At 35.0% G+C, this 276,958-nt stretch overlaps 1 protein-coding gene across 3 annotated transcripts; it reads left to right on the top strand.

Moving 5' to 3' along the window:
- Nucleotides 1–69,531: 69,531 nt before the first annotated feature.
- LOC128858839 (uncharacterized PE-PGRS family protein PE_PGRS46-like) lies at nt 69,532–211,925 on the top strand. Of its 3 annotated transcripts, none has more exons than XM_054095362.1 (3): nt 69,532–70,999; nt 119,438–121,651; nt 210,671–211,925. In XM_054095362.1, exons 2-3 carry the CDS (start codon nt 121,090–121,092, stop codon nt 210,730–210,732), a joined length of 624 nt encoding a protein of 207 aa, XP_053951337.1. In that variant the 5' UTR covers nt 69,532–70,999; nt 119,438–121,089; the 3' UTR covers nt 210,733–211,925. The 3 variants fall into 3 exon arrangements, with proteins under 3 accessions (XP_053951337.1, XP_053951339.1, XP_053951338.1); XM_054095364.1 differs by lacking the exon at nt 69,532–70,999 and adding an exon at nt 81,993–82,183; XM_054095363.1 differs by lacking the exon at nt 69,532–70,999 and adding an exon at nt 85,704–86,228.
- Nucleotides 211,926–276,958: the final 65,033 nt, after the last annotated feature.

The following is a 276,958-nucleotide window of genomic DNA, read 5'->3' on the forward strand; positions in this document are numbered from 1 at the left end:
AATATTACATTTTATTCTAATAGAATTAACATTCATAATATTTACTGGTAAATCAGATGATACTAATGTATTAGGTTGAATAATTTGTTCACTAAATCCTAGTAATGAAGCTATGGAATTTTTTTGTGTAAAATCAATAATATAATTACTTTTAATTTCAACTTTTAATGTTGTCATATTTGGTTTAATAGTAATACCCTTTATTTTCTCTTTTATAAAATTGTTTATATCATTTATTTCATATGAACCAGTTGGAAATGTAATTTTTTTGTTAACACTGTTAATTGTATGTAAATTATCTTGTGAATCATTTCCTTCGAAAATATGTTCTCTTTGTGAACCAATGACAGAGTCAACATAATGTGAAATATTATTTTTTAATTTTTCAGATATGTTCGGTATAGAATTATAAGTAGAAAAATTAAGCAAACACATTTCAAAATCATGTTTAACTTCATTTGACTCTGTTGAAATATGTTTATTATCTAAAATTATTGGTTCATCAAAATTACATGAAATTATTGAAGTATTTCCATCTAATGATATAGTCGGCATTATTTAATTAAGTAAAAATTTTAAACATAGATGACCACAAATTATTTCATTTATTTCTTGATCAATATTATTATTAAAAATTACAGTATTTTCATTAGTTTTGAAATATTTTTCTATTAATATTGGTAATTTATTTATAGCAAAGGAATCATAGTAAAAAATATGATTATTATATTTTTTATATGCTACCCAGTGTGTACCATTACCATCATTATTATCTAAATTTATTATTCCACATTCTATATCTTTTATCTTTTCTGGTAATCTATCTTTCATGAATACACCCCTAAAATTTGCTATATTAAATTTTCTAGCATATTTTTTTAAATCATAATTACTTAATGGTTTAATTGGAATTAATTCAAAATCAAATTTTTTTTAAGTAACATACCATTACCAGATTTTTTAAGTAACATACCATTACCAGATTTTATATTTTTTTCTTCTAATGCTTTATTATGACGTATTTTTTCTTCTAATAATTTATCGTTAGTTTTTTTATCATTATATGCTCTATATAATGTTGTTCCTGCAGTAACTGCAGCTCCTATTGCTGGAATAAGTGGTAATAGTGCTGGTAAAAATCCGCCAATTTTTTCATTATTAAAACTTTGTAACTGAGACATAGATAATTTTAATATATATTAAAAATTTTAAAAGTAGTTTTATTATTATCTAAATGTTTTTTTATAGAATTAATTTGTTTTCTAGTTAATGGTAAATATGTTTCATTCATTACACTTTCTTTAGTTCTTTGTAATTGAATTGGTTCTAATTTTATAGTAATATCTGTTTTATTTTTCATAGCATCATAAACTTGTTTTTGTTGATCTTCATTTAGAGATATTGGATATTTAATATATCGTCCACATTTTGGAATAAAATTAATTTCATTTTCATTTGTATTATGTTCACTTTGTGAACCGTTAACAGAGTCAACATTTATCAATTCTTCAGTTAATGAATTGTGAGTTGTTAAACCCATACCCATTTTTCTTTTAAATTTCATAGCATTAGTAGTTAAATATGCATTTACTTTTTCTGATAAACTAGCATCTTTTGCTGAAACTCTTGACCATGCTTTATCTTCTAAAATTTTATCAGCTTCATGTCTTTTCTTTATATCATTACTTTTAGAATATGCAATATTATGTTCTTTAGCTGCTTCATCTAATTTATTAATTGGATTTACATCCTTTTCAAGTTTTAATTCAAGATTAGTACCAGGTCCTAAATAATTATATCCTGGAGAATGTAACTCAAATGGAAGATTATTTATAAGATTATTTATAATACCACTACCATAATATCGTACCATTTATTATAATAGAAAATGTGATGTATTTATATTTCTTCATATATATTTATTATATTTATTATATTTACCAAATTTTTAGAAATTTTCAGTATATACTAAGCGATTTTAGTGGAGAAAATTTAACGAATATGAATGAAGTAAAAGAATTATTATATAATATTATGTCATTAATTCAAAAAATGGAAAAAATTTATTATTTAAATGGAAGATAAAATAAAATGTGATAAAAATAATCAATTATCAAAAATAGATTTTATTATTTCAAATGGAATAGATAAAATAATGCAAAATGAATACATTTCAATGGTACTAATTATTATTCTATTAATAATGTTTTTTTATAATTTGATAAGACAATTAAATACAAGACTACAATTATTTTAAACATAGGTTTCGACCTAGTCAAAACATATTAGTAAATTTTTAATAATATTTTTTAGTTAAATAAATGATAGAAGAAAAAGGTATCGAATCTTATGACTTTTATGAACATTTGCCATCTAATTCTACACTATTAAATGAATATGGAAGACCAATAGAAATAAATATTAATAATCAAGACATTAAAACGTTACCATCAAAAAGTTTACTTAATATTAGAGGTCAAATTATTGCTAAAGATAAAGATGGTAAAATATTATATTAGATAAACTTAATCCTGATAAAATAAATTTTGTGAATAATGGTATAATAAATCTGTTTAGTAAAATTACATATTTTATTAATTCAGTTGAAATTGATAAAATTGAAAATCCTGGAATAACAACAACAATTAAAGGCTTAGCATCATTTTCTAATGATTTATCATTAAATAATGCTGGTTGGCAAATTGTAAATAAAGGTAGTGTTTGTAATAAGAAAGGTTATTTTTCTGTTAGCATTCCATTATGTATATTAATTGGGTTTTTTGATGATTACAAAAATTTCATTTTTAGAATTAATCAAAAATTAGAATTAATAAGATCAAATGATGATACAAATTGTTTAATTATTGATAATAGTTTAAGTGATCATACTTTTTCTATTGATATTAATCAAATTATATGGAGAATGCCTCATGTTAAATTTTCAGTTGAAGTTGATCATGAAATTAATAAAAAAATTTCAAATAATACAAACTTTCAAATGTATTTTAGAAATTGGAGATACTATTGTACTACTGCAATTCCAGCTGTAAAGACTTCTACCTGGAATATAACATCATCTAGTGCTAAACCTAGATATTTTCTTATTGCATTTCAAACATTAAGAAATCAGAATAATTATAAAGACAATAGTAAATTTGACCATTGTAATTTAGAAAATGTTGTAGTTAAATTAAATACATATAGATATCCAAACTATGATATGCAACTATCTATTAATCAAAATAAATTTGATACATTATATAATATGTTTCTAGATTTTAAAAATTCATATTATGGTTCTAGTATAAATAATTTACCAATAGTTAATTATGATACATTTTTAAAAGAATATCCAATAATATGCATTGATACATCTAAACAGAATGAGGTAATTAAAGAGGCTGCTATTGATATTAAAATTGAATTTAAATGGACAGAAGATTTTCCATCAAATACAGTCGTTCACTGTTTAATTATTAGTGATGATAGTTATTCATATAATCCACTAACAAATCAAGTGATGCATGTTTGACTTGTTTTTTTTTTTAATTTTTATAAAATTAAAATTAACTAAAAATTAATTGAAATAAATATGTAATTCATTATATTAATAATGAAAAAATTTATCTAAAATTCTAATTATGGATGGTCTCTTAAAAGTTACTAAATTAGATAATAAAATTAAATTAACTATTCAAAATTTTGATACTCATAAACCAATAAAAAGATTAAATGAAATATTTCCGAATATTATTAGAGCAATTATTTGTGGACCAAGTAATTGCGGAAAAACAAATGTATTATTAAATATATTATCAAAGATTTATTATTCTGATATAATAATTTGTTCAAAAACTTGCTATCAAGAAAAATATAAATTTTTGGAAGATATGATAATTCAATTTAATAAATTGTGTATTAAAAATGATTTGGAATTAAACCATATTCTGTAATAATATTTGATGATATCTCTACAGAACAACAAGATAATATTGCCAATTATTTTGCTTATGGTAGACACAATAACATTTCTTGTTTTTATTTATGTCAAACATATTCAAAAATTCCTAAACAATTGATAAGAGATAATGCAAACTGTATAATTATATTTAAACAAGACAAGACTAATCTGAAGCATATATTTAATGACCATTGTAATGATATTGATTATGATATTTTAAAAAATATGTGTATTCAATGTTGGAAAGAACAGTTTGGATTTTTAGTAATAGATAAAGAACAAGAAACAAATGATGGTAGATATAAAAAAATGTTTGAATTTTTCTTTACAATATAAAAAATGTTTGAATTATAAAAAATGTTTAAATTTTTGTTGAATAATATTTTTTATTAATTGTTTTTTATATTGTTTAAAACAATAATTTTTCGACTACTTCATGAATTTGATTTATCACTCAAGTCTATTTTTTCTAACAAATTCAAAGCTTCTTCATAGTTACTATTACTTATTGTGACTCATATTCAACAGTATTTCATTTTTTGGTCGGCACAGGTCCGCACCAGACTAGATGAAATATTATGCTTATCTTGCAGTTTGTGACTCATATTCAACAGTATTTCATTTTTTGGTCCGCACAGGTCCGCACCAGACTAGATCAAATATTATGCTTATCTTGCAGTTTGTGACTCATATTCAACAGTATTTCATTTTTTGGTCTGCACAGGTCCGCACCAGACCAACAGTTCACTCTGTGAATACTTATAAAGCTTATTCTATTTATAGATTGTGAGCAATGTTGATAAGATCAACTGTTTGCTTTGCATACTACTCAACTATAATTACATTATTCAGGGTATACGGTTTAGATGAGTTGGTTAAGCAGTTGGAATTGTAACAATAATTTTGTTGCAAGTTCAAATCTGACTCAAAGACTTTTTTTTGAAAGGTACTTTAAAAAATAAATGTATCCTTTTTTTTTTTTTTTTTTTTTTTTTTTTTTTGAGATAATATAAGCTAAAAAAATGAGTTAAATGTTAAAAACCCCTATATTATATATTAGTTACTCGTAGTTAGTATTTGTAAGGTACTCGTAGTTAATATTTTTAAGGTACTCGTAGTTAATATTTAGGGGTGGACTAAATCGACCCAACTCAAAATTTTTAACTTTTTTTTTGAGATAATATAAGCTAAAAAAATGAGTTAAATGTTAAAAATGTTAAAATTTTGAATTGAAATGATAATAAATGTTAAAATTTTAATATTTTTGAGTTAAAATGATAATAAATGTTAAAATTTTAATATTTTTGATATTGCGTTGTAGTCCGGAATATACATACCCAGCAAGGTCTCGTGTGTTTGGGGTCTGTTCGAGTCGAGCAGCTGAGCACCGAAATGCTGCGCTAACACCACCGACTGATTATTGGTTAAAAAATCGACACGATTAATGCACACTCTTGCGAAGTATATCGCTTGTTTGTAGCTGTACGATATAGTTGATAAGCGAGGTACGACGCCATTTGCAAAATTATGACATCTTCTGATGAGGACCTTAATTCGCCCTTAAAACGTTTTTTGGTTCTTTCTCCGATATTTTCTTCATTATTTTGTTAAAAATAAATAAAAAAATCGAATTAATTAATTAAATTGATACTAAACATTCTGCCAGGAACCATTTTTTTAGTCGAATATTGTGAAGGTCTCTTCTAATTTGAGATAAACGCTGACGTTTCGCACACTTGAGTGATGAAGTGGCAATAACTTCTTTTGGTTATGTGGAATTTCTCTTAGCTCAAAATTTAAGGTTGTAAACACAGTGCGCGCTGTGACGAAGACGAAGATGAAGACGAAACGCAAGCAATCAGCTTCAAACGCTGCTGACTGAATTTGAAGACGAATCGCTTGCTAGTTACCGTGGTTTTTGTTTGTTTGTTCTGTATATGCTTTGGCACGTTAATTAAGTTAAGACAGTCGATAAACAAGTAATTAAATGAGAAGTAATAATCAATAAAAGGCATAAAACTAAATATATTTTAAATTATTTTTTACCTTAACGTCACAATTAGGCTTTCAGCACATATAATTAGCATTTTATTAAAATTAGTCCAATTTTTAATAAGTGGCTCAATTTTAATTAGAATATAATCAAATGTGCTAATTGTCATTCTGGTAAAGGGTGTTTTTTTAGAGGTTAGGTTTTCAAGATGAAATAAAACGTATATAATTCAATGTTGTGGCCAAGAATTTAGCTTTATTATAAAGATAAGGGTTTGCCATTATGTTTTAAAAATTATTTCGGGCAAGTGGCCGCCGCAGCTGGCTCGAATAAATTCCAGCCAAGAGGCCCAATTTTCGACCACTTTTTGCAGCAATTGGGGCCGTATGCCAGCAATAACGCGCCGAATATTCTCTTCCAAGATGTCAATCGTCTCGGGCTTATGTGCGTAGACAAGCGACTTCACATAGCCCCACAAGAAATAGTCCAGCGGTGTTATATCGCACGATCTTGGAGGCCACGCTACAGGTCCACGGCGCGAGATAATGCGCTCACCAAAAGTTTCCTTCAATAAATCGATTGTTGCGTTGGCTATATGGCATGTAGCGCCGTCTTGTTGGAACCAAAGGTCGTCCACATCAACATCGTCCAACTCAGGCACGAAAAAGTCATTAATCATGGCTCTATAGCGCTCTCCATTGACTGTAACATTATGGCCGGCTTCATTTTTAAAGAAATATGGACCGGGAATCATTGCATAGAGCACACCAAACAGTGACTTTTTGAGGATGTAACGGCGTCTTAGTAATGGCTTGTGGATTATGTTCACTCCAAATGCGACAATTTTGCTTATTGACATACCCATTCAACCAAAAGTGAGCTCGGTGGCCATCTCGTTTTGGGCCCATTCACCGAACGTGCGACGCGCCTGATGGTCGTTCGGCTTCAATTCTTGCACGAGTTGGATTTTGTAAGCCCGCAAACCAAGATCCTTCCGCAAAATCTTCCATAAAGTGGATGGGCACATCTCCAATTGCTGCGCGCGATGGCGGATGGACTCATTCGGGTCTTCTTCGATACTCTGCTCCACAGCAGCAATAGCGTCTTCGGTGCGCACTGTACGACGTCTCTGAGGATGCGTATTATCCACTAGAACAAACGTGGTGCGAAACCGATCCATGGTTAATCGAATTAGTGACTCTGGTGGACGATTATGTCGACCGAATATTGGACGCAGCGCGCGATGCGTCGCGCGAACCGAACCATTATTTTCGTAATAAATTTGCACGATTTGCAAACGTTGTTCAGGTGTAAGTCTATTCATTATGAAATGGCAAACCAAACTGAGCATAAATCAAGTGACAGCTGTCAAAAAGACCATCTACGAAAAAAGTAGTGCCAACTTGAAAACCTAACCTCTAAAAAAAATACCACAAATTTCTTTTCATCGTGGCGCAGCTCATCATACAAATGATGAAATTCACCAAATGCTTCTCTTCCCAAATTTATAGGGTGTACTTTTTTATTTACTTTTATACGTTTTAATTTAAAATATAAGCTTTGCTCAATCAGCAGGTCATCATCTGATGAGGAATCCATTGCGACTAACATAACACAAGCGCAACCAATTCGTCTTGCACTGTGCAATCTATTCGCTTACTCGCAACGCAAGCAATTTCTATTCAGCTTCGTCTTCGTCTCAGCGTGCACTGTGTTTGCAGCCTAAGAAAATATTCAAAGCGTTAAATTTTAAATTATTTCAGCCTTAAACTATTCAACCACATCCTAACCATCAATTATGTGACAAAACCATTCAAAACGCAGAGGCATAAAAGATAAAATAAGATAAGTAAATAATCAAAAAGTATATGGAAGGTATACGGAAATACTTTTTATGCCGTATTCTTTCCAGTTTACATATGTACATATCTATATTTACTTCTATGTACTTAAATGTACCTCCCCTCTAAGTTATGTGTAGAATACAATTTTGAGCTTCTGCCTTTGCGCTAACAGTAAGTAGGAATTATGACATTGCCTGCAGCTATAAATTCAAATAGAAACCACAAAAAAGACAGCTGCAAATTTACAGTGGCAGTAGTGGCAATAGTGGCAGCAACAACAGCAATAAATGCAAGCATAGTTGGAGACGTAGGGCAAAGTAAATCATAAAATCCGTTGACAATTGGACATCTGATATTGCGATAATTTTAGTGGCATTTGGGAGGGCAGCGACCAATTCACTTAGGCCGCTTGCGGGAAGGAATGGATAGGATTGGATAGGAGAAAAGCAGCGAGGCGACCGCACTTGCTTGGAAAATATTTATTAGCGCAAAGGGTAATGAGTCCGCAGATGCTATTTTTTTCTGTTGTTTTTCAAAAGCGCTTGTCGAGGCTAACTAATAGTAAGTTTTAAATTCGAGTCCCACTGCGCATATTAACGTTAAATTAAGAGGAAACTAAATAATAGAGTAACAAAGTGCAGTTTTGATGCCAAAGCTCCCGGATGACCAGCGCATAATGATAAAGTTGAGAATGTTTTGGTAGCTGTGGTTGGGCAAGTCCTGAGAGTGATCACTAAAGCGGCGATGCTCAACTGCTACCTGCTCATTTTGAACCCTGCAGCTTCATCAATGATTATTGTTGGATATATGCAGCTTTCTATTGTGAGTGTCAATAAGTCAAAGCCCGGTAAGAGCGGCAACGAACTAAACAGGATGAACGTCTGAACTTTGGCAACGAATCTGTTGTACTCTTGGCTCATTAGTATCGAATAGAAATTGAAATATTCAGCTGAGGTGTCGTTTTTCTTTGCGCTTTACTAGTGAGAAGGAAGAAACATAAGAAAGAAGAGAATGCGTTAACTGAGAAAGATATGTTTTGCCCCTTGCCAACTTTTTTTTTTTTTTTCAAAAATCCTTTTGAATGTAGAGAAGTACCACTTGTTCAAATTTTGGTATTGAAATTCTTAACAAAAAAAAATTCTGCCCATTAATGAGTTAAAGCTAATATACAATCCGTGTGGATTTGGTAGTTTTACAGCAGTCCGTCGCACGCCATCTATGATGCGATTGCTACAGAAGTTGTTGGGGCTAGTAGCCTATTGAAGGTGGCATCCACCGTTCAGGTAATTAAGAAACGCTTTCTGGCTTGCTTATCGGCGCCCTAGCTCCCAAATATTATCACAGCCAGAAGCCCAAGTATGGAGCGATGACTGTGGACGCTATTCGAAAGAATATTGCTTTGCTTAACATTTGTGGTTGTTGTCGTTGTGGCAGCACAAACACTCAACAACATGTATACTGCTGGAGTGACAGTCCTTGGCCGGATATAAATCAAGATCCTTCCGGTAACGGTGAACAGACTGCCGTAGGAACGCATTGCTAAAGGGTAGGGTCGTGGCTTGCTATGCTCCCAAAGAAAAACATTTCTGTGAAGATGGATTTGAACTACATGACTTATTTTGTTGTCGTTGGTGTATAAGTGCTTGTACCGAGAAGGTATGACAAATTCCCTGATCCAGTTAGGTTTCGATGGCGAAAGAACGCCGAAGGAATAAAAAATTTATTCCGTGGCTCCTCATCAACGAAATTGGATATCAGAGACTTTTGCTCAAAAAAGGTTATTTGAACTATTGTGCAACGGAGTATTCATTCAGAGAGATTCATTTTCTACCACTTTTTTTTATTTAACAATATTCACGTTCGTTTGGAATATAAAAGTAGCTTATGAGTTTCACATCTTTTGGATGCCACTGATGTGAGTTTAGCCTTGAAGAGGACATTATTAAGCTCTGCAGAAGAGGATTACGAAAACGTATATTCCAGTTCTATATTCTTAAAAAATATTTACTGCTTCGCATTAACTGTGAAAATTATCAAACAGCAGAGTGTTTTACGAGGTTTATCTTTCTTCTCATTGAAATTGAGGCGTTTCAGGTTCAACCAGAATTAACTCAGTTCACGAATTCATGGAAGTGTTTATGTAGAAGGAAGTGTTTATGTGGCAAGTACTTTACTACCATACAGACCTTCGCTTGCAGTCGCACGTTCTGGTGATCTTAAACTAGACACAGCTCAGTTTCCGCATCTAATCTATGGCTTGCCTACATTGCTCAGGGACATGAATGTTCGAATTGGGATTGCGTGAAGTGATACAACTGTTTATGTCTCTACATGGGGATGATAAAAAAAGTTTTCCCGTGTGTTTTCGTTTTTTATTTTTCTAAATTACACCAAAGAAAGTGATCCCAACAAGTTTTATGAAAAAAATTAAAGATTTTCCAAAAAAAAAAAAGTTTTTAATATTTGTTAAAAAATTAAATAAACAGAATTTTTAAATTTGAAAGAAAATAATGTTAAAAAGAACCAACCGAAAATATACCATAATTTACCAATTTTATATATAAATATATTAACTGGAGCGTATACCCTGTTTGGGTGTTTGGCCCAGCTCCTCTTCCTATTTGTGGTGTGCGTCGCGATGTTGTTCCACAAATGAAGGGACCTACAGTTTCACGACGACTCCGAACGGCAAATGTTTTTCATGGCGGAAATACACTCTCCAGTCGGCCATTGCCTGCCGAGAAGCGACCGCTATTGGAAAAAACTTCTTCTATTATTTGATATCCATGCACGGAGACTCGAACCTTCGCTCTTCCGAATGGTAGTCACACACCAACCCATTCGGCTACGACGGCCGCCAATTTTACCAATTTTACTGTACCAAAATTTTCATCATTGACAGAAATCCAAAATTGCTAATTTTGTTTTTCTAAATTTCTTCAGTTAACTTCTTATTAAACTGAAGGGGACCTGGTGGTCTAGAAATTTCAAAAAATCAATTTTTGGTTTTTTTGATATTTAGAAAGTATGGTATCTTAAAAATATACTGTGAAATTTTCATGCGAAAATTCCCAATATTATAGCTTCTACAACCCATTAACTAGCTAGAGCGGACCGCGCGCTCCTGTACCTCAAACTTTAAACTCATTTATCACGAAACGACTTTTTTCGGCCTAGTGTTGCCAACAAACTAATCAACTGGGTCGTTCGAAATTTTAATATGTTGTTCACAACATCAATGGCTATCGCCCGTAATAAAATCATATTATTATTCCGATTATTGCGTATTTTTTTAATTAAAAAAAAAACACCTGTGTCAAATTCAAAACCGCGCCATTTTGTCAGATTTTTTGTTTTGTTTTATTCTTGTACGCGACATAGCTACAGTCATACTGATTAATAATTATTTTGGTTTTGGAAAACACCGTTCAGGTCCAATTTTTCGAGAGGTTCAACTTCAGCGCGATTTCAAAAATTAACATTAAAAAAAAAAAATTAATTTTTTTATGTAAAAGAAGTTAAATACAAAGCCTAAAAAATTTAAACATTTTTTTAATTTTTTTATTGTAAAAAAAAATCCCGAAAATACCATGAATTTTCGAGCTCTAGACCACCGGGACCCTTTAAGCTTATAAATAAAACAATTTTCAGCAAAATATACGACAATGGCCAAAATACTTAGATCTCTCGACGTGAAATCGCACACCTCTTTGTCTATTTACTCGTGCGATCAACGTTTAAAATGCTACAAAAACATACTCTATTCCTTATTAAAAAGAGACTATTTTTATAGGGATCGTGAGAGCTTCCCAAAATTAAAAAAAAATTAAAATATAAAAAATAGTTATTTGGTTTTGTTTCAAGCTTTTAGGGATGCTGAGAGCTCACCAAAGCTAAAACAAAAATTTAAATATTAAAAAAAAAATGGTTTTGTTTTATTTTTGGTATATTTTTTGAATGCTTTGAGATTTGTGAATTATTTGACATTTGTGAAAGCTTTGAATACTCAAATTACAATACATATCTCTTATGCGATCGACTTCAAAATCTATGCCACCATTTTTAGTCCGTTCAATTTCATTTAGATCCAAACAGTTATTCATGACTTTACTTCGTGGTGGCTGCCTACCAACTTAATATAAGTAAATCTTTTCAAATGTTTTTCGCAAGATTTCGTTCCTATTCCCGCACTTCCTATGACATCGGGGCATTCGTCACTTTATTTTGAGTGAGATCTCCGACTAGGTGTCTCAAAGGTTTTGCTCCTAAGTCAGATTAATTTAGTTCTGATTTCGGCGGTCCGTATATCCAGAAGCTTTTGTAAGTATGCGTCTGTAGTTCGATCTGAACTTGAATATGCGGTCTTCATTTAGAGACCTCTTATGGATTGTCATATTGAAAGACTTGAGAGAGTCCAAAAGGCGTTTGTTCGCTTCGCCCTACGATCTCTGAATTGTGTTCACCCATTTCCATACGTTGGGCAGACAGTTCTAGGCTAATCAACTGAAAGTCTTTAAACTTCAGGGGAACTATTATTCACTCCTTATTTGTTGTAAATATTATTAATTAATTGATTGCCACTTTCTCCTAGACATACATTTGCACATCCCTCAACATTGCCTTCCAAAAAATCAAAATTTTCTTTGCAAGCAGTTAAAAGTGCAAGGTGCGCAAAATTAATCATCCAATTTTATTTTTGAATTATCTGGTTTTCAAATAAACAGATAAAAGAAGTATTGAAGGCATGAAAATCTTTATTTAAATTTAAAACGAAAAATATAAAGAAAGGTTTTATTTTCTTGGCCATAGAAGAAATTTAGGCGGTAGCATCAAAAAAATATTTTTTTATTTCTTCTTATCCATTGCAAGACCCCATTACTGTCTTATAAGATTTAATTAAAACTTTATTTTGTTTATTTTATTGTGAAGTGTTTTGCACAATTTATCGCTTTAATTATTTTCATACCTACAACTTAAAGATCACTTAAACTCTTTATTGACATATTTTCCACTCTTTTGAAGCAGAGGAATTCTTAAATAGAAAATTGAAAGCTTTAATCCCACTTTCGCACCTTTTCGCGCCTCAGCCGACACGCAAATCAGTGCAAATGACATTTTCAAGGCTGCTTTGTATGTGCACGGAATATATAGTATGCATGCTTGAATGTTTGTATGTTTGCTCGTTTTTGTATACAGTTTATTTTCCAATATCGCTATCATGGCGCTGCTTAGCCTAAGCACCGCACCGCCTAGGTCTTTATATACAAAATAGATATTTTTCTTTTCATTTTCCGCTCTTATCAGCGATTATGCAAGATTGTGCGGTTTCTTTCATTTCATTCACTTTCGCACATTTTTCACTTGAATTGTGATTTTTTTCTGCTGACTCAGGTATAAACGTCAATGTGTTCGCACAAATCCACACACAAGCTAGCCATAATATCTGCGCCTCGGCTATTTTCCATTATCCATCATCAGCTACCTTGCCCCTCACTCTGTGTGTTATTTTATATTTACATATATCTTCCTTTCTCACTTCTCTATTCTCCTTTCCTCTAGTTTTTATTTTATTTATATTAAACTTATTTTTTTCATTTGCCGCCAGTTGCTGCTTACGCTGCCTGAAAGTATGCCTTAATATGCTTTTATTATTTGCCAAGTCAGTAATTCGATTTTTTATGTTTATGCGTGTAGGTGTGCGTTTGTACACATTAATTTTTTCATGCTTTTTATTAGCTGCAGATAAGTATTCTTTATCTTGCGATATTGATATGATATGAAATGTTTGGGTTTATTTATTTTTATCACTTGATTTCACTGCAGACTGAGCAAAGTTAAATAAATTGATCCAGCTCTTAATTTTAAGCACAAATGCAATTTTTGCAATACATTTATTTTATGCAAATGCAATTAAAATCAATTAGTTTATTTGTTTTCAAGAGTGAACAATTATTTATTTTATTATTAAAGACAATTGTTTTTAAAGATTTTTATATTTTTTAGTTTTTACGTGAAATTACAGATTTTCCTTTTTTTCCTTGGTTAGATGGATGGTCTGGATATATAACTTATACTTATACTTATACTTATACTTATACTTATACTTATACTTATACTTATACTTATACTTATACTTATACTTATACTTATACTTATACTTATACTTATACTTATACTTATACTTATACTTATACTTATACTTATACTTATACTTATACTTATACTTATACTTATACTTATACTTATACTTATACTTATACTTATACTTATACTTATACTTATACTTATACTTATACTTATACTTATACTTATACTTATACTTATACTTATACTTATACTTATACTTATACTTCGCCTAAAAGTTTAAAGCTACACTAAGGCTATGCATTTTTTATGCATAAAATATTAGCAAGTCTCTAACATTGTACTAATATTCAAAATCCCTCTGAATCCCGCAATGAATTAAAAAAGAAATCTATATACAAAAGTTATATCTTTTAATGCTTGCAATGAACTCAACAAAACACTAGCATCGCATAGCAAAAAGTGCACGAAAACCCGAAAAAAGCATTAGCAGATTAATCAATATAATAAATAGCTATTTAATCTGACGTTGCTTTGGCGTTGAAGTTGTGATGTAATCAAAGTGTGACATGTAATCAACCGATCATGCTTCGCCAATGTCACGCTACTTTGGCATTTTTTTTTATTTGAAAGCAATAATATGTGAAAAAGCACTACAAATAAGGTGCAGATTTACAAAGACGGAGGATAAAGAGAACATGAGTGGAGGGGGTAAACAAATAACAGAAAAGTAATAAAAAATATCGAAAAAGCAAAAAACTGCACCGCAAAAGAACAGAAAGCAAGAAATGGAAACTTAACATTTCAAATTCTCCGCTGCATATACACGCGCTGCCAAAATTTTGGCAGCTTGTGTGCATAAGCTCATATTTGTTGCTGCACCAAAGTGCAGTTGACCTGTAGGAAAAATTAAGTGAGTTAATTTTCAAGAAATTATACCACCCATGTTAGTAACAATGGAAATTGGTTTTAAATGAAGGCAATGTTCTTAATGTGGTCAAATACGTTTTTAATGCTGTCAGTCACCTCCATGTAAATTTTGTAACAACTGGTAGATAATGGATTTCAAAAGGGTAAATTCGGACTAGTTTATCGGTAACCAGTTGAAAACCAGTTGCTTTGAAAGGAGTTTCTGAGCATGCTAGTGCATAATTAATCATTCCAGTTGAAAACTAGTGCCTTAAAAGTATTTTCTGAGCATACTAGCGCAAAATTAATCATCGTCATAATCATATACGAAGATTAGTTGGTCACCTTCCTGTAAATTTTGTAACAACTAGTCCACAATTGCTTACAAAAATGTGCTTTCAGGCTAGTTTATCAGTAACCAGTTGAAACCCAGTTGTTTCAGAATGACTTTTTGTGCATATTAGCACTAAATTAATCATACAATTTTGAATGTCGGACTAGTTTATCGATAACTAGCTCAAAATCAGTTGATTTAAAGGAGTTTCTGAGCATGCTAGTGCCAATTAATCATTAAATTTTGAATTTCGGACTTGTTTATCGGTGACCAGTTGTAAACCAGCTGAATGTGTATTTGTTAAAGACGACCGAACGATGACTGAGTTACTGTGGTGTTAGCCGCTTCGCACTACTGATGAAGTTCATCAGGATTTTAATATACTGGTCTGCTATACCAGCTTGTTACTCCTGCTGGGAGACGTAAGCACAGATACTTAAATCTTAGGAGAACGTGCGAAGAAGACTCCTTCTCGACCTCCACAAACGACGCAAAGAGGACTCTAAGCGATGTCGAGTCTCATAGCATGAATACTTCGCGTCCAATGTCTTGTAATGGCGCCCACGAAATTCGAGAGCGGATAATTTAATCACGTCAGCAGATTTCTCGGGAGCATCCGATCCACTCGTGGCCAGAAAGATTTCGCGACTGTACAAGCTTGTGTACTTACCCAGCGTTCGCTGAGTTGACACGAAGCCCACGTCTCCAAAAGCAGATCGCAGGTAGTCAACGGGATCTTAATTCTCCCGTTTCGCGGGGAAACTACTCCACAGGTCCCCGGTCTAACCAGCTCATCCGCTTCGCAGTTGCTTGCAATATCGCTAAGGGCTGGTACCCAGGTGAGCCTTATTTCGAAGAATTTGCATGCTTTCGAAAGTGAAGTTAGTCATTCCTCAACCAGTTTCGAGTGCCCAGGGCCCTGATTACCGCTTAGTGGTGGGAGTAAATATTAACCTCCTTGACAGTTATTAGACAAGTGAGCAGCCAATCAGCTGCTTCTTTAATTGCCACTACCACTGCTTGGAATGCACCTGTGTTCCGGTAACCTGAACTTGAGTCTGACGGGAGCTCCTCGCAGAATATGCCTCCGTCAACCCTGCATCCAACTTGGAGTCATCCGAGAACAGATTCACCAAACCTCGCCTCCAAATACTGCACCCCGCCCACTCTTCCGCTCAGATTAAGTGGGACTGCGTATTAATCAGTGGCCAAGGGGACTACCCAAAGAGCCTGAAAAGAAACTTTGTTGAAAAATAAAAAAGGTTTACCCCAAACAATTAAGTAGTTTTTATTTTTGCACGGACTTCTCAAATGACCCCTCCTATTCTGGAGTTCAATGAACTTTTCAGGTCTCTAAATGAGTTTCTTATAGATCAGCCTTTACTTCCGCGAATCTTTTTTACTCTACTGGAATAACCCGTATTAATAACCGGCCAACTTTCGAAACATTGATGTGAAGTATTTCATTTCATTACGACAAAAAGAGTTTCTAATATAATATAACCTGAAATTTTAAAAATTGAAATTTTTTTTGTTCGAAAAGGCTGTTACAATTTTTTTGCTCCTACAGGGAGTATGCTTACGTGATTGCTGCCAGCAATCATTGGCAACAACGTCAGGTCAAAAGGCAATATGCCCCGACTCCGCGTAAATACAAACGAAAAACGCGACGTCCATCACAACACTATCGATAGCGGTGAAGGTAAAGGCAAAGTATTACGTTGTGCACAGAGGCCTACTTTTAGGGGCAAAGGCAGGCCAATAACCAATTGCTCGTTTGGGAAAACGAAACAAATAGTTTCGTTTCTCGCAATCATAGCTATTAGGTTTTATTTCATTTTTAATTTTTTTATTCATTTTTAATTTTTTTTTGCCATTGCAAAGCTTTTCCATCACAGAGCTTTTTTTTTAATTTTGTTTTCGTTATTGATGTTGCGTTGTTTCTTTTCATTTCGTTATTGCAACACTTTGCAGTTGGCAACAAGCTGCCAACAATTATTGTACAAATCTATTATTGTGGTACTAAATTTTCAAAACACTCGCTCAATGCCGTTTTTGTGCTTGTGTTTGTGTTGGTTCATGTTACTGTTATTATTATTATTATTACAATGCTTTGCTCGCCATACTGAGCAAAGTGATGCATGCTTGGTGCTCGTTTAGAATTTTTTTTGTTGCTTTCTTTTTTTCTTTTGTGTTTAATCTATTTTTGTTGCAATTGATTGCCGCCGCAATGTAAAAGTTTGTTGAATTTCTGCTGTTGTGTGTTTTGAATTTCAGTGGACTCCAAAAAGTAGGCTATTAAATGCAGTAAATATTGGAAAATACTCAAGCGGTAGTTGGCAAAGAGATAGCGTTCAAATTCGAGGTATGCAAAGAAGTCACTGGCAAGCTGACAAGTGGGGCTCGACTGGCATTTGGGAATCCCTACGTTGGTCTTTCATAGTAAAAGGCCTGGCTTTCAAATGCTTTTCGCCAATAACAGCTCGAGTCTTGACGGTAATGATGTACTAAATTAAAGAAAAAATCATACTTTTAATAGAGATGACTTAGATTGAGAGTTTGAGGATATTGAGGATGTTGAGGCAGTTCAGATGGAATTAAATCTTTGTTATGAAATAATTCTCAATATGAAATGCAAAGTATTTTTGAGCTATCATCTGACCATTCTCCATTATTGCTTACGTACCTAACACAAATCGACAAGCCATCTACAGGGTGCGCAATATACAGGGTGAACGATATGAAGTGTTACTTATTCAAAACACCATAACTTTTTTGCGTGAAATTAGTTTTTATTGATTTCAAAGACAAAATTGTTCAAAAATGATTACAATTTTAAAATATATTCACTTTAGGTCGATATGCCCACCTTTTGCCTTGACTATAGCCTGCACGAATGTGATCTTGAGGTATTTTGGCCAATTCTCGTAAATCGCGCATTCATACTGCCATATTTTTTAGTCCTCACCTTGCTCTCCAAAATGGACCAGATGGAATGGTCCATCGGATTTGCGTCTGGCGAATTCGAAAGCCATTGTGTGGACGAAATGAAGTGCGGAACATAATTTTTTAACCATACTTGGTCCATACGAGCTTTATGAGACGGTGCCGAGTCCTGTTGGAACGTCCATGGTCTACGACCGAAATGTTTGCGTGTCCACGGCTCTAAAGCAGCTTCTAAAACATTTTCCCGATAATAAATCGCATTCACTTTGACAACAGGCTCGATAAAAACGATTGGAGAGCGTCCATCAGCGGTCACTGCGGCCCAAACTATTACTTGCGATGGTAATTTGCTTCGAGTGGCCATACGTAGGCTCAAATTCTCTTATGAGCGTTCGGTCAAGTAAACACGATCGTTTTGAGTGTTTATGAATTGCTCAATTAGGAAATTTTTTTCATCAGAAATCACAATGTTAGGAAATTCGCCACCTTCAACAACTCCTTTGCTCTTTCGCACCGAACTTTTTTTTTGCTTTTTGGAACTTGTAAGCCTTGACTTTGAGCTCATTTTTCAATGTGCGTCGAATGCTGTCTTGCGATATTTTCAGTTCTATGGCCATTTTTTCTTCCACTTCGACGTGAATTTCGTTCAAGTCGAGCCTTCACTTTCCGAACCATTTCTGGCGTTGTTGCTGTTTTTTTTGGTCCTCCTCCATAGCGTTTTGCAATGCTACCAGTATCATTGTAAAGTTTTATAGTGCGATACACAAACATTTTATTCACTTTGAGGTGACTGAGCCAAAATATAATGCAATCACACTATTACGTTTGAATTCCATCACAGGAAAAAAAATTCAACAAAACTGAGACGCAAATGCTTTTAATGGCTTATAAACAATATATTGAACTGTCATTAGAACAATTTTGACGTTGATGTCATGAGCTGTGTTACAGATACAAGCAGTGTGAAGTTGGTAACACTTCATATCGTTCACCATGTATGTATAACAGCAAAACTGACTGAAATTCTTATAGAGAGAACATTGGAAAAAAACCTCAATTTAAATGTACCATTAAAAGACGCTGAAAGCATTGAAAGCCCTATAATATACCTGAATGATGTTGTACATGCAGCAGCCATAAAATCTATTACGCCTTGACACGACCGTCATAATCTAATGGCTGTCCAAAAATAAAGAGATTAATGATTAAGATTAAATAACAAAGGCATCTCTGAGAAGAAGATCGCGATCACCAGAAGACAAAAAGAATCTGAACAAAGCTGCAAAGGAACTAAAAAAGGTACCTAAGCTGAAAGAAAACACCAAAATTTCAAGATGACTTCAACAACTGAGTCCCACAATAGATGAAAACTATTCGCCATGGAAATCAACGAAAAAAATTCTCAATAAAACTGTTCATCAGCCGGCAATTCGGAAAGTTGGTGGCTCTTGGGCTAGGACGAATAGAGAAAGAGCAGATATACTAGCTGACTACTATGAACAAGTTTTTTCATCTAGCAATGCGACTATAATTAATCCAATAGGAATGGAGCCTGACAGATATTCTGATAAAACAACAACTTACCAAAAAATTACAACTAACAAAATAAAAAATGCATTAAAACTAAAATAAAGAAGAATAAAGCGCTAGGCTACGATCAGATAACCAACCTTTAAAAGGACTTCAATATCTCCGAATCCTCTACAACTCTCTACTACGGCTGCAATACTTCCCCAGACTATGGAAAATAGCGGAAGTCATAGCCATATTTAAACCAGACAGAGAAAAGTCATTCGACAAGGTCTGCCACAAAGGTCTTTCTGGAAATTAGAACGATTACTGCCAAAAATCTATTTTCAAATTCTAAAAAGTTATATTACTAAACGATACTTCTATGTCAAGGGCAATGATGGTAGCTCAACACTAAGGAAGATAACAGCCGGGATTCCCCGAGGTAGTGTGTTAGGTCCACTGTTTTATACATAACTTACAAGTGACTTTCCAGCACCAGAAAGGGAAATGCAATGCTAGCTATTTTTGCTGACGACACAGTCCTTCTTACTTCTACTAAAAGTATTTCCACTGCCACAAATGATATACAAAAGTTCCTAGACACTATTAGCGCATATTTCAAGGAGTTGAATATTAAAATAAACGAACTTAAGCCACAGCAAGTAATATATACAACAAGACGAAATTATACTAGCCACAAAATTAAGATAAATGGTTCTGACATCCCTCAAAATAATGCAACAAATAATGAAATATTAAATACGAGCAAAGGTCAAAGACAGATAAAAGTATTTTCAAAGCCATTGAAATGTGCTGAAAAGATACACTGCCGAATATATAGAACATGACCCAAAATTATTCACATATCGAAAGATTTATAATTTTTTAATTAGTAAAAAAGTTATTTTATGCCACCTTTTATAATTCATTAACTATTCTAGCAACTCTTTCCAATAACAACTCGCCAGAACGAAATGCCAGTTGGGGTTTTTCATCGATTTAAAACATATTATATTTAAAAATTACGATGTCACAGGAGCGGTTGAACGGGCAGCATACTACCCGCCACCTGGTGACACTCTAAGTTAATTGATTTGAGTTCTATGTTTTTTGTTAGATTGCCGCCTAACATTCCTAGCTAAATTTTATCGCCTTCGCTTGACATTTGTAAAAGTTACGCCATCTTGAGTAAATCTATCCCTGTACGTGTTTTTGATTTTTTAAAGGTTTAAAAATGGATTTGAATTTGCAACTATCAGTTTGTACTAAATTTTGCGTTAACAATGGATCCCATAATGCGAAAACATTAGAAATGATGGGAATCTGTTTTGGTAATGAAACGAAATGAATACCATCTAGTAGCCATTGAATTCACCAGCTTCTTGCGATTTTTTTTTCTGTTTGGCATTTTAATAGCAGAAAGGAGGTAATGGAAAAATCAAAGATGGCTCCGATGACTATACGGATGTCATTGTTTAGCTTAACGGCGTTACTGGCATCATTTTCAATAAAGCACTGGCCAATGATTCCCCTAGCCCAAAAACCATTCTAAAAAAGTGACTCGATGGGGGTGTATGGATTTGGTTGAATGTGGATTGTGGACCTGTGGATTTTCAGCATTGTAATTCGCTAGTTTTGCTTGTTAACATACCCGTTTTTGTGAAAATGTGCCTTATTACTCATAATGATGCACTTCTTGCAAAACGACTATTTTCATGAAACGTTTGGATCACTTCTAAAGGTGTTCAACTGAGTCTCGCTGCATGAATACGTTTGCTAAAGTCTGTAGTTCCAACGTTCAACGTAGTGGTTCTGCTCATTTTAACGTACTAAGGAAGCTCTTTGGAACGGCTATAATATCATTAAACTGGGGTGGATGTGAAGGACGACATGTATTAGGATCACCGGAGCATGTAGAAATGTCATTCTGCACTTACCCACCATCGATTTCTACGTTATTTTCATTGCTGCTCAAAGCGCAATCAGGTTAAAGGATTTTGGCTTCTAGTGGCGATCTCTCAAGGGAAAGGGTGGCATTTTTTAGCAGTTAGCACCGTATTTCTCTGAACTTCGGTCAGATCTCTCTATCCGCAAACTGGAGTTTGAGGGTCGCACAGGGCTAACTTTCCTTAAAACTGTCAAACACTGCTGGTGTCTTTCCCGCAGAAGTCTTTGTGATGCGGCAGGCATGCAAAATGATCAGGGAATGTGGGAGCGAGAAGATATTAAAATTTTTTCCAATAGTCAAGCCTCAATCAATGCTCTGACGAAGTCATAGTGCAGTTCCAAACTAGTCAACTCCTGTGTGGAGAAGATCAAATTTCTTAGTTGTACAGGTAAAATTTCTCTGATATAATCTGGGTTTTCGGACATAAGAACATAGAGGGAAATCAAATTGCTAATGAGCTTGCCAGGAAGTGGGCTGAATTGGTCTCAGAGACTTCATACCCAGCAAGCCACATCCCCCTGACTGTTGTTTAAGGGGAATTGCAGAACTTATTTCTCAGAAAAGGGCAGAAAAGATGGGTCTGCATTTCTTTGCATGCTATTTCGAAAACCCTTTGGCCCCAGTGCAATAGATGGAGGGCTCAGAAAGTTCTGGAGACTTCCCGATCTGCATACACGCGTAAAAGCTAGGCTTACCTTTAACACCCATTGCAGAAGCGCTGGGGGCCTTTCAAAGAGGGAGGCTGTGGAGCACGTCCGGCTATGACAACTAGACGTTTAAGGCCACTGGGTGCTCATTTCTTTGACAGCCTGAGACAGTGTGCCAAACTAAATCCCATCAACTTTTTCCATAACATCAACAGCGCTGGCTGGCTGTATATATCTGCCCGTTGGAGGTATCATAATGGTATCAGAGCTTTAATGCCAGTTTACCAGAATGGTACTTCAACCATTTCACCTACTTACCTACCTCTAGTACCAACTGTTTGCAAAAAATTAACGCATCATAATAATTACTGTCAAGAGTCTGTATCACCCTTGAATTAGTTTATATTACGTTGATCAGCTTCTTATTCCTACCCCTGTTACTATTTCCATCCCAATTCATATTCCTTTTCCCATTCCTATTCTTAAATGGACTATTTTTCAATTATTTTGAAGAAATAAAATTTCTTCTTCATCTTCCTTCTATCATATAAAAACACTTCCTAAAGTAATTTTCAAAAAATAATTTGACTTCTTTAGAATGTGAAATTTTATTTTAAATTTTAGCTTAATATCTATACCATCCCATAGCTCAAGGCGCATTTTCATACTAGCAGTAAAATATATTTGCACGAAACTTTTTTAGCTGCTATGCTTGACAGTAAGTCACAAATGTTTGCATATCAGCAGCTTTTGGGCGCAGCTTGTATTGCATTACATTTAATGAGTTTTTAATAGCCAAATTGTAAATGTCTACTAAAATATAATTAACTCACTATAAATGCCTTTAAACGTGGAATTTCAATTAGATTTAATGGATATGTGTACATATGGAAGCACCCTGAAAACTCTAGATGCCTAAAATGCTTTTAAACTTTTTCGACCTAAAGCAAAGTCTTTAGCAAACTTGGAGATCATATTTTTGCTAACAATAAAAGGACACTTATAGTAGATATTCCCATTTGAATCGCTTTCAAACCTTTACCATTTACTAGTCTTTCCATACGCCTCACATCTACAACGCTTTCCTCTAAGCATTCTTTCGCTCCTTTCATTCCTTTTGCTCTTACTACAATGGCACTATTCGCGCAACAAAGCCTGTTTAAAGCCATTGAATCAACAACACTGCATACTTGGCTACCATTTGTGGCACAAAGAACCGCAGCACTTTTGTTGAGCCGTTCATAAGAATCACTTGGCGATTTGGTGTTGCTGTTGCTTATTTTTTTTTTTTTTGTTTGTTCTTCTTTTGCAGCTCACCACTCCTAAGCGATTTATTTGTTTGTTTGTTATTTGGTTGGTTGGAGTGCAGCAGTGGGCAGGCGCAACAAGAAATGGTGTGAAGCGTGCAGAGACGACAAAGTGTTGGCTCACATTGGCGCGACCAAGTCGATGGCAGCTCATGCCGGCTTATGTAAGCGGCAAAAGTTTTTACTGCAACACAATTCGACATACGCGCGGCAAATTGTTGAATTTCTCTGAAAGTCTTTGAGCGTCTGCACTCAAATATACACACACACACACACGCACACTTATTTACAAATATATGTGTTTGCTGTCATTTATAGATTTAGAAAACGTTGGATGAAAGCTTTTAGGGCAATAGAAATAGCTTTAGCAATTACATAAGTTTAATCAAAGTGTACTTAAGATTTTTTGGCATACATGGCGTATGAGTGTTGCGAGTGCATTTTGGCTGCAAATGGGACAATTTTTGAGCGTTAATTGGACATTTTTTATGTGTGAGGGAAAGCTGTGTGTTCTATGATGCGAATATTTTTGGTATTAGAAATTAATTTTGGATGTGCGATCCGTTGATAGTAAACAGCGAATGTCTAATTTGAAGTAAAGGCTAAAAAATCAATGAGTGTTCAACCCTAAGAATATACTAATTTTATTAATATAAAAAAGTCTATTTGTATAATTATTGGGTTGACAACTAAGTAATTGCTGATTTTTTTTAGAAAATCAAAGGCAATTTTTTCATGGAACTAAATAACTTTATTCTGTATGTGTAATGTATTGCCCCTTTTGATCAATGACCTTTTGCCATCTTTCAGGCAGCATCATAATCCCCCGTTCATAAAACGTCTGCTTTTTATTTGTAAAAAACTGAGTCAGCTACGATTTGATGTGGATGTGTCAAAACATCCCAACCAAGCTCCAATAAATTTTGCCGAGTGGCCAAAGATGTGTGTGGCGTTGTATTGCCATGATGGAATACAATACTTTTTTGATTTGTCAATTCGGGCCGCTTTTCTTCAACTGCATTGTTTAATTTTTCCTGTTTCATGTTTCATGTTTCATATTCCATGTTTCATATTTCATATTACGTATTTCATATTTCATATTTCATATTTCATATATCATATTTCACATTTCATATTTCACATTTCATATTTCATATTTCATATCCCATATTTCATATTTCATATTTCATATTTCATATTTCATTTTTCATATTTCATATTTCATTTTTCATAATTCGTACCTCAGTTTTTCTATTTTATTTTTCAGATTCCATATTTCATGTTTCATTTTTTATATTTCATACCTCATTTTTTAGGTTTCATTTTTGATAATTTGTATTTTATATTACATATTACATATTTTATATTTTATATTTCCTTCTTCATATTTCATATCAATTTAATTTCAATTTATTGCAGTTAGCGAAAAGAGTTAGTTACTTTTTCTTCTGAGCAGGCTAATGTTTTTAAGAGTTGAAGACCTAAATTAGATCTATGCAGATTAAACTCAATGACCTAACTCTCTGCATTTTAACAGTCTTTAATGCGAATTATATAAGTGAGTCATACAAACATTGTCTCATTTCACCGCATATTCCAACTCATCAAATGTTTTCTTCTTCCTTTTAGTAACAATCGATTCCATTCCACATTCCCATGCATCTAACCAAGCGCATTAACTACTAGCAAAATATTATCATTTCCTATTAGCATTAACAGAGTCAATGTTGTATTGGTTCGCCCATTTAACGGCAGCATTTGCAGCTCCGCCACTTGACTTATTTTGCCACTGTATTATAAGTAAAATCCCGCGCTGCCAATTCATTTTAATAATCGAGTGCCTGAAATTGCTATGCGCCCGACTACTTGGGCGCCCCACTTGGCTCACACAACGATTTGCTTGACTTGCTTGATGCATTTACATACATATACATATATATTCTTGTATTCTGTATATGAAGCCTATATCGGTGTGTATGTATGTGTGTAAATATTTAATACAAACAGCACATTTGTTCATATTTCTGCTTGTATTCTATTCGCTTTTTGTGCCCCGTTGGTTATTAGTTATTGCTGCCGTATCAGCAAAGCGCATCTGCAGCCATTCAAATTGATCACTACATGTCGCCATTGCAGCTGTGTATATACTTACACACACATGGGCCTGCAGATACTAAGGTTGGTTGCTGCTGCCAAGTTCAGGTGGGCGGTTATTGCTTCGTTTCGCTTTCTCATTGCTTATCATTTATGGGCTTGAAAGATTGTTAAATTCAAATTCGTATTCAAATTCAATAAAGTTCTCTGAGTTACGTGCTTCAGTGAATACGAGTACATAATTACGAGTATTAGTGCACATATCTAGTTATATATGTACATACATATATATAACCACACAGAACCGTGCATTGCTTTGATTGTGTTGCATTCGTTGTGCTGTGAATATATGTACATTTTATACCCGTAGCCAAGTAAGTGTAAATAACCATCTCCTTAAGTACATGGCTTGCCTTCTTTGGTATTACCGCCTAGTCTGCGTGTGTGTGTATGCGTATTTGATAGTGCTCAGCTGCTGTAAATATACACCTTTACATGATTGAGTAACTAAAATCACGCACGTAAGGATTTTCATTTGACAAAGGACATCTCAGAGCGTTTTTCCATTAAATTATTTTCCGATTTTATAGCCAGTACGTCACATAAACAGAATGGGGTTGAGTATGCATTTATTTAATTGAATTACACGCTAATACATCTTAGGTACAGCAAGGCTGGTAAGGTAAAATTGATTAGTTTGAATTGATTATGAGACTACTCCTGCAAATCTATGTTCGGCAAAGAATGGGGACCCAAGCCACAGGTTCTGCTTTGGATGCACAACGTAGTGGTTCTGCCGATTTTAACGTATAGATGGCTGATTTGGTTGGAAGTTCTTCGAAAGCGCTATAATATCTCTAAGCTGAGGAGGGTGCAAAGTGCGGCATGTATTGGTATTACCGGAGCATGTAGAACTTTCCCCAGTGCTGCCCTGAATGTCGTTTTGCACTTACTCCCCATCGATCTTTATTTCCATCGTCGCTCAAAGTGGAATCAGGTTAAAGGAGGTTGGTCTCTATAGGCAATCTCTCAAGGGACATGGTAGCATTTTTGGAAAGTTAACACCGTATTTCTCTGAAACTCCGCAAACTGAAGTTTGAGGGTCACACAGGGCTATCTTTCCAAGTAGGCAGGATAGGAACGCAAGGAAAATTTGTACCAAAGCTGGTAACTCTGTCTACGCTGACGGGTCCAAGATAGAATGTGAATTAGCCTACTTATCTATTTCCTTAAAATTGTCGAATACTACTGGTGTTTTTCAGGCAGAAGTCTTTGCTATAGTGCAGGCACTAAGTGATGAGGAAACATGGGAGTAAAGGAGATGTGAACATCATTTCCGATATTCAAGACTCTGACGATGTCATGGTGCAGATCCAAACTAGTCAACTCCTGTATGGAGTAGATCAAATTTGTGTGCAGGTAAAATTTCTCTGATCTGATGTGGGGTCCAATCAAATTGTTGATGAGCTTGCGAGGAAAGGGATTGAATTGGTCTCAGAGACCTGTTCCCCAGTCTTCGGCATCACGCTGTCAGTTGTGCACTACTTATTTCTCAAAAAGTTCAGAAGAGGTGGAGTTACATTTCTTTGGATGCTATTTTGTACAATAGACGCAGGCCTCAGTGCAATAGATGCAGGACTGTTCTGAAAGTTCTGGAGACTCCATGCCATTCAATTTCCAAACTCGTAGCTGTGGTCATTGGACGATCGGAACACTCGTGGAAAAGCTAGTATATGTCCGGGTATGGCAGCTGGACAATTAATTTATTTTTCTAAAATTTGTTTTATTAATTTAAATGTTTTTTTCCGCAATTTTTTTATATTTTTTTTGGTATAATTTTTGTTTTAAAAGGTTAACAATTTATATTGTTTCCCAAATAAAGTCTCTGGTTTCTTAGTGTGAAAGTTTTTACAGAAAGTTTAAATATTATTGTTTTTCCCCAAACAAATTTTTTTAATTCCTGACTTAAACAGCTTTTTTTCTTTAAGTTTATACTTTTGCTTTTTACTCAGTCAAATTGTTGTTTTATATGCTTTTTTAAATTTCTCGTCAAGTTTAAATTTTTTATGTTTTCCCAAACAATTTTTTCTACTTTTTTTAATTTAAAAGTTTTTCTTTTTTTCCAAATTTTTTTCTCTACAATTTCGGTTCTGAAAACCTTAATAATTTTTTTTCCCAAACTAATTTTTTATTAAATTTTTTTCTTAATGCTTTTTTTCTCCAAATGTTCGTTTTTTAAATATTTTTTTTATATATAATATATTTTTCTTGAAATATTAAATTCATTATTTTTTCTCAAAAAAAAAATTTTGTTTTAAATTATTTTTCTTTAATTTTTTTTCTTTATGTTTAAAATTCTCAATTTTTTCTTAAAGAAATATTTTTTCTTGACGTTTTCTGCCAATCACTCTTTCGCCGCTCATACCTACAACCTTATCTGTTAAACTTTCATTGCACTTTCCACGGCTCCAAAACTTTCCGCCCTTTATTATTTCAAACAATTCAAATCGCTTTGCAAGTTTGAATTTATTTTTACGTCAGAAGCTTCTTCTCGAATCCTTGCATAATTTGGTATCAGCTGGAAAACATGAGGCAAATTATTTGACGGATTACTTTTGCGCGCATGGAACGTGATTCCAATAGTTGAAGCACCAGCAGTCGGTAACCAAAATTTTAAGTCATAGGAAACGGAAGGTTTGATTGAAAAGTAAGTAAATGTATTCAAAACACAAATAAATTTATTTGGACTTACATATTTGTTTAAATTTGGATGCCAGTTAGCTTTGCGTGGATTTGCCATATGAATAATTTAAAAGTTTAAAATTTCCAATCAGTTGCTAATGAATTTGAAATATTTACAGTGACTGCTGTATTTCTTTAAATTTTCTTACTACATCTTTCTATGCCGACTGTAATCACAATCTCTGTCTAAATTAGCTGTGGTTGACTTATTGCTTTCCAGCCACAGCCGCAACGCATTATCAACTACCTAAAAGTCGATTGCTTATGCTGTGCAAATGTTTGTAAGCTTGCTTGTGTTTGTATTTGCGGCTTAGCAACATGTCCGCAGTCATCATTACATTTCAGTTTCAAGGATGTCCAAGTCAATTGCAACAACAGCTGCTAAGGGCACAATTGCACAAGTAAGAAAACAACAAAAAAAAATTGAAAAACAGAGAAGGAAAAAGCAAAACCCACAACAACACCATTCGCAGTGACACCAGAGCTAAGGCTCAGCTGCAAAGCCTTACAAGTTCATATAGCATCAACATCAACGCCTGTTGTTAGGCTATGATTTTCAAGTACTGCAACGAATATTTGCCTGGCGGCTGTAGTCAATCGAATCACCAATAAGACGATTTGCAGCAGCAACGCAGCCAAAGCAATGTGAATTGCAATCGAAGGCCACCGGCATGACAAGGCGATGCAATGGATGAATAGATGGCTGGTTGAATGAGCGAGATTATGAGCCAAGTATGTAGATGGATGTGTGAGGCGTTGGTTCAAAGATTAAATGCAACTCGCAGAGATTAGATGCGGACATTTTTTTCTATGAGACGTACGAGTGGTGGGGGAAGGTAAAAGATTGAAATGAAAAAATGTTAAACTAAAATAGAGAAAAATGTGTGACAAAATTAAAGTAAAGCCGTAATGAAATATGAGAAAAGTAGAATAATTATTTTTAAATGAAAATCAGCGGGTGTTGGACCACAGGTGTGGAAGGCCGAACAGTGGGCACTGTAAAGCCTGAATTACAAAACCCCACAATGCCAAGCTCCACACTGACGAGGCAAGTTGGTGTCGCCTCAAAATAAGCATCATGCCCACTAGCATCCCTAAGCAGTAACTTTTTAAGAGTTCCTGCACAAACAGATGGAAAACTATCAAACCCTTCAGAAGGCAACGGGAAACCACTGAAGTATTATCCCAAATCATGCAAGTATAACCACAACAACGGCTCTCAGTCTCCGGCAAATCGAGGGTGCTAAGACTCCCTGGAGGTAAAACCAAAAAAACATCTTAACATCGTTACGTGGAACGTGGAACGTCCGCAGTCTCTACGAGGCTGGAAAATTAAAAAACACAATTCTAGAAATGAATAGATTAAATATAGATATTCTAGGAATAACCGAAACATGGTGGTCAGATAGTGGTGAATTCAAATCAGAGAACACAACAATTTTCTATTCAGGAAATCACAATACTAATCACAGAAATGGCGTCGGCATCATTGTTAAAGAACAGGTAATTAGCTAAATGTGTTATTGGATTTATCCCTAAATCAGATAGAACACTTTTATTAAAAATTAATGCGAAGACACTCATTATTAATATAATTCAAGTATATGCTTTAGGTGCAGATACAAATGAAGAAGAAATAGAAAATTTTTATGCCGAGATTGATGAATTAATGAAACTTACCAAATCACACGAAATTAACATTATTCAAGGTGACTTCAACGCGAAAATCGATGAAGGATATGTGGATGGTATAGTTGGAAATTTCGGCCTAGGCGAAAGAAACGAAAGGGGCGACCGACTTGTTCAATTTTGCCAAGACCATAATATGAAAATAACTAATACATGGTTTCATTTACCAGCGCGTAGACTATACACATGGAAATCACCTCGAGATAGCTACCAAAATATCGTTCGCAATCAAATTGATTTTTTTCTTATTAATAAACGTTTTGGATCGACTGTTAATAAAGTTTCAACTTATCCGGGAGCAGATGTCCCATCAGATCATAATTTGTTATTAGCAAAAATCTCCGCAAAATTATCTGTGATAAAAAAGGAACCAAAGCAACAAAAACTAGATTTAATAAAACTAAAAGAAGACGAAAATACTAATATAAAAGTATGTTAACAACCAAAATCAATGACGAGCTCCTCAGCATTAGGTTGATTTCTAACACTGAAGACGCGGAAAGATTGTGGGAGCGTCTTTAAACGTTACTTAATACTCTTTCGTTGAACCATCTAGGTGAAAAACGATATGAAATTAAAAACAAGTGGATAACAGATGGAATAATTACTGTAATGCAAGAACGACGTACTTACAAAAATAAAAATCAAAATAGATACAGAGAACTTAACTATGAGATTAGACGCAAAATACGTCATGCAAAGATTGATTGGATGAACAGCCAGTGTGAAGAAATTGAAAGACTACAAAAACTACATGCCGATTTTAATCTGCACAAGAAGCTTAAAGAAACAGCCGAAATTTATCGCAAAACTATGTCTAATTTTTTATTGGATGACAATAATGAAGTTGTGTTAGATCTTTGTGAGAAGAAAAAAGTCTGACAAGAATACATTCATTCCCTTTTCTCGGACACTAATAGATCCGCGTATCAGTCAGCACCTATTGAAAATTTATCAGGACCTGTTATAACAAAAGACGAAATAAAAATGCCATAAAAAGATCCAAGGATAATAAGGCAACAGGTTCAGATGAGCTTCCTTCTGAAATCCTGAAATTAATAAATGACGAAAATATAGAAATCCTCGAAATAATTTTCAACTATATTTACGACACGGGAAAATACCCACAAGACTGGCTTAGATCTACTTTTATTGCGCTACCAAAGAAGAAATGTGCAAAGAAATGTTGCGATGACAGACTTATAAGCTTGAAAAGCTTTTTTGAAAATTATTCATAAAAGAATTTACAAGAAGTGCGAATCAGCAATGGGAGAAACACAATTCGGATTTAAAGAAGGCATGGGCACACGTGAAGCGCTATTTTGTACTCAAGTATTAGTTGAAAATTGCAGAGACGTTCAAAACGATGTGTTTATGTGTTTCATAGATTATGAAAAAGCGTTTGACACTGTTCAGCACGATAAGCTTATTGAGATTCTACAAAACATGGATATCGATACAAAAGGAATTCAATGTATACACAATCTTTATTGGCATCAAACTGCAGAAGTTAACATAAACAACAAAACTACAGACGCTATACCTATACTAAGAGGGGTTAGTCAAGGATGTATTCTCTCACCATTACTATTTAACATCTACTCCGAAAGAATCTTTCAAGAAGTACTCTAAGGATTAGAAACTGGCATTAAAGTAAATGGGACAAACATTAACAACATCAGATACGCTGACGACACAACTCTCTTATCAGACAGTCTAAGTGGACTACAGGAGGTAGTCAATGTTGTTACGCATTGCAGTAAAAACTTCGGTTTGAAAATAAATATTAATAAAACTAAATATATGATTGTCAGCAGAAAAAACACCTATGTTGACACAAGCTTAACAATTAATGGCATGCTCATAGAAAGAGTAAAAAATTTTAAATACTTTGGTTGCTGGATTAACGAAAATTGGAAATCTTCAAAAGAAATAAAAGCTCGAATTGAAATTTCTAGGCCTGCATTCCATAAGTACAAAAAGGTTCTTAATAATCATGACTTCAATATTAAATTAAAAATTCGATTCGTTAAATGTTACGTGCTGTCTGTATTTCTGTATGCTATGGAGATATGGACCATTAAAACCACTGAAATGAATAAAATAGAAGCATTTGAAATGTGGATATATAGAAGAATTCTAAGAATACCCTGGACAGATAGAGTAACAAATGGTGAAGTATTGCGTAGAAATTGCGCATGATCGACAATTACTAACCTCCATAAAAAGAAGAAAAGAAAAAATTTGGGTCATATTATGAGAAACGACAAATATCATGTACTTCAACTAATCCTGCAAGGAAAAATAGAAGGAAAACGAGGCATAGGCAGAAACAACTATCCGCGCTGAAAAATATAAGACATTGGACTGGAATCGGCAATGTAGGAGCTTTATTGGAGACAGCGAGAAGCCGAGACCTTTATCATCAAATTATAACAAATTTATATTAAACGTGAAATATTTTTGTAATTCGATATTTAATTGTAATATATATTGTATAAATTGTATGATCGCCTATATTCGGAATCGAATTGGCAAATAAAGAAGAACAAGAAATTTGAGTGGAATTTTATTAAAATTATATAAGAAAAACGCGCTCTTCAATCTCTTTTTAAACCTATATATGTCTATTATGAAGACTCTTCAATAAAATAATTTTCAGCATCGAAAGATTCTCTTTGAACATTTTGATGTCTGAGACGATTGATGTGATTTAAGTGGAAGCACTGCTCCAGGCTGTCGAAGAAAGGTGCACCAGTGACCTTAATCGTCTAGCTGTCAAACCCATACATTTGCAGAGAAAGTGCTCAACAGTCTCATTCTCTGAAAGGTCCCCACAGCTTCAGCAATGGGGGTTAAATGGTAAAATTAGCTTTTCCGCGTGTGTGCCAATCGTCCAATGATCGGCAAACACAGCTACGAGTTTGGAAATTCGATGGCGTGGAGTCCCTAGAACTTTTTGAGTCCTGCGAATATTGTATTAGGGCCACAGGGTTTTCGAAATAGCATCTAAAGAAATTCAGCTCCATCTTTTCCGCGCTTCTTGAGAAATAAGTTGTCCAATTTCCCTTTAACAACTGACAGGGGGATGCCGATAGCCGGTTAGGAGGTACCAATTCAGTCGACCTCTTCCTGGCAAGCTCATCAGCTTTCATTTTCCTCTATGTTCTTATGTGCTAGAACCCAAATCAAAGAAATGTTGCCTGCACATACAAGAAATTTGATCTCCTCTTTACAAAACTTGACTAGTTTGGATCTGCACAAAGCGTCGTTAAAGCCTTGATCGCGACTTGACTATCGGAAAATATGTTGATACCTCCTTCGCTCTCACGTTCCCTAAGAATTCTGTAGGACTGCAGGATCGCAAAAGCTTCTGTCTCGAAAAGTGCTAGCAATATTCGGCAGTGATTTAGAGAAAATCCGCGATCCAAATCTCTATTCTATCTTGGAGGCATCAGTGAAGACAGAGGTACCAGCTTCGGTATAGATTTTCCTCTCGTTCTGATCCTGCCTACGTGAAAAGATTGGCCTGATACGAGCCTCTAGCTCTTTAGAGAGCAGACGCTCGCTGCCGGCCGCACCAGTTAGGTGAACAAACGCCGGCGCTGCTGAAAGGAAAAAGGATTTTGGGGGTGTTTATTTGAAGGTGGCACTCCACTCGTCCTGTCGAGGTTCCTGTCGAGGACTGCGTTATTCGCAGCTAGCCCAAATACCTGAGGGCCGATCACTATCCGCAACCTGTGACCCGTCTGGTAGCTTCAGCTCAGCCTCTTTGGAGCCCCTTCCTGAGCTCTGCAGACCGAAAATTTGGAAAAGTAGACAACTCTCGCAGAAACAAAGGTATTTAACTCATGCGTAAAATCCACACTTTTATATTACAGTGAAACGTGGCTGGTATCGACATGCATTACGTAGAAACTACAAAGCTTCACAAAGAAATGCCTTCGGATAATATGTAAAGTTTTTTGACCAAACACTGTCCGAAATACGGACTTGTGGCAGATCACCGAGCAAGAGCTCCCTTTGCCTTAGCTGTTCACTCCTAAGCTTATTCTTGATGGTGTGTTGCCCCTTAGCAAGGAAGGGCTCGGACCCTATTGGTGACGTGGCCGCAGCCTCTTTAGCCAATCCGTTCGTGCCCCACACTAAAACTAAGTGATTTTCTTACCTAACCTAACTAAATATTAAAAATGTAGGAATATGAAAATCTAAACTTTTTTTAACCCCAAAATATATGCTGTAAATTTTCGAAACGAATTTATTTCTAATTTTAGAAGAAACTTTTTGGGATTAATATATGATTATTTACCGCTTTACGTAATACTGTAAATCTTGAAAATTTGTAAATACGAATGCTATATGCTTATTAGACTCAAGTAATGAAACAATACGACTGAAGCGTAATCATATCTTAGACTTGCCATTTCTCTAATTTTGCTGAATTAAATTATTTATTCAACACTAAACAAAAAACAAAATACATAAGTTCCTATATGAAGATAAGCAACTCATTAGTACAAATGAAATTTAATACATTTAAGATCAAATTCTAGAACAAGTATCGTAATTTTATATGTAGTTTTGCATTTGTGCAAATACTACCGCTGCTATTAGATTATAAGACCTAATTTGCTGAATATCATTATATTAAGATAGCTTGCAAATAAAATATTTACACAAAAAAAAAAAAAATATTATAAATAATTTGTATTTTTTGTACTTCCGTTGTATATGCCTTTATTATTTCTATATCATATGCCTTACGCACAAACTCTGAATTATATTTTAGTCTACACAACACGGCGTACCCATTACTTGCCTTAAATAAATCTGGCTGCCACAAACATGCAAGCCAACGAAAATTACTCAATCATCCTTAACCTTGAATTTCGCATGTAAAACAATGGTAATAACTGCAGATGTTTGTTTACCCCTAGAAGTATGCAAACAGAAGCTCAATATAACAAATGACGTTGATGTTTAGTGCAAAGAGCCGAGGAACAAATTGCCTATTGAATTAGTGAATTATGTGTTAAGAAAATTATGTTTATTTATGAGACCCACACTCAATTGAACCGCCCAGGAACTGACCAGAACACAAATACGTGGAAAATTATTTGTGGTTTTCGGACAAAAGGGGGATTTAATCTTATTTTCTTAATTTCCAATCATGCGTTGCTTATGACGCAATTTCAAATTTTTAATACAAACGCCTGAAAGTATGTCTTTCGCAACGCAGGCCAAATACTTCTGGGTATTTTAAAATTAGCAATTTTAAAGTATCCAATAAAGAGTAGCAGCAAAGCCAGTAGCAGTTGTCGCACTTTGTTAAGGAACGGCACTTGAAGTTCTATTAGGTAGCCGTACACACACATACAGATCCACATAAAAACCTTTCACGCAAAAAACAATACTTATACGCCATGTCGTACCCGCTCGTTTGAGGTTGGTTGTAAGCAGAAATGTACGCATGTAATTGGTGTTGAACGTTGTTTGGCGGACGTTGAGTGCTGAAACTTATTTTTGAGTGCAAGATATTTTTGGGGCACAGAACTGAATGTGGGGTATGCAATGTGCCGCAGGCAAAAAAGTACGTATATGGGAGCCTTATGCAAAGGTTATGGAATAAGCCAGACGCATACATGGACGCAAACAATCAGGCAAGTGCTTATAAAGGGTGCTCGAATATGAGCTGCCGATATTGACAGGCTCTGGAAGCCGTCCAAGTTTGTCAAAATTGCTTTTTTATATTCAGCCACTGATGCTAAATCACTTTGTCCAGTTATATAATCCAACAGCGAGTGCAAATGATAAAATTTTATTATAAATTATTTGAGGTCATGGTTATTTTTCGAAAAGGGGACGTGAATTTACGGCCAAAAGCGTGACTAGACTTTTTCCAACGTGGTTTTCTGAAGTTACAAGCCAATGCCAATAAGCTCCAATCGACCTATACGCGCTCAAAGTCAATATAGCAGCCAAACCCGAAATTAATATAGATTCCTCCAAGTTGTCGATGGAAAAATTATCATCTCTCTATAAACGAGCGAAATTTTTTTCTCCTTGTTCACTCCTCTCGGGAGCATAGGGCCTCAACAAGACTCTTGCATTGAACACGGTTCTGTGCTGTTGCTTTTCCACCATCCCATGAGATGTCGGCATCTGCTAGTTCGCGCAGCATCGACCTTTTCCAAGTGTTTTTTGGTCGACCGTAACCTCTGCTCCCTTGCGGGTTCCATTCCAGTGCCATTCTCATGCTTTCTAGTGGTTTTCTGAAAGTGTGACCTATCCATCGCCACTTGCTGCATTTGATTTGCCTAAAGATGGGTTAATCCCCACAGTGCGTCATTACTGATGGTGTTTGGCCAGAATATTCTGCAGATGATGGCATTTGTTGATGAAGGATTGTAGCCTCTGTGTGATGGAGTTAGAGACCAGCCATGTTTCGCTTCCGTACAACAATACGGACTTCACGCATTAGTTTAGTGCGCCTGGAAATTTGCGAACTCCTCCATACCGTATGCATTCGCCCGAATACCGCCCTTGCTTTGTTAAGCCTGCAGTTGATATCCTCATCTGCTCCACCATCTGCCGTGAAGTTGCAGCCGAGGTAGCAGAAGCTTTGGACGAATTCCACCGGGCATACGTCAACCAATATCTGTCTTGCGTTATTGTGGTTAACTCTCATGGCCTTGGTCTTGGCGATGTTGACCTCCAGTCCGACAGTGCGGGCCAGCGCGACTAATTTGTCCGCTTTCGCTTGCATGTCAGAGAGTTTGTGATAGAGGAGGCAGATGTCATCGGCGAAGTCGAGGCCTTCAAGATGCCTGGTGATTAATTACGAACTCGCTGAATTTAGTAGCACTTGTCTCCTGTTTCTCTTGGAACATGCTGCTTACTGTATGAGTGTCAAAGCAAATGTACTGAAAAACGCCTGCTTAAATCGATATGCTAGACTGTTATCAGCCTACCGAAATCAGAAGAAAGACCAGCTGTAAGCTCGCTACTCTCACTCCAACTACTCACTGGCTCTGGCTCTGAGCTCTTGATGTAGTGGCCACACCTCTCACGGGTATGAATCGTCAAGATACGCAGCACATCCATCGCGAGGTAAATGATATTAACAGATGGCCCCCAAATAGATACCAATGTCCCCTCTCTACTTGTATGGTTTCTATGCCTTCCATTCAGAATGAAAAAATAATTTCGTAGCTTCAGCCATCGCAAAGCGAGCGATGGCCAGTTAGTCGTGATGAAGGAAATCTTCTATAATATTATTATTGTAAGATAGAAAAAATGTCAGCAGAATCAAACACTATGTTTGGCAATGCGGCATATGCCCCAAATCCTATTGAATCTACCCCTCTCGAACTAATCCTCGCCATCCCAAGATTTCTGCATTATCTCTCATATGACAAGAGCCAATGACGTTGACTACCTTCAAGGAATAGTGAGCATTAATAATTCTTGGATGTTCGCTTGATTTGCCCTACTGTCCCGGCAGGCAGAAGGGTTTTTATGTAAGCTTTGGGAGTGTGTAACTGATTTCCAAGTATTTCAATGCGCATCCCTACTATTCCGAGTGCATCTCTCAGAAACCAACCAGTTCAGCAAAAATACGGGATTAGCGTTTTCTAAATTTTTGATTAGTTTTGTTTAGAGACTATCGTCGCTTCATAAGTAAAATTCCTGAGTATAACAGTCGAACGAAAATTACTAAGGAAGACCCACTGAGAAGAGATGGCGAGAAATGCTATTCGAGTAATCATGGCGAGTAAATCAATTGTAGGGAAAAGTTGGGGATGTATACCAAAATTACTGCCATGGATCTACATGGTTTTAGCCAGACGTAATAAACAGATGGAAAAAGAAGAAGGGTCTTTAGATTAGAGGATGACGACCAACAGTGGCTAATTACGTTTGTATTAACCGCTTCAAGCAAGTGAAGAAACTCACCAGGTGTGTGATATTGAAAGCCGCAATATCAGCAGGTGTAGCAAAAAAGTAAGAGCCCGGATGTCTACACTTTTCCCCGACGAGAGTAAGGCAGCTAAGAAGAATATGCTGCGATGATTCTACCTCATCCTCCGGACAGCTTCTGCAGAAAGCACTTGAAACAATCCCTAGTCTCACCGCATGGACAGCTAACGGACAAGTAAGTGCGGCAAGGGTAAGGAATTCGAGAGCAGTGGCTTTGCTAGAATTTCCCTCGAGCGGCCCCCAGTCTACTTGTGGCTAGAAGTATCTCGCGATGTTGCACTTTTGCGCACTAGCCCAGCGTTAGCTGAGCTTACGCGAGGTCGATCTTTTCAGGAGTAGACCACAGCTTCTCAAGGCAACCCCAATCCTCTCGTTTTGCGATGAAACCCTCTCCAGGGTCCCCTATCCGCCCAGCAGTTTTCCTCTATTACTGGAAACCTAAATGAGGCTAATATCGAAGTATTCGAATGCAGTCGTTGGAGAAGTTCGACATTACCCGGCTAATTTCGAATGCACAAACAACGATCCCAAAGCCCTAATTGCTGCTTGGCTGTCGGAGTAGATACTTACGTTCTTTTGAGTACTTACTGAAGTAAGCAACCAATCAACTGCTTCTTGAATTGCGGCTACCTACGCCTGAAAAGTATTACAGTGATCCGGAGGCCCAAATTTCCTCGCAGAATACTCCTCTATCGACTCTTCCGTTCAAGTTCGAGGCATCAGTGTACATGGGAACTCCCCATTTATAGGCCAAGAACCGGTTTGTGGCCTAGGAAAGGATAATTTCTACTCCCTTATTCAGGAAAGATAAAGAAGAAGAAAGATAAAGAAAATCGTACCGGGACAATCGACCGGCTTTATTAAAGATTGCTTGAAATTAAGTGAGAACAATTTTAGAATCATCACAGGGAATATACTCCAGTGGCACTTGCAGGTTCTGTAAGGAAGAAGATGAAACCACCAAGAATGTGCTTGCATCATACCGAGCACTGATGCATAAGCCGGACAAATAGCTGGCTAAATATATTTTACAAGAGGGAGGAGTTTTTTGTTTGGCGAGTGAGGTAGGGTTTAAAATGCTCTCGTACTCGTCGTATACTTGATGGAGTCGCGTGGCCACTAAAACAATTTCTCCTCCGCTTCTGGCAATACTCTCATCCTGGGACTACTCTCTGCATTACTTCGGGAGGGCCCAGAACAACGCCCATAAAATAGACCAGTCCTAGTCACTCACGTCTGGGTCCACCAAGCTTGCACCCAGAAGCTTAGCGCAGCTCCCCATATTTCGCTGCCGTACAGGAGTATTGCGTTTGTGGTCGCCGTGATCAGCCTTCTTTTACTCTGTGTTGGTCTGCCGATGTTCTCCATTAGTCTGCTTAGCATTTCCGTGATCGTCTTTGCTGTAGTAGCCACATGCCGCATCTGGGCCCAGAACGTAAGCCTACAATCAAGTTGAATGCCCAGGTATTTCATCGTTTTTTGTGTCACTGTTAACGTGTCTCTCGATTGCGTGCTGACCTCGAGTGACGTGTGACCTCGTGTCATCAGGATGACTTCGGTCTTATGTTTAGCAAGTTCCAGAGGGGGAATTAAACTCAGTAAAATAAAACAAATACTAAAATTTATTGAGGAGGTTGTGCTCAGAGAAATACTCTCAGTCACAATAGATCTTTTAAATCTTTTAGTTGCTAATTCTCCTCTTAATAATCATAGTAATGGCTCCCACTTAACCCAATCAATAACTTTTCTTGCTTACCCTTCTATCCACTGAATCCTCTTCGTCTGAAGGCCATTTGAGACGCTTAAATATTTAAGCCACCCTTCATGCTAATTACCATAATGATAGCCATATTTTTTATTTTAATTAAATCGCAGTTTTGTTAATTAAACGAAAAATAAAATAAAAGAAATCAATTTAACTTCCGCTTCAACGCGAATGTTGCCAACTTTTCGACTTATTTTAGTCTCAGGTCGTTAATTACTTGTGAGCTCATTTTGTTTCTGTACCCCCCTTCAAGTACTCAATCTTATTTTTCCTTACCTTCCAAGGAAATCTGCTACCTACCTTTTACCGCTGCTACTTGGCAAAGCGAAATGTACTTCAGCAGCCAGAAGCGTAAACAACCGGTCAATCGGTCGCGAGGCCAAACGGCCAAAAAGCCGCCAGCAAGCCGGCCGGCTGTCAAGGGAAATGCAACAAATCACTTTGACTGTGATTTGGTTTTTTTCTCGTGCGCTTTCATCCTCTTTTGTGTGCATGCATATATATATATATAGCATGTGTGTGTGTGTACGTCTTCGTGTATGTCCTTTGCCGCTGGCTTGTTAAAAGCAAAAAACAAATGTGTCTGCGTTTGTATCTGTGTCTGTGTTGCAAATATTTGTTTGTTGGCCGCTTTTGCTTCGTTTAAATTGCTGCGAAATTCTTCTTAATTTCCTATTTTTATTTTCTCTACTCCTAACGGTACTTGTGTAAGTGTGTGCGTGTTGAGTTTCAAACTTTTTGTCGGCTCACATTACATACTTCCTTTGAATTTGTGCAAAGCTTCCAGCGTAAAAAGTGAGGCGTATTAATGACGTCAGCAATGACAAAGGCGAATCGGGCGGCTCAAAAAAAAAAACCTAGGAAATCGAAAAAGGACATGAAAAGGAGTGGCAAAAATAAAAAAAGCTTTTCAAAACGAATAACAGAAACCGCAACGAAGTGACGAATTGTGCCTACGCAAAGTGCCCACCCAACTCTGCGACGGATACACACCCACAGGCATATATTACAGTCGCCCACTTCAGCACTTGAAGTGAAGCGACCCTTTTTGCTTGAGGTTCAAAGTTGTCATTGTTTGCCTTTCGAAGGTTAATCCTGTTTTGATGACTTTTGACGATTTTTGCTGAATTTTGTATTTTTCTGAAATTTTTCGCAATTTTTCGCTTTATTGTTTAGCTGGTTGACCTTTAAGTTATTATGCTGGGCCGGCAATTTTCATTCATTAAAAGTTTTGGTTGCGAAAAAACTGAACCATTTTTGCGAGAGAAAAATGATCAGGATTATCAACGAAGTAGATTATGACAGAGTAGAAATGTGCATTAAGGAATGAAAAGGAAGAAAAGGCAAAACTTTTGGCGATTTTTGTTTAAGGTTAACCTGCTTATACATTTTCATAGAATATCAGGGCTGAGACCCGTATAACATTTCAAAGTAGAAAAGTGGTAAAGAGAAAAATTTTAAATCTTATTTTTATTAACTTTAACTTTTCGCTTTTGAGCGCATATTGAGTTTTGTAGAGTTTTAAAAAGTAAAAAAGTGGACATTTTAGCTGCACCATTTTTTATTTAACTGAACGAAAATTTTCTTAAAGCCTAATGCATTAATTTTTCATCGAAAATCGCTACTAAAACTTCCAACTTAAAAATCATATTTGAAAATAGCAGTTTTAATTGTTTTTTTTAATTTTGAATTTAATGTATTTAATTTAGAATACATTGACATACAAATTGAGGATCTTAGATTAATTTTTAATTTATGTTTTTATTTTTTATTTCAGCTTAACGTTTGCGGACAGCTTAAATTTTGAAAAATGTCGAAAGCTTTGAGATTTATACGGAGCTCACGATGTGGATATCGAAAGTTCGATTAGGTATCCTTCAGTGCAGCAAAATCGTTGTAATTTACAGGTTGGCGCAAAATTAATCATCCTATCGGTCATATTTGACCCTTGAAAACTAGACAGCTGCAATAGACAAACCGACAAGCAATAGAGCGCTTAAAGGTCTAAATATAGATTTTCCTGAGGAAAATCTCTTTTAGTGGTTGCGAGTTCCACATACCACTGTTGCGACGCCACCTTTGAGAGGAATTTTTGAAACTTCTCGACGAAAAAAACATCACGCAAAATCATTTGTTTTATTTAGTTAAAAAGTTATTCAAAAACAAAAGTGGATGATTAATTTTGCGCCACCTTGTACAATGTATGTGTGTGAATAGAAGCGAATAGAGAGGAATATGCCAACTAAAAATTGAGGATTTATAATTTTATTCTGAATTTTCGACGAATTATAGCTGCAGTTCATTAGGAAATTTCGGAAATGTTTTTGGTGGATGGTTTTTTATGAAAAACTTTTATTTCCAGAGTAAATAAAACTTAAAACTTTTCATGACAAATTCAGCTCACAAAATATACTTGAAACACTTGGAAGTTTTGGGATTTTTTAATTTTATTTATATATAAATAATTTTATAATTTTAATACTATGAAAATTCTCTGGCGGCCGCCGTAGCCGAATGGGTTGGTGCGTGGTGACTACCATTCGGAATTCAGAGGGAACGTATATTAGGTTCGAGTCTCGGTGAAACACCAAAATGAAGAAAAAGTTCGGAGCCGTTCGGAGTCGGATTGAAACTGTAGGCCCTTCATTTGTAGAACAACATCAAGACGCATACCACAAATAGCAGGAAAAGCTCGGCCAAACACCCAAAAAATGTGTACGCGCCAATATATATATATATCTGAAAATCCTCCCACCTCTGCTAAATTCTACCCTTGAACCGCAAAAGTATAACATATGGGTTTATGTCCGAAGACACAACAGGTACCTGTGTCCAAAGTTCTTTTGAAGGCTATACGCCGTTGATATTCCCCAAGTAGTCCCACTGTGTTCATGGGTGGGTCTAAAGTAAAAGAGACATCGGCAAAGTTGCAATAATTCTATTTGAAACCCACTACCATCTTGTCTTCTGTGCATTATTGTAGTGAGTATTTCACTCAAAAGTCCGTGGTTGCAGTCATAAACCATATGCCTTCAGTGCTGCTGCATCACCTTGCGTTCCCCAACAATATAACGGCGTCGCTTCATGATTTTAGCTGCGAGCGCTGGGCTGCCTCCCACGTACTGCTGGTTGCGCATCCAGCGCTTGTTCGAGAATAGCTCATTCACCTCTCAAGCTATCGGTTTCGTCGCCGTATTTGGGCAGTTTGGTTAGAACTGTCAGCAATCGCTCCACTGGTTTTTGTTCTGGTGTGGGCCGAGCTCATTGCATGTTATTGAACCGATTCCTTTCGTCTGTCACGGAGGCCAGGGAGAGCTTTCCAGCTATTGCACAGTCTCTCAAACGAAGTTCATGTAATTTAATTTTAATGAAGCTAAGTTGTTTCAAAATAATGAATATCTAAATCTTGGGACTAGTCCCGGAATACCTGGGTTAAATAAGGGGGTCCGGAAAATACCGGGACTGGAAAATATTGAAAAAATTGACATCTCTAATATATGCATCTGTATATACGACAAGCATATCATTTACTGTCTATAGTAGATGCTTATTATTTTAAACCTTAAAACAAACGTCTCTCACTCTAAAGGAGGATTCACAGAAGTATATATTTTGTAATAGCTAAAGACTAAGAAAGCAAAGCATCATAGCAGGTCTTTTGGCTTCAAGTAAGACTCCTTTCTGAACATAGAAGAAAGTAAACAGAATTACCCAGCCAAATGCTGGTAGACAGTGCGCTTCAGATAAGGAATCTGATAAAGTTAAACCGAGATATTTTGTGAATAAAAGAAATGGACACACGAAGGATATAAGATCCTGATTTAAGTGTTTCTATTTTGTCAGAAACTAATCTCAACTACATACACATGCACTCTAAGATCTTTACAATTGATCAAACAAAGCTGAGTTACATTTTCGTATTGTAAGAAAAAAAAAAAATTCTTTTAATTGGTTATCTTCCGCTTCTTATGGGGTTACATACGTCCAGAATTTTCAAAAAATCGTTTTTTACAGATTATTATTCTTTATAGTCTGTGGAAGTCGATTGTAAAAATTTCCCATGGATACAAAGTTATGGTAGAAAATGCAACTGCCCGATGAGAGTTTTATGCGCACAGGAAGCTGTCCTTCGTTTGAGGCACTTGAACGTTTAAACTCGTTTTCTCGAAACTACTATTTCCGGCGCGGTCTGGTTTTACATACAGGCTTAAATATTATCTGAGTCGGGTTTTTTTTAATATTCGAAAGTGCTTTCTCTGTAGTCTGTGACCCGAATTTTTTTTTTATTAACATTTTTTATAAACATAATACAAGTGATGTAAAACACGTATTTTCGTAAAATACATATTTTCCATCAGCTTTGGAAATTAAATTTGACTGACGAGGATGCCATTGTTGGCATACATCAGCTTGAGCCGTCCATTATACCGATGTTGATGGTCTACCTGTTATTCTAACTAAAAGTTGCCCAAGTTTGATTACGCCTTTAAAGCACATTTTCAGCATGTCAATTTCCGCCCGAGTTTTATTGAAGACTGGAAATTAACTTACTAATATTGAAAATTATAGGCCGATTTCCAAACTATCTACAGTTTTGAAATTTTTTAGTATATAGTGAAAGGCAAAATATACTTTGCTGTTAAACATGTGTTATGTCCCAATCAACATGGGTTTATTCCGGGTAGATCTAGATGAACGAATTTAGCTGTCCTTACGGAGGACTGTTTGGAAAGATTTCAAGGAGGTTTCCAAATGGATGCAATCTATACAGATTTTTCGAAGGCTTTTGATAGGGTATCTCACCCAATACTAATTGCTAAACTTGAGCGTTTCGGCTTTCACTCTCAATTTCTTAAGTAGTAAATTTCCAATTATTTTATTGCTTTGTCTGGTGTTTCCCAATATATCGACCTAGGCCCACTACTATTTGTCTTCTTCATTCATGATATTTCTTCCTGTTTATCATTGTGTAATTTTCTTCTATACGCGGATGATCTAAAAATCTGTTATGATATTAAATGTCCGGAAGATTCATTCATTTTCCAGTGGGAGCTGAATAGCTTATATAGTTGGTGTGCGCGTAATCGTTAGTTCCTCAACATTAATAAACGTCACTATCCTTCGTACGCAAAAGTTTTTAATGTTGTTTCAATAGCTTACTACATCTCGAACTCGCGGCTAAAGTCAATTATTGAATTAAAAGGCCTGGGTGTTTATTTTAACTCCAAGGTCAACTTCACTACACATATAAACTTTATTCTTTTTAAAACGTTCGCAATGTTAGCTTTTATTCGTCGAAATAGTTCTTCGTTTTGTGATCTCTATACTCTCAAAATGTTGTACTCGTCCTTAGTTCGGTCCCGGTCTATGTTAATAGATTAGAGTCTGTTCAGAAAGCTTTTATGTGTTTTGCTTTGCCCTCGATGAAATTCGTCGATCCTATTCCGTCTTATCCGTATCGTTACTTATTAATAAATTAATGTCCTTAGAGTCTAGGTGTGTTCTATTGTCGATGTGCTTTGTCTCCGATATTTGTGTGGGCTCAATAGATTGCCCGTATCTGCTCAATAAAATTAATTTTAATGTTCGCTATGCATTTTCCGCTGTAATGAACTGTTTTTTGTGGGTATTGATAAAACTGTTTATGGAATGTGTGCACCTGTCAGAAGGACAATAGCTCAATTTAATGCTTATTCTTCTCCATCAGTCTTTGATTTCTCTTACTCTAAGTTTATTTTTAAGAAGTTACTTTTACTTTACTTTTTTTACTTTTTACAGATCCATCAACATTTCATGGAGAAATGATGCAGATCATGGATCAACTGATTTTTTCATTGTACTTTAGGTCACGTGATTCTTATATGCTAATTTTTGGAGAAAAAATGAAAATACATTTTTTTGTAAAGTGTAAGTATTAATAAACAACGTGTACAATTTTTTTATATATATTTATTTCTATTGTTATCCCTTTTAAAAACAGTTTTTCTCATAGAGTATTTTTGCACGCTGCTGGACGGGTTAAAGGATTACATAACCCTGATTGATTGCCGCAGTATAACGAAAATCAGTTCTTTCCTGCTTACGGCGTTAAAATCTTGAAACTCTCAGTTGGTGGTATTTCAATGGCTGGGCGAAAGTAATTCATATGCGAAAACCAGCAGCTGTGGACTATTGGATCACTTCTAAAAGAAAGACCGGACATTTTAACACATTCTGTTAAAAGTAACTTTAAGTGTATAGACTTTTTACATGTACAGATTCGCCACCAGTAAATTCTGTTAACATTACAGTCATTCACGAATGGTGAAATAAGATTTGTATTAAGCAGTTTTTTGTGGAATAAAATTCTATTTTTTTGCTTAGCTTAGGGAATCAAATATTAGGTATTAAAACAAGTATTTTCTGTGCAATTTCTTTATATAAACTTACACTATAAAAGTTTGGCTATGCAAATGATCAATTATAAGGGAAAATAAGCATTTTTTTTAATTATTTTTTTTTTTTAAATATCAATAATATGAATTTTTAATTTAAAACTTGTTCTAAAAGTATTTAAAGTGAAAGTAAGTGTATGAATTTTGCTCTTAGCTATATGCCAATGTCATTTATACAGGCACTCATACATATTTGCGCATGTAAACTCACACAAGAGGACAAAAATAATCACATATGACAGGGAGACGTAATCATAATTACATCAACATGATTTATTTTAATCTTTTGTTTGCGCCTTTTGTTACGAAAATAACACATACATATGTACATGCATAGACTTGTAATATGAAACAAAATGGATAGGACAACTTTTAATTAAATTTTATTCCCCATGGCCATTTGAATATTATTTAAATTTTGCCTACTGAGGGAAAAGCGGGAAAGATACATAGAACATTTTTTTCTCTGTTTGTTGCTCAGTATCGTGGAAAAGGCAGAAATCTTCAGTTGTTCCTTGCAAAAAGGCAAAACTATTAATAAATATTTTGATCTCTCTATTTCAAAGAGTGCTTGCCACTACAGTTAGGTACCGCAAAGTGGCGGACACAAAGTTGTGCATCTAATAATATTTATCCAAAGGCGAAAGCAGGTGCCACTACAAGCTGGAGCAAAATGACGTCGTATGTCAATCATATTTGACCCTTTAAACTAGACAACTTCAGTATGCAAACAGACAGGCAGTCTGATTTTCATCACACAAAATATTTTTTTTTCTTAATCGTAGTATCAAAAATCAAATATTTTTCGTGCCGAATATACCGGAAAAAAATGATTAAATTAAAAGATAGATCGGAAAATCTAGAATTACTAGAATTTAAATTATACTATAGTCACGCGCGACTTACAGAAAGAACCGAACTTGACTTAGCGGTTTAAAAAAATTTAAACTCAATGAAGGCGTCGCTGTAAACTAGCACAAAATTGGCGCGAAATGAGACTAAAAAAAAGTAAAACAAATTGCTTGACTTTTTCCACTTTCACTCAGATTTAAGATGCGAATATAAAACAACAGAATTAATAAAAAGCAAAAATTAAATATCAAAAAAACAAAAAAAAATAAACAAATAAAAAATTTGATTTTTTAGGATTTAAAAAACAGTAAAACAAAATATTTTAATATATACGAAATTTCCCAACTTTCAGCAAGATTGCAAAGGAAGAATCTAAATAAAAATTTTCACCTGAGAAATTAGAAATTAAAATCCAGTTTAGCAAAATATTAAAATTAAAAGAAAAAACTAAAACAATTTTTTAAGCTTTCCGAATTTCTTCACAAAATTTCAATAATACTTAATTCATAAAAAAACCGTAAGTTAAAAGAACGTTAATTAAAAGAAAAATAAAGAAAAAAAAATGTTACAAAAACCTAATAACTAAATAATAAAAACATACATTAAAAACAAATTTAAATCAAGAAATAACTAATAAAAAATATATAATTAAAAAAATTGATTAAAAAAGTAATAATTAAATAATAAAAAAGTATAATACAAAAAAATTAACTGAAGAAATAATAAATAAACAATATAAAATGTATAATTAAAGAAGTTTTAATAAAAATATAAAAGTTATTTAATAAATAAAATAAAATGTATAATTAAATAATAACTAAAAATACTAAAAATAGAATTAAGAAAAATAAATTAGCTAAAAACATTATAATTAAAATAAAAATTAACAAAAAATAATAATTAAATAATACGAAAAATATATATTAATTAAAAAAGTTCAACGAAGAAAATACTCGGTAAATAATAAAAAAATATAATTAAAAACATTTAACTAAAAAAGTTATGTTTAAATAATACAAAAAATATAATTAACAAAACAAAAAAACGGCAAGGCCCTCGACCGACTCGGCGAGGTATGGCCCGGAGCGAATCTCCAACTAATCAAGAAGAGCGAAATTCCCAACAAACCTCGCGGCAGAGCAAGAATACCTGTAGATCCATCCGATCCGGAAACCATCCTGGAGCTACTGAAGATCGGAAACCCGAACCTACCCACCGAAAACTGGAGGGTAGTTAAGGTGGAAGAGCCTTCAGGAAACTCCAGACATGTCACGCTGCTCCTGGACCAGGAAAGCGTTAAAGCACTGGACGACCGCAAGGGGATTGTGGCATTCGGGTTCACTACCGCTACTATCTGGACCTATCAGCCGAAAAATCTCCTCGCACCCAGCGAAGAGAGTACGGCGGCCCCCGAGATGGAGGTCGATAAGCCTCTCTCACAAGCTTCGACGATTGAGTCCGACTCGGAATCAAACAGCGAACTCGTGGGAAACTTATTCAACATCCAACTCGAGGACGAGGATAAACATTTAGATAGCGGTGATGACGCGAACGCCACAGTCATTGAATGCTCATCTAACGGTGCTGCAGATTAATCTGCATCACTCTAAGGCTGCCTCAGCAGCCCTCATTCTTCGTCTCTCTGACCTCAGAGAAGACATCATTCTCATCCAAGAACCTTGGATATCAAACGACAAGATATGCGGCCTGAAAGATAGGCACTACACCTTGTTTCAAGGTGAGGCTAACGCCAGATCGCGCTCTTGTATTCTCATTCGAAAACATATTAATGCTTTTCTTCTTCCCTTTAGCAATGCTGACACCACTGCCATAGAGGTTGAAGCTGTCCACGGCCCGATCTGGATTGTGTCGGCTTATATGCCCTACGACGCAGCGGAGGCGCCTCCTCCTGAAGCAGTGAGAAGGCTCGTCAATACGGCGCATCTGAACCAGAAACGCATAATTATTGGAGCAGACGCTAATGCACATAATATTGTTTGGGGCAGTACAAACAGCAACACACGAGGTGAGCAACTCTTTGATTATATTCTAGCGAATAAGCTTGATATATGTAATAGAGGGGATGTCCCCACGTTTCTTAACTCGTCTAGAAGAGAGGTACTTGATATTACTCTTGCTAGCGAATCATGTACACAACTGGTGCAGGACTGGAGCGTTGATAAACAGCACTCTTTTTCCGACCACCAATATATAACATTCACTTTAAAAGCCGAAACGGCAAAACCCATGAAGTACCTTAACAAAAAACGTATGAATTGGATCAAATATAAAGAACATCTTGCCAATGGACTTCCTGATATCAGGCAGTTTGAAATGGCAAATAAAAACGATATCGAAAACGCTGTCAACATGATAATGAAGACGTGTCAAAACGCAGCACGACAATCTTGCCCCCTGACAAAAACAGGAGGTAAGCATAAACCTTTTTGGTGGACTCCAGAAATCTCAGAACTTCGCAATCGAACTCGGAAACTCTTTAACCAATCTAAAATAACAGACGAATGGGAAGAATATCGACAATGTCTCAAAGACTTAAGAAAGCTGGCGATCATATACTCAAGAATTAGAGAACACTTCAGAAGTAAGCAGACTACGCAAGATTCTTGCATTAAACCCAGTCTCTCCCAGTTTTATCATGACTCAAGATGGAACTTGGACTACTTCAACTGACCACACTCTTAGAATACTTCTAGAATCTCACTTTCCAGGCTGTGTTGCCACCTTACCTGCACTTCCCAGTACTCTTCAGAGTAATTATGGGAATAGATCAGATCTAATCAGCTCTAATAGCATCTCTACAGCAATACTAAGCTTTAAAAAATTTAAATCACCAGGTCCTGACAACATCATTCCAGCAGAACTTCAAGAAGGACTGGAAATTCTACTGCCTTGGTTAACAAGGATCTTTAATAAGTGTTTAAATCTCTCCTACGTTCCGACAATTTGGAAGAAATCGAAGGTAGTATTCATTCCGAAAACGGGGCAGCCTTCACACTGCAAACCAAACGACTTCAGGCCCATTAGCCTAACCTCTTTTTGCTTAAAGGCTTTTGAAAAAGTCTTAGATGAGCAAAACAAATCCCAACTTGATACTAAGTTGATCTCTGAGGCACAACATGCCTACACTAAAGGGAAATCGACTGAAACGGCACATCATTCACTGGTGCAAACAGTGGAAACTTCCCTTCACAATAAAGAGTACTCTCTTGTCGCATTTATGGACATAGAAGGTGCTTTTAATAATATTGAACCCAACGCTATTTTATCTGAAATTGCCAAATTGGGTATCAATTACTCCATCCGAAAGATGATCGAACAAATGCTTCAAAATAGAATAATCACTTCAGAGCTTGGGTTAAGCCGCATGAGAATGTACGCCGTCAAAGGCACTCCTCAAGGCGGAGTACTTTCACCCCTTCTCTGGAATCTCGCTGTAAACAGTTTGCTTCGAAATCTCGAAAAAGCAGGCTGCAAGGTTGTAGCCTATGCAGATGATATTGCTCTCTGCGTGTCAGGCAAACACCTGAATACCCTCACTGAGCTCATGCAACGCTCAATCAATATTCTGTCAAAATGGTGCACCGAATGCGGACTAAATGCGAATCCAGCAAAGACAGATCTTGTTCTCTTCAATAGGAAACAACAATCTCCTCCACTGCAAACAATAACTTTAAAAGGGGAATCATTACTTCTATCTGATTCAGCTAAATATCTAGGAGTTATTCTAGATAGGAAGTTGAGTTGGAAATTGAACATCGAAAACAGATGTAAAAAAGCTTTCATAGCTCTCTATACTTGTAAGAAAGCTATAGGCAAAACCTGGGGTTTTTCACCTCGGATCATTTATTGGATATATACCTCGATCATCAAACCGATACTCTTCTACGGTGTGGTTGTATGGTGGACAGCACTCGAAAAACGGTGTAGAGTAGCCACAATTGATCGAGTTCAAAGAACAGCCTGCCTCCTGATAACAGGATGCTTAAGTAGAACACCTACTAAGGCTCTAAACACGTTGCTTCACTTGTTCCCTATCGATTTGGCTGGCAAAGCGATTGCAGCGAGAGCAGCGACACGCATGAATGCTATATCGAAATGGAATAAGTATCTCGGCCATTCGGCCATACTGAAGAGGAACACTGTTATCTCTTCCGACATAGACTATCATGTAAGTCTTCCATCACCACCCTTGCTATTCTCCTGTTCACTCCCAACTAGGGAAGAATGGAAGACAAATCTTACCGAAACCGATGGCCCTCTGATTATATATACAGATGGTTCAAAACAAGACGGCAAAGTGGGATTTGGAATCTTTTCCAATTCCCCTCACATCAATCTATCATTTAGATTACCCGACTACTGTAGCGTATTCCAAGCGGAAGTATGCGCTATCTGGTATGCTGCGAAAACTCTCTTAGAAAATAGAATATCACTAGAGGATATCCGCTTTTTCACCGACAGTCAAGCGGCCGTTCGAGCACTCAGCTCCTCTTATACCCACTCAGATGTGGTTCGATCCTGTCTCTTATCTCTTAACGAGATAAGTGTTCAGAATTCTGTTCAGTTATCTGGATACCGGGTCACAGTGGATTCGAAGGTAACTGCAAAGCTGATGAGCTCGCAAGAGCTGGAGCTGCGCAATCAAATGTTAGTAACTTACCCACAATCCACATTCCGCTCTCAACATGTAAAATGCTCATCGATCGAGAATTTCACAGCATTGCTGATCGGAGGTGGCGAGTGGAAACAACTTGCGTTACGACCAGACAAATCTGGCCATCCTACAATCTGAAACAGACAAAAACCCTTATAAGTCTTTCGAAACACGAACTAAGGCATATAACATCTCTTATCACCGGCCATTGCCTTTTGGGCACTCACGCACGTCGGCTCGGGGTTCCTCAAAACGACCTGTGCAGATACTGCGAGGACGAAGATGAGGAAGTATCGAGCAGACATTTGCTGTGCAGTTGTCCCGGTCTAGCCAGAAGTCGACTCGCTCTTCTAGGCTCTCCAACAATTGACAACCTTTCAGTGCTCTCGGACCTGAAAATCGAATCTCTCATCAAATTTTCGAAACGAATTAATATCTTTGCCCAAAATCTACAATAAAAATCTCGGTTAGGTGGGGAAATCATTTAAAATAATGAGCTCTAGGGCAACACAACGGACCCAACTTGCGGTCTATGTGGCACTCCGATGCGGGGTCACCCTTAAACCAACCAACAAACCAACCAAACAAAAAAACAGTTAACAAAAAAAAAATAATATTTAAATATTAAATAAAATAAAATTTGAAAATAAAAAAATTAACGAAAAAAATGAGTAATTAAATAATAAAAAAAATGAATTAAAGGAATTGTAAATAAATAATACAAAAATGTAATAAAAAAATGTTTACTAAAAATATAATAATTAAATAATAACAACAAATATAATTATCAAAAAAAAATTAATTAAAAAATTAAAAAAATAATAATAAAATAATACAAAATTAAAAAAAAATATTAATAATTAAATAATAAAAAATTATAATTGAGAAAAAATTGTAAGTAAAAAGATAATAATTAAATAATAAAGAACATAATTAAAAAAATTTGTTAAAAAAATAATAACTAAACAATAAAAAAATATATTTAAAAAAATCTCTAAGAAAGTAATAATTAAATAATAAAAAAAACGTGATTAAAAATTTAATTAAAAGAATTTAGGAAAAAATAATAAAAAATTAGTTTAGGAAAAAAATTTAACTAAAAGCATAATAATTAAATAATAAAAATTGAATTTAAAAAAAATATTCACTAAAAAAATAATAATTAAATAATACAAAAAGTAAGTAGCGACAATTCAGTAAAAAATAGTAATTAAAATAAAAGAAATTCACAAACAAATTAATAACACAGGCCTGCGAAATTTAACTTTTTTCAGTTTCTAGAATGGCTGTACTTGTTTCTTGTAGTTTTTTATGCGCTGAAAACGAATCTGACCTTCAAAATGCTCCATAACGTCAGGATTTTTGGTAAATGAAGCCTAAAAGGTCAAAAAATGGCCATTTTAGCCATTTTTGATAATTTTTTTTGGGATAGAAATTTTTTTTTTTAAATTTTCGACGAAAAGGTCGCATAGCACAACTCTTTAGCTTTAAAACCCATTTTTAAATTATTGTACGATTTTTTAAAAAAAAGTTATGACATTTTGAAATTAACAGTTTCAGTTACGCCAATAGACGTTATACCCAACGTATACGTAACTGAAACTGTTAATTTCAAAATGTCATAACTTTTTTTTAAAAAATCGTACAATAATTTAAAAAAATGGGTTTTAAAGCTAAAGAGTTGTACTATGCGACCTTTTCGTCGAAAATTTAAAAAAAAAAATTTCTATCCCAAAAAAAATTATCAAAAATGGCTAAAATGGCCAAGAAAAAAGTACAGCCATTCTAGAAACTCACCCTCGCAGGACTGTGTAATTAAATAATAAAAAAAATAGAGTTAAAAAAAATTAACTAAAAAATTTTTAACTAAATAACAAAAAATAGAATTAAAAAAAACGTTATTAAAAATTTAATAATTAAATAATAAAAAATATAATTAAAAAAATAAGGGGAAAATAATAATTAAATAATAAAAAATTGAATGTAAAAGAATTTCACTAAGAAATTAATAAGCGGTGTTCCTTCCCGTCTCGCAGGCATTTGACAAAGGTTGGCATACGGGCTTACTTCACAAGCTAAAATTGCTTTTGCTTAGGAAATATTGCGAAATCCTTTCATTTAACCTGAATGCCAGATACCTTCGTGTCAGACTCGAAAACGCCTACTGTTCATTGCACAAAAAATCGCATGGGTTGCATATCAAATTAAACCATTCAAAATCAGTACAGAAAGTCAGTCCCCATAAACGCCGTAAACATACCTACGCCAACGAGATCAAATATCTAAGAATAATACTTGATGCTAAACTGCGCTGGAAGGCGAATGTGAAGAAAGATTGTGAAGAGCTGGAATACAACTAAAACTCTGCTTTACTTTATTCACAAACACTCTATTCTGTCAGCTCATAATAAACAACTGCCATATTAATAAATTCTAGAACTGGTCTGGCCTTATGGCATCCAGCGATGCGGATGCTCAAGCAAATCATGCACTACCTGGATAACCAACGATTCCAAAATAAAGTTTTGCGCTATATCGCCATACTACCTGAGAAACCTTGAACACAATGCAACTCGTCACTGACATGGCTCACAGACAACGTCCAAGTGCATTGGTTTTTACTTCATTTGCACAGTTTTAGACCAGATGGGCATTTTGCAGCAGCAGCACCTTATAAATATATTTACGCATTCATTTGAAGTTTATAAATATCCTGAGACGCCCCTCCTGCGTCCATTTCATCCAAAGAGAAAAATCATCAGCACACTTAACACTCTGTGAAATTAATGGCTCACAGGGAGTGGAAAGTACAAAAAATTATCTTAAAATTCATATCAAGTGATAAAAGTTAAATTCTATGTAGATGTGTGCGAAGAATGATCCACAGAACCACCCACCACTCAACCATTGCACTGTCACAGTGCAGCACTTCTTCAGCACTTAAGTACACTCCAATGAACTGCTTATTTGTGTAATGGCACTCGCTCTACTTCCTCTCCACCGCTCCATTGCTTTGGTTCCCGCTCATTACAAAATGCCGGAAAGTTTGTTTTAACTACGTTTTTTTCGTTGCAGTTGCTAGATGTTATTGTTGTTGCTATTGCTGATGTTGGCTATTGTGCTCATTGTTGTTATTATTATGCATTGCCTTTTTGTTAACGAATTTGTTGCTATTTACACTTTGTTTCGACGGAAGTTGCTAAGGATATCGCGGAAATTATGAAATCAAAAAGATTTTCCTGCCAGCTATGGAGAATTTTCTGTAGTTGTTGCGTATTTTGTGTATGCTACTTTGTCACTTTGTTGTTGCTGCTTTTGTAGTTGTTGAGTTTTGTGTGGCCAAAATGAATTCCTTGCCAAAACGAAGACGAAAATAATGGCAAAGCGAAACGCATAGCAAAAAGCGTATAATGACAAAGATGTCGGACAAATTTAAAATGCCAAAAGGCAGGGAGAGAGAGAGAGAGAGAGAGAGAGAGAGAGAGAGGATGCAGTTAGAGCTGGAGGCGACTGCAGAATGAAATTCTTCAAGGATATCACACATTTGTTGTGGTTACTCTGCGATAATGGCATTTTATGGCATGGACAGTTCGAACAATTATGACAAAACTACACACATACGATTTTTATGGTCGCTGAAGGACATTCATTTGCAGTTTTTAATAAGAGGGTAATGCCTAAGGCGGAATTATATAACGAAATAAAAGAAATTGTAAATATTTTAATCTACTTTAAGGGTAGTCACAACTTAAAAAGAAACTGATACTCTTAGTGGCACTTTTGGGTAAGTGCTTTCCACTAAGGCTAAAAAAGAGGTTAACTCAGTTGCTGCGCGGTTTCTTTTGTTTTCGTTTCTTTCAAGTTAATAACGACATAAAATTATTAAAGAGAGATCACTTAAAGTAATAGCTCAGCAGCTTCTTTACTACCTGGTATGTTTTGAATATTTGCACATAGCGACTTACTAGGCGAGTAGACAAGAAAAGACACTTCAGCTCACTTTTCGCCAGTTTGAATGGGCTTAGATATGAAGCTCGCCATCTAAAAAGATGTGCTTCTAGGTTGATAATGTCTTATCACTCACAAAATAACCCAACAAATGGCATCAAAATGGATCATGAGCCGGTTGCCGGAGCTGCTCATTCTAGGAAATTAATTGCACTGGTTTGGTTTGATCTTTTTTTGGGCATCGGATCCCACTATGTGTTAATCTTGTTTTATGAAGAATCTTTTGATATATTTACAATTTACCGTTACTTAGTCAACAAAAGTGGTTCAGCTTAATCTTACGATATCCCACACATCTTAATCTAAACCTTACGAACTTTTATATATCCACGCATTGACTTCCCGCCACTTATGTATTTTCTTTTCATCGTTCACAATTTTCATATTCATCCATCGATTTCGGCCATTAGTAGCTTGGTTTTTCCTCAAAAGAATAGACTTTAATATGGAGGAAAAAATTTGAAAACAATCCGAAATTTATAAAAATTTTCCCCAGTTAAAGTGTGGATTTTTCTTTAAAAAAAATGTATATTCTGAAGGAATTAATTAATTTCTAATCACTATTAAGATCGTTTAACTGGTTTGCAAGCTTAATGTGACTAAGTGAAACCACGTTTTAAAGGCCTTTCAGAACACTTGTGCTGATGTTTTCGTATTTAGGTTACGTTGTGAGTTGTGGCATTCAAATGGCAGATTTTCGCGCCAGTTCAGCTAACCCACCAAGTCATCAGGGTTATGGTTATAGTTATAAGTACGATCGGCTTCAACCACGGGTTCGAATAGAAGGCTCGTCTTGATTCACAGAAATATTACATTTGACTACAAAGGCTTAATGCCGTCAGCTCATTTGAACTCTTCTTAATAGGTCCGGTGTCCTTCTGTGGCTTCAGCAAGAACAGTGTCCAACTAACAAAAGAAGATAAAGAATTACGTAAGAATAACCTAAGAAATATAATGGAAATTTTGACAGGACTTGGGTCAACTCCTGACTAAACGGGTAAACTTTTCTTTTTAAATCTACATATTTTTTTGAATCGTAAATAAAACTGCAATGTTTGGACTTGAGGAATGCGCTGCACTGATGCACGGATGCGCAATGAAATGACTGATTGCTAATGAAACTTTTTTACTGCTAAAATAGCCGAGCGCCAGACCACCACATGCTTATGTAAAATTGGTCTCTGAGTTTAAAAATGACCTTAGTTTTTGTTTTTTTTGGGATGTAGTTTTCGAGATATTACTAAATACTAGTTTTGGGTTAAAAAAAACAGGTAGATCACAGAAACTTCTAATATCAGGAAAATGCGTTTTATGAATTTTCGGATTATTTGCAGACCTACATACATATGAGTTCCGGGGCTGTACTAAAGTTCCTCTCGGAATCAGGGTTAAAGAACATTGATGCTCGGTGCGCCAAAGTGAACGATTACGTCACCAATCTTTCTCGCTCTTTCACTGCGAGGAATCTACCACTTTCCTCCACAAAGTCCCTCTTATCACCTGGACAAAGGAGGTCAAACTGCAACTCAAGGTCAAAGTCGAGGACCCACCAATTTCGACAGTTATAGGTATATGTACATATATATATAATTGGCGCGTACACCTTTTTTGGGTCTTTGGACCAGCTTCTCCTATTTGTGGTGTGCGTCTTGATGTTGTTCCACAAATGGAGGGACCTACAGTTTAAAGCCGAGTCCGAATGGCAGATATTTTTTATGAGGATCTTTTTCATAGCAGAAATACACTCGGAGGTTTGCCATTGCATGCCGAGGGGCGACCGCTATTAGAAACAACTTTTTCTTAATTTTTTGATATTTCACCGAGATTCGAACCGACGTTCACTGTCGGAATTCCGAATGGTAGGCACGCATCAACCCATTCGGCCACGGCGGCCGCCCTTTATTTGCATACACAACTGAAATTGCCACTAAAGTCCAAAATCGCAACAAAGTTCTCAAATCGCTTGCCGGCAGTACCGCTGCTATAGACATTTAAGGCAATCGGCTGGTCGGTTCTAAACTATACTGCGCCTGTCTGATCGCCTGGAACTAATGATTTGCAGTGGACGAAGCTTGTCAAAATACTACTATTCGGACAGCGACGGGTTGCCTCCAGATGTCCCCTCTACAACACTTACACAACGAGGCACAGCTGCTACCAGTAAAGGAGCCCAACAAACTGCTCAGCAAACAGTTTCGCTAGGGTGCTACCGCAAGTTTCACCTATGTAGACAGCTGCTTGAGCCTGAGCTGCTTCCCAGGCACGTCAGGAGGCACCTCTCCAACTACGCCGACGAGATCCAGGACAAAACGAACGGACAACTATTGGATCGGACAGAGTTTAGACAGACAATAAATGACATTCATCGGGAGACCCTTACCACCTTCTTAAGCTCCCAACCCCCGAATGCCGTGACCGGAGTCCAACAACCATCCACAGCAGATCAAGAGCTCCAGCTACCCTGAAAGACCCGCGTAACCTTGGCACAAATGCGTTCTGGATATTGCAGCAGTTGAAACTACTACTTATCCAGAATTAACTTCGGCATACTAAACGTTTGTCGAGCACGTGAAGGCATAAATTAACCACCTTTTCACATGCCCGATCAAAGCCACTCATCTAACATCCTTCTCCCTCTGGACTCAACGTGTCGAAACAGCAAGTTTCCTGGGCCTAGCGGAACGATCCGAATTTATATCCGGCCAAGGACTGTCACATCAGCAGCATTTCCCGTAATTGTATGGGGAATGTTTATGCTCCTACAACAACAGCATTCTCTACATTTTTAAAGCGATTGCGGTGCTTTATGGTGAACAAAATAAAAAATTGTCCTAGACTTGTGCACTAAGAAGATACGCGTACAATTTTAGTTCCTCGAAAATTCACTTAAAGCAGAACTTGTCTCAATATTAAAATAAATAATTGCATATTTTTACTTGCCCTTAAAGAGCTATAAAAGCACAGCAAACAACATTTTTATGAGCAAAAAAAGTGTAGGAAAAAGAAAGAAAAAAGTATAAAGAAGAACACATTTCTTATGGCTCATAATTTCTTTACAAACTTTAACACGCACACCTAGCACGCACACTCATTCACACAAACCAATGCACAAGCACACATATTGCACACATACACATGTATAGTAAATTCCCTGCAGTGTAGCATATCATCGGGCGCTGTTGTGTGCTTTTTTATAGTCACACAATAGCCATTCGTTCCAGTTCAGAACTCGAATGCACACGAAACTATTGTACTCATACAACAATAACAATAACAATAAAATTCCTGTTACACAGAGAACTGTCGCACCGGCCGGAAAATCGACTTTTTCGAAGGTATTATAGCGCCGCTTTGAATACCTATAAGTATGCAACGAAAGATATAAATATGCACATACACACACACACACACATGTGATGTAGAATATTTCTTAAATACTTTAGTAAATAGTGTTTTTATAGAATGAGTGTATGTGTGTGTGTGCATTGATTGCTGTTTGTATATTTTATAGTATATAATTTATTCATTATGTCATCACAATAATAATTAATTCAGTAATTTAGCTGTAGGTAACGGCATAGCAACACACATTCATGCACACGTACATACTGCACGCGTCAACATTTTGACCAGTTTTGAATATTTTTTTTTTCATACAGAAAAATTCTCTGCATTTGCTATGTGGAGAAAATGCTCAACACTGTCAAGGAAAAAAAGTATCAATAATCAACGAGATTTTTTAGCAAATTCAAACTTACACTTTATTAAAATAAAATTCAATAAGGTGTCAAACTGCATACCAGAAATTTTTCTAGAAATTCTAACTAAAAATCATGGAATTGGGATGAAAAAAAGGCACACCTAAGGGACTGGAAACTTCGTAGGATTTTTCTAATTTTTGTATAAAGTTTGAAATTTAGATTTATATGGTTTTTGTTAAATAATGAGCTAAACTTTTATAAAAAAATAATGAAAATTCAAAAAACGTTAAAGAAAAATAGAGTACACTCTCTCTTAAGCGGATACCTAAGGGACTGAAAAATGTGTCCTCTTATGGGAGGCGTCCACTTATGAGATAGCTAGAAAACAGTTAAAATAATTTGTGACTGATCTTTAATATTTAATCAGATATTTAATAAGACCAGATCGGATCAGACTGATCTTTAATATTAAACTAGAACAGATATGCACATAAATATTTGGACGATAAGTTTCATTGAAGTATACCTACGTTTGAACGGAAACTCCAAGAGTGTACTCTTCACTACTACACAGATAGCTCGAAGACCCCAGAATGCATAGGCGCTGGAAGTTATTGCGCCAGAACCAAGCGCTCTGTGCCGATGAGCAGTTTTCCAAGCATCCTCCAAGTGAAGATGTATCCCATTTTTCTATGTGCATAGATAAACTTAGACAGAATTTTCCGGAATGAGCGAATTGCCATTCTGAGTTACAGTCAGGCGACACTCATGGCTTTATCGTCTTATAAGATTAATTCCTCACTGGTCCTTGAGTGTATCGAGAAACTGCAACTACTCGGAACACACAATGGCATACGGCTAATATGGATCGCAGACAAAGGTGTATAACTGGAAACAAAATAGCGGACGCATTGGTGAGAAAGGCTAAAGCCTCGACATTAATAGAACCCGAGCCTTTCCGTGCCATGGGACAACATACCAGCAAGGAGAAGCTCAGAAGTGAAGAGCTGGGGCTACGAAAGGCAAAGTCCTTACTGGGAGGATACAACCAAAATAGGTTTAAAAGACTCATAACACTTCATAAGGAAAAACTGAAAATACTTCGGCTAATCACATAGACCACAAGGGTGCATACCAGTGTTACCAGTGGGGAGTTTTAAGTGGCGGTTCCCACACCCAGTTAGCCCGGAATGTTTCACCTTCTCATTTTAGCTCACTCCCGAACGGGTGTTCGGGGATACTTGGGCTAATCCCGGGAGTTGTGAGCTGCTTGGACCATATGCAGAAGAATCGTCCTGGCCACTCCCAAGTGAATGGCAATCAGTTACTTTCCCCACTTGCGTGGACTTCTACATATAGAACCATCCTCAAGAATGGGCCATATTTTTACCGAGAAAACGAACTGATGGATATCGATGGATGTTGGCTCATTATGTCTGCCCGCAAACGCGTGAGAAAGGTTTAGACGATTACTGGTTTCAACAAGACGGTGCGCCATGCAACACTGCGAATGCAACAATTGAATTTCTGCAACGAAAATTCCCGGGACGTCTAGTGTTAAAAAGAGGCGAGTTCGACTGGTCCCCCAAATTAGCTGACTTAACCCCTCCAGACTTCTTTTTGTGGGGTTATCTGAAAACTAAGGTTTACGCCAACAAGCCGCAGACTATTGACCAGCTTAAGGCAAACATTCGTGCCGAAATCGATGCAATAAAACCCGAAACGCTTGACAAGTTGATGACAAACGCAGAAAAAAATCGCAGTTTGGGATTGCTAATAAAGGTGGCCACTTGATTGGTATTGTATTCAAAAAATAGTTTAAATAAATGGTAAATAACTAAACCAAATAAAAATACCTCACTTATACAAATCAGCTGTTTTTTTTCAAAGTTATTCAATGTTTTCATACCGGCATAAAAGATGGCGCACCCCGTATATTGGGGCCTTTTTTTGTTTTATTTACCAATTGCATAAGTAGTTCATTTTCTTTTACCAACTTCCTTCTGTATACGAATGATTTTAAAATATTTTCTATTATCTCAAACTCAGCGGATTTACATAATCTTCCAGCTGATGTTAACATTTTAGTTAATTGGTGTAGGGTGTCTCGATTGTCGCTTGATATTAAAAAATGTTGAAAAGATCCTGGGGTTGTTTTTAATGCACGTTTTACATTTCATAATCATATAGATTTTATTCTATCTCAAGCGTACTCCATTCTTGGCTTTGTGAGAATGAATAGCTCGAATTCAACAGACTCTCCTTATGCTCATAAGTTGGTATTTACTTCATTTGTTCGATCTACATTGGAATATGCCGGTTTTATTTGGGGCGCTTACCACCAATTTTCTTAAGACAGAATTGAACGAGTACAAAAAGTCTTTCTAAGTATGCTCCCTTTTTCATGAATTTCTCTGATTCCGTCCTACCATATAAATCCCGTCTGCTTCTAATAAATCTTAAACAATTAGAGAGTAAAAGATCGACTTCGTCGCTATCTTTTTAGTTTAATAATGTCAAGAGTGAAAGAGATTGTTCCTCTCTTTTAGAAATTACGAGTATTAACTTCTCGGCCCCTACCAGGCCTTTACGTAATAACTATCCATTCTATTTGAATAGGTTCAGAACTAATTATGCGTGCAATGCTCCTACTGTTCGCACTCTTTATGAACTCAATGAGATCTCGAATTCTTTTGAATTAGATTTTATCTTATTTATTTAAACTATTTTCTTCTGCTGAATTGAATTGTGTATTGTAATTTAACTACTTGATAATGATATTTAGTTTCGTAAAATGAAAAATGAAAAATTATAATGTAATTAATATTTTTTTGTGAAATATACCGTCGTAGTGAATAGTCAGTAAGAAAACTAGTTTATTGATTTTAGAATAAATAACTAACTAAATAAAAAGAGAAAATTTAAAAATGCCTAAGGTTTTTTGCTGTACTAAAAAAAGTGTCCGCTTATGAAAAGGGTCCGCTTAAGAGAGGCCTAACTGACAACTGTGAACACTGTAATCTAAATTAGTCAAAATATATGGTATGCACAAGCAAGCAATTTAGTAGCTTATAGTTTGACTTTACTATATTCTCATTGAGTAGTACACACATTCATGCACACACACACACACAGACACACACACATCCACTCCAACTAGGCAACACGTTCTTTAGAAGTGCAAATAAAATGATGTTGATTTTAGCCTTTTCGAGGCACTTGTCACGTTTCACTCTAACCACGTGTGTATTTGGATTAGCTGCAGTGCCAGTTCTTTAGGCGCAACTACGAATACTTCAATATAGTACATACGGCTTGCTATAGTTAGATATTTACATAGCTACTTATTTATGCATATGTGCCTTCCTATAATTAGTATGGAATTTTCGTCGGTTGAAATGTGAAATGTGTAAAATTGAATATATTTGTATGTGTGCGAGTAAGCCAGCCCGTAACGATGGGACCTTCGGTAAAACGGTTAGGTAAGTATATATAATATAATATTCGACAGGTATAGCTTCCGCAAAAAATGCACTTATGCATATTTAATTTTTTGTCGTAGCTAAAAAAGGACACATGAATAGATCGGTAGATATGAGTAGACAGGGAAATCATACTTGAAAATCCAAGCACTGAAGCTTCAACGTTCATTGCACGTAAAATCTATGATAAAAAGCATGTATGGAAAACTAGAAGAGAGGGAGTTTATTATAACATTAATTCCACCTCGAGCTACCCTGACTCTTTAGTGAGCCTGAGACTGTTGAGCCAAAACAGGATCTGGCTGATCCATTCTCAATATATCTGACACAAAAGTCTGCATCTTTAGTATTGGATTTGTAGGGTAAAAGCGAAATTATAGGTCTCAAATACTTCGTTCTATCATTCATACTTCATCTATTATACTTAAGTCCTATCATTTCAAGTATGGACAGGAAAATGGGCCGAAAGTGGGTAAACTATAAGTTCAATCTTTTTGCACACTTCACTGACTCCTCCTCAATAAGTCTGAGAAATCTTTTCAGCTGATACAGAACATAACTGATCTACTCTCAACGAATCTGACCCAAACAGCGTCCACTTAGTTTTAGCGCTTGTAGATCAAAAGCAGAGAAAAAGTTCTGTTTTGTCATCCGCCTTCTGATAGAAGACAATAAGTTAGATAGGCGATAACATCTATGGGTAATCTTATTTAAAACCTAAGACAGGAACTATGGATAGGAAAACGTCAGAGAGGCGCTATATTCAGCGCACTTGGTAGGCCTGGTTTACTGGGGCGGCAGTTCTTGGTTGGGAAGAACCAAGTCGTTTAGGTACGCAGTCCGGCTGAAACTGCAAATAGACAGACACTAAACGACATTCACCGGGAGACTCTCCCCACCTTCTTAAACAAACGGAGAGCGTCAGCTGCCTCGTGCGACCCGCGTATCTCTAGCCGAATTAGGAACTTCATATAGCAGTAGGTTAAACTTCTACTTATCCAGAAACGATCCCGACGTACTCAACATATGTCCAGTATATGAATGCACATCGCAGGATACTAATCACCCATTCACATGCCCTCTCAAACCCACTCACCGAAAACCCCTTTCCCTCTGACACAACTTGCCGAAAGAACACGTTTCCTGGGTTTATTGTTAGATGAGTTAGGCGATGATGGTCGGTTACTACACCGCGGTGGCAGGGTCTAGTGCACTGTTCCAACAACAATAATAAGAGAGGGTATATTATAAAGCTAATTCCTTTTCAAACTTTCCTAACTCTTTAATGGGTCTGAGCAAACTGTTGAGCTGATAGAGAGTGTAGCTGATCCATTGGGAATACATCTGAGCTTCTTAGTCTAGCCAGAAAATCGTCTTTATTATTATCCTTTCGTCAGCAGACACGTAAATTTAGTCGTAGTTGGTGTTTATCGTAGGGTGGTTAGTGGCTTTTCAAACTTCGCTAGCTCTTTAATGAGTCTGAGAAATCTGCTGAGCTAATCCACTCCACTACATCTGACCAAAAATGCGCCTGTGGAGTCTAATGTTGGCTGCACAAAAGCAGATAAAAAACTCTTTTTTTTGTCATCTTTCTTCAGATATGAAATCCGCAGATTTGGTTGTCGATAGATAGGTTAGTTGCTCTTCCAACTATTTTGACCCTCTAGCGCTGCACTTAACAAATCTGTTCAGCCGATCCATTATCAATAGATTTGAGCCAAAAACCCGTCTCCTTAGGTGGTATATTACGAAGCTATTTCTATTTTAAAAGTCCGAGATCATTTAATGGATCTGAGAAATCTGTTAAATGGACCCACTCGCAATACTCAAAAAACCGACTGCTTAGTATAGCATTTTCCGGTAAAATGAAGAGAGAAGGAATGCTCTGGAGTTTCTGCCTTCTTCGGTCAGAAGAACTGAGTTGCCGATGATGCCTATGGCAGCGATATGCTGATTCCAGCGATTGACTTCCAGCTTTTCAAGCCAGATAAGAAATTCCGCCACCGATAAGAAATTCAGCTTAGTTTTTTTCAAGAAGCAGTTCGTTTGTCTTGTAGGTATTGAAGATGTACTAACGATACGAGTATATCAAACCTAAACGAAGCCTCAAACCTCCGGATAAAGCTCTCTGCAAAAACTAAACAGATAATTGACCATGATTGTATTGGATGAACCGAAGTTCCATTGATTGCTAATTTGACAGGAAGTGCGTTATTCGGGCTATCAAAGTTTCGTGGACCCATGTTCAAGATGGTTGCTGGGGAATGGAATTTCAACTTTCATTTGTGGATAGTGTTTGGGAGAGTGCGCGCATTTTTCAATAGTTTTTGGGTCGAAATGACCATCAATGCAGACTCTAAACTGGTATTTGCGCAGTCAGTTTTCGATTATGCAGTGCTGGGTATTGGAAAAATGTCGGAATGAAAACCGCCACTCTGCGTAAAGGATTGGTAGCTTTTTCCCATTTGTCTACAGCTTCTGCTCCATGAATCTTTATCAGAATCTTTCTCATCAATACTTCAAAGTTCGCTTGTTCGGTTGTCCTCTTCGTCCAAAGTTTTGCGTCATAGAGTAGTTGCCTACTTAACTCCAATGTGATTTCAGGGCTGTTATACATAATTAATGGAATTAAAGGTCCCAAGTACACGTAATCCTCTACTACTTCAAACTATAACTGCGAAAAGTGAAATGGGTGTAGAGGGCGGAGTATGCTGACTATTAGTTTGACTTCAGCGAGATACTTCTTTATCCAGTTTGAAAAGATAGACGGAAGAGTGCGGTATTTTTTTTGTTTTGTTTTTTGGAGGTGAGGTAGGGATCAAAATGCCTTTGTACTTACAGCGGTCGTCATCTATTGTCTACTGTTGCTGTGGTGTGGCCTCCTCTGCTTCTGGGGAGACTCCCTTCCCGAAACTACTTTCTGCACTACCTCGGGAGAGCCCAGAACGACATCCATAAAATGAACTAGTTCTATTCACCCACGTCTGGGTCCATCATGCCTGTAGCCAGCTTCATGCTAGAGGCTCGTCTTCTTATGAGGTAGGGATCAAAATGCCTTTGTACTTACAGCGGTCGTCATCTATTGTCTACTGTTGCTGTGGTGTGGCCTCCTCTGCTTCTGGGGAGACTCCCTTCCCGAAACTACTTTCTGCACTACCTCGGGAGAGCCCAGAACGACATCCATAAAATTAACTAGTTCTATTCACCCACGTCTGGGTCCATCATGCCTGTAGCCAGCTTCATGCTAGAGGCTCGTCTTCTTATGAGGTAGGGATCAAAATGCCTTTGTACTTACAGCGGTCGTCATCTATTGTCTACTGTTGCTGTGGTGGGGCCTCCTCTGCTTCTGGGGAGACTCCCTTCCCGAAACTACTTTCTGCACTACCTCGGGAGAGCCCAGAACGACATCCATAAAATGAACTAGTTCTATTCACCCACGTCTGGGTCCATCATGCCTGTAGCCAGCTTCATGCTAGAGGCTCGTCTTCTTATGAGGTAGGGATCAAAATGCCTTTGTACTTACAGCGGTCGTCATCTATTGTCTACTGTTGCTGTGGTGTGGCCTCCTCTGCTTCTGGGGAGACTCCCTTCCCGAAACTACTTTCTGCACTACCTCGGGAGAGCCCAGAACGACATCCATAAAATGAACTAGTTCTATTCACCCACGTCTGGGTCCATCATGCCTGTAGCCAGCTTCATGCTAGAGGCTCGTCTTCTTATGAGGTAGGGATCAAAATGCCTTTGTACTTACAGCGGTCGTCATCTATTGTCTACTGTTGCTGTGGTGGGGCCTCCTCTGCTTCTGGGGAGACTCCCTTCCCGAAACTACTTTCTGCACTACCTCGGGAGAGCCCAGAACGACATCCATAAAATGAACTAGTTCTATTCACCCACGTCTGGGTCCATCATGCCTGTAGCCAGCTTCATGCTAGAGGCTCGTCTTCTTATGTCTCTGTCTGTGAGGCTTCGCTTTGCTGTACAGTGTCGAGGTCTGCCTTTTTGTTCCGTAAACAAAAATATCTTTTAACCGCATCCCACTTATCCTCGCGTACAAGCATCTTGCCGATCAAAGTGGTCGGAGCGATGTTGCCAATCCGCTCCCTCAGAGCATCTCTTTCCAAGGGCGCGGTTGTTAAAGCCGATGATATCGTGGAGTTGTGCGCATTTATAAAAGTTACTGCGTAAGAGGGTTGAACTCATGAAATTGGTACTTGCTCATACATAAATTTGTAAGCTTTTGCCTGAGGATGATGTGATATCTGAGCATATTTGGTGTAAATGCCCGGACTTGGTCAAACGGAAACTGAAAAGCTTCGGTTTTTAAAATATTTCTTTGTATTTATTAGGTGAGCTGAAAGCTGGATTAGAAAAGAATTTTTAGATCTGAGAGGTAAGAGCTCATCTATAAGAGACTTTTTTGCATTTATTGGGTAGACTGGAAGCTGGGTTGGTAATGAATTTTTAGATTTGAGAGGTAGGAGCTCGTCTAAAGAGACTTATTGTATTTATTAGGTAGGCTGAACGCTGGGTTGGTAAAGATCTTTTAGATCTGAGAGGTAGAAGCTCGTCCATAAGAGACTTTTTTGCATTTATTAGGTGAGCTGAACGCTGGGTTGGTAAAGAACTTTTAGATCTGAGAGGTAGAAGCTCGTCTATAAGAGACGTTTATGTATTTATTAGGTAGGCTGGAAGCTGGGTTGGTAATGCATTTTTAGATCTGAGAGGTAGGAGCTCGTCTATACCTGTAAGAGACCTTTTTGCATTTATTAGGTGAGCTGAAAGCTGGGTTGGTAAAGAACTTTTAGATCTGAGAGGTAGAAGCTCGTCTATAAGAGACGTTTCTGCATTTATTAGGTAGACTGGAAGCTGGGTTGGTAATGAATTTTTAGATCTGAGAGGTAGGAGCTCGTCTATAAGAGTCTTATTGTATTTATTAGGTGAGCTGAAAGCTGGCTTAAAAAAGAATTTTTAGATTTGAGAGGTTGGAGCTCGTCTATAAGAGACTTTTTGGCATTTATTAGGTAGACTGGAAGCTGGGTTGGTAATGCATTTTTAGATATGAGAGGTAGGAGCTCGTCTATAAGAGACTTATTGTATTTATTAGGTAGGCTGAACGCTGGGTTGGTAAAGAACTTTTAGATCTGAGAGGTAGAAGCTCGTCTATAAGAGACGTTTATGTATTTATTAGGTAGGCTGGAAGCTGGGTTAGAAAAGAATTTTTAGATCTGAGAGGTTGGAGCTCGTCTATAAGATACTTTTTTGCATTTATTAGGTAGACTAAAAGCTGGGTTGGTAATGCATTTTTAGATCTGAGAGGTAGGAGCTCATCTATAAGAGACGTTTTTGCATTTATTAGGTGAGCTGAAAGCTGGGTTGGTAAAGAATTTTTATATCTCATAGGTAGGAGCTCGTCTATAAGAGACTTGTTTGTATTTCTTAGGGGAGCTGAAAGCTGGGTTAGAAAAGATTTTTAGGCCCTCGCGTTCTTCAATGGAGAGCATTTCGTTCATTCTCATCCTCCCCTCTTCCGTGCACATATTGCATTATATATAAAAACCTCTAAAATAACCGTAAATACACTGCTAAGCTCTTTCACCATATGCAAATAAACTTGGAAGGATATTTAAATCAATGCTTCGTTTTTCAACATATGTTCACACACACACACACACACACACACACACACACACACATACACAAATATATACAAAAGTTACGCCCACTTTTTCATTTAGCCTTGCAAATAAACAGCTGATCATCGCAATTTTGAATGCCGAATGTTGCGAAATTCAAAAAAAAAAATTCAAAAAAACGAGGGCTTGCCAAAGCTGCGCTCAGTACAAAAATGAGAGGAAGGAGAAAGTTAAAGCAACATAGAGGAAGGTGACAAAAGAAGGCACATGAGGATACTGGTGATAGAAGTAGTAAAGTAGAGTTTTAGAGAATTTGCCCCACATAAAAGTACAAATGTGCCTATGTATGTGTTTTATACACGACATTACTTTTTTTTGGAGAATTCGAGAGAGCGGCGGTGGGCTGAGAGTATGTGGCGCATAGCGTTTTGCTCTTCGCTTTTTTGTTGATTATTTGTGAGCGAAAAAGCAATTGTTCCTCGTTTACTCTTGCCTCTAATTCGCGCTCTCATTTGCTATTTCTTTGGTCATAGCATATTTCACTTTTCGCTTTGACGCTTTTGTTTTTGTATTGTACGCTATTGAACAGCTGATTTGGCTACTGTCAAAAGAAATGACTGTCAGATTTTACATGACAAATTGCAGTGTGGGAAAAGCAGGAGTAACAAAAACAAAAAGGTGTATGAAAATGGCGTCTGCGCAGTAAAGGTTCAAAGTTGACTGACAAGAATACACACACACATATGCACATTGGTTGTAAATATGTAGTAGTGTATAAATAACCGTTAGATGTTATTATATGTACGCTTACGAAATGAACTTGTGTGCATCACATGTGTCTTCGCGTTTACCACCAAAAATAATTTGTGAGTGTACGCTCTCTTTAGCGCTCTCGCTCTCTCTCTCGCCTTGATTTGACAGCGCTGCCTCTGAATTTGTTGCTTTCATTGACACTGTGCGACCGTGGATATAAGAAGGCTGCTGGTGATTTCCTGCCTAAATCAGTACTAAGCGAACTGTGAGCTCACATGGAAGTCAGTCAGAGTCTTGACGAAACGTTGACGAAAGTTTTTGAGGAAAAAAAATATTTTTGCTGAGTCCCCAATGCAAAGTAAAACCAACAACAACCGGTTAGAGACCAACAGCTAAGCTGTCAGCCATCAGTGTAAAAACAACAACTAAAACCAGCGATATTCAATGAAAAATTGCACCAGATCAAGGATTGTACGCCTAAAAGTGTGCTGCATATAAGCAAATAAAGCAAAAACGAAGCCAGCATACGACGAATTAGAGTTGGTAAGAGGACTTTGAGTGCAAGTTGAGGCGAGAAAAAAGTGATTTGTTTTAAACAAAAATCCATAATCGCATGCGATCGAAGCATTGCCGTTGCGAAACTTGCTTAGCGAAAAAACTTCTTTTTTCACTGCGTTGAAAAGATTTTTATAGCAGCGGAAGTAAAACGTGTGTGGTGAAGTGGAGTAGCCAGCAGCGACGTGCAAGAAAAATCAATATCCGTCTAAAGTTTATTTCGGTTTCAGCGTAAGAAAACCAACAACAGCAACAACAACTACCGCGACTAGCGAGTTAAAATACGAAAGAAAAAAGAAACACTCAATCCAATGAAAAACGTAAGAAATTCGGCTTAAACGAAAAAACACACACACCAATTGACGCCACACTCACAAGACAGTACCCAAGGACTTTAGTCACGCCAAATAAACCGAAAAACAAAAATAATCCTATACCAAAAACTAAAAACCAAGTACTTTAATTAAATACACGCTAATTAACGCTAGTTTGCTTATAAACTTAAATACTCACTTAGCCAGCTAAGGAAAAAGCGAATAAAATTAATTAAAAAGACTGTGAATTACGTATATGTGTGCATGCGCATATGTATGTGTAAGGTTATGTTCTATCGATGCTTAGTTGCATGAAAAGACACAACAAAAAGTCTATTAAGAGCACATAATTTTCAAAACAAAAAAAAAACAGATAAGATACTATCAATATTTTTTCGCATTGAATGAAAAAAAAAACTTCAATAAAAATTTATTATAAATTATCAAATAAATTCAGCGTTAGTCGCCAATGTCCATTTTTTCGGTGTTTAGTGGATAAGTGGAAAAATCAAAAATTTAATTGATTACTTAATTAACGATAGAAAAGAATTTTGTCAAAATTTGTGCAACTCAAATTTTCAACATAAATTTTGAAATTTGGAAATTTGTGCATTATTTGCGAGATTATATAAAACCATAAACCGCATTGAAAACCGAAAATAATAAATAAGAAAACCACAAAAAACAAACCAAAAACAAATTACGAACGCATAGTTGACTGTATGCTTCTTCTTCTCCATCCATATTAGTTAAATGCTTAAGCTTAAGTGTCACATTAAGGCGGAAAAGCAATAACGGCGATTATTACAGCAAAGCGAAAAACGGAAATAAATAAAGGTAAATATTAGCATATAATTAAATTTTTTCCATGTGAAATTAATTTATGTTAGGAAATGAGCAACTTTTTTACACTGAATTTGAAACGGATGGGCTTAATAAAATGAGCTCGATTTTCAAAACGCACAGTAGTATTTGAGACCTAAAGAAAAGGATATAATAGAAGCGAGAAGGAAAGTAGTGGAAAGGAGTTGATTTCCTAGACCACTTTGAATTATCGAGAATTCTTAATTTGCTTTGGGAATTTTCCGAACGCTTGAACATTTTATGTGTCAGCAATTTGGTCCAAAAATGCGCTACCTTCATATAGAGAAAGTTTATGAGGAAAATATTTTCAATCTCCTTCTGAAAAGAGGTGTAGTTTGATATCCGTTACGATTCTGAATGATGTCGTTACTGCTTTCCAAAATAGCGGCTAAATCGCAGTAGAGGGCGCAACTAACCTTTTAGTATCTGTAGTTTGCCCAATAGCCGACACTACGACCTAAAAGATGTTTTGTGTTCGCCTACATGTTTTAGAAGTGCCTACTACATACTAGTCCTATCGACTAGCACTACTACCATTAAATGTTTTACATCAGGTTCGTAGATGTTCTTTGCCTCCCGTTGCGACGTGGTTGAAAGTCAAATTCTGTCAGTAAATTTTCCGCCTTGCTGACAAATTTCAGAATATCTGCAACAGGAGCATTCTTGAATTCAGAAGCGTCACTTGAACTCGTTGAAAGGTGTATGATACTATCTTGTCTTTGCTAAGGCAATTCCTGCTTAGTTTAATGAGAAATTCTGGAACTTTCTTGTCCAACAATCTTGAATAGTGTTTCTCTCAGTTGAGTTTATAACGCCTACCTTGGAAGTAAAATTCTACCTACGAAATAAAATTCTTATATTTCTTGGGGTTTCCCTTGGAAGATAGTGAACTTTGTAGTCAGGTGATGACTGCGATAGTTGAATTGAACTGTAGATGCCTTGGTGCCACCATTATTAAGAGTTTAAACGAAGTTTATCGGGCTCTCCACAATGTTCTCTGAAAATAGGTTTAGACACACATTTTTAGTTAAAAATTTGTACTTAACTTTTAATAAAGTATTTTTAGAACGCCAGTTTTTAGTACAAAGTTTTTAGTACACAACTTTTTATTCCAAACCGTTTAGTCCTCTACTTTTTCAACTAATTTTTAGGTATTCAGCTTCAACGCGTAAATTAAGAAAATAAAGAAACATCTCGAAAATACGTTTAGACACTTTTAACAAAATTTGTACTACAATTTTAGTACAGTATTTTTAATCCATGTTTTAGTATACAGTTTTCAGTATGCCACAAACCTTTTAGTCCAAGCTTTTTAGTACTAAACTTTTTGTACTAAGTACTTTTAAGTACTCAGCTTCAAAACGTAAATTAAGAAAATAAACAAACAAGACACACATATTTAGTACAAAATTTGTACTAAAATTTTAGTACATTTTTTTTAGTCCATGTTTTAGTACAAAGTTTGCAGTATGCCACTTTTTAGCACAAGATTTCTAATACACTACTTTTCAGTACTCAACTTTTCGTACTAAATTTAAACCACTCAGCTTCGAAGCCTAAATTAAAAAATAGGCTAAGAGACACATTTTTAGCACGAAATTCGTACTTAACTTCTAGTAGAGTGTTTTTAGTACGCCACTGTTTAGTACAAAGTTTTCAGTACGCCACTTTTTAGTACACCACTTTTTAGTACTCAACTTTTGTATTAAATTTTAAGCAGGTACTCAACTTGAAAGCGTATATGAATAAAAAAAATATTTCATGCACACTTTCAGAACAAAATTTGTAGTACAAAAATTTGAATACCTCTGTACATTGTCTAGCACAATGATTTCTTGTAATGTGAACTTCATATTTTTAGAATATTCTAAAAACATTTTCCTTGTTTTATGCTATGGTACAAGGCTTTAAAACTTAATTTTTAGTACATACGTACATTTGTGTCTTTATACACATTCTTTATTCCGATTTAGTACTAAATGAGAATCCGGGCATTAAATTATCTCATTTAGTAGGTGTCAAATTTTTAGTAAAATCTTTTTAGTATTAAGCATTCTCCGGTAAGATTGCGATTATTTTCACTCACAGCACTTTTAAGGCAGACAATGTGCTCGGAAGGGTTTTCATTGCCTTTCGAATTTATTAGAAACTTACATTTGGTGTTTCTCACATTAATCGAATTTTAGTACAGCATTTTTGTGAGACAGTGGGCAAAAGGTCATTGTAAAAGGCCATTTGAAATAAAGTTTTATAGACACTTTAACTAAATATTAGGAAATGATAAAAGAAATATGGTTAGCTTAGGGACTTAGTACGCCGTTCATAATTTTTTGCAGATTTGTGCATGAAATCTTTAATTTCTTCTCTTCCATGCACATTTTTATATGAGGATGCCGTAGCATTACATATTTAACGTGATAAAAATAATGATATTATTCAGCAATGGCTAATAAATTTCTTGTTTTATAATAACAGAGATTAGCAAAATATTACAATAAATAATAAAATAGTATAAATTTTTAGTACTAAAAATATTGTACAAACTAAACTATAAACAAACATTTTTATTCAAATAAAAATAGGCTAAAAATTTGGTACTAATTTTTGGTACTAAGTTTCAGTGCACAGTTTTAGTACAAAAAATCTGGTACGCAGTTTTTAAGCAAATATAATAAATAGTTCGGCCGCCGTAGCCGAATGGGTTGGTGCGTGATTACCATTCGGAATTCACAGAGAGGTCGTTGGTTCGAATCTCGGTGAAAGCAAAATTAATAAAATAATTTTTCTAATAGCGGTCGCCCCTCGGCAGGCAATGGCAAACCTCCGAGAGTATTTCTGCCATGAAAAAGCTCCTCATAAAAATATCTGCCGTTCGGAGTCGGCTTGAAACTGCATTTGTGGAACAACATCAAGAAGCACACCACAAATAGGAGGAGGAGCTCGGCCAAACACCTAACAGAAGTGTACGCGCCAATTATTTATTTTTTATTTTTTTTTTATAATTCGTTGAAGTAAAAAAAATAATAATAATTTAGAACTTTTTAAGTGCTTTAATGTGAATAGTTATTTGAAGAAGAAATAAGAAAATATTTTCAGCACATTTTATTAAAAATAAAATAGGTACTTGGTACTAATTTTTAGTACTAAATTTTAGTACACAGTTTTAGTACAACCAGTTTTAGTACACAGTTTTACAGTAAATATTATGAATAGTTAGTTTAAGCAAAAGCAGTACTTAAGTCTGAGGAAAAACTTTTGAAGAAGCGACATTTGTACCACCAAATTAAATATTCCTTGCCTTTGACATTTATTAAAATTTAACACTTTTTACTTATATTAAAACTGATGTGCCACCTTGAAAATATTTTAGATAAACATTTTTGAACTAAATTAAGAGAATAAAGTATGTATGTTTGCAAAAATGTCAATTTGCATTAAAAAAAAATTTTTTGAGTATCTGAATTTTTCTCTGAGCTTCTTTAACATTTTTGTTGGCTAACTCATTCAACTCCATCTGCACTACCAACTGCAAACGAGTTATCGAATTTTCCAAAGTTTCGCTGGCCTACTAACAACTTCTTCAATGTCTGCCCCTTTGCTGCTGTTTCCTTTGGCACTTCTGATTCTCCATTTCGCAAAGCGCTCTTTCGTGTGTTCACTCTCTCGCAAACTGTGGCGCAGCACTTCGAAAATCAAAAGCCTTAGCATACATGTGTATGTAGGGATGCATATGTAGATGTATGAACCGTTGCACTTACTGGAAAAATCGAAGATTGCAACCCACTTTTCAAGTCGACCGCTGAATGTACAATATTTCACATTTGCTTAGTTGCTTTTGGTGTTGTTGGTTGTCATCTGTGTCGCCGCTTAACCTAATGCGGCTTTTGCCATAACCTTCCTCATCTTCTGTTGCCACATTAAACTCGTATATACATACACACGTTCGCAGACACATAACGCCTTCGGTCAAGTACTAGTTCGTGTTCTACTGCTCATTGCTCCATCTCTTTCGCTCTCTCTTTGATACCAAATATTATCTTATTCGCTATTATACTTTAACGTTTATCCGTTCGTTCATTCTACGGGTCACAAGCTTTTTTTTTACCCTTATCTCATTTGACAGTTAACATACCATACACACCTACCTCAAATCCAATATACCTACACATACTCTCATATTCTCATACGCTCAGCTGTTCGTTAGTGTGCGTGCTCCATTCGCCCTCCAATCGATCAGCTGTTCCTACGACCGGCTGTAATGCCTCCCTGTTACAGCATTGCTTGTTTTTGTTGGTTTTAGCTAGAAAATCAATAGCCTGCATTCCCGCTCCTCCTCTTCTTAGTTTCGTTTCTTTTTGCAGCTTTACTCGTGGTGCTCTCGCATTCTTTCGCCAACAGCCGTTACAATCAGATGGTCATTTAGTGACAGTGTTTCTCAAACTGTTATGCAATTTGACATACGGAAACAGCTGATTTGCAGTCAGCAGGTGTGTGAGATAATAAGTGGTGTATAAAGAAGAAGAGCAAGAAAATATAAAGTTCAATTTGTGAAAATAAATTGAGTGTAATATTAGCGACTCTCTTCTAGAGCAAAATCAGTGAGTGCGAGAAAGCAAACTTGTGTGTGTGAGTTATGCAAACGCTTTGCTATGTAGGTTTGGTAGGAAGAAAGGAGTGTTCCAAGAGACTACCTATGCCGGCTTTTGGTTAATGGCAAGGAATTGTTTTATCGAATGCAACAAAGAGAATTCTAAGAATAGATTCTTATTTTGTTTTGGAGTAATAATAACTGAATTTCTTTTAGTAACATAGAGTTTAAGTAAAATGTTTCTGGTTTAGCCGACTAATCAAATGAAAATATTAAATTTCTTAATAAAGGTAAAAAGTTACCTTTAACAAGGCACTGAATTAGTTGGATTGGAATGATAGAGAGATAGAAACTTTGGAGCCCACAGGGGAGAATAAAAACACCAGAAACATTTTGATTGATGCCGTCGCACCAATGATATATAGAGCTTATTCCCATTAAACCAAACCACCGCTCTTCGGCTCATATACCCTCCGGGAGCGCATTTGCGTTACACCGAGGGTGGAGCCGTGATTGTGTCGTATCAACCTCGAAAGAAGCCTGTGTCCGGTCTCTCTACTTATTAAGTATGGAGGTTATACGTCACTAATAGTCTCCATTATTTTTGTTATGAGGCTGATGGAATTTCGAAACGGTGCGACAGGTCTGACGAGAGGAGGGGGGGAAGAGGGTACTTTTTCCCCGGGGCCCGGAGTTTTCAGAGGTGCCTGGACTCGAGAGTAATTCGAATTATATGAATTAGACATAATTTGAAGGGGCCCGCATCTCAAGTTTCCCCCGGGGCCCGAATACTCTCTCCACGGCCCTGGGGTGCGATAATATCATAGCTATTAGAGTCCTGAATGCGTATGATGTGGTCCTGAGTCATTAACTCAAGCGGCTGTACTTGTCGTCGGTACGTCTGAGTCGACCGCCACAGTTACGATTCTGCCGCATGTAAACCATGATCGGTACTGGTTTTGGAAAAAGTCACCTACTATCGAGGGTCATTAAAAATATTCTAGTACACCTATCTCGATATCCGGCGAATTCGGTTTCTCCCAAATATTTTCATACTAACACCTATTTTTCCTAAATTTACAAATGACTTTCAAGCCCTTCCCGCATATGAAGCAGCGAAATGACGAAAGCTGTCGAAATCTATCAGACCAGCATCAGGTGTTGTGAATAAATCTGCCGCCCGGCAAATGATAACTGTCCCTCGAGGTTTTTCAGACAGTTTCGTCACTCTGAGATTATGTCACACCACACCTGATCATAACAATGTAAGCTCATTGGGTCTCTCTAAGTTGGAAAACCGATGTTGTGCGTTTATTACACAGAATTACTACCAAATACTTTACTTTGGTAGACAGCTGAGTTTTAGCTTTAAATCCAGAAGGAATGAATACGACCAAAGCTCTTCTTCAAGTTGAGAGAGTAACCTATTCTCAGTACACTGAGTGTTTCGCCGATATGAACTTAGTTCAGACGGCCCATCGCGTTGTCCCGCTTCACAACATCTCCTCATTGCTCAAACTTCTCCAATTCTTTCTCATTTCTGTCAGCGCCACAAAGTCATTTAAGGGGAAATCCATTCGTTTGCTATGTATCTCCTGTAGACGGTGTCCTGTAATGATGTTTACTTACTCGACCAGTTGAAAAATGGGCAAGTGAAATGGGATAGTTATTTATATATTTGTCCATTGCTTTTTAGCTATATTTGCCTTCTTGCCTAACCAGTGGGTTCCAGGCCCAATCCACTATTTGCTAGTTCAATGAAAGCCGATCTAAATCGACGTTGAAAACAGCGCTTATTGATTGTAAATTAGTCCTTTGCCACGCCAATTTATCTGTGCCGAAAAGCCTGTATTAGGGCCCTCGCCTCATTTGAAATGTTGTATTTTTTGGGTGTTTCTTTTAAAGCGTGTAAAACGGAAACGACGATTTTTTATTTTTGTTTTGAGTATTTTATTTTCTAATCTATTTTAAAAAAATAAAAATTGTTTTTTGACTATACGAGGATCGTTCCAAAAGTTGTCAGCCTTCAAAAATTGGTCTTCCAAAAAAAAGTATGTCGCGACACGGACACTTTAAAGCTGAAAAATGCTGCAAAAATCAGAAAACGGTTGGGCGAAGTTTGCTTAAAGCTTAGCGAGAGTTCATCTAAGTAAATCCCTCTGCGAACCTTATTGCTTAGCTTTGATCCATCGCCTATGATGCTGGCCTAACCTGATTGGAAGCTAGCAAAATTTTCCCATTCGCTCCCCTCGGAGATTTTTGTGAAAAATTCGTTCTTTGAACGAAACGGACCTACTAGGAGATATAACAGCGAAAGCACCATTCTGGTGGTAGCGAAAATAGTTAGTTTTCCCTATACGAGATTCAGATTGGATGTTGATTCACGCTGATGTAGTTCAGTGCATTCAGCTTGATGTAGTTTGATGATTTTTAGTAAAAATTTAGTTCCTTACAAAATCTTCATTGACTTTAATGAATGGGGAGGAAATGAAGTAATTTTTTTACGAACTACATGAGCCCCTTTCACCTAGCACATTTCGATGTAGAGGGAAATTACGGAGCTAGCGGCATTGCTCGACTCTACACGAAGTAGCTTGGTGAAGACATTTCTGTTAGGTAGACACATCCTACTATTTGTTAGGTATAATTACGCTTCACTTCTGTATAAATCACCAAGAGCAAGGTAACTAAAAGACGATGTAGCAACCGTTTTTGATAATCCTATACTCAAGACAAAGATCTTCGTACTTGACAAACATTTTCGTAGAATACTTCTAGTGAGCCCAAAATGGTTCGAGAAGGGATTGGAATATTCCAAATTCCTAACCTAAGTAAGTTACCCAAAAAATTGACAACGTCTATCAAAAAAGGTCTCTATTAATATAATTAAATTACTACGACTTCAGTCAACTACTTAATTAAATGTAAACATGTTTTTTTGTTTGTGGATTTTCCATATATACTTTGACAAGTATAACTGCATTTAGTTACACAAATTGAGTCATTCACTTTGTCAATGGTAATACGAGCAGTGACAAAAGTATTAGGGTTGTTTGCACAAATATGTAAGTTGTGCCGCTTATCCTTTTAAAAACACAAAATATCTACCATTGCTGCAGTGGTTGTTCAAACAAAACGACCCTTTTAGCATAACGAACTATTGATAAGTTTAGTCAAAGACTGGAGGGAGTTTTGTGGTTGACCTTTTCACGTTTATGGCAAGGTTAGCCACATGTCAATTTGTGCCTATGTAAATATTGTAAATGCGCATTACATAAAATAAGCGATGAAATGAGTTAAGAGACTGAGTTGTCGTGCGAATCATGCTAGATTAAAATTTCTTGATGGTATCAGCAAGACCATCCGTGTATGTAGAGCTAATATCTGTTAAAACTTTCAAGCGTTGAGGAGGTACAGGTTTACTTATAAATACCTAACACTTGAGTATAGCAGATTGGTCGAAAATGAGGGTGCTATAATTAATTAATTTTCTTTATTGAATTACAAAGCCTTCTTAGATACTTCATTCTCTTCTTCACACTCCAATAGTGTTTTTTGGCGTTTCTTTAAAAGTGTGTAAAATGGAAACGAAAAAAGATTTTTAATGTTCGTTTAGAGTATTTTATTTTCTATTGTTAAAAAATAAAAATTTGTTTTTGACCATACGAGGTTCGTTCAAAAAGTTATCAGCCTTCAAAAAAATGGTCTTCCAAAGAAAAAAGTATGTCGCTGGCGACACGGATTTCGAGACTCACAGTTGTCTGAAATGAAAAAGACAAAAAGGTTCTTGTTCAGTAAGAATGTCGCTATCGTGTGAGTTACAATCTTTAAAAAAATAAAATTTGACCAAATGGCGGACGTTCAAAGATGAAAAACTCTTTTTTGACCAGTTTTTGAGGGTTCGCAAATTTTTGAACGAACCTCGTATGGCCAAAGACAAAATTTTTAAGTTTTTAGTAATGGATCAAAAAATATAATAAAATACTCAAAACAAAAATAATTTGTTTTTTTTCGTTTTTGTTTTACACGCTTTTGAATAATCACACTAAAACACCATTTCAAATGAGCCGAATACTTTAAGTCCTTCGTCGGATAAATTACTCCTTAGATAAGCCAGATCGTTAGATAAGGTAGATTATTTTGCAACCGCACCGCTTGTATGATGAATTCAGTTATGTGAAAATTGGCAACATTGCATTTTAAAAGTCAGTGAATTGTTTTGTAATTTTCAAAACTTTTCTGTTTCTTCCCATTAAATGGGCTCTTATGTAAGGTTTCCGTTTATAGGACAACATCAAGAAGCATACGAGACATACGAACCCTAAAGAATGCGTCTAATATACATATTAATAATTTATTTATATAAATGTAATGGATTGGTGCGAGACTAACATTCGGAAGTGCCGCGTTCGAATCTTCGGGCATAAAAAAATATTTTTTTAACAGCGGCAGGCTTTAGTACAACTTCGAGTAACTTTCTTAATCAAAAAAACAGCTCCTCATAAAAAAAAAAAAATGTGCCGTTCAGAGTCGAGTTAAAACTGCATTATATTTGTGGAAAAGGAATAAGAAGCACAGCCCAAATAGTTGGTGAAGCTTGACCAAACAGTAGAGGGTGTAAGCGCCAATATGTCTACATACAATTTCGCAGAATTTTCTTATCCCAATATTACTCGTATTAACATTTTCTAATTAAACTAAATAAAATTAATGAATTAACTTAAAACAGTTTAATTAAAACTGAAAAAAAATTCGCTCTGAGTCTAGCCTAGACCCTCCAAATATATTTGCTGGGCTGTCGGGATGCTGTTTTAATACTGTTCGAGAGGCTAGTAAAGCTGACAGTTACCCTCTGATTATATAGCAGTAATTAAAATCTACGGAGATTATATTTTCCGAGACAATACAGTGTTGCCAAATTTCGTGTAAGTTGTAATTAATAAGATGCAACGTTGCCAAATTCTGCTTGTAGAGGATGTTTTTGCAGGTTTTGTGTTATTGGTGCTATTGATTTCTGCACCAAGAAAAAAATTTAAAAATTTCTTTAATGAGTTTGTATATTCGACTTCAATATCTAAGCAGCGTTGCCAAATTTCATGTGCATAAAAATATCGATATAATGTAATGTAGGTCGAATTTGTGTAGCCTTAGGTTTTAAAATTATATTCCTTCAAATTTAATATTTTAATTTGAATAAAAATTTAAGCAGCGTTGCCAAATTTCATGTGCATAAAAATATCGATATAATGTAATGTAGGTCGAATTTGTGTAGCCTTAGTTTTTAAAATTATATTCCTTCAAATTTAATAATTTAATTTGAATAAAAATTTTTAATGAAGAACTTGCAACATTGTCATGTATGACTGGTAGACAGTTTTGCTGAAGCTGGGGTTTATTTTAAGCTGCGCTCATCATTATCATCATCTTGTCATTATATTCCGGGGTGGACTATTGCATCCTCTACAATATGCATCCATTCTTCTCGACAGTCTACTTCTACAATATATTGTGAGATTTTCACCTTTTGTATATCGTCTTCTACGTCTTGCAATCATCGTCTCCTTGGCCGACCTCTCCTTCTTGCTGCGTTAGTTCAATTTAAATTGTGTCTACATATATTAATACTCATAACAGTGATTTTAGATAGAGTTGCCTAATTTCATGAAAATTGGCAACACTATCATAAATATTATCAAAACCTCTGCAATGTTGCCAATTTTCAATGTTCCAACACTACACATCACAAAACAATCAGTCAAGTGCTTACATACTTATCTACTCCAATTTATGCAGGCGACTCACTGTCGCCAATTACCACTGCACTTCAATGAACTCCGGATGCTCGAAGTATTTGTAGTTGTAGTTGCCTAAATATTTTCTTCAAAAATCTACCAACAGCTGTCTGCTATGACAGTCAGCCGAATTGCCCGCCAGTCTGGCTGCACGCTTTCCAAATAAGCGATAGCCACACACACATTAGTACACACCCCACCATTTCAAATTTGTTGGAGCTACTTATGTGTTGCTTGCTTGTTGTTGTCGGGAAATTTGCCGGAAAACTTCCCAGCATTCTGTCGCACTGGAAATTGCGTAATTTTTCGCCAATTTTCCAATATCGGCGGCCACTATGCACCACTGCCGCCTAATCACAGCTGTAGTTGCTGAACTAAAGCCAAAGAAATCACACAAACACCAATGGAATATGTTACCGTTACACATACAGCCATGTGCACACACTTCCAGTCGGTGATACGAATCGATGCCGAGCGAAAACAAGGAGCCGAAGGGCAATCCGCGAGGTGGTCGGCAAGACCAGTTCGCTCAGCATGGCTGTAGTCCTTTCGTGCATCACTAAAGTCAGTTAGTCGTTGTGCAGTACTCGTGTGGTGAACGCGAAAAAAATCTCAGTTCTGAACTTTTATTGTAAAATTAAGTGATGCGTACACTTAGTAGTAAAAGCTATTGAACTTTGATGGTTGCTGCATACTCAAAAGGCTTAGCCAAGCTACAAGGGCTTTAAATACGGCGCGTTGAAAGGCGGATTAAGTCATAGCTCTCATGATTTTAAGGTGCGCTAGCATTCTGCAAAACATTCACATATTCGTATGTGCTTATGCTTGTGTGTGCGTGTGCATGGAAGCTGTGCTCGATTGCTGATATTTCTGCAGTGTTTTCATTCATATTCGATTCTCAAGTGTGTACTCTAGTGTTGAAGTTGAAGCGATTTGTATTTGCACAATAGTTGTTTAGTTTGCAATCTGCAATTTTTCGGCACATACTCAGCACCTCTTGAGGGTTTGAATATTTTGTGGCGAAGGCACTTGAAGTTAACGTGTTCAAAATGCTGTGAACTAGTGTATGGAGTGCGGCAAATCTCAAGTGTGGGAATTTGGAGTGTAGTTGGTCGAAAGCGTACGGAACAAGTTGCGATATAATTTTAACGGAAAAATGTACGATGAGTTTTTTTGGGAAAATATAAATCAAAAGAGGAGTTCGGTGTCAAGCAGAATGCATCTACACTTTTTGAAAATAACTAAACATGGGAAGATGGAAGCTTCTAAAATTTTTATATTTTTGTTTAACTTAAATTCCTATATTTGAACCAAGAAGCTTTTAAATCGTTCACAGAAATGAAATAAAACTAAATACATTTAGTCACTACAGCCTACTAGTTTCTGAAAATTTAAACTCATTTCTCAACAAACTGAACTTTTTTATAAATATTACGTCTTAAGATCCTTTGAGTTTTACTTACTGAAAACTGACAACATGGCATATTATTTTTTGATATATCTGCAAGCAGTTGCCTCTATTTCATATTCACAAAAAATGAGCAGATATTATACACGTGCCTATTGTGCATTATTAGACGCATGCCAAATTAAAATTTGTGTAAAAATATGCAAAGCGAAAATTGCCAACATTACAGTTTTGTGCAAGATATCTGCTTCATTCTTTTGATCAAACTATGTTTTGCTAACTAGAGATACACTGAAAACTTTCTGTTCATTAATATGCAACTTATATATTTAATCTTACTTTCCCTAAACTTACTACTTGAAAATAGTCAACATTGCCTACTCATAAATGGTTAACATTTTCTGTGCATTTTGCACATCACTAAATATTTTGTTCTAGTTGGCGGCTCTTTAGGGGCATATTTCTCATAATAAATAATAGATGATGAAAGGGAAAACACGGAACCCACATATTTGCTGATGCCTGAGCTTCGCTTGGTAGTCTGTATAGCATACAGTAATGTGCATGTTGCATTCCGTGGGATTACCCTTAACTAGGGACTTATAACATTGCTTTGTTTATGATATATAATCTATCGTAGACAATATGGGCCCTCGCCGCGTACTAACTTACTGAAAAGTAAAAATATAACCCCTCATTGTATGCTCCACCACCGGCAAGTGATTACGGAAGCTGTGCATTTGTAAAACGTGGAAGTTTCGAATGTAACAAGTAAAACTCACAATTTGAAAAATGGCAACGCCGCATTCCCATCAAAGAATATCTGCTATACTTATTTAATTTCTATTCTTGGTTCAAATAAATCTTTGAAATGTGCAGGAATAGGAAATTAATAGGCATTAATTATTTATAACTAGGAAATGAAGAAATGGGCGTAGTTTTCATTTATGAGGCTGTTTTCCAATGTGTCTCAATACTACTACCAAAGGGTCAGTTTCATAAGAAAGCTGTGAAAATTGGCATCAATGTAGCAAAATTAAATATTACACTTGCAAAAATTCCATCCATCCAAGAACGTGTTTTTTTTAACTCTCTGCTTATGATTCAATTTTATAAATAATTTTGTAGAATTACTTATGAGGACAAAACAGGAAGAAATTGAACATTGAGCTTTTCACTAATATTTTATCTGGTGTTTCTTATTTCTTTCTATTAATTTCTTTTGACAACTTCACAAGTGAGATTCGCGAATTGACACAAATTTCCGTGATTTTTCGCCCAGTTCTCGCTAAATTAATTCAATTTGTCTGTTTGCGGCATTTTTCTTAACGTATTTTTAAATTATATTACGCTACTGTCCATATACCCGTAGACAAATAAAAACTGTCAAAAGCTATCCAGGCCTTTGTTCTCACTAAAGCCATTTCGATCAAAATCCCCAAGCCCTTTTGCCTAGAGTATTTCAGATTAAATGCAGACTTTTCAACTCAGACACATTTAACATAAATTGACTCTAAGGAAATAAACTATTTCTTGCTTAACTCCTAATTCCACTCCACTCATTTTGGCGAAAGCTAACATCCTGAGTGCGGTAAAATTAAACGAGTAATTTGAAACATCAAGTTCGAAATAAATCTGTGATCAGAGAATTTTTCAGAAAACACGTGAAAAGTGGCAACTATGGCTATGAAATAAAAACTCCCATGAAATAAAAACTCAAATATTCCATATTTCGTTGTTAGTTAACGTTTAATGGCCAATGCTAAGGAAACTCCGAAAATAGGTAACGTAGCATATTTATTAGCATTTTAGCATATATGTGTATTGGGGCGGGTCGATTTAAAAATCACTCATTGCTCTGTGAAAATCGTATTCTATGGATCAAAATAAGAAACTTTGCCGAAGGAACCCTACCTCTTAAACGAATTCTGATGTGCCCCAATTTGGGTCGAACGAAAAATCCCACTTTGACCCATTTAGAGTGCTCCAATCGAGTCCAAATGTATGACCGACCCCCTACCAACTTTGGACGGCCGATCCACCCCCATACAATCATTTAAAAAAATCACCATTTTTGGCCTTTACATGAGAAAAGAAACTAAAAAGTTCGATCCAAATTGGGGGACATCAGAATTCGTTTTAGAGGTATGGTTCCTTCGGCAAAGTTTCTTATTTTGATCCCTAGAATATGATTTTCACAGAGCAATGGGCGATTTTTTTGCCTCCCCACAAAAGACACTAAAAGTTCGACCCAAATTGGGGGACATCAGAATTTGCTTTAGAGGTATGGTTCCTTCGGCAAAGTTTCTTATTTTGATCCATAGAATATGATTTTCAGAGAGCAATGGGCGATTTTTTTGCTTCCCCACAAATCGACCCGGCCTAATGTGTACAGCTTATTTCCTTTCGAGAGCACCTTTATAGAAGCTTGCATTTTCAAATCCATTTTACCTACGCCAAACTGGCACTGCAACCGTCCACGATTTTGCAAAGGATTCCACTGTCTCCAAATTTCCGAATCGAACATCGTGACGAATTGACAAATAAATACTAATGTTGTTGGTTGCTGTTTTGCTTTCTATTCCATGCGGTTTGTTGTTATGCTGCACAAAAGTTTTCAATGCTGTTGTTGTTGCTTGCTTGCCGTCATGCGACGATTCGCTGCTAAAGCAGCTGTTTTCCATGTTAGGCTTGCGGCTAAATGTACTAAGTATAGTTGTTGCTGCAATCACATACATATGTACGAGTATACATGTATTTGTTTTGTTTTTGGCGCTTAGCCAACAAATAATTGCAATAACAAAAAACGCTCGCTAACAACAAAGTAAGCATGTACAAGCAAGAAGTTGGCTAGCTGACTGACGCTGCTGGAAGCGTGTTTTGGAAAGTTTCCAACTAAAATTAAAGCAAATACAAAGTATCCACTCGCCGACGACCGACTAAGGCACGAATATTCCAATGCACAAGGATGTTACGTCCTGTCGTCTATGCGCCTTCGTCGTCGCGCACATTGTTGTTATTGGTGTAGTTGCGGCTGTTGTTGGTGCATCAATCGACCGACCGACGAATCAACCAACCAACCAAGCAGCTAAGCAATCAACCAACGAACCAACGAACCTGCGAGCCATTCAGCTTGGATTTAGTCTTCGTCGAGCTTTCCAAACGGTTGCAACCGAGAAAAAGGATTATTCCAAAATAAATGCGCACCCAAACGCCTATTCTGAAATATGTTGAGAAAATTGTGAAAATCCAGATAAATAAAGTAATTGAAATTAAAAGAGAATTTCAAAGTGAAACGAATTTGCCGGTTAGTGGATATTTTTAAGTGAACGCGTGTCTTTGGACTAGCGCACAGGCTGCAAGGCGTACAAGCAAACAAAGCGGATAGGAAAATCCAAGCTTTTGTGAAGAAAAGTAGGCAATGCTAATTTGTATAAAATTTTAATTAAGTGAAATATTTTTTAATGAGATATACCACATAAGTACAACTAAATTTTACAAAAATATGGACCTCGATATAAATAAAATGTAATGAATAAAAAACATTAAATAAAATATAATCAATAAAATAATAAAAAATAATAGAAATAAAAAAATAGCAATAAATTAAATCGAGTGACCGGAGTTGAGTTACAGCAAATTTTTAATGACAATTAAAAAAAAAAGTAATAAGTGGAACTATTGAAACAAATACAAATATCCTGCCTTGCGAAAAATTCTGTTTATTTATGTATCATATTAATAAGTAGGTTCATTTTCGAAGAAAATTTTAGACAATTCAATGCTTCTTTTGTTGATGGGGTGTGGCTGAGCTGAATCCAAGAGAGTTTGTCAGTTCTTGCTGCATTTTGTAAAGACTTAAAAAAACTGAAAAAATAAAAACGTTGTTCTTAATTCAGGCCAAGCAAAAAAAAAAAATAAAAATAAAAATAAAAATACGCCGACTTATATTGCAAAATAGCGGCACAAGTTGAAGCAAGTAAATAGTTAATAGTTTGACGTAGTTTTTTTTTAATAATTTTCTTCTAATGTTCTGTGGACATTTTTAAATAAATATAATATATGATTTTAAGTATCACATTTTGGGTAAATAATACGCCAATATTTTTTCCATATTTTTATTACAATTACAAGAAATAATTCGTTAAGTTGTAGTAAAATTTGGATACTTTCTAAACTTTTCTTTTATAGAGGAGTTAAATTTTTTCTTTTTCGTTTTGAAAAATTATAAAGTAATTTTAGATGGGAAAAATCAACTTAAGAAATCGTTTTGATAATGATTCAAATAAATTCATGTTAAATTTTTCTTAAAAGAAATCGTTTTTGCAACCTGTTCACAAAGATAACTTTTACTGCTTTTCTTTTTCTTTTAGAAAATCATTACAAAAATTAGTTGCAAATATTAATTTGGGTAAGATTTAAAAATGTTAAGGGCGAAAACTGCAAAAACAATATTAAAAAAAAACAATTTTAAAAAATATTCAATTAATTTTCGATGCATTTTTTCTCAAAAGATAATGTTTTTTATTTTGATCGAAAAATAACTTCCACTGCTCTTCCTTTTCTCTGTGAAAAATTACTAAATAATAAATTAAAAATATAAAAATTTACCTGGAATGCCTCGTGAAAATTTACCAAATTAATTTTTATTAAAAACAATATATTATTTCTTTCTCTAAATAAATATTTTTTTGTACTATGCGACAAAAATAATTTTGAATTCTCTTTTTTCTCTTTGAAGAAGTACTAAAAAACCTTAAGACATTCTAATCGTCAAATGCCTTGCGAGAATTTACCAAATAAATTTTATAAATTTTTTTTTTAAAGTAAAACATTTTTGTTATTCAGTTAGAAAAATAATTATCAACGTTCTTCTACTTGCTTTTTTTTTTTGTAGGTCTTAATTATTTTTAGATTAAAACACCTTTGGGAATCACTAAATTACATTTGTGTTCAAAGTCAAAGGAAGTTAATTTTTTTACTCTGCCACAAAAATAACTTTCACCGTTCATCTTCTTCTGCTTAAAAATGATTAAATAAATTAAATAAAAGAAAAACACCTTTTTTGATAAATTTTTCTCTCAAAAGAATCAAAAAATATCTGTAACTGCTCTGTTTTTCTCTTTGAAAAATTGAAAAAAAAATTAATGACGAAAATTCGCATAAGAAATTCTTTGAAATTTATCACATTTTTCTCTAAAGAAATACATATTTTTACTCTGTCGGAAAAATAACTTTGACTGCTCTTCCTTTTCTTTTTGAATAACTACAAAAAAAAAAAAAATTAAGACAATAAAAATTAAACTAAAAACGCCTCAGAAAAATATACCAGTGAATTTTTATTAAATTCTCCTCAAAAGAAAAAATTTTTGTTACTCTGTCAGAAAAATAACTATCACTGTTCCTTTTCGTTATTTAGAAAATTATTAAAAAAATTAGAGTTGAGAAAAATAAACATAAAAACGCCTTTTGGAATATATTTAGTTACATTTTTGTTAAATTTTTGTCAAATTAACTCATTGCTCTTTTTTTTCTCTTGAAGAATTACAATTAAGACGAAAAAATTAACCTGAAAACGCCTCATAAAAATATACCAAACGAATTTTTATTAAATTCTCTCAAAAAAAATATTTTTTTACTCTGCCAGAAAAATAACTATCACTGTTCCTCTTCTTCTTTTTGAAAAGTATTAAAAAAATTTAGTTGAGAAAAATTAACATAAAAACGCCTTTCGAAAGTTAAATTTTGTTAATTTTTCCCAAAAGAAATGAATTCTTTTAATCTGCCAGAAAAATATTTATCACGTTTTCCTTTTTGGTTTTAAAAAAGATTTTAAAATTTTTAGATGGCGAAAATGAACATAAGAAAACCTCATAAAAGAAATTCAGCGAAATTTTTCTTCAATTTGTATTAGGAGAAGAAAATTTTTTAAATCACAGAATTTATATTAGTATTAGTGACACAACTTCCATTGCTTTTGGTCTTCTTTTTGAAGAATTAGTAAACTTTTTATATGCAAAAATTGGCATTTGAATGGAGTTGGAAATTATAAAAAAAAGTTAATTATTAATTTTTTATTAAATAAATGTATAGCATATGAAGTATTTTTTTTTAAATGAGCACCTATTACCTACATTAATTAAAAATGTAGTTTTTTTAATTTTTTTTTTACTTATATTTCATTTTACTTTATTTTATACAATATATTAATATTTATTATTTTCCTTTAACTCCTATTGGAGCATAGAGCGTCAAATAATACAATCATTATTTTATTTTTATTTTATTATACTAAATTTTACTTAATTTAATTTAACTTTGCTCATTTAAAATATCTCAAAACTCGCTAAGACTAATTTCTAAAAAAATTTCAATTATTTAAATAGTTAAATTTTTTATATTTTCTTCGTTGCTTATATTAAATTTTAAATCATTTTATTTTATTTCGCTTTGTTTTCATTTCATTTTAGTGAATTTTCATTTAAAAAATCTCAAAACATGATAAAACTTATTTCTAAAAAAATCCAATTAATTTTAATTTATTTTCTATACACTTTAATATTTTACATTTTTTTCTTTGTTTATTTTGATTTTCAATCATTTTATTTCATTAATTATTATTATTATTTTTTCCCTTTAACTCCTATTGAAGCATAGAGCATGAAATAATAATTATTTTATTTGACTGAATTTAACTAAATATATTTCAACTATGCTCAAATAAAAAATTTCAAAATTTGCCAGCACTATTTAAAAAAAAAAAAAAAAATTCGCCAATCGATCCGTATTTCAGCACAGCCATACGCACCACAGCAGTACACAGTAATAACGGTGTTAACAAGCAGCAACTCCCTTTTACTTATAACAGCACATCGTCACTTCCACTTGAGCGCATATACAAAGGTTACTACTACTTGCCAGCGCCACTCTACCCGTTCTCTCACTCCCTCTCTTTGTCTACCAACACTTTTACCTACTTCAACTTCATTGGGGTTACCTTGCGGTTGCCACGTGCCCTTGCGCCGGAAGTGAAGTGCTTACGTTGCACTAAAAATGCAGTTTCATTGTTCTGGTTGTAATTGAAGTTTTCTCTTGCTGCTCCTGCTCTATCAGCAGTTGTTATTATTGTAGCAGAGCACATGTAACGCACAATTTCATTTACACTTTGGCTGTGTCGTTTTCGTTGCCTACATTTTGGCCGACAACCAGGCGGTGGAGTTTGTGAGTCAGCCTCAATTGACGTATATGGAAAGCTTAGTAAGAGTTGGTAAAAAGAGAGTGAGAACACGCAGACTAGCGTAGAGTGAAGTTGCAGTAATATGCGTACGTTGAAGGTGCTTATTACTCCATTTTTCACTGTCTTTTTTACTCCCTGTTTCATTCCTTTTTTCACTATTATTCTTCTTCTCTATGCGCTATCGAAGTTTCACTGCTTTCAAATCCTCCTTTCGCTGGCCTCCTTTGTTGCGCTCTCACTTGCCGTCGCATGCTTTTGCCATGACGTAGTACTCCGTCGGCCTTTCCTGCTTCATTCACTTTAACTATCTCTCGATTTGGTTTATTGATCCGTCCGCGTTTCACACGGCTTCATTTACACTTTTTTTCGTCCATTCTTCACTTGTCTCTTTTTCACTTTTTGTTTTAGCTTATTTATCCTTTAACATCTTCATTTCCATGACACGAACGTGTGTGTTTGTTTCGAATTTTGTGTGTCAGTTTTGAGTCAGAGTTCATTGCTGGCCAACCCGTGCAAACGTGGAGTTGCAACAGTCATCCAACCCTGAGTCGCCATGACGGCTCCTTAGTCGCGTTTTTCTACTCAACGGGTGCGGTCCTCCAACTAAGTGCATATTCGTGAGAGTGTTGTGTTCTATACATTCAATATCGCTTTATTGAATTTTCCATAATTTTTAAAGGCAGTGGAGAAGTTTTACTGGGCTTCGAACTTTCAGGAATTTACTCGCAATTTTATTGTAGGCGTATCTCCAAAGGTGCATAAAAACTAGTGGGGTTCTACTAGTTCAGTTAAAAAGGTTGATAAATATTAGCAAAACTTGCTTTCAAAATTAATATTTTTCTAGAAGTGTGCACAATTCTTCATTATTTTTAATTTTTCTTATTGCAATAAAGCAGTTGTTTTTCTACATACTTTACGTGTTTTACCAAACACATGCGCCTTGAATTGTGCTACAAATACTGGATGCCGAAAAATATTAAAATTTGTTGGATTATATCATATTTTTAATCTTTAATTTTGAATCTTTAACTGTTATCTTTAATGGTATGTAATACAATTTTAGTATACAAATCCAATAGAAAATGCATGATTAAAGTTCAGAATCGAATCATAATTAGTGGACCCTTACATATATTTGGTGTCCCATTCACGTCTTCTTTCTGAAAATGCAGTGAATATTTTTTAGAAATATAGCCAAATGCCTCAGTAGCCAGGGCATTAGTTTATAAGTGAAATAATTCTAATTCCTCTCAACAAATAAATAAAAAATTTCCGAAAATAAATTGATTCACAAGCCAGGAATTTTTCCAAATATTGCAACCATTTGACAGTAATGCCTCAATATCCTTTTGCCTATGTCTTAGCAAACAAAGCTATTTCTTTGGCTCAACTGTGCTGAGTTTTGTTAAGATTGATTTATTCGAAGTTCGAATGGCCAACAAACAAATTTATGGCATTTTTATGTTTGTATGTACATAGATTTATATCTTAATCCCAGCACAATCAAGCGGTCCAACTTTTGCATAGGCAGTCTTTGCCATGCAACATTAATTTTGAATGTGAGAAATTATTTGTTTGCAAATAATCAAAATATGGTACGTGCTGAATAAGAGCTAAAGCGTACTATGAATGTATACAAATATACAATAAAATATCTATGGTATAAAGTGCCTAAAGAAATATGAGCAAAGCATTGCTTTGAAGATTTTCTATGCCTTATTCTTAATATTTTAAAATTTATATTAAAAAAGTGATAATATTTATATAATAAATACAATTTTTAAGGAAAATAAGTAATATTTATTTAATAAATAATATTTTCTAATAAAAAAATATATGTATATTAGCTACAATAAAAAACCCTGAAGACGATCCGCTGGAAGTGTTCATTTGAAATTTTGTATGTGAAAGAAAATGCGTAACACTATCAACAAAAACAAAAATTATCAAAAATCAATTCAAATTTAGAGCAACTTCAAACTAGCAAAAATTTCCATAAAAATTTAATGGGATATAAAACTGCATACCCAGCGTTTTTCTAAGAACTCTGACTAAAAAGTTTGAAACTAATACTCGTAATTAAATAAATTTTTTTTTCGAATTTTTATAAATTTTATACAAAGTCTTAAACTTTGTGTGATATGAATTGTGTTATAGTATGAACTATAAGAAAAGTAAAAATTAAAAATAAAAGTAAGTACAAAATATTAAATAAATATTAAGAACTTGTCAATAAGAGGTGTACACTTTCTTTTGATGCTGACAGTAAAATTGGGCACACGGCTATTTATTAAAATAAAATTTATAATTGGCGCGTACACTTCTGTTAGGGGTCTGGTCGAGCTTCTCCTATTTGTGGTGTTGGTTGGTTGGTTAAAGTGGTGATTCTTCCAGAATCCAACTAGCGCTTCCGCGCCATTTTGTTGCCACATCCTCGTTACCAACTAGTTTAACGGTTATTTACAGCATAACTATATCCAGTCTGTGCGGTTAAGGAACCTTATAAGGTTGTTAACGTCTAAGTCTGATAGTTGTTCGAGATTCTCGAACAGCGGTTGGCCCAGGGTTAACATTCCGTCCTTCCATAGGGTAGGGCATTCACAGAGGAAATGGAAGATTGTCTCCTTTTTCTCCGGTTGTTTGCAACTGTGACAGTATGTATTGTGAGGGATACCCATTTTGGCTGCTTGTTCTCCGATAGACATAAAGGCAGTTATGACTGCCGTTAGTCTCCAGGCGTCCCGTCATTTCATTCTTATTAATGCCGACGATTGCTTGAGGTTGTAGGTGGGCCATAACGTTCTGCTAATTTTGCATTTCGTCTGAACTTTCCACCTACAGTCTGCGACTCGGAGGTATTTTGGGGAAATTGTGCTCTTGACTGCACCTAATGGTGTGAGTACCGATTCTGCAAGAGCGTTATTCATGGCAGATCCCCCTCTTGCCAGTTCATCTGCGTTTTCGTTACCTTCAATGTTCCGATGTCCCGGGACCCAGATTAAGGTAACTTTATGGTTTTCACTCAAGATGGTGAGGCTATTCTTACTTTGATCCACCACTTTGGAGGTTGTTGTGGCCGAACCCAGTGCCTGGATTGCAGCTTGGCTGTCCGAGAGAATAGCGATATTACCCTTAAAAGAGAAATCTGCGATTAGTAGCCTACAAACTTCCCCAATTGCCAGTACTTCCGCCCGGAAGACACTGCTGGTATTAGGGAGACGCACAGATTTCTCAATTTTAAGTCTGTGAGAATATATACCAGCTCCAACACCGCAGCCCATTTTACTTCCATCCGTATAGACTGTAGTGTCGAAGTTGTTTAGAGAGAATCCCTTATTCCATTCTTCCTTAGTTGGAAAGAGAGTGGCAAAATTCCTATTGAAAGTTACCGTCGGGACGATGTAGTCAGTTATCACCGAGATTAACTGAGTTTGTCGCAATAATAGACTAGCATGACCATAAGTTTTTTCTCTGCAGCGACCCGCTTCGTTTAACCTAAATGCACTCATGGTTGCCATCTTCTTAATATGTAGGTCTATTGGAATAACGTGTGTCAGTGCATTGAGAGTCTCTCTAGGATATGATCTGATTGCACAGACCGTTATTGCACATGCCGATCTTTGTATTCTGCCGAGTAGTTTGGTATTGTACTCTCTCCCTAGAGCCTTCCACCAAACTTCCGAACCATACGATAGAATAGGTCGTATAACCGTCTTATACAGCCATAGTGTATGCTTAGGTTGAAGACCCCATCTTCTTCCAAGCATACGTTTACAGGCAATTTCTGCCTGCCTTACCCGTTCTTCAACATTTAATTTCCAGCTTAGTTTGGAGTCCAGAATTACCCCTAAGTACTTTGCGCTGATAGTGAGAGAGTTTGTCCGTTAATATTTGGAAGGGTAAAAGGTGGTACCTTATATCTGGTGGTGAAAAGCATAAGCTCTGTTTTACGTGGGTTTAAACCTAGGCCACAGCCTGTGGCTCAAGAGTTAAGCTCGCCTAATGCCCTTTGGATGATCCCACTGATCGTATTAGGACACAGTCCTGACGCCATTAACACCACATCATCGGCGTACGCCACTGCTTTTACCCCACCTCTATTAAGTTTTGTTAAGAATTTGCTAATAACGCATAACCAGAGAAGTGGAGACAATACTCCCCCCTGTGGGGTGCCTCTGTGGACCTTCTTGGTTATACTGATATTACCCATATTAGCTTTGATGATCCTGGTTTCTAGCATAGAGATGACCCAATTACTGATGCAATTGTCCACCTCTAAGTCTATCAACGCCCGTTGGATCGCATCTGTACTAACATTGTTAAAGGCGCCTTCTGTATCCAAGAATGCCGCCATGGTATAATGTTTGTGGTGTATGTATTGACTTTTTTTTACAAATGGAGGGACCTACGGTTTTAAGCCGACTCCGAATGGCAAATGGTTTCAATAACGAGCTTTTTCATATAAAAAATACACTCGGAGGTTTGCCATCGCCTGCCGGGGGGCGACCGCTTTTAAAAAACTGTTTCATTCTGGTGTTTCATGCACGGGGATTCGATCCAACGCACTCCCGAATGGTAATCACGTATCAACTCATTCGGCTACGGTGATTTATTACGTTTCAGAAAAAGTTTTGCGCTGCTTTGTGTTTCAGAGCTAAACTTATCTGAAGCCTAAACAACTGGCTAGAACTTTCCTTAATAAAGCTCAAACACGACAAAAAGTCGATGCATTCATCAGTACCATTACGAGTAAGACGAAAATCTTAGCAGACGTTGAAAAAATTTGTGCCATTTATGAACGCAATGCAGGATGGAATTCAATAGCAAAGCGTTGGCTTAAACAATTCCGTTCTGGTAATATGGGTGTAGAGCATGACGCACGCTCTGGTAGCCAAATTGTCGAAAAACATTTTAAAATTATGGGATCATACCGGCATTTGAATAATTTTTTCATTACTCAAAAACAGAAGATTAGCAAGAAAAGATTAATAGAAATTGCAAAAACCTGACTATGTTGCACGTAATTTCATTGTCGAAGTAAAGCGAAAAACGCTCATTTCTTACTTAATCTAACGCAAAATTAGTCACCCTATCGGAAAATTTATAATTTAGCAGTAGAGAAATAGACAGGTGATGGAGCAAGTAAAGGTCAAAATAAAGATTTCCATCATTCAAAATCATTTTTTTTTTATTTAGTAAAAAAGTTATTCAAAATCAGGACGAAATCCTAAATAAAGTCAAAGAGAAAAAGAAAATTGTGGGATTAATTTTGTAGTTATGGCTACATTTCTTTACATCGCGAAAATGTGTAGCACCGCCAGGGTAAATAATTATAAAAAATTAACTGAGTATTTCATCAACTTCAAACTTGCACTTTGTTATAATAAAAGTTGATAAGTTATAAAACTGTATACCAAAAATTGTTCTAGAAATTCTAATTATAATTTTTTTGGATTTTTTTTTAAGTTTTTGCATAAAGTTTGAAACTAGGATTTACATATTTTTTTTTATGCAATAAACTATACTTTTATAAAAAAAATAAATACAATTTCAAAAAAAGAAAAAAAAATTGTCAAAACTGGTCAAAATATTGAGATGCTATCGTTTGTCGCGTATTTAGGTTTAATTGCAATTTTATCAAAAGTTCATTATAATATCGAACGGCTGCTGATATGAGAAAATGAGGTGCGCCTTATGAACTTTCTCATTTGCACCAAAAGTGATTTTCACTTAAACAGCTATTGTGTTCAAATAAAAAAAATATTGCCATTGCTCGTTTGTTTGAATATTGCAGGTGTCTAGTGCACAAGTGTGAAATAAGATTCGCAAAAACTAAAAAAAAAACCTTCCCATAGAGTGATTAATTTTGCGCGCCACCTTGTATTACCGTCTTTTTCCCAAAATAAGGAGTTGTCTTACTTTCTTTTTTGGTCCAAAATACGCGGCTTATTTTCGGGGAAGGGCAAAAATAAGAATATATTTACATAGTTGTATTTAATATTTATTTTACACAGAGTGCAGAAATTTAAATTTACTCAATTACAGTCAAGTCATCTTCTTCTGGAACATCGTCATAAATAAAACTCTGAATTATATCCTGGTTTTCTTCCAAATCCATTTCCTATTGAATCATTGGTCCGAATCTCCCATGTCTTGCGATATAGGTATCATTAAATGAATACTTCTTGTCTAAATAGTCTATTCGTAGTGCATTGGAAACATCACTATCAGTTCAATTTTTTACCCAATTCACAACATCTTGTAAACCTGGTTTTACCAAATTACCTCTATGATTTCTCACAATTCTGTTTTCAATATATTCGTTGATTTCCATTCGCAAATGATCCTTGAATGGCTTGCTTATTGCAATGTCAAGTGTTTGGAGGCACCCAGTCACTCCTGCCGGAATCATTATTTGATAAATCTTCCTCTCAGCAAGAAAATTTTTCATGTCTTTAGTGCGGTGAGTACTGGCTGAATCTCAAACTAATAAACCTCTACTCTGACCCCTCAACAGTGGTGATAACATAAAATCAACCCACTTTGTTATAACTGCTTGTGTGTGGATCTCCTTAGAGACAGTTCATATCGTTTAAGGAAGCTGTGCAACCAGTGTGACGTCGCTTTAAATTGTTCTGTGGATATATCGAATTCAATTCCTGTTTCAAGGGCAAATTTTTGAATATCAGCCCTGCGCACAACCAAGGTCATTGCTCTCCTGCCTGCAATCCATTCCCAGATGCAATCTTCCAACTCAGAAAATAACGGCTGCCGACCTGATCCAACTCTGCGTTTTTTCTCATTTCCTTGGTCCACCAGTTGACACAGGTAATCGAAGTCTGCACTCCATTTACGAACCATACGGAGATCCAGTCCTGGAGTTTTCCACGATGCCCTTTTTGTACTCCACGGAATAGCTCTTTTTTTTTTGTATGTTGAGAAATTCAGGGTGGTTGGTCCAGTGATTGGAAATTTATTTGTCTAAAAATGAAAGACATGATTATTTTCCAATGATTGCTTGGTGGAAGAGTAATTCTTGCCTTCGAACCTGGAATTCAGTTTGTCAATTCTGCCAAAGCAAATTTTCAATACATTTTCGCGTTTTACCGCACTTATCTCAGCGGTGGCAACTTCGATTGCATTTTTCAACTGCTGAATTGTGTCTGAATAATTGGCGAAACATTTTTTCCCAGCAGCTTTTACCAAAAGTATTATAACAAAGCCCCAGGCGGCTAATTGACAGCAGCAAGTTTTTTGCAGACTATTTGATTTTCGAAGACAGGGCGCAAAAAATTTAATGTAAAGTTGGCTATGCGGCACGTAGCGCCATCCTCTCACCACGTAGCACTGAACTTTGGGGACGCAAAAAATCCATTAACGTGACGCTGGAAGGCCTGTGATTGACTGTAATGTCTGCTTTTTGCTAAGTGTTTAAAAAGGGTACAGTGATGCCACCCAACCAAAATATGCACCACATAGTCATTGATTGCGAATGCATCAGCTGCTCCATGACGATGATCTCCAAATACGAAAATCGAGTTTGTTAGCATAGCGCCGGTTGAGAACGGAATTGTGAAAGGACAATAGGGTATCTTTAGTAACAAATACGGCGAAGAAAGAGCATAGGCACAAATTAAAACTACTTAAACTGATCTTAAATTACTTCAATCAACCAAAAGAGCACTTAGAGAATGGCAAGCAAAAAAATACATTAAAGAAATAAAAAGAATGATAATGATATTAATAATAACATTCTAAAACAATCAAGCATATAGCAATAAGTCATAGCGAAAACTGCTAAATAAAAGAGGTTAAATCTGAACACCAAAAGCTGCTTAAATTCAAAGCAAAACACGAAGAAACATATTGCCCAAAATATATAAGAATACGGACAAGGTTCTTAAGAAGCAAAACTGTCCCAAAAATGAACAAAACAAAGAACACGGAAAATCTTGTTCGCACAAATAATTTTTTTCTGTACTTCCTCTTTAGCGGAAGAAATGATGTTCGTTTGATAGTCCGCATTATTACAGCACATAACTCACGGAGTCAGCATATGATCATCATTGAAATCGTTTGAAGACTCGATGTGGCTGTCTTGCTTAGAGGAGACGGAAAACTGAGCTTTTTCTCTGTGAGCTCTACGAGCTTTCGGTTCCGATGTCATGAGAGTGAGTAGTGTTCGTTCCTTCAAACTGGAGGATATTTTCAGATTTGCGAAAGAATCTAGAAAATTTTCACTGCACTAGCTATTTATGTTTCTGTCTCTATTCAATCCTATCCTCTGTCCCTGTCACTTCTCTCCATTTATCGTTGACTATCTGCCCTTTTACTTTCCTGAACTTTGAATATAACTTAGCCTGAGAGTTACCAATCTTTCGCTGCTTCCTGGCTCGCCTTTTCCAAATATAATTTTTTCTTCTTCAATGATAGGATAAAGTTGGTTGTTTTCGTGTTGCAAGTTCAGATTACTATATGGAGGTTTGTAGCTTTTTGAATATTCCTATAATAAAATGTAAGTTTCAAATGCGTAGATTTTTGGGAATTTGTTTTTTTTTTTGCTGACAGTTGGATTCTTTCTTCTATGTAAAAATTATATGAAGAAAATGCACAAAACCGCAAAAACTAAAAATTGTCAAAAATTAATTTGATTTTTTAAACACGGAGATCATGTATTTTGTTATACCAAAATGCAAGGGACTATAAAACTGCATATCTGAAATTTTTCTAAAAACTCTGAGACTCGAAAAGGTATGCAAATTTCGTTGAGTTTGTTTTAATTTCGCAAAGTTTGAAACTGGAGTTTTGTGGCTTATTGAATTTTGATATAAAAAAATTTACATTTCAAGTGGTCTAAAGTTTGCATGGTTTCTTGGGATTTTTTTTATGCTGGTGGTGTTGGTTGCTTCCTTCTAGGTAAAAAATTTATGAAAAAAATGCACAAGAGCGCAAAAACTAAAAATTTTCAAAAATCAATGGGATTTTATAGCACTTGGAACTTGCATTTATTATACCAAAATACAAGGGACTATAAAACCGCAAATTTTCTGATTAAAAAGTGCGAAATTTTGATGAAATTTTGTTGAAATCCTTTTCGAAATTTACACAAATCTTGAAATTTGAACACAAAACTTACTTATATATGGGTTCTGTAGGGAATAAACTGTATTTTGGCAAAAAAAAATACTAAAATTAAAATTAAAAGCAAAAAAAAATTAAAAGCAATAAAACGTACTAATATCAAAGCTGCCACTACCATTCGGTGCGTCCAGGCTTGAAGTTCATAATGAGAATGAAATATGAAATTCTAAAAAGGTGTTTCCTATTAGCGGTCGTCACTCTGCAAGTAAAAGCAAACCCCTTAGTGTATTTCTGGCAAGAAAAATCTTCTCATGGAGATGTGAGCCTTGATTCCTTGCAAAATTATCTGGACATCACACGCACTACATGCATGCCTCTGAAAAAGACAGAATGTCTACAAACTGACAGGACATTTAACTGTGCTTCAAAGGGAGTAGCGAATGTTCATACTCGAAGGTACATAAAAGCCTTCAAGGTATGCATAAGTATGTGAATGGCTGTGTGTGCGTGAAGTGCTCTAAATGCCAGCACGAAAACCACCAATAGCGCCACCAATACGGCAAGACAAATTTAATAATAAAAACAAAGAAAAAACACACACACACACACTGGTGGCACAGGTCACAAAATAAGCAGCAACAACAACAAGAACAGCTGCAATACAACAAACATGACAAAGCGCAACTAAAGGGTAAAATTAACAAAAAAAAACATTGATAGAGTGACAATGTATCAATGTGTGTAATGCCTGTAATGTAACGCATTGCATGTCAACGTTTGCCAATAAAAAGTTTTTTATAGCATTTCCTGTCGCTGTCGCAGTCGCAGCGAGGGGCCGGCAGGAGGAAGAGCCCTCGCTCTGGCTTGCTGGCGTGTAGCCAAAGTGAAATTTGCGCCCCTAAAAGGGAATGCGTACATTCGTTTGCTGAAGCATTTCAAGTGGGGAAGCGTTGTGGCAACTAGCAGTCGATGGTGGGGGCAGGCCAATGGCGGCTGGGGTGGCATCCGAACGCAAATAAATAACTAAAATTGCAAAGTTGAAGTAAATATTTCAATGTTTTTTTTGATTTTTTTCCCTCTACTGCACTGTAGAGTGTGTCTGTGTGTGTGCGTGCGTCGGATTTTGTGTGTAATGAATCGCTTGCTTTTAGTTACTTAGCGCATGGCTTTCTGCCTCATTAAATTTGGTCTGTATAGGAGAAAAAAATTCGAAAGCAAAAAGCGAGTGCGATGAGTCATGCGGCATGCCACGTTCACAGACATAAGCTAAAGCAAAAATAAAACAAAAAGAAAAAAAGCAAATATGCACAAAAATATTGAGTGAAAGCGACGAATGTGCAGGAGTTGCAAGGCAATGAAAAAACTATAAAAGCAGCAAGCAATAAAAGCAAAAATGCGCCGACATACAGAGAATGTGAAGTTGGCAATGTGAAGGAGTCAAGCGGAGAATGGGTGGCAATTACGCGCTGCAGAGTAGCATAATGCAGTTTTTGTGCTTATTTTCCCCGATTCGGAGGAAAAGTTTTACAACTACTTTTCGTGACTTGAACTATCCACAGACGTTTTTTATAGCTTTCCTTGGCTATGCTTCTACATATATACATACATACATACGATTGGGGTACAATTTTCCCAAAATCACTTTCCCAAAAAAATTTTTTCCCAATTTTTTTTTTCCCAAAAAATAATTTTCCCAATGCCATTTTTCCCAAACTAAAAATTTCCCAATAAATTTTCCCATAAAATATTTTTCCCAAAATATCGTTCGTCTGTAAAATATCGCATATACATTTGCAATGAATGGGCGAGTACATTTTTTATTATTTGAAAAGAAATGATTTTTTGCATTCAATTAATTCCGCCATAATTAGAAATTTTGACTTTAGGCAGCAAATTTTGGCTCATGAAATTTTGACACGAAAAGAATGACGTGAAAAAACTTGTTTATATGAGTGAAGTTGGATACATTCGTTACCTTGTCTTTTTATCCGAATTGAAAAATGTATATTGAAAAACTTTTTCGAATCTTTTTCGATTACTTAAGTATAAGATTTTTGATTATTATATACACTCATATTGTCGGAATCGTCGAAAAATGTGAAATAGTAGAATAATAAAAATTAATTTCAGTAGTATTTGTTCGGGAAAGCTATCTATTGGAAAAAAGTTATTTTGGGAAAACATGCATTCGGGAAAAAACAATAAAGCGGGAAAAAATATTTTTGGGAAAAAAAATATTGGGAAAATTATTTTTTGGGAAAAAAAATTTGGGAAAAAATTTTTTTGGGAAAGTGATTTTGGGAAAAATGACCCCCCACCATACATACATACATATGTACACTAGCCAAATTATTTTGTGTGGGCTTTATCGTGCCAGGCCTGTTATGCTTTAATTTGAAAATGAAGGGCGTCACCCGAAAACGAAAATTTTCGTATAAAATGGATGAAAATTTTATTTGAAACTCATTTTAAAGAATTCTCGAAACATTACAAATTTTTTAGTGCGAAAATGTTTTCTTCATGTGTATTTGCAGTTAGTAAGAAAAATTAGGAATTTTGTCAATTAAAAAAATGAACTTCTATTTATTTTATAACATTTTGGGAAAGTTGGCAAGAAATAAAATTTAAATAATATTTTAGTAACATTTTTTTAACCTTTTTGCATCATTCGACGGAATAATCCGCGAACAAAAACTCTCTGATATCACCAAGAAAGCAACAATCCGCAATAAATAAATTTTTTGTTACACTTTGAGAAAAATAAATAATTTGGGTAATCCTGTAACATTTTTTTCATTCGAATCAGCAACATTATTTTTTATTAGAACAGTAAAAGTCTTGTCGACGCAAGGTATTTTGAGTACATCGCGCATTTCGAGCGGTGATGGAAAAGGGTTAATATTTTACACAGCGTAAAAAGTTTTGAAAATGTAGGGGATTAAAAAAATATTTCTGCACAATTATCCTTTTTAAAACTTGTAAAAAATGTCACACGAAATTTGTATCCCACAGCAGAAAAATCAAAATATTTTTCTTTCAGAGATACAAATTTGTTTAAAAAAATTGAAAAAAATTACAATTATCTATTTTAAAATAGGTGGCAAATTTTTGACATTTTAGGCTTCATTATCCTTGCACTTACTTTAAAAAAAAATTTCATTAAAATTAACTTTGATAGCCATATGGCCGCATTAGTTACCTTTATATAATAAATTTCCAGTTATTTTTCGAAATCTGGGCCTTTATTCAAGCTTTAAAGTTCTTCTTAAAAACTACTGGCGTTATTCAAACTATTAAATATTTCGATATTCGCAATTACTATAAAATGGTAGCAACACTTACAAAAAGATATAATAAATTAACACTATTATTATTATAAGGCTACTTCGCACTGCAACCAAAAGAGATCTATTGTGCAAATGGGCAAACAATTAAAAATAAAGTAATAATAATAATAAACCATTTTTGTTTTTAATTAAGTGGCAACACTCAAGACAAGATTTGCTTCAAAAACTTTTTGGTCGCTCTTTCGCAAATATTTTTTGTGGCAACCCCATTCAAGATTCTTATTTAGTCTACGTTTTCTTACATTCTCTTAAAACAAATCAGGTTCTGATAAACAAAAACTCAAAGAAAACATTAAAAGGAAGAAGCTAGGAACGCTGCCTGTTTCTTATATTCTCTGTTCATTTATTAAAAATTGAGTTTTTAATTAAGGTTCACATAATTTACCTTCAAATAAAGTAGTCTTGGTGAAATTGGCTCGCAATATATGTATATTACCATTATGTTGTAAATTCTTGAAATAAGGTAATTGAAGTCAAGTTTTATGTAAAATACTATTTGGCAACCATGTCCCATTAAAACTTTTGATCTGCCTTTTATATGCATATATACTTACATATTTCAAAAGAAGTATCATATGTATACCATTTTCTCAAATGAGTTATTTAAAAACATGCAAAAGAGTAGGCGGCAACCCTGCTCACAAGAAAGTTTTGACATATATTTCGGGAATAAAATATTTTAAAATTAAATATTTACTTCTCACATTAAAAGTTCACGTGGCATAATTTAGTTTTGGATAATTTTAACAAAATATAAAATAAAATATAAAAAATTGGTGGCAACCCTGCAAACAAGAACTTTTTGGCATATATTTCAGAAATATAATATTGTATTTTTATTTAACTTTCGATTTAAGTTAAATATTTATTTGTAATATTAATATTTCGTATGGTAACTCTTTCAACAATTGTGTTTTGGATAAATAAAAAAGAGTTTGTTTGCTCAAGTGAATAAAAAATTATGGTTTTATGTAAAATGATAAATTGTAAAAAACTAATGGTATAAAATTAGTTTTTTAAAAAATAAAATGAGGCGAAAATTCTCTTCAAAACAACTTTTTGTCATATTTTGGTTGAAATAAAATATTTTTTATTTAGCCTTTGATTCCATAAATTAAATATTTATTTTTCACACGAACTGTTCATATGGTAACTCTTTTAACAGTATGGTTTTGGATAGATTTTTAATTATATTTTTACTGAATATATGTATTTTACTGAATTATGTAATTTCCTCGAACAAGTTAGTTAAAAAAAAAATGAAATAATAAAATATTTTTGATGTAGTTTTTGATTTAACAAATTGAAAATTTATTTCTCATATAAATTTTCCGTATGATAACTTTCTAAACAATTTGGTTTTGGCTAAATTAAAAAAAGAAGTTTATCTGCTAAAATTTAATTTTCAAAAAACTAATTTTTGCAAAAACTAAATACTATTGTTATATCTTATATTCGATTGAAAAAAAGAAAAACTAAGCGGCAACCCTGTTCAAAACAACTTTTTGGCATATCTTTTGGAAAGAAAAAAAGCTTTATTTAGTCTTCGGTTCTTTAAATTAAATATTTATTTTTCACATGAATTGTTCGTTTCGATTAAAAAACAGTTCGATTCGATTAAAAACAGTTTCTTCTAAAGTTAAATTATGAAATTAAATTTTTAAAAGACGTTTTTTTGCAAAATTATGTATTGCAAAATTGTACTTTTCTTAATATTATATCTTCTTTATTTAAAAATGTTACTTTATTACAGAAAAAAAATTAAATGATGGCAACTCTGCTAAAACCAAGTTTTTGGCATATCTCTCTAAAAAAAAGGTTTTTATTTAGCTTTCCGTTCAATAAATTAGGTATTTATTTCTCATATTCATTTTTCGTATGGCAACTCTTTTAAAAAATTTAATTTAAAACATGTTTTTTTTTACAAAATTATGTATTGAAAAAAATTATGCTAATTACTAAACACGTTTTTTTTATACGTTATATTTTTTATATAAAAAAATAAAAAAGGGTGGTGGCAGCTCCGCTCAAACCAAGTTTTTGGCATATCTTTTAGAAATATTTGGCTTTCAGTTGGTTAAATAACATATTTATTTTTTATATTAATTGCTTCTAGCTTTATTTTTTGAACAATTTTAATATTTTTATATTCAATATATAAAAATTTTAACTATTTTTATTAAAAATGCTTTGTAACTCTTTTCAATGCACTATTTGTATAAAATCCATATAATAAACATATGTAAAGTAATATAATCTGTATTAAAAACCCTTTAGATAGCAAAGTTAAATACACATTAAAAATTATATGGCAACCCTACTCGAACTTTTTTCGTTCTAACTTCTTTAAAAACATTTCCTCTTTTATCATATTTAAAATTTTATTTTAATCATTCGGAGGGTAACGGCCTGCTACAGTTTAGCTGTTAAAAAAATTTTATTACAATCTAAGTTACGCTAGAACTCCGATTAGGGTTTGGCTACCCTAGTACACTAGTATTATATGTATTATTTCAACATACATTGACGCGTTGAACCATTTAGACCCAGGTATTTCGGACACTGACAGTTTTTTCCCGTACGAAATATTGACTGCTTCTTATTTAAAGGCAACTGAATCGCCTGACGCTTGAAAACTTATTGGAAAATATTGCAAAATTAGTTCTGTCTTTAGAGTAGAACGCCCTGAAAAATCGATATTACGCACAAGTCCAGAAACCAGAGACTTTTGTGGCGTTAAAGATGAACATCATGCAAACCAGTCACGAGATGGAGTCAAAGCCCATCTTTTAAAATATGATTAGTAGGATGAGTTATTGCCAAACCGGTTGTGGCAGTCACAAGAATCAAATCGAGTTTCATAAGTTATTAGATTACATAGTACTTTGCAATAAAACAGTAATGTAGTGAGCACAACTTTTGCAACAAATATTTTTTCGCCTTATTTATTATTTTTCTACCTTTACGGCATTATTGCTTTCAATTAATTTTGTTTTATAAACTTCATTTAATTGATTACCTTTTGCTGTTCCTAGTTTGAATTCGATTTATTCTCCTTCATTTCAACAATTCTTTTTCATTTTCCACACTTTTCCCTCTAACTCTTTTCGTTTTACTCAACTCTTGGCAGAAAATCTTGAAAGACTCTCTATGTATACAAATTTCTTTTCTTTTATCGTTGCCTTCTTCATATTTGTTTTCCACTTGCAAACTTGTCGTGGGCCATTTGCTGACCTGCTTGTATAGCCATCATCATCGTCGTCGTCGTCGTCGTCATCGTCCTCCTCATCGTCGCCAACGTTGATCTTTGTCTGCTCTGCCCAAAAGGCACTTAATCTCTCAGCGAGTCAGCCAGTCAGTGAAGTCGTGCAACCAGCAGACAACAAGTCAACTCGTCCATAACTCGACGTCTTTTAGCACTTTGGCGTCGCTCCTATTCTCACCCTTCGCTCCCATCGCCACCGGCGTTTCTCCAGACATACGTTGCTGACAGCTTGCCTGCATTCCAACCCGCACGGGATTTCGTACAGCTGACGTGCCGTATAAATCGGTTTTGCGTTGCTGCTGCTGCGGTCGCCGCCACTGGGATTTCCATTAAGCCAGCAGTTTGTGTGTGTGTGTGTGTGTATAGTGCCTCCATACAGTCAGCAACTGAAGTGGGTAGTAAATTTAGTATAAATAATTCCACATACAAAAATATATTAATGTATTAATGCATCAGGCTCACACAGCCATAAAAGTCAAAGACTAAATATTTTGTAGTACTTACAAGTACATCCATTTCTGTGTAAATATGTGTATACATACCAATACAAATACAATGCATGGCAGTGCTGAAATCTATTGGCTCATCCTCAGGTTGACTTATGCAATCCTCCGGCTTTGCCTTTGGTGCTTTTTATGCTGCTTTCGTCTCCCCAGTTGATGCCATACCAGCCTGCTGTGCGCTGTGTTCTGTCTTTGATTGATGAGTTTAGCTATTTTTATGTGCCCCATAGTATCCATAAGCAATACCTCATATCTATCGGCCGCAAATTTTTCACCAGGAAAATCAGCCGCAAATGGCAAATGGCAAAACAAATGCAATTGGCATCGGAAATATCGCTTCGACGTATTCGAAAAATATGACTAATTTATGGAGGTCCCTGTATGTACAGATATATGTTGTTGGCATAGAGGGAGTTGAGCGAGGCTAAAAATAGTTGAAGATAATACTTTTACTTTTGCAAAAGTACATATGTGGATATGTGGATGATGAGTAATGTGCCCATTTATTCAGTTCATTCAGCATCGGTAGGCGAGTGAGGTTGAGCGTGATTAACAGTCGGTTAATATCCAGCGCTATGCATGGTATGACCATGAAATTGGGCTAAGATCACAGAGTCTCGAGCATAATTTGTGCTGCATTAAGCTTCTTCTTGTTGATTGGTGCTATAACTGCTTAAGGTATTTTGGCAGAGTTTAACAAAGTGCACCACTAATTTCTTTTTTGTGCTAACCGGCGCTAGTTGGACACACTAAATGAAGCCAAGTCCTTCTCCACCTTATTTTCTTAACGCAGAGGAGGCCTTCCGCTTCCTCTGCTACGACCAGCTGGTACAGCTTGGAATACTTTTAGAGCCGAAGCGTTTGTATCCATTCGGACTACATGACCCAGCCAACGAAGCCACTGAATCGATATTCGGTATTCTTTCTCATCGTAAAGCTCACATAGCTCATTGCTGCAGTGCTGATGATACTCGCTGTCGTCAATGTGCAAAGGTCCAAAAATCTCTCGCGGAATCTTTCTCTCAAACACTCCAGAAGACACCAGAAAAGTGCATTAAGCATACAGTAGTTAAAAGGGGGATCTTACAGCACTGTCTTATTGCTACCTTTCCCACCTTAGGAGGCATTTTGAATGATCCCTAGCTCTCCCGAAAATCTGACTGTAGCTGGGTAATCTTTTAAGTTCTTGCCCAGTCTTACTCTACTGAATTGGCCCACACAAGAAGGCAGCTGTTTCGTTAGTTGTGGACGTCTTCGCTATCGCCATCAAAAGGTGAAAATGAAGTGGTTCGTTGAAATTGAGGTAGTAACTGCACTGAAGCTAGAAAAAATACTTAGTAATAAATATATGGAAATATGCCGGGCAGCCCTAATGATATTACCGTCCTATTCAAAGTCAGCCTTACGTGGGTTCCGAGGCACAGATATATTGGGGGAAATTATAAAGCCGATAAACTAGCCAGGAAAGGTACTGTTGGCTACCGAGATGGTATCCCGAAGGTTGTGGCTTGTATAACCGGCTTGTGGCTTTGCTATTCGGCAGGCATTTCTTGAGACTAGGAGTTTTCTCCTATGAATATTGCAGAAGTTGTAGAGATGAGGAAGAGGAAGAAATAGTTGAGCACTTCCTTTGCAATTGTCCAGCCTTAGCTGAAATCAGAGTAGATTGTCTAGGTAAATACTTTTTCAATTCTCTTACAGAGCTGTCTGGCGTGGGGATGGGACCAATCCTGCGCTTCATAAGAGCCAAAAGATTGATCCACGAAGGAAAGTAAATGAGGTTCCCGTGCAACACAGTGGTCTCACAACAGACCTGTAAGGGCTAAGTTTAACCTAAGTAAGGTCAACCTAACCTAATGAATATATTTTTTTGATAAAAAATCACGTTGGCAAAATAAGAACAAGTATATTTTTTTTAATAAAAGATGTAATTATATAGAATTTAGCGGATAACGGGAAAAACTGAGACCAGGTTGGGTCAGCAGAAAATCAGCTCGGATTCGCCTCGAATTTCAGAGACAACTTCTGCTAACCTAAGAGGGAAACTGTGAAAAAATAAAAATAAAAAATTCTCGCGTTCACTTCTCTTAGGTTTTTGACCGAGCTCCTCCTCCTATTTGTGGTGTGCGTCGTGATGTTGTTCCGGAAATGGAGGGATCTACAGTTTCCAGCCGACTCCGAATGGCAAATGGTTTTTATAAGCCGATCTTTCGTGGTATGGAAAAATATGAAGCTAATACTAATTTAATGCTCGAAACTAAGATATGTCAGTCTTAAAAAAATATATTAATATATTTAATTGAAGTTACACAAGCAATGCCCGTCGTGCGCTTCTCTGCCGTCCAGGAAAACTATATGTACGCGAAATAGTAGCGAAAAGCATAACAATTCAGTAGATAAATAAAATCAGAGAATATACCATTTTCCTCTTTACCTGCTTATTCCCGCTCATTTCGCTTAGTGGAGTTTGGCACACAGCGAACACAAAAAGCAATTTTGTTCGAAAAGAATTACTTTTGTTTCCAAAATTTTACTATTAAAGGGAAATAATTGAAAATTTAATTAGTGCAGGCTGGTGGCAAACATTTCCAGGTATTATAGCGAAACAACGGCACTCCAATAGGTTGCGTAATTTTTCATTTGTTGCAGTTTGAAGATTAATTTCAAAGTTCTTGAACTTATTTTACCTTATACACACTCCACTTTTGTGAATTCATGCAATTTATGTCGAAAAGAACCGTCCAGGAGAGATTAGTTTCCAAATGCTGAAGGCTTTGCGCAAATCGAAGCATTATGTCCATAGTTATTAGCATACACATATATTTTGGGACTTAATTTTACATGAAATAGAGATACAATAATAACCCATACATGCGAAAGTCCGTACAAAGTCAGAGAGATGTCACTACTGGCGCATATCGAAGAAATGTTTAGTTAGGGAAGAACGACAACAAGCTTCGACGAGATCGGTCTATTTCTTTGCGTTTGGCATTTGCTTGAATCGAGGAAGTCAAGTGATTTTCCTTTTTAGCAGTTGTGGTCGCAAGAGTAATGGAGATAGGGTTCCAACTCGTTTGACAATCTCCCTGTCCTTTTGACTTGGCTCACTCAGATCCCGCGGACTACTATTCGTTCCTCAATTTGAAGAAAGTTGTGGTCAGGTAAAAGGTTTGGTTCAAACGAAGAGGTGAGTGAAGAAACAAATGACTATTTTTCGGATGTGGACAAATTCTATTATTCGGAAGGGATCGACAAACTAGAACGGCGTTGGATGAAGTGTTTAAGCGTAAAGTAAGACTATCTCGAAAGTGTACCCCAAAAATTAAGGTTTTTTTTTGGTTTGTTGGGGCAGACTAGCAAGTAACATTAAGTCCATTGTGCTGCACTCCTTTTTAAGTTTCTTCTGGGCTCATGACCTTAGACAGCCCTCCAACCACTTCAAGGGCAGTACATGGAAAATGTAGGCATCTCAGACAGCGCACTCTGCCCAGCATGTGGAGAGGAGGGTGAAGCAGCGGACCACTTTCTGTGCGTCTGCCCGGCCTTCCTCCGGTCAGGCTCGAGGTCTTTGATACTGATGTGTGAAGAAGCGAGCACCTTGGCTCCTTGGCACCACGAGATCTACTCAGATTTCTTCGGAGGTCGGGAAGATTTAAAGACAGAAAAAAAGACAAATTAAGTAGTGTTTTTAGTTTAGCCCGTATTGCGTGTTTTTGCAATACAGGGTTTCAAATTCCAATTAAACACATTTGAAGAATAGATTTTCTCTCAGAAACCGCCGCCATTGAACAGTGGCAGCAGCAAAAACAAGATAATGGGAAACTTAAACTTCAAGGACCCTATTTTATTGTTATTTCTTCTTAAAAATAATTCAAGATTACAAAAAGCAAACTGCTTTTGTTCTCCAAAGCAAGCAGATTAAAGATTAAATATATATTTTAGCGTGCAAATCAAAGCAATTAATTTTCTCCGTGCGCTCTAATAATTCAATTCACCGCAACGCATTTATAATAAATCTGCCTCATTATTCTGTGAACGTCACACAAAAGTTGTAGCACAAAGAAGAAAAAGAAGAAGCAGAATAAGAAGGAGGAACCAAATGAATGCGAGTATGTGCAAAATGAAGAGGCAAATAGAACCCGCAAGCAATTTCCATCTGCGCCTCATTAACAAATTTCAATAGCGTACATTTTCTTTGGCACCAAAGCGCTACCTCCAAACCAAACAGAGGCCAAGCCAGAGGCTGCTTTCAACAGCACAGTGCACACTGAATGCGGCAAGTGCGTCGCTATTTCTGTGATGCCTACCTACTGATGCTCCATCATTGCCATGGCCAAAAACAATAATGAGCATAAAAAGAGGCAAAAAAAAAACAAAAACAACAAGCTGAATACATAGCAACCACCAACGTGAATTGTTCGCATGTCATTCCGCGGCAACGCCAACAGTGGCAGCAATGCCAGCATGAGCACATGCAATGGCAACGTTGACAAAAATGCCACAACAACTATCAGTCGCCCGTTGTGGGGGCAGGCAATGCGAACATCAAAAGTAGTGTTGGCGTCTGTGACAAACGTATAGGCGAATGTGGTAGCCGCCATAGTGTCGTCGTTGCAGACGACGTCATCGCCACCACCTCCAAAGCCATGATGATGATCATCATCAACGCCGTCGTTGTAGTTGGCACCGTCGACATTCGTCTTAAGTGCTGTTGCCACTCCCTTTTTTGTTGGCACTCGCGTGCCGGTCGTGCAGCGGAAATGCTTTCGAACACACACACATATATATATTGATATACATGAATATGCAAAAATGTATACATGTATTTGTAGTATCTGCATATATTTGAAGAAAGGCCTTGGCTGCTGATTTTGTTGTTGTGCGCACAGCATAATGCCGTGCCTTCTAAGCACTACAGGTGTATGTGCCTGTGTAAGCAGCATTTAAACTTTGAACTTTTACGAGCATTTGTAATTTTCGCAATTTCACAAATGCAGGCAAATTGTCTAATTAGTTTGATTAAAAAAGAATTAATTGCCAAAAGCGCATCAGTTGAATTAAATTGATTGCGGTGTGGTGGCGAGGGGATACTCTTTGCTAAATTTTTTATAGTTATGGCTTTTCTAAGCAATTATAGAAGTGTAGACGGGGGATCAAAGAAGTGGGAACAAGTTAAAAATAAAAACCCAATTCCCAGGGTATAAAATAATAACCTCAAAATATATATGTAATCTAATAACTATTCCAAGACTACTCCGATTTGCACAGGAGTTTCCGCATTCTGAAGCTAATCGTTCATGGCAGGGTCTTTTTGACATAAGTTGCATGAATTCACAAAAGTGGGGTATCTATAAGGCAAAATGTGTTCAAAAAACATAAAATTAATTTTCAAACTGTAATAAATTAAAAATGATGCAACCGATTGGAGTACCGTTATTTCGCTATAATACCTTGAAATGTTTGCCATCAGTCTGTACTAATTAAATTTTCAATTATTTCCCAGTACTAGTAAAATTTTGGTTACTTTTGTAACTTTTTTTCGAAAAAAAAGCTCTTTGTGTGTGCGAAACTCCACCAAGCGAAATAAGCGAGAATGAGCAGGCAAAACAAAGAAGAAAATTTTATGCCCTCTGATTTTTATATCTGCCGACTAGATGTTGCGTTTCGCACCACTCGTATATACTATATTAAAAATTTTAGTTTACGGCTCAAACAAAGGCGAACACTTTTTAAAAATAACTGCTGCAAGTCCATCAAAATGCATTTGCTTAGGGGACTTTATACCATCGATGCCTCTAATCCCAATCGATACCTTCTGCCCAGTTAAAATGAGCGATGAGAAGGTTCGGGGGCAGTCAGGATGAAAGGGCAGTCAGTCTTGCAGGAATATTAGAACTTGTTTTCTTAGATTTAATACAACTTCAGTAGGTTTTCGAGTTACACCATCATGACCAGAAAATTTTTCTTCTATTAGAACTTGTTTTCTTAGTTTTAATATATTATAACTTCAGAAGGTTTTCGGATTACGTCATCATGAACAGCAAATGTTTCTTCTATTAGATCTTATTTTCTTTGATTTAATATAACTTCAGAAAGTTTTCGGGTTACATCATCATGAGCAGAAAATTTTTCTTTTCATAGATCTTTTTCCAAATTTGGAAATAAATAATAATCGGAAGAGTCTAAATTTGAACTATAGGAAGAATGGTTAAGTATAAAATTTCGAAGTTGAGCAGCAATTGAGACTTCATTTAGATTACAGGGACAGCCAAGTGATTCAAACGGGTGCATTGCGCTGCAAAAGAAGCAATCTTCGTCTCCCCTTTCTTCTTAACGTAGTGACATTGTCATCTTTTTGAATATATTTTTCTGGTTTTTCATTTTTCCGTGGTAGGCTCCTTTACAAGTAAAATAATTAATATATTATTTCTTCAGTGGATTGTGATGAACTGAACTAAGTTTTGTCTCTACATAGATTCTTGTTTCGATTCAGCACTTCTACTTCGATCACTTCATGAATGGATGAAAGTTTACTCTCCACTTATAGTGCCATTCATAAATTAAGCACCTTTTTGCTATGCTGTTTCAAAACTTTTATGAAAGAAAGGAAAAAAAATTATAAAAAATCAACGGAATTTTTTAACAACTTTAGACTTGCTTTTCATTGAAGTAAAATATAATGAGTTATAAAACTGCATACCAAAATTATTTCTATAAATTATAATTAAAAACCGTGGTATTGTGAAGAAAATTATTGTCAATAGAATTTTTCTAGTTTTTCTATAAAGTTTGAAATTCGGATTTAAAGTTGAAGCAGTACAGGCCGGGTATTTGTTTGTTTTATATATATTTTCTTGTTGCAATGTAGTTGTTATATATACATTACGAAATTGATACAAAAAAAAAACGTGTTTGGAAATTGATTCATTGAGACCTGCCAAAAAATAAGCTATTTAAATCCTCTTCGGACTTCTGCCACATAAGCAAAGTTTCTGTTTAAAGTTTCTGAAACTCGAATATCCAGATTGCTGCGTTTATCTCTCATGGAAAGAAAAATAATCCTCTACACCCATATCCTCCACAATGGAGCTTCAGAGCTACACAAATGCAGTTGCTCTACTGCAGTATTAAAAACTTTAACGTTGTTACGTTTTATTTTTCTGACCTGCTAAAGCCACAAGGCTGAGTCAACAACTTCTTCATTACATCCATCAAAATTTTAGACTCAGTATACATTTGGGCCAACTTGCAAATTTCTAGACACACCAAGCCCAGATAATCAATGCATTTGCCAAGGTGACGCTGCAGCTCATTTCGAAAACGATCACGCAGAAACTTCAATGCTTCACCAACAAATGCTTGATGGTAATATGCAGAATATTCTGGCCCAATATAAGTAAGTAATGAAGAACTCCGGAGACAAACGAAAGAGGAGCCCATTGGATAAGCCACGCTCTTGGAAAACCGCCCCACAACTTCTCAAAAATTATCCTACACTGGAATCTTCATGGAAGCAGAAGCCGCAGCCGGCCAAAAAACACCTGAAAAAGATCCATCCTACGTGAATATAAGTCAACCCATTTTGACTGCTTGTTCGCCGATAGACTAGAATTCAGTTATCACCACCCTAAGCCTGCAGGCATCGCTTTGTGTCATATTTGTCAGTATTGAAGTTTGTTTGTGGTTGTAGGTGGACCATAACGTCCTGCTAATTTTGCATGTTTTCTGGGCTCTCGATCTTCATTGACCTGACTTATACTTGACTGAACGAACTCAATATATTAAACGGGTCTTCAGAAATTCACAGGTAACTGCTTTGCCTTGCCTTTGGAGTTGCTCAAGGTTCGATTCTTGAAGGCTTATAACCTCTGAGCTGAGTTAACTTAACTTTAGTCGTCTAATAGAAAATGTTGTTGTAACAGTGATAACCGCACTTGCAAATGTAAACATTTTTATGAGATGCTTTCAGGCGCAACTAAAACCGTAACTAGGTAATTTAGGCAACTTAGCACTTAAATCTTTGCTACGTATACTGATATTGCGACATAGATTTTAGTCACCCGAATTTCATTAGTAGTATGAAGCGGTTATCGCAACAGCAATTCCGTCATCGTTCGGTCGTCAGCATGAAATCTACACTGCAGCTGCCCTGTTCTTGCAAGGCTAGGATTAGGACCTGATTCACATATTTTAGCTATGCTGGAGAAGCTGATATTAGCCGCCTGCAGAATTTTCTTATTAGCATGCAGGTTTTTCCCATGACAAATTCCAAACGTGAAACACCTAATCAAGAACAATGAAGATGTATGGATCTATTGTAAAGGATTCATTTGAAGAAAACTTTCTGCATACCACGAAACGACTCCAATATAATTTATATAATAGACACTTTCACCCTTTTTGGGTGTTTGGCTCGGCCTGGCTCCTTCTAATTAGTGGCGTGCGTCTTCATTCAACATAATTTACCTAAGGCTTATCTGACCATTTACTCTGTGTGCTTTGATGCCCAGAACTTAGAACTCTCAGTCCACTTTTGTATGTATCTGTGCACATATTTATCCCAAAAACTATACACACTTAAATTATTTTCGCCCCAGAATACATATTTCGGCATGACTTCATTACTGCTTCTTGCAACATATAATCAGTTTGCTGAAAATGCTATAGCTATTTATAAATTTTACTTCGTTTTAATTGCAAAATTTTATGGATACATCTTTTTATCTCTTTCTCCTTCGCCATAAAGATAGACCATAAACGCGACGTTGGTATTATTTTTAGCCACGCGTCAGCTTCATGGAAACTGAGTGAAATACAATTTTTGAGGCAAATTTTGTTGAAAGAGCAACGCTACTCTAGGGTGGTCTGGCATAAGACCTATTAGTGATTGAATTTAAATAGTGTTTAAAGGCAGTTGAAGCTGAAAGGTATTAATCTGTGATCGTCTAGCTGGCAGGCGACACTTACATGAAAACACAAACTTTGCTTCCAAGAAATTTTGCGAGTGCAAGTGACAGCAATCAAATATGAAAGAAAAAAGATATAAACTTTCTAGAAGTTCTACGAAACTCTGGCGTTTTTAGACGAAGAGTCTCACAAACGAAGTGAGCCTTGGCAGAAGAACGAAAGGGATCTGAATACATATTAAGCTGGACTATCAGGCTGCGCTACAACCTCATATCCTTCGAATTAATTGGGAACAACTAATAAGGTAATATTACAGAGGGTTCCGGAACATGAATGACCCGAAAGCAACGAAAGAACTAATGGCCTCACAAAAAAAGGAACTCAACGTGGTTTGCATGCGGTAGATTTATTCTTAGAGCTCTACTGCAGAGCTACTTCGAAGATGAGAGAAATATTGTTTTCTATCGCAATTCAAAGTGAAGGAGGCTTCTAAAGAGGTAACTGACTCCTTCTCTAAGTCTCACTGAGCAACTGCCAGAAGTTAAGTGCAAGAGATTAAGAGCTCTTACTGCTTACTTGAGAAGATGTTGCATATTAAGATACATTCCAAAATAATATTAAGATAAGACAGTAGTTCTGAAAGAAGTGAATAGCTGTTTTTGTGAGTTGTCTGAGGTGGCGCTTGAGTATATCTTATTTGATTGCCCAGAGTGAGACCGACTTTCGTCTCATTTAATAAAGTTTGAGAGCTTAAATAGGCTAAAAGTGTCGTGAAGTTCCAAGAGGTTTGAAATATGATGCTCTCCAAAGTGTGTTTCCTTCGTCTTTCTCTGCTACCACCAGTTGGTACTGCATGGAATACTTTCAGAGCCGAAGCGTTTGCCTCCATTCGGACGGCACGACACAGCCAACGAAACCGCTAAATCGTTATCCGCTGCGCTATGTCTATGCCGTCGTCGTAAAGCTAATACAGCTCATTATTACATCGCCCGCGATGCTCATCATCGCCAATATGCAAAGGTCCAAAAATCTTTCGCAGAATCTTTCTCTCAAACACTCCAAGGGACCCCTCAAGGGACGCCTAATAAGGACTTGAAATTTATCACGCCAAAACTTTTTCAATTTAAATTTTAAGTACAGACATCTCTAAATAACCTTTAAGTACTGAAAATATTTAAGGGCAAATTAAAACAGTACTTTTAAAAGTGGTTTCTAAGTCATTAAATCTACCTTTTCAGCTTTCCTACATCTCTCAATATACTGTTAAGATTACACAGTAATTCACATAAAATTTGCTGACAAATTTTATTATCCGGAATTTCCATTTAAATGACATTTTTTTCTAATATTTTGTTTATAATACGAAACGATATAAGCCATTAGAAAAGACGTAGCGTAGACGCAATACGAAAAAAAAAAAGAAATTACATAAAAGTTTAAGCAACGAAAATTGCCATCAAAATACCAGCAAACTTTGCAGCGGGTTTTGTGCTTATTTTCGCTGGTTGTACGTCCTTATCGTTAACTGCTCTGGTATCGGCCATGACGGCAACTCAGTTAACATAAACAACACAATCCCCCGTAAAAAGCGTCTAAGCACACACGTCTCCATTGCTTTGTTGTGGGCATCTCCTTTGTGTACACTTTTTTGGCTTCCATACTTTTGGTTATTTGTTCTGTTGATGAGTAATCGCGTCCACTAAGTCGACAAATACCAAAAACGACACTGACTTTGTCGCTGCTGTTAACGCCAAATAATGGCAGTTGATGAGTTTTTTGTTACTGTAGTCACTGTTGGCATTAGGAGAAGGTTTTGGGTGTAGAGGGTTGCTGTTTCATTATTCAACTCCTTTATTTTGGATGAAAGTTATGCAAGATTTCTGGTCAGCAGTGAATCGCAAACGCATTTTGGCTCTTTTACTTGTTTTTCAAAAAGTGAAGGGTTTTCGTTTATAGTTTTCTGTTGGAAGATATCAGCAACTTTAGTGGATGCGGTAAACGGGAAAGCAAATAAAAAAACTAACAGCCGTGTCCTTTGTTCTACGTTTTAAGTTAACAACAAAATCAATAGAAAAATTTGCATCCCGATCAAAAGAGTTCAATGATCCATATCTTACTAAAGCGCTTTTTTCTACTATAGGAAGACCGTTATTGAAATATAGTTTGACCGCCTGGAACCCACACTACCAAATTCACATAGATCAGCTAGAAACCGTGCAAAAATAGCTTCCACTACACAACAGGAGTCTAAACCTTATTAATCCTCCCAATCTTACAAGTTAAACCGCTCAGAGGGTCGAGGATTTTCTCTGTCAGATATATTTAATAATATCCTTTGACTCCTTGGAATATTTGAGAGAAAGATTCTGAGAAATATGTTTGGTCCTTTGCATGTTGGCGACGGTGAGCATTGCAGGCGATAAAATAATGAACTGTATGAGCCTTACGAGGACATAAACATAGAGTAGCGAATAATGATCCAGCGTCTTCGTTGGCTGGGTCATGTCGTCCGAATGGATACAAAGCCTCCGGGTCTCATTTGCGTTGGCTTCACTTGGTGTGTCCAACTCAAAAATCGCGTAAGCGGTTATCGCGCCAATCAAGAAGAAGAATGATGCAGCACTTGATTATTATGTTAAAATTTTGATTCGCATTCCGGCACTTTTGATTTTTCGGGCCCGCTTTTTGCATTCGGAATAATAATAAATTATTGGTTTGCTGTACGTAATTGAATATAACTCGGGAATCCCATTATACAACTTTCTAAGATCTGAGTTGTATTGCAAAACTGAAAAAAAAAAATAATTTTTTCTTCAACATTGATGGTTGATTTAAATTTTGGCATACAGCTTTTTAAAGTGAAATATCTCTGGTTAGTTTCAATATTTTTCTCAATTCTTTTATTTCAATTTTTTTAGAATAAAATATTCTTTTAAAATTCTATTTTTTTTAATTTTTTAGGATAAAATATTCATTTAAAATTTTATTTTGTTTTATTTTTTAGGATAAAATATACTTTTTAAAATGTTTTTTTCTAAATCTTATCTCCCAACATTTTTAATATTTTTATAAACTATTTTTTTTAAATTTTTTTTTTTGGATAAAATGAACTTAAAAAAAATGTTTTTTCTAAATTTTTGTAATTTGTATTGTTTTATTTTTATAAGGTTTTTGTTTTATTTATTTTGATAAAATATACTTTTTCTTTGTTTTGATAAAATATAATTTTTTTTTTCTAAATTCTTATACTTTTGTTTGTTTTAGTTTTTGGGATGAAATATAGCTTTTAAAATAAGTAGTAAAAAATATTTTTGCTTTCTAAAAAAATGTTTAAAAAGTATATTTTAGCTCTTCTTTTCTAAAAAAAGTTTGTTGTTTTAATTTTTCTAAATATTTTTCTAAATTATTCTTTTTTTAATCGTTTTTGTTTTAAATAAACATTTTTTTTTAATAAAAATTTTTTAGAAACATTTTTTAAAAATATATTTTTATTAGAAATATTAGGTTTTTAATTTTTCTACTTTTGTTTGATTAAAAAATATTTTTTCCTTCTATATATTCTAGTATATTCTAGTTTTTCTTTTCTAAAAAAAGTGTTTTTAATGCTAAGTTTTCTAAAAAATTTAAAATTTATTTTTTTGTTCAAAATTTTTATATTATAAAAATTTGGTTTAGGAAAGTGTATTTTATTCTAAAAAACAAAATTTTAGAAAAACAAATTTTTTTTATATTTTTGGTTTAGTAATTAAAAAAAAAATAATTTTTTTAAATTGTGTTTAGAAATGTAGAAATTAAGAAAGAAAAAAAGAAAAATTTTGAAAAGGAAATGCTTAAAAGTTTATTTTATCCTAAAATATAAAACTAAGAATTTGTAAAGATATTAAAAATAACCGGAGGTATTTTACTTTAAAAAACTCTATACTAAAATTTTTAACATTGAATGCGTCTTGATGTTGTTCCACAAAAGCAGGGACTTACAGTTTTATGCCGCCGCCGAACGGCAAATGGTTTTCTATGAAGAATTTTTTCATGGCAGAAGTAGGCTCGAGGGTTTACCATTGCTTTATGCGAACTTATTGGATGAGCTAGAAAGCGGTACACAGTTTTTAAAGGTGTATAATAATAATTCAAAAACATGATTTTAAAAGTTATATTAAATTTGTATATTTAATAGACTTGGATGCTTCTTTTATTAAAAAATTTGTGTAAATTGTAATTTCTTTAATCGGTGCTTTAAAAAACGTGTAAAATAATAATAAATAATTTTCTTTCTATTTTTGCAGATTTTGCGGTTTTTGGTGGACTTTGAAAACCAGTAGTAAAATTTTACTTCAAAGCAAAAATTAACAAGTGCAATACAAAAAATATTTATGCTAAAAAAATTAGAAAAGAAAAACTCTCAGAAAAACTGCACACTAAAAAAATTAAAGAAATACCAGAAAAAATATAAATATTAATAAGAAATATATCAGCAAAAAAAGAAAAATCATTGAATTATTTACAAGTCCGAAGCAAATAAATGCAAAAGCAAAAAAAGGAATAATTTAAAAACAAAATATTAATTAAAAAAAAAACCACTAAAGCGCCATATACAACAACGCTAGCCGTAAAATATCATACAGAAAAAAATTAATTTAAAAAAATATTTAAACAAAATACAACTGCAAAGCTTAAAATATCGCATACACATCAGCCTAAAAGTTAATTTAGTATATGAAAAAATAAAATAAAGCAAAATTAATTTATTTGTACGCAGTTTTTCCCAACTGTGTACAACAACGAAGAAAAACAAAAAATTAAGAATCTTACATTTTAAAAACTCTTTCAATTTATAAAAAACACTCAAGAACTCACTTGCCCAGCTATAACAAGAACAAGAAAAAACGTGCAAGGCAGAATTTGCATCTCACACGCTTTTCCAATTTCCATTTATAAACGAAAAGCGAGGCGAGAGCACACACCAAGAACAACAACAACAGCACGAGCCAACAGCTGCATAGACAACGCGGAGTCGACTTCTTGAAGTTGCAGCGTTACTACGAAAATAAAACAAACACAAAAACGAAAACATATAAATAAAAATTTAGTGCAGAAAAATTTGCGCTCTCTCTTGGCGAAGCGGCGTGCTACAGCAGTCGTCCAATTTCGCAGACAACAGTTAGTCATCGACGGCGCTTGCCACTAGTGACTCGAAGTAGATGCCACACAAGTCAAGCAAAGTGTAGTGCGCCAAGCCGGCAAAGAAGCCAATTGTAGAACAGTAAAGCGAGAATATCGAGCGAATTTGTGAATTGTAAAATTTTTCTAATAACTTTTAGTGCATATTTGAACCCGCAAACAATCCAGATATAAACCAATCGAAAATAAAAACCAAAATCCAAGAAAGAAAAGACTGATTTTGATTTGGAACTTCCAAGAAGTTTTGAATGCAAAAAAAACAAGGGTGCATAGGTTGAGTATTGAAACTGCAGACTGTGTAGAATTGTGACGTTTTCAAAACTGCACAATTTGGCGCGAGAGTAAAGTGAAGGTTCCTGTTAAACGTTAGAAAGCATTAAATAACAAAAATTATTCGAAAAAACACCAAAAAGTGACTAAATATTTGAAATTCGTACTTGAACTTTGCCAAAACGCAAACTCGAGTGCTTAACATAAAAAGCTGTGACTGTGACAAAAACCGTTAAAACCAAAAAGTACAGGGATTCAAACCAAACCAGCCTAAACAAAAAAGAAAATATATATTAAAAAAAACACAAACTAATTTAAAAACCTTAAATTTTTGAGTGACAAAAAACAAACATTGAATAACTTGCATTTTGAAACTTCCGCTGCGTTACTGCTGAGCGCTCAACAAACATAAAAAATCAACAACTACCTGGAACAAAGAACAAATCAGGAAATCCAACTACAAACTCCGTTACGTCCTCAGTCGACAATGGCCAACGGCAACGGCAATAATGCTAGCGCTGCCGCAACCGCCGCCACTAATGGCGAAGGCAACAGCTTGGCAACCAACGGCACAGCCACAACTACGAACGGCGGCGGCACAACAGTTGCCGAGCATTTGAATGGCGTTGGCGTAGATAATACCAATGCAACTTCTGCTACTGCTGCTGCTGCTGCTGAGGCAGCAGGCATCGGCGCCACCGGCACTGGCAGCGGCATTGATGTCGATACTGAAGCTGGAGGCGCTGCAGCTGGTGATGCGACAGACGGTGGTGTAGGCGGTGGTTTGGGCGGTGCCGTTTCCACCTCATCCATGGGCGGCGATGATGCTGGCACCGATGCAGGCGCCAGCTCATTGCCACCGTCCGAAGAGGCGGGCGGTCGTCCGCCACTCGATACCGCTTGCTCTGATGGCGGTGGCGGTCCATCGAGTTTGGGTGGGGGCATGGTTGGGCCACCAAGTCCACTAACCGGTTGTTATTTACTGATCGTGCTGGGTGAGCCACATTCGGAGGAGCATAAGGACAATATATTGCAACATTTGTTGAAGGGTAAGTACGCAGAATAATTTAATGTGATTTCTGTTATATCAAATTTTAAATGATTTGTCTTGCTTGGAAGAGTTTTGTAGACATTTTTTGAAATATTTTACAGTGAAATCTTAATAGACCTATTTTCGTCATATGTTCCACAATCTATTAAAAATATACCAAAAGCGATTAAATTAAAGTTAAGCTGAACCTTTGAAAGATCTTTTGAAATGCAGTGACGTGACGTGAAATAAAAATTTAATATTATTACTTCCACTTTTGTAAAGAGTATCGTTTAATAACGTATATGGTGTCCCTGTAATAACTTTTGTCGCAGCTGCAGGAACGAGCAGGAGGTGGAGAATGTCAGCTAATAGCGAACATTAACTGCTAATATATACCCAGCTAAAAGAGGGCCAAGACACATGAATATTAACATCACGAAAGCAATTCAGCTGAGTGAATAGATGCTAAATAAATTTACCACAACATCTTCGAAATAGTTACCGCAGAAGGGAGTCGCATGTATGTTGAACTTCACCGCATATGTAGATGCACACTTGATAGTGGCCGTTTACGACCTTCACCATAACAGAGAGTCCCGGTTTTCCTAGCTTTCAGAACTACCTCGACCTTTAGTGATCCATCAATTGCCAGGAGGACCAATCTAGGCCCCCTTATTGAGCTGTACTAGCACTGTTTATATGGTAGAATTATAGTAACGTTGAGTGATGCGGTGGTATTGTAAAAAAAGGCGGCCTACCCCTCCATAAGTTCAAGCCCTGGAATATTCCCACCTTCGTTGGGCACTGTTCACACTTTTCCACCGCTTACTCACTTTATTTACAGGTCTCAGATATCTCGCTCTCATTACTAGTGAATTACCCGCTAATCACATTTCAGCCATCACTCTGTTTGCTTGAAAATAAATCCTCGCAGATACAGTGGGGGCCGCAAAAAACAAAAAATACACCGCAAGAAATGAAAATCAAATGTGCTATCGACTTCAAATTTCAATGGGGAAGAATGTTCTCTCTTTTCAAACATATGAACGAAGTAATGCTGTCAGTTCCCAAGTCGCAAGGCGAGTGTGCACTGCTCGGTCCCAACAGGAATGCGATGTCGAAGTTTTTAAATAGGCTGAGCGAAATTACCGCACCCTATCAGCGCTAACTCGAACTCGAAGTTTCTAAGAATTTTGAAATGAAATATAGAGAGGGGTTGAAAATGTGTAGTCCACCTCCTTTAGCCTAATAGCGTTACAGACTGCGACAATATTGCCTGAAAAGTGATTTGACTTAACGCTTAGCGGTTGAGTAGGGATGGTCCATGGAGTGTTCCACTGATTCTAATGCGTAACTGCTGGAAAAGGTATGGAAATCATTGAAAAGAAAAAAAAAACGATTTTGTTAGGTGTTTGGCCGAGCTCCTTTTCCTATTTGTGGCATGCATCCCTTAAATAGAGGGATCTACAGTTTTAAGCCGACTCCGAATGGCAAATGGTTTTCATGAAAATAACTTTTTCTATCATTTTGCTTTTTCATGAACAGATATTCGAACCTGTACACTCCCGAATGGTAGTCACGCACCCACTCATTCGGCTATGGTGGCGGAAGCAGTCCTCGCCTTCTTTTTTGTAACTGAAGCAAAAAACTGCTTTTTTTCTAAAGGACTTAAATTTATCAGCATTTGACCGACACAGATGTACGGGCCAGAAAACTCGGAGTTGTTACGTCGAATCTAGCCAGAAAAAAAGTACGATTTCAAACGAATTGAATAAAAATTATTATTGAAGCATAACTTTGTGTGAAATACATCTTTAAGATCCGTAGTTTCCGTAAACATTGAATTTTAGTTTCAGCAAACATTTTTTAATATTCAAAGAGAGATCAGACTTCAAACATAAAAAAACATTTAATACCAGTCGCTTTGAATATTTATTGTAACCGCTGAGTACTTGACGATTGTAAAAACCTTCAGACCAGTACCAAAGATCGGCGGCAAGATCGCTACAAAATCTGAAGATGATTCACTGAAGCCCTCTTCTTGCTGCTTTGCAGTTTCGATTTAGTGAAATATTCTGTAATAGATTTTGTTGTTGTCGCGGTCAAAATGCAAATGTATATACGCGTAGATGTGATATATCTTTCAAAATTTGACCACTTAATCATTTGTACATTGTAATTTGAGACCTCTTCACCCTTACTTGCCTCCCACCTTCATTTTCTACTCTCTGGTCGAAGGAAGTAATTGAAGAAGTTGATGGTTTTTGCGCCAAAATAAGTGTAAAAAATTATTACTAATCACGAAATGAACGAAAAATAAATGTAAAACCGCGTTTCCAAGCCGAAAATCAATAAACTTTCAGCAACGCTTCGCTGCAGTTCGAATGGTAATTCAAGGCAAAAAATTAAATAAAAAATACAAGAAATCAACGAACATGCAACAATGGATGATATTTACGACTAAGCTAATACAAAAACAACATGCGCAGAGTTTTCGTTTTGCTATTTTCTAATTATGATTTTATTGGTTTTACTTTTTTTGCTCTTGTTTTACTAAAAAAAAAAAGAGAAAAAAGAAAGGAAAAAGTAAGATTACAAACAGGAAATTAGAGCAGCAGCATAAATTCTTATTGCCGTTCATTGCAGGTGCGGTAGTAGTAAACCATTTTGAACAAATGTTGCAATAACATTTTTTTCAAACTTTATAATTTTTTTATTGCAAGCAGTTCCTTGGTTGTTAAACTGATTTACGATGTGCAAGTGTCGAGGCAGCAAAATGCTTGCGTGTCGTGCTAGAGAAAACGAGTTAATGTTTATACAATCGTACAATCGGAATTAGAATTGACCGGCTGAATGATTTGCTGAAACGTTGGCCTCACAATTTTGTGAATTTTTTTTAACACCAGCGAGATTAAGCCAATGATTGCTTGAGGTATTGTCGAAACTATGAGCTAAAATGAACGAAAAATTTGCTAAATGGTTCGTTAAGCAACTGAGCTTTAGCAGCAGACCAGAGGATTGACGAAATTATTGGCTGCACGACACAGCTGAATCGATGGCGGAATGCCTGACGGGTAGCTAGCTAGAAGAAATAGCTGGAGAGATTGCTGAATTATTAGTTAATCGATTTGGTTAAAAAATTGTATGCATTAAGTACTTAGATTTTTGGCAAAAGTACGCCCGAATTATTGCCTATACTAAAGACTGAATAAAAGGCTAAATTATTAGATGAATAAATTACTAAAGTATTGGTAAAAAAGCTTAAAAATTTAGTGACTGCATTATTATTCTCAGAGGCATGCTGATTTATTTGCCGATCGCTTGGTTAATAGAACAATGCAGTGAATTAAGCAAACTGCCAAACAAACTGCGAAAAACAAAGCCACACGGTTGCTGAATTGATAGCCGAATAAATTAAAGTAAATAACCTATTGGTAGTTCAATATATACTAGCTGAATAACTTAACTGGACCTTAAATAATATCACCGAATCGTTAGTTGAGTAATACTATGAATAATCTCTCGCATTGTTAGCTGGGTGATTGACTTATATTGTCAATATTAACTGAACTATTAAATCAAGAAATACCTAGGTCGATAATAAAATAGATTTCTGAATAACTTGCTGCATAATTCCCAAATGCCTCCTCACTTTTCCTTGTGCCAAAATTAACTACAAATTTTTAGCTGCATGTCGAACTAAAACTGAAAATATATTTTCTTCAATCATGACCAGAATCGCGTTAAATACTTAGCTGAATAGTTTGTTGAAAATAGCTGAATAGTTTACACAAAAATCGCTCGGAAGCGTTCATTGAATGAGCAACTAAAACACAAAATTAGTTCTAAATTTTTTTCTAAACAAATCAATAAATCACACATTTTTGTTAAATAAATTTTGGGCCGAAAATTTTGAATAGAGGTGTTGAAAATGACACTACTTTAATTATTAACAGCACATAATTGAATGATTGGCTGTGAAGTTGTTGTTAAGTGGTTTGATTCCACAAATAATTGCTAAATAAGACTTGCTAAATAAAAAGTACTACCAACAGAAAACAGAAAACTAGCAACACTATTTCCTGGATGGGTTCACTGAATTTGTTTCCTGAATGTTTTAATTGATAGCTGAATACATCTGCTTGAGTATATAAAGTACTAAATTATGAATTCCTGAACTAGTTTGTAAGTCGGCTGAATAGCTTAAAGGGCTGCTTGGAGATTACCGCACATCTCTTAACGAGATGGCTGAGTCATTTCACCTAAAGGTAACATGGGTTCCTGGTCATCGCGACATTGAGGGTAACCGTAGAGCCGATGAACTAGCGAAACTCGACACTAAATTGACTGATGAGTATATAGATAATGATATAGGGATACCCTTACAAACATGTAAGCTACTCATCCTTGAAGAAATTGTAAAGAGAGCAAACGAAAGATGGCGTAATGAAGCCGCCTGCAAAATCGCCCGTCAACTGTGGCCGACTTTAAATGCTAAAGACACAGAATCTCTGCTAAGCCAAAACAAATACAGTCTTAGCACATTGATCTCAGTCATAACGGGGCACTGCCTAATAGGTAGACACGCCCAAAGGATGGGTGTGCAAACACATGACTTTTGTAGAAGTTGTCTAGATGAGGTCGAGGAAGGGAGAATCTCTCACCTACTGTGCCACTGTCCTGCTCTATCCAGACGCAGGTTTACTTTTCTGGGTAAACAATTTTTGAATGAGTTGGAAGATCTCAGTTCTACAGAAATCAGAGATATTCTAAAATTTTTGAAAAGCACACACTGGTTTTACGAGAGACAGGGATAAGCTCCCCACGCGGCGTTACAATGGGCTATGAGCCTGAGTGTGACCCACAGGACAACCGCTTCAACTTAACCTAACCTAACCTAGTAAGCTGAATAGCTGAAAGAACTACTTGGCTGAATAGCTAAATTAGTATTTTTTAACCAGCTGAACAGCTCAAACAACTGCTTGGAGATTAGTGGAATTATAAACTGATAATTCGCGGGATTGTGCGCAGTTAGAGCAGCTGAATAATTTTGCTGAATAGCTTAATTGGTATTTGTTAGCCAGCTGAATAGATGAAAGGACTACATGTAAATTAACTAAATAAGAAACTGATAATTCTTTGAGTGGTGAGCAGTTATAGCAGCTGAATAATTTTGTTGAACAGTTGAATTAATATTTGATGCAATTATTAACTAAGTTGCTGCTTTCTAAGTGTGTTTTTTTGTGTGTTTTAGACACATGAATTACTAAGTTAACAGTTTATAAACTATTTTATTGATTTGCTGAATAGCTGAATTGTGTTTAAGATAAGTCGAAGAGATAAGTGGAATCAAATTGGGTACTTCATTTAGTGGTTACCTATGAAAGCAGCTGAATAATTATGCAGAATAGCTGACCTAATATTTGATTATGGAAATATTAGCTAAATGTTTGATTTTTAGCTAGTTTATATAATTTTTCTTTGTAAATATACTCTTTTATCAAAATATAAACTATTTTATTGATTTACTGAATAGCTGAAGTGCAATTGAGAGCTTGTTAAGAGGCTTCATACTGAAGATTTGCTTCAATGGTTGGCACTAATAGCAGTTTAATCATTTTGCTGAAATAATTTTTGATAGAATTATTTGCTAAGTGATTGGTTATTAACTATTTTATTGATTTGTTGAATAGCTGAATTGTAGTTGAAAGCTCTTTTAGATATAATCGGCATTACACTAAGTATTTGGTGTAATAGTTAGTAGCAATAGCAGCTGGAAGTGTTTGCTGAATAGCTGAATTAGTAGTTTATGGAGTTATTAGCTAAGTGGTTGACTTTTAATTAGGTTATTTTATTCTTATGCATAGAGATGCTCAGTTATCAATTTGTAAGTTAATAAAAGCCTTGCTGAATAGCCGAACTGCATTTGCAAAGTTTGTTAAGAGATAAGCAGCAATATACTCAATATATGGTTCAATGGCTGGGAGTAATTGCAGTTGAATAATTTTGCTGATTAGCTGATTTTATAGTTAATAGAATTATTGAGTAAGTGATTGATTTTTGAATAGGTTATTTTTTTTATGCGTATTGTTTTATTTATTATTTTACTAAGTTGAGGCACTCAATTATCAAGCTTGAAACTAATTTAATGGTTTGCTGAATAGCTGAATTGCATTTGACAGCTCGTTAAGAGATAAGCGGCATTAATTTGAATATTTGGTTGAATGGTTAGCAATAATAGTAGCTGAAATAGTTTGCTGAATAGCTGAATTAATAGTTGCAGAAATTATTAACTAAGTTATTGGTTATTAACAAGAGATTGAAGAAATTTCCTGAATTAAGAACTGATTATCTGTAATTTAAGTTAAAGAGCTGAATCGATATTTGATGAAAGTATTGCCTGAACTATTCTATGAATGTTTGATGAAACTCTTGAGTTAAAAAAAAAACCATTATGCAATGTGCTGTGTCGACATCATCTTCGGCAGCTTCTCAACAGATTGCAATCAATTTGGAGTACAAAAAAAATGACTAAAACTTGCTTGGTTAATTATTGGCTGAATGATTAATTTTTAACCAGATTCTCCCAAAATAACTGTCTAAGGCAGTCGCATTACTCACGTAAGTGAGCATCTTTTCTTAAGCGTAGAACTTAAAGTCTGCCTGACAAACTAACTTATTGACTTACTGTCTTATTCACTCTCTGCACCTCCGACTAGACGTTCCAACTATTTCATATGCCAGTATCTACTTGTCAATTTGTTGCACCATATACGATCAAATATTCTCTACATTAAGGAAATGTCTTAGCAACCATCTACCTGTCTCTATATATCCATCAGTCCATCTATCAATCTACTCATCACACCATTCTTCTACCGTTCCTAAGTCTATCTCTCTTTTTTCTCGTGACTCTCGCACGCGATGCCAATTATTGAAGCGCTAAAGTTTCTATTAAAGCCATTGCACTTAGCCAGTCAGGCGGTCAGTCAGTCGATCAGTCAGTTGCACGCTGTGGCCGTTAGCCAATTAACCACTTCAGTTAGCCAGCTGGCCAGCGCAGATTCTTGTGCTTGTTTAATTTTTTCTTTATACATATAAATATAATTTTATGATTTTCATTTTATTTGTTTTTTTCTAGCTTTGACTAGTTAGAGCACTCATGTCTGACTTTCAATTGGAATTACATTTTTAATGGATTCTTTTGCTGGTTAATTGTGTGGCCGCAGCTGAGTTTTATTTTTCATATTCTTTATATTCCATATTTGTTTTAGAAAACTTTTATGAGGTAGTTGGTAATTTGATGGAAAATTGAGGTTGTAAAATTTTTGGCGCGAAACTGTGAAGCATAAAAGCTACGAGGCTTCAAGTGTTAATTGCGAATGCGGTAATGAAAAACAGAAAAAAAACTAAACAGAAATAAAAATGTAATTTATTAAACGAGAAGCGTTTGAATGATTAGAAGTTGATTAATGACATTTGAATATCAGTGAAAATATGGTTTAGCTAGATATTTGAATTTCTGCGGGTGGTAATTGGAAAAATGAAAATATTTTTTTTTTTGTTATTATTACCTCTGATATTCTTTCATTCCTATATAAAATCCATACTGAAATTATCTAAGTTGACATCGATTCTGTTGCTGCGTTTATAGTCACTTAATTATATTATTTTGTCATTTAGCAATATTTGTAATTTTTTAAAACTAAATTTTTTTCGTTAATTTTTTATAAAAATTTCAAAATCTTAACTTTGATAGTTCAAAACTTTACACGAAATTCACAAACAATTTTCCGCATACGAGCTGAGAATTTCCTTCAAAGTTTACAAATTTAATCTCAATCTTAAAAAAATTTTATTCAAAACCTTCAGAAATTTTCCGGGTATGTAGTTTTTAAGCCCGTTAAATTTTAGAATAACAAAGTGTAAATTTAAACTTATTAAAAACTCGAGTGGATTTTTGAGAAGTTTTTCGCATACGATGTAGAAAATTTTCTTCAAAGTTCAAAAAATCAGTCTGAATATTAAAAAAATTTTAATTAGAACATTTCGAAAATTTCTAGGTATGTATATTAGTTTTATAGCTCAAATAATTTTAGTTTAACAAAATGTAAGTTTAAATTTTTTAATATGGCTTTGATTTTTGAGAATTTTTTTCGGGTTGAAAAAATTAATCTCAATATTAAAAAATGTTTAAGCAGAACTTTTGAAAAATTTCTGAGTAAGCAGTTTTATAACCCATTAAATTTTAGTATAACAAAGTGTAAATTTGAGTTTATTATATTAAAAAATCGCGTTGATTTTTCAGAATTTTTTATTTGGCATATGATGTAGAGAATTGTCTTCAAAGTTCAAAAAATAACCTTAAAATTAAAAAAAGTTTAATCACGACTTTTAGAAAATTTCTGTATACGCAGTTTTATGTCCATTAATTTTTAGTATAATAAAAAGCAAGTCTGAAGTCATTCAGAAATCGCGTTGATTTGTGAGAATTTTTTCACCTACGAAGTAATTATCTACTCTACGCTTTTCAGGGTTCAAAAAATTAATCTGAATATTAAAAAAATTGTAATCAGAATTTTTTAAAAATTCTTGGGTATGCAGTTTTATAGCTCAAATAATTTAGATATAACAAAACTTAAGTTGAAATTTTTTAATATCGCTTTGATTTTTTAGATTTTTTTTGGATTGAAAAAATTAATCTCAATATTAAAAAAATGTTTAGGCAGAACTTTTTTAGAATTTCCGGATATGCAATTTTATAACCCATTAAATTTTAGTATAACAAAGTGTAAGTTTGAGTTTACTAAAAAATCACCTTGATTTTTGAGAATTTTTTTTTCGAATACGAGGCTGACAATTTTCATCCATATAAAGCGCATGCTCGGAAACCTTTTGCAAACTATGTAACTTTGACAATGAATTTAATACACACATACAATGTTTTCAAAAATATTTTAAGCACTTATATGTAACGGCGGCCGCCGTAGCCGAATGGGTTAGTGCGCGACTACCATTCGGAATTCACAGAGAGAACGTGGGTTCGCATCTCGGTAAAACCAAAATTAATAAAAAAAAAAAAAAAAAAAAAAAACATTTTTCTAATAGCGGTTGCCCCTCGGCAGGCAATGGCAAACGCCCGAGTGTATTTCAGCCGTTCGGAGTCGGACTGAAACTTTAGGTCGCTCCATTTGTGGAAAAACATCAAGACGCACACCATAAATAGGAGGAGGAGCTCGGCCAAACACCCAAAACGGCTGTACGCGCCAATTATATATATATAATTGGTCAGGGAATAACAACCAATCTCACAAAAAAATATCATAAAAGTAATATAAAATATTGTTTTTCGATTTTTTCTTAGATTTTCGTTTTATGGGGGCTTTTTGGGGTTCTATATTATAAAAAATAGTTAATACAAAAAAAATTAATTATTTCATAATTGGTTGTTATTCCCTGACCAATTTTGAAGAGAAACTGAGTTATCCGGTTAAAATATATTCATTTTCCAGGTTTTTACATGAAATCTACGAAAAAGTATTTTTTTCCCATGCAAAATACATGGGATATTTCAAAGCCCCGGCGGCACCATTAAATATGGTCTGATTAAAAAAAAAAAAATACGGGTCTTTTTATTTTTCATTCTTTACTATTTTGGGGGGCGGCAGCATACAAATTTTTTTTGGACCACCCTAATATATATATATATATGTAAAAGTATAAGTGAGCATTATTATTATTAAGAAATTATTCCATATCCTTTCACGCTTTTTCCTAGTCTTCCAAAAAATTTGGATGCTCCCAGCTTCCAGGCTTTGTGGATTCACAGCAGAGAAATCGTAAATTTAATTAATTTTTTTTTGCTTTGTGGCATAAAAGCAATGGTTAGTGATGAAAGTAAAGAAGGTGCGAGTTTAGTGAAATCTTTCGCTTTCCGAATAGATGATTAAGAAGCGATAAAAAAAAACAATAAGTCCGAGTACTTCAGTTTCTTCATTATTTTACTATTCTCAGCTATTAGTGCCTCTCATAATGCCAAACATTTATTCATAATTATACTTCTAAATAAATAAACAAATAAGTAAATGAATAAATACAAATTATTGCAACTTAATATGGCATGTGCTAATTAACAAAAAAAATTTAAATATAAAATAAAAACCTCCCTTAAGCCTGCCATTAACTTGATACCCATATTCGTAAAGAATTTACCCCTTAAATTATTCATATGGAACTACTGCCGGCTGAACTTAAACACCTCCCTTACACTTTCGACAAATTTCAATTCCCAGTTTCAGCAGTAATTTAAATACAAATTGAGTTTTGTGCGCATTTAAAGTTTCCCCAAACTGCAGCTGCACCACCACCGCTTGCCACCTGCTATGCGGTCGGAATTTCTTCATAAAAAAGGGTTCAGAAGTATGCAAAATTTTGCGCATTCATAACCACAAACCTGAAAACCCAAAATCAGTATCCACATTGGCACCGGCTGACATCTACACGCTCCTTCATTTTCTTCTTTGTTGCGTCCGCTCTTCTCTCCTTCCTCTTATTGCAATGAATATTTTCTGCACTGCCGAACATTTACTTATTGAACTTAAATATTTGCACAAAAGTCCAACAATGAAATTGAATTTTTCAACATAATTTTCACACACCCACACAACGTAGTGTGTGTGTGTGAATTGGCTGAATGCTGGCGAGCGGTTGGGGGAAACGTGTGGAAATTGTTGGGGGAAGCGCAAACGGTATATGCTGACATTAAAAATTCATACGGCAACCGGAGGCACATTGGCATAAATTTCAGTTGTTGGCTTATCAGTGGCATTGCTGTTTTTTATTTTTGCTGCTTGCCATCTTCCTGAGATATTGTACAATTTCTTTGTGCGTGTGTGTGTGTGAGTGTGCGTGTGTAAATGTATGCAGCAGTAGTTGTGTGCGCATTTGTGGCTTCATTGTGCTTTCATTTGCAGCAATTCGATGTACTGCGCTTCTTTTAAAAAATTCACGAAAAATTGTCAGTGACTACTTTGCACAAAGATAGCACACATACACATGTGTACGTAGTATACAAATATGTGTACAGTTCATCGATGCTGGGCCTGAAAGTTATTAGCTTTAATTCTCCAAAGAAAGGAAAGTTTTACATTTTTGGTGGAATTTATTTTAACGCATCTGCCAAAGAAATTGGACTAAAAACAGATACAAAAAATTTACAAAGTTTTCAGTCCAATTTTATATACGTAAAAAAAAAAAATCAGCCAGTACCAACATCAAATCAAAGGAGGGGAAAATTGCCAATTTTCAGGCACTTACTCATGCCAATCAGTGTACAGTGAATTTGTGAAAAAGTTTCCACCTTTCGCGTAAATGAAATATTTTTTTCTGTCTGTTTTCCTCTTTTTCATTACTTCTTTTTGAGGGGTTGTGATTATTGGTATTTTTTACGCGAAAATTGCATGTTGCGAGGTCACAAGGTGCGCAAAGAGTGTTGCTTATGTCTCGGTTACACGTGAAATTTGAAGGGAAAATTAACAAAAATCTGAAAAGTAGAATCTGACACGAAAAGCTGAAGTAATTGCTAGACTTTTTGAAGTTATTTGGCGAGATAATACGTATTTAGTACATTTTTAGTACATATTTAGCACAACTTTAGTACGTTTTTGTGTATTTTTAGTGCATTTTTAATACATGTTTAGTACATATTTAGTACACATTTAGGACATATTTAGTGCAATTTTAGCACAGTTCTAGTACTCTTTTAATACGTTTTTAGAACACCCAGAGTGCAAGTTTGGAACATTTTTAGTACATTTTAGTGTATAATTAGAGGAAATTTGTTCCACACTTATATTACTACATATTCAGTGTATTTTTAGTACATATTTATTACACCGCAATTTTTTTTCTCCTAGAACACGTTCGTTAACTCGGTACGAAAATGCATTGCGTAGCTAATAAATTACTAACGTCCGTACTAAATCCTTATATAAACTAAATTAAATACCAATTAAAGTTTCAAGTATTACAAATCATGCTAACTTACCTAATCAACACTGATCTCGCATAGAGCACAACTGGTCCCAAGTTGTGTCAGGCGGTTGTATAACCCACTGTTTCAAGAGTTTTGGTAAACCGCTGTTTCTCTAATCTGCAACATGCTACAATGAGTGGAATACACGATAATGAACTAGCAAGGCTGGGTAGTGCCAATAAATACTCTCTAAATTCTCTTAAGCAGTAAAAGTCCCTTCAGAAGTATTGTCATTACATCAGTTTTAGTAACCCATTTAAATAATAGGCTACAATCTATCCTTGGTGATATACTAGAGGTACTTAGGGGCAGAATTTTGAGCTAAACAAGTCTCTGGCAATTTCAGTCCTTTAGTGAAATCACAACTGTGTTTTTTTCACACTTTTCATAAAAGGTCAAATATGACCTTTTCGTGGTTTAGTTAGTGGTTTAAAATGTTCACCAAAAACTTTTCTCGTGAATTTAGTTCTTCAATCGAGGGATACGATTAGGGGGCCATTGATCAGATTGAGCCAGTACTGTGCAATATATCGTAATAGAAGTTGTGAAGAAGAGAGCGGATTTATCCATTTACACATGGATGAATCTTGGCCCTTTGGGAGGTTTGGACGGCAGTGTCTAGTAGTATCAGCTACTTACGAGTATGTCATACGGCTAGCGCTTGCCTGTTCCCTGTCGCACTATTTAGGCGCACTTGCTGGCTCTACAAAAAACCGCATTCTGGTACAATGTGAAATGATTCTGAGCTATACAGTGCAAATTTTCACTAGCAACTGGGTAGTTGGAAAATGTCGCTGACATCAAAATAGGTTTTGCAAATATCCCATCTCTGGTTGGAATATTTTATACGTACACTATGTGGGTTCCAGCCATATGCTGCTAATCACCAAAAAGTTTTCAGCAATAGCTTGCCGAATGGCTTGGTAATTGTGGCCGTCAGGGAATAAATGATTCAGTCTCCTGAAGGAATTTGGTTTGACTACAGTTTAGTTGTTATGGGAAGGCGGTAATTTTATGTGTTGCGTATCATCAGAAGTGGTTAGTAAGCTACGAGAAACGAAAGTACAACCCTAACTAATATAGCCAATATACACACCTGAAATAATTGCAAAGGCAAAAAAATGTCGTGTATTCGTTATATGGAGAAAACGCGTAACATCTTCAGGGAAATAAATTATCAAAAATTAATGAGAATTTTGAAATATGATACTTTAGACTTGCATTTTGTCATACAAAAATTTAATGGGCTATAAATGCGTAACGAGATAAAAAAAAAACGTCGAATAAAAATTTAAAAATTTTGAAAATTTCGTAAAAATTTTGAAAATATCAAACAATTTTTTATAAATCTTGTACAAAGTATAAAGCTTGTATTACGTAGTGCTTGTCCCATAATGAGCTATATTTCTTATAAAAAATAAATAAAATTAAGGAATAAATAAGTAAATAGTCAAAAATTCTGGAGAGATGTATTACGGCAAAATGTCAATCAAAATTTTGTTAAAGAGACGAATGTCAAAAAGTGGCCGTTTATTGTACACTGTATTCTGTATTTTTAGTTCTGCATTACAAGAATAATGCAGTCATGAAAAGCAAAACAAAAAACCAAAACACAAAAACCTTTATTAACACCAGATTTCTTCAGTTTCAAAGGCCTAAAATATTTTATTTCTAGAGTTTTTTTAAGATGGCAAAAATAACTAAGTCCAAGTTGGCTTTTCAAGATATTTTCAACTATATTTCTCCATATTTAAAAAAAAATACACACAAAAACAATTTTGTCTTAATAAAAATATAATGTGGGGTACTTATCACATTTTTGGAATGGCACATCCCAAGCCCAATAAGTCAAAAATACGCCATTTTCCAGTTATGTTTATATAATTTCTTCAAATTTTTTACTCAGATCGCCTTCATAATTAACACAAAACGAATTCAATATAATGTTGAAATTACAACAATTATATAATGGTTCATTTTTGACGATATCGTAAAATTTACATTGAATAAATTTAGTTTAAAATAATTTGATGCGAAATAATTGATAAACATTTTTTTTTTTGTTTTTTATCTTTTGACTAAGACAGCTTTCATAATTTGGGCACATACGCATTTTTTTTAGGTTAGATAGAGAACTGAAGAATACCGAGAAAAATAAGTTTACTCTCAATCCTTTTCACCAGTTGATAAGAACAACAAAAAGTGAGAAAGTGCGCTTATCAGAACTCGAAAATTCCGTATCCGATATCTATAAAATAAAAAAAGAAGCAATTTTACATTCTAAAGCCCGTGACAAATATAGCAGATGAGCCCAAAATGCGCAACATTGTCAAGGAAAATATTTAAAAATCAGTGGAATTTTTTATGAACAGCAAACTTCACTTAAAATTTAATGAACTATAAAACTGCATACTAAAAATCTTTCTAGAAATCCTTATTAAAAATTGTGGAATTGGGATACACATTTCGCGGAATTTACATATTATATATATTTTTTGTATGTATAACGATTGATAATGGTTTTTTTATGGTTTTTGATAAACGATGAGCTACACTTTTATTAAAAAAAATATTAGGTACACAGGTAAATTATCGTTGTTTTTTTGATGAAAATACAACTTTATTCTGAACAAATGGTTACAAGTGAATCATTGAAAGTATTGCCCATCGCTGGCTATTACTTTTCCCCATCTTTCTGGTAGATCTCGTATACCGTCGCGTTAAAACTGTTCATCTTTTGATGCTATCCATGGATCAAGCCATTTTTTGATGCCTTCATATGGATGGAACTGCTGGTCAGCTAGACCATGTGCCTTCGATCGGAACAGGTGATAATGACGTGACGGTGACGGCGCAATATCTGGAGAATATGGGGGGGTGGCGTAGGATTTCCCATTTCAGTGTTCCCAGGTAGGTTTTAACGGGTTTGGCAGGGTTTGAGGCCGAGCGTCGTCATGCTGTAGAATCACTTTTTCATGCCTCTTCGCGTATTACGGCCGCTTCTCGCGCAGTGTTTGGCTCAATTGAAGTCGATACCGATCCCCAGTGATGGTTTCGCTTGGTTTTAACAGTTCATAATAAATAACACAAACTTGGTCCCACCGAATACATAGCATAACCTTCGCAGCGTAAATATTCAGCCGAGGCGACGACGTAGAAACATGACCGGGCAGTCCCCATGACTTGCTTTTTTAGGGATTGCTGTAATGAATCAATTTTTTCATCACCCATCACGATGCGACGAAGAAAACCCTTTCTTTTTTGCCGCTGGAGCAGTTGTTCACAGGCGTAAAAGCGACGTTCAACATCCCTTGGTTTTAACTCATAAGGAACCCAAGTCCTCTTTTTCTGAATCATTCTCAAGGCATGCAATCGTTTGGAAATGGATTGGCGGGTAACTCCTTATGCTGAAGCAAGCTCTTCTTGCGCTTGACACGGATCCTAATTGAGCAATGCCTCCAATTCGGCTTTAGCGTCTTCGAAGGTTTTAGGTCTTCCTTCACGCGGACGGTCGTCAACATTAAAATCACCGTCTTTGTAGCGACGGAACCAATCTCGGCACGTTGTCACTTAAAGCAGCATCTCCATACATTTTTTGAAGCTCTCTATGCGCTTCAGCCGCCATTTTTTTCGAATGAAAGAAGAAAATCAACACTTCCCGCAAATAACGATTATTCGGCACAAAATCAGACATTTTCACAAAACCTAAAGGAAAGGGGGGGCCATGTAAAATTTGCTTTTTGAATCGGCTATAAAAAAAAAAAACCAATATTTTTTCAAACTTTTTTTTTTATTTTGAAGATGACCATGTACAAGTCCCTCCTGAAATACTACTTCTACTTAATAAAAAAAGAAGGTTACGAAAAATCTGGCAGGAAAACAGATACCCCGGTAATAATAGAGCACTGAATAAAGCTACGAAAGAACTCAAAACAAAACTATCTGATCTCAGAAATCAATCGTTTAATTCTTTCATCCAAACACTTGAACCTACAAAAAACGATGAACACAAAATCTGGAGGGCTACTAAATATATAAAGCGGCCGATCAAGCGTAATGTCAGCATTAGGGATTCTAATGGGGTATGGTGCAGAAGCGATGAAAGTAAAGCAGAGGCTTTTGCCAAACACCTTTATCAAATTTTTCAGCCAAATCTTCCAATTGCCGCCAATGACAATGCGGAGTTCACAAATTTTCTTAAATCCCCATGTCAAATGGATTTTCCGATCAGCCGGATATCAAATAATGAAGTATCTGAAGAAATACTTAGACTAAATTACTGCAAGGCTCCTGGATATGACTGCATTGATAGCAAAGTAGTTAAAGCTCTACCTGAGAAAGCTATTGAATTCCTTATAATAATCTACAATGCCATTCTCAATGTAAATCACTACCCAACACAATGAAAATGTGCTGTTGTTGTTATGGTGCCAAAACCAAATAAACCCGAAAACTTCCTTAAGTCTTACCGGCCCATTAGTTTGCTTGTAACGTTCTCGAAAATATTCGAACGAATATTTTTGAAGAGAATGTTACCAGTAGTTGGGGACCACAACATCATTCCCGAACGTCAGTTTGGGTTCAGGGCAAGACATGGCACACCAGAACAATGCCTCAGGGTTGTAAATGTAATTAGGGATGCGCTAGAAAGGAAGCAATACTGTTCTGCAGCTTTTTTAGATGTTCAACAGGCATTCGACAGAGTATGGCATGTGGGACTTCTATACAAAATTAAAAAACTCCTGCCAGCACATTTCTATTTGATCCTTAAATCCTATCTGAGTGAAAGGCACTTTTATGTTAGACACCGAGATGCGTCTTCAGAAATATACAATATTAGCGCTGGTGTGCCCCAGGGTAGTGCGTTGGGACCCGTCCTATACACAATATTTACTTCCGGCATGCCAATAAAAGAAGAAGTGGAAGTGGCTACTTGCGCTGACGATACAGCCTTCATAGCTTCTAGCGATTCACCTGCAAGAGCATCCACTTTGCTGCAAAACCAACTAAATATTTTAGAAACTTGGCTTGATAAATGGAGGATCAAAGTTAACTCCGACAAGTCTACCCATGCCACCTTTACCTTAAAAAAAGATAACTGCCCTAGAATATTTTTAAATAATGCTGTAATACCAACGAATACCAAGGTGACATATTTAGGAATGCATTTAGATCGACGCCTTACTTGGAAATCCCATATTAAGGCCAAACAAGAGCAGCTTAATAGGTCTATTTATAAGTTCGTGCGGTTTTACAACAGATGGCGTAACTTGATTATTATTCCATCGATCCACATTTCCAAACATTCATTGGAGAGCTACTGTCGTAAGGCACAAACGTCAGTATAAGTTTTTTATTTGAAGCGTAAACAACAATATTTTTACCACACTTGAAAATGTCGAATTTCGTGCCAAATAATGTGTTTTTGCGGGGAATTCTTCTTCATTATTTTAATATGAAGAAAAAAGCAGCCGAAAGTCATCGTATCTTGGTGGAAGTTTATGGTGAGCATGCTCTATCTGAGCGAACGTGCCAGAAGTGGTTTGCACGCTTTAAAAGTGGTGATTTTGGCTTGGAAGACGAAGAATGCGAGGGTGCGCCGCCAAAGTTCATGGATACCGAATTGGAGGAATTGCTCGATCAAGATCCGGCTCAAACGCAAGAAGAGGTTGCAAAAACTTTGGGAGTTGATCAATCAACCATTTCCAAACGTTTAAAAGCCATGGGAATGATCCGAAAGGTAGGCCATTGGGTGCCGTATGAATTGAAGCCAAGAGACGTTGAACGCCGTTTTATGGCATGCGAACAACTGCTTCAACGGCACAAAAGAAAGGGTTTTTTGCATCGAATTGTGACTGGCGATGAAAAGTGGGTCCATTACGACAATCCAAAACGTCGGGCAACGTATGGATACCCTGGCCATGCTTCAACATCGACGTCGGCGCAGAATATTCATGGCCTGAAGGTTATGCTGTGTATCTGGTGGGACCAGCTGGGTGTTGTGTATTATGAGCTACTGAAACCGAATGAAACGATTACGGGGGATGTCTACCGACGACAATTGATGCGTTTGAGCCGAGCACTGCGAGAAAAACGGCCGCAATACGCCGATAGACACGACAAAGTTATTTTGCAACATGACAATGCTCGGCCACATGTTGCACAAGTGGTCAAAACATACTTAGAAACGCTCAAATGGGATGTCCTACCCCACCCGCCGTATAGTCCAGACCTTGCGCCATCCGATTACTATCTCTTCCGATCGATGCAACATGGCCTGGCTGACCAGCACTTCCGTAATTACGATGAAGTCAAAAAATGGATCGATTCGTGGATTGCGGCAAAACCGACCGAATTTTTCACAAAGGGAATCCGTGAATTGCCAGAAAGATGGGAAAAAGTAGTAGTAAGCGATGGACAATATTTTGAATATTAAATTTGTAACCATTTTACGTCAATAAAGTTTCAAATTTCGAAAAAAACCGCACGAACTTATTCATAGTCCTATTAAAAATAAAACCAAGCGAATGCACTGGCTGCTTGGTCGCAAATCTCAGCTTAGTTTAGAAAACAAAATAAGACTATATAAAGCTATTTTAAAGCCTGTATGGACCTACGGTATACGGCTTTGGGGAACTGCTAGCAAATCGAATATAGAAATCCTGCAACGCTACCAATCAAAAACTTTGCGTGCTCTTGTTAACGCCCCTTGGTTTGTCACAAATGAAGCAATACACAAGGACTTAGATATCCCATTTGTAAAGAGTGAAATTCCAAACTTTTCTAACAGATATCTTGCACGGCTGTCAAACCATGTAAATACGAATGCTATATGCTTATTAGACTCAAGTAATGAAACAATACGACTGAAGCGTAATCATATCTTAGACTTGCCATTTCTCTAATTTTGCCGCGTTAAATTATTTATTGAACATTAAATAAAAAACAAAATACATAAGCTCCTATATGAAGATAAGCAACTCATTAGTACAAATGAATTTTTATAAATTTAAGATATAAGATTTGAACAAATATCGAAATTTTATATGTAGTTTGGCATTTGTGCAAATACTACCGCTGCTATTAGATTATAAGACCTAATTTGCTGAATATCATTGTATTAAGATAGATTGCAAATAAAATATTTACACAAAAAAAAAAAAAAATTATGAATGAAAAATAATATCGTTCAAATGACTACCACGACTGGCTTTACAGTAGATCGATCAACCCAATTTTGTAAGCACATTTTCGATTGTTTGGGCTCCAATTTCATGAATGGCAACTTCGATTTCGTGTTTTAAAGCATCAATCGTCTCTGGATGGCTCGCATAGCATTTGTCCTTAACGGCTCCCCACAAAAAATAGTCCAACGGCCTTAAATCACAGCTCCAAAGGGTCCAATTGATTTTTCGGTAAAAACGCTCATCTTCGGGCACAGTTTGAGTAGAAGACTCATCCCTTTGGAAATAGGTTTCCAAGATTTCCCAATTTTGTTCAAGCATATAGCGTCCTATTTCGTAAATGTCAAACCTTTAAGTAAATTACGCACACATTTGACATGTCATTTGTGTTACCATTCTCAAAAAAATAGGTGGTTCAAAAAGCAAACGCTATATGGCCCACCCTGTATATGATGCCAAAACAAAATCACTAATGTGTCGAAGCAGTTTGTTTACCATATGTCTAAGCTTGGTTTATGACGTTTAGGTTGTTAGGATCGACTAGCACACACAGCTGGCGGCATCTATTGACAAACAGCAGGAACTTAGTCAGCACTCAAAAACAGAAACGAGAAATAGTCAAAACTGATCAAAATGCGGATCTGCTAAAGTGTATATGTGGACCCGTGCCCTATGTGGATGAATTGCTGCTGTATCGTCGAGGCGCAACACGCCTATTACAGCATTTCTTTTCGATCTCTCTATCATCCAAACAATAATTGACTAATTGATTAATGAAGTAGACAAATCCGATAATTTACGAGCTTGCCATTTTATCAATTCACTAAAAACATTTGAGTGGTGGCATTTATGGCTTTTGTTTGCTTTCGTTGTATAGTTCAGTAATTCCCACTTTTGTATAATTCAATTATCCTACAGATTATTTGCATAAATATTGCTACTATGCAAATAATATCAAACGATAAGTTTAAATTGACATAACTATCATAAATTACAATTAATTGAATTGCATTTCGATGTAGGAGTTATTAAAAATCCTATTTGTAATGTGCAAATAACCGCACACATACGCACAAGTGTGCGTAAGCTTACAAATTTAATTAAAACCAAACTATGAAATTGCAACATCAGCCCCAAAGTATGCAACGAACACGCAACTACACTCAGTTACATTCAACCACAGTCACTCGCTCGCAAAGCAATCACTTGACTCGGCCAAAAAGCTGTCAGTGGCGGCAAGCAAAAACCGCATCAAATACAAGCGTACACATAGCAACCGCAAGTGGTGTAATAAAACAGCAAAAAAAAAAAACAAAGGGAAACAAATCAGGCAGCCTAAATTGCTGCAACCAAACCAACAAACTTTCTGCCGGCCGTCCACCGCATAGCCTCGTAAATTAATTTCATTTCGTGTGCGCGCCACAAATTCAGGCATATTTATGCGCCGTCGGCTGCACTCCGCCAGTACTTAGTTGCTTGCAATGTTTGTCTGCACCTAAAAGTAGGCTACTGGGCGCATAACTCATGCAGCTGCGGATGCTGACATAGCCAAAAGCCGCTGTCGCTGCCACTGCCGCTATAATGACGAATGGATTTTAACGCCTCACCAAGCATGTGTGATGAATGACATTCCGCGCCCTAAACTATGCAACTAGCAAACTTTTTATCAGCTTTTGAGCCTATGTTTTGCTCCACTCTATTGACGCTTTTTAGGTTTGCAATGAACTGACAAATGATTGAATAGCAGTGGAATTATTTGCCAGCCAGAAAAACAGGAATTAGGAAAATATTACCTACTAAGTAAGTTAGCGCGCCTAAATGGTTGCAATGCTGACATGCAATATGTATTGACTCAGGTTTTTCTGTTGGAATGATTGATTATCTGACGGCTCGCTCACTTTGCTTATTGGCCATTGGGCGATTTTAATTTTTTCATATATCTTTTTTTGCGATATTTTCGAGTTTTTTGTGGCAAACATGCCTCGCTTTTGAATTTCTTTTATGATGCTCTTCTACCTTTAATACATTTGTGTTGGTGTAACACGATTTTTATGGTTGTTCGAGCGTTTCGTAGCCAGAAGTGTGCTGAAAAATGCATCAGCAAATATTCCCAGGTGCCTGTGTGCGCTTGTATGTGGTTGCGGTTTTTTGCAGTGTGGACTCTTGGGTGTTGATATATGTTTTTGTTTGGTTTATTTCTTGTATGCTTTGTAATAAGTGGCGAAATAGTGAAATAATAAAATTCGTGCAATTTAATTGAATCAATTTTGTGGCGAATTTTAGATGAAAATTTTTAGTTCGAAAAAAGTTTATATCCAAATTCAAATATAAAAAAAGTAACTGATTGAAATTAATTGAATAGCATGTACGGCGGCCGCCGCAGCCGAATGGGTTGGTGCGTGACTACCATTCAGAATTCACAGAGAGAAAGTAAGTTCGAATCTCGGTGAAACACCAAAAGAAGAAAAACATTTTCCTAATAGCGGTCGCCCATCGGCAGGCAATGGCAAACCTCCGAGTGTATTTCTGCCTCCTCATAAAAATATCTGCCGTTCGGCATCGCCTTAAAACTGTAGGTCCCTCTATTTGTAGAACAACATCAAGACGCACACCACAAATAGGAGGAGGAGCTCGGCCTAACACCCAAAAAGGGTATACGCGCCACTTATATATATATATATATAATAAACACCATTTCCAGACAATTTTTGAACATATTAAAATTAGAAAAAAAATTTGGAATTTTTTTTTTATTTTAGAGAAGCTTTACATTTTTTTTTTTAATAAATGCTTAATAATGCATATTTGTGCCTATTTATATAACATTGAAAATTTTGAAAAATATTTTAAGAAAAAAAATTGTATTTACGGAAAAAGAATTTGTTTTAAGCAAAAAATATAATCATTTATTCAAGAAAAGAACTATTTTTAGAAAAAAGCTTATTTAAAAAAAATCAAAAGAAAAAATTAGTTATTTATTATTTATTTATTTTAGAAAAAAATTATAATAATAAAAAATATAGGAAATTTTGATTGTTTTTTAATTATTTAAAAAAAAAAATTATTTGAAAGGAAAATTATTTTAAGAAAAAAAATTTTTTTTTTGTTTTAACAAGAAAATATAGATTACAAATAACACATATACGAAGTTTCGTGTTTTTCTTTTTTTTTAAGTTTACTAGATTGTGGTGCCACCTTGTTAATAAATTGCGTTGATGAATGGATTTGTATAAATTCTGAAAAGAATACAGAAAACAGAATTTGTCATTGTGTTATAAAAATTTATCTAAGAATAAAATTATTTTTAGAAAAAAATTTATTAAAAAAATTTGTTTTAAAAAACATTAAAACAAATGTATTCTAAGAAAGAAAAAAATTAAAGAAAAATAAATTATTTTACGGAAAAACATTAATTTTAAGAAAAACCTAATTATTTTAAGAAAAAAAACAATACCAATCTAACGGTTAGGCGAGAGAGAATGAGACGAAAGCAGCATTAGGAGCGGGATAATTATAGGTTCATTATAATATTGCTATAAAGTTCATATATTATTTTCTTCATTTTATTATTATTCATCTTCAATGTTTTCAATTTCAACAAATGATACGAGTGGCTTATGATAGCTAAAATATGATACAAATGCTTTGGTTTCGATGTTGTCAACATATCTTTGAAATACCGCGTCAATTGTTGTTTTTGATCGTGTTGTCGATTCAGTGCGATTGTTACACATTTTTAAATTGAATGTTGTATTGAGAAAGTCAATTAAAATCATTAGAACTTTATCGTAATCTTTTCTAAGTATCCGCGATACTTCTGGTGTATACTTTATTAAATTTTCGTGAATGAATTCCGTGATGCTATTTATTGATTGATTCGAAATTAAATATAAATGGTCACAATTAAAACTGTTTTTCCATTGCTCAATCTGGTTTCGCATGCACATACCTTCTGCTCAAATATGAACGAGACGTTATTAATAAAATGGTCCGCGGATGACATATGGCAAAAACAAATTTTTTGTTTTTTGGTAGGACTGTTATAAGCTTACATGGCAAATTTCAGCGTGATATGTCACATAGCTAGTTTTCTGTGCTACTGTAAACAAGTGAAGCTCGAGTGTGTTCTTCGAATTTAACGATGGAAATTTAAGTTGAACAAAGAAATTGATTGAAATTTTGTTATTCCAACAAAATTTCGGCTTTAGACGCCTTAAAACTGTTGCAGACAACCTATGGGGACTCTGCTCTATCGCGTGCACGTGTTTTCCAGTGGTACAAATCGTTCAAAGAGGGCCGTACATCGGTTGAAAACTTGCCTCATGAACGTCGTCCAGCAACATCAGTAAACGACGAAGACATCGGAAAAGTAAAGGAAATTGTGCTTGAAAATCGAACAATTCGCAAAATCGGGTTAACGCTGAATATTATTTAGACGTTTTAAAGCGTTTGCGCGAGAACATTCGTATTAAAAGGAAGGAATTGTGGGACAACAAGTCATGGTTCTTGCATCACGATAATGCACCAGCTCACACATCACGTCTTGTTCGCGATTATTTGAACAAAAATAATGTTAATATCGTTCCGCAAGCACCGTATTCGCCTGATATGGCTCCATGTGACTTTTTCCTGTTTCCTAAGCTCAAGTTGCCGCTCCGTGGAAAACATTTTGAGACAATTGAAGTCATAAAAGAGAATTCGAAGAACTCACTCGAGCTTGACTTGTTTACAGTAGCACAGAAAACAAACTATGTGACATATCTCGCTGAAATTTGCCATGTAAGCTTATTACAGTCCTACCAAAAAACAAAAAATTTATTTTTGCCATATTTCATCCGCGGACCGTTTTATTGATAACGTCTCGTTCATATTTGAGCAGAAGGTATTTCTCCCACTTTAGAGAGCTCAACAGGCAGTGATTCTAGTTGCTGTGCATTCAGATCTATCTGTGGAGTTACAATACGAGCACCGTCATTTTGATTGTGGTATATTGCAACACCGCCTGCAATTGCAATAAATATTTAAAAATGAAAATATTTACGAATATAAAAATACGGACGCAATACAGCACACGCGGTTGCTATTATGAGCGTCGTAACGCGTATATTACACAGACGTACTAACATACACACAAACATTCGTAGGACGCTTGGTCTAAGCAATTATTAGGTAGTGTAGTATAGGTATACATAATGCCTTCTCGCTCACTGTGGCTCCGTAATATGCAGGCGCGCACACATGCGTACTAGCATACATACAAACATACATACGTATGACGCTTGAACTAAACATTAAAGGAAGTAATAGGCAGTGTAGTATACATACTACAATACTCACTATACTAGCGTGGCTCAGCAGTACGCAGCCATACATATATACGTATATCAACATATGTATAACGCTTCGTAGTGTCGCTTTTTCGTTTCATCGAGTCTCAAATCACTCCCAAAGATTCTAAAGAAGTTTTCACTTCAAAAATTAATATAAGAAACTTCGTTTTTTTTACATTTAATATTTTAATACTAATAGACCACCTTGTTTATAAATTACTGTGCATGCACGTTGATGAATGGATTTGTGCAAATTCTCCAGATAATCTAATGAAATTTCAGACCAGGCCGATCTAATGCTTCCAATAAAAGCATTTCTATCTTCAAATTGTTGCCCATTCCCATGAACCCAACGAGCAAGCATGAACCCAGGTTAGGTTAGTTTAGGTTGAAGCGGTTGCCCTGTGGAACACACTCAGGCTTAAAGCCCATTGTCCCTATCTCTCCTAAAACCAGTGTGTGCTTTTAAAAAATTTTAGAATATCTCTGATTTCTGTAGAACTGAGATCTTCCAACTCATTAAAAAATTGTCTACCCAGAATAGTAAACCTGCGTCTAGATAGAGCAGGACAGTGACACAGTAAGTGCGAGATTGTCGCTTCCTCGTGAAGAACCCAAGCACCCCTATAGATTTTCAATAATGTTCCATGGCCATGCTAAAGTTTCAACGTTTTGGGACGCAAGCCAATTTGCACCACATTTGAAGTGTGTAAGCGTGCATTATTCAGTTGAAAGATCCAATGAATAAGGCAGAATGTTTTACGAATCTCGGAAATCATCAACATTATTTAGTCTATAATTTTCATTCGAACGCGCCCTGGTACGATATTGCTTCCCATACCATAACACCACCTGTACGGCAGTAATGCCGACTTAAGTACCTCTCCTCCTTCTTAGGCTCATACAGATTGAACTTCTTTTCGTCACTAAATACTCCTTTTTTTCCATTCATCGGAATCTTTATTTGTAACAGAAATCCAAACCATGTCTTCCCTTACTAAATCGAGGCGGCGTTCTTTGTGAAATTGAATCAAAGTTGTTTTTTTTGTAGTTTTGTACGCCTCAGATATGGCGCTTTTAGAATAGCCCTTCGAACAGTGGATTTGCTGGTTGCAACATTTGCCATTTCTTAAACTTTTGCTGTTGAAAGGACGGAATGTGATGCAATCCTAAGGATTTTGCTGGTTTCCTTCGGTGTCAAAGCCATTGCAGTTTCCCTTTTGTAGTTCTTATCACAGGAGGCACCTTGTTTTACGTAAAGATCCATACCATTTGACTTCAACCCATCTTTTTTGCAATTTGGCGATTTGAAAGTCTCTCTCAGGTCAAGCTATCGATTTGCCCTCCTTCGCTATCTGTTAAATCTTTCTGCTTTCCCATTTTATTAGAATTGAGAAGTTTTCGACCAAACTCAATGAATGCTAAATTTATTTATTGATTTATTTAGGATTTATTTTGGAATTTTTATGAAAGAAACAAAGAAAAAATTCACACGACGATGCGTCGGTCGAGACTTTGCATTTCAGATAATGTTTCCTAAAATGTTTAGCTGTTTTGTAGCCGCAAAATAAATTATAAAAATTTAAGGCTACTCCGAGTCTCAGATTCCTCAAATTTGTAAAAGTAGCTTAGAACCTCTGGTAGCAGTCTAACAAGAAAATCGTTGCATGCTGTTTGAAAATACCGTATTTGACTGATTTCCACCTTTAGAATATCTGAAAAATTTAGTACATGGGAGAAGAAATCGCTGAGATGATTTAACGTCTTTGTTTAAATAACTTCACTCTCTCCGAGTAATTAGCATTTATCCTCATCGGATCTAATATCATTGAACAGAGCCTTGCCAGAGTACTGAATCTGTTTGATGATCGCTTGACAGATGGATGATTAAGATCACTGGCTGCTGCTTTCTTCGACAGCCTAAGGCAGTGCACCAACCTAAATTCCATCTACCTTTTCCATTACCTCAACAGTTCTGACTGACTGTAAATATCGGCCCGTTGGAGGTCTCAAAATGGTATCAAAATGGCGCTTTAGTGCTACTTGGGGAGTGCCAGAGTGGTACTTCAATCATTTACTCTACCTACCTTCCTAAAGCTGATAAAGAGCACGATGGCAACTAATTTTATAACTGAAATCGCGAAATATGTACAGCCAGCGTCAAAGTAAAATGTACACAAGTATAGATATTGACAAGTTATGATAATTTTTTTCATTTATTTTTTATTTTCAATTATTTTTCTACAGTTTATTCTTCAACAAAAACCATGTAACGCAAACTTTGTACAAAATTGATAAAAAATCTGTGAATCGAAACTTTCAACTTTCTAATCACAATATCTGGAAAAATATGCGGTATGTAGTTTTGTAGTTCATTGAATTTATGGAAGTTGCAAGTGGCTCAAAAGTTACGTTTATTTTTAATAAATTTTCCGGCTGACGGCTATACCTGTATACAGGAAAACACCTACTGTCTTAAACCACTTAAAATTATGGAATCATATCCGCTTCCACCTAAAAGTTTATCTTACTCTCTTCTCATGTGTCTTAAAAATTGAGATGGAATGCCTTCATTGTTACGCCAATGCTTTGTCCGATTGAGGATTATGATGGAAATAAGGCATTAGAAATATATGGGTCACCCCTATCGTAGACGCAAACACACGAATTTAATTGTATTCAAATACTAGTGAAAAATTTAAGTTGGCTACTGTTGTTTTTCCAATATTCTTTTAAGCAACACAAAACTAAAATTAGTTTTTCGATAGTATATTTTTAAGCGCTTATCCCCATTATTTTTAATAAGCCATTATTAATGAAAGCCCACAGCAAACTCAAGGCTGCCCTCTTGTTGTATTTTTAAATGCTCGGCTATCGCATTGTCTCGAAAATTCCCAGACAATTGCGTGACAAGTGACCGCGGGCCAAGTGATTATGCCAAACAATGCGTGAATTGCGCAGACAGACAGACCGCGTAAGAAGGGGGGAAGAGATGGAAACGATAACAATAATAACGAGGGTTAATAGAGAAAATAAAATAGTTGGAGAAAGGGGAGATAAATTCACAATTGACTAAATAAGAAATTATATACATGCAGATACATTTTGGGATACATAAATTTACTTATACATCTGTATATATAAAAGATATTTTTAAATCCTTTTGAAGGGAAGCGTATAAATGTGTCTCTCTGCCTGCTTTTATTCAGCAGAGTACATTTAGAATAATTTAATACTTAGACGGTTGGTAGTTAGCTTAGGTGACGTGTTCTTAACTCAGCCCCTATATAAACTTATTAGACGTATACATATACACACACAAGGACCTCCTGCTTTCTCTTAGCATACCTCTGAATCAGTGAGTGGCTCGCTGCGTATGCTAATCGTGCTAATCACTTGTTTCAAAGTCCGCACCGAAACTGGAAAGCATTTAACTATTTACGTATACCTATATATACATATATATATATATACATATAATTGGCGTGTACACCCTTTTTGGGTGTTTGGCCGAGCTCCTCCTCCTATTTGTGGTGTGCGTCTTGATGTTGTTTCATAAATGGAGGAACCTATAGTTTCAAGCCGACTCCGAACGGCAGATATTTTTATGAGGAGCTTTTTCATGGCAGAAATACACTCGGAAATACACCCCCATTGCCTGCCGAGGGGCGACCTCTATTAGAAAAAACTTTTTCTTCATTTTGATGTTTCACCGAGATTCGAACCAACGTTCTCTCTGTGAATTCCGAATGGTAGTCACGCACCAACCCATTCGGCTACGCCGGCTGAATGAATGAATTTATACAACTGTGTTCTCAATAATAGCAGCACTACATGTGACAAAGTTTTTACTGCTCATTTATGTTGATTTTTTGTTTTTGTTTAATTAATTTATTTTTTGTAAATCTTTCGTAAAAATAATGTTGACACTATAACAAAAACATTATTGCTTAAAGTCACAAAGTTTGTACAAAATTTTAAAAAATTATTTAAAAAAATTTAAAAATATTATAAACAAAATAAATAAAAAGAAATTAAAAAGCTTAAAAAGCAAAAAAAATTAAAACGATAAAAATAAAAACAAAAATGTAAAAAACTTAAAAAATTTTGTAAAATGGTAAATGGAGATATTTTTATTTAATTTAAGAAATTATAACAGAACTTCAAAAATTAAAAAAAAAATAAAAATTAAAGTAATTATTAAATCATTTAAAAAAATTGAAAATTTATACAATTAAAAAAAAACTTAAGAAAAAAATTCAGAAATTAAAAAAAGCAAGTATAAAATATCAAAATATTAAAAAAAAAACCAAAAATATTAATTTAAATGATAAATGGACCTTTTTATTTAATTTAGGAAATTTAAAAAATTATAAAGGAACTTAAAACATTAAAAAAAAAATTAAAGCAACGCTTTAAGCCAAAAAATGTATACAAGTAAAGATAAAATTAAAAATAAATAGAAATAAAAAAAACTTAAAGAATTAATAAAAAACCTATTTAAAAAAATCAAAAAATGAAAAAAAAAGAATTTATGAAATGATAAATGGGATTATTTTTATTTAATTTAAAAAATCTATAAAAAACGTAAAAAACTTAAAACAAAAAATTTAAAGAAAAAACTGAAAACATTAAAACAAAACTAAAAAATTTCATAAAATAAAAAAAAAAAGATCTGAGAAAACTTAAAAAATTAAAAAATTAAAAAAAATCAAGTAATTAAAAAAAATCTAAAAAAACTTAAAAAGGTTTATAAAATGAAAATGGAAATATTTGCATAAAAGTTTTGTTTAGAAAAACTCAGGGTATGCGTTTTTGCAATTAATTTTGTTATAATTTTAGGTCAGCTTGAAGTTGCTGAAAATTCGTATTAATTTTAAAAAATTCTTCACGATCTTATAAATTTTCTGCCATATAACAAATGCTCAAAATTGTATTCCAACAAAAATTACCAAAAAATCAGCGCGATTTTTGAGTTTCTTCAAACTTTCACTTTCTTACGCCAAAATTCAGTAAAAAACACCACTAAAACTGCATACTCGAAATATGTTTAAAAGCTCAGATTGAAAAGTTTGAAATTTTGATGAACATTTTTTTAAATAATTTTTTTTTTAATATTTGAAGCTTTAACTTACGTGATTTTTGTTATAGTGTAAACTATATTTGCATTAAAAAATACATAAAATTATAAATAGTCAATAGTTAAAAATAAAAGAAGTAGTCACAATTTTGCCATATGTCGCGCTGCTATTATTATGCACAAATATTTGTCCACACACTTATATAAATGTACGTGTGCATGTAAAAATACATTTAAATTTGCCTGCACACATGGATGCGTGTGTTACGCTTGATTCTTCGGCTTTGAACCAACGAAGCATACAAAATTCCTACTCAGCCTGGCTGGCAGCCAGCAAATGATTGTCGGTTTTTGTTTTTGCTGTTTCTGGGCGGTTCTTTCTTTTGAAATCGTTAAACGTGACTAACGTTGAAAATCGCATTGTGCGTTGCGTGCGTGCGTGGTGTTGCAAGTGACTTATTTGATTAATGATTGCATACTTTGTGGCGCGTAAGTGCCATGAACAAAACATATGACCATAGTAGGTAGGTTAAGGAGGGCTTTGGGTTAAAACTTGAAATGAAAAGCTGTAATGTTTATGCCTATTTTTTGTTTATTGTTTTTGCTTTTGTTTATTTGAATTAATTACTAGCAATTTTTTGCTTTGATGACGTCATTAAAGCGACGCCTGGGTTCGTCATTAAATTTCTAAAGTGAGCAGGCCTCTAATGAAGTCGTTAATGTCTTTATTTTGTTGAATTTGTGTTTTGTAATTATTAATTTTTTGCAAAAAATATTTTTAAGTAAAAGAAAGCACAGTTTAAGGCGCTTATGACACGTGCTCTCAAGTTGAAGTTCTTCCATTGCGTCAAATTTGTGTGTATTGTAGTGTGCGTTTAGAGGTTCATTTGAGAGAAAATGGCAAGCGATAAATACAAAGTGATACGGTTTCGAAAATTTCTTTTTTACAATAATTTTGTTTTTTGTTTTGCCCAAACTAATTTTTTTATTTAGTGAAAATATTATTCTAAACAAAATGTTGATGAATAATTTTGCACCAAATTGTACAATATTTTTTCAAAATATTTAAATAATTTCAAAACTTATAAAAAAGTAAGAAATTAATGAAAAAATTATTTAATTATAAATTTTATTTTATAAAATTTTTTATAAATTTGTGCAAAAATAAATTAAATATTTTTTGGAAAGTATTTTTGCGCTTTTCATATAAACATAACAAAAATATGTCATTCGGCTCACAAGAATTTTTGTATTATTCTTCGACATGTTCTCTTCTGAGTACCCAGAGATCTTAATCGAATAGGAAGAAAGCAGCACTCTGCTCTGAAAAAATTACTTCGAAAGAAAAAAAATTTACTTATACCTAATTTAGCTCAAAATAATTTCATGTGAAAAGTTCCCATTGACTGTGGAACTTAAAAAAGTAAAAAGTAAAAAAAAAAACAAAAACAAATAAACACATCAAAAATATGTTGCTAGGTTTCAAACTCAGGGAATTTCGACTCACAAGAATTTTTGTATCATTCTTCTTTAGTTTCTTTTTCAAACAAAAAATATAAAAAAATGTTTTGAAAATTATTTTCGGCTTCACAAACTTTTTAGAGGCACGAAGGTATTTTAAAAATAAACTAGAAAAAATTTTCAAAATTATTTTCGGCTTAAAAAAACATACAAGAATACAAAGGATATTAAAATAAACAAGAAATTGTTTTGAAAATTATTTTCGGCTTCACACATTTTTTAGAGGCATGAAGGTATTTTAAAAATAAACTAGAAATAATTTTCAAAACTATTTTGGCTTAAATTTTATTAATAGGTATCAAAAAAAAAAACGAAAAATACAAAAAATACAAAAAATATTAAAAAAGAGAAAGATAAAAAAAATCTGTTTCTCTGCACGATTATTGTGCAAAATATGAAGTCGAAAAATAGCAAAAAAAAAAAAATAAACAAATATTTAATTTATTTATTTACTCATGAAATAGTTAATTTAGGCAAATTATATTCGCCTTTCATGACTCACAATTTTAAAGATGCAAAAAAAAAATAGGTGTTTAGCCACATTTTCTCATCTTACTAACCGCGGCGATAAACTCTTTCTCGTTTTAAAGTGGCTTTTGACACTTTCGGCATTCTCAGCCAACCATCGGACAAAAATTTGCCAATTACGAAACTATGGCAGCGGCCGAGTAATTTATTTGAAATTTGGTATCTTTGCATTGGAAAGAGCAGCAGGCGAAGGTACACTCGCTATTATTACTTATGACTACTGACAGTTGCCGTCGAAGCAAAGCTTGTCCACGGGCACAAACAACCATGAGGTCCAAGTGAAAACCTTCAATAAATCTAAATCTAAAAGTCTGTTGGTGTAAAATCAAGGAAAGAAAAGAGTTTTAAGCAAAACAAAAAAATATATCCAATAGGCGCTAAATGCATAGAATAATAGGCAAGCAAAACTTTCAAAATATTGTTAATTGCTGGCCTTCTCTGTATTGAACAGATTAGCCTGTTTAGAGAGAGAAAAAATTACTCTGCCTACAGCTTGGCAAGTGTTTGCTTCAAGAAGGCACAGATGGCCTTTCAACTTATACGAGTTTGACTATTGAACAACTTCAAGCCATTTTCAGGAAATTTGAAGTTATTTTAGATGCATAATTTAAGTCCCGCACCTCATTTGAAATGGTGTTTTTTGGGTGTTTCTTTAAAGGGGTGTAAAACAGAAACGAAAAAAAACTTTTTATTTTTGTTTTCAGTATTTTGTTGTTCTTGATCTATTGTAAAAAAATTAATTATTTTTCTTGGTAATACAAGGTTCGTTCAAAAAGTTGTCAGACTTCAAAAAATGGTCTTCCAAAAAAGGTAAGTCACTGCCGGCACGGATTCCTGGACTCACAGGTGTATCAAGTGAAATCAACAAATTTTTATTTTTTAACAATGGAAAAAATAAAATATCAAAAACAAAATTAAAAAATCTTTTTTTCGTTTCCGTGTTACACCCTTTGAAAATAAAAACCAAAAAACACCATTTCAGATGTGGAGAGAGCCTCAAACAGGCTGCAATTGGATGGTCAATTACTGTCTCTAAGTGCGCGTGCAATAGGCACATTATTCGCAATTTTAGTCTTAAAGTTCTCCTCATAAAAAGGACAAACATTACGAATACTTATTTGTCGAACATTAAAGCTTATTCGCTCAAGTAAAACTGGACAGTCGACGATGCCATTAACAATACTGAAAATAAACGCATGTGAGAATTATTTTGTGTATATGAAAAAAGATTAATTGCCGCCTAAATGTTCCTTTTGGTATTTGGTCCAGTCTCTACTTCATTTTGTAGTTTGCTTAACTATGTTAACACTTTTCGTATCATTTGATGCTTAATACCCACAGTGGGTGTCGCATCCGGCCTAACCGAATGGTAGTCACCAAGGGGTCTACCTCAGCCATCTCTGCATCTATGCTCCAAAAAAAAATATAGATCAAATTGCTTTTGAACTATTGAAACTGCGAAAAGCGAAACATGTCAATCAGTTTCACCTTAAAAATATTTAATAATTCACAGCTAATTACTCATGTATTCACACCTCCTAAAAGCATGCCATCAAATTAAACGCAGAACAAAGGCCATCAAATGAAAAGCAGCAGAAGCAGCAGCAGCACAGAAAAAATTAACACAGAAAATAGCCAATCGCCGCGTGGAAATAGGTGGAAATGTGCAATAAAATCGAATTAAAAACTAATAATCCAATTGCACTGAACACAGGGGTACTTATGCCCAACAAAATAGCTCACTTACACACTCTCATGCTCACATTAGCATACATTGCCACAACCCACGTGCACATATTGACACCGGGGACCATTAACATCGACAACCATCGACGCTGTTGTGCAATGCTTTGAGTAGCGCGGCGACAAATTGAAAAGCGTTCAGCGCGTGCGAGGCAAAAAAGAGTAGAAAAAAAAAATAAAAATACTCATGCCAACATAGAAGGTGGTGAATGGAGAAAAATGCTTTTATTGCAAATTAATTGCATTTGCTGCGATAATTGCCAGTCAAACGGGCAGGCACAGACAGACAGTCAGGCACAAATTGCAAATATAAATAAACTCGTATACGTGCATAGAAAGTTAGATGTGCGAGTAGTTGTGCGGCCGCTACGGCAGGGTGTTGGGTATGATGAGCACAGGCTTCTAATTATATTACTCCAGCCAATACTCTTTGAATAGGGAATTTTCAGCGTTTTTATTTGTGTGTGTGTGCGTTTGTTCGAAAACTTAATTACAGTTTTGCTTTGTGTTATTACAAGCAGACTTCGGAAGAGGTGTTGGAATTGGAGAGCAACCAGACATTTCTATTTGTAAACTGAAAATATTTCTGAAAATCAAAAACAGGTTATACAAACACAAATGAAGTTATAAAAAAATTTCAGAAATACATTTATGGTAGATTTACATTTTTTTAAATTTATTTTAAGTTATTTTAATTTGTGATAAAACTCGCTCATGCACCGAGGCTTGGCTTGCATATAAAATGGCATACTGAAGGTATTTAACACTTAAGACCCGTTTCAAAATAATACTTTTTTGAAAGGAAAGATAATTTGTTTTTAGTTGAAATTTTTATTTTGTTTTCAAAAAATTATTTTAAAAATTCGATTGCATAAACAGTTGACTTATCTATCGAAATATGTATACGACACTTCATCTTCGTTTATTTTTGCAGAATTATTTTATTTATTTTTTAATTTTATTTATTTTATAATTTTTGTTTTTTATTTTACTTACTTTTTTATTTAATTTCTTTTATAATTTTCTTTTACCTAGTTTTGACTTAATTTATTGTAAAATTTTTTGTTTTAATTTTAGTTATTTTTTAAATTTATGTAGTTAATTTAGGCCATTCTTAAATTTTTTTATTTTGGAATTTTATTTATTTTTTAATTTTGTTTATTTTTAGGTTTACTTTTTAATTTAAATTCTTTTATAATTTATTTTATAGCTTTACGTTGTTCTTAATTTTTGTTTATTTTTAATTTCATTTATTTTCAAAATATTTTTTTTTATAATTTTATTTTTTGTATTTTTAAAATTAATTTATTTTTTAATTTAGTTAATTTTTTAATTTTTTTATTACTTTTTTATTTTGGAATTTTATAAATTTTTTAATTTTGTTTGTTATTAGTTTTATTTATTTTTTAATTTAATTTATTTTTTAATTAAACTTCTTTTATAATTTGTCTTTTAATTTCATTTATTTATTATGTTTATTTTAAATTTTATTTTTATAATTTTCTCTTGGGTTGGGTACGTAATGCTGTATGATACAATATTCTGTTTACAAAATGCTGTATACAAAATTCTGTATTTCAGAATTCTGTATTATAGAATTCTGTATACGAAATTCTGTATTTCAAAATTCTGTAAAAAATATTCTGTATTGCCGAAATGCTGTATTGACGAAATTCTGTATTGACGAAATTTTGTATTGACAAAATTCTGTATTGACGAAATGCTGTAAGTAAATGATAAGAAATTCAACAAATTTTATAAAAACCGTGCGCACTTTTTTTCTTCAGTTTCGATAGAATCCACCGTATTTTTGCGTAGAACTCCTTTTCGCGTAGGCGGTTTTCGGCCGCGCTTCAAAAAAATAACCCTCATCAGTCCAACTCCGGCTAAGCAATCCACCGTATTTTTGCGTAGAACTCCTTTTCGCGTGGGCGATCTTCGGCCGCGCTTCAAAAAAATAACCCTCATCAGTCCGACTCCGGCTACGCAATCCACCGTATTTTTGCGTAGAACTCCTTTTCGCGTGGGCGGCCTTCGGCCGCGCTTCAAGAAAATAACCCTCATCAGTCCGACTCCGACTAAGCAATCCACCGTATTTTTGCGTAGAACTCCTTTTTTCGTTGACTTTTGTCAACACAACATTTTTTCAATACAGAATTTTGTTAATACAGAATTTCGTCAGTACAGAATTTCGTCAATACACAATTTTGTCAATACAGAATTTTTTTAAGACAGTACAGAATTTTGTTTTTACAGAATTTTGTAAATACAGAATTCTGTAAATACAGAATTTTGTCACTGCAGAATTTTGTTACTTTAATTCACAGTATTTCGTACGAAAAGAATTTTGATATACAGCATTTTGTAGGGATCCCTTTTCTCTTACCTATTTTTGATTTTATTTAGTTTTTATTTTTTATTATTTTTAAAATTTATTTATTTCTTAATTTTTGTTTGTTTTTAGATTTATTTATTTTTTAATTTAATTTCCTTTTTAATTTAATTTTTTGTTATAATTTATTTCTGAATTTCTGTTTATTTTTAGTTTTGTTTATTTTTTGATATGTTTTTATAATTTTCTTTTATCTATTTTCGGTTTAATTTGTTCTTTTATTTTTTTTTCTAATTTTAGTTAATTTTAAAATTTATTTATTTTATTTAAAAATTGTTTAATATTTTTTTTATTTAGGAATTTTAAATATTTTGTTTATTTTTAGTTTTATTTATTTTTGAATTTAATTTACTTTTTATTTTAATTAATATATTTTATAATTTATTTTTTAATTTTATTTATTTCTTAGTTTTCGTTTATTTTCAATTTTATTTAGTTCTTGGTTGGTTTAAGGATGACCCCGCATCGGAGTGCCACATAGACCGCAAGTTGGGTCCGTTGTGTTGCCCTAGAGCTCATTATATTATATGATTTCCCCACCTAACCGAGATTTTTATTATAGATTTTGGTCCAAAATATTAATTCGTTTCGAGAATTTGATGAGAGATTCGATTTTAGTTCTTAATTTTATTAATTTTTTAATTTAATTTATTTTTAATTTTTATTAATTTTAATTTTTTTGTTTTAAATTTTATTTATCGTTTGATTTTATTTATTTTTTTATTTATTTTTTATTTATAATATTTTAGCTGAGTGGGCATTATTTTTTACGTAAAACCACATCCTGATACTTAATTCATATGTACTATTAGAAAAAATGGAAATAAACACAACACTAAGGGTTTTATGCGTAATTACACATGCACACATGCATTCATACATACAAAAGTAAGTGCTAACAGCAATTTTAGTTGTTGTTTGCAAATATTCATTTGTTGTAGCATAAACAACTCATCATAATCCCCTACATTGTTTATACATAATCCGCACATGTTAGTCTAATGTTAATTATTTAACATAAAAATCAACACTAGCATTAACATTAACAGCCACATATTTACACATACAACTCTTGCTTTGTGCTGTATTCCATATGCATTAGAAGCAGTAGAGTGCGCTCTTATTTGTGACTTCCAAGTGAGCAGCGCTGTTATACTCATTATGGCGGGTATGTTAGATGCTATAGCATTTTCAAAGAGCTGCAGTTCCATTTGTATGAAAGATTAAAACATTTTTGTTTGTGCATACGCACAAATTTAAAAATTCTAAATAAAAGAAAAATTAATAAAAAAGGCGGAAATTCTAGTGTAAAAACTCTTTTGGCTCCAAATTTGTTGCAGGCAAAGTCACCATTTTACAAGTACCTAAATATTTATGTTTTGAATGAAATTCAATCAATTTTGAGTAGAAAGTTTCAATGTTAAGAATTCTAAAATTTTTATAGCTTCATTTTAACTTTGCGCAAAATAATTCAAGGTTTTATAAGCTTTCCTTCCCAGGTCAATTTCCTCTAATCTTTATCGAAATTTTTGTAGGACCGACCTCATCCGACCTTTTTCGATTTTTAAAATTTCGTCAACTACTAAACAGGCAGTGCTTTGACTCAATGTTTCGTTTGGTTGGACTACCTGCAGAGTTTATTTAATTGCATTGTTCCTAGAATATTATAACTTGTTGAATAGCCAAATAGATATACATATGTACTAAGTTTTCAAGTACTTTGGAAAATATTTTCCATAAAAATTTCTTCTTTTTTTTTTAGTGATATGAAGTAGAAAACTCTTAGTGAAAAATCGTAAATTCAGAAATGTGTCAAACAGCCATTTTCAATTGTTAGTGATTGGTTCAAATTTAATTGATGGTTTTTATCAACTCATACAGTCTTTAACTAAAACAAAAAAAAGATGTAAAATCGTTCCCTTAAACATTAAAAAAAAAGTAGACGCACAAGCACAAAAAAAAAAAAAAATTTACTATTTTTAAAATCGAATATCTAGAAAATGGTTATGTTTTGGACCATTTTAGAAATATTAAACAGAAATAATATCCAAACAGTAACCTTAGTGTCCTTCATAAAAAGATCTAAGTGGTTTAAGCAATTTAGTTAGGGTGTGGAAATCAATTGCAGGTATCAGAATGTGCTTTGGGGCCACCGAATATTTTGTCTTAAGCAAGCAATCTGACTAACCTAACCTCGCCTTTCTTCAGTAATAATACCCATTCTTGTACATATTCCTTTCCAACTGGCTCAGTATTCTTCATCTAGCGAGTGCGTCTGGCTACTGCTTTAGTGGCGTTAAGAAGGGCTTATTTTAATTTATGTAGGCGACAATTCCAATTCGAGATCGTTGGTTCGAATCTTGGTCAAAGCAAAATTAATAAAAACATTTTTCTAATAGCGGTCGCCCCTCGGCAGGCAATGGCAAACCTCCGAGTGTATTTCTGCCATGAAAAAGCTCCTCATAAAAATATCTGCCGTTCGGAGTCGGCTTGAAACTGTAGGTCCCTCCATTTGTGGAACAAGATCAAGACGCACACCACAAATAGGAGGAGGAACTCGGCCAAACACCTAACAGAAGTGTACGCGCCAATTATTTTTTTGTTTTTTTTAGGCGGCAATTCCGTGAATTCCATTTGTCCAGCAACGAATTTTGCATTTATTTAATTGTGAATGTGGAATTAAAAGTTGATCTTAATTAAGCCACTCACTGCTGTCGCTCACATTCTCAAACTACGAATATTTACTTAAACCATCAGCAAACAAGGTCAGTAAAATTCACACCCCTACTGCGGGGAGGTGGCGGAAGTAGTTAACTTAATTTTATAATAAAGTTTTAAATGGCTCTGTACACACACACATTTACACGAACATTTATTTCAATTTTCCCAACAAAATTAAAAACGAAAATACAATAAATAACTGCAAACACCTAAAAGTATGCAATGCATAAATTTGCATGCTAAATATACGAGTAAGTAAATGGTTGGTTAAATATGCAGCTTCGGACTGTGTAAATTAAGGAAAATGGCGAGGTAGACATGACAGGCAAAATGAAAATATGTAATATAAGTTTGTGCGTGTGTGTGAGTATGTGTATGTGTGTAGATATGCATGTTTGCGCTATCGCAATCGCATAAATTAAGGGCGTAATCGTTTTAAAATGGGTTAAATGCATAACAACAACAAGAATAACGACGGCAACAACTGCAACGCCAGCAACAACTACGATAAATGCGTTCACATGTATATTCACACTGACAAGGACACGCCCACATGAGCGCATATTTTCACTTATAAATACACCACATAAACTTACATACAACCACACATACACACATTTGTACTCAATGCATTCATATGCAAATTATGGTTGTTGTTTGTGGTCGAGCGTACAAGCAAATGCATTTCTAGCGAAGTGTCCGAGCATATTTGCAGGCGCATAAGTGTATGTGTAGGTGCATTTGCATGTGAAGTGCACAAAAATAACATACTTGCAGGCGCAGGAAATAAAGTTTGCTATCGCACTGCTGAGAATTGTAAAACAATTTTATGTGTGGAAGCAATAGCAACCACAACACCAACAAAAACAGTAACAGCTTTCATAACACGCAATGTGGTTGTTGGCTTTGCCGCAGCACATAATTTCTGTAGCAATTACAAGTTGCTATTGTTGTAGTTCCTATTTTAATTTTACTCTAAACATTATTTTTGCTGCTGCTGCTGGCGCTCTTGCTATTTAGTAGTCTGACAGCATGCGTATTTCCGCAGAGTATAAGCCTACTTTTGGGCGCTTGCACAATAGAGGCCTAAAGCTTGGCTAAAAGCGCAAATTCGGGGTGTCGGCTGCTGGTATTCGAAGTGCAAAAGGTCAATGCATGACACAAACACATGTTATAACACACACATAAATTGCAAGAAACACACACACATAATCAAATACATGCACACTATTTGCTTGTATATGCTTGCCTATGCGCCTCGGAAGCATTAGCAAATGTTGTTAGCTGTTTGCTCCCTAGCGTAGGCCATTACTTCCTATTCCCAGGCAACATGTGAACGTCAACATAGCAAAGCAACACGAGGCGTGTGCCTTTTACAAGCCAAAAGAAAAAAAAACGAACGAAATAAATAAAAAAATATTGTAAAATACAAAATAGCAAGTAACCAGCTCGTGAAATGCATTGAACATAAGGCGAAAAACGCTTACATGCACACAAAACTCCAATATCCATTTGCAATGCATGCATTTAGGCGTGCACCGCAGCGCTTGTACTACCACATGTCGACGTACAGGTAATTATTATTCCTCTGTCAGTTAAAAATGCCAAAAAGCAGTGTTGTGTGCGGCATCCTATTTGGCAAACGTAGCCCCTTTTCCTTGTAATTTACTGTTAGTTTATGGTTTGACAAACATGACATACTTTTAGGCGATACAACAGCAATTGACTGACAGTGGAATTTATTGGTTTTCGGAAACAATGGCGCAGTTTTTGAACGACAGTGCTTCCTTCGTGTTGGGAAAATGTCTCGGAAAGGAAACTATTTTGAGATATTTTAGATTTCATTCAAATGATACGAAGATTACGGCAGTGTTGCATTGTTAACTCTTAGCTAGCAATAAAAATCACAGTAGGGAGGACCCACGGCTAGCACTGGGAGATCACTATGTATTCATTTTGGTTAGTAGTTTGTTTTTTTTTTGATATATTTCTACAGCAGCGAGTCGATGGATTTATGCCCAGCATTTTATATCGCTCCGCCGTAACCGAGTGTGTTGGTGCGTGACTATCATTCGGGAGTATATAGGTTCGAATCTCTGTGCATGAAACACCAAAGTGAAAAAGTTTTTGCTAATCGCGGTCACTCCTCGGCAGACAATGGTTAACTTCCGAGTGTATTTGTGCCATGAAAAGGCTCCTCGAAGAAACAAAAATATATGCCTTTTCGGAGTCGGCTTAAAACTCTAGATCGCTGTAGGTTTAGATGAAGCTTTAGTGGCTCAGTCGTGTGGTAAAAAATATATAAAAAAATCTTAAGTTAAAATAATCTAAAATATGCTATAAACCTCTAGAACCGTACAGACTGAAGCCCTCAAGACAGTAGGAGATGTGGTAGGCCATGGAACACGTGGAGGCTACTAGTGGAAACAGAAGCACTACAAACTGGCCGCAGTTGGCGACAAAACTCTTCTTAGTTTTAATTAAATCGAATTTCAACTCATTTATTGAGGCCCTTTATTCCACTTAGAAACTACGGCTCACTTAGGCTTCTATGCCTCTTGTTCAACCACTTGTTTGGCCACAAGTTTCCTACTCTAATTCTCGATGGGACAACATTTACCGCGTCGCCGGCTAATTTAGAATAGCTCTACTTTCAATTGCCATTTTGAAAGAAGTATTGTTGCACTGTCGAGACTTTAGGGCGGTTGCATTGTGGAAGAAGATTGTAATCGAATGAGGCTCTATCCCACAATGAAGCCTATTTTATAGAACTCATAAACTCTAACTCAACCTGCACCAATTCTGAATGGATGCCACCCCCGACCCTACAATTTAGTCCCGAGCCAACAATGAAGATAGCCACTAACCCTGAGTTAAGGTCTTTAACGTTATCACATTCGCTACTTTCTGGGATTCGTGTGGCAAAATTATTCTCAAAACAGATCTGTGGAGTAATGTAATTTGTCTCCCTAAGTGTCCTCGGAAGTGTTTTGCTAGTTATTGGAATCAAGAGCCTAGGCTGTAAAGTTCTCAAAATCTTAGATTTTTTTTTCAAAACTTTCTATGCTCTTATGTTAATAATGATCCACAATATTCAACGCATACTTTTAGGGTAATACTTACATATTCACAACTCATCTGCCCACCTTATTACGTATTTCGAATTCTACTCACTTTATCGAACGAAAGAAAAAATGCAACAATTATTGCATACTTTTGGGCAACACATAGGAATGTGAAACTAATTTGAAAGCGAGTATTAGCTATGTAATCCTGCATTGTCAAACGTTTACTATGTTGGACGTGAATGCTAAATATAATTTCTCTCCCACGTATGCGATTGATTAGGTGATAACAGTAAATACTTTTTAGGTCGTAAGTAATTGGCGCTTATTTGCTTTGTTGGGTGTTTAGCGTACCACCTCCTCCTATGTGTGTCGTACATCTTGATGTTGCTCCACAAATTGTTTTATGCCGCCTCCGAACGGCAGATGATTTTTTATGCGCAACTTTTTCATGGCAGATATATATTCGGAGGTTCACCCTTACCTGCCGTGGGCTGACCGTTATCAGAAAAAAAATGTTGTCTTATTTCATCATCATACACATTTATATGTTACAATTCAGTAATTTTAGGGCGCTTAGTGAATCACAAACTTTCATTCTCCACAATATTCTTCTCTTATATTTTTACATTTCTGTATTTCCTATGCTTTGCACTATCTTGGTACTATATATCTCGAAATTCAGTCACATTTTCGCGTGAAAGAAAAAATTTTCTTAATTAATTATTGCATACTCTTTGGCAAATACATACAAATGTGAATCTAATTCCAAAGCAAGAATAAGAAAACTTTTCATAGACAGGCGTTTAACATGCCATGCATGCTGGCTAAATATAATTTTCGCTCACATTCACGCGATTAAGCGGTCAAACACTGCTAAATTGCATTCCACTATAATTTAGTTGAATTCTTTTACGGCGTGTAGTGAATTTCGCACAAATTGAATACACTAAACTACACTTTTGTAGCCTCCTCGGGTGTCTCACAGGGGAGTCCTTTTGTTTCTATTTTATTAATGACACTGGGGTCTGTTTTCACCACTGTAAGTTTTCACTCTTCAACTTGGAAGGACTAGTCTTCACTGTGTTCAAGTGTTCAACTCGCGCCGGTTAGTATGAGAGAGAAAAGACTGGTGCGCTTTGTTAAACTCGGTCAAAATCGACTTAGCGGTTATCGTGCTAAAGAAGAAAACGGAGTCTTTACTCTATGCTGATGATCTAAAACTGTTAAGTAAATTAACTTGTCTGAATGCGTCTTTAGTACCAGCTTGTCCTCTGGAGTGGCCAAAACAAGCTTTCGCTTAATATAAAGAAATGTTTTCATAGCAAACTGGTTACTAAACAAGCGAGCCTGGCAGGCCGAGAGAGGCTGCAAATAGACTAAACTGATGTTACCTGTCATATCCGATTGAGTGTCGCAGATCCTCTTGTCTTCAAGCAGAAAGGACTGTAGGCAGCTGGTTGGACTGATTACGGCCCACTTTCTATGGGCGCAGCACATGGAAAAGGTAGGCACCTCAGACAGTGCACTCTATCCAGCATATGGAGGATGTGAGGATGAGACGATGGGCCACTTTCTGTGCGCCTGCCGGCTTTCGCTCGAATAAGGCTTGATGCCTTTGGCACTGATGTGTTAAGAAGCTCCTTGGCACCACAAGATCTACTCAGATATTAAGATTCCCTTTGGCCAGAGCGCTTTGGAGGCCCTGCAGTAAGTAGTCAGAGGCCACCTTCTATTGGTTTTAGCGATTACGTTCAAGTCAATCGCAGTGTAATGTCCTCTACCACTCGTTGAAGCTCAAGCTCTGTGCCTTTCCTTGCACACTCATGTGCTCTTTCATTTCCATCCACTACAGAGTGGCCGGGGACCCAACAAAATGTGCTGCTGTGTGTTGTTGGGTAAACGAGAGCCACCTCCTGCATTCCTTAGCACATCTTGAATTGATATGTGTTGAGCCCACTGCCTGGATCGCTGCTTGACTATCAACAAAAATGGTAAGATTTGCTGGAGGTAAATCCATTACTCTTAACATTTGCTGTTTTGTCTATAGCGTTGATCTTAGCTTGGAAGGCGATATACTGGTTGGGGAGCCTAATGGAGCAATTCAAGGATAATTTTTTCGAGTACACTACCGATCCAGTGCCACTGTTCATTTTTGAGCCGTCAGTATAAATTTGGTGACCACTTTTAATTGATTTGACTCTGGTCTGCCAATCCTTTCTGTCAGAATTCTGTAAGAATTACTTTCAAGTAAAAATATTTATCTAGTCTACAAGGTTTTTGCAATCATAGACTTAAATAACAGCAACAAGTTTATATTTATCAAATCAATATTTTCTTATACTTTCGCAGCACTCATCTCGGTATCATGTACCACGAATGTGAGTCGCCTTTTCGCGTGAAAGTAAAATGCTACATTATAAATTATTGCCTACACTCAGGCATTACATTTTAGGTATTAGTTCAAAACCGCTCATAAGACAGGCATCCATTGACAGAATTTTAATGTGTGGCATATCCGATGTGACTAATACGAGATACAAAGTCGTTGGTTCCATTAGGGTAGAGTGCAGCTCCTCCTCTAACTATTACTCCATCGTCCGTGATAAAATGTTAAAAATACAAAATTCCGCTTTCTCATTTTTTCCACACGAATGACTATTTACGTTCATAGTCACCCAATCAACAAAAGCCACAAAAACCGTCCGCCATATGACCACACAACACATAACAAGGAAAATCAATTTGTGGCTGTCAAATCTGTTTGCCAGATTACGCTTTCAATTACTTTTGTTTTAGTTAGTTTGTTAGTTCGTTTTAGCAAAAATGTTTGCTATCCCATTAGTAGCCGTTGTTGTGATGGATAATTGGAAGTTAATTGAACTTTTTTGTTTTCGATGTGCAAAAAGAAGTAAATAAAGAGAAGAAAACAAAAAACAGAAAAAAGATTGATTCAAAATCAATTTATGAAGTTTTTAATGCAACTTTCTGTGCGCGCGTTTGTTTCTTTTTTTTTTGGTTTCTTATGCACTTCTGTTTATGAATTCGATTTGCGCTTTCAAAGTTCCAATCAGAAAGTAATTAAATTATTTACTTTTAATTGTTTTAAATCTCCAATTGATTGCCTCAAAAAAGGCCAACTATGCGCAAGGAGAAAATTTGATATAAGCTCAGGGTTTTTTATAAATTTATTGGCATCGAACAGGTGGTGCAGAAGCTGAGATGTTTGGAAAACTGCATTCATGGTCTGTTTCGACTAATATTCGGAATATAAATTTTCTTACATAGAATGAAAAATCTTCGCAAAAAAATACTCGATAGATCATGCTGAAATCGAGGTGCTGTGGAGAAATTGCATTTACTTTCTAATGGGGTTCTTATTTGTAATATAAAATGCGTTAAATTTCTACAGGGTGCGTACGGCATTCGAGCAGCGCTTGGGAGTAAAGCGAATTAGATTTTATTTTGAACAAAATTTAATGAAATCATTCAATAAAATTTCCAATAACCTCCTCGTTCCGGGTTTGGAAATGAACTCATATTTACCATGACGGTATTAATTGTCGTCTTCAAAGAAAAAATGGTGTTATGAGGATGTATATTGGTTTCCCTCTCAACTACCCCCCATACGTAGTAATCCAGGCGAGCAAGGTCTGGGGAGTTAGGCGGCCAAAAGTCCGGTGTTCTAAGACGCTTCAGGGTGTTTAATTTTCTTTAAAAGGCGTTTGATCGGATAACTGGCTGTTCTCGTGTTTTCGCCGACAATAAACTGTCTTCTGTGCATAACGTAGGATTTATACCGGAGATATTCATAGACAACTCAATGGATAAGACTCTCAGAAACATTGAGCTCCCTCACAAGAGCACTCATTGATTTTGAAGGGTCTTCGTCAATGATTGCTTGCACTTTTTGAATAAGTTCTGCAGATCGGACAGTGTCAGAACGTTCTAAGTATTTCTTGCATTTTGCAGCAGATTCTGCACGGATGGCGAAGCTTATGAACGAATGACCTGGCGCATTTAAGAAAATTATAGCTCTCTAAATCGGTGTGATTTGCTCATATAGCGGCGAAAAATAACGGTTAAGGGAAGTTGTAACCACATAGGTATATGCATGCCCTCCAATACCATACGCACTCTCTGTATAGCACGACGATTTATAGATAAGTTTTGACATTTTACTTGCTTCATATTTATTTTAATTATTTTCTTATGAAAATATAGTTAATTTACTTACAAAAATCATATAATTCCATAGATCAAACTTTGTGTAAATTAAAAAAAAAAAATTCATCAGAACTTCAAATTTTTTAAATCAGAATTTTTAGAATAATTTCGAGTATGCAGTTTTATAGCCTATTAAATTTTGGTATAAAAAAATAAAAGTTTGGAGCAGCTCAAAAATTGCGTAGATTTTTTAGCATTTTTCTGTTACCGGTTACTGTGTCTTTTCATAATAAAACGGTGCACTTGGACTTGCATAATCACTTCCTTTATCTCCCATTGGAGCATACAATCTCAATAAACCGTTTCCATCTGTTTCTGTTTTTGGCTAGGAATTTTAGTGCATTCCACGATTTCCCGCACTCATCGACTTCTTTTTGTCCTTCCAGACCTAGTCGACAAACTTCCGTTGCATCTTTTCGCAGTGTGTGGTCTATCCTTTTTTTAATAATTTTATTTGTATAAAAACTTAGTTATTATTCAACTTATGCACTAAAAACTTACTGAATTGACTGCAAAACTTCTATATTACTTTGAAGCTCATTGAGCATATTGCTTTCTTATCGGCGATACTTGCCTTCGCCAATGCGCAAATGGTCACAAAACTTTTGCAGAATCTTTTTCTCAAATATTTCAAGAACCATTTTAATGGAAATTTTTAACATCCAATCACCCGCGCCACATAATAGGATGGGCATGAAGAGAGGAAATAGTGTTTTTTGCTGCGAGAGAACTTAAGAATAGAAAAGAGTAGCATAAAATGAAGCTTGTACTTCGTCCATAAGATCTTTTGTGTCCTCTACTCATCACAATACCTCATCCAAACCCAGTTCTCTCAATAAATCTAGAATTGAGCTGGGTTAGGTTGGGTGTATATGCCTTTCTACTAGTCGTACCAGTCCAAGATGTTTATTCATTCTTTTCGCCACGGAAACACATTCAAGAAGCAAGTGTTGTGCTGTTTCCAGGGGATTGGATGCAAAAACAACTAGGGCCGTTGGAATTTACTGTTCCCTTGCCTAATTGCTCCAAAGCAGCGCCTTCTGGTAAGCGAGGCACTGCGTTAGATTTCAAAGGTGACATTGTTATCAGTGTTAAATCTGGCTTCTTTACTACTTTAAAATCAAAACAGTCAACAGGGAGGAAGGCTGAGGTTCTTATTTTTATTTGAGGACACCAGATGCCTCGTCTGGTACTCGCTGGCTTTTAGACCGGCTTACTTCGCTTCTTTATTCAGTTTATAAGAAATAGGAGTGTTTATTGGACGACGCTCTCATACGAGTATATTTTAAAAGATGGCAACTTAGTTTTGTAACCCGAACAATCTTTTCAAACATCAAGTTAAAGTAGGCACACATAGCTTTGAACCTCTGAAAGTCCAGCTGTTATCAAAATCCTTTTCTTCTTGTGAAACAGTGGGATTTTTGTGGGCATATCACACATCGTACGGAGTGCGTGCCATGAGGATTACTTTTCTTCGGCGCACTCAAATCCCTCCGTACAAAAAAGATTTGTGCGTAGTCCTTTCCAGCGCTTCTTGCTGAGTACCACTGCAAAAGTTGAAGTAGCCTGCGTATCCAGTATTTGGGCTAGCAAGCCGGTCTCGGCTATTTTTTTTCGCCAAACTAACCCACACGCGTTGACCATATTTCGTCTGAAGTAGCTGTCGCGGTCTAAAGATTTAATATATTTCACAGAAACTTACCTACCTTTGGACCACCCTATATGTGGATTGCTGAGAAAGTCGTAGTAAGCATAGCATGAAAATGCCTGCATTGTGTGTGTGAAAAATTTCTCGCATGTCGGCGTGGGCGTAATTAATAATGGCAATCAATGTTATTTAACCAGCACACACCCATGTGTTTCTACATTTATGGATATGTATATATGTACAGTTGTGGGCAAAATAATAGTAATGTGACGAGTTAACAAGTTTTAACAATTTAGCGCATTCTACAGCAAAAATTATACAAATCAATACACCAAACTTGGTAAAATATTCACAAAAATTTAACAAGCTAAAAAAAATTTGTATAAAAATTTTCAACTTTATAATCAGAATCTTTAGAAATTTTCTAGATATGCAGTTTTATAGCCAATTTTTTTATAATACAATGTTAAAGTCGTTCAAAACTTGTGCTGATTTTTGAAAAAAATTTTAGAAGGAAGAAAATCCCCAACACCTGAACAAAAAAATATGTGAAAAATCTATAAAAATTTTGAACCACTTATAACTTACAATTGTTATCCTAAAATTGATTGGGCTTTAAAAGTGCATTCCAGGGATTTTTAAAGGAATTCCAAATATAACTTTTTCCACATGCTGCGAAGTTTTTAGAATTAAGAAAATCCCCAGCACTTCAGCGAAAAAAAATAAGAGAAAATTTTGAGCCAATTAACACTTGCACTTTCTTACACTAAAATTGAATGGGCTATAAAACTGCGTACCCAAAATTTTTATGAAAATTCTAAATACAATTTTTTTCACGTAAAGCATATGCTACTAAGATTTTAGAATTAAGAGAATCCTGAGCACTTCAGCGAAAAAATTCTCAAAAATTAATGCAAATTTTGATCCACTTGAAACTTGCACTTTCATTCTAAAATTAAATGGAATATAAAATTGCGTACCCAGAATTTTTATGGAAATTCTAAATAGATTTTTTTCACGTAAATCACATGATCCGAAATTTTTAGAAGAAAGAAAATTCGCAACACCGAAGAGAAAAAAAATTTCAAAATTCATAGAGAATTTTGAGGCACTTGAAACTTGCAATTTGTTATCCTAAAATTGAATGGGTTATAAAACTGCGTATCCAACATTTTTGCAAAAATACTAAATAAAAATTCAAAATTAATTAATGTTAAATTTTTGTGAATTTTGAACCAAAATATTGAGTTAAATGATTTTTGTAGTAGAATGCGCCAAACTTTCATAAAAATGGGAAGGGAAAAATTAAGTGCAAAAAAGAAAAAAAATTGTTACTGCTATTATTTTGAACTCAAGTGTATGTCTGCATGTGCATGCCATTCCAATTATCATTATTCACATATTTGTTTTTTTTTTTCTCTATGATGTACTTCATTGCAGAGAAGCCCCCCTATAACCAAAATCCAACACATGAAAGTCGGCTTTGCTGCAAATGATTGACTTAGTGACTTTTTGCCAAAAAGAGAAAAAAAAAATAAAACAATAACAAAAATGTACTCCTGTGCACGTTATTTCATAAGTATTTGCGCTTGTGTCTATCTTCTATGCATTGCTGACTTAAGTGGAACTTTATTAAAATTCATTGCACCCACAAAAGTGCGATTGCTTAAGTAAAAAATGCTCATAAGCCCATTAATTGCATGTCACATGCCTTGGTTGCTTGTTAGTCTAGGGCGAAATTTCCAAAGTAACTTTCACTTTTATTCACATATTTTCAATGAAATCGCGGAAGAGTTATTCACATGAATGCTAAAAATTCCATTCGTCCATGCTAAAGATGTGAAAATTTTTATTATTGCTTTTATTTATTAGGCATAAATTTTGCAGATGCATAAATCTTACACGCAAAGCCCGAAAACGCGACAGTGGTATGAACTGCATAGTAGACATATGCAGGTAGTATTGCCAGGCGGACAAAACTGATTCAGCTGAACTATGCAGTTTTTTGTACTTTATTTTCCAACAACAATCTACCAAAAAATGAGTTATATGAGCAGAGGGAAGAAAAAGTTTAATAAAATATTTCTCAAAACTCAATATTTCCGTTATTACCCAACTGTTTTCTTAACTCTCTCACACAAAGAACAGCTTAAGTAATTGTACGAAAAACGCTCAATTCCCTTTACTTTCACCAAAACCAACAGCAAAAAAGAAGTTGTCTCCCCTTAAGTCTGCTTTATATGAGTGTGTGTATTTGCTCCTGTTCAAAATCCAGGCAATTGTCAACACTTACCCAAAAAGTCGCTTAAGTTAGCAATAATGGCGCAAATACACAGCTAAGCTGTACCATAAAAAGTTTCATTTCTGTCTAAAAATTTACCCAAGGTAGCTTATGAGTATAAAGAGTGTCAGACTTGAGGCTATATGTGTGCTGTGCTTTTATTTATTTATTTATTTTCATGCAATCGCACCCGCACACGCACCCATACACCCGCATATGCCTCAGACTCTCACTCACTCTTTTCGGTTTGCACTTTGACCTTTTTCGCATTTTTCTTCAAAACCTTGAATAGCATTTCACACTACTTTTTAATGATATTGTCAGTGCGGCGGGTTGACACGCTTGCTTTAACATGCCACAAGCGTGCGTCACATACATACACCCTTGCACGCATACGCACACACCAAAGAGCACCCAAATTGAAGTCCACAGCAGGTGTGGAAGACAAGCAGTTGTGCTGGTGTTTAAAAACAGATAAAGCAAGAAAAAATAGAAAAAGCAGAAAATGATTTAGAAGAGTCCAGCGGCTATATTCTCTTGAACTTTTTAAGTGCCAAGTTCTGGTAAAATTGTAATGCAGGGTGTTTCATTTAGTGTTTCGAATTTGAACAAAACAATTTTTGTGAATTCGACTGCCGCAAAAAAAGTTGCCTGATGTAGCGGAAATTTATTTTTTGGTTTGAAGTTTATGAAATGGCTCGTTTTTTGCTTGAATACAATTCGGCGGCCGCCGTAGCCGAATGGGTTGGTCAGTGACTACCATTCGGGATTCAGAGAGAGAACATCGGTTCGAATGTCGGTGATAGATCAAAATTAAGAAAAAGTTTCTTCTAATAGCGGTCGCCCCTCGGCAGGCAATGGCAAACCTTCGAGTGTATTTATTTCATGGAAAAGCCCCTCATAAAAATTATCTGCCGTTCGGAGTCGGCTTGAAACTGTAGGTCCCCCCATTTGGGGAACAACATCAAGACGCACACCACAAATAGGAGGAGGAGCTCGGCCAAACACTCAAAAAGGGTGTACGCGCCAATTATATATATATATAATTCGAAAACATTGTAATTGAATATCGAAAATCGAATAATCAGCCGGAGCTGCCGGAGCTAGAATAAATAGAATTTCATTACATTAAACTATTTTTAGTGGGATGAATGAGAGATAATTGTACCGTCAGCCATCGGGTGGGGATTCAAGATATGAGATATGTATATATGTATGTATAGGGATTTCCAATAGCAGGTGTTATGAATGAATGGATTGCGCTATCGAGAGATGATTAACGATTTTTATCGCCGGAATTGGATGGTATTGATCCGGACAACGTTTATTTTCAACAAGACGCTACGTGGCGCTACGTGCCACACAAGCAACGATCTTTGCGTGAAAAGTTTCCGGACCGTGATATCTCTCAAAGATTGTGATTTAACACCTTGTGACTTTTTTCTTTGAGCCACGTGAAAGAGAAGGTCTACGCTAACAGCCCAGTGTCGATTCAAGACCTCACAGATGGAATTCGTGAGGCTATCGAGGACATAGGGCAGCCACTTTGCAATGCGGTTCTGGTAAATTTCATGAAAAGGATATTGTCTTGTAAGGTCGTGGTGGTCATTTGCCTGATGTTATTTTCCACTATTAACGGCATACCTTCCTCTTTATATATAATTGAAAATAATGAAATAAGCATCCGATCATTTACATTAAAAATATAATTTAGAATTATCTAACTCCTCGTTGGAGCATAGGGCGTCAACAACTTCTCTTCGCCATCGAACACAGTTTTTTGCAAAAGCTCTAAGTTCATTCCAAGGCTCATTCAAATACCTGATTTTCGCATCCGTTGAATGGCGCCAGGTGGTTCGTGGTCTGCCTGGATTTCATCCTACTCGCTGGGAGGAATTCCATTGCAGCTTCTGTTTGGAGATGTCGACGCCACTTTTCTTCATGGTGTGGCCAATCCATTGCCATTCCCTGCTGCGGGTTTCAGTTGCCACATCGGATTGTTTAACCTTCCTTAGTAATTCTCTGTGTATTTCGAGTCGAGGCGCATAATGTGTCGCAAGCAGCGATTAATGAACGCTTGGAGACGGCTTGTGATCATTGCGTTAACCTTTCATGTCGTACAGCCATATAGCAGGACGGACTTGGGGCATGCGTTGAAGCATTATACTTTCGTGTGCGTAGTTATGTTATTATTTTGCCTGGGAGATGCAAGCAGGCCGAACGGCGCTTTGAATTAGATAATTCTGCTTTCAACATCAGCTTCAATTCCTCCCTCTGCGGATCATACATCCCACGCTTATTAAAAAACTGCACACTTACTCTTAAAGCATCTGATGAGGAACAGTTTGGGTTAACCGCTTTTGTCTTTTCTTCGTTGATTTTAATTCCTCTTATTTGCAATTGTTCCTGCATTGACTGAGCCGTCATGGCGGGATTTTTTTATATGAAGAAAATGCGCAGCACCGTCACGGAAAAAAATGCTCAAACATTAGTAAAAGTTTTGAGTGGCGACTTCAAACTTGCGCTTTATTATACTGGGATTTAATGATAATAAAACTGCTTATCCACACTTATTTTTTCAATTTTGATTGAAAAGTTTAAATTTTAAAGCAAATTTATTAAATATTTATAAATCTTGTACAAAATTTGAAATTTTAATTGATATGGTGTTTGCCGTAGAATTAACTATATTTTTTATAGAGAATTGATGAAAAGTAGAAACGTAAAAGAAAAGTAGTTAAAACTGCTCCAGATATCTCTAAAATATTTCTAAATAGCTTTCAACGAGTGCATGCATTTATGGTATATCGATAAGCAGCATTGAAAGCAAATAACAAAACTCTAAGAAATTTTAAATGGCTAAATGATTAACTCTAGATATCTGTTAAATTCTGCTGAAAATGTCTTCATAAATGACCAATAAAGCAATTTTCAGGGGTGTCATCCTCTTTTCTTCAAAATGTAATTCGATTGTTAAACTCGGCCAAGATTGATTAAGTAGTTATCGCAATGGCGAACCTCCGAGTGTATTTCTGCTATGAAAGAGTTCCTCATAAAAAATATCAGCCGTTCGGAGGCGGCATAAGCGTATAGGTCCCTTCATTTGTAGAAAAAAAAGGAGGAGGAGTTCGGCCAAATTCTCAACAAAAGGGTATAAGCGGCATTCATATAAAAGTAGCCATCACTTCAAAGCCGGGATCTGAAGTGTGCCTACTAATGTAAATATTTCCGCGACGGGGATCTTTCAGGACGCCCCTAGGGAAGAATAGGGACTTTGCGTTAATCTTTCGTTTTCGTGTTAAACAATTTAAGATAAAATGGGTAGGTATTACATACAGAACTAGTACAAACAAATGCTTCTTAATAGCGCAAGCATATTCTGCTTTAATTATCCTAAAAACAAGCGCCAGTGAGAATATAGACCTTCTACTCTCTAGAGGCTTTAGTTTAATTAAAATTAAATGGGAGTTATGGGAAGAAACATCTTCTTGAAACTCGTTCTTGAAGACTTTCAGCAAAAGTTGAAAAAAAATATTCACCAAAACCAGGTAGGTTGGCGACAAGATAAATCTATGCTGATTGGGCGAAATGAAGCTCTTAGCCGCAAAATAGACCTTATCTTTTAAAATTCTTTGGAAAAGTTTGGATATACTAGAAAGTTTCTATATCTATCTATAATTGGACACATTATTCTTTTTGCAACATTTAAAAATTGGGGTTATCTTGTGATTATCCAAACGTTAATAAAAACTCCAGAATATAAAGATTTATTAAAAATTCATTTGAGACGAATAATAATAGCCTGACAGTCTCAAATTCAAGATTTCATTCTCCGTGTCCACAAAAATAAGGTTTCCATAGTTGGTACAAGTAGATTAACATGACAGGAAGAAAACGAAGAAAATTTTTGTTTCAACTACAAACCACATGAATAGATGGTGCCCAAACGCTCCAAGGAGTAGGAGCAGGAATAATGGGGCCTAGAGGACGCAAGTCCCTAACACTAAGTAAAGATACCACGAATTTCCATGCGGAAAGTAAAAATTAAAATATGATACTTTTGGACAGCCAATCAGTTCTCAAAGCTTTGAATAACTTTACATTCAAGTCAAAAGTCCTAATGGAGTGTAACAATGCACTTAACAAACTGGCCACTCATAATCATGCCTCACTGATTTGGGTACCAGAACATAAGGGACACGAAGGATACGAGGGAAAGGAGAAGGCGGACTTTTATGCCAACCCCTTTTTTCGGATTTAACAAAAGTAATATAAAACAGGAAACTAAAAAATTGATCCAAACTAAAATCAAGGAACACTGGAACGACACAAGCGGCTACAATCACTCCAAAAAGTTTGTGAACTTCAATGACAACAAAGCAAAATCTGCTCTAACTCTAGAAAAAAAGGGCCTCAGATTACTCTGTGGAGCACTTACACTTACTTACTTTGCCTGTAATAAACACTTTAACATAATAGGGTTATCTAGTACAAGATTATGCAGGTTTTGCTGTGATGAAGAGGAGTCTATGGAACACTTAATCACCAACTGGGCTCGTACCTATTAGAGAAGGAAGACCTACAATTTCTTTCTCCTAAGGAGCTGGTTCGATTCCTCGGTATACAAAATAATTATAATTAAGTAATTAGAAACGCACAATAGATCAATCCGGTTGCAGTGCATAAAGGCCTTGGTCTAACCCGTACAAATGGTAGCACTACCACCACCAGATGGAATAATCAAGATGATTGCTGTCCAGATTTGAAGGTGAATGTTGCTTTGGTGCCAAGTCAAACTTTTTCTTGCCTTGTGAGCGAGTGCGTAAACATATATTCTCTTCTACGAACTTTTTACAAGCCGCTCAGTTATCTACTTAGTGCTCCAGCACCTGTTCTGGCATGCATTCATTATCTTATGCCATCTATGGCACTCTACTCTCAATCAAGAAAGAATGCACTTAGAATATTCATAGCTATCACTTTGCCAGCAATTTTGTGAGTCCGAGCAAACACAAATTCAAGTCTCAAAACAACCCGAAGGCCATATCTTTCATGCTAAGGATTCAAGTATACGTGGGTATATATATTTTTTTTTTCACGCTCTCAGCCACACTTTCAACCTCCTCCATTTAATGCGTCTCTGCTTTACACAGCTCTTACCCATTTGCGAGGCATACTTCTTAGCGCACACTTGTCTTACAGCTTATAAATACAATCACAAACACAAGCAAATGCTGTTTTATGTCGACATAAATTCCATTAATAGCCTGCACGCCACTATAGTGAAAAAGCCGAAATTTCTCTTTTTGTATTTTTCCATATATTTAGTTTAATATTTGTTTGTGTATCGCAAACATGCATAAACATACATATTACATCAGCCCATAAGCGAGTGCAAGTAAATAAAATAATATTAATTTTCGATAATTTGTCATATGAAGTTTGCGAGTAGCCTCACCTGCAAGTTATTTATTTCCAAAAAAAACAAGAAAATAATACAAAAACAAAATGCGAAAAAAACACAAAAATTACAACAAAAAAATATTTGTGAACAAAAGGGTGTTCACAAAATAAATATCCCTGTCAGTTACTGGTTATTGATGTGCATATTTAGATTCTCATTTCCCCTCTCATTTTCCGTTTTATTTTCTTATTTTTGTTTATATAGTAGGCAGACAGCCAAGTACAAATAAATATATGTTGCATACTTCTAGGAAGCGCCCAAAAATAGAGTTTTTTTATCGATTCACTGACTTTTGCAAATTTATTACCAGTTATTATAGGTAAGCTAGAGCATATTTTTGAGAGCTGAAATAAATCTAAAATATTGGCTCCTGCAGTGCGGGCCAAATAGGCGTGTTAGTGTTGGATAGTTGCCAGAAAGTATGCCTTAGGCAGTTATTGCTCAGGTGCAAAATTGAATACTTTTAATTGGATATTTTTGAATATAAGAGAAATATTAAACGATAGAAACGGTGAACAGTTAAATGAAAAAAGTGAGTCGGAGCCAAGACTAATTTGCTGCGTTGAAAATAGAAAATGTGAATTAATATTAATTATCGAAAATGGCTTTGCTAGTTTTAAAACTAGTCGCTATGATGGCAAATACATTTTTATATAGTCTGGAATAAAAGTCCCGTTAGGCTTTTCGCATACGGATTGAGTTGCCGATTGTGCTGAGAAGCAGCAAAAAAGGAGTGGGAAAAAAGAGTAATGAATTGTGTATTGGTTGACACACTGATTTGTTATTAGTTGTTGGTTAAATAAGCGACCGGTGAAGGCAATTTTTTTTTTGTTAATAGGCTATAATGTTTTCCGCACACCTTTTCCAGTTTCTTAAGCCAAGAAAAACCAGGTCATCATCAACTTGGTCTCTCCACCGGATACGAGGACGTCTTCTTCGCCGTCGATCGCCAATTACTGTCTCAAACACCCTCTTTGCCGGAACAGTTCCTTCCATACGGACGACATGACCCAACCGCCTTAGTCGCTGCAGGGTGACTTGTTTTACTATGTCAATATCTTCGTAAAGCTCATACAGCTCGTTGTTAGTTTGAATGCGGTAACCGTCCTCTAAGCGAGCTGGGCTGAGAAATCTTGTGCAGTACTTTCCTCTCGAAAACTCCAAGCCAATATGTAAGAGCTTTTTTGGTAAGGTATAAATAACGTAAAGAATCACTTGTCTGTCGATTGTCTTTTTTTCAGTCGGAAGTATTACTCAGAGCTGCGGTTATTGTATAGTCAGAAGCCGACTTCGATGTGCAGTAGTATAACACGCATGGACACAAGATTTGCCACCAGTATTGCTGTTATAGACAGCAACAGCGTCACAGTTATGTGACCAGTCATCATCATTATCGGGTAGCTTTACAACTCGGGGTGAGCGTTAGCTTCGTTTACAATTCGTTGTCATACATCTCGATCCTCGGTAACAGTTCTCCAGTTTCTAACACCCAGTGTCCTCAGATCCATTAGAACTTCTTGACGCGATTGATCTCTAGGGGCGATCATCTTTCATGCGTGTAATTAACCTAACCATCGCAGTCATTGGGACGTATTTCACGATGTAGACGCCATTATATCGCTGAAGCAATTCGGCATGGTCCGCCTCGCAATCGTAGCGAACCAAAAACCCTTCGCAGCACTTTTTGCTCGAACACTCTTAGACATGATTCATCTTCAGAAGTCCAGCATTCATAGCCATATACAACAGCTGGCCGTATTATTGACTGGTATAGACGTAATTTGCAATCTTTTCTTCGCAGTTTAGATCTTAATAGTTTGGTATGAGCGAAATATGCTCTATTTCCTGCCGCAATCCTGGTTTGTATTGCGTTGTGTGAGCTCTATTGCCGATTTGCACCGTGACGACAAGATACTTAAACGATTGCACGCCCTCGAAGCGATAAGTGCCAATTACCATATTTTCTGGCTGTCTTCTCTCCGCCTTGCGTGAAATCTTCAGATATTTGGTTTTCTCTGGTTTCAGCACCTTTCTTAGGCCTGGTATTTCTTATTTCGCGATTGGCATACCTGAGCCGTTAAAGAGATTGCCAAATTTTACTTCATTTCTGACTGCAAGTTGGAAACAGTTTGACTCTACAGAAAACGCCATTGGGAAGCGATACGGACTTTTGGAATACTTAGTTTCCGGTAGTGTCAGGGTGGCCTTAACCAATTTGGTCAATTTGCTGCTGATGCCCAGTTTTGCAAAAACTTCAGGGATTTTACAGGTTGTTTAGGTGACCAGTACCTATATTCCGTACTTACGGGATCCGAGCGAAATTACCGGGTCCAGTTGAGATTTTTATTTATTTATTTAGTTTTTTGTATTTATTTTATTTTTACTTCAACAAGTCAAGAAAACATGATTGCAGACTGAGTACTAAAACTTAAGAATATGAATCCCAGGCTAATTTATTTGATTCGTGCATGACGACGCATGCAACATCAAATGATAAACAAAATGTCTTTTTAACAGTGGACGCCCCTTAGCAGGTCATGGCAAACCTGCGGGTAGATTTCTGCCATGAAATAGCTTCTCATCACAATGAACTAAATTTGTATCTGAAATTTTCGGCAATATTTTTTTAATACGCGTATCATAACATGGCATGCTGAAATGCTATATATTTTTTTACACGAAAATTGGTTTATTGCATTTCTAGTGGACTTAAGAAAGTTAAGGCTCCTGGAATCACATTAAGCACATCCTGAAATTTTGGGATAATTAGCTACCCTCTACTAATGGATTCTCTTACAAGGCTTCTTCTTTTATAAAAGTTATGGTTCGGGACTAATTTCGGGATCCCGGTTTTACAGATCATCATGTGAGTATACAATAAAGACCTCCACTAGCTTCAAATATTCTTTTATAAAATTTACGGTTCCGGAGTAGTTTCGGGATCCCGAAATTATAACTCGCATAACACTAAATGCCTGTACCAGCTTCAAACCAATCGATTTCCTTTATAAGAGTTGTGGTTTCGGTCTAATTTCGGGATCCTGAAATTATAAGTCGTATTCTTAAGTTCAAGTTATTTGCCCATTTTTTTAGCTCCCTAAACTCATATGCATATTAACGTTCCTTTTAGATTTCCTAATATCTTAATTATATTTAATTAATTAATCATACCCACTGAAACCAGCAAACTAGTAGAGCTCTTATAACCAAACAACGTGGACATTTCTCTAAATCAAATTGCCGCAACAATCCAAAAATAAATTAATTACATAAAAAAATGGAAAGAAAATTCAACTATTTTTAACGCCGACAATTATTCTTCAGGCAATAAAAACATCATTAATAATAGTCTTCATCAAACCGACACCAATAAAATGGACGTTATGAGCACACTTAAATGTTATATTATTTACAAAATGGGCGAAATGAAGAGAAAAATCAATAAAAACCCGACTAATGGTAATAACCACCTACATTCAGACATGGTGAGAACAGGCGCTAATGATTGAAGCGGTTAACTGAAGTAGAATGTATGTACTTATATACGAGTGTATTGTATGAATGTAGTATTTATAAGAATTATGGCATGTTAGGTAGAGAATTAATTAATTATATGGTCACTAAATTAATGAAATTGGCTGGAACATTTTGAGTGCTTTTGTAAGCGGTGAGTATTGTGGTAAGTATATCAGGAGTCAGACTGGGATCGTAATGAGTAGAGGAAAATACTCGTGATACTTGATTATGATTGCATAAATATAATCAAAGTTTTGGTACTTAATAAAATTAGGTCATGACAAGAAAATTTAGTCTTAAGAGGAGGCATTCATAAAAATATTTGTTTCCTCTGCGTGGTCGAAATCGTCCAAGCCATCAAAACATTCACTGTTCATTGGCATGAACTACTTAATACTTACAAGTACTTATATGAAGAGAATTGTTCTTTGAAAAACAAACAAAAATCTATTCACGAAGTTCATGAAGCACTGGCGGCATCACCGCTCGGTGAATGGCGGGTGTTATCGAGTTATGTTTTTATATTTACGTTATCAAAGTTATCAATCGATGTATTGTAATATTCGAGACACCATTGATGCCATGCTGTCAAATTTATTGGATAAAGTAATCGGATGGAAAATCGGACTGATGGAATGGAGCATGTAATTCGTAGCCGCGACGGATATGTGCTGGATATCATATTCAAAAAATAGATCCCATGAAATTATCTTCCAGATTGTAATAAAAAAATAAAAATTTCAACAATCGCAACTCAACCCTCAAACTTAAAAAAAAAACACTCGATATGTAGGCGAAGCACATCGCGTCTCATAGTAAAAATACTTAGGTGGCTGAGGAACACTGGTCATATCAGCGGAAGTTTCGCGCAGCTGGGCAATGAATTCCGGAAGAGCTGCAGAGATTACGAGGAAACAAATTTGATTCAATGCCTCTTGTGTGATGTACTTAAGGTTAGAATAAAATAATCCCTTGTCTCCTTTGGGCTGCCTCACATACTTTTAGTAACCCATGTTTTTATTATTTGTTTTATTTTTTTATTTTACAATGTGTAAAAGCCATCGAGAGTCTTAGTCAGTGTGGGACTTTAACATCAATAAAATATCTCAAGTCCGACGGTTTATCCTACAGGGAACCCGATTTGGTAATTTCGCCTGGAGGCCTTCGTGAGCAATAACCTTAATCTTCAGTTACATTCGACGGCTGATCGCCTTACTGTAATTAATCAACACCCCAGTTGTGCTTGTCCTTTTCGGCCGACTCAAGCATTTGTGGGACTAGATTATTGGGCGTTAGAAATACGCCAGGTTTGCTTGCTACGTCGTCGGATTTCTTAGCGCAATAAAAGGTCACATGTTCGGTAGCCTCCTCTTCGTGCAAGCATTCTGGACAATAAGGACTTCCACCCAAGTCTGGGCAATGCAGATATTTTTTGAGGCATCCGTACCCGCTTTAAAATCTGCGTCAAAAAAGAAATCCAAGTCACCGCATTTTCGACAGGCCCACTCTTTTATTGCCATTCAGTTATCGATTTAGAAAGCTCTTGCCAGCAGTACAACCTTTTCTATTCCTTTTGGATGTTTGTAGACATTTTGCTGGCTATGACACATATTGCATCGTCCGGCACCACATTTGCGATCCTCAATGCACTCCAACCCAGATTGGAGAGTCATGCAACATTATACAGTCCATCACTGTGGAAAGAATTTTTCTCCTTGTGCCCTGTGCTCCTCCTATATTCGGTAGCATACCAATAGGAGCATTGCTAACCCTCATCGCCTTTACACTAACAACAGCTGCAAAGAGTTTCCTGAATGTTAGTGCGGAATCAGTGTACATGCCTAGATATTCTATAGATCCCTGAGATTCTACATCGCGACCACCAACTGTTATGGACAGCTTTTCTTTCTGCTTGCTCCTATTGATCAACACCACATTTGAGCTAGTTCCAAGCTGGTGTTATTCAATCACCTTTGCATCCTGGTTATGGCATCATTACATTACATGTTTCAGTCTATTCTTTATAAATCACTACGAGTGCGATATCATCGGCATATCTAACTACGCTGGTGTTAGCGCGAATTTGGATTTTAAGAACCGATGCTGCGCTCTTTATAAACCAGCCTGTTTTATCGTACCTGTTATTCATTCACTAAGCAGTTAAAAATACGAGACATCTAGCACGTTAAACCGGAAAGTAAAGAAACAAAAACGCAAACTTAATGTCTCTTCTAGTACCATCATTTAACCACATTGAATTTGGTGAGCTTTCCTTACCGCATTCTCAAAGTACACACGCGCACGCTATCACTTAAGGCAATGCACCACATTTATTTTGCCTCTCACCCAAGTGAAGACTAGCAACCAAATATAAAAGAAAAAGTTTAATTTAGCGTTAAATAAAAGCGAGAAAAGGCACCTAAGAAAAAACAAAAAAATGCGAGCGAGAAATTGCATTAACCACAATTACTTTAGCTGATGCTGCCACAAACGGATTACTTACACAAAGCAGCAGTAAAGTGATACATTCTGGTAGACCATGAAAAGAGGTACATACAAAAGACAAAAAATAAGCATCTACATACAGACAAAACTTTACTTTCGCCATTTTTGCTTTGAAGCGACCCTGCAGGACATTTAAATCATTCCATAATGAGTTTTAAGCACTTGGAGTCATCTATTAATTTCACGTCCGCCTTGACCTTTGAGAAGAGCTTCACAACTTCCTTGTGAGTTGATCATAATGAAGTGACTTGTGCTCCAGCCTTTATTCTCCAGCCTTGGATTTTTTTTTTGCTAGTAGCAAGTACAGCACTCAGACAACACTAAGTTCATTGTACTGCACTCGGATTCCCCTTTTAATTTTCTTTAATTCTACCCCACCTCCGAAGAAATCTGAGTAGATCTTGTGGAGCCACGGAGCTTCTTAACACATCAGTGCCAAATACCTCAAGCCTAATTCGAGCGAAAGCCGGGCAGACCCACAGAAAGTGGTCGCCATCTCAAGTGCACTGTCTGAGATGCCTACCTTTTCCATAAAAATGCCCCGTCATCAATCCAACCAGCTGCCTACAGCCCCTTCTGCTTAATGGCAGGAGGATCTGCGACAGTCGGTCGGATAATGACAGGTAACATCAGTTTTGTTCATCTGCATGGGCTTAGGTTGCAACGACTGATGAAATTAGCTCTGGATCTTACTCGTGAGCCGATCAGCATGCATTGCATAGGTGTCTAATCCTAGTTATTCCGAGTGAGCTACCTCAGCTGAAAGGGTTTCAACCAGCCACATTCAGAATTCATTTTCGTACCTCACCCTTGTAGCTTAGCTTAGGTAAAAATGGCTGATGGGCGTAGTTCGATATTACTCAGCTCATTTGGTATCAAATAATTAGACTGATGCAATGACTTTGTCAATGTTTTTATTTTGATTTGGGATGCTTTTGAAAGACTTCGTAGGAAGGGCTTGCAAATGCATTCAGTCCTTTTCTGTCTGGTGGCGAGTAGTGGAGACCAGGGTGTAATAAATTTCTTATTCTTCTTACTGTCTGCAACTCTGGCAATAAACTGGCATGCTTCCTTGCAAACTCATCGTCCTTGTAATTGCTGCAGTTGGCATGTTTCTTCTTTTGACAAACCTGCGCTAAATTTCTCTACATCTGAGGAGAGGCTTGATCACTGAGTTCAAAAGGAAGGAAACTTTATCTTTCGTTATTTCAAAAGTTGACACTTGGTTTCTCACGCAGTTGTTTTTACTCTTTTATATTTTTTACCTCTTCACCACTTCCTAATTTTATACTCCTCTTGCTGTTTTTTACCTGATCCTCCTCTATTAGTCGCTACATTTAGAAGCACTGCCACAGTTTATCTGAAATCGCTTGCTTAGCTCTTCACTGACTGTTGCCATCCTTTGCTTACACTGTTTGCGGCTCTTCGTTTCTCTCCCTCCTTCTCTAGGCTCACTGCTCTTTATCTCTGTAATCTTGCAGCGTAACCACAAATTCTACAGTTCACAGCCACAAATAATCATTTGTGTTAGGACGTGTAAGCCTTTGCGTGTGTGTGTGCGTGTGAGTATGAGTGTTTCTTGTCTTACTACATTGGCATCTACTTTTGAATGGCTCTTCAGTGTGTGTGGGAGAGAAGTAAATTTCTAAGCATATCATTCACGCGCATTTTACGGTGCTGCAGTTGCACTACCTACATGATGATATATACTGGCAAAGCACGTATACTTCTAAGTCTTGAAGAATATATATTTTCACTCTTTTACTATATCTGCTTCAATTCAACCTCTGCTCACCAAAGCTTAAATGCCGCCACAAAGTATGCAACGCAAGCAATTGCTTGCATGTCACAACAGCTGATGCCGCAAATTTGTTGAACGTTCAATGCTGTGCCGCCTACAAAACATGCCGTACAACATCATCTGCATTCTAATCGCCTTCAACAGCTTCATAATCCTCATCAGCAGCGCCACCTCTGCCGACGCTGTCAGCATCGGCTTGACTGCCTGAGTGTTGCCCCGCTTGCGCGCACTTCCGTCGCAGCGTAATAACATAATCCTATTAATTTCAAATAAGCGTTTATCTCACGTTTCCGTCGGCTGCTCCAATGTGGGATTTTTTCACTAAAGCACTTTTTCGCAAACCAATTTTTTTCCTTTTCTTTTTTGAAATTATATTTTTCTGTGTCGCAAACACCAGCCATCTCTTTAAGTGCTTAGTGCTTTATTATACATGTGTGTGTGTGTATGTGTGCTGCGAAATGCTCGTGTTGGTATTTCCGTTTTTGCTGACATCCACACACACACACAAAAGCGCGTTGTCATGCTGAGTTACCTCTTCCTCACATCTCGTTTCGCGCACCTTTGCCGGCGCCTCGTATTGTAGTCGATTTTATTTACAATGTCACTGTGTGTACCCTTTTTAATTAGAATTTATATTCATTGCCGCATTTGGCCTTCTACATGAATAAAATATATAGTCACACTGACACACATCTCCACACGGGCATACCTTTTTGTATTGGTATTTACTTGCACCTGTCCTTTTTCCTATCCTGTTGTTGTCATGTTTAAGTAATTAAATACTCTTGTGTCCAATAAATTTCCTTTTATTCGAAGTACACGCATACCCGATTGAGGTCACAAGAGATGGTGTGCATTTGTGTGGGCGCCTAAAATTATGTTACGGCATAGGAAATTAGTATCATTTCTGTAACGCTCAGTTTTTGCTGAATTTAAGTTGTTTAATTAGGAAATCTTCAAGGTCAAAAATTACTGTTGTGAAAAATTTTATCGCGCGGGGATTCTGTAGATATTTTGCGTCCTAAAGTTTATTTGCCTATATTACTAACGTCACCTTTTCGAGTGATGTTGATTAAATAAGCGTGTAGAGAAGAACCCGTAGACCCGCAAACTTCATTAAGTGGTTGTGAATCATTGACTAATATAAATGACGAAAGACAGTCGACCGTGAAGGAAGGAAATTTGATAATAATTGAAAGCTTGAATACATCACCCATCCATCGATTACGAAATCATCGCGAGCGACAACTTTTTCTAAAATATTTCACATACCTGATAGAGAAATATGAGGGTCATTTGAAAAGTTCGTGCAAAAATAAAAACTACTTAATTGTGTCTCCTTTCAGCCTTATAAACTTCATCCGTTATCATTGAAACTGAGGCCTATTTTGAGGCAAATCCTTCTCCAAAGGTGCAAGTGCAATATTAGAGCGGCGCTGGAATGATTTCGTTGTTCTTAAAGAAATAACGTTGATGAATAAAGCTAATTTTGATTAAAAAGAAACGTGTTTTCTTTGTTAGGCTCGTGACTTTTCAGTCCATCTTAGAATAGCCATTGGTTTATGCAATGGCCTCCTGGTTTGAATGAAATCTTTTTCCTCAAATTGAGAAGAAAATAGTAGTCCAAGAGGTCGAGGGAAGCCAAGTGTAGAGAATAGAGGGGATGTGAAACTAATTAGAACCCCTTTTCCACTAATTTTGCGACCACAACTGCTAAAGGGGGAGCTGGTGCGTTGTCGTGATGGAAAAAGAAAATTATTCGACTTCCTTGATTCAAACGAATGCCAAACACAAAGAAATAGACCGATATGGCTAAACCTTTGTGTGTGTTCTTCCAATAGATGTTACTAACTAAATATTTATTTTACTTTGTACTCATTTTTATTATTATATATTATATAAGTGACTACCATTCGGAATTCACAGAGAGAACGTCGGTTTGAATCTTGCTGAAACACCAAAATTAAGAAAAACATTTTTCTAATAGCAGTCGCCCTCGGCAGGCAATGGCAAACCTCCGAGTTTATTTCTGCCATGAAAAAGCTCCTCATAATAGGACTATGAATAAGTTCGTGCGGTTTTTTTTCGAAATTTGAAACTTTATTGACGTAAAATGGTTACAAATTTAATATTCAAAATATTGTCCATCGCTTACTACTACTTTTTCCCATCTTTCTGGCAATTCACGGATTCCCTTTGTGAAAAATTCGGTCGGTTTTGCCGCAATCCACGAATCGATCCATTTTTTGACTTCATCGTAATTACGGAAGTGCTGGTCAGCCAGGCCATGTTGCATCGATCGGAAGAGATAGTAATCGGATGGCGCAAGGTCTGGACTATACGGCGGGTGGGGTAGGACATCCCATTTGAGCGTTTCTAAGTATGTTTTGACCACTTGTGCAACATGTGGCCGAGCATTGTCATGTTGCAAAATAACTTTGTCGTGTCTATCGGCGTATTGCGGCCGTTTTTCTCGCAGTGCTCGGCTCAAACGCATCAATTGTCGTCGGTAGACATCCCCCGTAATCGTTTCATTCGGTTTCAGTAGCTCATAATACACAACACCCAGCTGGTCCCACCAGATACACAGCATAACCTTCAGGCCATGAATATTCTGCGCCGACGTCGATGTTGAAGCATGGCCAGGGTATCCATACGTTGCCCGACGTTTTGGATTGTCGTAATGGACCCACTTTTCATCGCCAGTCACAATTCGATGCAAAAAACCCTTTCTTTTGTGCCGTTGAAGCAGTTGTTCGCATGCCATAAAACGGCGTTCAACGTCTCTTGGCTTCAATTCATACGGCACCCAATGGCCTACCTTTCGGATCATTCCCATGGCTTTTAAACGTTTGGAAATGGTTGATTGATCAACTCCCAAAGTTTTTGCAACCTCTTCTTGCGTTTGAGCCGGATCTTGATCGAGCAATTCCTCCAATTCGGTATCCATGAACTTTGGCGGCGCACCCTCGCGTTCTTCGTCTTCCAAGCCAAAATCACCACTTTTAAAGCGTGCAAACCACTTCTGGCACGTTCGCTCAGATAGAGCATGCTCACCATAAACTTCCACCAAGATACGATGACTTTCGGCTGCTTTTTTCTTCATATTAAAATAATGAAGAAGAATTCCCCGCAAAAACACATTATTTGGCACGAAATTCGACATTTTCAAGTGTGGTAAAAATATTGTTGTTTACGCTTCAAATAAAAAACTTATACTGACGTTTGTGCCTTACGACAGTAGCTCTCCAATGAATGTTTGGAAATGTGGATCGATGGAATAATAATCAAGTTACGCCATCTGTTGTAAAACCGCACGAACTTATAAATAGACCTATTAAAATTATCTGCCGTTCGGAGTCGGCTTGAAACTGAAGGCCCCTCCATTTGTGGAACAACATCAAGACGCACACCACAAATAGGAGGAGGAGCTCGGCCAAACACCCAAAAAGAGTGTACGCGCCAATTATATATATATATATATATATATATATAAGTATATATAAATATAGTATATGTGTGGCGATGTGGCGGTGTGGAACCTGCAACAGTTCCAATTTTTGTTTAGAAAATATCCAATTATTGTTTCTGCCCTTGTGGCATTACTCACAAAATTCATAAAAACTGCCCATTTCACAGCACTCTCACCAGAAATTAAGGTCATTATTGCATAATTTAAAGGGAAAACAAAAAAAAAACTATCTCCTGAAAATATTGGGTTCTATCCCTTACGAAAAATTCGAAATAAGGACGCAATTAATCGAGCGGCAATCTCTTGAATTATCAAAATTAAAGTGCGAAATGTGGTGTGAATCGAGTATTTTAAGCAATTATACTCGTAATTGTCCCTACCACTATTAAATTGTATCCCTACGATAGTAAATATAAGTATAAGTATAAACACATCACTATTTTTATATTATATTTCTTTATACACAAAAAAACATACTACAACAAAAACCATGTAACGGGAAATTTCAAATGTTATACAACATTTTTCAATAATTCATCAAAACAATTGAATCTTTAACCAGAATTTATAGAATTTGAATTTTACTTTGCCCGCTTAAAGTTAATTGATTTTTTTTTTTTTAATTTAGAGACCTCGAAATTGCCTTGAGAGCTGTGTTTCAATGCACTCGTTTTTTTATAGTTTCATATATAATTTGAATCTTCTGCTGCGACGGATGTCCCACACAAATTGACTAGCCCCAATGTGCATGTCCATAAATCTATAAATCTATTGTATATATACATAAATATAATCTAGGCGTTAAGCTCCACTTTGTGACATACAGAAGTGTCTACAGCTCAAGTCGTTTTAGAATGAAAATTTGAGTCAAAAAGTTATATAGTTTAATTGTTCAGAATATCGGATTTTTTTAGATTATCAAATGTTGAGTTACTGTGAATAAATGTACCTCTGATGCGAATTAAGCAACCCAAGAAACGTATAATAAGAAGATCAGACCTCTGGGCTCGAATTTCGTATTTTTTGTACGGCTGAGTTAAACGAGGGTTGATATTTAAACAAAATCAATTACCTTATCGGAAGAGTTATAATTTTTGCAAATACAGAGGGTAGCCAAATTATTATACTCAAACAAAATTTTCTGTTTTCTTATTCGGTTTCTTAGCGTCCAATTTTTTCTTAAAGGCAAAAATTTCAATTTATTTCTATAAAAACCCAATTAATAAATAAGAAAACTAGAAATCATCAAAAAAATATGAGTATATAACACAGTAATAGCCCTAAAATAAAAAAAATATTAGCACTTACCTTGTATTGTAGATTCATTTTTTCTTAAAAACCACACCCTGAAAGTCTTACCCAAAATAAAGTCTAATGCTGTAGGCGATGATGACATCTCGCTAAAATTCGACCGTATAGCCATACAACATATAATGGACCCATTACCCATATAATAATATAGATAAGTTAAAAAATTTGGGGTTTATTCTTAACACAAAACTTACCTGTGCTGACCATATAAATAGGGTTGTGGGGAATATTTATGCTACATTGCGTAAGCTGAGAGTCTCTGCAATATTCACGCCAGAGAAAATGAGGCGCAAATTAGTTCTGCAGCTAATTATGTCTCTCATTACCTACTCTGAGGTGGTATACAGCAATCTCGACTCCACATCTTGCCATAAACTTAATGTGGCATTTAATAACGTCACGCGGTATGTATATGGGATTGGCAGATATGACCATATCCTTGCCTTCCGATCAAGGTTACTGGGCTGTTGCCTTAATAGTTATTTGTCTGCTAGGAATTGCATATTTTTGTGCAAACTTATATTATTCAGGTCTCCTCCCTATCTGGCAGAGAAGTTGATACCAGTAAGGTCTCGCAGACACAACAAATTCATTGTTCCAAAATTTAATTACCTACCATTATTTTTCATTAACGCTGTTAAAGTTTGGAACTAATTACCCGACACTTTGAAGGCTGGACTTAACAGATTTAACTTCAGGGCACAAGTCTATAATTATTTTAAAAGTGTTTGATTGCATTAAATTAGCGCATTAAATTTCTCTCTACATTCTCTAATTACTACTTTTTTTTTTCTTTTTCTTTTTTAAATCCTGCTTTTCTTTTCCTACTGCTTCTTTTCTTCTTATTATTATAGTTAAGTTAAATATATTGGATTGATTTGTAAATGAACTGGTGTAAAATTTAGATTAAGAAACTTGTATGTTAAAAAACATTCCAGTTGTTTATAATATTGTTGAAGTACTATTAAAAGACCTTAGTCTTACTATGTATATTACTATTTATATAAACAAGTAAATATATAAAAAGAAGCTTGCACTTTGAAATTTGAACATGCACACTCACTAACGTCTGCCAAATATGAAACAATAGAAAAAACAAAAACATAAGTAATTCCTGATCATGTGCAGTGTTGTCAGATGTGTACGTAATAATTTAAAACCGAAAGTATTATAACTACTACATTATAACATATGTATGTTATCGCTAGATCTTTTTACATTATTTAAAGAAAATGATTTGAGTATAATAATTTGGCCACTCTCTGTAGTATCGCAGGTCAATCACACTCAATTTGACACTTGTGACACATAAAAGTTATAAAAGAAATTTGTATCACTCCACATTAATTTTCTATTTAGTAAAAAAGTTATAATTGGATGATTAATTTTGCGCCTAGCAATGAAAAAATTTACATTGGCGGTTGAAAACGGTGACTTCAAGTGACTTTTCTAAATTTTGTGGGATCCAATGCAATGACAAATATTTTACCACTAGTTTCTTATGCAAAAATTTATTGACGCTCATTGTACCAATGCCCAGGGATGCCTCAATCTCTCGGTATGTGTGACATAACGATCTTGCTCAGTCATTTCATGCACATCATCGATATTTTCTGACACGAAAACTCATTTTTGACGACCTCTCCGGACTTATTTCGTGAGAGAAGAGCGGTCACGGTCTGCTTGTCGTAAAATAATTTAAGTTCATCGATGAGATCTTACTTTATTAATCGACATCTGAAATTGTGAAAAATAATAGCATAAAAATGTTTACAGTTTAATTCTATATTTTGTTGATATGGATTTTAAAATACACTGTAAATAACACTAACATAACTCACACTTAAAAACGTTGTGAATGCAGTTTTTCATGATCGAAACGCATTTGGAATTTCGCCCTAAGAAAATATAATTCTATTGATTGATGTGAGCATGGAATTCAGCACCAACCGAACCACCTTGTTCGGCATAAATCCCAATTATTTAGTATTTTATATATATTTTTTTAAATTTAATATTTATTCGCATTGAAATTCAGCCAAATATTTAGACACATAACAAAATTTTCAGTTCCTCATAAACCAGCCCTTCATTCAGTCCAACCATAAACTGGTACCATAAGCACCTTTTCGCTTCCATTTCAAACACCGAGTAAGGAGAGACATTTAATTTCATTTTATATAACAGCTGCAGCACACAAAATTTCCGAATTTATGATTACGAAATACACCAACGAGTTCTTATGCAAACGAGTGTTTGCAAAAATATTTATCTAAGTATTGTACAAGTGAATGTGCAAACAAATGAACGTCAAGAAGAAAAGTGCATTTTCACGCCGCAAATGTTGTCTCCATGAAAGGGTGGCGGGGATGGAAAAATAACAAAAATAACAGAAATTCTCTAAAAAAATTGCTTTACTGCCGCGCTAAAGTTGTGCATATGTATGTACGTACATATGTATGTACGTACATATGTATGATATGTATATACATATGTATGTGTGTATGTGTGTATGTGCTTGTATGTATGCGTGCGTTTGCCTTTGCTCGCCTCACAGTTTGCTTGTTTTTTCGACTGTCTGACGACTTGAAAATGATTACCAAAAATAAATACTCAGCTCGTCAGCGGCAAATATATATTTTTTGATAGCTTGACAGCCAGCTGCCAGCTACATATCGCTCCTCCAGCCAGTTCACCGGAGGGAGCACAGAGAAATCAAGCAGGCAAGCAAGTAGTCAGTTGTGGGCAAGAACAACAACAAAAAAAGAACAAAACGAAACAGCCAAGAAGCAGATTCTCATTTAGTTTTACACTAGTTGTAGTTGTTGTTTTCCTCCGCTGCGGCTGCTTGCTGGCTTTTTCTTATTTATTGTGTATGTTGTTGCTGTGCTTGCTTTAGTTTGTTATATTTTTAGTTTATGCACTGCAGTGCAGATATGCATTGTATTGTATATGAGCTCGAGAACTATGAAATGCACTGCAGTTCCTTTGCGGTTCAACTGAGCAACATACAACTGTACATTGGGAGAAGGAGAGGTACGAAAATGGCTGTGGGTGTGTGTGTGTGTTAAATCCGCAAATCGGTTGCTTTACATTTTATTTGATGAGTTTTCTGCAGCACACCAACACTAATACTATGCAAAATACAATCTACACACACACATACTCGCATAAGTGCATGTATACTAGGTTGTTCAATTAGTTTTGCGGTTCGACAAGAAAAACAAAATTTTATGGTTTGAAACGTACTTTATTATCCAGTGTATTTAATTTTCCGGAACACCCAATGAGATTCCAATTCATGAATTCCATAACTGAAGTGAGAATCTGGAAGGGCTACAAAATATGCTTCCACAGCTGTTATGACCTCATCATTTGACGAAAAACGCTTTCCACGCATGCATTCTTTTAAGATCTGGAAACATATGGAAGTCGCTAGGACTTTAGCCTTTGTCAAAATGCCCTTGTGACACAGTGCATTGACCTGATTACAAATGAATTTTTTTCTTCTACAAACTGCATATTTTTTAACGAATGTTTTTCCTTAGCTGGTCGTAAAGGTTCCACCCAATTAGAATTTATTATTCCTAATTAGTAAATAATCCACAAACAAAAATCCTTTCGCATGCCAGAAAACTGATGCTAACATCTTCATGGCGGATTTCTGAATATGAACTCGTTTCGGAGCCGAAGAACCGGGTTCACATCACTCATTAGCTTTCTGTTTTGATTTAGAATCACGGTCATAGACCCAAACGATAGGAAGAAACGAAACTGTGATAAGATTTATAAAATCTAACTGGATAAGATAGCTTGGACACGTGTTCAGAATGCCCAAGGAGAGAACAACTCGGAAGGCCCAGAAAGAGATGACTCGAAGACATTGAAGATGACCTTGCAAAGCTGAACGTGCGGCGGTGAAAGGATAGAGACGAGTGGCGAAAGGTTGTGAATAAAGCAATGGTTCACCAAGGAATGTGATGCTAAGAAAAAGAAGAATACCCAAGTCTAATCCATAGTATTGAGATGCCACACAAAATCCCCTTTATCTTTTCGCAAACGCTCTAAATACTGCTGATAAAGTCGCATTCGAATAAGTTTTTGTTGATTGTTAGCGAATGAAGCAACCATTGCGCACACAGCTTGCTGAGCCCCAATACTTCAGTCAAAATGTTGCTTACATTGACCAATGAAATACCGAAGGCTTCTTCTAAGTCTCTTTCAGTCACTCGACGATTTTCCAATACGACTTCCTCTAATTTTTTCTACGATTTGTGGTGTTGTAGCTATTTTTGGACGTTTTTGACGTGGATCCTCTTTAAAGCTTGTACTACCACTTTTAAATACAGCAACCCATCTTTCTACTGTACTAATTCATGGCGAAAAGGGCCTCCTCTCTTAAGGGTCAGTAGCAGGGAATTCGCCGCCCAAGTCCAGAGGAGAGTACCCCTCCCTGAGGAGTACCTCTGCAGACCTGTCTTCTTATTATTTTGTTGCCTAATCTTGTAAATACCTTTCCTCTGTCGTATAGTCTCGATGAGAGTTGCAATATTAGATGCGACTCCAAAATCGACTAGAGCCCTCGTTATTGTGCTTGTATTAATATTGATAAAGGCTCCTTTAGTGTCTACAAAAGCCGCGAAAGTGAAATATTTTTCTACGAGGCTCTTTTCCACGAACCCGACGAGTGAGTTAGTGAGTTTCTGCAGATTTGTCTTTTATGTTGGCGTATTGTACCGTGCAGAACCTGCTGATTGGTGTGACGCCCCATAGATACTCATCGACAATCCTTTATGGAATTTTGAGAGGGAAAGACGTGAGACTAATAGGTCTGAAGTCTTTAGGATTAGTGTGCGAGGACCTGCCTGCCTTAAGTGTAAAGCACACATTCGTTGCTCTCCAATTTAGTGGAATGTACCCTCTATTCAAGCAGCTTCAAAAAATGTGCAAATAATTAACACTTTCTAGAGCAAAAAACTCTGAATGGAAAAGGGGGAACTCGACCCGCAAATCCTACTGAACAACCTAGTAGCTACATACATACATACTCGTATAATACACAAATTTCGTATACTTCCCCTTCTCTCCCGCTTTTCCGCTCTTTACCTCTTCATTTCTGCAGCCAGAAATTTATTTTAGTACGTACGTACATAAATATTCGAGTGCTTCAAGGAAACAAGGTTGCGGCTCAAATAATGTTGAGTACTTGTGCATGACGGCGCGAGTGTTTTGCTGTCGGGATTTATATAATAAAATATTTATGTAAATATGATTATTTCTATATTTGTAGGTATATGCACAAATGTGTGAATGCATGTATGTATGTGTAGGTATACCAACGCACGCACACTTCACAACTTGTATTTGATGGTATAATGTGAAATACATTTTTGCACTGCAAGCAATGTGCAACAACAACTACGCAACCGCTTTACCACAAGTTTGCATTTTCAACAAAAAAAAAAAAATACTCATATGCACTCACACCAATGTATACACGTACTCATATATGTACGAGTATGTGCAAAATCACTTTGCAAAATGATTTGCACTGCCAGTTGTTCGCTATATAATTCTCTGACAGCTGGCTAAATCGCTTTTAAAACTTACTTTTTGATTTCCCTGCAAAGTTCGTTTTTTATAGAGGTATAATATCGCATCGAACCACACGCATACATACATACATGCACGGATATTTGTAATCCAATATATTATATTTACTTGCAATACACAAACAGACTTACAAATAAATGTGCACAAATATTGCTTTTAAATTATAGCTTTCAATAGCAGGGCTTACTGCTTATGGGTTGCTTTACGTCCTCCCAAGCATTACATAAATACTTAGTTTGTATTTGTGAAATGTGATTTAAATGCTTTTCAATGTCACTCAAGTGTCACAAATCTGGTTGTGCAATATTTTCACAAATCTGACAGTACATCAGGTGGGAATTATTATTCGGAACATTAAATTTTTATATAGAGTTTGTGCGAGTTGACTGTGTAAAGTGATTATAAAATAAACTGGCGCTTACATCCTTGAAAGGTGTTTAGACTAAGTCCCTCCTCCAATTTATGTTCTTAATTTTCTCAGATAAATGAAGAACCCTGCAGTGTAATGTCACTCCATGTCACAATTCGTTTTTGTTTTTTGCTTCCAGCAGATTTTCACGACCGCAAAACAAACGGTGGAAGAGCGAAACATTTAAATTTGAATAAAATATATTCTTGTTGTTAGAATTCTATATTATTAGAATTTTTTTTCCTTGTTCACTCCTCTCGGTAGCAAGACTTGTTTTACGTGGGTTTCGTTAATCTGTATGATTTTTGGCAGGGTAGGTGATTAGCCTGCCGCTATCAGTGCTAAGTAGTGGGAATGCCCATCTGTCGTTGCTTAGGAACAACGCCTTCTTACGGTTTGGAGCGCCATCTGTGGGTCACATTTTTCTGCCAGAGAGCGAAACAGAAACACATTACTTAAAATAAGAAATGACTTGAGTTTTATTCCGGTAAAGAAAAGAGAATCGTTGAAGTACCAAACGAAGATATAACGAAAATTTAGTACTAAAAAGGATTAAGGGGTCCCGGTCGTCTAGAGCTCGAAAATGGAGGGTAATTTCAGAAATTTTTTTTTACAATAAAAATATTAAATATTTAATTACTTTAGGCTTCCTACTTAACTTCTTTTACCTACAAAAATTAAGAAAAATGTTCTTTTATTTTAATAATTTTAAAAATGACGTTGAAGTTGACCCTCTCGAAAACTTGGATCTGAACGGTGTTGTCCATTTGGGCTCTTCTATTTATCTAAAACACAAAAGCGAAAAAAATTATTCCCCATACTAGAATAAAAAAAATGGCAAAATGGCATGGTTTTGAATTCGGCACCGTTGTTTTTTTTCGGTTTTTTAATAATAAAAATACGAAATAATTGAAATAATAATATGATTCTAGTATGAGCGATAGCCATTGATGTTGTAAACAACATATTAAAATTTCAGACGATTCGGTTGAATAGTTTTTTTTTTTTGTTTTTTGACAACATCAGGCCGAAAGACATAGTTTTGAGATAACTGAGTTTAAAGTTTTGGGAGTAGCCGCGAAAATTCAGGGAATATCCTTCTAAATATTTGATAGTATATTCTTAAAAGCCTATACTTTCGAAATATTGTAAATGAAAAAGTCGATGAGTTGAAAATTCTAGACCACCGGGACCCATTAAGTACTTCAAATCCACATTGCGAAGACGAAGTTGTTGTGCGTCAACACTGCGTGCTCACAGAACTTTCACACATTTTTGAACAGCACTACACTCGAAGTAGTAGATGAGTTCTTCTATCTCGGAAGCGTTACCACAAAAATTGTGGCTCAGCAGCCGAAATTCGCAGTCGAATATCGAAGGATCGCGTAGTGTTTGGTGTTTTGGACGTAGTGTGGAGATTATCTCATATACCCAAGCTTACGAAATTGAGAATCTTTGAACCTAATAATATATAAAGCCTGATGTTCTGTATGGGTGTGAGATGTGGAACACAACAATGCGTGATTTACAAGCCCTCCAGGTATTTGTCAATCGCACTCTTTGCAAATTTGTGTACGTTTTCTGGCCTGATACCATCACTAGGACCGACCTCTGGGCATTAATGAAGCAGATTTCCGTTCATCTTGAAATCTCACGGCAAAACTGGAAATATATCGGTCACACATTGCGATAACCACTGAAGATATCACAAAAGAAGCCTTAGACTGTAACCCGCAAGGCAGTCGGAGATGTGGTAGGCCATCTAACAAGTGGAAGCGACTAGTAGAAGCAGGTCGTACTTGGCGACAAATCAAATTCTTAGCTTTACGTTAAGCCAATTTTAACTTGTTTATTGAGGCATTTTGTTCCACCTAGGAGCTACTGGGAAAAAACATATACAAGTGCTAAAAATAAAAAATGCTGTGTTGCTAATTTTCGCAGTCTCGTTAATATTCAAAGAATATTGCACTCCATGAAAAATGATGTTAGATGTAAACTGAAAGCGATTGTTTTCTGTGGTTTTGAAACCAAACGGTGAATTTCTGTGCAAGAGCGAAATATTTTTAATTTGGTTACAATTATTTTTCTTTTTATTATTCCATCAGAAATGCTTTGAAAAAAGAGAGATTCATTATTTTACGCAAAGAAAAAAATAACTTTTTAAGTAAATCCACTCGGAAAATGAATTACTAAAAATAAAAAAAATGCTGTGAATGAGTTTGACGGACTGAATGCCTAAATGGCTGACTAGCTAACGTGCAGAGAGATGCCTTGAAGGCTCTAATGGAAAAGTATAAGTAGGCAAAGGTGTATGCTCACACACATACAAACAAGTATGTTAACTATCTGTCACTTGCAAATCGAGTAAAAAGGTAAAGCGCAAACAAATTTTGGCATGAAAAAACAAAAAACTAAAACTGTATAAAAATGCGGTCGAAGAAATAAAAGTAAATAGCCATAAAAAGAAGATAGTAAACATGTGGAGGCATAGCCACTATTGACGAGAAAAATACATAAAATTATATAGCTAGTCAGCCATTAAAGGTGTTGGAAAGGCGCTGGCGTCAGTGAATATGCAAATTTTGCGCTGCTGTTGGTTTGCCTTAAGCGGTGTTAAATATGCAAATTTCCTGGCTCAATTTCTAAACATTCTATATTATTTTTATTGTTAATAAAAGTATTCTGATTTTTTAATATAAAAATTTTTGTGTTTAAATTTGCCAAAATTATAGAAATAGAATATTGAACATGTTTTATTAATGCTAATTCAAAAATAGTTTTCTTTTTATTTAAATCAATGGAATTAAACATTAGTTTTGAATGGAATATTTCTAGTTCTTTTGTAGCTGTTCTTGTTGGTTATAAAAAATTAAATTTGAAATTGACAAAATTAAAATTTTTATTTATAAAAGTAGACACCATTTGTGTTTAATACGAAAATAACTTTTTAATTAAAAAAAAACAAGCATTGTTGTTTTTAATTCAACAAATCACATATTTGGGAAAGTTATTTTTTTTTTTAATTTTTTTTCGAATAATTTTTGTTTTTAAAAATTTTCGTAAAACTTTTAAAATATGGACACTTTTGTGAAAATTATTATTATTTTATTATTTTTATTTGAATTAATTTTCCAATACTTTTTATTTATTTTTTACTCAAATTTTTTGTTAGAATTTTAAACTAATTACATATTTGTGAAAATTAATTTTTTGTCAAATATTCTTCAAAAATATTTTTTTAATATTTTTTTTTTATTTTTAGTTTGCCTTTTTGTTAGAATTTCAAAATAATGATATGTTTTTGGAAACCGTTATTATTTTTTGTATAACAGTTTTTAATTTTTTATTAAAAACTTTTTGTTAGAATTTTAAACTTATAGAAAGTTTGTGAAATTTATTATTATTTTTTGTATAATTTTTATTAGTTTCTGATTTATATTTTTTTTTAAATTTTTCTTAAAATTTTCAACTGTTCACATATTTGTGAAAATTATAATTTTTTAGTAAATTAATATAAAATTATTTTTCGAAAAATTTTTGTTAATTTTAATATAAAATTTTTTGTTAGAATTTTCAACAACTTAATTTTTTGAGAACTTTTTTTATAAATTACTCTTTGTATAATATTTATTACTTTTTAATATAAAACTTTTTGTTAGAATTTCAAACTGATGTCAAGAGTTCACAAACTTTACTTTTACTTATTACTTTTTGTATGAGCGGGCGTCCATAAATTACGTGAGATGTTTAAGGGGGGAGGGGGTCGAGTCAAATCTCATTTAATCCTACGTTGGGGAGAGGGGGGGGGGGGTCTCGGCAAATATCACGCACTTTTTTTTCTGATTAAAACAAAAAAAAGTATACTATTTGGTCCATTATCCAGATTGTACATGCTTAAGATTTAATCTCAAGCGTAATCGTAGTATGATTAAGATCATTCACTAATTCGTTCAAAAGAAAATAATTTCATTCATACTTGGACGTTATACATTACTACTGTCAAACCACCATATTTGTTTTATAACAAATAGCTCAATTTAATCTGAATTTACGGTACCGTGTAGCCCGTCGTTTGTTTTCGCGCCACTATCCGCCGAACGCGCGACTCAATGAACAAGAGCGTACGAGCTGAGTGGCAGCGACACACGGACAGGTTCCAACCTTCTTTGTTTATTCTTGTAAATGTTTTACTCGACTCAGTTCATGCTCTTACTAATTTAAAATGAGTTATCAAGATTTTTATAATGCAAACGTCATAAGATACGTCTATAAGGCGAAGGCGTCCTGCCACGACGATGTGATAAAATTACGAAATACTGCGAAGCAAAAATTCCCGAAGAAAGAAGAGTTAATACATCACATTAAACATGAGATTGAACGGCTTCTCAGGGAATCCACTGAGAGAAAAGTTCGGTCTACTTTAGCATTCCTTCAAAAGGTAGGTTAAATATATATTTTTTTAAGGAAATACTTTTTTTTATATAAAGTTTATTGTTACAATTAATAGCATAAAAAAAAAACTGAAACAGTTTCTTGATAAAATATGCTAAAATCATAACTACAAAAATCAGCTTCTTGTGATCAGCGATGATGTGGATGAAGCTATGTCGAACACTACACCATCTAACGTACGTCCCACTCCAGCACAAGATACTATGAAGAAACAGATTGCTAAGCTGCATATGGAGCTTGACCTAAGTGCTGCAGCGCACGCCGGAGTGATCTGCATATGATTCTTCACGACCGTTTTCTGCCACCTCCATACCCTATCACTCAGGACGTTTGACAATTTCGGACTTTAAAGAAGATGACGGAAAGTCATTTGCTCCATTTCTAATACGCCTACCGATTCAACCGCTGAATGCCTTCATCAGCACGCCTTATGATCTCTATTGCCCAAGTATACGTGATAATTTAGAGAAAAGATGCTGCAGTACATGCAGTATTTACTTCGCATCTATCACAAGAGCTGCAGAGCACATGCGAGCAGCTCACATTGCACCAGCTAAGCAAGCGCGTATGTTCCGCAAAGTGCGACCCTCACGGATTGTCACAAGACGAGCTAATAAGTTACTGTGCGCAAACGTCAACGGCTTAGAGTGGCTAGATCAGAACGAAGTTGAAGGAGAAGATGATTTTACTGAAAATCATATGGAAATGTTATGGCCTGAATTAGAGTAGATGTTCTTTTTTTAATCGCAGTAGTTACGATTTAAGTCTTCTATTGTTAAATTTGTATTACACTTATAACTCTCAGCAATATTGATTACTAGTCTTAACTAATTGTAAATAAAAGCACGAAGCAAATTTATTTTTTTTCTCTTTTTACAATAACAATCCAACGCGTTTACATAAGAAACCCACATTTTGAAAATTCTCATGTGAGATTGGAGGATGGGGGAGGGGGTTGAATAAAATCTCACGACATCTCACCAGGGGGTGAGGGAGGTATAGAAAATTAAAAAAACACCTCACGTAATTTATGGATGCCCCCTAATTTCTATTGATTTCTATTTGATTTAAAATGTTTATTAAAATTTTAAACTCATCACGTATTTGTGAAAATTATAATTTTTTATTTATTTAAAAAAAATTTTTTTTCGAATCATTTTTATAAAAATTTTATGTACAATTTTTGTTAGAATTTTGAGCTAGTGACCTATTTGAGAAAATTAATAGCCTTGTTTTATTTTTTTCTTAATTACTTTTTGTATAATTTTTATTGCCTTTTTATTTAAAATTTTTAGTCTGAATTTCAAACTAATCCCAAGTTAGTGAAAATTATTATTATTTTTTGTATTATTTTATTATTTTATTATCTTTTTATTTAAAATTGTAAGTTAATCACATATTTCTCAAGAGTAAAATTGTTTAAAAAAATTATGTTACGAAAAATTTGTATTAATTTTAATTAAAAATTTTTTGTTAGAATTTTAAACTAAAAACATATTTGTGAAAAGTATTTTGTCGTGAATATTTTTTTTTAATAATTTTGGAATAATTTGTTTGTTTTTTTTTTTTGTATACGGTTTTTTGTCAGAATTTCAAACACATCATTGAACAGTGAAAATCATTATAATTTTTTGTATAATTTTTATAATTTTTGGTTGAAAGGTTTTGCTTATTTGTCAAGTTTTTTTATAAAATTATTCTTCGAACAATTTTATCATTAAGAATCATTTACATTTTTTGTTAGAATTTTAAACTATTACCTGTAGAAAATAATTATTTTTTGCTATACGTTTTTTAATTACTTGTACCTATAATTTTTATTTTTTTATTACCAATTTTTTTCCAGTTTTAGACTGGTCACAAGTTTGTGAAAAGTATTATTATTTTTTGTAAAATTTTTATTAATTTTTGATTTAACAAAAGATTTTTAACAAAATTATAATCACATGCATCTCAAAAGTATAATTTTTTAGTAAGTTTTTATAAAATTATTTTTCGAAAAATTTTTACGAATTTTGTATTTAAAAATTTTTTTACGAGAATTGGAAACTAATTGGAAACGCGTTCCTTTTAATATAAATTTTCCTTATTATTTTTACTACATACACCTAAATATCACTTTGCCATGTAATCAGCTACTCAAGTCAGTCGCAATATTGCTTCCGTGGCGCCTAAAATACCGCTTATAAATTAGCCACAAAGTATGCATTATATCTTTGAATTTCCAAACTTTGTTAGAGTTCCACGAAATTGCATTCATTACAATTCCAATTTCATGGCTGACTAGCTGAAACTGTCAACAGTTCAAGGACGCCAAACGATGCGATTGCGTTGAAAGCGCCTATAAATATGTTTACATCCATTTATAATACATGCACAGAATGTAGATGGTTGTTTTATTTTGGTTGCCAACAACAGCAGCCAAACGACGAATATGGCAGCAAAATTTTTGAAAAGAAAACGACAAATTCAAAATAAGAAATTTAACGAAAATTCTCGAGTTTTACAATTTCATAGCTGAACAAAGTTAAATTTATTACATTAGAAATTAAATTACCTCATTGCAGCAGGAGCGCTACGGTGCTCGTTGTACACTATGCATACTTTTAGGTGCTGTTTTAATTTTTCATACAACATGCTATGCAGCTGTCACAGCACTCACGCCCTTCGCCGGCCTACAAAAAGTGTGAGCATTTACTAGGAAATATCACAACTGTTATAAATCGCAATGACATGGGCTGACATGACTGCCAGGTGTGACAGGTGTGAACTAAATCGAAGTGATGGCACGAGGTAGAGCGCATCAAGTAAAGTGCGCTGGGAGGAGAATTATGGTGGTAGTCGAAAAGTGTAGGAAGCATTACAAGTAGCGTACGGCACTGGGGGTCGGGCTAAAAGCTTTGCCAAAATGAAAATTTCTGTGCAAATTTGCCAACAAAATACTTGTCAGTAGAATATATTAGTTTATAAGCTTGCATGGGTGTGTACGTGTCTGTGTATGTGTGTGTGTGTATATGAGTATATGCGCCGAAAATTGAATTACCGTCAACGCCAAACGATGAGTGAAAATGTTTAGCCAGCGCGCACTGATACACACTTCTCTTCGGAAAATATAGTTATGCTGCCACATTCAATTGCATACTTTTTGGCGAATTCCCAGAAGCACAAAATTTCGTCAGCTCTGAAGCCTTACAAATATGTTGCATTTCATTTCGAAGTAGTAGCATACCTAAGGAGCTCGGCTACTTTTATTGCCAAAGTTTTGGCAAAAAATGTTGGCTTCCGCCTTAAAGTATGCATAGCACACATAGCCTGTGTAGTTTTTGGTGAGAAATTTGGAGAAATACTGTTTTAGGTACGCAACGCGTGCGCTTAGGAGCAGCGTTAACTTGCTGATTTTAATACATTTTTTGCTGAATCAAATAAGAATCAAAAAAATGAGAGATCAAAAATCCATTTATGCTTGTGCTTAAATCAAATTTCAAACTTTCAAGTGCTTTTGGAGGACTTGAGAACTGCTCGTCGGTTCGTTTTTTCTGCCAGGATCAAACTGTGACTTAAGGGGGTAGTATGGTATTTTTTTTTTTTTAATTTTTTTTTTTTTTTTTTTTTTTAAATTATTCTATAACATCTTAAGATTATTGTGTGAAAGTTTGAAGTGCATTAGAGTAAAATTGACAAAGACACAAAGGATTAAGTATCTACCTCTCCAACCGGATTTCGCGCTGTAAAAATCTTCACAAATCTTTAAACGCGTTTTTCTCACACTTGCCTTTTTTACGGTCGGTGTCCACTGTAGATTCATATCTACTGCACCGATTCTTTTCAAATTTGGTTTTTTTGTTTCTTTACTTTATTCACGAGGTAATGACGTCGAGTTTTTTTTTTTTTTTTAATTTTGTCATATTTTAAAACAACAAAGTTTTCAAGTTTTTTTTATGAAAAATCGGTGTTTTGACTTCAAAGCGCTTTAAAAAATTTAAAAAAAAAAAAAAAAAAAAAAAATTCGACGTTGTTACCTGCGAAACTTTATTAGCTGATGAAATCAATTTGGTTTTTTGATTTTAGTTGATCCAGTAATGAGTTCTGAGGGACACCGCAATAAAACTTTTTTATGAGACGTCCGCGAAGATTCGCTGCCACCAACTCATTTCTTCATAAAAATCAATGAAAATTTCACACAATATTCTTTAAATATGACTTTATAAAGAAGTAATTTTAAAATTTTGAATAAATCAACTGTGTCGACAAAAAAAATTTCGAAAAATATGCTTGTTTTACACCGAATTAACCATACAACCCCCTTAACTAAAATCGCAAAATTTCTGTTTCTACTATTGTAGATTTTTCTAAAGAAAATAATATCTCATTTTTGAAGAGTTTGAATCCATTCCAAGTATATGACAAGAAGCTGAGCTGCAATATTATAAATCACTTTCATTATCATCATCATTATTTCCTTTTTCTACGATTTGCTCATAAGCTCTCCTTTTCGTTATTGCTTTCGTGTGTCTGTTATATCGCATTTCAGCGCCTGTAGTATTCGGCGTCGCCAATGTCCAAACGTTGCTATCAAATATATTCCACGGAGTGTTTTCTTTTTGTTTTTTTGTCATTAAAAATATAAGTTTAAAGTAGGAGAATTTGTTTCACCATAATATTGGGTCTTGAATTTCTGACCAAAGAAAAAGGGGATCATGTCTCTGTAGGACTCAACATTGATAGATATTACCACTCCAAAACTCATCACCACCCCAAAACTCGCCCTAATTGGTCTCTCTTTGAAAATGAATTGGCTTTTCGACGATCATATGCGGCTTTTTCGTTCTCCAGATGTGGCAGTTTTGCTTGCTAACAAGGCAGGCGAGTTGAAAATGCATTTTGTCAGAAGAGATGGGTTTGAGTTATTTTCATTAGACACATTTTCTGGGCTAAACAACATTCGCTTTGGAAAAACGTTTGCAATATTTGCAACAAAGGCCAACTCTAGCACAATCACGCATTAAAATGTAAACTAACAAATGGGCTAAAACGGATCTCGAGAAGGCAAGCACGGGAAGACTTTTCACTTAACCCAAGAGTTTTGCTCTCCATGAAATCAAATCACCTCCAAACGCGGCGCAAAACATAAAATATACTCTAGAACGAACTCACCAGATGCACCAACCCTAAAAAAATTCTCGAAAAATGAATTTAAAGCAGTGATAAAAAAACTTAAAAAAGAAGGCCCCTGGATATGAACTCATAACAGGCGAAGTACTGAAACAACTCACAGATGAAAGATTTAATTTCCTTACGTACATATACAATTCTATTACACTATCTAAAGCTATTATCTTTTTAAACAGTTGGCTTAAATAGCTGACGCACGCTTTGCGTTTTGTTTCACTGTCAAACATCTTCAGTTCGGTCTATAATTTAACCATGAATCGTCATACAAACGAACAACGCTTGCAAATCAATGAATTTTATTATAAAAATGCGGGTTCTGTTAAGAAAGTTTATCGCGCGCTTCTTGCATTTTATGGTCAGTTTAATCGATACACTCAAGCGGCTATTCGAGCTATTTTGACTAAATTTAGAACCAAATTTACATTATTGGACATCAAACCCCCAACACGCTTACGTAGAGTGCGGACTGAAGAAAATATCGCAGCTGTATCGGCCAGTGTTCATGATGACTATCAATTATCGATTCGTCGCGTTCGCAGCAATTGGGCCTCTGTTACTCAACAACGTGGAAAATTTTGCGAAAGGAATTAGGTGTGAAATACAGCTGGTGCAAGAACTGAAGCCTACTGCAACGCAGAATTTTTAGAAAGTTGGCCGAAGATCCACTTTTTTATCGAAAAATTGTGTTCAACGACGAAGCTCATTTTTGGATCAATGGGTACGTAAATAAGCAGAATTGTCGATTTTTTAGTGAAGATCAGCCAGAAGAATTGCAAGAGCTACCAATGTATCAATGTACCCAGAAAAGGTCACAGTTTGGTGCGGTTTATGGGCTAGAGGTATCATTGGACCGTACTTCTTCAAAGATGCTGCGAATCGCATGACACGTGGTTTCAGCAAGACCGTGCCACATGCCACACAGCACGCGTAACAATTGACTGGTTGAGAGGCGAGTTCGGTGAACATTTTATTTCACGTTCGGGACCTGTCAATTGGCCACCAAGATCGTGCCATATAACGCCTTTAGACTATTTTTTGTGGGGCTATGTTAAAGCTCATGTCTATTCAGACAAACCTGCTTCAATTCACGCATTGGGAAACAACATTAAAGCATTTATATGTGAGATACCGGCCGAAACATTGGAAAGAGTATGCCAAAATTGGACTAAGCGGATGGGTCATTTGAAGCGCAGTAGCGGTCAACATTTGCATGAAATAATCTTCAAACAGTAAATTATATGAACTGTACTATCGATTTAAATAAAAATTGTATGCAGTTTTCTGAATTTTACGTGTGTTTTTTTGAAAAACTTTCCTATAGCTCTTAACTTTCACCCTTTAGTTTTGATCCCCCAGAATGGAAATTAGCTCAAGTAAAGATTATGCTCAAACCAAGAAAAAGGGCCAACGAAGTTGGAATCATATCGGCCCATCAGCACATTGTCAATTGCCTCTAAAGAAATGAAATCCCTTTTCCTCAGAAGAATGTTGCCTATACTTTTAGACAGAAATACCTATAGTCTCAAATCATTCGGTTGCAGGAAAAAAACACAGTACCATCGAATAAGTCCATAGACTCATAAAAGCACACAAAAAGCATTTGAGCAAAAAAACAAAATGTTGCACAGCGGCTCGATAAATCTCAAGCCTTTGACTGCGGCTTACATGATGACTAACTCTATAAAATAAAAGGCACTCTACCAATTAATAATTACATATTTACTAAGCCCTACTTCGAAAGTCGGTATTTCTTTGTCAAACAGGTCAAGGCACTATGTGTAAGCTTAGCTGGTGCAGGCCAAGGCAGTATTATCGGCCCCATCCTATATCTGCAAAATTTATCGTACCTACATACTATACATTCTACCAGCTTCTGAAGAAACAATAGCTAGAAAGTTCGCACAGTTGACTCCCACTGCCATGTGACCTTCCAAAAACTACAGGAAGAACTTGATAAAATAACTCATTGTTTGAAAAAGTGAAGCATTAAGCCAAAAGAGACAAAATCTTCCCTAGTCACTTTTACATTAAATCGAAAAACTTCACCACCCGTTAAGCTCAACATCACCCAAGAACCAAACGCTATGTGCCGATGGTCAGGTTTCCAAGCATCTTCCCAGTGCAGATGTATGCCAATTGTCTATGTGTAGAGATAAACTTAGACAGAAATATCCGGAACGAGCGAATCGCCATTCTATGGCGTAATGTGAGATCAAATCCTCACTGCTCCTTGAGTGTATCGAGAAACTTAATCTACTAGGCACGAACAATTGCATCTGGTTAATTTGGTATAACTTGGAAAGAAACGCAGACGCCGCAATCTAGCCTTAAATAGGATTGCTATGGAGCAACACACCATCAAGGAGAAGCTAAGAAGTGAAGAGCTGAGCCTAAGGAAAGTTTGCTGTCACCAAACATTGGGGCTTCGCGATGCAAAATCCCTACTGAGAGGTTACAGCCAAAAGAGGTTTAATAAACTCAAAATCCTCCCCAAAGATAAACTGGGAGTTCTCGCGTACATTCTCACAAACCACTGCAGACTGCTAAGTCATCTGCATCGGTATTTGGTCTACGGACTCTGCGACCAATCTCAAGAGACTCCAATGCATCTTCTACTGGGCCACAGCGCAGAAGGTTGAGACAGCTGAACCAACTGCAGCCAGAAGGAAGGCACTTACGCTTAATCCAACCCAACTCGGTGTTGAGTTTAATAAGGGAACTGGGTCTAGATGAGGTATTGTGATGAGTGGAGGACACAAAGGACCATGAGGTCAATAATATACTTAATCATCCCCTAAACTAACGTCACAAAATATCACGGCAAGCATCTTGATAGCAAGCCTACATGGATAACCCATATTTTAACCAAACGGAAGGCTCTAGAAATAAACCGCAGAAGCTTAAATTAGTTACTGCATCGACATTCTCATATTTCTATCGATAGCAAGCTTTCACTTTACTCAGCTATTTTGAAACCGATATGAACATATGACATTCAACTCAGGGGCACTGCAGCTATATTCAAACATCAAAATACTTCAAAGATTCCAGTCGAAAACTCTCAGAATGATTTGAAACTGTCCTTATTATATCACAAATGCACAGATTCAAATAATTGAAGAAATAGCAAAATATGCCACTTCACACGACTCCAATCGCACTGGAAACCTCTTGTCACAAAAATAATTGCAAACCCCATAATATTCATCAAACCCAAGAGAAAGTATACAAAAGACCTCATATGATAATAAATTATTTATCATAAAATTAGTAAATTTTTTAAATTTTTTCAGATCATTTTATCGTGTCTAAGTGCCTTAAAAGTTGCCTCAAAACTGTTCTAAATTCATTCAACAAAGAATAAATCCCTTTTTTCTCAACAAGTTTAGAAATCCACCATTTAAAACTCTTCCATTGCATTATCCGCATCTCTTCCCCTTCTCATCTGATTTATTACGATTTCTATCAGCAAAAATAACAGCATTTTATGCGCTCACATTCAATTTATGCCAATATTGAAATCATTTTTATGGCAACAACAATAAATTACTCATACGCCATGTGCGCTTCCAAAACAGTATCACCCATGGCTGCTAGCCACCCAAGTACAAGCAAGCAGCGACCAGCACCAGCAACCTGTATTGCATAACAAATCAACGACTATTGCATCAGCAGCTGGCAGTGTTTTTAAATGTGGCTGGCTATGAAGTTTAAGGCTCATTAAAGCAAAAGCGAAGCTAAAAAGCGTAAATAAAGCAGGGAAGGTGGTAGTGTAAGCGGAATATTCAAAGCAAAATAAGAGTGAAACTGCAAAACTGTGTCTGAGCGAGTGGTCACTTGCAAGCAGCAGACCATAAAATGACTGAAGTGTAGTGCAATTTCTTGCGATTTCCTGAGTTTACATTTTCTAAACTGGCTGGTGTTGCAGTTTTATTATGAGTATTTTCCTCAAATGAAGATAAATGGCTTGACTGTTTCAAACACATGCACACACACACAGTCACATACACGCATTTACGCTCACCAATATATGCTGCTAACGTCTGTTGCCTGACAGCTGAGTGAAATGCCTTGGTATAAGCAGGTAGCAACACGTAAATGTTGCCCACTTTTAGGCGCACTGGAGTGTTTAGTTTAGCGTGCAGTTTCGGCAGCAGTCTCGCAGATAAATCATTTTGGCAGGTGAAATGCAGTGGAAATAACTGCAACAAGCAACGTGAAATGAAATATGAAGAGCAAAAATGAAGGTTATCTGCTTAGTTAGCTCGGTTCATTAGTTTACCGTGTGGGCAGCTAATTTGTTACACTACCAGTGCAGGCAGTTAAACGAGCGTGAAAATGAAACGAAATAAAAATTTTGAGTGCACAGTATTGCGTTGGCAACTTAATTGTTTCTCTAGAGAAGTACCAAACAAAAGCTATCCATCTTGGAATTAACCCTTTGGGGACGTGAGCCCCTCGACGAGCGATCGTCGCTAAGGACGAGAGATATTAGAGTCCACAATAAAGAAAATAAATACGTTCAACGTTATAAAGACTCAGTTTTTATTTAACACAAGAAAAAGTTTTCATAAAATCAAAAACGGATTTCACTTCTGCTTGACGAAGTAATGCCGTCATCTTCCGTCCTATCAGATTCAAAGCAATTTTCGTCAGAACTGTCACTATCTAACGTATCATTTCTTCAGACTGAATCGAAGAACCGAAATTCGTTCTAACTCTACCGTCGTCTCACATCGTAAGTTACATTATAAGGAAGATAAAACTTCATCGCTGTTGACCCCTAATGTCTTTGAATGAAACGTGACTCTTTTACTATAGCTATGCGTATCTTATCGCTCAGAACTACAGACGTCGCGAGCTTTGCAGCTACGAACTAATTTGGGCGGCTATATGCCAACACGCGTCCCCCAAGGGTTAAAACTTGTCACCCTGCATGCGACATACCTACCGCCGCATCCACCAGCAGCACGTATTGCAGCGCATAATTTTCAGTGTTTGAGTGTTTGTATTCATTCATAAGAGATGACCCTGCTAGTGAAGTAGTTGGTGCTTGAGTAGTGCGTCCAATTTGCTTGGCTGTCTTTTGTGATTGGAGCTCTCCGAAGTCAAACATTCCTTGTGATTTTGGACCATAATTCTTTTAGCACGTAGGCATTCGCGGATCCTGATTGCAAAAATGTGGGGATCAATGCCCAATTCTCGAATCAGGTCTCTTGCTTACCGCAATATGATCGATTTGCCATCAGTACTTCAATCATAGGGTATATATGTAGTTTGATGGATCATTTTACGCTAGAACTTGGTTACGGGTGAAGTTGATAAAATTCAGTCCTTCAGCAGAGGAATTTGAATTTCTCAGCAAAGACTACTTCTTTCGCTAATTTGCAGATAAAGTCGATCAAACACTCCCATATTTCTGAATAGATTACCTATTAGACGACTCAACCAATACCAATTTTAGGAATTTCCTATATGTTTCTTTAAAATAACTTAAAAAATCTGTAAACCACATAACTTCTCTTTTCGTATCTTATCTCATATTTTCCTTATTATATCTTTTTAGGTAAGTTGCTGTTAGTTTTTGAACCGAAGGTAATAAATCTACATATGGGCTTTACAAAGTAAGTATTTCATTAAAAAAAATTGTTGGTAATTGACACTCAAAAGATGGAATATACTGGATGTTGTAAGCAGTAGCAGCCTAAGCCGAATTAAGAAGGAACCGAGTATTTAATATGGTATTTCTGGCACTGCATTCTATGACTTCCGAAGATATAGAAAGTATTTTCGCCTGATTTTCGACTCTTAAAAAAACACGAATAAACTGCTTAAGTTCTGCATTATTTTCAAACTAAGCCCTCTTTAATTATTTAATTTGTGTATTAAAGACCAAATGTAAAGTTCTTAAACTCTCCATACGAACACTTGGTATCAGTATGGATCCATTTCTGGTCTATGTGCGATTCCACGAAACCTAACCGAAGGTTTTAGATTTTTTAAAATTTCAATAAAGTCAAAATATTTCATCTAAGTTTTCACAAGAAAGAACGTAACTGCCTTGTTTTTGCTTGGAAATAAAAACAAAAATAGAAATGTAAGCCTGTATATAAACACAGAATTTAAACTCGAGGTAATCTAATTTATTTTCGAATGAAATCGTTCCATGTCAAATGATCCACATATTTTTAACATTTTAGAGAAGTTTACTGAATAGTGGTAGTATTTGTAGGCCTCATGTAAACTCAAAAAATAAAAAAAAATAAAAATTATTTAGAGATTTATTCAACGTTGAAAATTTTGGTATAGAATTTTCAAAGACAGGTCTTCAAGACTTCAAAAAATTGTTTTGCCTCTTAAAAAAGTAAAAATCGCCGTACAGCTGCTTCCTAATGTACGTAGCAATGCTTCACTCGAGTTTTAAATAGCCTTACTATATATACATATTTGTGTATGTAATAGCCTACATGTTTACTAGTGCTTCACTAGAGCAGTATTTCTCACTGATTTTCAAAGGTTCGCTGTACGTATTTTATTATAGCTCGAAAAGTTATGGGAAAAATATGATGAAACCTAGTGATGATGAAACCTAACTGAGCACAGCCACAGTCTGCTTTTCAAGATCGGAAAATAAATATATATTTGTTTTTATTTCTTACAAAAGTTTTTTACAAAAATGTATAGTCTTTTTTATCTCATTTTAAGTTACAAAAAGTGTTACTGAAAAATTAAAACTAAAAAAATATTGTTGGACAGAAAATATTCAAAATGTTCAACAGAAAATATTCAAAAGGTTGAACAGAAAATATTCAAAATGTTTAACAGAAATTAAAAGAATAATATCAGAGCGCGGCTTTAAAAAAAAATTTTTTTTCTTAAAGTTGTTTTTACGAAAAACTAAATTTTTTTCCTAACTTTTTTTTACAAATTATATGTATGTCTGAAAAATTAAAAATAAAAATTTTAAAAGCAAAACAAGAAAACAATATCAAATGAACAACGACAATGGGCTGTTTAAAAAACAAAAAAAACATAAAATTGTTTTTACTAAAGATTGACTTTTTTCACAAAATTTTGCTAACAAATTATGTACAAATCTGAAAAATTACAAATAAAATAAAAAATTTAAATATTCAAAGGAAAATAGGAAATCAATATCTGTAGACTATTATGTAGACTGAAATATGAAAAGAAAAAGGTTTCTTATTAGATTTGATTTTACAAAACGCGAAATTTTTTCCAACAAAAGTATTTTAGAAATCATATATAAATCTAAAATAAAAAAATTTTTGAAAATATTGAAAAGAAAATAATATCAGAAGGCGTTTTTCAAAAATGGAAAAAAATGATTTGTTTAACTTTTTTTTCAAAAAAATAAAAAGAAATCTAAAAAATATAAACTAAAAATTGTGAAAATACTACAACGAACGGAAAATATTTTACAAAGAAAAGTTTTAAAAAATTAAAATTACAAAAATAAAAACTAAAGATATGTTAAAAAAAAACATCAGGAAGTTGTTCTTCAAAAATGAAAAATATTTTTCTTTATTATTACAAGAAGTTGAATATTTTCAAAAAAATATTTTTTTTAATTATATATTGAAAATGCGAAAAAAAAACAAAATCAGGTCGTTAGTTCCCAAAAATGAAAAATTAATGATTTTTTTTTAAATGTTACAAACAATTAAATATTTTCGAAAACATATTTTTTTAATTATATATAAATCTGAAAAGCAGCGGCAGGCTAATCACCTACCCTGTCAGAAAGGGATTAACGTAACCAAAGTAAGGTCTTGTCGAGGCTTTACGCTCCCGAGAGGAGTGAACAAGGAGAAAAAAAATAAATCTGAAAAAGTAGAAATAAAGAAATGATTCATATGTTGAAAAGAAAATAAAAAATAATATCCGAAGCGAATAAAAAGATGATTTTTCGCCCAAAACTGGGGTTCTCTTCCAAACGATTCGAAGCCCAGTCAGCGAACAAACGGCGTTGTCTATGGTCATTATCTTTGAGCTCCTGGGTCAGTTGGATCTTGTACGGGTGTAGGCCCAAGCCCCGACGCAAAATTCGCCAAGTTGAAGTCTGCGAAAGTCAAGGCCAAGTTCTTGTGCACGGCGAGGAATAGACTGCCTCGGGTTCTGCTGTACACTTTCACGGACCGCGGCAATGTTCTTGGCTGATCTTGCGTTCCTTGAACGTACAGGTGTTGGCTGATTGTTTACTGATCCGGTCGTCTCAAATTTGGCTACCAAACGTTGAAGAGTCGACTTTGAAGGGCCACCACGTCTACCGAAAAATGGGCGGAATGCGCGCAACGTTTGCGTTAATGAACAGTCATTTTGATAATAAAGTTTTATAATTTGAACGTGCTGTTCAATCGTGTAACTTGCCATGATGATTTGGCATAAGCAACTGAATAATAAACAAAAGATTTGACAGATGTCACCAAAACAAAATGGCTGCCACAGGGCGCCAAAATCGACCCGCGCCAATTGAAAAACCCTTTATATACAAATCTGAATATAAGACAACATTCAAAATTAAAAAAAAATTCTTCCCCAAATTATGAATTTCCTAATTGTTTTCCTTTTACTTAATTTTTTCTTTTAAATAAACTAAAGCCTAAAAAACACCAATTTTCACAAAAATTTACTAGAATGTTCAAAATATTGTAATCACTTGACATAGAATCGCCCAGTGGCCTTTAATTCTTTTCCAAGCTTGTGCTATCTAATACTCACTATATTTCACATATTTTGTTAAACATTCCCGGTGAGATCAGCTCTTTTGGATGCTACACATCAAATGGCTACTCGTCTGCGCACGAATTTAGAAAAAACAATGTTTATGTTTCGCGTTAAAGGTTCATTCATGCCAACTTTTTGGGTTGTTTGAAATTTATCCTTTTCCAAGTCCATTAATAAAATACATCAATATGAGCAGATGGTAATTTAACAGAAATTAGTTGAAGGACGGGAATTGAAAAGGTTTAGTTTGAAATAACAGGCGTTATACCTAATGGCATATTAGGACTAGAGAAACGAAGAGAGGTTCATTGCGATAACACAGTTTGACTAAGACGCCTTCTTGAAACATTCAGTGTACTGGCTGAATCTTGCCAGTTGCTTTAAGTCAATATTGGTCAACTTATTAAAGTTTCAACTTCCTTCTTCTTCTCAACTAGGGCGACAAAAGCTTACGAGATTTGGCCGAGTGTAGCAAAGTAATAGCAATTCTATTAAGTAGTATTTTGCACCAAAATATACATAAATTTTCATGTTACCGGCTCACTACTTCAAAAGGTAAAAGCGAAAATTTTAATTTCAAACAAATGCATCGCGAACTGCTGCCTTCTTAGCCTAATACAAGCAACATGCGAATGTCCAAACTTCAACAAACTCGAGTGCTCATAAAAACCTTTATCAAACGCCAAATAAAAGTGAGTTATTGAGCTTAGTTCTACTTCACATGCATAAGCAAATATTTGGGAGTAAATTTTATGGCTTTGTTGTGCATAACAAAATTGAGTTTCCTACACCAAAGCGTGCTCCACTGCTTATCAAATTTATATGTTAAATCTACTTTAAGCTGCCTTGCAACACTGCCCCACATGCATTGCATGCTATGCATTTTTATGTCTCCATATCGGTGAACCCACTCACCACTTAGCATGCATTTAATTCCATATGGCGCTCCAGCGAATGCAAGTAATTTCAACGATTTCCGTATGCAATAAAATTTTTAGTAAAAATATACATATCTACATTTGCTAAAACATAAAAAAACACGCCACCTACTGCATACAATTTCCTATAAATATCTAACTGTATTTGTATGCATGAACTTCCGCTCGTTAAATTGCTCTCCAAACGTCAAGCACCGCAATATTCGTGCAATGTAAATGTTACGTATACGACTGGGCATTCCACACCCGCTTTTTGTTTTAACAGTCACGGAAATCAAATAAATCAGCTTATCGCTCGTTGAGTATAGTTGAAGTGTTCACTATTTTATTGCTGTTAGATTTTCTAAGCGCTTCAAATGTGTTGAATATAATATAGTTTTGTTGGAAATACTGGACAGAAATTTAAATGGCCATTGAGCGCAATGAAAACATAAAAATTTGTGCAAAGCTTGCGTTAAAATCTACTATATTTTAAAATTTAAATTCAGTTAAATTTTTCACTCCTGAAGACTTTGTAATTTTTTAGAATTGCATAGTTTATTTTAGGGTGGTGCATAACTGAGGAGTTTTGATAAAGTAACTTTGCTCTTTCTGTCGGCGATCTTAATGAAATACTTGAACTCGTAGTCATGTAAAGTTTAATTAAAATATGAAAGTTTTTTTTATGAAAAATTCAGATTTATTGATATAAAAGCAAAAACTGTTAATGGTAAATAAGTAATTTTGTCAAAAGTTCATTGATACACTTAAATATGTATGCTGGGTTACAGGGTGAGTCGCCCTAGATACTTTGGGATTTTCTTATTTAGTCATAAGTGAAAAGTCGTAAATTCTGATCTTTATCACGCATACATTTTTAACTGTCAGGCTCGGTTCAAATTTTATTGATGAGTTTTATAATTGAAATACCCTTTAATTAAAATCTAAAAACAATAAGACCTTTTAACTAACATTTCAAAGAAGTGAACGTACAAGAAATAAAAAAATATTATTTAATATATCCTCTGAAATCGTATTGTACATCATGCTATTATTAGCAAAATATTCTAAAATTATCTAGATAATAATACGCTTAGGTATTTAGGACGGCTCTCCCGGTAACCCTGTATATGCAAACCTTTGACCGATACTTGAATAAAATTAAATTTTTTACGTATTCAAGGTGCGTAGCATTGAAGTAATTGCTGTTAAAACAATTGATCAAAAATCTGATTTGAAAATTTAAACTGCTTATTTTTCCATTATTAATCACACATAAAATAGAAATATAAAAGCACAATGAATTAAGAAAAATAAGAATGTGATAAGGGCAAAATATTCATGTTGAAGTTAATTGAAATATGTATTTTCTCATCAAAATCTTTTAATTATTTTATTTCTATTTATAATTGTTTAATATATATACATATTACATGTTACAATAAAAATTATAAACAAAATAAGTACATTAAAAGAGTTGTGCTGGCCTAAATATAAATAAAATAAAAATTAAAACTCTATTCCCTGGGGCTATAAAAAATACACTTTTGTTCTGACCAAAATAATATTAAATGAAATAAGCCTTGAAATTTGGCTAGTCAAATTCCTTTATTTATTTAAAGTAGTAAGAAATATTTGAAGATTTGAAAAAGTGTGATAAGCAAATAAAAGCCAAACTTCTATTTTCTAGGATTAAAAAATTGCATTTATAAAAAACAAATTTGCCTTAAAATATGCCTATTTTAATTTTTTTATTTAGTTAAAATAGTGAAAAATAAATGAAAAAGATGACAAAATTTTTTTGTTTTAAAGTTGAAAGCTTTCTAACATTGGAAACAGGTTTAATTAGATTGTTTTTATTATTGCTTTATTTATTAGATGTATTAAGAATATATTATGTATAAATACAAACCCAACAAATATCCAAATACAAACAAAGTGTACTAGTGACCAGTGCTTCGTTTTTATTTAGAATTATTAATAGAAAAAATTAAAAAATAATAATAATAAAACAATAATAGAAAAAATATAATTATTTTTCTTTTACCAACAAAGTTCTATTGTTCTTAATAAAAACAATAAAAATGGAATATAGTGTCTCTTAAGAATTTTAGTTTGGCAAAGGAAATATTTAAAAAATAAAAAAAAATTATTAAACTATTTTCAAAAATTTAGCAAAGTTTTTTATCACATATCTAAAAAATTAACAAATATAAATTTTGCTTGTGAGACTTTAATTTTGACAAAATAAATCCGTAAAAATAAGCAAAAATAAAACAATTTAGCAAATTGAACATTTCAAAATTTTTAGAAAAAAAAATTCAAAATTTTGTGAAAACAAATTTTGCAATATTTTTTATTAAATTTTCTTTTTATTCTAAAGAATATTAAAGAAAATTTATTGAAGATTTTATTTCATAAATAGACTTGGATGTGGCGCAATGTAGGATATTATGCAAACAAACTTTAATAAACAATTTTCTTCCTAAGGCTATAAACAAAAAATAAATAAAAACAAAAGATTTCATAACACAGAAGTTCTTAAAAGAATTGATGTGTTGCTTAAAAGCTTTCTTAAAATATTTGTATTATAAATGAATATTTAATTAACTATAATTAAGAGCAAATTTATGGGCACGACTCTCAAAAAAAAGATAATAAATAAATGAAAAAAAAGTTCCTTGATATAAAATTATTTTCAAAAATTTTGTGTTGTCTGAAGTTTTCTGAAAGTCAGTATTCAAAACTTCGTAGAAATTACACTGTGCGACAAAAAAAAAAATTAAATATACTTTTATGGAGACCTAGTACAACTTGTAGGTATAGTAAAACTAAGAAAAATGGTATAGGAGAAATTTCCAATACACCCCCAAAATCTCATTTTATGACCATAAAACCATTTTTCAGTAGGTTGATGTGAAGAATCACTCCTAACTTCGCCAATTTCCATCCGATTTCGAATTTGTTTTTTTAGTTCGAAAGAACAAAAACAAGCCTTTTTGACAGTGTGTTGACAATTTTTCTGAAATGACAACTGACGAGACTGTAGACGGAAGTATTTGGAATTTTTTTATTTTTTCTCAATTTTTTCAACTTTGACATAATTTTTTCGATATTATCCGATATTGAGGATTTTTTTTAGTACCCTACTGTTATAGTAAATTTAATTTTGCATCGAATGAGCTATATTTGACTGTAATTGAATTAAAATTAATAGAGTTGTGTGAGTTTTAAGATTTTATTTTTTTTTTTTTACTAATTTGGTACGTAGGTATAACTTACGCTAAATGGGAATAAGGACGTGTTTTGATGCGTTATTATAGATACGTAATATTTACTGGAGTATATATGTATACATAAGAGTACACTGTACTGCATACAACAGAACTGGTTAGAACTTAAAATATCTGACATATTATCACACATTTTTTTTTCAATAGAAATATGAAAAAGCTCCCAACTGTACCAAAGTTCACACTGTACATTGATTAACAAAAGAAGTTTGTTATTATAATTTAACCTTATTAAAACGTCAAAGTTTTATTGTTTGTTTCATTGAAATTCAAGAGATATAAATGAAAACGTTGCCAGAAAAGTCGAATTTCTCAATATTCTCCGATAAAGTGGCATTATCAGCCTGATCATAAACCAGATGATTGTTATTTTTATAAAACGGACGTAAACGGTCATCATTATAAAGCTCGAAAGCACATAAGGTATGCTGATGTTGCAACTGTTAAGAACCCCGTAGTCTTGGACGATATGATTGACTCAACTGCAGGAACTGAAGGAAGTTCAACTCATTGCTGATGATGATCAAATTGATAACAATAAACCTGATGATGAAGAGTACTTTCCGTCTGGTTCTAAGTCTTCAGAACGACACATTGTATCAAATTCAGATTTTCAAGATCTTTCTCGTGATTTACTTCTATCGGGAAGACAACCTGAAACGCTCGCTTCTCGATTTAAACAATGGAATTTAGTTGATGACGACTTCAGATGAATGATGATGATCGAGTTTCTTACAGAGAAGTATTCAAAACTGATGAAGAGAATGGCAAATGTACCGTACCATACTAAACTCCAAAGGGCCGTTTCCAATGCATTTTTAAGATTGTGCTGCACTGCACAATACTCCAATAAAAATATAAAAATTATGTGTTTATAATGACACTTGTTATCATTTTCATTCTTCGATGCCTACATACCAAATTAGTAAAAAAAATAATAAAATCTTAAAACTCACACAACTCTATTAATTTTAATTCAATTACAGTCAAATATAGCTCATTCGATGCAAAATTAAATTTACTATAACAGTAGGGTACTAAAAAAAATCCTCAATATCGGATAATATCGAAAAAATTATGTCAAAGTTGAAAAAATAGAGAAAAAATAAAAAAATTCCAAATACTTCCGTCTACAGTCTCGTCAGTTGTCATTTCAGAAAAATTGTCAACACACTGTCAAAAAGGCTTGTTTTTGTTCTTTCGAACTAAAAAAAACAAATTCGAAATCGGATGGAAATTGGCGAAGTTAGGAGTGATTCTTCACATCAACCTACTGAAAAATGGTTTTATGGTCATAAAATGAGATTTTGGGGGTGTATTGGAAATTTCTCCTATACCATTTTTCTTAGTTTTACTATACCTACAAGTTGTACTAGGTCTCCATAAAAGTATAAAATCACTGTCGCACAGTGTTATGTGAAATAATATAATTTTAAAGAATAATTTTCTTCACGAAATCACAAACAAAAAGCCGAAAAAAAATTGCATGACAGACATTAAAAAAAATGGTTCATAGTTTTCTTAAGCTTTAGGAAAGTCTTATCCTCATATTATGAAAGAATTTTGAAAACTTAAGGAAATATTTCAAAACGAATTTCTCAAAAATTATTAAGTTTCGCGAAAATTATTAAATTTCACGAAAAAAACTAAAAATTGCTGGATGTACACTTTGTATTTTTAATTTCAAATTTTTGTAAAATTATTCGTAATTTTATTAAAAATATTTAAATGAATGAATCTTAAGAACTTAAGAAAATATTACGGAATGAATTTAGCTACAATCGAGGAGTTTTTGGCCAGAAGCACAACTAAGGAAGTATAAGTGTATAAGTATCAGAATCTCAAAACAATTTTCCGAATGGATATTGTTCGAAATACGAATTCATCAAAAAATTGCAGTCTGGGCTCATGGTTTTCTTAAAATATTTATGTGACCGGAAAACAAGTTGGAAAAAATTTTACGGCAGAAATTGTATGACAGGAATTTTTTTCTTCGTTCATGGTTTTGTTAAAGTTGTATCGAAATCTTATATTAAAAAGAATTTTGGGGACTTAAGGAATTAAAGAAATCTTACGAAATGAATTTAACGAAAATTTACCCTCACAAAGTTCTAAAAAAAACTGGAAATTAAAAATAGCATGACATACCTGTACATTGTTTTCAAAATGGCAATTTGTTATTGAAATGTTTGTGATTTTCTTAAAATATTTATATCAATGAATCTTACAATCAGTATCGGAAGCTTTGCCGACATAATCGTAGCATAACAAAATATTTTAAAATTATTTTTGTATTAAAATAAATTATTTGAATTTTATCTATAAAGAGAAAGTTAAGTAGGGATATAATTAAAAAAAATTGCATGTTTATAAAAAATTTCAATACTGAAAACCTAACTTTTTCGTTTTAGAAATACGAAAATATTAAAAAAAATTTAAAATAGTCAAGAGAGTGGTTCATTGGTAAACAAGAGTTTTAAAAATTTCCTTTTTTAATGTTTATTAGTATAATTGAAGCACAACTCAATTCTATTGAGATTACAATTGCCAATTTAAATGTGTTAAAATTATAAAAATTCCAATAAATCTTATTCCGTACTGCAAGACAGCAATATTTGAAATTTTTCGGATACTTAAAAAGCTTGTTTAACGTAAACCGGCAGAAATTCGCCTTCTTGAAAATCCGAAGTGGCCCCTACGGAAGATTTGCACAAAAGATTGCGCAAATTTCGAAAGAAGAATAAATTAATTTAATTAAAATGGAATGGCATCAATCACCGTTTCTATTCAGTCTGCAGTCAATAAGATTGAACACCGAACTTCGAAAAAACGATGAATAGCCATAAAAGTTAAATGTATTTTCTGCCGTTTTTCATGGTATTCATAGACATTCAATTTCATTAGAACCTGCTAATGCCCGTCGCCTGCACAAATCTCACTTAATTCATTAAATTCAGCACTTTTACGTTTTCACCTTTTGCCTTTTGTGAACTTACACAACAATCGCATAGAATTGTTGCTGCATGAGCTGCCGGCGAAGATTTGGCGCCTTGGAGTATGCCATGATAAATTGCTGAATTATTTGAGCAAATTGCTTTGCGCAAATGAGAAAGTAATAGGACTATGAATAAGTTCGTGCGGTTTTTTTTCGAAATTTGAAACTTTATTGACGTAAAATGGTTACAAATTTAATATTCAAAATATTGTCCATCGCTTACTACTACTTTTTCCCATCTTTCTGGCAATTCACGGATTCCCTTTGTGAAAAATTCGGTCGGTTTTGCCGCAATCCACGAATCGATCCATTTTTTGACTTCATCGTAATTACGGAAGTGCTGGTCAGCCAGGCCATGTTGCATCGATCGGAAGAGATAGTAATCGGATGGCGCAAGGTCTGGACTATACGGCGGGTGGGGTAGGACATCCCATTTGAGCGTTTCTAAGTATGTTTTGACCACTTGTGCAACATGTGGCCGAGCATTGTCATGTTGCAAAATAACTTTGTCGTGTCTATCGGCGTATTGCGGCCGTTTTTCTCGCAGTGCTCGGCTCAAACGCATCAATTGTCGTCGGTAGACATCCCCCGTAATCGTTTCATTCGGTTTCAGTAGCTCATAATACACAACACCCAGCTGGTCCCACCAGATACACAGCATAACCTTCAGGCCATGAATATTCTGCGCCGACGTCGATGTTGAAGCATGGCCAGGGTATCCATACGTTGCCCGACGTTTTGGATTGTCGTAATGGACCCACTTTTCATCGCCAGTCACAATTCGATGCAAAAAACCCTTTCTTTTGTGCCGTTGAAGCAGTTGTTCGCATGCCATAAAACGGCGTTCAACGTCTCTTGGCTTCAATTCATACGGCACCCAATGGCCTACCTTTCGGATCATTCCCATGGCTTTTAAACGTTTGGAAATGGTTGATTGATCAACTCCCAAAGTTTTTGCAACCTCTTCTTGCGTTTGAGCCGGATCTTGATCGAGCAATTCCTCCAATTCGGTATCCATGAACTTTGGCGGCGCACCCTCGCGTTCTTCGTCTTCCAAGCCAAAATCACCACTTTTAAAGCGTGCAAACCACTTCTGGCACGTTCGCTCAGATAGAGCATGCTCACCATAAACTTCCACCAAGATACGATGACTTTCGGCTGCTTTTTTCTTCATATTAAAATAATGAAGAAGAATTCCCCGCAAAAACACATTATTTGGCACGAAATTCGACATTTTCAAGTGTGGTAAAAATATTGTTGTTTACGCTTCAAATAAAAAACTTATACTGACGTTTGTGCCTTACGACAGTAGCTCTCCAATGAATGTTTGGAAATGTGGATCGATGGAATAATAATCAAGTTACGCCATCTGTTGTAAAACCGCACGAACTTATAAATAGACCTATTAGATAACTAATAGGGGAGAATAGGAAGGCATGCAGAATATTCGAAGGTAAAAGGAATACTAATTGGGCTTCAAGTAAATAAAATTAAATAAAATGTTAGTGTAATTAAAAAAAAAAAAATAATGGAAAATCTAATCATTAATGTTATTGGATCAGGCAGATATAAGCAGAAACAATTTAGAATAGCAGTTTCTGGAAACAATTGACAACTGCTAAAACAAACTTTTTGATGCAATGTATATTCAAATAAATTTCTTTGATTTGTGTTCTTTAAATTATTGTAAAATGGAGTTTGCTATGTATGGATAACGGTGTAGGTATATGCAATTTTCACCAGCTGCTAATCTACCTTTATTAAATATTATTTCAAATTAGATAGCTATTTAACTTATCTCAGTCAATTACAGTGTTTGAAAATAGAAGAGAAACCTGAAAAGAGGAACCAGGAAATCTCATCGCTCTTCCCTATTATATTATTACATCAACAGCTCTGGCTGCCAGGCCTGTTGAACATCTCATAATGGCGTCCAAATGGCACTTTAGTGCTACTTGGGGAGTGTCAGAGTGGAACTTAAACTATTTCACGTGCCTACCTATACCAGTGTTCTGGAATCTAACTTGATAATTTCTGTTTCAATTTTGTTCATATTGTACTGAAAAATCTCTGCTTCCTTTTCTACTGAGGATTATAAGGATTTCATAGTCATTTGTGCTTCAGAAAGGAATTGTTTTTGGCGCAACCTGGATAAATTTTATCTTCTCACATCCTACCTTTATATGGTTTTTATCGCACTAAAGGAGTAAATATTAGAAAATGGAAGTCTGAAACATTTAATATTAAACGTTTAAACTATTTTCTACTCTCTACGAATATAAACTATTGTCCCCTAATTAACAGTATTTGAAAATAGACAACATCGCCGTGATTGCTTAAGTCAAATGGAACTAGACACAATTAATTGCTTTAATATTATGGAGAGAATGAGTAGGCGGCCGCCGTAGCCGAATGAGTCGGTGCGCGACTACCATTCGCAATTCACTGAGAGAACGTCGGTTCGAATCTCGCTGAAACACCAAAATTAAGAAAACCATTTTTCTAATAGCGGTCGCTCCTTGGCAGGCAATGGCAAACCTCCGAGTGTATTTCTGCCATGAAAAAGCTCCCCATAAAAATATCTGCCGTTCGGAGTCGGCTTAAAACTGTAGGTCCCTCCATTTGTGGAACAACATCAAAATACGCACACCACAAAGAGGAGGAGGAGCTCGGCCAAACAGCCAAAACGGGTGTATGCGCCAATTATATATATAATATATATATATGCGCAAATTGGCAACATTGATGCCAACATTACCAAGATCTAGATGTTTCATAACCAAACCAGCTTTAACGAATTAAGTAATATGATGACGACTTAAAGCTTCTAAGTAAAAGAGATGTAAAAAATATTGAATTGGCAACACCGTCCACCTAATCAAACTGACTTCATTATAAATTTAAACAATTAATTGACTATTCAGTAATAGACTTCAAAATAAAAATATTTAGTAAATAAAAAATAAAATAGAATTTAAATTAAATGTAAACTTTAAATTAAATCAAAATTAATTAAATTTTAATTTAATTTTAAATTCTATCCAATCATAACTTTATATTGGGATGAAACTGGATAAAGCACTTTGGAGTTTATTGAAAATTGGCGGCATTGTCATATAGAAATGTTGTTCTTTTTTAATGAAAATCCAAAGATTTTTTAGCAAACCTAATTTTGTATAATGATCGCACAAAAAGATTCATAATTTGCAATTATTGTTAAAGAAAACCATATGTGTGGCGCCTTAAAAAAAAAAAAATAATTGGCGCGTACACTTCTGTTAGGTGTTTGGCCGAGCTCCTCCTCCTCTTTGTGTGGCGCCTTAAGGTTGTTAAATCTAATGATAAAAAGTAGCTAGAAATATTAAATTCTACTTATTTATTTACGTAATTTACAGTTTTTGAAAATGGACAACAGTGCTTTTATTTTCGGAATGAATTTTTGTAAAACTATTTTATTATACAGTCATAATTTTTCAAATAATTGGAAAAATTTAAGCAGCAAGTCATGCTCATTTAAAACATCTGAAAATCAGCAACAATGCTATACTTTTCAGAATGAATTTTTGTGTAAGTATTTTACTGAATTATCATAAAAGATCAAATGGGTAAGATAATGTAGAACTTCTGAAAATCGACAACAGCGCTTTAATTTTCGGTATGAATATTTACAAAAGCATTTTATTCAAATTCCATATTTTTTCAAATAGTTGGAAAAATTTAAGCAGCTCATGCCGTTTAAAACATCTGAAAAATTAGCAACAGCGCTATTATTTTTCATTGAAGTTTTAAGGGAATTTTCGTAATTAGATAAATAGTTAAACATTTAATATTTTCAAAAATTTTACTGAATGCCTTTGAAAGATCAAAAAGGTTGAATTACTTATGCAAAAACTATTCCCAAACACCAGAAGCAAGTCACACTATCTGCATTAAACATCTGAAAGTTATCAACAGCGCTATTATTTTCAGAGCGAATTTTGGTAAAAAAATGTTTCATGCCATTTGAAACATATGAAAATTAGCAACAGCGCTGTTATTTTCAGCGTAAATTTTAATAAAAATATTGTATTGAAATTTCATAAAAGGTTACAGATTTCGAATTGCTTTCGAAAAAGTATGCCTATTTACCAGAACCAAGTCTTATCAACAGCATTAAACATCTGAAAAGTGGCAGCATCTGTTTTATATTAGCATCTAAATTTTTTATGCAATATAAAATATTTATAAATTGCTGCTCACTTTAAATTATTTTCTAAAAATGATGGCGTTCAAAATTAATTCTATTTCAATCACTTGAAAATTGACAACAGTGCAGTCACATTAAAATTAAGTATGTGAAAATTGGCAACCTAGAATGCGCCACACTATATGTACATCCATTTCGTGTGCGTCAAATGATTTTCTCATTATATTATTTCGCTCAACTATGTGCAATTTGCTTGCAATTCTATCTCACTATTGACTATCTCCCTTCCTATCAGTGCTCACCCACGCCATTGCCCTTACACAGGCAATGAGGCATGACTTATGAAATATTTCCGGCATTTGATTGTGTAGAAATATCTAAATCACGAAATCAATGATAGAAATTCAATTGCCATTCAACCTTCGTATGTATGGACGCTAGTGCTACACAGATGCACGTGAGCATGCATGCGCACACATACATACATATACTTGCATGCACTTATGGGATTACATATTTTTTTCTTATATCCATCCATCAGTGCATGTATGTATGTATGTCGCTTTATGGCTATCTAGGTAAATGCTTTGCAGAAATGCAATCAGGTGCGAAATTGCTATTATTGGTGAAATTCAAGCATAACTTTTGGCGCTTTGGCAATAATTCAGAATTACATGCTGAACGATTTTTGTGGTGGCACGTTTGAGTAGTTTTCGCAAAAGATTGAATGGTAAATGATTTGTTAGAAATAAAGGCGCATGAAATTCGTATAAATTCAAATATGTGGCTAAAGTTAAAGCATACTTTCAGGCATTGAAATTCGAATATTCAATATTTATTTACTATTTAAGTTCATATGAGTATGTAAACCTGTATACTGTAATTTAGACTAAAATTCGTAATAGTTAAGCATTTATGTGGTGATTTGAAGTGCAAAACCGCAAATTCTTTAGGTAAAATTTCTGGCATTATGAGCATAGCGCAGGTTGATGAAGAATATAGATGGGATGTAAATATAATTTTGCAGTATTAATATGCCACTGTTTATTTAATACTATTGCGAATAAGTTTATCAACCGCTGAGAGCATTTAAATTGCATAAATAAATAGCAGAAAGCAGAAAATTGCTGTATTTCACAAAATATGTAGAAATTTTAAGAAAAATTGAATAAAGAGACACACAAACTCTTTAAAGCTTTTATAAATTCAAAATGAATTATGTCCAAAAACTATGTTCATGCCAATAAAATATTTTTAAATGGATATTTTCATATTAATCTAGGCGCCAATTGTAATGATATTGTTTTATAGAGAAAATCAGAAACTTTTCTTTTCACACTTTTTAACTAATTGTTTTTATTTCGGTATCCTAGAGAAAGCAAATATTCTGTTCGATCTCCACTGCAGTCTTTAAATATTGAAATTATAAAAAAACTTGTTTGCTTAAGGCGGCTGTTCTTCGTTCACTATTATTGGGTATTCTAATATGTTTGTACATACTCTGTGACTCAGAATTTATTAAATTATAAATTAGCCAAGTTTTAGGAGCGGCTTTTATTTGCCTTTGCTTTAGCGTGACCGTGCATAAATTAGGCGAAAATATGGCAGTTGCCTATTTTTAGGCGCGAGTGTAATGTACTATTTTTCAAGCCACTTTTTATTTGTTTTTGAGCTGAAAATCATACGCACAGAATTGCATACAGCAGGCGGAGGATAGAGCATTGCCTATTTTTCAGCGCATGCCAGAAATTGACACTCATTGATGTGCTCGCAAGCACAGCGTAATATGATATATAGTATGAACTAATTGTAGCATGCGACAAAATGGGGCGAAAAACAAGATACAAGAATGCGGTACAGCATTTAGGAAAAATGAAAAGCTGTAGAATATTCGACCACCTGCCGTTTGGTTTCTAAACTTCTAAATTGTTTTTACATTGACGTTTTTCTAGTTTGTTCTCAACATGATTTAAAGTATTTGAAAAAAATCGTACTAAACTATGTTTACCATCAATATTGCCTTTAAAAGTCTTCAATAAAATTTCTTACCTGCGTGGATCATTTTGATCTTAATTGTTTTTAAATCTGGGTGTGTGGCCGAATGCCTTCTCCTATTTGTGATGTGAGTCCTGATAATTTTTCACAAATTAAGGGGGCCTACAGTGTTATACTGACTCCGAACGGTAGATAGTTTTTTATGAGGAGCTTTTTCATGGCCGAAATACACTCGGAGGTTTGCCATTGCCTGCCGAGGAGCGACCAGTACTAGAAAATACCTTTTCTATCATTGGATGTCTTATGCACGGAGAATCAAACCTGCACACTTCCGAATGGTAGTCAGGCACAAACCCATGTTGATCGAAATATACTCTTCGAAAAATTTCAGTAGCCGTTTTCTCAGACAAAAAAATTAATGCAGAGAAGTGCACCATTAATTTGTCTCACATATTCATATCTATGAAACTTTTTTATCAAACTGGATCAAATGGATGGGTATAAATTTGGTTTTGAGCTTGGCAGGCTTAATTTGAAAACTAATTGAAACCTTCCAAAAATTGCTATGGAAAGTAAAAAGGTTGATGGTCTAGTAGGACAGGAAAGTGGTTTCATAGAGAAAGAGATAGCATCGAATAGAGACAGAGATAAATAGTCCTGTGACATCTTTCCAGATTCTCTCCAGTTTGAGAGATCAAATATTGCCCCTTCGCATGACATTGAAACCCAAAATTCGTAGCTCTGCTCTAGCAAAAGCAATACACTCACAGAAAAAATACTCAGTGCTATCCGCCTCCTCAAAGCAAGATAGACAAATCGGGTTCTCAATGATTCCAATGGTGGTTATATGCTAACCGCATGGGTTGTGTCCTGTAATATATAATACCGACCATCAACCGAACGTCCTTTCTACCAAGTTTTAGAAGTTTAGTTTTCCGTCCGAATTTGTCACAAAACACTTTGCAGTTCTGCAGCGTTCTAGATTGGAAAATCGCTCTTTATGTAAATTGAATGCACATTACATATTCGCTGACGCATTACGCTTCGCTTTAAGAAGCTGAATCCTATTGAAAATAGAAGTAAATCAACGGCTTATAACATTTTCAGATTAAAGAGTATGTTGGGCTACCAAGTTTTTTTGGCAGCTAATAATTTTCAAATTAATTAAACACTTTATTTTCACACCTCTTTATAATTTATTTTTCACACTTAGAGTTTACGCGTTCGTGTGTTTGTTATTCCCTTTACAATTTTTAAAGTTCACCGGGCCCAGCTGATGTCGAGATTCAAGTCTCGAAATGTTTGCTTAGCACAGCTTATATAAAATATATGTACATAAGAATGTCGTCGATACGAACGATAGGAAATGACAAATATGGGATAATGTGTATTAATATAATGCAAGTACAAGTACAAGAATTAGGGTGAACAGATGTAACAAGTAAAAAATATTACAATGTTATAAATTAGACTACAATACTAAATTATTAAATAAAAACTATGTACACAATTAACCCTATACTTAAATTATGTCCTGTAAATCAGGTGCTGTTCCCAACAGAGTAGTTGAATTAACGGAGTAATATTGTACCTTAAAGATTTTTTTAAAGCCCAAGGTGACCAGTTCTTACTGAGGTAAAAAGTAAAAATATTGCATACTTTTAGGTCCGTTGGTGGCTTAAAGGTTATTATCAATGCATGAAAAAGATGCAGAGCAGAGTTGCTCTGTTGTGATTTAGCTGAATACGAGAACTGATGTATGGAAAAAATTAATGTTTGCTGCAAAAAAATATTGAAAAGAAGTTTCAGCAGGAAGACGAATGCAGATAAGCAGTTCATACATACTCGTATACACTTCGACGAAAAAGGAAGGCACTTCCCCTCAGTTTGAATAATTTTTACTACTTTAATTTTTTTTATTTTCATTTCTATCTAAAATTGTATAAATCAAATTTCAAACTATGCAAAAATTAAAAAAATTCCGCTAATTTTACATCCCAATTCCACGGCTTTTTATTTCGTGTATTTATTATTTGCAGCAAGTACGCAACAGAGCCCAAGAAAAAAATTCTAAAAAATCAACGTGATTTTCTAGCAACTACAAACTTGCAGTTTATTATACTAGAATTTACTAGGCTAAAAGTCTGCATACCAGAAATTTTTCTAATAAATGTTTTCCGTACATCTCAATTGAAATATAAAACACCTGACTCGGCTTTAGTGGTAATAACTATAGTTGAGTGTATGGAAAAGCACGCGAGAGCTACTTGTCTTAGTGTTAGACACAAATCTCTACTTTGATGACTTTAAAGTAAGTCCCATAATATTTAACGAAGTGACTAACTGCTTGCCTTTCAAATGCAGTACCCTGAGTCCTAGATTTTAACGCACTTTTGCTATGTATTCACAGTTGTTTCACTACCTTCTTTCCTTGTTTGAGCAGTTAGCATTTAAAGGACTTAACAACGATTAAACGATTTTCCTGCACCACGCCACTTTTCCCCCACTTACTGTCGTAGTATTTACTTTCCCAAGTCGGCATGCATCACTTGGCCTCAGTCGTATTTTAATGAAACGAATGTGACGAAGCGAAATAACAAATTTTTCAAACAAAACAGGAAAATTTACTAAGAGCACGAACTTGCACTAAGCCAGTAGCCAGCTGCGAAATGGACCTGATAGCCGATGGGATAAATGAAATCTCGCCTTTTAAAATACATGCTTTTGTTTGCGCAAGTAAGCGAATGATGCAATGCAAGGAAAATCGCTGCCAGCGCTGCAATGAAAACAAATCGAAAAAGGGAAAACACCATTAAATTGGATTGTTGAAAGTTCCGCCATGGTGGGATGGCCGGCCGAGTGGAGAGCACTTTTGAAGTGTTGGAAAAGAAATGCTTAAAAGCCTGACTGAAGCTAAGCAAATACTGCCGCATATACGAGTAGTACTGGACAAATGTTTGTATTTTTGGTCGCAATTTTTTATCTGGATTTTTTGTGCTTAACTTGTTTTTTTGTTTGCGAAAAAGTTCTTCACTGAGCCAAAAGGCTGCACTCTAACTCCAATGTTAGCAATACATATTTGTTGTGCCTGAATTGTCCGCAAGCAGTGGGTGCACCTCGTGCAAAGCAGAGATTGCCCAGCTGATAGCTGAAGGTGACACAGTGGCGCACCCAATGCAGTAAACTAGGAAAAGTTTAAAAATAAATGATTGAAAAATATAAAGATATAAATCTGTTAAAAAGTGCACACGCCGCATTTGCCCTTTACTCAAAATTGGATCTTAAGTCGACCATTTACCACCTCAGATTCATATTTTTATACAGCTTTAAGCTGCATTTTTGGTACTTGTTTCAGGGTATCTTCCCTAGAGAGAATCTTAACATACCGAAAATGATATCCGAGGGAATAACAAAATAATAAGTTGATAATATTTTATATGTTTTTGAAGAATCCAAAAATGTCATAAATTTGAGAAAAATCGGTGAAAATGGAGAAGCGCAAATGTATAATTGTAGGCGAAAAATCGGTGAAAATTCCGTTACCAGCACAGCTAGAAATTAGCTATGCGATTATTTGCGGCTTTCGATGTCGACTTAAGCTTATGGAAATTTTCAGTGAACTCCAAACTGCATACGAAACAAATGGAGCTGCTCTTAAGACTTCTTCTTCTTAATTCGCGCTATAACCGCTTACGCGATTTTGACTGAGTTTAACAAAGCGCACCAGTCGTTTCTTTCTCGTGCTCCACCTGATTTTTCCAACGCAAAGGAGGCCTTCCTCTTCCTCTGCTACCACCAGCTGGTAACGCATCGCATTCTTTCAGTGCCGGAGCGTTTGTATACATTCAGACGACATGACCTAGCCAACGTAGTCACTGGATCTTTATTTGCTGTGCTATGTCCATGTCATCGTAAAGCTCATATAGCTCATCGTTCCATCGCCTGCGATATTCGCCGCTGGCAACGTGCAAAGGTCCAAAAATCTTGCGCAGAATCTTTCTCTCAAACACTCCAAGCGTCGCTTCATCGGATGTTGTCACCGTCCAAGCTTCTGCGCCATATGTTTGGACGGGCATGATGAGAGTCTTGTAGAGTGTTAGTTTTGTTCGTCGAGAGAGGACTTTACTGCTCAGTTGCCTACTTAGTCCAAAGGAGCACTTGTTGGCAAGAGAGCTTCTCCGTTGGATTTCAAGGCTGACATTGTTTTCGGTGTTAATGTTGGTTCCTAAATACACGAAGTCTTTTACAATCTCGAAATCATAACTTTCTACAGTGACGTACGTGCCGATACGCGAGTGCGCCGACTGTTTGTTTGAAGACAGGAGTTACAAATTTGGAGAAGGCAGAACTTACAGCGCGGTTGTTGTTAAGCGGTGATGTCAATATCATCGTCATACGCCAACAATTGTTCGCGCTTATAAAATATTGTGCCAGAGCGATTAAGTTCTGCGGCTCGCACGATGCTCTCTAACATCAGGTTAAAGAAGCGACAGCGAGTCAGCCTGTCTGAAACCTCGTTTGGTGTCAAACGGCTCGGAGAGGTCCTTCCCCATTCCGACGGCGCTGCTGGTGTTGCGCAACGGAATCTTGCATAGTCGTGTTAGTTTCGCGGGGATACCAAATTCAGACATCGCGGCATACAAGTAACTCCTTTCCGTACTTTGCGGGTGCTCTTAAGACAATTTATAAGTAATGGTCTAGACTTAAAACTGGATCTTATTCCAAGGAGGACGAGTCTTAGAAAAGACAGCAAAAATCTTCGACAATCGAAATAAATGTGGCTTTGGTGAAGGCCAAAATTGACGAGGATCCACGAGTACTAGAAGAGCTGATAACTGCAAATTAAACTAGAATGCAAAGACAGCATAAAGAATATTCGAGAATGATTTAAAGTACACGAAGGAATCTGCGCGAGAGAGACAGAAAGAAGCTCCAGTTCGTTTTGCCCAATTTTCCCCAAAAAAGCTTTGAAAACATAGAGTTTAGTAACTTTGGTGAATTTTGATTTTATTAGGATGACCTGGAAACTAAACAGCAATCAGTGGTAAGGAGCCCATAAAGAGCAAATTCTCCTGTTAAAACTAGACCACAAAAGTCAGCAACGAAAGTGAAAACCACTTACAAAAAGCCTTGGGTGAAAAATAGAACAGAAAAAAAGGGGAACTGCGACGCTACCTTTTCAAAAAAACAAAAAAAAGAAATTCGAACTCAGTAAAAAAAGACGAAAAATCCGCCTAGAAGCTCCAATAACTTTGTTGCATTTTTACTTCACTGAAATCACTGTATTTCACCACTGGGCTAAAGGTGAGTGCATTAATGTTTAGATTCGCGTTATAGAAGGTGAGGACACAAATCCTGCGGGGATTTAGTTTCCTAGAGGAAGTGCAATTTCGAGTGGCAATGTTGGCGCAGTAACAATGAAAAATCGCTAAACCGGAAATTCGCATAAAATGTGCCACCGGAGGGACTAGCAGGCATTCAGGTTAAAGCAATGCAGCGACAACATCAACAACAACAATTATAACAATAACAAAATTGGCAAGTGCACGATGGAAGGGATATAAATACAAACGGACGAGCAGTGAAAAAGCAAATAATGGTTGTAGAAATTGTTGAGCAAACAGATGGACAACAGCAAATGTAGACATGGATAGCCGGTTTCAGATACTCACGAGGTGCACGATTAGAGCGATGACTAAAAGTGGAGAGTAAGTAAGAGTGAGAGAGGTAGAGCCGTATAAAAATAAGTGGTAGGTGGTAATCGTTCACATGCAGACATTGCAAAGCTGCATAAATGCAAGAAACTCAGTGCATTTTTTCTTTTTTTTTTGTTGGTCTGCGCCGTTGAGTAGCCATTGCGTGAAAGATAAAAAATGCAATAAAATGGGAAAGTAGCAAAGAAAGTGCTAAAGTCGTAAAATATTGAAAGAAAAAACGGTAATGTGTAAAAACTTAAAATGCGGAAATGGCCAGAAAGTGTGAACAACACAGAAAGACGACGAGAAGTAAATAGGCTACATGAGCAATGCAATGCAAAAGAAAAAGAAAAAACAGGCTAGCCAACATAAGTAGAATAAATTCTAAAACGAAAAACCCAGAAAGCGGCTGATCATAAGCTGAAAAAATTACAACAAATCGCACAGCATTGATTGTACGTGCGAGCAAAATGCTTTGAAAACGTTTTTTCGTCGAGATTGTGCTAGAGATTAGTTGAAAGGCGCTGACCAGCAAACAAAATGGGTAATAAAGCACAAGGAGGTGCGCATATGACATTTATATTGCTGTGGCATTTTGTTTGGGTGAGTGGGCGCATATGTGTATGTGTTCAAAGGCACCACTTTGCAATCAACTTAGCGCCTATTATAAATATGTGGGCGTAGGGTGATAGCCAGCTCATAAAATCCAAAAGAAAGTTAGATAGCTTCAAGTGGACCGCTAACTTTTTATAAAGTTTCCTGTAATTATGTGGTTTTTGGCATATACAAATCAAGATTTTACACATATTTCTGTATTTGTACTATTTCTGAATACATAAATACTTCAAAAAGGCCTGTATGCTGAGCATAACACACGCCACTTATAGGAAACTTCCAATGAAACAAAAATTCAAAACAAAATTTCAGCTCCTTTTGTCAAACTATTTGAGGTCTTAAATTTGGGAGTCATGCGCCTTGAATGTTTGGTGTCTTTTCTTGACAGAAAAGGCCAGCCCTAACAAGTTGAGAGATATATTCGCGTAAGATCAAAAACTTGCATCACCTTCACTCAAAAGATGTGATAGACAGCATAAGATAAGATGAATACAGCCCCTTGAGAGGCCAAGAGGGGCAAAGAAGGGACGACAAAATTTTCGCCAACAGTCTCAGACTGAACGACATAAACAAGGTACGAGACAGTTAATCTGTAGCATCAAGCTTATTTCTGGCTGAAAAACTTAAGACCAAATCGAGCAGCTTGCGTCTATCTGAGAGCCCGAGGGTGGTTAGGTTAGGTTAGGTTGAATTGTTTGCCCAGAGAGAGGGGTATACTTGGACGAAAATCAAAATTCGTTCTTTGTGGTACCATTGCAAAGTAAAAAGGGCAGGAAACTAATACGAAGAAAGAAAGGAGATGGGGGAAAAGTAGGGGGTTTTGTCTGTTTGTAGATGACGACCGCACGATGACGGAGCCGATGCAAAAGGAGTCTCACAGCATGCATACCTCGCAGACAATGTTGTGTACGGGCATTGCAATCCATTGCTTTCAGAGTTGCCTCTTGGCTGCTGCCTAGTACACTTCACTACGCCCTTCGACCGCTTGAAAATTGCGGCTTTTGTGAGAAAATTGAGAGCGCTTACGCGACATTACAAGTGAGGTATTTGCATCGAAATAGGTATGCCTACACCGGAGGATCAGTTATAGTCGAGGATGCAACTACGAGCTCCAGAGCTCAGATCTTGTGAACCTTGTTAACCTCAGAAGATCCCTCAGCGACTCCGATCCACAAGTGACCAGAAAGATTTCGCAACCTTACAAACTTGTGTAGTTGCCCTGCATTCGCTGCTGAGAGTGGCAGAGATCTATTCTTGTTGCAGCTCAGAACCGCACATGTTCCTGTGCAGCAAAAGTGAGCTGAGCAATCGACCTACCCAAAGAAAGTTCGATATCGAAAAAACGCAAGCGCAACAGATAGAAAGTAGGTTCGAGAGTCGATTATTATTCTTACTTTCAGAAATTTCAGAAAGTACTACTCGAAAAAGTGGAGCAAGCGCGCTAAGGGACTATATTTCTTGTTGACTGCATGCCGCTTTCGCTAAAAAAATTGCATTACGGCAAGTTTGAAAACAACAACTGATATCATGAGGATAGGGCCGTGATATGTATGCACGCACCTTGAGTTGGGTAGAAACGCTATCGGTAATACAGAAAGAGAGAGAGACGAAATATGCGATGAAGGAAGGGGGATACCGAAATACCCGAGTGCAAAGAGGTTGGATTGTTTTGATATATAATTTATTTAATATTTATATTAAATTATAATGTATTTTACATTTAATTGGTACTTTCACCCTTTTTGGGTATTTGTACGAGCTGCTTCTCCTATTGTGCGTGCGGGATTTTCGTTTCCTTAAGCATTAATTTTGTTGTCATTTCGTCTTAAGCTACAGGATTTTAGTTTTGTTTTTTGTCGTAACTTCGTCTCAAATAGCAGTATTTCGGTTTGCTTACTGGCCAAAAAAAGGATTCCTGTTTTCTTACTGCAGGATTTTGGTTTCTCTCGTCAACATTTGTACACCCCCACTGCCTAAGATTTGTGCTGCCTGGGAAAATAATCCCAGATTCAACTGTTTTCTCATGAAAAGATTTTTTAATGCAGGAATACACTTGGAGTTTTGCCATTGGTTGCTGCGGAAAATGTTTGGAACGTTTGGTAAAAGAAAAGGGGTACGAAAACTTTACGAAATAACAGCTTTTAGAAGGTTAGGTTAGGTTTGAAGAACGGGACGATATTCTTGAAGAATGAGGTTAGAGGTTTAGTTACTGAATCGAAGAGTTTACTTAAATTATGGTGGCAACACTTTTTCAACCTGATGAATGCTAACAAAGGCGAAAATCGCGGAGTAGAAGTAGTATTCTGTCGCCAAAATGCTGACAACGAAATTTGCATCCCATAACCATGAAAAAAAGAGAGCGGCTGAATATCCAATGGGTACAGAAACTGACGAATTGTCATCCGAAATATTTCAAATTGGCGATGAGAAGCTGTTCAGTTGCATGCCTCAAATATTTTTCTATTAGTACTCGTACATGTTATGAGCATACTCTGCAAGAGGGGCTATTATGAAATCTGCAGGAATTACTACGAAATTAATCTTCTTAATATTTCCATATCCAGATTCCATTGAAAATATTGTGTAAAGCATTAAAACCCATCATCAATGAGTTGATTGGAATGCAATGCATTAATGTATTAAAATGTAGCCATGTTCGTGTTGAAAGATATGCTCTATCGTTCAATTTTACTTTCTCTGCCTCTTTTGTGGTTAAATATTTTAAATCACAAATACCAGCGCACTTTTCACTAACCATCGATGCTTCCATATATACTTATAGCAACGGGTTTTAATAAACCTAGTCGAGCGCAATTTTTTACGTTTTGATGTACAAATACAAATGCAGCTTTTGCAAACATTTTTCGCAATTTTTTATTGCCACTGCACTGTGAATGTCTGGCCGTCATTTCACCATCGAAAATAAGCTCATAAAAATGTTTGCGGTTGTAAAGTTGGATTATTAGTTGATTGCTTCCATACAACGGGTGGATGTTGATTTTTATTTTTATATGTCAAGCATATGGAATATGACGTTCGTGTGGTTTAAAGTATAGTACATATACTTGGGCATAAAAAGAGGTAACAAAATGGATAGCATTTGTTATTAAATAAAATACTTTATAGTCTCTGCAATGCACATGTGTACATAGATACTCATATAATATATAGCTGATCGTAAATAGTTATATTTTGTGAGATAAAAAAGTAACCAAATATAATACATACTAGACACAAATTTTAAATATATTGGGTCAAACACGTATGTATATTTGTATGTATGTACTTTACATATATCTATGTACGTGCAAGTCTTTAAAAACGGGGAAAATTACTTCGAAAGTGAAGCACTTAAAAACTACTGCTCTGATTTTAAAAAATTTCAAACCATTGGAAAACCTATGCGTCATAGATGGACTGTGTGCAAAGCTAACTTTTGCAAAATGTTACCATCCGACTTTATTAATAAAATTATTAAAAAATAGCCATAAATATTACAGCATGCACATCGAGGTAAATATATAATATTTAAGAAAAATCTATTGCAAAACCATTTTTTTGGTAACGTTGCCACCTGAATTTTATTGCAAACATTCCACTTGAAGAATAAAGTATGTTTATCAAATGAAATAGGTTTCAGCAAGCATTGATACAAATACGTTTTTTAAATTTAGTGTTGCCACATGATCTTTTTTTACAAAACTTGCAACTTATGGCACATTTAGTTTGAATAGTAAAGAATGTACATCAAGTGAAAAGTCTTTAAGCAAGCATTCATAAACATTTTTTTCTTAATCTAATGTTGCCAGATGATTTTTTTTTTGTTTGTTGCTAAAATGTCAATTTATGATACATTTCATTTGAAGAAAGAAGTATGCTTATCAAATAAAATGAGTTCCACCAAGCATAAATAAAAAAATTATTTAATTCTGGTGTTGCCACATGTTATGTTTTTGCAAAATTGGCAACTTATGATGCATTTAATTTGAAGAAGGAAGTATATTTATCAAAAAAAAAATTACAAAGAATTAATAAAAATACTTTTTTGTAAGCTTAAATATTTTTTTGTAAGTTGCCGTATGATATTTTTTATTTTGCGAAAATTGCAACTTATAATAATATATATTTAATTTAAATTATAAAGTAATAAAATGGGTTTTCCCAAGCATGGATAAAAATATATTTTTTTTCAATTTAGTGTTGCCACGTGTTATTTTTTTGCAAAATTTGCAACTTATGACACATTTCTTTTGAATTGTTGTGTATGCACATCATATGAAAAGTGTTAAAGAAAGCTTTAATAAAAAATATTTTTGCTCAGTATTGCCACATGATGTTTTTTTGGCAAAACTAGAATTTATGATACATTTCATTTGAAGAATAAAGTATGTTTATCAGAAAAAATGAAATTTACAAAGGATTAATAAAAATATGTTTTCGTAATCTAGTGTTGCCACATGAATTTTTTGTTTTTGGAAAAACATCAACTTCTTCATTGGTAGAATAAAGTCTGCTGATTAAATGAAATGCTTATTATTAATATTCCAAGCATGAATTAAAATATTTTTTTTTTTTGCAAATAGTGTTGCCATATATACATTTTTTGAAAAAATTGCAACTTATGACACATTTCTTTGGAATAGTGCAAAATGTACATCAAGTAAAAACTGTTTAACCAAGCTTTAATAAAAAATATTGTTGCTCAGTATTGCCAGTTCCGCCAAAATAGTAACTTATGATACATTTCATTGAAGAATATATTATTTGTGTGATACATTTCATTTGAAGAATAACATATTTTTATGAAGTGAAATGGGTTTCACCAAACCCTAATAAAAACAATTTATTTTTCTGTCTAGCGCCGCCACATGATAGTTTTTTGTTTTTGGCAAAATAGCAACTTATGGCCCTTTTTTAATTTTACTAATGAAGTAAATACGAGTATATCAGATGGTTGATACTTAAGCAAGCTTTATTAAACAAATATTTTTAGTTGATGCTGCCACCTATTTTTCCTTTTTTTCTATGTTAACTAATTGATTACACAAACAGAGTAAGTGTGAAGGCAAAGATAGCCTTCATAATAAAATTTTCAATAAGATTTTGTAATGGTGTTGTCACCTAATTTTAAGGAAAAAATTAATATTAGTAAAAGTTAAGATTAGGTTAATTAAAAGTTAGGATATGACTATCCAACAAAATTTGTTCAAAAGAATGAACAAAGGTTTATTTGAAATTAATTGCTTATGGCGCTGCCACCTAACTCGTTAGGTGCAAACAAATGGTAAATACCAGTAGAGATGAATTAAGTGTATATAGATATTTAGGCACATCTTCTTTATATATTATGCTGCAATGGACGAAAACCACTATCGAATTCAGAAATTTACTTCAACTATTTGAACAACTTACTCAAAGTTCACTTGATGATCGCATAGGCCCTTTGCATTGATGAGAAAATATTTCCCTATACTTATCTCCACATGTGCTTAAACTGTCCCGATTGTTCGGCATATTCAAACAGTCGCTCCAGCGAGACTGTCCATGAGCGCTTCAGATTTTGAATGGGCTTTAACTTCACTTCATCTCTACATCCCCTACTGATGTCTTCATATGGGCATATGGATATATGAATCTCAGTAACGATTTCCTCATTCCTATTCCTTCATGTCCTCCAACAATCTTTCTATCTTGCAATCTTTCTTATTTGGCGTTCTCAATCAGCTTCAAATGAGGCGGTATCTAAAGAGTCCACATCTTCGAATAGGTTTTACATCAGAAATCTCAAGCTCATTTTTCAAGTTCTGAAGCATAAATGGGTTCCTAAACTATGGCCAATAGTTTAGTGCTGCATTAGTACATACTTTCATGAAAACCCTTATGATAATTTAATAACGTCTCTATAAGTTTCGCGTTCTCCGTACATAAAGCGTTAGCCGCGATACTCCGCAGATATAAAAAATTAGTCCACCTGTGCTTAGTAGCTGCTCTAGCTTTCGTACACGATTCGCTAAGCCTTCTCCCAGACTCTCCCCTCGTGCACTCGTCTGCTTTCTCATTTTCTGGAACATCACCATGCCTCGTGACCTATTCATACATATTCACACTCATTCTTAAAAAAAAATTGAATAAATTATTTACTTATATACCTACATTTCATATAAATCAATTACCAACACTCCTCATTTTTTTTTATTTTGTGTTTTCAAAAACAATTTGCATTACCAATATTGATAAATGATCTACATCCAAGAAAAACCAATTATTCTTCATACGAGTACAAACATACAGACACACAAACAAACACCCAGGGATTGTGTAATTCACGATTGAACTTTCACTTGCTGTATTTTGTATTTGTTTAAGTAAAAGACCCATTTGAAATGTGTAAATAAATAAAGCGCAAAATATTCACGTGCATATGTATGCACACCTGCAACGTACATACTTATATATAAGTTATATGTAACAGGAAAAATTGCAGCAAGAGCTGCGTATAAGTAAATCTGAAAAGTGCAGTGGATTAAAGTACTAAACTGGCATATGTATGAGTGTATTCACGTACATTTCCTTATGTTCGTATGTTTGCATGTATGTGTATGGCTCATGCATAATAGACATGTCAGTTGTCCACAGAAAAAAACAAAAGCAATGTTCTCTGCAGTAAAAGTCGCATATACACACACACCCAAACACAAATGTTTCATACATACATGAATTCCTGACTGCGCCACTCAGATTTTCGTATGAAGTTTTATCCTCGCATTCATGTACTCGTACCGACACATGTCAGCAATGGACGCGTTGACAGACTGACAAATGGGCGGGCTAACAAAATGGCAGCGCAAGGCAGCACTGAATGAAAAAATAAAACATATAAAAAAAAATGTTGTGAATAAAATATTGAGCAATTTAAATGGGTGAAGTGAAATGAAGATAGACAGTGGAAAGTAATTTTTTATCGCAGAAGTTGCAATATTAGAGGACTTGACTGGATTGAGGAGGAATAAGGGCATATAATGTGAGGATGCCGTCTTCTGGCGCCTGTGGACAAAGAATTTGTATATAATTTATTTTAAAACAAGGTTTTTTTTAAAAAAGCTTTTATTTTATTTTTTCATTTTCGTTTGGATTGCAGGAACTGCCGTTCTCCTAATACCTATATGCCAAAGCTTTTAGTATTTGGATTTGCTGATATAGAAAGTTCATATTTAGCTTTTTATATGTGAACTACTGTAAATTTACCTATGTTTAAAAAACAGCAAAAAAAAATGATATCCCGAAATCTTATCTAATGTTTCGGGATCCCGAATTTAGGATTTAAAAATCCCGACAATTTCTAAGTTATAATAGAACTTTGTGGTTGAATTAAAAAAAATATTTGAAATTGCTTCATATCTCGAAATATTAGAAACAAATAATCCGCATCCTGGGTTTACCATTTCCACATCCCAACGACTTAAAGATTGAAATAACAAATAAAAAATAAATAAAATCTATAAAATGAAAGGAAGGAAAGAAAACAAGACTGAATATAAAGAAAATAAAAAATAAATAAAAAATATGAAATAAATATAAAAAACCAAAATATTAAAAAGACAATAGCAGAAAAGAAAAAAAGAAAGAAAAATAATTATTAAATATAATTAACTAAAATGGAATAAAATAAAAAATTTAAAAATTAAAATAAAAATAAAAAGTAATAAAAACGCAACAGGGGAATAAAAGAATTAAATTAAAGAAATTAAAATGTTTATCAAATAGAGTAAAATAAAATATAATAAAATAAATATGAAAATTAAATAAAAAATTAATATAAATGAAAAACAAAAATAAGATAATATTAAACCAATCTAAAATAACAGACGAATGGGAAGAATATCGACAATATCTCAAAGACTTTAAGAAAGCTGTCAGAAGTGCAAAACGCATATCCTGGCGATCATACACTCAAGAATTAGAGAACACTTCAGAAGTAAGCAGACTACGCAAGATTCTTGCATCAAACCCAGTCTCTCCTAGTTTTATCATAACTCAAGATGGAACTTGGACTACTTCAACTGACCACACTCTTAGAATACTTCTAGAATCTCATTTTCCAGGCTGTGTTGCCAACTTACCTGCACTTCCCAGCACTTTTCAGAGTAATTATGGGAATAGATCAGATCTAGTCAGCTCTAATAGCATCTCTAGAGCAATACTAAGATTTAAAAAATTTAAATCACCAGGTCCTGACAAGAAGGACTGGAAATTCTACTGCCTTGGTTAGCAAGGATCTTTAACAAGTGTTTAAACCTCTCTTACCTTCCGACAATTTGGAAGAAATCGAAGGTAGTATTCATTCCGAAAACGGGGAAGCCTTCACACTGCAAACCAAGCGACTTCAGGCCCATTAGCCTAACCTCTTTTTGCTTAAAGGCTTTTGAAAAAGTCTTAGATGAGCAAATCAAAACCCAACTTGATACGAAGTTGATCTCTGAGGCACAACATGCCTACACTAAAGGGAAATCGACTGAAACGGCACTTCATTCGCTGGTGCAAACAGTGAAAACTTCTCTTCACAATAAGGAGTACTCTCTTGTCGCATTTATGGACATAGAAGGTGCTTTCAATAATATTGAACCCAACGCTATTTTGTCCGAAATTGCCAAATTGGGTATTAATTACTCCATCCGAAAGATGATCGAACAATGCTCCAAAATAGAATAATCACTTCAGAGCTTGGGTTAAGCCGCATGAGAATGTACGCCGTCAAAGGCACTCCTCAAGGCGGAGTACTTTCACCCCTTCTCTGGAATCTCGCTGTAAACAGTTTGCTTCGAAATCTCGAAAAACAGGCTGCAAGGTTGTAGCCTATGCAGATCATATTGCACTCTGCGTGTCGGGCAAACACCTGAATACCCTCACTGAGCTCACGCAACGCTCAATCAATATTCTGTCAAAATGGTGCACCGAATGCGGACTAAATGCGAATCCAGCAAAAACAGATCTTGTTCTCTTCAATAGGAAACAACAATCTCCTCCACTGCAAACAATAACTTTAAAAGGGGAATCATTACTCCTTTCTGATTCAGCTAAATATCTAGGAGTTATTCTAGATAGGAAGTTGAGTTGGAAATTGAACATCGAAAACAGATGTAAAAAAACTTTCATAGCTCTTTATACTTGTAAGAAAGCTATAGGCAAAACCTGGGGTTTTTCCCCTCGGATCATTTATTGGATATATACCTCGATCATCAAACCGATACTCTTCTACGGTGTGGTTGTATGGTGGACAGCACTCGAAAAACGGTGTAGAGTAGCCACAATTGATCGAGTCCAAAGAACAGCCTGCCTCCTGATAACAGGATGCTTAAGTACAACATCTACTAAGGCTCTAAATACGTTGCTTCACTTGTTCCTTATCGATCTGGCTGGCAAAGCGATTGCAGCGAAAGCAGCGGAAGAATGGAAGACAAATCTTACCGAAATCGATGGCCCTCTGATTATATATACAGATGGTTCAAAACAAGACGGCAAAGTGGGATTTGGATTCTTTTCCAATTCCTCTCACATCAATCTATCATTTAGATTACCCGACTACTGTAGCGTATTCCAAGCGGAAGTATGCGCTATCTGGTATGCTGCGAAAACTCTCTTAGAAAATAGAATATCACTAGAGGATATCCGCTTTTTCACCGACAGTCAAGCGGCCGTTCGAGCACTCAGCTCCTCTTATACCCACTCAGATGTGGTTCGAGCCTGTCTCTTATCTCTTAACGAGATAAGTGTTCAGAATTCTGTCCAAGTTATCTGGATACCGGGTCACAGTGGATTCGAAGGTAACTGCAAAGCTGATGAGGTCGCAAGAGCTGGAGCTGCGCAATCAAATGTTAGTAACTTACCCACAATCCACATTCCGCTCTCAACATGTAAATTGCTCATTGATCGAGAATTTCACAGCATTGCTGATCGGAGGTGGCGAGTGGAAACTACTTGCATTACGACCAGACAAATCTGGCCATCCTAAAATCTGAAACAGACAAAAACCCTTATAAGTCTTTCGAAACACGAACTAAGGCATATAATATCTCTTATCACCGGACACTGCCTTTTGGGCGCTCACGCACGTCGGCTCGGGGTTCCTCAAAACGACCTGTGCAGATACTGCGAGGACGAAGATGAGGAAGTATCGAGCAGACATTGACAATCTTTCAGTACTCTCGAACCTGAAAATCGAATCTCTCATCAAATTCTCGAAACGAATTAATATCTTTGACCAAAATCTCGGTTAGGTGGAGAAATCATATAACATAATGAGCTCTAGGGAAACACAACGGACCCAACTTGCGGTCTATGTGGCACTCCGATGCGGTGTCACCCTTAAACCAACCAACCAACCATAATAAAAAGATAAATCAAAAAGTGACACACAAAATAAAAACAAAATATATAAATTAAAATTTTATAAAATAGAGTAAAATAAAATAAATCGAAAACCGAAAAAAATAATATAATATAAAATAAAGAAAAACAAAAATATTAAAGTATTATTTGCAACAAATAGAAAAAATAAAAATTTACTTAAAAAAATGAATTGAAAAGTAATTAAGTAATTACAAAATATATTAAAACTAAATAAAACAAAAAAAAATCGGAATGACATAAAAATAATCTGATGTAAATTAAAAATAATAATAAAAGTATAAATTAAAAAAGTAAACAAATCAAGAACAAATTAAAATTAAATTTAAAAAATAAATTCGATAACAATTAAAAAATAAAATAAATTAAAATAAGAAAAGTTAAGTTAAAACAAAATAATGTACATCAAAAAACATAATAAAATAACATAAAAACCAATGAAAAACAAAGAAACGTAATTAAAAAATCTATTAAAGCTGAACAAAACAAAAATAAAATTAAAAATTTAAATAAAATAAAAATATTCTTATGAAAATTAAAAATAATAATAAAAAGGTAAATCAAAAAAATTAACAAACAAATTAAAATTAAATCTAAAAATAAATTCGATTATGGTTAAAAAATTAAATTAACAAAATTTTAGTTAAAACAAAATAATGTACATCAAAAATGAGAATAAAATAACATAAAAAAACTATAAAAAAAATTAATAAAAAGATAAATGAAAAATAAAGCATATAGAAATTTAAAAAAAGTAGCAAACAAAAATAAAATAAAAATAATACTTAAAGCATGGATTAAAAGTTAACAGAAAATATAAAGCATAGAAATTTAATAAAAGTATATTATAAAATAAATTAAAATTACATAAAACAAAAATAGAATAAATAAAAAAATAGCAAAAAACATAAATGGAAATAAAATCACATCAAATGAAAATAAAAACAAAACGTGAAGAAAACAAAAATAAAAATAATCATGAGCCATAAACTCAAAAATAAACAAATACAAAACAAAAATAAGTAAATATTAACTTATAAAAATGAGTCTAAAATAAGTTGAAATAACACAATTTAGCAATAGAAATAAAATAAATGAAAAAAACTTCAAATATAAATACAAATAAAATATAACAAAATAGCATGAAATGCAGAAAAATAAAAAAATTAAAAATATGAGTACACAAAAAAAGGATTGAAAAATGTAATCAATTTTAAACGGAGAAAAATACGAAACATTAAATTACCAGATAAAATACAGTATTTTATTATGAGTATTTTCGCATGCATATATTTTCACAGACACACGCCGTATTTGTCCTTCAGAAATCACATTGCGCAAACGTTCCTTCATATGCGCACCGTGCCATAACCAACTGCAAACAGTCCCTCCATTGTAGCAGTTGCGATTTATTTATATTTGCAACTGTAAATATACATACATATATTTCCATTTTCAATTTACGTACTGAAATTGGTTGTAGCCCCTCGAAATGCGCTACGCCGTGCTAAGAGGCGTGCATATGCTGATTTGTTTGCACCCACACTTGCACATAAGTATGTGGACAACACTGTAAGGGAAACTGAAACTAGCAAAAGCAGTTATGGTCCGGAACTAGTACCATTTCGTACACTGCAAAGCATTTCGGTACCGATGCTCAGAACAGTGAATCTGTGTACGATGGGTGACGGTATTAAAGCCGAAAAGTAGAGAGAAAGAGTTAAATTGCGTACACTTGGCGCCCTCTAATGCAGTGAACAGCTGTTTGATGCAGTGCTGACAGATACTGATTTTTCTTCAAATTGAGTAAATTTATCTTTGGCATTTGAATTTTAGTGGAATTTAAATTAGTCAACATTTAATTTGAAAAATGCAACCATTTATGGGAGAAAAAATTAAATCAAATTGTAAAATTTTATTTACCTTTTCTAAGAACTCAGCTTTTAACCCCCTGAATTTGCACCACAAAGTTCCATCTTATAGACTATTCCGACAGTGGCAATAGTGCGAGCTAGGCTGTAGTTTTTTTTAATACATTTATGTCAAAAGTCATGCAGTGGCAGACAACTGACACTTCACCAGTCGCTTATATCGTAAAATGGAGGAACACAAACTAGTCGTGGTCTCCTATTGACTAGAGCTCTGCCAGTTCAGTGCAATTGAATATTCCTACATGATACATACATATGTGTATTCACACACACACTTACACTTATATACACACATCAGCTACTTTCATGCTGTGCTCTAGACATGCTGGCACCAATTTCATTTCACACTAACTATCTTCAACCGGACGATTCTATCTCGCGAGTATTTTCCAATCAAAGCACACTCACACATACTCACAATTGGGTATGAGTAGAACGGCGTATGTATTTATGCCACATACATGCATATGTGGCGGTTGTTCTCCAACGAGCACCAAAGACCTCCATTTACGCTACTTCGACTAATCTGACTATCTGACTGTCTGTCTGCTTGACATGCTGACTACGTCCAGCTGACGCTGCTGTTGTAAGGTTGCAGCAGCAATAGTGCTGATTTAGTCCTTTTTGGCAGGCAACCAAATTGCCAAGCAAGCTATCCACCAGCTCACGGAAGGCAGCGGGGTTCACAGTCTGCCCGCGTAGGGCGTATGTGTGTGGCTTAGTTACATATCTTTTTTTAATTTTATTTTATTCTATTTTTTAATTAATTGTAAGCAAGAAATAATTATTGTTGTTCGTTGTATGTACAACATTCCCACTACAAAGTTTTGCGGCACTGAGGACATGGACCATTAGCGGTAGGAGAATGACATTAATGTCCAACACATGCTGTCAATCTCTTGTCTCTATGGGTTTAGAATTTATATGTATGTATGTGAATGTATTACTGACTGTAAATAATTATGTGAGAGCGATGGCCCAGCAGATGAGTGGGTGTTTTTAATTAAAAAGGCGACTTTGACGAGGGTCTTGGAACCATTAAAGCCACTGCGATACTTACATCTGCATGTTTTAGAAAACATTAAAGACAATTTTTAAAGTAAATATTAAATATATAGGCAAAATATGAGTGTCACTCACCATCATCACTCACTCATCGTGCAGTTTTTTTGTGCCAATTTCTGCAATATTTGTAATTATTGTTTTTTACATTTTTGTTATAAAGCGTTTTCCAATAACAGGTGTTAATTTGAATAGCCCGCTATTTCGGTAGATATTACTTTTGAAGCTGTCATTTTTTGATATTTGACAAGTAGAAACTACGCCATTAATAAAAATGGAACGATACCATCCTAAACAACGCAGTGAAATTATTAAAATTCACTTTAAAAATTTTTAAAATTTGGCAGAGACGGTTCGTAAAACTCGAATATTTTTGGGTCATTGGGAAGCACCTTGTCGGACCGCAATACAGAAATTGGTGAAAATAGCGAATAGCTGTAGGGACAAGTTAGTGATGTGAAAAATAAAACCCCTGCACAACGCTCAAGAACAGCCGAAAATATTGCTGTTGTAGCCGAAAGTGTTAAAGAAAACCCTGGTTTGTCCATTTTTCATCGTTATTTGGAATTAGGCATTCCACAAACGTCATAACACCGTATTCTGCATAAAGATTTGAGTCTTAAGGCTTGTAAAGTCCAGTTAACTCAGGAACTCAAGCTGGCCGATCATCAACAACGTCGTGTCTTTGCTGATTGGGTCGTTGAAATGTATTTAAATAATCCGGAATTCCATCGAAAAATCATCTTGCATGATGAGGCGGAAATGGTCCACCTCGATGACTTCGTCAACAAGCAAAATTGTTAGATCTTGGACTCAGAAAATCCAAGACTTATTGCTGAAAAGCCACTCTATCCTCAACGTGTTACTGTTTGGTGCGGTTCATTGGACCTTACTTTTTCGAAAATGATACTGAAGCAACAGTTAAGGTGAATGGATTGCGCTATCGAGAGATGATTAACCATTTTTTATGGCCGGAATTGGATGGTGTTGATCTGGACTACATTTATTTTCAACAAGACGGCGCTACGTGCACAACAAAACCATTCTTCGAATATCAAAATAGCACCTCTTTTTGGAAAACCCTCTACTTCAGTTTGAAAACGCTGTTCATATTCTATGAAAAATAGTGAAAATCATAGTAGAGTAGAATGGGGTAAGATAGGTATGGGGGCACAATAGGTAGGTGGGGTTTTCGTCGCACTGTTTTTGCAGAGGTCACTCGTCTTATGTGAATTGAATACGTGGTGGGGAACAACGTTTGCGACTGTCATTTCGGACGTCACCATTCATTAGTTATCCTAGTTCTGGCGTCGTTTAGTTTTTTGTGAGCTTTTCTCCGACATAGCATTTTTTTATTCTACGGTGCAGTGCATTTAATGTATGTAAATATTTGTCAGGTGAGTTTTATTTTACGTAGAAAATAATGCTGAACACGAATTATGTGTTAGTTTTTTGATATTATTGTTTTAAAAAAAAATATCGACACTAACATAAAACATGTGCTTGGGGGCACTATAGGTCAGCCGTCTGGGGGCATTATAGGTCACTACTTTTAATTGAATAAAATAAATTTTAATTGTTTTTGCAGCAAAATGGTGCGTAATTATGTGCGAAAAACGCCGAAACGAAATGAAGAGGATGTAAAAAACGCAATCGCGGCAGTCCGAGATGGCGCTAGTGTTCGATCAGCCTCTAAACAATTTAAAATTCCGTTCGAAACATTACGTGCTCGCGTGATGAATTAAAGAAAAATTCCTAACTTTTATAACATGTGCAGTGTTCATACTCTATAAATAAAAGTTAAAACGTTAATTTCCAAGCCATGTACATTGTTCTTTTCCTCTCACACATAGTGACCTATCGTGCCCCCCGATTTTGAAAATATCGAAAAAAAGTACCTTTGTCTTATTGAATGCAGCTTCCAAAAAATATTTAGCCAAACATAAGTCAGTATAACCAAAATGTTAGCAGATAAATAACCTTTCAAAATCTTGCTTATTTTTCAAAATCAATGCAAAAACACCGTAGCAAGAGCTCTCCAAAAAAAATGGCCTATCTTACCCCATTCTACTCTACCTGAATTTCTAAAAAATATACCAAATGAAAACTTCGGGTAATCTGCTTCGAATTTCATATAATTTTAGTGCTTTGGGCCACAGTAGCCGTAGCTATAACATTATTGTATTCTATAGTTAACTGTAAACAAATAAACATAAAATTTATTGCAAAATTGTATTAGCTGGAAGTGGAAACTGACATAGGTTTGTGAGATTGCAAAAACAAAAAATAAAAATTTCTGTGTACATAGGCAGCTCGTTGAGCTATACTTGATGTTGAATTCAACGGACCTATTTTTCACAAAAACTCATTAGTGAACTAGAAGCTCACGTTTACGACTCCAGCAGGTAAACCGTGCGAATGGCGTTGAATTTTCTTAGGTACATCCAAGATTTAGGAAACTGGTCTGGGTTAAGCCACAACTTATGTTGTGACTCCTTCGAAAGTTTATCGTTTGCCTGAAAGTTGCAGTACCGTTCAAGCCAAAGATAGGCACATAAAAAGCTCTTTAACTGGATTGGACTAAAACTGTAGAAAGAAGTGCAGCTCTTCACACATATATTTCAAACCTGAGCTAGAGGGCTACTGATTTATACAGAAAAATGCTCAGTAGAATAGTTTTCACATTATTCGAATCCTAGTTCATTGAGTCTTAATAACTTATTAACTGACTATTACCCTTACTTTTACTTATTTATTTTTCCGTCATTCCTCCATGAAACATGGGACCTCATAGAGATCTTACCTGTCATTTCTACATGAAACTATGGATGTCATAGGGCTCTTAACTGTAGTTTGACCAACATTTTTTAATTTCTCAATTGTTTTTATTTTATTTACCCATTTAATGATTGAAAACTGGAATATTTCTCAGAGACTATGAAGAACGGATTAAGGATAAACAACTCAATGAAAAATAAATTAAATCTATAAGTTACTTATTTCGTTTTAATTTAAACAATGTAACCTTTCTTAAAGTTTACAAAGAAATAATTTTGGGGAATATTAAGCGTGAGAAAATATTTAATTGCAGTTTAATACCTCATTAAAATGCCCATATATTCATGTAATTGTTTTTATTTTTATCAAAGCTCTTAAGATCCCATTCAGAGTGGAGCTAACACAACATTAGTGGCATAACAACAAATGTTATGTGTTACAACCGATATAAGAATTTTTATAAGTAGCTTTCAGGTGCAGCCAGAGTACCGCATAAGCAATAAAAAGAGGGATCCATTACTAGGTTTCTATGGCAGAAATTTCGTATAAAAACTGCTATTTCGCTTATTTTTGGTATAAATAAAATAATTTTAAATATATTAATTAATCATCCAAATTTGTTTTTCAATAAATTCTTTATTAATTAAAAAACACAAATAAATTTGAGTAACGAAAATTTTTACTTTGACCTTTGGAGCGCTTACTTGTCTGTTTGTATACTGCCGTGTCTTGTTCAAAAATGTCAAATGTGATTGACGTACGGCGCCATTTGCCAAAAGCACACATTTTCTGATAGGGTGATCTATTTTGAGCCACCCTGTATAACAATAATGTAGTAAACGAAGTAAATACTGTCATGTTTTTGAAATCACAAATGAGAAAAAAGCAAACCAAATACATTCATGAAACTTACAGTTGACTCTTTTACATAAAAAAATCGGAGTAGCTTTTTTGAGTCTACAAACAAACAACGCTTGCAAATCATTGAATTTTATTATAAAAATGCGGGGTCTGTTAAGAAAGTTTAAGATCCACTTTTTTATCGAAAAATTGTGTTCAGCGACGAAGCTCATTTTTGGATCAATTGGTACATATTTAAATAAGCAGAATTGTCGATTTTGGATTGAAGATCAGCCAGAAGAATTGCAAGAGCTACCAATGCATCCATGTATCCAGAAAAGGTCACAGTTTGGTGCGGTTTATTGGACCGTACTTCTTCAAAGATGCTGCGAATCGTAACGTAACTGTTAACGGTGAGCGGTACCGTAAAATGATATTCAACTTTTTTTTGCCCAAAATGTAAGAGCTTGACTTGCATGACATGTGGTTTCAGCAAGACGGTGCCACATGCCACACAGCACGCGTAACAATTGACTGGTTGAGAGGCGAGTTCGGTGAACATTTTTTTTTCACGTTCGGGACCTGTCAATTGGCCACCCAGATCGTGCGATATAACGCCTTTAGATTATTTTTTGTGGGGCTATGTTAAAGCTCATGTCTATTCAGACAATCCTGCTTCAATTAACTCATTGGAAGATAACATTAAAGCATTTATATGTGAGATACAGGCCGAAACATTGGAAAGAGTATGCCAAAATTGGACTAAGCGGATGGACCATTTGAAGCGCAGTCGCGGTCAACATTTGCATGAAATAATCTTCAAACATTAAATTATGTGGACTGTACTATCGATTTAATTAAAGATTAAGTTTCATGCATTTTTTTGAATTTTACGTGTGTTTTTTTGAAAAACTTTCCTATAGATCTTAAAAAATCACCCTTTATTAGGTTATATTCAGATTCGTAAAGGTCCTATAAAAGTTGGATAAATAGAAATTTCTCAACCTTTGTGTGGTACTATTAAATTATTTACTAAGGAACAAACTCATCCTCTTTTATCACATTAAGTTTCTTATTATTTTTCTCCTATTTTTTCATTATTTATTTCTTTGTTTGTTCGCTTATGCATTGCTTTATTTGTAAAGTCATTTTCTTTTAATTTAGGGATTTAATTTTTTGTATGTTGTACTAGATTGGGGGTATATGATGTTATAGTGGCTGGTTGATCTAGTAATTCTAATTATGATTTACCAATAGTCCCTTATAAAGTGCTAAAACATTATACTTTCTTTTGTTGACTAGGAAAAATTTCATATGCATGTGAGACTATAGATTTTATGTAGTAATGCTGCATACTCAGTTCCTCATTTGTGTAGCAATTTTGTTTTCTAAAGTACTTCAAAATTTCAAGGAAAACGTAACAGAGGTGTCCGTTGCATATACTTTATTTCTTAGGAGGGAAGTTCAACTGCTTTTATTACATTTTTATAAATCAAAGAGAGTACGAAGTTGAACTGTGTGTTACTTCATGTATATATACATGTTCTCAACAAAGAATTCTTCAAAATCATTCATTGGAAAGTTTCAAGAATATTTAGGTAAACATTTTTGAAAGACGTCGTTGTACCATATTTTCCAAATTTTGAGAATTCTGTCTCAAATGGGAGGCGAAATGAGCCTAAAGTAAGTGCGCCTGAAGTTTCCTTGTTATTATTGCAACAGCAATGAAATATTTACATTTTATGGATGATACATTTTTGGGACACTCCTTGGCGAGTTTTAAGTATGGACTGTTCCAGTAATGTAGAAGTCGAAATATTCTTGAAGTTTCCATAGAGCAACGCTTCTCCAGAAGTCTAGTTAAAGACCATAAGTGCCTCCTGGTAGCCTATAATAGCCCTTTCCGGGAATAATTAGCTTTCAGAATTTAAGTACACTCCTTTCAGTTCAAAAACAAACAATTTTGATGGCGAACAGCACTGATAGTCCATATGAAGCTCATTAGTGAATCTGCATAAACTAAGAAAGATAACTGTTACCATATTTGTGATAACGCTTTGTGTCTTACTTCATTTGCGATAACCTTTCACCTTCTGTGTCACTTCTACGCAATTGATCCCCTTTTCACATAAATTATTTGAAATAATTCTGTAATTATGCTCCCAAAAATTATGACATAATCTCCAAACCCATACGTATATAAATTTTAACACACACACTCATATATATATATATATATACTCTGGTACTAAACAAATCTGCCAGCTTAGCTGTATTTCCAAATAAAATATTTACCAACTAATCGATTAAAAGTTTGTGGGCATAATAAAGTGATTTACTTAAGCCCAAGCAAGTGAGAACACAAACTAGAGAAGAAGCAAGAAAGCAGATGAAGAACAAAAATATGCCGAAATTATAAAATGTATGTATAATTTGGAAGCAGCACTGCGTGAAAGCGCAAGCCACAAATGAATGCGAAAAGTGTTTGCTGCATACTATACCAAGCCAAATACCAAATACAAAGATGGCGGAAGAAGAAAGTTAATATTGTGGATTTCCATAATAATTGCAGCCATGTGCTCGCTCTTGTGAATGTATTCATGCACTTTCACACGAGTGTAGATATATTTTTGCGAAATTTGTTCATCTAAAATGCCGCATCTGCACCTCCCACAGCTACTTCTGACTGTCCTTTCAATTACATGGTTTCCCCAGTGCATTTTGCTTATACGAAATTAGTTTTTGTTGTTTGTGTATATTTATTGCTGTTTTGCTTCATCTTAAAGTGGCACGTGTGTTGCACATAAATTATAAGCAAATAATGCCTGCTATAGCCAAACAAGCCAAAGGCTCTACAACAGAGAAAACATACTCGGGCCTTAGTTAGTCACTTATTCTTTTGCTTCTCTTTTATCCTTTTTTCAAATATTTTACTTTTGGTCTGGCGTGCACTGCCAACAATGTAAACAAAGGGAGTTTGGCAGTTGCAGTTATGCATAAATTAAATTTATCCAACAAAATTCTTGAAAGTTGCCAATTAAGCAACAACTCACATAAAAGCAGCTGACGTTGCATTCGGGTTTCGCAGTGGTTGCGTATACGCTAAGGTGAACTGGCTGTGCGTGCTTGGAAAGCATAACTTGACCAAATTTTGGAAGAACGCTGGGTATGTGAAGCATTAGTTTTTCTTGTATATAAAAATATAAAATTAGCTAAGGTGAAATTGTATGGAAAAGCTTAATATTAAGGCGACCCATTGGTGTAGCATCCATTAATGGAACAAATTCTTGGGATGTTTTTGAAGGGGAAAAATCAGTATCGATATTTCAACTTTGTTGGTATATTATTGTACTTAAAAATCAGAAAAATACTATTTTTTAGTAATAAATAAATTTTTAGTTATTTCTTTAATAAAGTTTTAACAATTTCTGAAGTGAGATCGCTCAAAAAATGTAACGAGCGAAGGGCGAGATTTCATTCTTCCTCTTATCTTAAACAAAGAACAGAAATATATATAAATACATATATACATATAAGTATGAGTATATACAGCATTGTAAAAAGCAAGAGGTGCATTTGCAAATCTTCGTCCGGTGTGGCAGTCCAAGCAAATGCACATTACAACAAAAATACGGTTTTTCAACTCCAATGTTAAATCAGTTCTGGTCTACGCCTGTGAAACAATTGTGATAGCAAGTGATAGATATATCCGGGAATCGCAGAAAATGGAAAAATTTTACTTTGACCCTATGCTCCGAAGCTGAAGCAAAGGAGCTATGATGATGATGATATGCATCTTCAAGTTTTGCCCATGTATTGCATCGATTGGTAGAATTTATTCGTTGAGAGTTCCATAAAGTAAATTTTTTGATATCAAAAGTAAAGGCTACCTTCGTCAAAGTACGTATTGCTATTTTTATCTGTAGTTCAGAAAATCATATTGAAAAAACCATTAAATTCCTTCACAGTCAGCAGCTCTACGACAGCTGTTTAAGCAAGCAAATCCGAAAATTCCACTATTACTAGATGGGGAACTTGGCTACAAGCATGTGATTACTATGCTGACAAATTTGACGCTGTAAAATCGGCTGTTGATTATTTGAATGATGCAGATTCGGAATGTATTCGAGATGAAGAAGTTTTTTGAAGAAGTTCGAAGAAGTGTTGTCTCGGAATGTTGGATATAGATCTTTGCTTGATATTAATGATATTTTGAATAGAGATTCACGAGCTAAAGCTTCAAATGAATATTTAACAGCATTGACACCATGTGAAATAACATTTTTTAAATTTGCTGTTGCTACATCGGTGGATGCAGAACGTTCCTTCTCAACCTACATGTCAATTTTAACTTAAAAACGGCGGCGTTTCTCGTTCGATAGTCTGAAACAACATCTTGTTTTGAGTTGCAACAATGAATTACTATAAGTATATGGCTAACTGAAATAAAAACGTTCACTAGCCCAGGGAAAAAAACTACCTTTTTTGCATTTTCGGTATTTTTTGAGTGATTTCCGAATATTATTTTGGGATTTTTTTGCATGTTTTCATACATATTTTCGTGCATATTTTGTCTTTGTTTGCATTTTTTCGTGCATATTCCACAGTTTTACATGCACAGCTCTAATTATTGCAAACCAATAGCAGGATATTCTCAAAAGAATATATTTTCGAAATAGGTTTTTTGAAAACTTTTGGCCATAAACGCTAAGTCCGTCAAATCAGCAGTCAGAAAAACCAATATATAAATGGTGATCAAATTGGAAGTACTTTTTCCAATAGGGTTTTTTTGACAGATCCCTCAAGACTACTGTCAAATTAAGTACACATTTTTTTCCAGTATTCATCAACTTGGAAAAACGTATGCCTCAACAACGTTTACTAATCGTAGTCGCAAATTATATTACGAAAATCGACACTCTGTGAAAAGTGTTCATCGCGCACTTATAATGTATGGCTACGTCTTATGATTACGTCTTATGGCTAAGTCAACAAGCAAAATTGCTGTGTTTGGGCTGAAAAGCAACCCAAAGCCATTCAAAAACTGTTATTACATCCAATGGAGGAATCATCGGCCCATATTTCTTCAAAGACGAGGCTAGCGCCAATGTAACAGCGAATGACGAACGACAGCGCGCCATGATAAACGACTTTTTGATTCCTGAAATTGAAGCCTGTGACCTTCACAACATTTCGTTCCAACAAGACGACGCTACTTGCCCTACAGCCCGTGAACATGTGGATTTATTTCTTCGTCGTTTTTCTGAACAATTTATCTGTCGTCTTGGATCAGGCGACGGCCACCAACATCGTGTGATATCACATCCTTTGTATATTTATAACTTCAGCTCCTACCTGGAATATAAGACGTTAATTATTCCTTTTCGCCTACGAATACGGTTATGTGCTGGCTCAATTCGATTCATGTTAGGCTGAGAGGTTTTATTTCTGTCCCGGGTGTGGCCCTTTGCCGTATTTCGGTTGCTATATTCATCTGAGAAGCTTTACTCAAAATCGGCATTGGGTATTGTTCGCAGCCAGAAAATTTCACATGATGTTAAAAAACTCAAGTAGAAGGTATATTGAAATCACCAAAATTCACTGTAGAAGAAATAAAAAGAATTGCTTAATGCGAGCACTTCAACTGGCTTGAATATTAGGTGCTTTCTACACACAAAGCGAGTACGGGCACTACTTTTGCTACCTGTAGTCTGGTCTTCGGCAACTGAGCTTACAGAAAGCATAGCAAACTCTAGGCGCACCATTTGATATGCCACACTGCAAGTTCGTTTTGGCCACAGAGGGATTCGCTGGGGAAAAAGAGCAGCTGAGAATTACCTGCAATTATTAGTATTGGTGGAGGTTTGGAGGCTTTAACCGATGTTGGCGTATAGAAATGCAATGAGACTCAATTGCCGGAATTATATCAGCAGATATTCTACATGTCTACTCCTTTCGTCTAGCTGAGGGACAAATATATTGCTTCTTCCTTTTTATGAACGACGTTGAAAGATTTAGGAAGCTTTCTTACAAACACCTTTTATTTGTCCGCTGTTCGGTGTTACTTTCAACGCTGCCACAGAATTTTGTTTTATGGCGTGAAAACGTCTTTAAAGATTTTCTTAGCCTCTTCTAATTCGAAAGAATTACAAGAGTATGCATAATTTGAAGATTATCTTTGGCTTTTTTAACTCGTAAAAGAAACAACGTTGGCTGGCTTAATACGGTTTTGCTTTAAGTTTAAATATTTTTTCCAGAATTCTACTCAACATTTGCTTGAACTCTCACGGAGATGCTTCCGCATGCTCAAGAAGAGCTTTTAGAGGTCCCTGTGTTCTAGCGAAATGACCACATGATGCACATACCATACCGCTTTTGTCGAAAAATCTTCGGTTCGGAAGTTGTAGGGGACTACAGATTCGGATTCACCAATCCTTATTACAATGGAATATCCATTTTGGTTCAGCTAATTCACATTTCTTGTCTCTGCAGATAACTGCTTCGTATGTCAATGGCTCAACATTACACTTTTATTAGCACAAATAAATGCAAAAATATTTCTACCAGCACTTCAGACCCAATTTAGAGCTGGTCAGCTCCAAGCAATGGCACTTATGAACTCGTATAATAGTTAGTATGCCAAATGGCACATGCGTCATCACTACTATGCGAGGAAATTGAGGAAGGTCAACGCAAAGCTCGTTGCGTAAGTGCGGCTACGCACTTTTTTGTGCCGCTTCACAGCTCGCTTTGCTTTTCTATGCGCTTACGTACAGTTGCGGCTGCAAATGATAGCATTTGCTTTTATCTGTTGTGTTTTATTTGCACATTTTGCTGTGAGTTGTTTTATGATTTCTTCATAGTTGTGTTTTCTTTTGCGTCTTTTTTTTGAGTTTTATGTTTCATTTTTTTATGTTTTGTTGTCAGCTGTCTGTATGGACGTACAGAGAGTCGAGAGACTCTTCGAAGTTACTGCGTTCTGGGGCTTGTGCGTGTTTGCGTGCTTGCTCTGTTGTTTTTGCGTTTTTTTTTTGTTGTTTTGTTTTGTTTTTGCAGCTTGTCAGCAAATCGCTGCGAGCGCATAAATAAAATAACGCAATTCTCTGTGCATTATTTATTTATATTTTTATTGGCTACGCTCATATATTGTTTATTTCCTCTGCATCGAGTGGACTATGATGCTGATTACTTGGGTCGAATTGTTTCGCTATATGATGGCGAATTATCTTTTTATTTTTTTTTTATGTTTTGGTGCGTTGTGTGACTGTGGAGTATGTCTCTTTTTAAATTCTGAGAAAAACTATAAGTAATAATACTGACAGAGAATTCGAGATTGACAAATTATGAAATTTGATATGGGAAAAATAAAAATATTTAAAATGCTGGAACTGGAAATCGAAATCCATATATAAAATCCATATATACAAAAAGAAAAATATTCGAAAAGCTGGAAATAAAACTGAAAGCTTACAAATTTTTGGAACATTTTATCTTAATGAGCATTTAAAGATTGTCTAATGTAATGTGGATAGTAAATACTCTTTTTTTCCGAAATATGAATAATGCGCTTTTAACCCTAATGCCGCAGTGCTGCATAAATTTCGGTGTTTATCTCTTAACTCCAGCCATTGGTTCAATAATTCCACCCAACACTGCGTATACGTAACCCAAAGCGGCAAAATGCATCTACGCTTAGTCACGTATACGCCAGGTCGCACGCACTGATACATCTCATTATCTTTATACGCTACTAATTGCAATGCTTGTGCCAAATGATTGACAATGGTATTTTGATAATGATATTGTCGCACTTTCGGGGCCGGCGTAAGGTGTTGTTGTTGGTATTAATCCGTTTGCCGAAACAGCAGAACGACATTTAATTAGCGATTGCCTGTATATGAAAGCAATTTAGAGTGGAATACCAAAATACCATGAATACCATTTTTTAAAATAATTTAAGGAGATAAACTAGAAGCAAATTTAAGGAGATAAACACGAAAATGCAATTGCGGAAAATGCTGAGCAGACGTATGTACTACGCTGAGGTACGCCTGAGGGGTGCAGCCTATTTCTACCGCTTCGGTTTTGCTATAGGACACTCCCTGTCTTGCCAGTTCATGAGCTTTCTTATTTCCTTCTATGTTCCTATGTTCCCTAGGAGAGTGATGTCTATCGTGGGTGCTAAAACATTAAGTTTATCTTTGCATTGCCTGACGATTTTTGTATTGGTTGTAGGTGACTTTAAAACCAAGACGTCTGCTTGACTATCTGAAAAAGTGCATACTTCCGATAACTGTTGTAGGTGGTTTTTAATTATACTGCAAACTCCACTGATCCCGAGAACTTCTGGTTGAAAACTTCCATTGTGTAGTAGTAGTAGTGAAGATAGTTCGCTACACATATAAATTCTCATTTCTTCCCATTTAACTCATTCAAGCCACTATCATACTTTCCAATTTAGTTGGCAATTACTTAGCAGCTTCTTTCATTCATGAATTTTTCCACTTGCCCACGACCTTGCACCGCAAACTTGGACAACTGAACTGGTAATTCTGTTGTTGCACATTGTTACCTTTGCTTAGTCAACCGTTTTGGCCTATTTTCTGCACAGCCGTTTATTCTGCTTAATTTCCTGCCTTCACTCCATTCAGTTGCGTCCTTCAGCATTGCGCTTTTCACCTTCGCCCTCTACATACATCTTCGCCCCCTCCAAAAAATTAGTCCACTTTTATTTTAGTTTTGTGAAGCTATTTCTTGCCTGCTTATTTTTGCGGTTATTTTTACGGTACCACTTTTAGCTCATTTGACCCCCACTTAATTTAGCTTCACCTATTAATTAATAACACACAGCATAACTTACTAAACCTCCTCCCTTTCAGCGATACGCTCCTTGCATTTCATTTACTCGCCTTTTTTATGTAATAAAAGACAAGCACTTGTTCTGTGCTCTGGGCAATCAAACACACTGACAAACTTAATTAACTTACACATATTTTTGTTGACTTTATGTTCACTTAATTATAAGCTTTGCCGCACAAATCTAAGTCATATGAGAATTAATATAAATGCCACACATGCATATGCATTTGCTAGAAAATCAAGTACCGACATATGGTAAGTCTGTGTGCGTGGCTGTGTAGCCTTTACAATGCTGGCCTTTGCTCCACATTCTTTCAGCAACCATGCAAACGAGTTGGCGTACAGCAATTTACGGTACTTTACGCTTGTTATGTCAAAACTGCAATTTCACTTTAATAAATATTTTCTGTTAAACTCTTTTCTCTCTACTTTTACTAATGCACTCACTTGCCAAGTGCGGTTAGGCAGAGGTAGTTTTATGAATATATTTTGCAAAGTTATTCTTGTAGAAAATTTAACCAACAAGCGACTGATGGCAGGATAAGCGCCGGAGACGCAGACTGTAGTTCATAAAAGTATTCACCTTTTGCTTGAGTCATAGCTAGGAGATATTCGATTTGTTAGGTATTTTTTTACTTTGATAGTTGAAAAACATCCATAATACTTCGAAAATGAATTTATGTATAGAGATTCTCAAAATGGGTGATGGAAAACATTCAAAACATTTGAAAAGTGATTGGGAACGGTATGGGAATGAGAGAAGCCTTATTCAGTGTACAGGTTTTAGTGCAAAATTGCAAAGATATACAAAAGGATATTTTTTGTGCTTCTCGGATTACGAAAAAGCCTTCACAGTAAAACATGATAAGCTTTTTGAAACTTTCCAGACACTGGATATAGATGAAAAAGAAATCCGTTGCATACAAAATCTTTACTGGAATCAGACAGCACCAGTAAAAGTTAAAGATCAGCTGATCAGTGAAGTATGCATTTTTAAAGGCGTCAGACAAGGTTGTATTTTGTCACCCCTACTTTTTAACATTTACGCAGAGGAAATTTTTAAATAGACTCTCCACGATGCTAAGAAGGGTATGAAAGTTAATGGGGTTCCTATAAATAACACCAGCTGAGCCGATGATAGCATCCTGTTGGCAAGCAATATCGAAAACTTGCAAAAATTGATATTAAAACTAACCAAATACAGTGAAGAATATGGCATCAAGTTAAACGTAAGCACAACTAAAGTCAGTAAGAAAAATATATATAAATTCAATAATATAAAACTGCGTATTAATGGCCAGAGTAGTGAAAGTGTACAAATAAGTTGCCGATTAAATCAAAAGTGGAATTTCTCTTCAGAAATTAAAACAAGGATAGAAAAGTCACAGCTATCACATTGCAAGCGCAAAACGGCCTTACCACTTTAACTTACATCTTAAAATGCGTTCTGTCAAATGTCATGTTTGGCCAATATTATTGTACGCAGTGGAAACATAAATGCTAAAGACTGGTAATATGTTCAGACAAGATGCATTTGAAATTTTGCTCTTCAGACGATTATTGAAAATTCCCTGGACTGATCATGTTTCTACCAATGAAGTATTCTTACGAATACGAAGAGACCGAGAATTTCTAAAAATTACTAAACAAAGAAAATAAGCGTATCTCGGCCATACTATGAGAAATCTGAAATATATCCTAAAGCAACTTATTTCAGAAAAAGGAAGAAAAGGTAAACGTGACACTGGGAGAAAACAAAAGTCTTGGATGGTTATTCCAATCCAGTCATTAGACTGGTCTCGCAGGATTTGAAAAGCTATGCAATGCTGCAAGACAGAGAGATGTAGTATATACCTTCTGCTCAAATATGAACGAGACGTTATCAATAAAATGGTCCGCGGATGACATATGGCAAAAATAAACTTTTTGTTTTTTGGTAGGACTGTTATAAGCTTACATGACAAATTTCAGCGTGATATGTCACATAGTTTGTTTTCTGTGCTACTGTAAACAAGTCAAGCTCGAGTGTGTTCTTCGAATTTAACGATGGAAATTCAAGTTGAACAAAGAATTTGTTTGAAATTTTGTTATTCCAACAAAATTTCGGCTGTGTAAGCCATGTAAGCTTATAACAATCCTACCAAAAACCAAAAAATTTATTTTTGCCATATGTCATCCGCGGACCGTTTTATTGATAACGCCTCGTTCTTATTTGAGCAGAAGGTAAAATCATTGTAAATAATATGAAATAGGTCACGGTTTGTAATTGAAATTTATATTGATTTATTTAAGAAATAGAATCTGTATGATCGCTTGTAAATTGAATTTGAATAGGCATAATAAAAAATAAGAATAAAATCGATGAATCTGCCTTTTTATGACTTCATACAGATTGGCCCACTTAGCCTTTGGAATTTGAATTAAAATTTTGCTAACTTGGCAGTTGAAAAAGTTTACTTTAAAGTTGAAATTTATAAAATAACTCCTGATTGAATGAGCTTGCGATACATTAAAAAATTTTCGATATAAATAAAAACAGAAAATGTTTACTGCGAACTGCATATATTGAAATTTTACCAAAACACTCAGATCGCTTAAATTTTTGGATCCGATTCCTTCGTACGATGCTCCTTAAGGGATTAGGCGCAGTCAGAGGTCCGAAAGAGTGATGATTTGCAATAATTGTTTTTTGCTAGTCAATTGCTTTGTTTTACAAAAATTAAAACGTAGCATGGATACATTATGTTTCGACTTGACTTAAGCAAAATTTCAAAAAAAACAACAACCAATTAGTAATTGTAAAATTGATCGCTGTTCGTGTGAAGCCCGTTTCTCCAGAAGTCCTTTGCGGTGATCGTCACAAGTCCTTGGATATTCATCTAAAATCAATCATACAAGAGAAATTAGTGTTATTAATAGATAATCTTGTGCCTGATCGAAGCTTTTATTTCCAAATTAAGCATATGGCGGCATCAGGAAATATTTTTCAAATTTTCGAGAAAAACACCGTGAGAAACACATGATTTCTATATTAACTAAAAATAAATGAATATTAGTTTGGAGAAAAACAAATCCATTATTTTCTCTGTATATGGCTGTAGCGATAGATATTCTCATTGTCAAGGTGGTATTTCACACTAAAAAAATGTGTCTGTTTATTTTTGTTTGTTTTATTCCGTAGGGAGTTACGGAATATTAACAATGGAAGTCAGTAAAGAGAAAATTCGGTACTCTTTACAGTTTTTTTTTTTCGATAATATAATCGAAGTTGACCGACATGGAGCTAAGGAGCTCAGGAGCTAAGCATCGAACATAAAACAATTCGAAATCATATACCCAAAAATGTTACGCAAAAATAATTGATTTCTTTTTCCACTTTTCCCCTTTCATATTTTCCACTTTGAATTTCTTCTGGTGTTTAAACTTAATTTTGAGCTTTCGTCAAGTAAGCGACTTCTGCTAAAATTTTGTGACACATTTTTTGTGCTTTATTTTAGCAGTACCCCATTAAGAGTATCTCTTGCACTTTTAAGTAAAAGAGGCAAAAAACAATATTTGGCATTGCTTTCTGCATAGAACTGTTGAACTCATCATACCTATATCAAAAGCATTGATGTGTAGGCTAAGTCTGAGAAGGGCATAGGGAGTTATTCAAGTGATTGCCTACAAAGGAGATCCAAGTACTTTATTGGGAATCTTTGTACGAATTTTTTACCCCGCCTGCTCCAAGACTGATAATGATACTGCAGCGGGATAGCATACGGATAGAAGCGTCAGTTGCTTTATTGCATTAGATATAATGACAAAAGCCTTTCAATCGGAAGCATTTGCAATACTTAAAGTTGCAAAGCACTGCTTCAAACATTGTTCAGGAATCTAAGATGAAGCTAAACTCTGTTGCAAGGCGGCATAAGCTTGAACTACAGTAGTATTTAAGGCACCGACCGGGAGTCATTATTGGAATACTGACACCTGAAATCCAAGTAAATCCTGGACGATATTTGGTCATTATAAGCATTATCGACGATCCACTCTGTAAGTATTGTATTGAAAATGAAGCTGGTATGATCATATTCTCGACTGCTAGCCGACTTTTGTCAGTCTTAGGTGGTACGTATTTGGATTGGCTGTATTGAGAATGGAGGAGCTACATTTTCTTGCCTTCAGCAAACTGCTAAGATTCATAAACAAAATCTGGGAAATTAGCGCAAGAGTAAAGATTTAAACCCTCTATGGCTTAGTTTCCTCTTTCTTTATACCTGTAATTGACGATTAATGAAGTAAACTCTGCCTCGAAATGACAATTACTTCTTTAAGAGAAACCATATAAGCCAAATTTTTTATATGAAAACTATTTCTGTTGTCTTCGAAATAATTTTTCCCGCTGATATAAACTGAGTTTTAGGATGACACGGATAACTATGAAAACATTATTCTCCGCACCAGCCTCTTTCTTTATTCTTCTCTAATTTTATAAATATCACTAAGTCTTGCGAAAATATTAATCAGAATCAACCAAAGTTGCCTTCCAAAGCCCAACAGCCACATGTGACTACTTATTTATCGAACTTACGGTGCAATAAACTCCCTTTTTAACAAAAAAAAATATCATTACTGCATTATAAATTATTAGCAGACAGCAGCTGACTTGCAATTTGGTTTGCCATTTGAAAATATACCAACACTCAGCTCCTGTCTATACATTCATAAGCACGCACAAATATATATGCGCCACTAGATACGCGCAAATTTACGTTGAGCCTACTGAAGTAGCAACACCTGCCGTCGCATAAGCATCGCACACTTTAAATGCTCATTAAAATGGTCAGTTATGCCCTGCAGAAATTATGATATCAGACAAGTGTAAGAGCGCGTGTAGATGTGCACACTTTTATCTTTACTGCAAACGTCTGCTGACTTAACGCTTTTACTTCATTTTGCGAATCAGTAACGTAATGTTTGAAGTGTTGCATAATTCCTGTGAGATTACCGTATAAATTTGGCTTTTTATTAAATGATAAAAAATACATAAAGAGAGCACAATGTGTTTAGTGTCATTACGGGTGATACACTGCGTATACGTAACCCAGCATAAGTAGGTGGTAGGATATATGCAAGTATAAGGTCATATATAGTATGTACATTAGGGCGCATCACTCTCCATATAACAAAAAGGAATAAGTCGCCCTTTTCCTCCAGTGTTATAAACTCTGTTATATTTTAGGGCTTATTAAATATTAAGATTTCCCTGAGCTGAACGGATTTGAAAGTACCTCCAGAAATTGAATTTTTAATTATAATAATTATAAAATTTCTTAGGAAAAAGGGCTGTATAAAAATATTTCAACATTTTTTCAACAGAATCAAAATAACATACAACTTTTTGGGTATTGAATGGATTATTTCTCCAAGAAGTGCAAAGGTTCAGAAAAAATTGCGGTGATATCTTAGAAGTTTAAGTCTGCCAAGATTCATGCTCGCCGACATATTCCACCCGTTTTTTTAGTTTTAGATATTTATTTAGAAGAAATCCGAGTAAAATTTGTGAATAAAATTTAAATCAAAAAGTCGTTATATTTCAACTTAAACTTTATTCACAAATTTTACTCGGATTTCTTCAAAAATTTTCTGCAATTGCTTTCAATTCTTAAAGCTCCACAAAAATTATCAACGATTTTCTCAAACCACTGACCTATAAGAGTCAGTTCGCACTCCACCTTCAATAATATATACGCGTGCTTAGAATCTCAATACATTGGGTCTGGCGTGGAGGTGTAAGGGTTACAGCCGGCCATTCATTTCTGTACTACAAGCAAAACAATTAATCTTCTGTGGCTTATCGTTGCTTTCTAGCTGGCTGCCAGAAATAATTTACACACACCCATACATGTAAAAGGTATAAGTGGAACAGCGTACACACCTCGCAACAAAACGATAGCCAATCGATATTTTAGCAGTCTTGATTATTTTTATTTTGGTTTTTGAATAGGCATTACTTTTGTGTAAAAGTATAGCTCAAACACGAGATAAATGCGATTTTCAAATTTTATAGAAAAATTAGAAAAATTCCCGAAATTTTTCGTCCCATTTTCATCGCTTTAATTGAACAACTTCTGGTATGCAGTTTTATAGCTTATTAAATTTTACTCCAATAAACGACGGTGTATAGCCTTCATACGCCTACAGGAGAGGAACCTGGACGCAGATACCTGTTGTGTCTTCGGACATAAACGCGGCTCTACCCAGAAGTTATACTTTTGTGGTCCCAGGGTAGAACTAGCCGAGGTGGGGGATTGTTATAGTATTAGTGGAAGCGTGCCCCACATACCATTGGTGTGACGGTACCTTTGAGATGTTTCTGACATTTTGATTTCAACCTCCTTAAAACAAAACAACAAAAAGAAAAAAAAAGAAACATTTTTTACTCCAATAAAGTTCCAGTTTTAAGTTGCTGGAAAATCCCGTTGATTTTTTATAATTTATTTCTTTGATGTGTTTGCGGTTTTTCCTCCTTTAAACAAAACAAAAAATCCTGTATTTGTTTCACAAGTTTTTATAATTTTTTTTTAAGCTTGAAACTTATTGTATATTTATATGGTTTTTCTTGGGCAATAAATTCTACTTTTATAAGAAATGAGTGAACATTAAAAAAGTAAAAAAATATTCAAAAGTGTTCACATTATTGATGCACTATCATTTGTCGTCTACTGTAGATGCATAAGTACAAAGAATAAAGGCCATACATATGTATCTACACAATATAGGCATGTATGTGCGCACAAGTACAAATACACTTTCTTTGCTTCTATTGGTTTTATACTTAACTATAAATATCTATTAAAATATAATAGATGTTGGCAAATTATTATTTACGCTTTTGTTTTCAGCGCTCACATCAGTACAGCAGGCACCGTGAACAATGTAAACTCTCACATACATACACAGACTTTTAACAAGTTGTGTCATTAAGCTGACTGTGGTGCTATCAATGCTGCTATTGTCTAACATTTTCTTGTTTTCTTATTTTTTTTTTATTCTTCTGGTGTATTCTTGTGTTTAGTTGTATATTAGCAATTATTTCCATTTAGGCCCATTGGCGGCAATCAGCCAACGATTTTTTTCTCTCAAGCATTTTTTATAAAACTTGTCGAGCGAAATGTCCTTTAATAGCAGCTTGTCAACAATGGCTGAGCTGCAATGGTTGTCAGCTAGCACTCGCTTTTTTCCAAATGAAAATGTTTTCATCGTTCATCAATACGAAGGTTGCAGAATTTGTATGGGCTTTACTATTATGACAAAAAGAAAACTGAAAAGGGATGGATAAACCTGGCAACTGATTTATTTATTGGTAGTATAGTGGAATTTAAAGGGAAACTAGTTTTTTAATTTTTATATAAATAAGGCTGCATATTATTTAACTTAAACTTAGGGTAACCCGGATTTTTGAAATGTTCAAACTTATTCCAGCTGACCAGTGCTCGCCCACGATGGACCTAAGTAGAATGTTTTGCATACCAAATTCCCACAAAAGAGGAATGTACAAGACGCAGAATCTGCAGATAGTCTCACTGGAAGGGTTCACAACGAGCTGAAAGTTTTTCATTCTCTTTCAATGAATTTCATTCCATTAGTCAATAATCAAAAACGTGTATAATCAATAAGATAAATGAAAACTTAACCCAATAAAAAAATTAAAATAAAAATATTATAATTAGATACTCTTATAGCCAGATTACTCTTAAAGGTTTGTTTAAAAGTAGAGAAATTAAATTCTAATTCTGATACAGCTCCATCCTCTACTGCAAATCTATACCAGCGATAGCATACGAACTGTCAGTTTTCTCGCATACGAAACAATCAATTAAGACATAATTTTTTCGTGGGCATTTCATCGTTTACGATTTAGTTTTAAATATGCCGTCGAGCAAAGCACTTCGCTGCCTTAAAGTAATCAAAGCATTGCAAGAACTTCGAAATCAATTGAAGAGGAGGAGCACGTGAAGGTGAAACCCAATTTCTTGAGTTACGTAAGAAACACAGTCAAGAGGCACATTTGCTAAGAGAAATCTTATGAGAAAATGCAGGTTATTTTAGAAATTTTGAAAGAATGACCGTAGACAAATTTCAGGATATTCTTGCTTTGGTAATAATTTAATATAATAATGAATTAAACGCGGCTAATACATAAATTAAGTAATATAATAATTCAATAATTCCGCGAATTTCATTGTTTCCCTCTGCATCGACTTCGAAGTTAATTTAACAAATTAGGAAATGAAAATTTCAGTGAGCGGAATCAAAGCATACCTACTTAAGAGATTCTAAATAATTATTTTAAGGGGTTAGAGGTAGTCAGAGGCCCGAAAAAATTGTGATTTTCAATAATTTTTTTTTTTTGCTAGACAATTGCTTTATTTTACAAAATAAAAACATAGAATTACTACATTATGTTTCGACTTAGCTTTAGCAAAATTTAAAACAAAAAATTAATAATTGTAAAATTTATCGCTGTTTGGGTGGAGCTCGTTTCTCCAGAAGTACCTTCCGGTGATCATTACAAGTGCTTGGAGATTAATCTACAATCAATCGGACAGGAGAAATTAGTTTTACTAAAAGATAATCTTGTGCCTGATTGAAGCTTTTATTTCAAAATTAAGAATATGGCGGTCTCAGGAAATATTTTTCAGATTTTCGAGAAAAAAAACCGAAAATGAACTGTTAAAAAAATATAAATAAAAAAACAAATTATTCGATCAGCACGAGTTTTTTAAGCTTTTCAAAAGCAGTATAAATTTTATTGAAGTCTTCCAAGCAGTTTTTAAGTTACAGTGATCACCAGTTCAAAAAACATAGTTTTGCGAAAAATGCATTTAAAGTTTTGCTATCGAGCTGCAGAGTGTCCGAGCGCCCGTTTTTAATTGTTGAATAACTCGACTCACTTCATATTTTCACACAATATTTTTAAGATATTATAATGTAAGAAAATACAAAAAACCCATACATTTTTTTAAAATTCTGACTACTCTTAACGCCTTAAATTGCATGAAATGGTATCCAAATAAACACCGCATATTTCAGCCTGGACCGAACGAAAGACATGAGCAAGAGCTTGAAAGTAGTAGTAGTAATAATTCGTTTTATTTTTTGTAAATGTATTGCATCTTACATTTCAATAATTTGTACAATAATTAATTTAAATATTTAAATAATAAATAAATGTCTGTCCCAGTTCAAAAATTAATTAATAATTCAACTATGCAATAAGAACTTCTCTATTGCGTAAGGCTGTGTATATAAATCAAGTTAGTATTTTCCAATTGTGACCACTAAGTATTCTATTATTTCTTGTTCTGATTTCGTTCGGTACGGGGCATCTTCCTCGGAAGTGCTGCATGTTTTCTTCTTCGTTTAAATTGCAAAAGGTGCAAATTTTCTGAGCATTTACCGTTAGTAAACCACATCTTGCTTTGAAAATTGTTGTGATGGCAGCTAGCCGCATATCTTCTTTAATATATAATTTCACTTTTGAGTAGTCTAAGTGTTTGTAATTTCGTATCGTGTTCCCTTTCAAAGGAGCATGTAAGGAGGCAAACTTCTATTTTGAAAAACAAATGGCACTTGAAATAAATTTGGAAAAGTTCAACTTCATTGTCCACTGAATACCTCCATACAAAGTCCACATGGATACCAGTTCACAGCGACATTATGGGAGAATACATGCCTCATAAACTGGCTTGGCTTGCTTCGGCATCAACTTGAGGTGGGTAGAAGTTATCTTATATAGCTGTGGTCTGGTTTAGAAAAGTGAGCAAAATGCCAACTTAGCGTGCGTTGAAGAATAAAATTAACCTGTAAGATTAGGATGTATGTCGAAACAATATCTGCTGAAGCAAACGCATACGCAGTGGTCAATGCAATTGCTTTCTTTCTATTTTTACCGAAAATTAGTTCTTCATTTTTTAAAGGCTGATAACTTTTTGAACGAGCCTCGTATGACCAAAAAACACTTTAATTTTTTAACAATAGATCAAATAATAAAATACTAAGAACGAAGTAAAAAAACTTTTTTATATTAGCTCCCATTTCACATGCATTTAAAGAAACACCCAAAAACACGATTTCAAATGAGGCGAAGACCTTAATTTTATCAAAAACGTCTATCGTCTCATTTTTTTTGGCATCTTTCTTGAAAGCAAATAATTAATTTAATCAAATTTAATTTTAATGAACTGCGTATGAATGACAAAGCCTTCGTGGTTTAAAAAAATCACCCACTTAAAACTGAATTCACGTTGCGAAATTCAAACTGCTCTCAGCTTAGTAATAACACATATTTTTATTCATTTTTTCCATGCACTTTAAATAGCTGAAAACCAAGTGAAAACAAAAGCATGTTTGCATACATAAACCAGCAAACAGTTGCAAAATTTTAATCAGAGCTCCTACACACACACAAACAAACAAACGAATGCGTAAATCCCATCAACCACTTTAGGAAAAATAAATATTTGTGCAAACACACCAACAGTCACGCACACATAGAAAAATTTGCATAATAGAGCAGCAGTGAATTTAAATAAATATTTACAAAGACATATGCAAATAAAAACACTTATCCGGCATCCATACACAGGGACTCGTACATGCACAAAAATGTAAATGCCAATGCAAGTTTTATTGTCAAATGAATGAATGAGCGAGTGAATGAGTGAATAAGCCCACTTGTGTTGTTGGCATTTTATCTCGAAAATACAGGCAATGCAACAAAATCCATTGAGAATACATTTATATTGTAACAAATAGGCTTCGGCATTTGTGTGTATTTATGAGTGTGTGTGTGCGCCATAAACGCACAAGGGTTAATCACAAATGGTAGAACAACACGTACTCATAATTGACAATGCAGTTGCATATACCACAGAAACATACATACGTGCATACACACATACACATACATTCATGTAAGATTTACAAACATCTATGTACATACACTCGTAAGCTTGTAACAACCACACAACAACAACAGCAAAACAATAACATGCGCTCGTAATGCAATCAAAACCACGCGAATTAATTTCAATTATGCTTTTGAAGTGAACAATTGAAGTGGAAATTCATGCATATGCATATGTAGGGTACATGCACACATGGGGGTGTGTGTAATTGAAGAGTAATACTGGAAGTAAGCTGGTATTATGCTGACTGATGTAGCATCAGTAGAAGTCAAAGGCGTGAAACGCTGATGGTGCGCAAGATTTTGATATAAATTGAAAGGGACTGGAGGGATCATAAAAAATTGCGCTACCTTTGATCTGGTGGCTTCAAAAATGTGCGCTCTTTTAATAATAAAATTTTTTTTTTTTAATAAAACTTGCCAAAGTACATACACACATACATATGTATATAAAAATTACATACATATCGACTTAATTGTACCTTAGTTGCTCATAAGCTAGCGCCTGAGGTGCTTTGATGCGCCCTTTAGTGAATATTTAAATTATATACTTTATCATTTTATGTGAGCGGTTTTACATATACCCTGAAAACGACTCTAACGGTTTGGATAAAATATTTTATTTACACAATGCTTTAAAGATGGTATACCCAGCCTCAAAGGTATGCCCAGCCACGAGAATAGCATTTATGCTTTCACAAGCACACCAAAAAGTGTAATAAAGGGTTTTCAAATAACAGGTGTTATTTGAAATAGCCCGCTATTTCGGTAGATGTCACTTTTGAAGCTGTCATTTTTAGATGTTTGACAAGTAGAAACTACGCCATTAATAAAAATGGAACGATACCATCTTAAACAACGCATAGAAATTATTAAAATTCACTATAAAAATGGGGAAAATTTGGCAGAGACGGTTCGTAAAACTCGAACATTTTTTGGTCATTGGGAAGCACCTTGTCGGACCGCAATACAGAAATTGGTGAAAAAATTCGAGCTGTAGGAACAAGTTAGTGATGTGAAGAATGAAACCCGTGCACGTCGCTCAAGAAAGGCCGAAAATATTGCTGTTGTAGCCGAAAGTGTTGAAGAAAACCCAGGTTTGTCCATTCCTCGTCGTTCTTTGGAATTAGGCATTCCGCAAACGTCATAACACCGTATTTTGTATAAAGATTTGAGTCTTAAGGCTTATAAAGTCCAGTTAACACAAGAACTCAAACAATGTCGTATCTTTGCTGATTGGGTCGTTGAAATGCATGAAAATGAGCCGGAATATTATTATTTAAGAAAGAAATTTAAAAAAAATGAAAAATTTACTTGCAACACAAACTTGCATTTCAATGACAAACAATTGAGCAATCCCATTCATGGGATAAATTTGGCTCATAACTGGTTGCTTTAAGTTTCAAAGCATTACATTTCTAAATTTTCATTTGTTAGTTGGCTTCTTACTTTACTTTTAATTATATTCCTGTACGAGAACGCTTGCTCGAACGATAATGTCGATCCAAAGACAGTAAGCACTCCAAATGCCAACTTCTTCTCCTCCGGTATAAATTCCAAATGGCTCAATATGGGTTTCGTTACTATTTGTGTTGAAAATATTTACTATGAATGCTATCGTGTTGTTTTGGTTTTGAATTTCTGAAATTTGTCAGCAAATTCATCTTTAATTTTTTGTATAACTGTGCTGAAGTAATTCGTACCAACACATGCACTGATTTTATAGCGCTATTGCTTTAGATATTGAAAATGGAGTAATTTACCATTCTAAATATCTTCTGCAAAAATATCTCTTTTTTCTTCAAAAGAAACTAATTATTCTGAAAAAACATAGGCTCGGTTTCGCCTTCCCTGCAGTTTTAGGTTCAGGTCATTTATTTGCGCTATGTGGAATTTTTTTTGAACCATTTGTCATTCTCCAATTCAGAGTGATTAACGCCTTTTCATTTGGGAGTATATAAGTAGTATATTTATTTCATTTAAGCGCAAAACAAAGGGCTCAACCCCATACTTCTGGAAAGCCATCGCACTTTATGGAAGAAGGCGTAACGACCTTAAAACCTTCCCTTTTTACATAAATAGCAATCAAAATACACACGAGTATGTATGAATGCGTTTCAAATAAAAATATTTTTAGCAGCTTGCATTCACAAATATTTTTAATGAGGTTGCCACCTATTTAATATCAGATATTTCTCATCAGAATTTTTGTATTTAAAAAATTATTGAAAAGCTGTAGATATTATAATTTCTGTTAGCTTAAATTTAGAAATATATTTGTGTAGGGCTATCAGCTATTATTCCTTAAAAAATGTTTACCTTAATCATTAGCAACATTTTTAAATAAAATATTACAATACATTAGTAGGCAACTTGTATAGTCGTGAAATCATTTCGGCCACTTGTGTGATCGAGGTATTTTCTTGCTTATACTCTATTACTTTCCTCGTCCTTATTTCCTCTGCAATGGTTTCACAAAGGATGAATTTTGATGTTTTCACCTACATATGTGTGCTCTTTCTCTGGGCAACCCTTTTAATATCACCTAACCTAGTAGGCAAAATATAAAATAATAATAAAAAAATATAAAACGAATTATGTACAATAGCTTCAAAAGTGAACGTGAACTACCAAATAACAGTGAATTTTCAAATTGGCGAAGCAAAAATTAAAATCGAATGATAAAATGAAATGCCAAAATACATGTGGTATAGAAAACTTTTCTGCCAACGTTTGCATTCAAGTAGCTACCTAATATTTTTAGAGTTATAAAAAGCAAAAATGGAAGAAGTAGCAATACATTCCACATTGTAGAAGACTGAAGTGCGTCTTCGGCTATGTTCGGCTACAAACTGAACTCAGTTACGGTTCAGTCGCGGCATGGAAAACACTAAACTCCGGCTGAACATTTCCTAATTTGTATTCCTTCAGAAAAATAATCTTAGAGAATACTAAGCAACTAGTTAAACAATTTACTTAGTGACATTTTGAAAAAGAAATTTTCGGAAGAAAAATGAAAGCGAATTAAATTCTTACACAGTTCTTAAAAGCGGAACAGGAAACCATACTTAGCTCTAATCATTCTCAGGCAGAAAATATCATGACTTTGTAAGCTTCGGTGAGAAATTTGTTGTTGTATTGTTGAATCGTCACATCAAGACTTTGGCTGAGGAGCTCAGCGAAATACTAAACAGAAGTGTACGCGCCAATTTTTTATTTTTTATTTATAGGTGAATCACTTTTGGGCTCACAAATAGCACAACGAAAACTTTCTATTTGAAAGCCGTTGAAATATTGTAGTTAAATAAAAATAAATGAAAAATTACAATATAGGTATTAAAAGTACTGTATTATATACATACAGCTTTATATATATATACTAGGCCGGGTCGATTTGTGGGGAGGCAAAAAAATCGCCCATTGCTCTGTGAAAATCATATTCTAGGCATCAAAATAAGAAACTTTGCCGAAGGAACTATACCTCTGAAACGAATTCTGATGTCTCCCAATTTGGGTCGAACTTTTTAGTTTCTTTTCTATAACTCACTTAAATTAATTTTTTCATTTACATATGTTCTGACTAAATAAATTTCTTAAGAGCAAAAAATAGATATTATTATAAATAAATAATAAATATTATTATAAATAAATAAAAATAAAGAAAAAACATAGCCATTTAGCTGATTTTTTCATGTAAAGGCCAAAAATGGTGATATTTTGAAATTGGGGGACATCAGAATTCGTTTTAGGGGTATGGTTCCTTCGGCAAAGTTTCTTATTTTGATCTCTAGAATACGATTTTCACAGAGCAATAAGCGATTTTTAAATCAACCCGCCCTAATATATATATATATATATATATTTCAAATAGTTCCTAGATGAAGCATAGCATAGCGCCTCAATAAACAAGTTATAATTTCGTTTATTCAGAGCTAGGTGTTTAATTTGTCTCCAGGAACGGCCTGCTCTGTCCGCCTCTGCTTTTACTTGTCGCCTCTCCCGCCTCTATGGCTTCCTTGGGGATTCCAGTCTAGCGCTGTCCTTGCGATGTCATCCCGTTGTTTGCGCAATGTGTGTCCGATCCATTTCCACTTGCAATGCATAATTTCTAAGTGATGTGCGGATTGGGTGGATACCCCCAAAGATCATCGTTGCTTATAATAGCAGGTCAGAATATCCGCATTATCTTTCGTAGGCGACGGTTTAGGAAGGATTGCTATCATCGTGATATGCTTGTTGTTAAGTTCCATGTTTCACATCCATACAGAATTGCCGACTTCACGTTAGCATCAAATACTTTCTGTTTTGTACGCCTCGAGATGTGGGTTGTTCTCCATACCTTGTCTAGCATGCTAAATGCAACGTGTCTCTTAGATATTCGCTTGCGTATGTCAGTTGCTGATCTGCCGTTTTTGAAATTATGCCCCCAAGGTAGCAAAACTCATCTACATCTTCAAGCGACGTGTCGGCAATTTAAGGGCTTGCGTTTCAGTGGTGCTCATCCATATTACTTTGGTCTTTGCTATGTTAATTTTTAGACCTGTTTGTGCTACTGCATGGCATACCGCTTGTAGTTTAGCTGATGCATCTGAGTAATTGTGCGATTGTAAACAAATATCGTCCGCATAGCCTAGGTCTTCAAGCCGGCAGCATAAACCCCAGGAAATGCCCCTGCTGACCGCAGACGCATGTCGCATTGCTAGGTCCAGGACTTTAGGCTTCAGTGAAAAACTATTTGTGCATAAAGTTGCCACTTAATTTTTTACTTAAAAAGTTTTTCTGCAAAATTATTTAAAACTTAAAATAAAAAATTATTAAAATAAATTTTCTACATTTTATTAAGGCATACGAAATTTATTTCAAACCCGCTTAGCTTCAAATAAACCTCTTCTTAGTGCATGCCACTGCTTTTACTCACTACTGTTTCTATGTTGAATATGAGTAACGCTGGAGACTCATAAACTTCCACATTTAGTTTATGAACTATAGCATTTAATGCCGTCGAACTGTCCACATAGAAAGCAATACTTAAAATAAATGAAAAATTTGCTAAAGTTAAACTCCGACGACCCGGAGTAAGAAATTAACGCTCAATGCACTTTTAGGTTTTTGAGTTATGTTTTTCTTTCACCAAACGAGCGATATAATACATGTTGCTTCATTATCATTTATCTGTAACTGACTTGTGTGACAAGTAAACTCATTAGCAGTTCATTTCTGAATCTAGTTACTTCACACAAATACACACACACACATACATCTGACTCACATATAACTTTTCAATTAAATTAAATCGTTACAAATGCAAACACGTAAATATGTAATGACAGATGTGTGAACAAAACAGTTACAAGCTTACTATGCATATTTACATGGACGAGCATGTCTTTGAATGTTTGTGTATGTGTAATTTAGGGCACACAAGCAGGCGCATTACTATAATCCTGATTATACTTAGTTGATTACAGTTATATGCACAACAACACCTTTACGAATAATTACAATGAAGATGTTAATTTTCTGGACCATTTATGACTTTGTGTGCATCATGCAAGCACAATAATAGGAAGCAAATGCTTTAGATGATATATGGAGTCCTTTTGACGGCAGGAGGTTTAGTTTGGGTTAAAGTATAGCACTGGCGAGTTAGGCTTTTGATGCTTCATCCACGTAAAAAAAAAAATTACAAAAATAAAAATATTAGGTAGTCGAAAAAGTCTTTTCATATTTCCAATCAAACTTTAACTCATTTTTTTTTATATTTATAATGAACTTTATTAAACCAAATATGTACCATTTTGGTCGACCACCTTTTGCCATTTTTCTTCTAGAGACATTATTCCATTAGTGTAAAACTTTTGTGGTTTCTCGGCGAAAAACTGCGACAAATAATTTTCACAGGCTTCTCTTGAAGCCAACTTTACTCCATTAAGGGAGTTCTACATTGACCGAAACAAATGGTAGTCCGATGGTGCAAGGCCAGGGCTATATGGTGGATGCATCAAAACTTCTCAGCCAAGCTCTCCCAGTTTTTGCCGAGTCATCAAAGATGTGTGTGGCCTAGCGGAAGACGACGCCCTTTCTACTGATCAGTTCTGGCCGTTTTTTTTCGATTGCTTGCTTCAATTTCAACAGACAGCAAAGTGTAGAATTAATCGTTCGAGCAGGCTGGAGCAGTTCATAGTGATGATTCCTTTCCAATCCCACCAAACACACAGCATAACCTTTCGAGGCGTCAATCCTGGCTTTGCGACCATTTGTTGAGCTTCACCACCCTTGCACCATGATCTTTTTGGCACATTATTGTCGTATTTGATTCACTTTTCGTCTCCTGTTACCATTCGCTTCAGAAATGGTTCGATTTCATTTCGTTTCAGCAAAGAATCGCAGATGTTGATTCGGTCTATTAAATTTTTCACAGACAATTCATGTGGTACCCAAACATCGAGCTTCTTTTTGTAACCAACCTTTTTTAAATGGTTCAAAACCGTTTGATGATGAATGTTTATTGCCTTGGCGATGTCATGGCAGCTTATGTGACGTTCCTGGTCAATCTTTTCCATAATTTCATCGTCTTTTTC

The sequence above is a fragment of the Anastrepha ludens genome, chromosome 3 (genome assembly GCF_028408465.1).
Source record: "Anastrepha ludens isolate Willacy chromosome 3, idAnaLude1.1, whole genome shotgun sequence".
Taxonomy (NCBI): domain Eukaryota; kingdom Metazoa; phylum Arthropoda; class Insecta; order Diptera; family Tephritidae; genus Anastrepha; species Anastrepha ludens.

Excerpts from the sequence above, each read along its gene's own strand:
- LOC128858839 (XM_054095362.1), top strand. The coding sequence starts at position 121,090 with ATGGCCAACGGCAACGGCAATAATGCTAGCGCTGCCGCAACCGCCGCC. Across the intron at positions 121,652-210,670 it reads ATTGCAACATTTGTTGAAGG|GTAAGTTGCTGTTAGTTTTT; the intron begins GTAAGTACGCAG and ends ATATCTTTTTAG.